At 46.4% G+C, this 238,640-nt stretch overlaps 2 protein-coding genes and 1 long non-coding RNA gene across 5 annotated transcripts; 2 read left to right on the top strand and 1 right to left on the bottom strand.

Annotated features, from left to right (window-relative positions):
• Window positions 1–320: 320 nt before the first annotated feature.
• On the top strand, window positions 321–37,268 carry TIMM50 (translocase of inner mitochondrial membrane 50). 2 transcript variants are annotated; one of them, XM_081200524.1, is made up of 11 exons: window positions 321–598; window positions 3,536–3,680; window positions 6,575–6,606; window positions 20,747–20,768; window positions 26,541–26,599; window positions 28,855–28,974; window positions 29,336–29,440; window positions 31,636–31,734; window positions 33,779–33,935; window positions 35,101–35,207; window positions 36,671–37,268. In XM_081200524.1, exons 1-11 carry the CDS (start codon window positions 332–334, stop codon window positions 36,770–36,772), a joined length of 1,215 nt encoding a protein of 404 aa, XP_081056650.1. In that variant the 5' UTR covers window positions 321–331; the 3' UTR covers window positions 36,773–37,268. The 2 variants fall into 2 exon arrangements, with proteins under 2 accessions (XP_081056650.1, XP_081056649.1); XM_081200523.1 differs by having other exon boundaries at window positions 321–607.
• A 20,797-nt stretch (window positions 37,269–58,065) lies between these two features.
• On the top strand, window positions 58,066–234,664 carry DLL3 (delta like canonical Notch ligand 3). Of its 2 annotated transcripts, XM_081200418.1 has the most exons (9): window positions 58,066–58,322; window positions 68,114–68,359; window positions 78,970–79,027; window positions 89,559–89,816; window positions 96,438–96,799; window positions 121,337–121,553; window positions 163,795–164,446; window positions 213,671–213,785; window positions 232,311–234,664. In XM_081200418.1, exons 1-9 carry the CDS (start codon window positions 58,269–58,271, stop codon window positions 232,314–232,316), a joined length of 1,968 nt encoding a protein of 655 aa, XP_081056544.1. In that variant the 5' UTR covers window positions 58,066–58,268; the 3' UTR covers window positions 232,317–234,664. The 2 variants fall into 2 exon arrangements, with proteins under 2 accessions (XP_081056544.1, XP_081056543.1); XM_081200417.1 differs by lacking the exons at window positions 58,066–58,322; window positions 68,114–68,359 and adding an exon at window positions 78,234–78,294.
• Window positions 220,836–229,390, bottom strand: LOC308590642. Its single transcript, XR_014009832.1, has 2 exons — window positions 225,487–229,390; window positions 220,836–225,364 (listed from the first exon to the last, which is right to left on the bottom strand). It is a non-coding gene; the product is annotated as an uncharacterized lncRNA (long non-coding RNA).
• Window positions 234,665–238,640: the final 3,976 nt, after the last annotated feature.

Genomic DNA, 238,640 nt, shown 5'->3' with positions numbered 1-238,640 from the left:
CTCCGCCTCCTAACCAATAAGAAGGTGCTCTGATATTCGCCCCGCCCAGTTTCCCCCTCCCATTGGGCAATGCGGCACGCTGTCCGCTCGGAGTTCCCGCCCTGGAGAGAATTAAAACCCCGGCAATTTAGTGGGACGCCTGATTGGCCGAGAGCCGACGGGTGGGCTGGAAACGTCAGCTGATTGGCCAAGGCAGAAACGTAATACCCGCCGCTTCTGGCCTTTCTCACCCCTCTGATTGGCTGCAGCGCTCCCTAGGCCTTAACTCCCATTCCTTCAGCCTGATTGGCCGAGCCCGGCGCATGCGCCGCCCAGTGCAGCGCGAGGCAAGATGGCGGCGGTCGTGGCGGCGGCGGCGGCCGCTCGCGCCTTGTCGGCGGCGGCTCTGGCGGGCGGGCGGCGGGCGCTGCTGCAGGAGGGCGGCGGCTCTGGCGCCTCAGGCGGGCGGAGCTGCCGGCGGTGGAAGCGGCGAGGCGCCTGGGCGGTGCCCGGAAGAGCGCTGAGCGCGGGGGTCCCTCCTCAGGCGCCCCCTCAGGCGGTGGGGGTGGGGCTGACGGAGGCCGTCCTGAGGGACGCGGTCAAGCAGCGGCAGCAGCAGGTGAGGCCGGTGGGCGGGGCGAGGAGGGTCCCCGGATGAGGGGGGCTCGTGACGTCGGCTGCTCCCGCCCCCCCCGGGAGACCCTGGGGGAGAGCAGCCTGCTGCTTCCTCATTATCATAATCATTGTTATCCTTGTTATTAATTAAATTTATATACCGCCCTATCATCATCACTTTTAATTCGTATATTGCCGTTTAGTCGTGTCCGCCTCTTCGTGACCCCCTGGACCAGAGCACGCCAGGCACTCCTGTCTTCCACTGCCTCCCACAGTTTGGTCAAACTCAGGCTGGTCGCTTCGAGAACACTGTCCCACCATCTCGTCCCCTTTTTTTGGATTACGGACAATTTTTTTGGGAGGCCCCATTGGTGAAAGCACACCTTGGGTTACAACCTGTTTTGGTTTACAAACAGACCTCCGGAACGGATTATGGTTGTAAACCAAGGTACCACTGTAATAGAACCATATATATTATTAATAATTTATTACTTAAACCCAGTGCTTTTTTCTGGGGGGACACAGGGGGATGCATGTTGTTGTTGTTGTTTAGTTGTTTAGTCGTGTCCGACTCTTCGTGACCCCCTGGACCAGAGCACGCCAGGCCCTCCTGTCTTCCACTGCCTCCCGCAGTTTGCTCAAACTCATGCTGGTAGCTTCAAGAGCACTGTCCCACTATCTCGTCCTCCTTCGTCCCCTTCTCCTTGTGCCCTCCATCTTTCCCAACATCAGGGTCTTTTCCAGGGAGTCTTCTCTTCTCCTCAGGTGGCCAAAGTCTTGGAGCCTCAGCTTCAGGATCTGTCCTTCCAGTGAGCACTCAGGGCTGATTTCCTTCAGAATGGAGAGGTTGGATCTTCTTGCAGTCCATGGGACTCTCAAGAGTCTCCTCCAGCACCAGAATTCAAAAGCATCCATTCTTCGGCCATCAGCCTTCTTGATGGTCCAGCTCTCACTTCCATACATCACTACTGGGAAAACCAAAGCTTTTACTATAAGGACCTTTGTTGGCAAGGTGATGTCTCTGCTTTTTAAGATGCTGTCTAGGTTTGCCATCGCTTTTCTCCCAAGGAGCAGGCATCTCTTAATTTTGTGACTGCTGTCACCATCTGCAGTGATCACGGAGCCCAAGAAAGTAAAATCTTTCACTGCCTCCATTTCTTCCCCTTCTATTTGCCAGGAGGTGATGGGACCAGTGGCCATGATCTTCGTTTTTTTGATGTTGAGCTTCAGACCATATTTTGCACTCTCCTCTTTCATCCTCATTAATACCGTCTTTCTATCTTGCAATGCCCAAGGCGGTTTACAAGCTGAAGAAACAGCAAGGAATGTACACTTTGTAACAAGCCAATGCCTAAATGTGATAATAAAACTTAACTTTAAAATAAGCAGCCGAACGTCAAAGTAACATTCAACCATCATTAGAATAGTATAAGGTAAAGTAAACGTAAAAGTATCCCTGACCGTTAGGTCCAGTCGTGACCGACTCTGGGGTTGCGCCGCTCATCTCGCTTTACTGGCCGAGGGAGCCGGCGTACAGCTTCCGGGTCATGTGGCCAGCATGACTAAGCCGCTTCTGGCGAACCAGAGCAGCGCACGGAAACACTGTTTACCTTCCCGCCGGAGCGGTACCTATTTATCTACTTGCACTTTGAGGTGCTTTCAAACTGCTTGGTGGGCAGGACCACGGACCGAGCAACAGGAGCTCACCCCATCACGGGGATTCGAACTGCCGACCTTCTGATCGGCAAGTCCTAGGCTCTGTGGTTTAACCCACAGCGCCACCCGCGTCCCTTTTTAGAATAGTATAGAATAATATTAAATATCAGCATATGGAAATTAATGTGATAATAAAACATAACTTTAAAATAAGCAGCCAAACGTCAAATAAAGTAATGTCCAACCATCATGAGAATAGTATAGAATAATACTAAATCTCAGCATATGAAAATGAAACAGAAACCCACCCTTAACAATTGCAATAAATAATTTCTAAACTACAGAGTGGAGGGTGGGGCAAGGCAGGTGGAAGAAGGCCTTGCCTGACGAAGTCTCTCCCCTCATAGTCCACAGGTCTCAGGGTGTTTCACAAGATAAAATCACAATACAAAAACATGAAATGTACAATCAACATAAAAACGAAAACAACCCAGTAACCACCTCCCAACACATTTTAAAAGGGCATCCATTGGATGTTAATCAGCCCAAAGGCCTGGTTCTCCTGACTGGGAAATGCCGGGCTCTGACCCTGAGGCCTTCTTAGACCGAGCACACCCCTAGTCTTCCCCTCCCCTACATCCTGTTATTATTTGTTAAATTTGCATGCCTCCCTTCATTAGTATGACAAGAGAGTCCTGTAAAGCACCTTAAGGCTGACAGGTTTGTATATGGAATGAGGTTTCAGGGACCAGAGTTCATTTTGACAGCAGGGTAGATGTTCTGAGACTCAGTTGTGTTTGCTGTAACAGATTTTAACATGGCAATCCTGTGGAATTTTTCAGTAATGGTAATTGTGACCTGTCATCTCATTAATGAAATCTTAGTTGACTTAATGGGTTTTAGCTGATTCATCTTTCTTTGGATAAGCAATGATTCTGAAGGGCAGAAGCATTCTTCTTAAATCAGAAGTGGGGAACCTTTTTCAGCTAGAGGAGCAAATTTGCTTCTGGGGACCACGTTCAAGTGGTGGGCGGGAACAGATGCAGAAGTGGTAGAGAAAGGGATCTGACATTTACCTTTGTACGTAGGCTGCTTCAGATATGCAAACCTCAGAGGGTTCTACAGACACGTGTTCACCTCACCATCCAGACAATCAAGAAACATTATCGAAGTTTGTTAAATTATATACATTTATACCCTGGCCTTGGCTACTTAAACAGGAAAAAGAGGTTCCTGCAGTTTTGGGAAGCCATTCATTTCCATATGTGTTTGTTTCTCTCCCTAGTCAGCAGAAGGTGAAGATGGAAAAAGTTCTGATGAGCAGCAAGAGAAGAAGCAGAAGGAAAATACTGCCTATGCAAAGAAGATGGTCCTCAGGATAGCAGGGCTTATGGGAGCTGGCAGTGGCGTAGCAATTATTTACATCTTTGGTGAGTTTGCGTTCATCCACTGAAAGGAATGGTTGTGCTTTATGGCAGTGTTTCCCAACCACTGTTCCGCGGCACACTAGTGTGCCGTGAGATGTTGCCTGGTGTGCCGCGAGATGTTGCCTGGAGGGAGGCGGGCGAGTCGGGCGGCGAGAGGCGGGGCGGCGGCGGCGAGGAGAGGCCGCCCAGCGCGGGGCTCTCGCCGTCTGCCTGCCTGGCTGCCTGCGAGCTCGGCGGGCAGCGCCTCCGTCCGCAGCGCCCGCCTCACGGCTCTCATTCCCTGCCCCTGCCAAAGCTCACCCAGCCAAGCCGCGCTCTCCTTCCTGCCTCGCTTTGCTGCCTCCTCCCCCCCCACCCCCAAAGCTTGGAGGTTCCCCGGCAAGGGGGAGGGGGGAAAATTGAAACTTACACTTTCGTGCGTCCCTCCCGGCGTGACGCTGCACGCTGACGTCACGGGGCTGTAATGGTGGTGTGCCTCGAGATTTTTTTCATCAAACAGGTGTGCCTTTGCCCAAAAAAGGTTGGGAAACACTGCTTTATGGTATACTCTAGAAATTTTTTTAAAAATACAATCTATGACCTTTTAAATGTGCTTGCTTATATAAATGAATATATGTTACATATATATAAAAATAAATATATGTTGCGTTGAGACTGCATCCCCAGTCCCATTATCAGTACTGGTTTTTTTTGGGGGGGGGGGTTCCACCTCTTACTCACTTTGACAGGTGTCTTCCAGCTGATTTGAATTGTGGAAATTCCTGGTTCATGTTTCTGCTCTTTCAGTGATGCAGCCTGGGTTGGAGGTTCTGTGGATTTCAAGTTGGGGGGTTGTATAGCCTTGCCAGGAGAGCATTGCTCTCTGCTGCAAAGAGCTTGTGGCCTGGCTGTGTCTTCCCTGCCTGCATAAGTGGCTGGTTGTCTGGTCATGAAGACTTCTTACTGGGAGGGTTTGCTGACAAAATACAGTTTATAATTTCTGCTGCAAATGCCCCAAATTTGATTCTAATTACTGTTGGAAGATTCAGCAGTAATTCCATGCCTCCAAGGGTGGGGTGGGGGCAGATTTAACAGTCAAAAAGCCTGTGCTGGTCAATGCAATACAGTGGTACCTCGGGTTACATACGCTTCAGGTTACATATGCTTCAGGTTACAGACTCCGCTAACCCAGAAATAGAACTTTGCTTCAGGATGAGAACAGAAATCGTGCTCCGGCGGCAGCAGGAGGCCCCATTAGCTAAAGTGGTGCTTCAGGTTAAGAACAGTTTCAGGTTAAGAACGGACCTCCGGAACGAAGTAAGTACTTAACCCGAGGTACCACTGTACATGCAGGTCCCACTATCTGAAAATATCAGCACATAAATAATTACCATATTTTTTGCTCTATAAGACTCACATTTTCCCTCCTAAAAAGTAAGGGGAAATGTGTGTGCGTCTTATGGAACGAATGCAGGCTGCACAGCTATCCCAGAAGCCAGAACAGCAAGAGGGATCACTGCTTTCTTGTTTTCCTCCTCCAAAACTAGGCATGTCTTATGGTCTGGTGCGTCTTATAGAGCGAAAAATACAGTGCACACAAACCTTGCTATACACTCTGCAGATTCATTGGGGGGGGGGGCTGAAGCTAGGACTGAGAGCAGCAACACCACCTCCTCCAGCACCTACTTCACTGACAAGATCCATTTACTCAGCCCCAGCAGCAGTGATTGCCCTCTTCTGGCTGGTTCTCTGCAGGCTAGGCTCCAACATGTTCTCTCAGGCGCTTTCCACTCAGGGGCAGCGGCAGTGACAGCTCAGGGCTCAGAGGTGGCTTCTCTCTCAGCCTTGACCACGTCCCTGGCACCAGAGGAGGGAAGAGCAGGAGGAGGAAGGCAGCAGCACCAGAGAAGGAGGCTCTGCCATGTTGTTCAGGGAGGGGATCCTGTCAGTGTAGATACATGGTAGGAAAATGCCAGGCTATCAGGAACACACTGGGATTTTCCCTATAGAAAACAACAGAAATGGTTGGCTCCTTATATCCCCACTTGCCTAACAATTTCTGAGAAAGGCTTAACGTTCTTAAAACAGGCCCGGCGTGGATATAGTTTGACATGTAATTGGAGTAATTGTGATAGTCTCTTGTTTATCTTGGGTTGATCTCTAATACAGTGGTGCCTCGCAAGACGATATTAATTCGTTCCGCGAGTTTTTTCATCTAGCGAATTTTTCGTCTTGCGAAGCACGGTGTCGGAAAAGTTTTGGAAAAGCTTCAAAAATCACCAAAAAACTCAAAAAAGGCTACCACACCGCGTTCTATGAGTTGCTCCTCGAAGTCAAGTCGCAACTGTATTAACGGTGTTAAGAAAAAGGAAACAAACTTGCAAGACGTTTTCGTCTTGCGAAGCAAGCCCATAGGGAAATTCGTCTTGCGAAGCAGCTCAAAAACCGCAAAACCCTTTCCTCTAGCGAGTTTTTCGTCTTGCGAGGCATTCGTCTTGCGGGGCACCACTGTAGTGTCAGTAACAGAGGAGCTCCAGCTGCTGTAAGCAAATCAATATTTCTTGCAGAAAGCATGGGGCCCCTTATTGGATCACAATTGACATAAGAGTTCGGTAACAGTAGAGAATTCCCCACGGAATCACTCTGAAACTTCCTGAAATATGATCTGTGTTTTCAGATGGCTATCTCTCTCCTCTGACTGGTAAATGAAGGACCTTATTCCTCTCTTCTTCTGCTTGCCAGTAAGGTTACAATATTTTTAAAAAGTAAAATCACCTGTTCTTTTTAGACTGAAATATCAAACACCCTCTTATTCTTACTGAATTGGTATTATATTTACTTCTTGGACATTGTAACACACCATTCTGTGAAATAATGCAAAGTGACCTGTTTTTCTTGTTTTGTTTTTTTGGTGGCAGGTAGCAATTCAGTGGATGAGCATGGTGTCAAGGTAAGCTGTTTCTTTCCTGAGTCTTTGACTTGTTAGGTGTCTGCCGCTAGGGGTCACTGTGTGCTTGAAATTTGCTGTGCAGGTGACTGCTGAATTCTATACAGTCATACCTCATGTTACGGATGCTTCAGGTTACGTATTTTCGGGTTGCAGACAGCGGGAAACCCAGAAGTACCGGAACGGATTACTTCCAGGTTTCGCCACATACGCAGAAGCGCTAAATCGCTCTTTGCACATGCACAGAAGTGCCGGTGCCTGGGCAGACGCGGCACTTCAGGATGCGAACATTGCGAGTTGCGGACGTGCCTCCATCACGGATTACGTCCGCAACCCAAGGTTCCACTGTATCAATCTTGTAACAGAGTGAAGGTTAAACTTGGCAACCGTTAAACTTATTGCCTGCAAAGAACTGAACTTATTACCTGAGTAAATAAGCAAGCTATAGAATATTGGAGGCCAGCAGCATGATTCTGGTTGCCCCTCGTGTAGAAGATGGGAGTAGTTTATGTGCAGTTTTCATGAGTGGTGGCAGTAAAGTGCGCTGCCATTTCTATAGCATTTCTCAGCATCCAAAGGATTTACTGGTTGTCACGGTCTTTGAGATCTGTGGATCAAGGGTGGTTAATAATAATAATAATAATAATAGAAGATTAGGCTGAGAGTTGCTTTTCCAATGCCATGCATTTCGTGCCTATATCCAGCTTTATTTATTTACGTTTATGGCTCACCCTTTTTATGAGGCAATTAAAAAAAAAGAGAATCCAAAGAATTGTAGAGCTGGAAGGGACCACGTTGTCAAAAGAAACAGCTAAAGGTAGTTTTAAAACTGTACTGAAAAGCAACTACAGTGGTACCTCAGGTTACATACGCTTCAGGTTACAGACTCCGCTAACCCAGAAATAGTGCTTCAGGTTAAGAACTTTGCTTCGGGAAGAGAACAGAAATCGTGCCCCAGTGGCGCGGCGGCAGCGGGAGGCCCCATTAGCTAAAGTGGTGCTTCAGGTTAAGAACAGCTTCAGGTTAAGAACAGACCTCTGGAATGAATTAAGTACTTAACCAGAGGTACCACTGTAAATACAAGTTTTAAAAGCAATACAGAATGAGTGTCCAAGGCAGAAACCTTTTAATCCATCCAGAAAAGCTTGCCCAAATATACACGTCTTTCTTTGTTTCCGGAAGCGTTTTAACCATTGTAGCGTGCTGTGAAATGGCAAGACCTCTCCAGGCTACAAATCAACAACTGGAGGCGCCAGGGTCAAATCTGGACCCCTCAGGTGGGGCAGGTGGCCCTCATAGTTTTCAGCTGAGAAATCAAGTGAGAGGTATAGAGCAAGACATGGACTCGCAGCCCTTAAGGGCATCCTGGAAGGCCTTCCGCCTCGTTCTCGCCAGCTCCTTATGGCTCTCCAGTAAACTCATTGCTGACAAGAGGGGCGCAGCCTGGAACACGTAACTCTTCAGACGTAACACATAACACTGCTTGGGGGGCAGGTCTGCCGGGAAGTGATGTATTTAATTTTAAATATTTACAGCATTTATATACTGCGCATTCCCAGGATGGTTTACTATACAAAGTACAACAAGCATGATTCTAAAACAGAGTAAAACCAGAAGCAGAGTAAATCAAGGTTCAAAACTTGCAGTGGAATAGCAACCGTATTGTTGTTGTTGTTGGGTCATTTAGTCGTGTCCGCCTCTTTGTGACCCCCTGGACCGAGGACGCCAGGTCCTCCTGTCTTCCACTGCCTCCCGCAGTTGGGTCAAACTCATGCTGGTAGCTTCGAGAACATTGTCCCACCATCTCGTCCTCTGTCTTCCCCTTCTCCTTGTGCCCTCCATCTTTCCCAACATCAGGGTCTTTTCCAGGGAGTCTTCTCTTCTGCTGAGGTGGCCAAAGTCTTGGAGCCCCAGCTTCAGGATCTGTCCTTCCAGTGAGCACTCAGGGCTGATTTCCTTCAGAATGGATAAAATACCTTAAAAGCACACACACACGAACTCAAGCTTGAAAAGCCTGGGGAAATGAGGCCGCAGCCTAGATGGAGAGGTCATTCCATCGCTTCTGTGGCGTTTGCTGGAATAGCCAGATCTCTAGTAGTCACCCACTAAACCTCATTTGATGAAGGCACCCAAACAAAACCCTCAGAAGATATTAAGGTAGTTATATATATGGAAGGAGGCAATCCAGGAAGTAACCCAGCCCCAAGATGATTAGAGTTTTAAAGGCTAATACCACTAGCATGAGGGACACGGGTGGCACTGTGGGTTAAACCACGGAGCTTAGGACTTGCCGATCAGAAGGTCGGCGGTTCGAGTCCTCGTGACGGGGTGAGCTCCCGTTGCTCGGGGCCTGCTCCTGCCCACCTAGCAGTTCGAAAGCACGTCAAAGTGCAAGTAGATAAATAGGTACCGCTCCGACGGGAAGGTAAACGGCGTTTCCGTGCGCTGCTCTGGTTTCATCAGAAGCGGCTTAGTCATGCTGGCCACATGACCTGGAAGCTGTACGCCGGCTCCCTCGGCCAATAAAGCGAGATGAGCGCTGCATCACGACTGGACCTAATGGTCAGGGGACCCTTTACCTTTACTTTTTACCGCTAGCATAATGAAAAGGGTCATAGCTTAAAGTTAGAACACATTCCTTGAATGCAGACGATTCCAGGTTCGATCACCAGGTAGGGCTGGGAAAGATCCCCCCACCTGCTCCCAGTCCGTGTAGATAATACCGCACTGCTGATCTGTCTCATTATTAGGCAACTTCCTATGTTGGACTGGGCCTGGAAATGGATTGGAAGCCAAGGTAGATGGTAAAGAACTGGACTGGATGGGATTTGATCATATCATATCAACCAGCTCCACTTACCAATCCTGTTGCTCTACTCTTGACCAGTTGAGGTTTCTAGACTGCTTTCAGAGGTGATCCAACAGATATAATGCATTTCATTAATCCAAAGGGTTGCAGGGGGTTGATAAAAGACTTTCCCAAGCCTCCAAGACCACTTCAGTTTCTGGCACCAGTGCTTCTCCACTCCCAGTTACTTCTCTCTCCTTCCTGGTATTGTCACCTGCCCCCTGCAACATACCTTTCCCGCCACTCACTCTGAAATGTCTCTTGCCACTCCAGGCTCTCTCACTTGGGCCAGCTCTGATCCTGAACAAACGATATGAGCAAACCAGGCAAGCCTAACTTTGAGCAAAGCGAACATATGTTTCTTCATTAAGCACAGGATATAAGCTAGCCTGAGCCAAGTCCCCACCTTTCCCAAGTCCCTTTTATGCCACCAAAAAAAGACGTGGGTGGTGGTTTCCTGTTCCACTGTGACTCAGCCCTGAGACCAGCAAGAGGCTGTGGGGAGAAGTCTGAGGCCAGGTTCCCATAAATGTTTTGTGGTCCTTATTGTAGCAGGCACATGTTGCCATGGATGTGTGAATGGGCCTTGCTGGTGGGAGTTTGTGCTACCTGTTGTCCTGGGAGCTTGAGCTGGGTAGCTCTGCATATTCAACTGTGGCTTTTACTGGCTCCCTTTGCTCCCTAACGCATCCCTTTGGAAACGATTGCCTTGATTGGGCTAATTGATGAAAAACTTCCTGCTACAGCCCATTTGTGGGTTTATTACAGGTCTCCTCTGAGATTTCGCTGCTGGTGAGAGGAGCGGGAACGTAGGCAAAACACTTCTTTCCTGGTCTGCTTCCTTCATCTCTTGTAGGAGTCTGGATGGGAAAGTCTTAGTGTATAAAGTTCACTGCAATTTTCTGTATACTTCTGGGTTTAATTGCTTGTTATTGAAATAACACAGTGTTGGTGTACACCTGGAGCAAAGCAAGGTTATTGCACAACAGCTATACCTGCTTCAGATGGTGGTTAAGGGTTACAGCATTATCTGTCTGAAGGACCCCGTTCCATGGGCCTCTTTTTTTGTAGCCCCCACCCCTTTAACATGACCGGCCAGTAAGTGCGTTCTTTTGGCAAGTGCAATTAATTTGGGTACCTTGAGTTCAAATGTGTTTGTGGAGGATACAGCTTTTTAACTGTTCATTCTTACATAAGTTTGCTCAGAATGGAGCTTACTCCTATGTAAGTGGGCAGGGCTTTTTGAATTAATGTATTACAAAGGTTGGAAGTTAGGTTAGATTTTGTTGGGGTTTTTAAATCAAAACTTCTTAATTATTGGTGCTTTGTAAAAATTGTGATTCACCCTCCATAGCTTTTCATGTGGGGCGGGGGGGGGGGGAGATATCTCCGCTTTCTATACCAGTACCTTTCTGTAACCATTTCAAGGAGGCTGATTAGGGCTGTCTACTCTCTTTTGATATGCAGCACAAGCCTTGAGTGCTCTTGAGGGAAGGAGGTGTGAAGTGCTAGTGGCCTTGCATGTCACATACCCAAATTAACTGTTTTGAACTGTGGGTAAGACTTCCTTATTGCCTTTCTATAACTGGGCAGCTTTTGATGTTCAAGACAAAGCTGTCACTTCTCACTGTGCTGTAAACTGCAGCTAAATTGTCTTGGGGAAGTGGCCTGCAATATTCCTTTGCAAAGAGTTGTCCCAGGTGAATGGCCCTTCTTCCTTCCCTTCCCTTCCCTCCACCTACCTCCTTCAGTTGGTGCTAACACGCTCCTTTCATGCTTCCACAAATTCCTTCTCACCTTTGCAGGCAGCAGGTCGGCTTATTGCTGGCGCATGCCAGCTTACTGCTTTTGATCATTTGTGCTAACAAGGTCCTTCCGGGCACAATTGCCCTCTTTTGCAGAGGTGCGTGTCATAAGTGTGTGTGCTGGGGTGGGGGGAGTCTCAGAATGCAAGGCTCTTTTGCCTATGCCTTGTCTCTTCCCTTTCTAAGTGAAGGAAAGGAGTTGCTGCATTTGCCTCTATGATACGATAATCTTTATTGTCATTGTCTCATACAGAACAACGAAATTGAAAACCTACATAAAACATTCAAAACCCAACAAGCCTGCTATCCCAGCTATCCCAACCAGATTAGCCCCCTAAAAGCTCTGATACCCCATTTTTAAATACAATATACTCCCATAGAGACTACCTTACACTGCATTTAAAACCAAAATCGCATTTGGATAGAAACTGTTCCTCAGGCGGCTAGTCCTAGTCTTTATAACCCTGCACCTTCTTCCAGAAGGCAGAAGCTGAAAGAGATCATTTCTTGATGTTTGATGTTGTCAGAGGACTTGATCATTACTTTCAAAAGGGATGGTGGGCGATGGCTGCTGGAGTAGAATAAGCTGGAAATGTGCACATCTGTAAGTTTATAGCAAAATATATCCCCTTTATAGGAATGTCCGCGGGGAGCATGGCATCTGTCAAGCTGATACAAGGGGTGCAGAGTTGAGGGTTTTCACAGCTGAAATTTCCGTGGAGATATTGGGGAATTGCCGTGCTTTGAAGTGGTTGTGCGCCTGCCTTTCTCAAAGGTATTTGTGTCTTTTCCCTTACCTGCTGTTCTTGAGCCATAATAAAACCCCTTTGGTTTTGTTAATAGCCCTTTTTAGGCTGCCTGTCGCATTCATGTGAATGGCCGCAATGAGGCCGCCTGTGCTGGAGCAAATGTGTCTTCTCCAAAGGCCTTGGCACACTTCACAGCTTCCTGCAAGTCGCATGGCATCACCTGGGTGCAAGAGGGTCTTCAGGGGGACCTGATTTGTCTGGACATCTTTGCCTAAGTGGCTGTAAAATGGGGCTGGCCTTTGATCTGCCTCTCTTTCCCACACTGTTCCTTTTCCTCCTTCTCTGGGAAGTGTGGATTTGCAGAAGGCAGTTTCTTGATTTTTTTTGTTTTGTTTTTTAATCACAAATTTCCTTTGTCACTCTTCAAGCCTTCATGTGCGCAGCATTGATCTTCCAGCTTCTGGTTTTAAACAAAATGCAAAACTAGGTTCATTCTGGTGAGTTCCAGAAATATTTCAACACGGATATCTTGAAAAAAGGCTTATGGATTCACATGAACCTTGGAAGGTGGGAAGCTTTGTGACAGCAGAGAAAAGAGGGAGCTAGAAGAGAGCACATTTTAGGTCCAGCAAGGAAGAAGATGGAGAGAAATTGAAAGCAGCTTCCTCTAATGTCTTATCACCAAGATGCACAATTGGAAAAAATTTAGAACCTGGTCAACCCATATATTTGTGCATACTGGAATTGCACATCTGACAGTTTGCTTGTTTGTTTGTTTTAATTTTTGCACATGTCTTAGGGCTAGAAGAACTTCTTAGCTCTTGGCAGCTTAAAAGTTGGAGACTTGCACCGAGGGGCTTGGATTAGTTTGTTCACAGTGTTTTGAGCTACTTGGTCCTAACGGCTCCTAAACATTTTGGAGCTGATGTTTAAGAAGTTAACATCTTCTCCAAGGATGTCTTATGAACATCAGGTAGAAAAGAGGCCCTTTTTGTTAACCACACGTGTAGGTGTCCTGGTGTGTATTTGACCCTGGTGTCTGTGGTGTGTGTTTTTCCAGATCTAACCCTCAAGGTGGCACTGTTGAACTTTGAAACTGAACTGGTTTTGAGATTCCTGTGGAAAGTGTTTGGTTGTAGAAACATCCACAGAGAGCTGAAATTCTGATTCACTTAATTGCTGAGACTGGTTAACCCAGGGAACAAAACACCGATCCGAATGCTTTTTGCTAGCTGATGCACCCCAGTCTGTGTAATGCAGGTATCCCATCTGCTGCTTCTCTGGGTCAATTTGGATGGCTGCAGTGGGATAGTATCCTGCACTCTCTCTCTTGTTCTTCTTTGCTTATCTGGCCTCCTGTATACAGTACTCACAGAGGCAGTTTTTACATTCTGTCTTAGTTTTCTTTTGAAGGAACCTGGAACCCATGTCCTGCGAAGTAGATTCAGAAGACTAGGGGAACATCAGTCTAAATGACTAGCACTAAACAACTTGAGCATCACTCTTTAACATATAATAATCTGTTAGGTCAGTGCTTTTCAAACTGTGTTCTCCCAACATTCTGCAGGTTTCTCAGAAGCAAATGGGGATCCTCAATGTAGTGTAGTGTGTGAGCTTATTTTCAAGGCAGCTTGTCTGCCCCCTGCACATTATCTCTTGCAGTGAGCAGGCGCTCGGGGAGAGATGTTATAGGAAAACGGCCTTCCCACAACTTGGTGCCCTCCAGTTGCTTTTGATGACAACTCCCGTCAGCCCCAGAGAGCACTGGGAGTTGTAGTCCAAAACATCAGAGGGGCACTGGGTTGGGGGAGGACATTCTAGATGGTTTCCTTGTGGGGTTTACTCACAATTCATGCAGGGGAACATTGCAGCCAGAAGCCCCGGCCAGTCCTCTGTTTTTGCACCCTAGAACATTTGCCAGAATATTCTGCGAAGCACAGGTGTTCCACAGCAGGCGTGTCAGGGTGCATGTGCTCTCTGAAAGTGCAGGGGTTTGAAGTGCATTGAATTCGACAGACTTTGGTGAATCCCTCAGCCTTTATGATCCCTCGAGTCTTCTTGGATTGAAACCAGTATAGAGATCTATCCTCTAAAACAGTGTTTCCCAACCTTTTTTGGGCAAAGGCACACTTGTTTCATGAAAAAAATCTCGAGGCACACCACCATTACAGCCCCGTGACGTCAGCGCGCAGCGTCACGCCGGGAGGGACATGAATTGCTAGCAAATTACATAATCACCTCCTTGAGGGCTGGCTCATCTTCTCCGAAGGCAGAACCCCATTAATTAACAGCACAGACTCACACCATAGCCAAGACGAGGGGGGGAAACCTCAGTCATGCACAGTCATGCACATGTGGGGGCTAAATGAGGACGAAGACCGGGCAGAGAGCAGGGTTCAAATCACCCCACCTGGCCAGGACAATCCCTGGGTGCTCCCTTGGGCCACTTGCCTGACCCACCTCGCAGGGCTGTTGTTGCGAGGATAACACGGGGAGAACCACGCGCGCCCCCGGGAGCTCCTTGGAGGAGAAAGCGGGCGATGAATGCAATGCACGAAATATATGAGAGGCGACCAGGTTTTGCAGGTGAGGGGCCCCCGCCAGCCTCCGCTTCCAACACCCGGCGCAACGACGCCGAAGTTTCCCCCCGGGCTCGGCTCGGGGAGCAGCGCTGCTCCCCCCCGGCTCCCCTTCGCCCTCCCGGCGCTCTCTGCCGCCCACTGGGGACCCCCCTCACCTGCCAAGTCCGGAGCGCCGGTGGAAGTTGCATGCATGCATGCAGGGCGCCACGTTGCCATTGCATTGCACTGCACTCCATGCAACGCCTGCACGCATGCATTGCCTTGCACGCCCGCCAAGGGGTCTCCCCGCGGTCCGATGCGTCCCCTCCGGCGCGGATGCAGCATTGCAAAAATAAAACCCCCCCGACGCAGCCCTACCTGGGGGGGCAGCCTCCGCCTCCGCCGCTCCGCCTCCGCGGGGATCCCCGGGCTCCATCCTGCCGCCCGATCTCCGCGGGGGCGCAGGCAGGCTGCGCGGGGTCTGCGCGGAAGAGCCCCTGCCCGCCCGGCCGCCGCCGCTGCGCTCATTCCATGGCCGGGAGAAGAGCGCTTCAAACAAAACACCCGGCCCGCCAGGCCACGCTGGGAAATGTAGTTCGCGCACCCCGTGCGGGCGCGGAGCCCAAGGGCGAGGGGACTACGGATCCCGGCAGCCCCCGCGCCAGGGACGGAGGGGGAGAGGCCGGGTGCAGGGATGGAGGGACGGGTGGGCGAGCGAGTGAGTGAGTGGCAGCCGCCAAGCCTTGGCCGAGAGCCAGGAAGGGCCTCCCCGGAGGAGGAGGAGGAGGGAGGCGCAGAGCGGGAGGGAGGGAGGGAACCCCAGGGGTCATCTAGTGACGGCGCCCCAATCGAAAATTTGACTTTAAAAAAAAATATCTTTCGAATTTTTTAATTTTTCCCGCGGCACACCAGGCAACATCTCGCGGCACACTAGTGTGCCGCGGAACAGTGGTTGGGAAACACTGCTCTAAAACCCAGCCAGACAATCTTGCCCCTGGGGATGCCATCTGAATTGGGGAGCTGCTTGACTTGGGCCAGCAAGTGCCAGGATGCTCTTCAGTATTTACATGCCCAGTTGGGCTGACTTGGTAGCAATGGTGGCATTTGGTTAAGTACAAGAAAGATGGGGCTTGGAGGGCTTCTGACAGCTGCCAGTTCTCTGCTTGCGCCCAGTTGTCAGCTCCAGTTTCCTGCCCTGCCAAGCCAATGTTCCACTGCCCTGTACAAAAGGGAGTTGGGAGATTAGACACTGGATTAGTCTTGCTGTGCCTTAAAGTCCTTCGCCTTGCCATTTCCCAGTTATTTTACATAATCCCAAACACCGGAGGAAAGGCAAAACAAAGTGATTCATCAACTGTGTGTGTGTTCAGTGACTGACAGAATTAGTTTCACCCAAGAGCGCTTACTGGTACCTTTCTCTGGACCTGATTCCGCCTCTGCTCTGACAGCCCTGGTATAGTTCCTTTGCAACGTGTCCACAAGGCCAAGAGCCGCCGTGACGTTGTCCAGAGCAGGTCAGTGCCGAAGACTTTGTGGGATTGTTTCAAGTCCCTTGTTTGACTAGAGGAATGGATCATTGTTTTCGTAGCGGGGTCTTGCCCATTTCAGGTCAGCAGCTGCCGGGCTCCTGCGCCTGTGTCTGCGAACAATGAAATCTTGCTTGCAGCCATTCTGTTGTGGCTTTCAAGGACTCTGCAGCACTCAAAACAGCTGGTGCGTCGCTATAGAGCCTTTCAAACTGGGCTGGGCTTTTCCAGTGAGTCGTCTTTGCCCTGTGCATCAATGAAAATATCTGTTACAAGTGTACAGTAAAAAAGATTCAAAATTTGCAGGGCCTTAATTTCAACCAGCACAGAACTTTGGCAACCTGGAAAGCAAAGTCCTTCAGGCAGACAAATCCATGCATGCAAAGCTTTGACCCATTTAAGAAGACAGTCTCACTTGATTCCCCCCCCCCTTCCCCCGCCGCTCTGAAGACTTACATCCTGTTCAGAATTTGGATGTTTGCAGATAACAGTGCTCATCATGCTAGAGTACAGAAGTACAGAGTACTTCTTCCTAAGTTCAGATTAATAGTGAAAATAAAGCAATGATGTACCGTAGTTTTGGCATAAATGCAGAGGGGAAATCCCAAGGCCCAGAACCAGAGAGCTACTTCAGAGGCACACAGGAGTTGAGCAGACGTGATAGGAGATAAATATAACATGTATAACAGCAGACACACACACAGGTGTCCCCCAGGTGTACCACAAACTGTTTCACAGGCTGTGCCCGTGTGATGGTCGTGGGGCTGCTAAAAATACCCTTAGGCATGTAGAACTGGTTGCATTTCTTTGGATCTAAATCTGATGTTTGCAAGTCTGAATGGCTCCTTTCCAAAGAGGAAGGGGTCTTGTTTTCTACGGAGAAGTTAGAGGCACTGTGAGAAAGAAGAGATGGAGAGAATCGTATCCTAGCAATGCCTTCAACAGTAACAAAGGTTCAAAATATGGATATGTGTTGCTTAAAGACATACCCACTCCCTGCTCCCTTATTCTTGCAGCAAGAGGGCATGAAGGAATAAGTCAGCCCATAGAACTTCTTGAGGGCAGAGGCTTTCTCAGTTGTGGGTGCCTCCCCACCGTCCGTCAGACACCTGGAAGGGAGCCGGGCAGTGCAAAAGCAGTTTTCGAGACTCGTGTTGAATCAGGATTACTAAAACAACTCCCTGCTATAGTTACCCTTTGAAAAACCTGTTGGCACTGTGAGCTTGAGAACTGTGATTGAAATGGGGGCTCGGGGACTCTATAGTATCTGAACCTGGGGCACATGAGGGTCAGGGCGATTAGGGCAGTGTTTATGGAAACATGCTGTGTGGAGGTTGCTGAAGCTTCTTCGCTGATTGCGCAGCGCAGCTCTGTCCCTTGATGCAGCCCTGCAGCTTCAAGGTGTGAGAGCCATTTGGCTGCAGCCCCAAAGCTCAAGTTACTTTGTCAAGCACAAAATGGAATAACCCCCCAGCTCAAAAGTGGTAGCTGACTCCTAAAAGCAGAGGTGTCAGGTGTTGGGGATATGTTCCCCCAGTCATGACTGGTTGTGGTTAATGCAAAGAAGCACTCTGGACATGCTCATTGTTGCTTTCGACATGGTAAGTGTAGTCTCTTGGCAGTGGGCTGAACTCTCACTAATAGTTATACTGTAGATGTGTTCTCGCAGCTACCAGCATGAATTTGACTAAACTTGCAGGAGGCAGTGGAAGACAGGAGTGCCTGGCGTGCTCTGGTCCAGGGGGTCACGAAGAGTCGGACACGACTAAACGACTAAACAACAATGATGCCTTTGTTTTGCTGGGGTGTCTGTCACTGGTGGACTCTCTCAGGATGTGCCAAACCTGGACAAAGGACGATTTGTGGTAACCTGGAGGAAGAAAAATGGGTCAGCGCAGTTTCCTTTCCCCTACAGCATTTAGCGCATCATTTTGCGTCACAGCTGGGCAAAATTGCCATTTATTTATTTCTTGCATTTATCTCCTAACCTCCTCAATTAATCCCCATATCAACCCGGTGAGGCAGGATAGGTTGAGAGGGAGTGACTGACTCCAGGGCCACCCCGAGAACTTCATGGCTGAGTGGGGGGGGGGATTTGAACCCTGGTCTCCCTGGTCCTAGAACAACCTTCTAACCACTGCATGTGGCCTTAAATCTGCAGTGTGGCAACTATCCTGTTACTTGAGATCACCAAAGACTCACCAATTGCTGCCTGAGAAGAGTTAAGGGATATTTCTAATGGTGATAGCAAGTACGAAGAGGAAAGAGATTGATCGAGGAGAATCTGATTTGTTTCTGTACCTTTCACACTAATTTCATTTGATGCCATTGGCCCCATTGAGATTCCATTGGGAAGAGGCATATAAATTGAGAGGCTTTTAACACCCTGCCTTTACACACTAGCTCAGGGAAGCTCACACCATTGATCGAAACAATTTGTAAGAGCTTTATACAACAGAAGAAGGACATAATCCTGTTTGATGGATAGCTGACTTCCAGAGCCGCTTGCTCAATGCACCTCCAGAATCTGTGACAAAACCTCTCCATTGCTTCAAAATCCTGCTTCTTGCCTTCCTAGGGCAGCCTTCACCAACTCTGGTGCCCTTTGGATTACAGCTTGCATCAGCACCAGGATGCAAGTCCAGACAGCTGGCAGACGCAAGGATGGCAACGGCTGCCCTAGGGCATCTTTGCATAGGTGCAGCAATGACAACTCCTGAACCCACGTCGTGGCTTCCACCAGTTCTGCAGAGCAAACACAGCCCCCCCCCCCAAGCCATGTCAATTCCTCTTGTTGCACCAAAGCGTTGTCTTGCTAAGCTTCCTCCGTGTCTGGGTCTCTACCGTATCCTGCCCGCCCTTTTTAAAAATAGGTCCCTGCTCCTGGAAGGGTGCTGTGGGTTATGGGAAATAAATACACCCCCGCCACACACACACAAACCAACAATGACCCACGTTTTCTGTGTGTGCCACTCTTCCTTCCTGTTGCCCATTTTGACCCTGCCTGTTTTCCACTGACCCGTCTGCATTGGAGGAACAGCCAGCACGAAACCACTGTCCGCAGCTGCCACATCCCCGAGGTAGTTGCTGCTCTGTAAACATTGAAGGAAGGAAGGAAGGAAGCAAGTCATGCCGCTGCTATGCAGCCTCGTTCCAAGAGCATTTTCACTGGGGAGATTTGGCTGGCTTGTTGGAGACACCTGAGCAATGTATGCATCCATTCTGCTACGGAGCTCTAGCGCATGGGTAGGAAACTAAGGCCCAGGGGCCGTATCCGGCCCAATAGCCTTCTCAATCCAGCCCGTGGACAGTCCAGGGATCAGTGTGTTTTTACATGAGTACAGTGTGCCCTTTTATTTAAAATGCATCTCTGGGTTATTTGTGGGGCATAGGAATTCGTTCTTTCGTGTGCCCTACAAAAAAATATAGTCCGGCCTCCCACAAGGTTTGAGGGACAGTGGACTGCTGAAAGAGTTTGCTGACCCCTGCTCTAGCGTGTAAGAATTGCCTCCCCAGATCAAGCTAACAGTGGGGAGGCAGCAAGGCAGGTGGGCTTTCCGAATGTCCAGCCTGGGCTGTCTTCACCCTTGAAGATTATCTTGATCTCTCATGGCTCATTGACCCTCATAGCTCTGTGGTGAGATAGAAGCCTTTCTCACTGCAATACCTCAAGGACCACCTCTCTCCATACGAACCTACCCAGACCCTGCAATCATCATTTGAGGCCCTTCTTCATGTGCCCCCTCCACGAGGGGTCCAGAAGGTGGCAACACTGGAATGGGCCTTTCCTGTGGTGGCTCCCCACTTGTGGAATGCTTTCCCCAGGGAGGCTTGCCGTGGGCCTTCATTACATACATTTAGCACCAGGTGAATCGTTCCTCTTCTCCTAGGCTTTTGGCCTTTTAAACGGAGGCGGGGCGGTAATGGTTTTCTTTTTAATGTTATTTAATATTTAATTCTTATTGTGCTATGTATTTTTGTAGTTTTATACTGTAAACCATCCTGTGATCCTCAGATGAAGGGTGTATATAAATTAAATGACTAAAACGAATGAAGACCAAGCAAGCCTATAAAGATGCATTTCCCATTTCAAGGTTTTCTGGTGCCCATCAAAGGTAAAAGGCAGCTGCCTGTTCCCAGGTGGGAATTTGGATCCTCCTGGTCCAGAACCTTGAATTGGTTGGGCTTCTCTGCCCAATTTTCTTTTATTGCTGATAAAATAGGAATACCAGGGCTTCTTGCTTCATAGGGCTGAACAAGCTGAAATTAGTAAAACACTTGCATGAAAATCCTTCAGCTTTGCTTGCTTTCAGGATAGGTATGTTGCTGTGGTTTTTTAAATTGCATTTTAAGGCTGATGTGTTTGCCTCCCCGGGCTCCTTTTGCGGGGGAAGAACAGAATATAAATGTAATAAGTAAACAATAGATGAAGCCCGAAAACTGTAAAGTGGTGTGGGTACAGCTGCTGGGGAGGTTTTAAGACATAAAAGGCAAAATAGTAACACTAGCTGAGCCTTACTTACGCTGCTTCGTCAGAATAAATGAACTGCGAAATAGGCGCACTCACAGGCTGTTTCCCCTCTGCTCTTGCCTTGTGACTTGAAACATGCTGTGGAGTCAAAAGAATTATACTACCTTCTCTTTCTCTTTGCAGATCCCCGATGAGTTTGATAACGGTGAGTAGGCAGACCATCCTTCCTGCTTTTCAAAAGTCGCCTTGATATGTTGGAGTCACAGCCAGCTAGGCAGAGGAGAGCCCTTGTTGGGAGCACTGGAAGACTTGAGAAAGAGATGTTGTTCTAGGGCCTTTCAGCACCTCGGAATACCTTAGCCGGCGCTTGGGCTTTTTATGTTTTAAGAATCCCGTGCTTTCATCCCTACAAATATGCCAATTCCCACCTCAGATCTTGCAGTACAGATGCCGTTTTGTTGCAGGCGTGTGAACGTTCTCCACGTTTCAGTTGAATTATCTCCTGAAGTTTTTGTAATGGCTAATCAGTCAAAGTGGAACTGGAGCAGCTGAAAAGCCATAAGATTCATGCTTACCTGACGACTAGTCCTTGTGGTACTTTCTCAGCACACGGATGAGCCCTCGCCGTTTGTGTGGACCAGATTTGAGGGCATTTGAGAGCGAAACAGGTGCTCTGGTGGCTTCTAAGGCCTGCTAGGCAGCTTTCCGAGTGCTCGTAGAAGAGAGCTTTATGCATGCTCTGGATGGAAAGTTGGAGAGTGTGATGACTAGCAGAAGTGTCATTGAGTGCAGCCTTCCAGGCACTTTTGTTTTCTTTCTTCCAAATTTTTTTATTCATTTTATAACACAACTAAACAACACAAACAGAAAAACATACAATACAAACAGTTTCTTGTCTTATCCTTATTTTTTCTAAACATTGTTAGGTGAGCTTCCCCAAGTCCCCCCATGTGATTTTCATTTTACCTCATCTTTAGCAGTTTACACATATCGTAATTTTAACCAATTTTTATCACACTTACTTTTACCATAAGAATCTTCACGTTTTATCCCTTACAAACAATACTATTCTAAAATACACCATCTTCTACTTCTAACCCTACAGCCTATATCCACTTCCAAAGCTATTCTAAGATTTAAATATTAGCATATTTTTTTCAAATATTCTTTAAACTTCTTTCAGTCTTCTTCCACCGCCTCTTCTCTCTGGTCACAGAGTCTCCCAGTCAGTTCGGCAAGTTCCATATAGTCCGTCGTCTTCATCTGCAGACCTCCAGGCACTTTGAACTCCCCTTAGCCCTACCTAGCAAGGTCCGTGTTTGGGGCATGATGGGAACTGTAGTCCCAACAACATCTCCAGAGTACCAAGTTGGAGAAGTCTGAAGTATCCTGTGTTGCAGCCTGACCTTAAAGCTGCACAGAACAAAGGTCAAAAACACTAGAATGGCGGAAAGGGCCACCGTTCTTAGTTCTCAATGGTTTTACATTAAAGCTGTTGTTTGACCCAGGTGCAATTTGGGACATGATAGCATTTTGTACCTTGTGTGCATCCATAGATTTTCCCTGCTCAGGCACCTTCTTCGCAGCTCAAGGCACATCTGATAAAAGCCTGAGCCTGTCTTCAGAGTCTTAAATTTGTGCTGCCAGCTAGCCAAGCACCTTCCGACACTTCAGTATTTCAGCAGCTGAGAAGTCTGGTGGGCAGGCTGGGGGGAGAGATGCAATGCCCCAGAAGTTAAGCTATAAATATGTTAAGTCCTTGATGTGTTAAACCGGAGAGTAAGGGAACAGCAACAGGCGTGACCTGCTCACCCACCCACCTCTTTACAGGGGGAAAGAAATTAAAACCCCACGTAACACTTCCAGGAATAACCAGAATTGCTTTACATTTCTAATTGGACGGGTGAAAGGTTTGGGGAGGAGGCTTTTTTCTGCGGCTGCCTTGAGAGCAGATGTACTGGTGCATAAACAGCACGCCTGCCCCTTGTCAAGAACAGAAGGTCAGGCGGAACTTGTGCCGGGGGGGGGGAGTTCACAATGCTTCTGCTGCGCCCCACAGACATCCCCACCCCAGTGCCCGTTCTTGGGGGCTGCTGGAGGCAAAGAGCAGTCACTGAGGTTACGATGCGAATGAATGGAGAGGCGGGGAGCCTTTGGGGCAGGGGAGAGGGGGGTGGGAGGGTGTGTGTGCCTGTCCCCGGGGGCAAGGCAAAGCCATAGGCATTCCAGATGTCCTCTTTAGCTATTCCGCTTTTGAAGAGAGAGGGGCAGGTGGAGAGGCAGATTTCAAGACAGAATCCTGTGGGGAGCGAGAGCTTTGGGTCAGACTCTGAAGCAGCTTCCTCCAACCTGGTGCCCATCAGGTGTTTCAAACTCCCATCCCTCTCAGCCAGAATGACCGGCGGCCCAGAGCGACGACGGGGGTTGTCGTCACAAATACCTGGAGAGAATCGGGTTTGCAGAGGCCTCTCCTTTTCCGTACCTTTGCAGAGCTGTCAACTTTTACCTTTTTTAAAGGGAAATTCCTTTATTCCGAATAGGATTCCTCTCGAGAAAAGGGAAAAGTTGACAGCTGTGCCATTGGCGTGTCTTGGTTGCCGGAGATTTTGCTTTGCAGCTGCCAGTTTGACGGGGACAACACCCTGTGTGAGCCTCTGGCCCCCGGGGGCCCCCAGGCGTGATTCTCTCCTCGGAGTGCTTAGCTTTGGGTGTCTCCAACGGTCCCGCTCCGCGGAGCAACCATCGTCTTCCCAGCATCCCCTCCCTGGTGCATCGTCAACAGCTTTTGCCCCTTGCCAAAAAAATGCACACTTTTGAGCTTGGTTTAGTGAAGACACTGTTGGGCTATTTCTAGCTCCCTTGTCCTGAAATACTTGCACATGAGCAGGGCCATTTATTTATTAATTTATTTAATAGGCTTTCCTAGTCCAGGAGTTTCAAAAGCGAACGGAGGCTCTTGGGGGGGGGGGGGAGTCTGTACAATAGGAGGCCAGATGGAACTTAGCGCAGGGCTTTCAGAAAGCAGATTGCCCAGTTAGGAGAACTTTCCCGATAAAATATGTAGGAAGCCAGTAGGGAGGGGAGGGTGTTGTGGGTTTTTTTTTTGCCTGGGATAGGAAGCTTCTTTCACCAGCTCCTTTCAGCCGGCCTGGCATATGCTCCCAGCAGATTAAAAGGCATTCTCCAGTCGTGGCCCCATTGTGGCCCACAATAGATTTATTATTTCTCTTCCCCACTCCCACCCCCTCCTCACCCCGTTTACACTTCCCACCACTTTCCCTGCCATCCAGATTTTCAGCTAACTCCCCAACCTCATCCACCCATTGACAGAAAGTTGTACAGGTTCCTGTTGGCACGTTTTGTGTAAGCTGCTCTGTCCCGGTCCTTGCGCTGGGAGCACCGAAATTGCTCTCTGCAACCCTCCTTCGCTCTCCTTGTGTCTTATTTAACTGTCAGCTTACTTCACCCTAAGGAATCTTTAAAAGCTTAGCTTTTAAAATAGTTCACCATTTGTTGGGAGGTGTCTAACACAGTCTTCCCCAAACTTGGGTGTTTTGTTTGTTTGTTTTGGTGTTTTTTTTACTACAGTTCCCATCATCCCTAGCTAGCAAGACCAGTGATCAGGGATGATGGGAATCGTAGTCCAAAAAAGGAGTTGAAGACACCCAAGTTTGGGAAACGCTGTGCTAGTATTTTACAACAAAGAATGGAAACAGCAGCCAGTAAAATGGGCAGGTGAAGTCAAGAGCCCAGGTTCAATAAACAGCAGCAGAAGCAGCGCAAGAAGCAAAGCCAAACAAGGACGTTTGGGGGAAATGTGTCTTCGGCTTCCTTTGAAAAGACAGCAGGGAGGAGCTGGATCTTAGAGAAATTTAAGACTGCCATAGCGAAAGCCCTGCTCCTTCTAGAGTAGGGCTGGGGAGCCCTTAGCTCACCAGGTGTTGCCGAACTACAACTCCCATCAGCCCCGTCAAACATGACCAGTTGCCAGGGATGATGGGAGTTGTAGTTCAGCGGCATCCCGAGGGCCAAAGGTATAGTTTTTAATGTTTGATGTTTTAATTTGTTGGAAACCACCCAGAGTGGCTGGGGCAACCCAGTCAGATGAGCAGTATATACTACTACTACTACTACTTCTTCTTCTTCTTCTTCTTCTTCTTCTTCTTCTTCTTCTTCTTCTAATATTTTATTTCCGACATCTGTTGTTGGGGCCAATGTACATCATATGGAAGCCAAAGCAAAGCCTCTTCAGAAGCTCCCAAGTGCAGGTGGATGAGTGGGAGGAGAGCATTCCTTGAGGCAGAGAAATCCAGTCTACTAGATAATTTAATATATGGTGCAAAATGATCTAAATCATGCTGCCCACCCCATGTTATCTAGCCTGTTTACATATACAGAGCTGGAAGACTGATCCTGTCCTTTGTTGCAGCAAACCAGATATCAAAAGCTTTAGGGCAGGTAACAGTTTATGTAAATAGATACCAATTATTTGAGCTTTGTTCTTGACCAGCGAATGCCTGCCAGAATTTTTAAGCTGGTTTCTAGAAAACAAAACGAACGGCCTTAATTTTTTTATAGCGTAACGTCGTAGGTCGCTAGAAATGTGCAGACACTGAAGCAAGTGTTTGAAGCAGGGTGGCTGTCCAGGCAGCTTCCAAACAAAAGTGGCTGCTTGCTTTGAAATCAGTCGACAACATAGACTGTAAATTATTGTGGCCGGTTGCATCTTTCTGTGGTGCACGGAGCCTCCTCAAGTAAAGCCTTGTTTCTTCTCACAGGCTCTGTTGACCGAGAGAAGAGATTGATTTAAAAGTCGGAACAGGTTCTGGTTCATCCAAGTTGGATGAGCATTAATACCGGTTTAACTTCGTTCCTTCCTGCTGCAGCCAACTGTCTAAAAATGAGGCGTTTCAGTCTGGCGGTGGCCGGCGGCAGCCTCTCAGCCAAATTCCACCATATAAGCCCCCAGCAGACACCTGAATCCCTTTGGCCTGTGTGTTGGTGCAGCCAGTCATCCTCCCCAGCTGCTCAGCTTGAATTATCATGACAATGGCTCCCAAATTACGCCCCATTCAATGCGCCTGCCTTTGATTGATTAACTTACAGTTTCTGTTTGAATAACCCTGGCGCTAAGATGCTGAAGCTGTAATCTCAGAGGGATAGTTAACAGCGCTGGTGTGGGACTGTGGTCTCGGCTCACACGCTCTTTCTTCTTCAGCCTGACCTCTGCTTAAGTGAGCTGGTAATTGAGGAATCCATTAGTATTCTTTTGGAAGGACTGCAGGACTCCGCATATGTTCAAACTGCATCAGATGGCTTGGGGGGGACGGGACTGGGGGGTGTTACAGAACAGGGAGCCCCGGCTAAGCTGCCAGCCGCAGAGCCCTGCTTGGTTAATACCCATTCACAGATAGATTTAACTTTTGGCAGCCTTACGCTTATTAGCTGCTGCTGCTGCAGCAACAGAATCATAGAATTGCAGACTTGGACAGGACCCAAAGTGTCATCTAGCTCAGTCCCCCTGCAAAGGCAGGAATCGCAGCTAAATATTACCTCTCTTGGTTCTGGGAACACTTTTCAGTCCAGGAGGGAGTTTTTTCTTCCCAGTGATAAATGAATCAACAAGCCAGGTTGAACATAAACTGGCTTGAAACAGATATTACTGGAAAACTTATCCAGCCCCCAAAGATTCCCCAGGAAGTGTCGTTCTTGATTTCTGAGGGAGCTGAGACTGTTTTGCTAGGTCCCCCTAGATTCTCTGCATGAAGCCTTGACAGTTAAAGCAGAAAGGCACATCTGTGTGCGTAAAGTCTACCAGCGCAGAGACACGCACCGTCCCTCCTTGACGGAAAATCCCCTCCATGTATTTGGAGGGAAGAAATGAAGTTCAGACACATGCAGAGCATAAACTCAGGTGCCTTGACGTTCCTGCAAGGTGTTTCCCATGGTTGACCCTGTTCTCTGAATTGGCTTTCAGATCCCGTAGTGATCCAGCAGCTCCGAAGATCATACAAATACTTTAAAGATTACAGGCAGGTGAGTGAGCCTTCTGTGGTCCTTTTTCAGAATCTGTTCCTGAGTCTCCCCAAATGTAAAAATTGGCTTCCCCTAAGTGTCACCAGGAGTTGTATCCTAACTGGGTTTTAAAAAAGGTAAGTTGCTGTGCAGGCACTTCTGTGTCCCACGAGTTCAGGCCCTCGGATCTTTTAAGTTTAAAGCAAGTTCCTGGTTGTGGAGAAACACAAGGAGACCTTAACACTCCTTTGCCAGTATTAAGTGCCGTGACCAGAAGAAAAGCTGGTTTTCTTTTCTCCCGTCGAAACACCTGTTTGCAAATGGGTGCTGCTACTCTGAATTCTACGCAGAAGTTTTGTTGATTTCAGCCCAGGGGCACCCAGAGCCTTTGTGCGCGTGTGCCAGTGGCGCTGAACGCTTTCTTCTGCCGATTTTATGCTCTGCATTTAAGCCAATGTCATGGCTTATTATGGGTTTGTATGTTGAAAACAGTTGTTGCTTTTACACACACACACACAAAACACACACACACAGCTCAGAACTTATAAGTGACATTTGAAAATGGACTCCGGGCATCTTGCTGATGAGCTAGTTTTATTTAAGCCAAGTTTTACACACAGGAATGCAGGAATCGCAGCTAAAGAACCCCTGACAGATGTCCTTCCAGCCTCTGCTTAAAAAACAGAGCCCGGGTTCCAGTAGAGTGTGTTCCACTGTCAAACAGCTCTTCCCTACAGAAAGTTCTTTCTGATGTTCAGTTGGAGAATCTCCTTTCTTGTGATTTGAATCCATTGGCTCCGTTTCTGCCCTCTTGAGCAGCAAACTCCCCCCCCCAAAAAAACAAGCTTTCCCTTCAGATATCTGAAGATGACTGTCATATCACCTCTCAGTCTTCTCTTCCCAAACGACCCTTGTGAGATTGAAGTGTGTGCAGGTGGATGGACTGGTTAAAAAAAAGGAAGCAAACCACCACTTTAAATGGTTTTTGTTTTGTTTTGTTAGTTGTATGTGTTGGTGTTTTGTAGTGTTTTTTGTACTGTATTGTATTGTTGCATGTTCTTTTTTGTTTGTTTGTTTGTTTGTTTGTAGTGTTGTGTTTAATTTGTTGGAAAATTAATAAATATTGTTTTTAAAAAACAAAACAAAAACAAACAAACCACTAGTCACCAAGCCTGACGGGCCTTGAGTTTTTTGTGACAGTATCTGTATGGCTTCTGCTCCTGGGTTATTGCTTTGCTATCAGCACCTCTGTGCACTGAGAATCCCATCTGCCGCCAGGGTGATAAAATCGCTGGCCTGAACTCTGCCATTGCCAGCGTGCAAGCTGCTTTGAGCCCAACAGCTTTGCTTTGCTTGGGCGCTCATGGTCCTTTTAAGGACCATCGCCAGGCACAGCTGGGGGAGGGAGGGGGGAGTCCGCTCTACAAAGACTTTATCCTTGTAAAAGCTGCAAGAACGCACCTTGGCTTTTCGGTCTGTCTGGATACTGTGAAGACTGGCTTTAAAACAAATTGCAAAGTTTGAAGGTCTTTCCAAAGAAAAGAAAAACTTGCACTGTGTACTCTTGTGTTGTGTTTCTCCGCTTAATTGAAAGAAGTAATAAAATGTACAGATCAGAACAACTGTTTGGACATAATTGAAGCAGTCTGGATCCGATCCGATCCGATCCTCAGTATGCGGCTCCAGAACAGCGGCTGCTGCTGTTGCTGTTGTTGCTGCTGCTGCTGCTGTTAATTATTTCCTTCCTTTTTACCAGACCAGAACTGAAGGTGTCATCAGATAATGAAAGATTATCTGTGCCCCTATGTCAGGGGTCCTCAAACTTTTTCAGCAGGGGGCCACTCCACTGTCCCTCAGACCTTGTGGGGGGGCCGGACTACAGTTTGGGGGGGGGAATGAAAGAGGGACAGTGAGTGGTGCGCAAAAGAGCTCCGGAGAGGGGCTGGCACCAACAGAGCCCAGCCCCCTTCCTCCTCTAGGCAGGGCAGGGAGAAGCCAGGAGGAGGGAGGGTGGTAAGAGCCGCCGCAGTGTGAGGGAGAGGGAAAGAACGTGTACTGGACGTGTTCCTGGACTGTCCGCGGGCCAGATTTAGAAGTCACTTGGGCCTGATCCAGCCCTTGGGCCTTAGTTTGCCTACCCATGCCCTATGTGGACAGAGACAGCCTAACTTCTGTCTCTTACGCTGTGGTAACCTCTAAGTTGGATGCCCCAAAGGAAGGGTCTGTCCTCCACTCTTTTAACTGCTGCTGCTGCTCTTTGTTTGTGTCTCTTGCAGATGATCATAGAACCAACCAGTCCTAAGCTGCTCCCAGACCCCCTGAAGGAGCCCTATTACCAGCCCCCTTACACTCTAGTCATCGAACTCACAGATGTTCTCCTTCATCCGGAATGGTCGGTGCGTATCCGTCCTGGGGCAGCATTTAGGGAGGTGGAGCAAACATACTCGTTTCCCCCCACCCCACCTGAGTACTACTTGGTCAGATTAAGTGATATGGTAGTCTATCCCTTGACGGACAGCACAGAGGACTGTTGCCTGCACTCCTGTTTGCAGTGCCGTAGCTGGGATATGCAGTAAGAGCTGCCTTAGTATTTGGGGACGGGTCATGGACTTTTCCTGGTCTCCTGCCAGCGTTGATCTGTGCTGGTTGGCAAGTGCTCTTTCTGTGCAGCTGGTTCTGTATCTTTCTCCCAGGGCTCTACTTTCTCGCCTCTTGTACCCCAACCGCCCTGATGCTGTTCTCCCCCCCCTCCCTCAGTTAGTGACCGGCTGGCGCTTCAAGAAGAGGCCAGGCATTGACAACCTGTTCCAGCAGTTGGCACCTCTCTTTGAAATCGTCATCTTCACCTCTGAAACAGGCATGGTGAGTGCTCTGCCCCCTGCCAGGCATGGCTTGGCTTCCTTAGTCCTGGAGCTAGAGCAAGGCGGAGTCAGCTTCTGACCCTGGGACCCTGATCCCAGGATCCAAAGATGGCTCTGCTTAGGCGGAAATACAGGTGTGCACCACTTTCCTCCTCCAGCGGCGTATTCCCACACAAACCCTCTCTCCTCCGCTTGCGTGTGTGTTTTTGTGTGTGTTCAGGGTGTGTTAAGGAGGGCTGCAGGGATGCTTCTTTACCTGCAGCCACTCAGGGCAGGCTGGACAGCGGGAGAGCCTTGAAGGGGGTCATAAGAATGAAGGACTTAAAAGGGTTGTGGGAATGTAAGAGCCCAGAGAAAGCAGATCAAGGCTGGAGCCCACACACTAACACACACACACACCCCAAATACTTACACATGCCTACAGGACCGCCTCTCCTGGTATGTCCCACGGAGGACCTTACGGTCTTCAAACAAAAACATCTTGGAGGTCCCGGGCCACAGGGAGGTTAGGCTGGCCTCAACTAGGGCCAGGGCCTTTTCAGCCGTGGCCCCGATCTGGTGGAACGCTCTGTCACAAGAGACTAGGGCCCTGCGGGACTTGACATCCTTCCGCAGGGCCTGCAAGACAGAGCTGTTCCACTAGGCCTTTGGCCAAGGCACAGCCTGACCCCCTCCTTTGGCAATCTTTACAGAACTCTAGCTCAATGGTTGCCATCAATGTGATTCTGAACTGATTTTAGAATGAATTGATTTTAGAATGATGTATTATTTTATTGTTGTTAGCCGCTCTGAGCCCGGCTTTGGCTGGGGAGGGCGGGATATAAATAACATTTTATTATTTTTTTTATTATTTTTATTATTAATATTATAAATCATGCAATTCGAGCACACCTGCCATGTTTTGCTTTTGTTGGATGTGGGGAAAGGACATGAAAGCTCCACCCTAGACTGTTACCCATCTTATCTCAGGAACCATAAACACTAGGAGTTTGCCGTTTCATTAAAAAACAAAGAAACACTGGGCTTCTTGACATCCTGAATTCTGTGCCAGGTGCCACATCCCACATCTGCGTGGTGCAAGGGCTGGCAGGGGTCCACAGTTGGGGTTGGGGTCCCCAAAGCCTTGCAGCGGACTCAGGAATTTGTGCCGTGTAGGAGAGGGCCGGCCTGCCTGCCTGTCTGCCCAGCACCTCCTGGGTCAGCCTCCTCCCTTCCCCTTCTCCTTTCTCACGCTTGAGTGGCGGGAGGGGAGTCCCACAGGGGAGCGTGCCGCTGCTCATTTGAATATGTATGGGTCCAGCCTGACGGCCATTCAGCCCATTGAATCCAGGCTATTACTGTGCTAATTGAGTGGGCCTGTCCTTGTGGGGAGAGAACAACAGCGCGGCCAGGAGACTTGTGGGCAGAAGACAAGGGAGCAGCCTGGCTTGTTTGCTCTTAGCACAGGGGATTCTGTTAAACCCAGGTCTAAAGCGCTATCTGCGCTCAGAGCTGTGGCTCCAGTGACAACGTGCGTTAATCTGCGATGCTTCACAGTTTAACAACCACTTAATGACCCCTTCCTAAGAGAGCAGACGCATTAAAGAGGGTGTTTTGTGGTAGCTGGGCCACGTTTATGGAAAGCCTAGCCTGAGCGTATTTGGGAAGTGGTGCAGGCTTGTCCAGTTTTGGACCGGATGTCAGCATCTGTCTGTCTCAATGGGAGAGTGTGCCTTTTGGCATGAAGTCAGACTCGCGGAAGGTTACAGCGCCTGCTGCAGCTGTGGAGACCGATCCGGGAGAGACCTGTTTTGTTGCAGCTGGAGCAGATGAATTTTAAGCGACAGCCCTGGCCTATGAGGAGCCACAGCAAAGTCCGTTAGTGGCAGAGTGCCCCACAGCTGGCCAAGACCTGAGGCACAGGTTGGCACAGTATCCCTCGGGGGGGGGGGGTGAGGCTTGTTCCTTTTGCTGGTGACAGCAAGAATAGACAGGCCAGACCCTCGAGGCACATTCTTTATCACTGTGTGTGCAATCAAGCTGTGTGTTTATTCGGGAAATAAATGTGCCAGTATGGCCTCCTGAACCAGTATAGGAAGCAGCTGAATGGCACGATGCAGAAAGCACCTTCCCTCGCTCTTCCCACTGTTACAAAGACAGAGCCTGGAAATGTTTGGGGCATGTGAGGTGATTCCGCTTTACCCTTCTCCATTCCAGACCGCTTTCCCCCTCATCGACAGCGTGGACCCTCACGGGTTCATCTCCTACCGGCTTTTCCGCGATGCCACGCGCTACATGGATGGGCACCACGTGAAGGTATTTGCAGCCAGGCTGGGGTGCAGCCATGGGGGGTGGGGGGAGATGCCCAGCGGTGTTTGTGGCCTTGTGTGTTCATGCGCACGTTTATCTCTGGGTGGAGACATCTGGATGGCAGCAGGTTGTGCTTGTCATCCCTCTGGGGGAAAGTTACGTCTTTCACAACCAGGATTTTGCTTTTTCTTCCTCTCCTCCACCTGGGAAGACTCAGCCAGATGGGCGGGGTATAATAAATTATTATTGTTGTTGTTGCTGCTGTTATACTTCTGGGAGGGTTTGCTCTATAGCAAACATCGATGAGAGCACCCGCTTCAATTCCCAGACTGGATCCCCGGTGCCTCCGTTGAGAGCTATGGCCAGTTTGGGGTGAGGGTGGGCTTGGCGCTTGACGCAGAGCCCCACAGAGGAGAGCACCTGTGGGATTTCTTTGCCCTTTTACCAGTTGCCTGCCGAGTTCAGGCTGAGCATTTTGATCTTGGCCTCCTCCGGTATTGCCTTAAAACCACCGAGAACGGGCGTTCTGAAATCTTGACTCTTCACACTGCCCCAGGGTTAAGTTCCAGAGGGGCTGAATGTGAGTGAAAATCCACAGGAATGCACTGCAAGGGATTGAGACCTTTCGAACGTCCCGACGCTCCCAGTGGGCTCTGGCAAAGGGGCGCTGGTCCTCCCTGTCGGCATCTCCTTGCAAAGCGATGTTATGCAGCAGCAACCCGGGCCTCCCTTGCAGCCACAGCTGTGTTTCGAACCCGTGGCCCCTCTACCCAGCCTAGGCGAGCGCAAGGCTGGAGCAGCAGGTGTCCTCCTCGTGTTCCGCAATGCGAGTTCCCCTGTGTCTGTGCTCCACAATAGAGTGCGGAGGGCTTTGCGTCGCCACTGCAAGCCAGCCTGCCTTCTGTCTGTCCTCCTCCCTCCTTCCCTCCCTCCACCTCCCATCTGCTGCCCCAGAGCCTGTGGGGTGTCTCTTTCACTCCATGGCATGTGCGCTCCTGATTGTTGTGGATTCTCTTTTCTTTCTATTTTCCTAAGTGAAAGCGGGGCAGGGGTGGGGGGAGGAGGAGGGGGGAGGCAGGCAGGCAGAGGAAGGGGGCAAGTTCTCCCCCCCCCCCACCTGCTGTGAGGAGGGGTTCTGATGTTCCTCAGAAATGGTAAAACTGCAGAAGGCTTGTACTGTAGCTGCAGCGTTGAAGGCAGGGAAAGAGGAAAGACCGATTCTAACGAGGGAGCCTTTGATATAGCGGGAACGCCCATGTGAGTGAGGCGGGGGGGGGGAGTACTTAATGGGACGGTCGAAAGAGGAATGGTTTTCAATCTTTCAAAGAAAATAGTTTTGCATTTCAAGGGAGGTTCAAATCAGTTTCTCCCCGCCTCGCCCCTGAAGTTCCTTATTTGGAAGCAGAGTCACAGCAATCATAAGGTTATTGTGACACAAGGCGGTTTCTGTGCCTGTATCGCAGAAATGGATACCTGGATTAAGATTACGTATTAAATTCAAAATGCCAAGGAAAAAACAGGGTTCTGAGGCGGCAGGGAAGAGAGCCAGTGTGGTGTAGTGGTTAAGAGCAGTAGTCTCGTAATCTGGGGAACCGGGTTTGAGTCTCCGCTCCTCCACACGCAGCTGCTGGGTGACCTTGGGCCAGTCATACTTCTTTGAAGTCTCTCAGCCCCACTCACCTCACAGAGTGTTTGTTGTGGGGGAGGAAGGGAAAGGAGAATGTTAGCCGCTTTGAGACTCCTTAAAGGGAGTGAAAGGCGGGATATCAAATCCAAACTCCTCAAACTCCTCCTCATCTCCACCAGGAAATTCAAAGGCCGTGATTAGATCTCAAGACACGGTTTCCATTTCAAGCTCTCTTGAACCTCTCGGGGCCTTTGACCCATTTCTCTTCTTGTCAAGTAGGCTAGGACAATTGCCCCTTGGAAAGTTTCTGCGTCTCTTGCCGTGTGCAGGCCCGTCCTAAAACGCCTGTTGAGTTTTTGGGGGGAAGCCAGCCTTGTCTGCTGGTGACCCCTCCAGCCTGCCTCTGTGTCTTCCTCTCGCCAGGATATTTCCTGCCTGAACCGAGATCCCTCGAAAGTGGTGGTGGTGGACTGCAAGAAGGAGGCATTCCGCCTGCAGCCCTTCAACGGCATGGCTCTGAAGAAGTGGGACGGGAATTCGGACGACCGGACACTCTTTGACCTTGCCGCCTTCCTGAAGAGTAAGGAGACATTCGCCCAAAATAGAACCATGGAATTATGGGGTTGTAGAGTCCATCTAGCCCAACCCCCTGCAATGCCGGAATCTCGGCTGAAGCATCCATGATAGATGGCCGTCTATCTAACCTCTGCTTAGAAACCTCCAAGGAAGGAGAGGCCACAACCTCCTGGGGGAGACGGTTCCACCGTCAAACAGCTCTTGCTGCCGGAAAGTTTTTCCTGAAGTTTAGTTGGAAACTCCTTTCTTGTAATTGACTCCATTGGTTTGAGTCCTGCTCTTCAGAGCAGAAAACAAGCTTGTTCTCTCTTGCACGTGAGCTATCTAGTCCAGCCTTTTTCAACCTTGGGTTCCCAGATGTCGTTGGACTACAGCTCCCATCATCCATAGCCAGCTGGGGCAGCAGTCAGGAATGTTGGGAGGGGTTTTCCAGCAACACCTGGGAACCCAAGGTTGAGAAAAGCTGGGCTATAGGTCGTGGAGCGACCCCAAAGCATTTGTAGGATCCTCATCCCTGTCCAAGGGTATTCAGTGAGTGCCTGTTCCACATATCCATGGCAGTGTCAGGCTGCAGAACTTCAAGGCCAGACAATCTCCTGTTTCGAAACGCAGCAGATTTCTGACTCCCACCGCTGCAGAGAGGAGTTACATGGCGTGTAGGCACAGCTGGGTGGAATACAGGGAACCCAGGAGGAGACCCATCTTCTGCCTTCTTCATTGCCAAGACTAGGGCTGGGGAAAAGCTCCCTGCCTGAATCCCTGGAGCAGGGGTCAGCAAACTTTTTCAGCAGGGGGCCGGTCCACTGTCCCTCAGACCTTGTGGGGGGGCAGACTATATTGGGGGGGGGAATGAAGGAATTCCTATGCTCCACAAATAACCCAGAGATGCATTTTAAATAAAAGGGCACATTCTACTCATGTAAAAAGACACTGATTCCTGGACCGTCCACGGGCCGGATTCAGAAGGCAATTGGGCCAGATCCGGGCCCCGGGACTTAGTTTGCCTGCCCATGCCCTGGAGAGAGTAAACAGTCCTGAGCTAGATGGAGCAATGGTCTGACTCAGAGACATAAGGAAGCTGCCCTCCACTGTGTCACTAATACATGAAATGGGTACATGATCCAGGCTGATTCTCCTTTAATGCTTGTTGCCTCCTTCTTGCCTGGCAGCCATTGCCTTGAGTGGCGTAGAAGACGTCCGGACCGTGCTGGAAAACTACTCCTTGGAAGAGGATCCACTGGAGGCATTCAAGCGCCGGCAGTCACAGCTGGAACAGGTGAGGAGGAGTGCAGAGTCCGGGCTGGGGGCTTTGTCCTTGGGTGGGGGAGGCTGCTACTGCTTTGGTGAAGCCCTTAAACATGGTCAGGGTGCTGGGGTTGCAGGGTCACCATCCCAGTCGCTTCGTTGGGAAATCCTGGTTTCCCTGCTAATAAAGTATAAATATTTTAGCTTACTTAGAATATTCTAAGCTCACTATCATCTCGTATGGTGAGGCCAGCCCAGTGGGCAAAAATGCTGCTAGAGAAAGGCCCACACTCAATACAGATCTTAGGCCACGTTTGACTTTTGCAGATAGTGGGGTCCAGGAAGATTTTTTTGCGTTTCACCACCATGTCTTGTAGCCTTATTGGAGTTCACTGATTGGGTCTGCTTTGCTCCGGGACAGGAGGAAGGAAGTCAAAATGACACCGAGTTGGTTCAAAGAAAGAGTTTATTCTGCTCTCCGGATAGCAGAAGGCACTTGCATGATTAGTCCCCAGCAAGTCCAAAGAAATGACAGGTTTCATGCAGTTTGTATATCCTCCAGGCACCCTCTCACTCCTCCCCTAGGAGCCCCACCACGTCGGCGTACGTACACAGGTTGACATCACATATGTTCCTGCTCTGGTACTCTCAACCATAAAAGGATATTCCTTCCTGTACTTCTGACCATAAAAGGATATTCCTGTTCCTACTCCTGTCTTGGAGCAAGAGGTCACTACTTCCGAGAACATGCTCTGGCGTTAGTCCCAGACTTGGGTCTCTGCGTCATTTGTGGCCAGGACATAAGATATGTCTGTGTCTGTTCTACTGGTAAAGTCAAGGCCAGTCTTGCCGTCAAACTGATAAGGTAGAGAGCTGTGTTCTTGTTTTGCATTTGCTCAACGGCTAAAGTTTATGCATTTTAGCTAAGGAGAAATGGGGATTTTGGTGCAGTTTAAAAACTGCCTGCACAGTCAGTTTTGGGGTTTGGGAAACCCATTCCTTCAGTCTTGGTTGGTTCTCCTTTTTCTCAGGGGAAGGCAAGTGCCTCAGCGGATCTGCAGAATGCCTTCTCCACGCATTGGCCTAGTTCAATCTCACATTAAACCACAGTTTAAAGCAGACCATGGTTTACTGTGACTTGAGCAGCATGCTGGTGCATGCAGCAAAAAAAATGCAGCTCTTCCCCTCCACTGCTGTGCTCCTGCAAAAAAAACAAGCACCTGAGTCTGCCCTGCCACGCCGTTCGGTCCTGGGCTTGCGGTTTGTTTTTCTCCAAACCCACCCTGGGCAAGCAACCAAGGTTTGCTGATCATCTGCACAAAGGCAGTTTAAAAACAAGTCTCTGGCAGGTGAGCCAGGCTGCTGAGTTACTCTGCTAGCCTCCTTGACACGTCCACATGTACGGGAATGGGATCGGCAGGGCCTGGGGTGGCAGCCTTCCTGGATTCCTTGGTGGTGACCAGGCTCCCCTTTGTGTCGCCTGTCCTTTTGCAGGAAGAGCAGCAACGCCTCTCTGACCTCTCCCAGCACAAGAAGCAGCAGCTCTTCCTGGGCTCCCTGGCAAGCCGGCTGTGGCCTCGCTCCAAGCAGCAGTGACGCCGGCGCCTTCGAGGGACAGCCACGCTGCCCGCAGAAACGGACTCCTTGGCCGCTCTGGAGGCGACAGCCACACCTGAGGGTGCGGCGCAGACTTTGCCCCCCAAAGCCAGGGGCTGCAAGAGCTGGCACCCTCCGTCTCATCCTTCCCTTAATTTCCAGCAGCAATATCCCCACCAAGGCCTGGACCGCTGTGCGCATGGACTGGGATCTCTCTTTTTCCAGGGGAGGAACTCTTCTGGAGCAGCAGGATTTGTGGTGGCCTGTTGAGCAGCCTCTCCTGTGCGCAGCCAAGGGAGTGAGCCTCGCCGTCCCAGCCAGGAAAGGGGGGAGGATGGGGGGCGCGCGCAGTGTTCTCCTAGATCGCCTCCGGACCGGTCTCTCGCATCCTGCTATCATGTTCCCTTCAGGCTCCAGGCCCTGCTGCTACTCTTCTGGGGCAAACAGAAACGAATGTTGGGTGTACTCTGAAATAAATGGCCATCTTTCTAGCGAAGGCGCTGTCAGGCCCTGTTTCCCAGCCAGAATGTGTGAATGCATGCACTCGAGTCTTCATCCTCTCGTTTAGATGGAAACCTGCTTCCTAAGAGACAGCCTCTTTTCCCAGCGCGACTTCCCTGGCCCCACCTTCTCCCCACCTTGACATCTCAGTGCAGGAAAGTCAGCTCCAGTCTTCGTCCGGAGTCCAGGTCCGGATGTAAACAGGAAAGGGAGCCAGCTGGGGATATGCTGGGCTAGAGTGGGGTGGGGTGGAGTGCGGAGGGCTGTGACTTGTGGTTTCCCACCACCCCCTTCCCTGTAAATGTCAGTGAAAACCCTCTGGGGCAGGGATTTCTACTGGTGCTCGGGACTGTCCCTCTCAGCCCAAATATATAATACGCGATTTGCTGTGCAAGTAACGGGTTGTTGGACAGCTAAGCATCTTAGGAACACCAGCTTCAGTTGACCAAGTTGCCAGACTCAGGAGAAAAAGCTGGGCAATAGGAGTCGGGTGGGAAATTGATGTGTTGGAAGTGGAGAGGAATTTGTAGATTGGGGTGGGTGGGTGTGGACTCTCTCTGTAGCTGAGGAACGTGGCCAAAAGCAGCTTTGCGCAGAGCAGACACCCAGGTAGCAAGAGAGCAAAACTCTGCCTCCTTCCTGCGCAAGCGCAACACTTGCGCAAAGATGTGCCGCAGCGGCTCTGGGTTGCTGCAGCGGGGGCAGGTGCGATACCGGCAAGTGTGAGTCCCTAGTTCCAGCTTCTCTGACTGTGAACTGGCCAGAACGGCTGCCAAGTGCCGTGTGAGCAAATCAGTTTCAAGTCAAAGCACAGAACATGCCTCCGACGCCCAGCATCTGCGCCCAGCTCACCTGGCACAGAGCGAGGCCTGGTCCCTCTGGGATTAACAGCAGTCCTGGTGAGTCCCTGGCACCAATTCCCTTCCTGGTCTTTTTTTCCAGGGCAGCTGAAAATGCTGTGTGTGTGTGTGTGTGTGTGTGTGTTTTTCCGCCTTCCTTACCTTATTCTTCTTAGAAAGAATGTGGGGGGGGGGCGGGGGCGGGGAAAGACACTTCCTGGCAGGAACTGAATCCAGATCTTTCCCACACTCTCCCCCCCCTTTCTCCTCTCCTTCCCCCAAAGAAAATCCCTTTCCAGGCTGTCTAAGGTGGGGAACATGAGAGGAATAAACAGCTGGAGGTGGGGGGGGAGAGGCACAGAAGTGTTTAGAACATAAACAGGACGTGACTCTGGAAGGAGGTCCTGGCTGATTTTTAAATGCAAGGTTACTTTGCACTGATATCCCCCCCCCCCCTTGCAGCCAAAGAGCAGGAAGGAGAGGGGGTGGCTTCTCTGTGCGCCGTGTGTGTTGGGGGCGGAGTAATTTTAGACTTGGACGCAGGTCTGCCATGCGCAGGTTTGTCTGTTTTTCAAAAGCATACAATGCCAAATTGAAAAAAACAAACCACTGGAAGGTCAGAAATTAACCTAAGCAGGCACATCCAGCTGCACCCGAAAGAGGACTCATCCTGCCCTACCAAAATGAAAGATGGAAGGCCAATTAAGAGCCAAATCCCTTGGGAAAGAGGAGTGCCTTTGCCTGAGGACTATAGTTAGGCAATGGTGGTGCCAGGCAAGGTTTCCCAGGGAGAACATTGCCACGGTTGGGGAGCCACCACTGAAAAGGCTCTTTCTCTCTGGACTTCTTCCTGCATCCTGCATTGGCTGTTAGCGCTTTGGGTAGCATAAATAGTGTGGCATTCGTTGTATGGATCAGTTCTAAGCTAAGCAGCTGACCCCATCGTCGTCATCACCATCATGTGATGGGAGAGTTCTGTTTATTATCTATATATTCCATTTATATCCCAAGGAAAAGGTGGAATATATCTAATGGTTATCAGTAAGATAACAAGGGAAATAAGGTTTGTTGATGGCCACACAGTCCACGCTTTCTTGACTGCCTTAACTCAAGGTGTAGCATAGGCAGTTCTCTTCCCATTTTATCCACACAACAGTCCTGTGAGGTAGGTTCAGGCTCAAGGACTCTGGCTGGCACAAGGTCACCCAGGGAGCATGACTCAGCAGGGATTTGAACCCTGGTCTCTCCTGGGTTTTATTCTGGCACACTAACCACTACACCAGAGGGACACAGAGACTAGGACTTGCCGATCAGAAGGTCAGCAGTTCGAATCCCCACGACGGGGTGAGCTCCCATTGCTCGGTCCCTGCTCCTGCCAACCTAGCAGTTCAAAAGCACGTCAACGTGCAAGTAGATAAATAGGTACCACTCTGGCGGGAAGGTAAACGGCGTTTCCATGCACTGCTCTGGTTCGCCAGAAGTGGCTTAGTCATGCTGGCCACATGACCCAGAAGCTGTATGCCGGCTCCCTCGGCCAGTAAAGCGAGATGAGCGCTGCAACCCCAGAGTCATCCGCAACTGGACCTAACGGTCAGGGGTCCCTTTACCTTTAACCACTACACCATGCTGAGGGTTGAGGCCCAGAGCTGGTTCTGCTGAGGGTGGCTTGGCTAAGGCAGCACAGCTGCTGTGTTAAAAACTATGGACAATCCAGCCTTCAACACACATTACAGCTGTTCTGCACAGCAGTCTGCTGGGGCTGATAGTCCAAAACAGCTGGAAGACCCCAGAAAGGCTGCATTAAGTGACCCCTAAAAGCTGCAGGTTGCTGAGCTGACGTTTTTGCACCTAATTCAAACCTCACGCTCTGCCTCCAAGTTTGGGAGGCATGACGCTGCTAATCTGGGATGCAATTGTCCTTTATTTCCCCCCTCTCTCTCTCTCTCACACACACACACACAAGGTTGCAGTTCGACTTGCAGGGCCTGCGTCCTTCCCCACCACCACCTCCGATAAATAAATAAATCCCAGTGTTGCCAAGGTCTTGTCTCATTGCTTCCTGTTTGGCGTGTATAATGAATCCGTTTCCTGCACCTTTTGACATTACCTCACCCCCGGGCTGCTGTTCTGCATCCCGCTCCCCCCCCCCCCAGCCTCCCATTGCTCACCCAGGCTGGTTCAGTAGAACAGAAGCTGCAAGAGAGATGATTCAGCGTGTGGTTGAAGAAAACCTGGAGGGTAATATAATAATAATGTAGGGCTCTGATCATCTCATATCTCTGCTGCTTTTGAGAGTCATTTCTAATAGTTCCTTTAAATCTTCCTGTGGTTCTCCTTCTTTCACTGCCTCAGGGGTTATTTCCACAAGGGAAGCGAAGCCTTTCCTAGCACGTTCCTGCTCTTTGAAAGTGACCGTTATGCGTTCTTTGTTCTGCTGCATCGAAGCCTGTGGCAAATCAGCAAGAAAGAAAACCCCAGCTCAAGTTGCTTTTTTGAGTCTTGAGTAATAATAATAATAATTTATTATTTATACCCCGCCCATCTGGCTGGGTTTCCCCAGCCACTCTGGGCAGCTTCCAACAAAGCACTAAATAACCTATTAAACATTAAAAGCTTCCCTAAACAGGGCTGCCTTCAGATGTCTTCTAAAAGTCAGGTAGTTATATATTTCCTTGACATCTGGTGGGAGGGCGTTCCACAGGGTGGGAGCCACTACCAAGAAGGCCCTCTGCCTGGTTCCCTGTAACTTGGTTTCTCACAGCGAGGGAACCGCCAGAAGGACCTCAGTGTCCGGGCAGAACGATGGAGGTGGAGACGCTCCTTCAGATATACTGGGCTGAGGCCGTTTAGGGCTTTAAAGGTCAGCACCAACACTTTGAATTGTGCTCGGAAACGTCCTGGGAGCCAATGCAGATCTCTCGGGACCGGTGTTATATGGTCTCAGCAGCCGCTCCCAGTCGCCAGTCTAGCTGCCGCATTCTGGATTAGTTGCGGTTTCCGGGTCACCTTCAAAGGTAGCCCCACGTAGAGCGCATGGCAGTAGTCCAAGCGGGAGATAACCAGAGCATGCACCACTCTGGCGAGACAGTCTGTGGGCAGGGAGGGTCTCATCCTGCGTACCAGATGGAGCTGGTAAACAGCTGCCCTGGACACAGAATGGACCTGTGCCTCCATGGACAGCTGTGAGTCCAAAATGACTCCCAGGCTGTGCCCCTGGTCCTTCAGGGGCACAGTTACCCCATTCAAGACAAGGGAGTCCTCCACACCTGCCCACCCTCTGTCCCCCAAAACAGTACTTCTGTCTTGTCAGGATTCAACCTCAATCTGTTAGCCGCCATCCATCCTCCAACCGCCTCCAGACACTCACACAGGACCTTCACCGCCTTCACTGGTAATCTGGCTGTGCAATTTGCTGCTGAAAGGTTGCATGTTTTGGAAACGAGCGCTGAGAGATTCCTCAATGCTGACTTGTGTGGGAAGACCTCAGTCTGTCCATAGCTCAGTGCTTTGCCTGCAGAGTGTTCCCCGCCCTGACGGTGACCTTCCCAGTTAAAAAAGGACCTTGAAAGGACATAAGAAGAGGCTGCTGGATCCGGCCAATTGCCCATCTAATTCAGCGTGCTGTTCGCACAGCGGCCAGCCTTTGGGAAACCTGCAAACGGGACCCACGTAGAAGAGCTTGCTTGTCCCATGGCTTCCAGCAACTGGTATTCATAAGCATTTCTGCCTCCAACCACAGACAAGAGTATCAGCCCTGGGGCTTGTAGCCATCAATAGCCTTGCACCCAAACTTCTCCCATGCTCTCTTAAAGCTGCCCTGGTTGGTGGCCTCCTGTGGCAGGGAGTTCCAAAGTTCATGAACTTGGATCTGTGCGCTGCTCTTCTCTGGCAAACTGCTCAAAGCAGCTCACAACCACAAAAGACGTTTCCACTATATCTTTCGCTAAGAAATACAAGACATTGAAATACCGTGGTCATATAAAATGATAGGCTTTTGTGTCAACTAATATGCAATAAAATTAAATAGTCCACTCACAAGTAAATCCTTAACAGTGAAAGAACAGTAGTATAATCCTGGAAGTGGCAAAGATCTCCAAACCTAAATGTCGACCTCAGCAATAGCCCCTAATCAACACTCCTACCAGGCACACGAAGAGCAATGAATTTCAGAGTTTCCTGGGAATAGTGATTGACTGACAAACCATTCTGAGAACTGCAGCTGTGTGAGGCTCAGGACCGCAATACCTCAAAGGCTGCCTCTTCCCATATGAACCTACCCGGACCCTCAGATCATCTTTTGAGGCCCTCCTCAGAGGTCCGGAGGGTGGCAACACGAGAACGGGGCCTTCTCTGCAGTGGCTCCCCGTCTGTGGAATGCTCTCTCCAGGGGAGTTTGCCTGGCACCTTCACTAAACATCTTTAGGCGCCAGGAAAATACAGTGGTGCCTCGCAAGATGAAAATAATTCGTTCCACGAGTCTTTTCGTCTTGCGATGTTTTTCGTCTTGCGAAGCACGGTCCGTCGCAACTGCGCCTCTTCAAGCGGATTTAAGGAAAAAGCGCAAGACGTTTTCGTCTTGCGAAGCAAGCCCATAGGGAAATTGGTCTAGCGAAGCAACGCAAAAACGGAAAACCCTTTCGTCTAGCGAGTTTTTCGTCTTGCGAGGCATTCGTCTTGCGGGGCACCACTGTACATTCCTCTTCAACTAGGCCTTTGCCTGACCTGACATCCTATACGCTTTTTAAAATGCTGGATCTTTTCGGGGAGGGGGGGGTCTGGTTTTTGTTTTGCTTTTATGTCAGTGATTTTTAATGTGAAGCGCCCTGAAACCTTCAGGTATAGGGTGGTATAGTAAGTAAGTAAGTAAGGTAAATGATAGGGGATCTCCTACTCATTCTCAGAACTCTACAAATTACAGCTCTCAGGATTCTTTGGGGGGAAGCCATGACTGTTCCAATGACTGGTATGATACTAATTTAAATGTATAGTGCACATGGATCCTTCGTTGAGCCTTCATTCCAATTTGTTGGCAGGGTGTTTATCGTTTTCCCCATTAATCATTGTTTCATCCCAAGCTTCTTGGTGTGTATCCCTGTCACTTTCCTAGCTGCAAAAAGTCTTGCCTTTTCTTTTCAGTGGATTTGTTGCACTAGAACAACAGAACCCTTTGTTGTTGTTTAGTCATTTAGTCTTCATGACCCCCTGGACCAGAGCACGCCAGGCACTCCTGTCTTCCACTGCCTCCCGCAGTTTGGTCAGACCCATGTTGGTAGCTTCGAGAACATTGTCCACCCATCTCATCCTCCGTCGTCCCCTTCTCCTTGGGCCCTCCATCTTTCCCAGCATCAGGGTCTTTTCCAGGGAGTCTTCTCTTCTCCTGAGGTGGTCAAAGTCTTGGAGCCTCAGCTTCAGGATCTGTCCTTCCAGTGAGCACTCAGGGCTGACTTCCTTCAGAATGGAGAGGTTTGATCTTCTTGCAGTCCATGGGACTCTCAAGAGTCTCCTCCAGCACCAGAATTCAAAAGCATCCATTCTTCAGCGATCAGCCTTCTTGATGGTCCAGCTCTCACTTCCATACATCACTACTGGGAAAACCAGAGCTTTAACTATACGGACCTTTGTCGGCAAGGTGATGTCTCTGCTTTTTAAGAACCCTTTGATCCCCTTTAATTGTGCAAGCCTGCATTTCTGGCATGTGCTTGATTCCTGAGAAACAGTGATACTACTCTGAAGGCACCCTGGACCCCCAACAGCAGCGAAGACTAGGGGGCGATATCCATTTCAGCTATAACATTCAGGGAGGAGACCTGAACTCTATGGGAATCGCTTTTTCATTTGTGCAGAATGCGTACTTTTTCTTTTCTTTTTTCTTTCCTAATGTATCCCACTCACCGTCTCCCCTCCATCAAAAAAAAAAAAAAAAAAAAAAGGAAAATCCCGGCCCAAGTTGCTGGCAGCAGACAGGTTGGAGACACAGCCCCCTGTGCCACTTCCTTCCATTCATGTTTACAGCAAGGCTCTGTGCTTGTTTGGCCTCCCACGCCCTGGATGCAAGCTTGCTGCCTCATATACGAATTTAAAAGTCTTTGCGTGCACCAGGGGCGCTTCCACGCAGCAGATCATTGTGGCCTCAGCAAGGTTTTTGCAGCATCGACATGGTGTCATTCCCTGTCCCCCAGTATTTGTCGCCTGAGGCATCCACTGCTTTGCCTGAGAGGAAGGCTGGCTGTGCGGGCATCAAAACAGACAGAAGTACTGTTTTGGGGGGACAGGAGGCGGGCGGGTATGGGGGACTCCCTGGTCCTGAATGGGGTAACTGTCCCCCTGAAGGACCAGGTGCGCAGCCTTTGGACTCACAGCTGTCCATGGAGGCGCAGGTCAATTCTGTGTCCAGGGCAGCTGTTTATCAGCTCCATCTGGTATGCAGGATGAGACCTTCCCTGCCCTCGGACTGTCTTACCAGAGTGGTGCACGCTCTGGTTATCTCCCACTTGGACTACTGCCATGCGCTCTACGTGGGGCTACTTTTGAAGGTGACCCAGAAACTACAACTAATCCAGAATGCGGCAGCTAGACTGGTGACTGGGAGCGGCCACCAAGACCACATAACACTGATCCTGAAAGACCTACATTGGCTCCCAGTACGTTTCCGAGCACAATTCAAAGTGTTGGTGCTGACCTTTAAAGCCCTAAACGGCCTCAAAGGCCCAGTAGACCTGAAGGAGCGTCTCCACCCCCATTGTTCTGCCCGGACACTGAGGTCCAGCTCTGAGGGCCTTCTGGCGGTTCCCTACCTGTGAGAAGCCAAGTTACAGGGAACCAGACAGAGGGTCTTCTCGGTGGTGGCGCCCGCCCTGTGGAACGCCCTCCCAGCAGATGTCAAAGGGAAAAATAACTACCAGACCTTTAGAAGACATATGAAGGCAGCCCTGTTTAGGGAAGCTTTTAATGCTTAATAGGTTATTGTATTTTAGTGTTTTGTTGGAAGCTGCCCAGAGTGGCTGGGGAAACCCAGCCAGATGGGCAGGGTATAAATAATAAATTATGATGATGATGATGATGATGATGATGATGATGATGATTACTCAAGACTCAAAAAAGCAACTTGAGCTGGGGTTTTCTTTCTTGCTGATTTGCCACAGGCTTCGATGCAGCAGCACAAAGAACGCATAACGGTCACTTTCAAAGAGCAGGAACGTGCTAGGAAAGGCTTCGCTTCCCTTGTGGAAATAACTCCCGAGGCAGTGAAAGGAGAACCACAGGAAGATTTAAAGGAACTATTAGAAATGACTATCAAAAGCAGCAGAGATATGAGATGATCAAAGCCCCCCTGAAAACGAAGCATGGGAAGCCCCAACAAAAAAACTATAATTCGGCAGAATATTTGGATTATTTGATATCTATATGTATAATTTGGAATATATAATGTGATTGGATTGGATTGTTAAAATGGAAAACTTATTAAAAATGAATTATTATTATTTTTAAAAGGAAAAGCTTCTCTGCCATGGCAGCGGAGGTGTCTTCGCAAAAGACTTTGTGCCTTGTTCTTAATTTTAAGGAGGAGGAGGAGGAGGAGGAGGAGGAGGAGGAGGAGGAGGAGGAGGAGGAGGAGGAAGAAGAAGAAGAAGAGGACCCCACCTGGAAACCACAACACTCCCTGGCCACCAGAGTCCCTTCTTTCAAAAGCTATGCAGGCTGAGAAAGGTCTTCTGCACATGCTCAGATGCTGCGTGCCCACCCCCTTGAATGTTTTCACAGTTGTGTCTCTCTTCTCCGCACCTCCTTTGTGCCTGCTATTTACAGGGAAAACACCAGCGGGGGGGAAAGGAGGGCTGTAAATTATTGGGGAACACCCAGTGCTGACAGCAGGATTGTTATTTTTCTCCAAAAAGTTGGTGCTACAAAAATAAATCAACTCTGCCGCCGTGCTATCAGAGTATACTTCTCTAGCCTGGGGGAGAAAGAGGGGGGGTGTCTCCAGAAAAATGCTGGCAAGCCCCAATTTTGTTCATAAACTAAAATCCCACCCTTATTTTCCCAGGCATCAATTACAGAGCGAGTAAATCGCACACAAGAACGTAGGAACATACGAAACTGCTTTTATACCAAGTCAGAACATTGGTGCATCTGGTTCAGTATCACCTGCACAGACTGGCAGCTGCTCTCCAGGATTTCAGACCGGAGTCTCCCCCAGTCCCGCCAGGAGATGAAGTTTGGGAAAGCGTTGAAGCTAGGGAACCGTTCGAAGGATCAAGAGAGAAGTAGAAAGAGAATGTTATGAAAATGGTCTATCGTTGGAATCTTACGCCCACCAAACTGGCAAAAATGTATAGGACAAGTAGTAAAACTTGTTGGAAATGTAAGGAAAAGGATGGCAATTTTTATCATATGTGGTGGTCATGTAACAAAATAAAAGAATTTTGGGAATCGATCTATAACGAGTTAAAAAAGACGTTTAAATACACTTTTCCAAAAAAGCCAGAAGAATTTCTGCTAGGTTTGGTGAGGGAAGATATTAAGAAGTCAGATCAAAGATTATATCTGTATGCAACAACAGCAGCCAGAGTTTTGATAGCCCAGAAGTGGAAGTTACAGGAGATTCCGACTGTAAAGGAATGGCAGATAAAGTTGGTTGAATACGCTGAAATGGCAAAATTGACACACAGAATTCGCAATCAGGAGGAGACGAAGTACCAAAAAGAATGGAGTAAATTTATGGTATATATAAGTGAGAACTGTAGAAATATGAAAACGTTGGCAGGATTGAATTAAATCTTATGTCACGGTGTAATGTTTAATCAATGAAACTGTGAATTATAGATGGGAATAAGAAAACTTGCGGAAGGGAAGGACGGAAGTCAACAGCTCTATGGAGCATAAAATGGGATATATGTAATAAGATGTGATGTCTTTGTTGGTTGGTGGTGATGGTGGTGGTGGTGTTCTTAAATTTTAGTAAAAATCATTTATAAAAGAAAAAAAGAAAAAAAGAGAGAAGTAGAAAGAGCTGGCTACCTGAAAAGGTCGTAGCTCCTTAGACAAACCTGCCCAGCTAACAAGATCCATGGGTGAGTCCTTTCTCTCAGTCCCATCAACATCAGAGACGAGAGGAAAAACCTTTTCTGTGGCTGCTCCCAGATTGTGGGATTGCTGTTTGGGCAAACTGCAATTAATTGCTGGTTCCAAATGTATTTTAATTATTGCCTTTATCAACTTTGCTTTTTATTACTTTGTGTTTTATAATGGGGTTTTTTAAATGTTGTAAGCCACTGTGAATACCAGCTTGGGAGAAAGGCAGAATATAAATGCTACTACTGACACGGGTGGTGCTGTGGCCTAAACCACTGAGCCACTTGGGCTTGCCAGTCGGAAGGTCGGTGGTTCGAATCCCTGCAACGGGGTGAGCTCCCGTTGCTCAGTCCCTGCTCCTGCCCACCTAGCACGTCAAAGTGCAAGTAGATAAATAGGTACCACTCTGGCGGGAAGGTAAACAGCGTTTCTGTGCGCTGCTCTGGTTCGCCAGAAGCGGCTTAGTCATGCTGGCCACATGACCCAGAAAAACTGTCTGCGGACAAACATCGGCTCCCTTGGCCTGTAAAGCAAGATGAGCGCTGCAACCCCAGAGTCGTCTGCCGCTGGACTTAATGGTCAGGGGTCCTTTACCTTTACTTTTTTTACTGCTAATAATAATTATTTTATTTATTTTGTACAATGTATATACCGCTTGATTGTTGTTGTTTTTTAAAAAAAACAACCTCAACACAGTTAACAGAAAGGATTAAACAATAGAATTGTCAGTAAGAAAAATACAGCAATAATTAAAAACTTTCAAAAAGTTAAAAGTGCTTTAAAACTCGTGCCAGCTTTCTACATATCTGGGTAGGCCGATCTGAACAAAAATGTTTTTCGCAGGTGCCGTAAAGAATACAGTGAAGGTGCCGGCCTGGTGTCACTAGGCAAGGAGTTCCAAAGTGTAGGCGCAGCTAAAAGGTTGATTTATTACAAATGCAGGGCAGGTCTTAAGTGGCTCCGGTTGCCAGTTCTGCAGATCGAAGCGACTGAGTGGGCATCTATGGCCAGATCGGGGCAGTAATCTTCAAAGCAGGTTTCCCCAACCTGCAGCCCTCCAGAGGTTTTGGCATGCCTGTGGGTCTCGCCCTCATCAGAACCGTACAGCTGTGCTGGGTGGGGATGACAGGAGTTGTCATCCTAAATATCTGAAGGGCGCCAAGTTGACAAAGGCGCCTTTCAACCAACCTGGCAGAGACTGTGTTATGTACTGAGTTGAATAGGATCCAGAATGCAGCAGTCTGATTGGTCCTAGAACATTAGGATCCAGAATGCAGCAGTCTGATTGGTCCTAGAACAATAGGATCCAGAATGCAGCAGTCTGATTGGTCCTAGAACAATAGAATCCAGAATGCAGCAGTCTGATTGGTCCACAGGAGCCACCCAATCCAGCTCCAGGTGGAAGGGAATCTGCAACCTGACTGGCCTACAGGTGAATCCCAGAATTAGCCAATCACGGGGGGCCCATTGTGTTAATAATGTATATAAAGCAGACCTTCTGGGGGAACTCCTGTTCCTCCTCACCACTATGAGCTGAATAGAGAGCATGAAATCCACTCTCGACTCCGAGTCTATTTCAGACTGAGTTCAAGGTCTCCTGCTGCCTCACCAGGCACCACTGCGAAAGGGGTCTTCTCAATTGCTGTGTGGCTGGGAGGTCCCTTTGCAACGATGCCTGCTTAAGATATTAACGCTGTAACGGCTGCCGGCCATTAATTTGCCAGAGCTGCTCCCTGGCATCAGTTTGGGGGATTCTCTTAAAAATTACAGCTTTCTCTTCCCCTCCCCACTCAACCCCCCCCCAATAACCTCCCTTTCAGGAATTAATTACCCCTCTTTTGCCTTGGCAGTGGCTGTGCCAATATTTTGACATCCCCGGACTGTTCTTAATGCAGCAATGATGTTTGTTTACAGCTCAGCCCGGCAAAGGAAGCGAGACGATGCCTTTTTTTTTAATGGGTCAGTTGAAAGGAGTTTTGGCTGCCGTCCCAAGAAGCCTGCCCTTTTCTTTATTGATAGGAGGGAGAAAATGTGGCTTAGGGTATACTGTACATGTGCTCTTTGGGTACACCCATCCATCTGAAAAGCCTTGATGGACCAGACTTGATGCCCATCCTAGTTCAGAGGCGAGGAGGGCCCCTAGCCAGTTGTACGGTCGCCCAGGGTCATGGTGGGTCAAAGACCCATCACTGTTTCTGCCTCCAACATCCAAGGGCCAGTCTATCAGCATGAAAGGGGAGCTTTTTAGCCACTAAGAGGACGTCTTCTCGTCCTTTGGAGCCAGACAGAGTGAAAGAGGTGAGGGTCGGCTCCTTGGTTTACTCTGGAGAAGGCATAATAATAATAATAATAATAATAATAATAATAATAATAATAATAATAATTTTATTATTTATACCCCACCCATCTGGCTGGGCTTCCCCACCCACTCTGGGCAGCGTCCAACACAATATTAAAATACAGTAATGCCTCAAATATTAAAAGCTTCCCTAAACAGGGCTGCCTTCAGATGTCGTCTAAAAGTCTGGTAGTTGTTGTTCTCTTTGACATCTGGTGGGAGGGCGTTCCACAGGGCAGGCGCCACCACCGAGAAGGGCCTCTGTCTGGTTTCCTGTAACTTGGCTTCTTGCAGTGAGGGAACTGCCAGAAGGCCCTTGGAGCTGGACCTCAGTGTCCGGGCCGAATGACGGGGGTGGAGAAGCTCCTTCAGGTATACTGGACCGAGGTCTGCCTGAAACCCTGGGAAGCCGCTGCCTGCCAGTGCTGACAACACTGAGCTCAATGGACCAATGGTCTGACATGGTATAAGACAGCTTTCTTATGATCCTAACCCGTAGCTCTCCATAAGTCAATGGGTTCCAACTCCCATCATTGCTGATTATTGACTGTGCTGGCTGGGGCTGATGGGAGCTTCTGAATATAGGAACTCCAGAAATTCGACTGGCTCCTTTGGTAATGAGTTGCAATTCAGCTGGAAAGAGAAGTTGCTGAATTGCAACTCATTACCAAACTTAAAACCATGGAGAGACCTGGTCTGAACAAAGACATTGGATTCTTATCTCATTATACATGACTAAGCCATTTTTTACCTTCTCACCCCTTGCCTTTTCCTGTAAGACCTATTGCAGTCGTTAAGAGTCGTCAACAGGCTCATCTCAGCTATCTGCCAATCTCCCATTCCCACCACCCTTCTGAGTAATACCCCTCCCCACCTTCTCAATATATAGAAGGATCTGGCAACTTCTGTTTCAGTGTATCTGAAGAAGTGTGCATGCACACGAAAGCTCATACCAAGAACTAACTTAGTTGGTCTTTAAGGTGCTACTGGAAGGAATTTTTTATTTTGACTATGGCAGACCAACACGGCTACCTATCTGTAACTGGTAGAACAGATCCTGAAGCTGAGGCTCCAAGACTTTGGCCACCTCATGAGAAGAGAAGACTCCCTGGAAAAGACCCTGATGTTGGGAAAGATGGAGGGCCCAAGGAGAAGGGGGCGACAGAGGACGAGATGGTGGGACAGTGTTCTCGAAGCTACCAGCATGAGTTTGACCAAACTGTGGGAGGCAGTGGAAGACAGGAGTGCCTGGCGTGCTCTGGTCCAGGGGGTCACGAAGAGGCGGACACGACTAAACAACAAGATATAGATAGACAGAATTCTATCAATGCTATTTTTTAAAATGTGCACTGCCTCTGAACGTGCAATCATCATTTAGCTGCCATTGGTTTCATAGCTGTCTAAAGTAGTTCTCTTCAGCATATCTGACGGCAGTGTGCTGCGTTGAGAATTTTATTCTCTCTGACCTGTTTAATTGTGCAGCTCTAAGATTTTAGTGCCACACTCTGATCTAAAGCGCTTTAATGCCCCTCCCAACTTTTTTCCTTCTTACCAAAACATCTCCCAAACTCTTTAGCCTTTTTATATAGGGAAAATTGTTGCTGGTCTTATTCTTTGATTGTTACGGCCATCCCTTTTTATCCATTTTAGTATCCCTGGTGCAGCTTTATTCTACTGAGCGCCTTACGCCGGAAAGTCTCAAAATGACCTCCTCTTGCAGAGCTAGATAAGATGACAGGAAGGATTCGAAACCTGCGGGACCAGAGATTCACAGAAGATTGGGACAAATATACGAATTATTTGAAGAGCAGTTGTAATCAACCAATTACCCTAGTAGGACTACAAGAAGTTTTGTAAGGAGGAATATATGAAATATTGCAAAGAAGATAAAGATGAAAGCTATTAATTATGAAACTTAAATGTAATAGTGAAAGTAAGAAATGTAAACTAAGTGGAAAAGAGAGGAAATTTTCAGATGTGATTGACGGAAGTCTAAAAAAACTGTATAAGGTATAAAAGTATGTTTCACAATTGTTGAAAATGATATGTTACAAAAACAAATATATATATAAAAAAACCAAAAACCAAAATGACATACTCTTTGGGCATTTTGTTTTATTGTGTAGATATTTGAGGATGGCTATTGTGTCACCTCTCAGTGTTCTCTTCTCCAGCTAAACATACCCAACCCCTCAACCATTTGTCAATTTTACCTCTCCTGGATCCTGAGTTGGCTTTTACTCAACTTGGGAAATGTTCTTCTGTTTGTCCCTGTGTCAGTAGAACATTTCCCAAGTTGAGTAAAAGCAAACTCATCACCCCGGTATGGCTCCCCTTTATCACATACACAGCCCAACAGGACAGTGACAATAATCCACCAACAGCATACAAATCAATATGGCTAACCTGATCCAAAACACCCACCCACCTCACCCACACACAAAAACAAAGATCACCACAGCCAATCACAAGCAAACAATCACACCCTAGGCCAACCCCAACCTCTCTCACCACCAAAGGAACACAAGTGAACAGCACAAGCAACGCTGACACCAAACTCTACATACATTAAACATAATAGAAACACCGCCACCCGACCCCACCCCTATCCATCCTCCCTCTCTCCACCCCCCTCTCTTTTTTCTTCTTTCTTTTCTTCTCCCCCTAATGCCTCAACAAATGAAACGGATTTGTAAAAATGTTACATTAAAAAAAAACAACCAGGCACTACACTTCTGTAAAACAAGAAAATCCTGAATAAAATATATATTTAAAAAAAAAAACAAAAAAAAATTGGGAAATGTTCTGAGATGCTCTTCTTGGCAATGTGCGAAAGGGGATTGTCCTTTTCATTAGTCTGGCCAGGGCTGACCACCCCCCTTCCTCTCCTCACCATGTGTCGAGGTGCGAAAGAGTGTGCCTCCTATTCAGCTGTGTGTTGCCCACCCCCAGGGAGAAGGGGCTGCAGTTTCACACCCTGGCGGCACATGGCAGGAATCTGGGCCACCCCCCTACCGTCCTATCACCTTCTCCATTGTTTCGACACCTTGGGCTGGCAAATGCCTTGGGGGCGGAGTGGGGAGAAAGTGTGTCCCTGGGAAAGGCATTAAGGCCTTGCTGGGGGGGGGGGCGGGCCGCAGCAAGGAATCTCTGACCTTTGAAGAATTGGTCAGTTGTCCTCTTGGACTAGTCATCCAAATTCCAGGCTGCTTTTTTTGTGGGACAGGGAGGGAGATCTCTGAGCTTTTGCCTGCAAGGGCAAAACTTGCCTGTTCAGCATAATTGAAATCTGTTTAGGTTGAATAATAATAATAATAATTTATTATTTATACCCCGCCCATCTGGCTGAGTTTCCCCAGCCACTCTGGGCGGCTTCCAACAAAATGCTAAAATACAATAACCTATTAAACATTAAAAGCTTCCCTAAACAAAGCTGCCTTCAGATTTTTCTCTTTGACATCTGGAGGGAGGGCGTTCCACAGGGCGGGTGCCACTACTGAGAAGGCCCTCTGCCTGGTTCCCTGTAACTTGGCTTCTCGCAGTGAGGGAACCGCCAGAAGGCCCTCGGAGCTGGACCTCAGTGTCCGGGCAGAACGATGGAGGTGGAGACACTCCTTCAGGTCTACTGGGCAGAGGCAGTTTAGGGCTTTCAAGGTCAGCACCAACACTTTGAATTGTGCTCGGAAACGTACTGGGAACCAATGTAAGACTTTCAAGACCGGTGTTATATGGTCTCGGTAGCCACTCCCAGCCACCAGTCTAGCTGCCGCATTCTGGATTAGTTGTAGTTTCCGGGTCACCTTCAAAGGTAGCCCCACGTAGAGCGCATTGCAGTAGTCCAAGCAGGAGATAACCAGAGCATGCACCACTCTGGCGAGACAGTCTGCGGGCAGGGAGGGTCTCATCCTGTGTACCAGATGGAGCTGGTAGACAGCTGCCCTGGACACAGAATGGACCTGCGCCTCCATGGACAGCTGAGAGTCCAAAGGCTGCACACCTGGTCCTTCAGGGGCACAGTTGTCCCATTCAGGACCCGGGAATCCTCCACACCCGCAAATAATGATGGCTCTAGTCCTTATGATTGTGGGAAATGGGGTTCCAGCTATGTCAACAGTGCTCAAGGCTTGATTTGCAACTTAATTTTAGGAAGTGGGGAGATTTGAAATGGCCCCCAGTCAATGGAAGAGTGCAGAGCCATCTGGAAGAGTCTCCATCTCCATCTGCGTCATTCTAGAGGGGACGTTCCAAGCATTGTTACCAACAGTTGAACAGAAGCAAAGGTTGGCATTCTTCCAGTTGAGTGAACATGGAGATCATCTTAGGTACTGGGGCGCATGTTTGACTGAGCATTTCCCCCCCTCCCATGCTTCAGTCCATGGACGCAACAGCTGGCATCTTCTGGACTGAACCTGTCCAGGGGTCACAGCTGAGGTACAGACATCTCTCTCTCCCCACCTTCAAATAATAAAGTAATCAACAGTTTGCCAAAGCACTCGCAGGTCAGCAGCCGAAGCTGGGGGCATCTGGGAGGGCCTGGGCAAAAAATGGAGGTGAGGGAGTGGAAGAAAAGGTGAACACAGAACCAGACTCTGTGGAAAGCAAACAGAAGTGATGTGTGGGGTTTTTAACCAGGGTTTCAAGTTGTGTCGTGTTAAAACACTTGTTACACATTCAGTGAACTGGTTGCCATTGTAGGATGGGGAATTTAGGAAGTGTAAGCTTTGGGGTCCCACAGACTCCTCAGTCACTCAGATTTCTACACAGATCAAAACCTATGTGCCTGAACACCACGGGATGTTGAAAATCAGAGAAAGGGAGGACAAATTATTATGCTAAATACACAGGCCTCTAAATGCTGATAAAGGATCCCTGTCTTGTATCTTCTGATCTTGATGTGTGTGTGTGTTCTTTTAATAAGAAGCAGCAGCTTATGTTACTGTTTAAGTTTTCAAACAGTTAAAAATATTGTGCCAACTTTGGATCTCCTGTGTTAATGGAGCTCCCTGAAAACTGCCCTCCAACTGGATCCCATAGAAATGATATTAATCCATCTATCTATCTATCTATCTATCTATCTATCTATCTATCTATCATCTATCTATCTATCATCTATCTATCTATCTATCTATCATCTATATCTATCTATCTATCTTATCTATCTATCACCTATCATCTACCTATTAATTTGTTGATTTTCCACAACAAGTTATGCAAAAAACCTAAAACAAATGTAATATTCCCTACACCCTCCTTTGTCCTTGCGTGTCCAGCAATCTTGCCTGATTTGATACAAGTGCAGATCTCATTAGGGACGCGGGTGGTGCTGTGGTCTAAACCACTGAGCCTCGGAAGGTCGGCGGTTCGAATCCCCGCAACGGGGTGAGCTCCCGTTGCTCAGTCCCTGCTCCTGCCCACCTAGCAGTTTGAAAGCACCAAAAAGTGCAAGTAGATAAATAGGTACTGCTCCGGTGGGAAGGTAAACAGCGTTTCTGTGCACGGCTCTGGTTTCGCCAGAAGCGGCTTAGTCCTGCTGGCCACATGACCCGGAAAAAACTGTCTGTGGACAAACGCTGGCTCCCTCAGCCAGTAAAGCGAGATGAGTGTTGCAACCCCAGAGTCGTTTGCAACTGGACTTAACTGTCAGGGGTCCTTTACCTTTTGTCTGAATATAATTGTCCATGAGGTGTTACCAGTGGATCCCTTAAACGTTAGCTGTTCAGATATGCTGAATAAAGTAACATCATCATCATCAGGGCAGGGCGAGGTTAAGACCTTTAGAGTCCCTAAGCACTGAAAATAATATGGTGCTTAAGTCTGCCTACTGGGCAATCCATCACACCCTGTGTTGCTATTTTTTGCTTTTAGACGTTTCGAGAATTTTTCAACTAGTGTTGTTTGCTATAATTTTCGGAGCCATCAATCCAGAGTCAAACAGGAAACCTCCAATAACGCTGTCTGGTGCTTAGGTTATATGCCAGCACTCCCCCCACCCCTGGGGAGTTTTAAATATGATAATTCCTTCCAGTAGCACCTTAAAGACCAACTAAGTTAGTTCTTGGTATGAGCTTTCGTGTGCATGCACACTTCTTCAGATACACTGTGTGTATCTGAAGAAGTGTGCATGCACACGAAAGCTCATACCAAGAACTAACTTAGTTGGTCTTTAAGGTGCTACTGGAAGGAATTTTTTTATTTTGACTATGGCAGACCAACACGGCTACCTATCTACTACTTTAAATATGATGTTAGTTTTCTTGCACATGATGAGGATGAGCTGGAGCGCTTGATGGGATTAAGAAACGTGGGCAGAAAAACTGTATTTATTTGGAAGCAAATCCAGTTGGTTATCAATGAGACCCGCTAGCACGCTGGGGATGGCAGGCCGCAGAGTCCGAGGACTTGGAAGGACAGCGCTGGCTCCAGAGACTTTTAAGGGGGCAGGTGCTACGATTAGCATACAGCTGGAGCAATCCTGCTGTTCTCAGAATGCCCCTCTCCCCAGAACCTTTCAAACTGAATAAAAACCACTGCTGTACGGTTCCAGCCACAGAGAGAGAGATGGGGGAGATTTTGTAAAATAAAACTTGAGAGAAACAGAGCCGGAAGCTCTTGTGGAGAACGGACAACTTGATTATCTGCTCCTTTCAAACTGTTAAAGAGAACCCAGCCCTCTAGGTTCTTTGCCTCGAACAGATGCCTAGAGCAGTGTTTCCCAACCTTTTTTGGGCAAAGGCACACTTGTTTGATGAAAAAAATCTCGAGGCACACCACCATTACAGCCCCGTGACGTCAGCGCGCAGCGTCACGCCGGGAGGGACGCACGAAAGTGTAAGTTTCAATTTTTTTCCCTCCCCCTTGCCGGGGAACCTCCAAGCTTTGGGGTGGGGGGGGAGGAGGCAGCAAAGCGAGGCAGGAAGGAGAGCGCGGCTTGGCTGGGTGAGCTTTGGCAGGGGCAGGGAATGAGAGCCACGAGGCGGGCGCTGCGGACGGAGGCGCTGCCCGCCAAGCTCGCAGGCAGCCAGGCAGGCAGACGGCGAGAGCCCCGCGCTGGGTGGCCTCTCCTCGCTGCCGCCGCCCCGCCTCTCGCCGCCCGACTCGCCCACCTCCCTCCAGGCAACATCTCGCGGCACACTAGTGTGCCGCGGAACAGTGGTTGGGAAACACTGGCCTAGAGGGCAGAAATTCAACGGGTGCAGTTTTGCTTTCCCTGGTGCTGCAGCTCCATCTGAGGAAAGCTGCTTTTTCAGGGGGCTTCCTGCTATTGTTGTTGTTTAGTCGTTTAGTCATGTCCGACTCTTCGTGACCCCCTGGACCAGAGCACGCCAGGCATTCCTGTCTTCCACTGCCTCCCGCAGTTTGGTCAAACTCATGTTGGTAGCTTCCAACTGTCCCACCATCTCGTCCTCTGTCGTCCCCTTCTCCTTGTGCCCTCCATCTTTCCCAGGATCAGGGTCTTTTCCAGGGAGTCTTCTCTTCTCATGAGGTGGCCAAAGTCTTGGAGCCTCAGCTTCAGGATCTGTCCTTCCAGGGAGCACTCAGGGCTGGACTTCCTTCAGAATGGAGAGGTTGGATCTTCTTGCAGTCCATGGGACTCTCAAGAGTCTCCTCCAGCACCAGAATTCAGAAGCATCCATTCTTTGGCGATCAGCCTTCTTTATGGTCCAGCTCTCGCTTCCATACATCACTACTGGGAAAACCATAGCTGTAACTATATGGACCGTCCTGCTATTACAGGTGTATATATCCTCTCAAGGCAACTGCTGTTGCCATTCTGTTGAAGCTGAGCTGGTTGGGGTCTGGTCAGACTCCCTGGGGACCATACATACCCCACTTTGCGGGTGCAAATAAATGCAATGAGAAAATGCAAATAAAAGAGAGCAACACAGCTGCCTGGGTCAAGGAGCAGCTGTGGGGGGAAGAGCAAAGTGGGCAGGAATCTGCCCTTTGACCTTGGGCTGGTTAATACGAGTCTCAGCCTAAGTCACCTCACAGGGTTGTTGGGAGGATAAAATGGGTGCTGCTGCCTCTGAATTCCTTGGAAGAAAAGTGGGAATAGAAACAAAAACCTTCCCGTTTAAGTTCACCGAAATGTTTCGTGCAGCCTAGGATAAGACCAGAATGTTATTTGGGTGTTATTTTGCACGTGCTCCCGAAACACCAGCTCCTGGGTCAAGGTGCCGTATTTCATTATATATCTTTGTGACGCTGCTGTATGTTGAGAGAACTGAGAAAGAAAGAAGGAAAAAGCAAGCCTTTCTCTGCTCCAACCAGCCACTCTCCACCTCGACTTTTCCAAGGGGACCCAGGCGTCCTGCCCGCTTCCTCTCGGCGTTCCCTCTAACCCAGCAGCTAGCAGGTCTCATTGTGCCAAGAAGAAAAGAGAAGACGTCGGGGGGGAGTCTTTCGCGGTTGGGGTTGGGGGGAGGGAGCGGTTTGGAAAGTTTTTGCTTCTCCGAGGGGCGGGGCCTCTGGCTGCCGGAGGCGGGGCCAAGGCCCGCCCTGCCTATAAGAAGTTCGGAGGGGCCCCTTTACGCTTCCATTCATAAGCTGCGCGCGTGCCTTCCTGCTCCTGTTTGATCTCCAGCCTGTTCCCCAGCGCGGCACCTGCGGCTCCGTCTGCGCTCCCCGCCGCTTTGGCTTCACTTCTCCCCTTTTGCTGCTGCTCTGGGACGGCGCTCGCCGGGGACTTGGCTCTCTGCAGAGTCTCAGGAGCTCGCCTTCCTCCTCTCCTTGGAGTCCCGGCTACATGGCTCTCCGCCTCCTCTTCTCCGGCTTCCTGGCGCTGCTGTGCGCCCCGCGGGTGAGTGCGCACCGATCGGATTCTCGCGCGTAAAGAGAGCGCGCAGCCGAACCCGCTGGCAAAACGCGCCGTTTCCTACGCGCGAGGAGGGGTGTAGGAGTTAAAGGTGCCTTCGCCTCCCGCTCCCGATGCCCGTTTACGGCGATTTTAGGTTAATCCGTGGAGGACCAGGTGGTTTGCTGCGAATAAAGTAGCCCTTGCGCTCGTGTGTGTACAGACACTTGGGTATCGATCTGCCCAAGCTTTGCTGTTGAGTAGGAGACAGACAGGAGTGTCAACTTGGCCCCGCGGCCGTGGGTGCCGTGCGGCGTGCATGGCCTGGCACCGAAATTTGTGGGTGCCCCGGGCCCCTTAATAGAATTTTGCGGGTGCCCGGGGACCCAGGGAGTTGGTACCCATGGAAAGAGACTGGTCCGTTTGCGTGCGCTCTGGGGAAGAAGGCTGCGTTTGGCACCCCAGCCTTCAGGTTGCAAACCCCGAGGTCTCAGGCAAGGTGTTCGTAGTAAAAGGAAGGACGTGTCAGATGTCGGGTTTTTCAAGTTTCTAGTCCACATTACAGTGTATAGGCGGGAAATGTGTGCAGCCTTTTGGATCTCTAGATAGGACTTGCCTAAACAAGTGCTACCATGAAACTTTGGATCCTTATAATAGCTACTTGTTATTAATTGCATATTCTGCCTTTCTTCCAAGGACCTAAATGTAGTATATATGGCTCCCCCCATTTTATCCTTTCAGCAACTGAGGTAGGTTAGGTTGATGGAGCAAGCTCATGTGGTGAGGGTCATGGCTGAGTGGCCCAATCCTCATCCAACACTCTTAATTTAAGCAACTGTGGTTGTTACTAAATCCTTCGGAAATAGAGCAGAACAGAAGGAAGTTGTTTGTTTGTTTGTTTTTAAAGGAATCTGGTCCTGGGTTGGTAAAGCAAAAGCAACTTGCGTGGAGCACATCTGCTGTTGTCTTCAGAAGTTTTTTGTGCTGCGTTTAAGACAAAATGTGATTTTTAATTAGGCTGCTTCCAGACAAGGGCTTCATACTGTAAATGGGTTGTTGCCGTATCGCAAGTGGGTTGTTTGCAACAGGTTTTTTGAAAAAGAAGCGCTCAGATTTCAATCCAGATTGAATGAAGAGGTGGGGTGCAGGCTGGTGTTTTATTGATGTACGTACAGTATATGCATTTATCGCTTCCCCCTCACTGTGCAATTCCAGAGGCAGCTCAGTACACCAACTTTGGGCACACTTTCGGAAAACGCTGTTTGCACGAGTGATGATAATGGATGTCTGGTGAGACTAAGATTCTGATGCAGCAATTGCACAGAGATTAAAAGGGCAAAATCTGGAAATGTCTTCTGTTAGGAAATTTAGGGAATTGTCTGTGCACAGCCCCTTCACCAAAACTGGGATTTGAATTGGAGTGGATGACGGTGTTCTAAAAAGAGACGTTTTGGGGTTGAAGTTGGCTTAGATTTGGTTGCTGTGTGTGTGTGTCAGTGGTAAAGAGAAGAGCAGTTAAATGAATCAGGATCTTTCTTGAATCAAAGCACCGTTTTGTCTTTGTTCCCCATGAAAACTTGTTGCTGAATCCTTTGTGAACTGGGTTTTTGTCTTCTGAACTTTTGCCTTTTCAAACCTCCATCCACCATAGCCAAAAGTTAGGGATGATGGGAGTTCAGCAACAGCCACCACTGTGCTAGACTTAAAAAAAATCTCTAGCTCAGCAATCTGTTTGGGCAGATGAGCGCATGGATGTTCGCTCTTGTGTGCTGTTGGCATGAAATATTGAGGAGGAGTGATAAGCCCCTCGCCTTGGCTACTCCCCTTCTCTGACCTGGCAACGAGGCCCCCGCCTGGTTGCAGAAGGCATTGACCTGAAGGACAGGAATAAAAGAGCAGATGTTTTCTTCCACCTAATGATTGCAACTTTCAGTGTCTGGGTTAGGGGTGTGTGTGTGCGAGAGAGAGAGAGAAAGATCTGCACATGGAAGTATTAATTTAGTAGTAGATTTCTCGCAGCATTTGTGGCTGTTTGTGGGCGTCCCCAGAAGTCCTCTCTGCCCCATAGCATGGACCTCTGTTTGGGATCCACAGATCTGGTTGGCTACTGCAAGAACAAGATACTGGATTAGACGGGCCCTTGGCCTGATCCAACAGGTCTCTTCTTAGGCTTGTTATATAGACATCAGTGCAGTCATGGAATCAGAGTTGGAAGGGACCCCCGAGGGTCATCTAGTCCAACCCCCTGCAATGCTGGAATCTCAGCTAAAGCATCCATGACAGACGGCCATCCAACCTCTGCTTCAAAACCTCCAGGGTAGGAGAGTGTGCCACCTCCCTTGTTTTTACAGTGGTACCTCAGGTTACATACGCTTCAGGTTACAGACTCCGCTAACCCAGAAATAGTGCTTCAGGTTAAGAACTTTGCTTCAGGATGAGAACAGAAATCAGGCTCTGGCGGCGTGGTGGCAGCAGGAGGCCCCTTTAGCTAAAGTGGTGCTTCAGGTTAAGAACAGTTTCAGGTTAAGTACGGACCTCCGGAACGAATTAAATACTTAACCTGAGTTACCACTGTACACTTAAATCTTACACTCTTCCTACCCACCCTGACCTGTGCTCTTTCTTGCCAGGCCATTTGCATTTTAATCTTGCATCGCAATTCCTCCCGTCTCCGCTGGACCAGCGTGTAAGCACAGTGGTCTTCTTTTTTGACACACACACACACACACACACACACGCACACCCTTCTTTACTGTCTCCTTCGTGCGCTTGGTTCTTGCCATGATAAATTAGTCTTTCGGGTGTTTTGGAACTGTGTGTCGTCGTCCCCCACCCCACCCCATCTTTATTACTCCAAAGTTGACCCTTGGTGTTGAAACCTTTTTTGTGGCAGTGTTTTGGATCACGGTTGTTAAATGTAGTTTCAGCCTTTCTGATTCAGGACTTCAAATTGTGCTTTTATATCAAATTTCCTTTTCTACGTATACTGTAATGTTTTACTGTTGCTAAGGCCATTGGCTAATGCAAATGAAGTTTATTTATCTTCTTGGTGTTGAAAAAGCAGACTCTGGATGCTAGTGTGGTTAGAGTGTCAGACTCGGGCCAGAGACCCAGGTTCAAATCTCCACCCATCCATGCAGCTGACTGGGTGGCCTTGGAGCAGTCGCTCTCTCTCAGCACAACCTACTTCTCAGGGCTGTTGTGGGGATTAAATGGAGAGAGTGAGAACAGTGTGTGCCACCTCAAACTCCTTGAAGGAACGGTCATAGAATCATACAGTTGTAGATTTGGAAGTGACCCCAAGGGTCATCAAGTCCAACCCTCTGGAATTCAGGAACGAAGGAGAGATCTAAAATGTACCGTAATAAATAATAAACGACGGCTGCAATAAAGTTTAGGCTTAGGCTGCATTCCTTCTCATAAACCCTTCCAGGAAAGCACGTACAGTGGTACCTCGGGTTAAGAACTTAATTCATTCCGGAGGTCCGTTCTTAACCTGAAACTGTTCTTAACCTGAAGCACCACTTTAGCTAATGGGGCCTCCCGCTGCCGCCGCTGCGCAATTTCTGTTCTCATCCTGAAGCAAAGTTCTTAACCCGAGGTACTATTTCTGGGTTAGCTGAGTCTGTAACCTGAAGCGTCTGTAACCTGAGGTACCACTGTATAGGCTCAGGTTATTAGCTAGTATTTTTCACCTTCTTCAATACTGGGGTGTCTTTATAATAAATATAAAGAAATAAACTTTTATTCGTATCCCACCCTCCCCGGCCAAGACCGGGCTCAGAGCTGCTAACATCATAAAAACAACACAATGTGCATAAAAACAGACATCAATGAATTAAAATGCGTCTTAAAATTAATTCAGACAAGTTAAAATCTAGACAGGTGGCAATCATCAGGTTGGAACTGAGAGTGGTTAATACTTGCCAGGACCAACTGTTTCCACTGAGCATACAAGGACCTGTGAGTGGGTTGGGGGGTCTCTTTCAGGCTTGTTTTATGCAAAGGGAAGTAAGTCAAACTGCGCCCTGCCCAAAGGCCAGGCGGAACAGCTCCGTCTTGCAGGCCCTGCGGAAAGATGTCAAATCCCACAGGGCCCTGGTCTCTTGTGGGAGGAGAGCGTTCCACCAGGCCGGGGCCACGGCCAAAAAGGCCCTGGCTCTAGTCGAGGCCAGTCTAATTTCCACCAGGTCAGGGCTGCTTCAGGGATGGGTGAGCTACCTGGCCATGGATTCAGTGAGGAGAAGCAGGAGGGCAGCAAATTTGTTTCATGTGGCTGTTTGCAAAAGTGTGAGGGTTTCCTCACAAAAGTGGAATGGAGTACTACGTCTATAAAGTCTTTACAGTTCCTCCAGGAAGCTAGTCTCCTTCCCTCCTGCCGCCAACACACACAAATATATCTGCCTCCAGACTCGGGAAAGTAGGGTGGAATTTGTGTGAAATGTTCTGTGTGTATATGAGAGAGAGAGATACACAAAAGAAATGTCTAAGCAGAGATCAATGGAAGGCCAAGAACTGCTTTTTCAAGGATGGAAATTAATGTAGATTGTAATTTAGATTCTGTTGTCAGTGCAGTGGATGCTCAGGTTGCGAACGTGATCTGTGTGGGATGCACGTTCACAACCTGCAGTGTTCGCAACCGGCAGCTGTGTGTCTGCGCATGCGCGGGTTGCAATTTGGTGCTTCTGCGCGTGCGCGATTTAGCGCATGCGCAACTGCCAAAACCTGGAATTAACCCGTTCCGGTACTTCCAGGGTTTGGCAGTCCATAACCTGAGAAAACGCAACCTGAAGCGTCTGTAACCCGAGGTATGACTGTATATGGTTTGCTATTGTTGTAAAAGGAGGTGGGGCATAAAGAAAGAGACTGGGGAGAGCGACTGCAGTGTCCTGCTCTAGATGGGGGTGTCTGGGACAGAGACATGGCTTTCTCTGCAAAAAGAGCTCAGAGGAAGAAAGAGCCCTTGGCATGGTCAGATGATGTTGATGGGGTGGGGAACATGATGCAAGTTTCTGGGCAACATGTTCCCCACAGATGTTCACTGTGAGTTGGTCACTGTGAGAACAGGATGCCAGAACCCTGCAGTCAGAAGCAGCGCATGGGTGGGAAAACGACAAAATTTTGCCCTAAAAGCTCAACAGCTAAATAAATTATTATTTATACCCCCGCCCATCTGGCTGGGTTTCCCCACTCTGGGTGGCTTCCAACAGAATATTAAAATACAAAACCTATTAAACATCAAAAGCTTCCCTGAACAGGGCTGCATTCAGATGTCTTCTAAAAGTCTGGTAGTTGTTTGTCTCTTTGACATCTGGTGGGAGGGCGTTCCACAGCGCGGGCGCCACCACTGAGAAGGCCCTCTGCCTGGTTCCCTGTAACTTGGCTTCTTGGAGGGAGGGAAGGGCCAGAAGGCCCTCAGTGCTGGACCTCAGTGTCCGCGCAGAACGATGGGGGTGGAGATGCTCCTTCAGATATACTGGACCGAGGCCATTTAGGGCTTTAAAGGTCAGCACCAATATTTTGAATTGTGCTCAGAAACGTTCTGGGAGCCAGTGTAGGTCTTTCAGGACTGGTGTTATGTGGTCTTGGCAGCTGCTCCCAGTCCCCAGTCTAGCATTCTGGATTAGTTGTAGTTTCCGGGTCACCTTCAAAGGTAGCCCCACATAGAGCGCATTGCAGTAGTCCAAGCGGGAGATAACCAGAGCATGCACCACTCTGGCCAGACAGTCCGTGGGCAGGGAGGGTCTCATCCTGCGTACCAGATGGTGGTGGCGGACAGCTGCCCTGGACACAGCATGGACCTGCGCCTCCATGGACAGCTGTGAGTCCAAAATGACTCCCAGGCTGCGCACCTGGTCCTTCAGGGGCACAGTTGCCCCATTCAGGATCACACACCAGCCCACCCCCTGTCCCCCAAGAACAGTACTTCTGTCTTGTCAGGATTCAACCTCAATCTGTTAGCTGCCATCCATCCTCCAACCTCCTCCAGACACTCACACAAATATGGCAACCCTACTCTACAACAGTTTGTAGAAATCAGTGGGCGATGGTTAATTTTTTGACAGCATGGAGATGAACACTTTCACCTGGTAAATGTTGCCATATCCAGCTATAGTTCCTGGCGCAAGAGCTCAGAGCCATCTTAAGCATATCCGGCGGCGTGGTGCAAATATCTCTCCGGTGTCCCCCTCCCCCCATTTCCCTGAGATGTCAACCTTTTTAAGGGGGGGGGGGACTTCGGCCTGGCTCCTTTACGTCAGGTGGTCTGATGTGCGCTTGGCACTGCACAGTAAGTAAGAGGTGCCCAAATCGCAGCCCAGATGGCCTCCCGCGAAGCCTCCCTCTAAGCGCTCAGTGCCCCTTGCCTGCCCCCATCCAGGGAAGTCTGTGCTACAGGAGGGCCAGCAAGCAGATAAGATAGTTTGCCTCGCTCAGTCGGGATAGCACAGGGCACTTTCCTGCTCCGCTCGCAGACTCTGCAGGGAGGCGCACAGGCAGCGACATGGCCAGAGAGGGCATCTCGCGCCCACCCCCGATCGCACCCGTCAGGCACCCAGGCAGCCATGGGGAGGGCACATGAAGGGGCTTTCCTGAGCCGGACGCAGTGCACTCCTATGTGTGGCTGAAAGGAGGGGAGTGGGCTGCCCCAGAGCTGCCTTGGACACTCAGCCTATGGCACCCTCCAAAATCCGGTGCCCTGGCACCCTGCGCCACTAACGTCTATGAGTAAGACGCCCCTGCTAGAGCTTCTGAAAAGGTTGGCAGCCATAAGTACAGTGGTACCTCGGGTTACAGACGCTTCAGGTTACATACGACTCCGCTAACCCAGAAATAGTACCTCGGGTTAAGAACTTTGCTTCAGGATGAGAACAGAAATTGTGTGGCGGCAGCAGGAGGCCTCATTAGCTAAAGTGGTGCTTCAGGTTAAGAACAGTTTCAGGTTAAGAACGGACCTCCAGAACGAATTAAGTTCTTAGAATCCTAGAATCCTAGAGTTGGAAGAGACCACAAGGGCCATCGAGTCCCACCCCCTGCCAAGCAGGAAACACCACCAGAGCACTCCTGACATATGGTTGTCAAGCCTCTGCTTAAAGACCTCCAAAGTAGGAGACTCCACCACACTCCTTGGCAGCAAATTCCACTGTCGAACAGCTCTTACTGTCAGGAAGTTCTTCCTAATGTTTAGGTGGAATCTTCTTTGAGGTTGGCAAGCTGAGTGTTGCCCACGTACTGCTGAGCTAGGTTCAAGGTTCTTAAACAATTTAGGTCAAGGGTACCTCAGGGATTACCTATCCCTTACATCCCAGCTCAGATCACTGAGATCAGCTGCAGGCAATGTTCGAAATTAGCCAGACGCTAGGCGCATTTTGCACCCGGCTTTGGACCACTTGCGACCAAGTGAAGATTCCTGGGCGTCAGGATGGTGCCTGACGTCTCCAGCATCTGGGGATCACTGGATTTGGACTGTTTTCACACACTGATACCCCACCCTATCATATTCTGTCAGTTCTATTTTATCTGCACAATCAGAAATGAATTTCTGGAACCAAATTGCGTTTTCGGGGCAGCCTGACCAGGAAGAGTCACCGTTAAGAAAAAGAAGTTGGAATAATAGGGCAATATATATGTGGACTATCCCTGGACCAAGTAACTAATAATAATAATAATAATAATAATAATAATAATAATAATAATAATAATAATTTATTATTTATACCCCGCCCATCTGGCTGGGCTTCCCCAGCCACTCTGGACGGCTTCCAAAAGAATATTAAAATACTATAATACATCAAACATTAAAAGCTTCCCGAAAGAGGGCTGCCTTCAGATGTCTTCTAAAAGTCTGGTAGTTGTTGTTCTCTTTGACATCTGGTGGGAGGGAGTTCCACAGGGCAGGTGCCACCACCGAGAAGGCCCTCTGCCTGGTTCCCTGTAACTTGGCTTCTCGCAGTGAGGAAACTGCCAGAAGGCCCTCGGTGCTGGACCTCAGTGTCCGGGTAGAACGATGGAGGTAGAGACGCTCCTTCAGGTATACTTCTTTCAGTTCTCAAAGCTCTTAACCTAGCTCAAGCTTGCCATCTGAACCTGCCAGATGTGTAACTGAGAATCCATCACAGTCAGTCCATCATTTGAAAAGACTTTAGAGCCGTCCGGCCCCCAAGACTTACCTAGCTTATATATCCGAGTTTCTAACACCGGCTTCAGGTACATTGTTGGTCATTTCCCAAGTTGGTGAGGCTCATTTGACCATGAGAAGCCAAGCCTTTTGTGTCATTGGCCCAGCCCTGTGGAATACTCTGCCAATAGTATGGAATAACTGTACCAACTTTTCTTTTCCACCAAGCCTATGAAGCCAGTTAAGAATTCATCTTTCCATAATCCTTAATTGATGTCTGTATTCAACCTTTGTATGGTTTTATATTTCTATCGCTGCAAACCACTTTGAGATACACCATATTTTTCCGTGCATAAGACGAGGTTTTTTATTTATTTAAAAATGATGTTACAAATTGGGGCTCATCTTATACACAGGTAGTGCGGGAGGGGGCGATTGGTTTCAGCTGCGAGCAGGAGATTCTCAGCGTCACAAGGGTGGGCGATTGGTGGCTGTCGCAAGGGCTGTTTGTGATGGGCTGCCGCTGCGGCAATTGGGCAGTTTTTTGGCGGCTGCCAGCATTGAACGGGCAGACGATTGGTGGCTTCGGCGACACTCGCCTTTGTCAGTGTTTGCACGCTGGGTGACCGATTTTCGGCAGTCTCCCCCAAAAAGCTTAACCCTTGGCAGTCTCCCCCTATTTTATTAATTTTGAGTCCCCCAAAATAGGGGGTGTCTTATACACGGGGTGTGTGTGTGTGTTACACACAGAAAAATATGGTTACATATCTATATCTATTTGACATAAAGGTAAAGGACCTCTGACCATTAGGTCCAGTCGTGACCGACTCTGGGGTTGCGGCACTCATCTCGCTTTACTGGCCGAGGGAGCCGGCGTACAGCTTCCGGGTCATGTGGCCAGCAGGACTAAGCCACTTCTGGTGAACCAGAGCAGCGCACGGAAACGCCGTTTACCTTCCCGCCGGAGCGGTACCTATTTATCTACTTGCACTTTGATGTGCTTTCAAACTGCTAGGTTGGCAGGAGCAGGGACAGAGCAATGGGAGCTCACCCCGTCGCGGGGATTTGAACCGCAGACCTTCTGATCGACAAGCCCAAGAGGCTCTGTGGTTTACACCAGAGCGCCACCCGCGTCCCTTATTTATGACATAGTGGTATACAAATATTGGTATCAATAAACGAATAGTTCAGTGGCAGAGCATTTGCTGTGCACGATTCAGGAAATCCTAGATTTAATTCCTAGCGGCATTTCCAGGAAGTGCTGTGAAAAGACCCCTACCAGAAATCTTGGAGAGGCACTGTACAGGGTTATAAAGACTAGGACTAGCCACCTGAGAAACAGTTTTTACCCAAATGCAATTCTGGTTTTAAACGCAGTGTAAGGAGTCTCTATAGGAGTATATTGTATTTTAAAATGGAGTTTCAGAGTTTTTAGGGGTTTTTGAATGTCTGATGTAGATTTTTCAATTTCATTGTTGTGTATGGCACAATGACAATAAAGACGTCGTATTGTATCGTATCACCAGTCAGTGCAGAAAATGCTAATCTGGATGGACCCGATGGTCTGATTCGGTATCAGACAGATAGCTTCCTGTGTTCCTGTAATAGCTCAGAGGGAGGGGGCTGCAAGGACTCTCCTGTGTTAACTGGTTTTCCCCCACCCTCTCTTTATCGCTCACAGGCTGAGCTGGCCGGCGTCTTCGAACTTCAAGTCCACTCCTTCACCACCACCAGCCTGCGGAGCTTCTGCCACGGCGGCCAGCCCTGCCGCCTCTTCTTCCGCGTCTGCCTGAAGCACGCCCAAGCCGTGGTTTCTCCGGAGCCCCCCTGCACCTTTGGGGCAGCCTTGAGCGACATTGTCCCTGCTGACCGCAACGCCGTGGCCACCAGCGGGCCCATCCGGGTCCCTTTCCACTTCAAGTGGCCGGTGAGCTCCTTTCCCCCAGGCCTCAGATGTGCATGTTCTGAGCCTCTCGGTTTCAAACTCAGGACAGGAAGCCGTGCTCTGCACCCCTTTCTCCCACGGGGTCCTGATGAATTTGCTACCTGTGTCCCATATAGTTGGCGTTTTCTGTCTGGCACATGCCTTGTTTCTGTACTTTAGTGTGCAGCGAGAAGGTATGGGGAAAGATGTGTTGAGGCGTGTGTGGGGCTAGGATATCTGTTGGGTGCAGAACCTCAGTTAAGTATTTTTATTGATTTACTTGAATGTGTGGGAATGTTCAGGGTTGGCAGAGAGGATATATTGTTTATTAATATCCTTCCTAACTTGCTCTAGAAAGTTCCTTTACTTAGCAGAGTTTACATTCCCCTTTTTACATGCACAGCGGGTAGCTGTTTGCAGGCTCGTGTGAGCCTCTCACTATTATACAGTTCGGTCTGTTTCAGATTGAATTGTACGTTCCTGGTAAGTTCCCTTGAATCCTTAAAAGAATAAAGACACCACAATCTTATTCAAAGTCCAGGGCAGTCTTTAGCATATGAGCCACCCAGATCCACCCAGCACCCCCCCCCCCCGTCCAGAGACGAAACAAGTCCATGGCTCCACAAGTGACGCCGACTGCCGGTTATTTCTCTCGCAGGCTCCTTCTATAGTTGCAGCCTCAGGCTGGAGTGTGGCTTTTGGATGGAGTCTGGCACGCTTCCCTGCGCCACTCTGGACTCCCGTGGGCAGCTCACCGTCAGCTTCGTGTAGCAGAGTCTTCGCAGCGGTAGAAAACTGTTGCAATGTGTGTGTAATAAATCAGACTGCACGCAGGCTTGTTGCTTATCTCCAACAGTCTTTAATCGTGTAGAAAAACATCTTAAATCATCTTAAATCAGCCAGGCGAAAGAGCGCACATCTTTCGCCTCTCGGTCCAAAACGAAAGAGGAAAACATACAGAGAAACCACTCCCGTATGTGAACATAACCACGCCTCAGAATGTGAGACGTCACTCAGAACTGTTTAACCCTGTAAGTTCTGATTCTCTTCACACCCCCTCTCGTCTCGCATCCTGAGGGAAACTGTGAACATACATGGAGGCTTCTTCGCCTCGCCTTCGCCTCCCCAACCCACCACCAGAGCCGCTTGCTGCAGGAAGTTTCCAAGGTTTTAATTAATTTGCAGCAATTGAAGTGCGGTTAAGAGAGGAGGCGCGGAACAGTGGCGCAGCTCCCCACCCCCACCCCAAAAAAATCTCCATACAAAAACAGGCGTGGGGGTTGCCTTCTCTTGTTCCCAAATTTCTTTTCTTAGCGGGTTGGAAACGGTTTGCCGGATGATTTTTCTTTTGAACCCCCAAACTTGAGCAGAAAAGCGGAGAGTGCCACCGATGTCTTTGGTAAATGAGCGCACAGAGTCGAAAGTCCTTTAGCGAAACAGTAGGTATACATTTTGGTAATACCTAGGTACATATGCATTATGTTTTTCTAGCTTGATCAAAATTATTTATTATTTCATAACAGGTAGATAGTTAAGAGCTTAGGTGGCTTCGGCTGCGGGCGCCTGGCACCCCCCAGTATTTGGAGCCTGGGTGCCCCACACCTGTGGGTAAAAAGAGCCCTGTCAAAGTCAATAAAAGAAGTTTACTTACATCAGTTCACAGTTGGATCCCTGAAGGCAGACTTAGTTACCAATACAGTCGTACCTCCAGTTGAACGTGCTTTGGGTTGAGCACGTTCGTGTTGAGCTCCACGGCAACCTGGAAGTAACGGAGCGCGTAACTTCCGGGTTTCGCCGCTCGCGTATGCGCAGACACTCAAAATGACGTCACGTGGAATTTGCTGCCAAGGAGTGTGGTGGAGTCTCCTACTTTGGAGGTCTTTAAGCAGAGGCTTGACAACCATATGTCAGGAGTGCTCTGATGGTGTTTCCTGCTTGGCAGGGGGTTGGACTCGATGGCCCTGGTGGTCTCTTCCAACTCTAGGATTCTATTCTATGATTCTACGTGCATGCGTGGAAGCGGCAAAACGCAAGAAGATCCAACCTCTCCATTCTGAAGGAAATCAGCCCTGAGGGCTCCCTGGAAGGACAGATCCTGAAGCTGAGGCTCTAAGACTTTGGCCACCTCCTGAGAAGAGAAGACTCCCTGGGAAAGACCCTGATGTTGGGAAAGATGGAGGGCACAAGGAGAAGGAGACGACAGATGAAGAGATGGTGGGACAGTGTTCTCGAAGCTGCCAGCATGAGTTTGACCAAATTGCGGGAGGCAGTGGAAGACGGGAGGGCCTGGTCTGCTCTGGTCCAGGGGGTCACAAAGAGGCGGACACGACTAAATGACTAAACAACAACAAATATATAGGGTGCCTACATTCTGCATGTGCAAATGGCTTTAGATACCTATTAGGTCCATGGGACAGTGTTCTCAAAGATACCACCATGAGTTTGACCAAACTGCGGGAGGAGGGCCTGGCATGCTCTGGTCCAGGGGGTCACGAAGAGGCGGACACCACTAAACGCCTAAACAACAACAAAACCAAAAGAGTACCTTTTCTAGGATGCCACCTGTTGCAATAATGTGTTCACATTATCAAAAGACAAGTAAATACTACTTCTTTTTTTCCTTTTTGGCAGTATCGTTTATCCACGTGCAACAAATTTGACCAGGACTTCTTTAAAGAAGTGATACCCTGTTAAGACTGCCGGCCCTGCCATTAGGCAGGATGAGGCAAGTGCCTCAGACAGTTGATTTTGAGTGTCATGACAGCCAACTGTTAAGTTAATATTATTATTATCATCATATATTATTTTAATGCCAGGGAAGAGGGGAAGCAGTTATGAGATTTTCTGCTTCAGGTGCTAAAATAAATTAGTCAGCTTTTGGGTATTAGGTACCTTGACTTGGAGCAGAGCCAGGGGGTGGGGGGTGGCATTTGCTGCTCTGCCTCCCTCAATATTATTATTATTATTATTATTATTATTATTATTATTATTATTATTATTACCACCACTACTACCGTATTTTTCCATGTATAAGACACCTCCTATTTTGGGGGAGTCAAAATTAAGAAAATACACTATCTGTGTGTAAGACAACCCCTTATTTTAAACTTCAAAAATTTAGGAAAAAATATAGTCTTATACGCGGAAAAATACAGTTCTTCTTCTTTTTCTTCTTATTTTGCGTGTGTGCAGCCCAGCTTAATAAGAATTTATTTGCTGTTTTTCCTCACTTGGTTAAGGGAAAACAGACCACACAATACACGATTTTAATAGTTGAGTGTAACCCTAAAGGTGTTTCCCCACCAACTTGTTCCCTCACAGTTCTTCTTCTGAGGAGAAAACGAGAGAAATTTTCTTTTTTTCTTTTACAATTTTGGTCTATGTGGTGTTGGGAAGGCAGCCATTTATATTTATTTTTGGATTTGAGTATGTTCTCCTGAATCGAATTGTCGTGTTTTTTATTAAGTGTAAGACGCACTCTGGGAGTTTGAATGAAGGCTGTTGTAGAGAAAAACAACAACAGGAGACCGAGGAGAAATTGTGAGGGAAATAATGGACTGAGGTGGGGACAGTCTAGTCGGCATCTGGAGCAAACAGAGGACTACTTAGTTGCCCATAAACACCACATCCAGCTTTTTATTTTTATTTTAATGTGTGTATCAGCCCCATAAAAACTCTGACTCCATTTTAGCCGGTAGACGGAAAACTGCCCACCAGCTTTTAGGCCGCCATGTTCACCCCGAGGCCTTTCTCTCTCTCTTTTTTATAATATCTTTTATTAATTTTAACATATAAATTATAAAATGTACCACAAAACTTATCACTTATACAATCTTTTTGGACTTCCACCAGCTCCTCTGATGATCCACCGTTTTCACCACTTCTTATGCATTTCTTAACTTTATATTGCCTTTTCATCTCTTGACAAATCATCCTCCATTTTTGCAATACTTCTAATAATACTCCTCACAAAACTTCTTGCAACCCTACAAACGCCATCTGTTCTTCACAATTACTTTTCAAATAGTCCGTAAATTTACTCCAGTCTTCCGTGAATTTCTGGTCCCGCCGGTTTCGAATCCTTCCTGTTAGTTTATCTAGTTCTGCATAGCCCATTAACTTCATCCTCCATTCTTCAATCGTCGGCAATTCTTCTTGCTTCCATTTTTGGGCCGGTAATATTCTTGCTGCTGTTACTGCATATAAAAAGAGCTTACATTCCTTTCCATTTATATCACTCCCCACAATGCCCAGTAGAAATGCTTCTGGTTTCTTTATAAATGTATATTTCAACATTTTTTTCAACTCATTATATATCATCTCCCAGAAGCATTTCACCTTTTTACATTCCCACCACATGTGATTAAATGTTCCCTCTTTTTCTTTACATTTCCAACATTTATTACTAACTTTCTACATTTTCGGAGGCCTTTCTCTTGGGGCAAGGCCAGATTGACACACGACTCTCCTTCCTTCCTTCCTTCCTTCCTTCCTTCCTTCCTTCCTTCCTTCCTTCCTTCCTTCCTTTCTTTCTCTCTCCCACAAATCCTTTATTATTTTATTCACATAATATACCCTCTTTACAACAAACAACTCCAAAATAAACAGACAGCTCCAAAAATGAAATCATATGTAACAAAACCATAAGTCTCATGTTTTCATTTACACTGATCTCCTCTCCGATACCTTTACTTGATATTTCTTGCTGTTTATAGAATCTTTATGAAAATTTAAATCTCTTAAATCCTATGCCAATCTTTAACAATTAATCCCTTCACCTCCCTCTTCCACAGCCTAGTACTTCCCTCCAGCCGTGTGGGATCTCCTTTACCTACTATTATTTTTGTTATTGTTGCGTTATCCACTTTATTTGTTATTTCAACCTCAATATATTATTATCGTATCCTTGCACCTTTTAAACTTTTCCATATTAATTTTTAATCTCCAGCACCGACTTTTCATGTATTCCTTAACGCATTCTCACTCTTTATTAATTTTTTGATTAGAGTAGCCTCTAATTGATGCTGTTAATTTTGCCATCTCCGTGAATTCAAGAAATTTGGTTCTCCATTCTAATAATTCTGGTAATTTATCAGTTTTCCATTTTTTTGCCACTACGATTCTGGCTGCCACGGTTGCGTAAAGGAATATATTCCTTTTATCCTTAGGGATACTAAACCCAGCAAAAATGCTTCTGTTTTTTTAAAGATCGAACTCCTAAATACAGGTGAAACTTGAAAAATTAGAATATCGTGGGAAAGTTCCTTGAGTTCTGTAATCCAACTTGAAAGGCGAAACTAATATATGAGATAGACTCATGACATGCAAAGCAAGATATGTCAAGCCTTGATTTGTTATCATTGCGGTGATCATGGCATACAACTGATGAAAAGCCCCAATTAATCTCAGAAAATTAGAATATTCAAGGAAATCATCAAAACAAGGATTGCAAATCGAGCAAGTTTGGACCTCTGAGAAGTAGAAGCACATCTCGCTTTGCATGTCATGAGTTGATCTCATATATTAGTTTCACCCTTGAAGTTGAATGACTGAAATGAATGAACTTTCCCACGATACTCTGATTTTTCGAGTTTATCTTTTTAAACTCTTCATGTATCATAATCCAGAATGGTTTCACCACTTTGCGCACCCCCACGACTTTCCTTTCTGTCCCCCCCCCCCAGCATTTTTCCTGACGTATAAAAATGGTTTCCCTGCATTCCCCAGCTTGTGAGAACGGACCTTGCGTGCGCAAGTCCTAGTCTTAACCGTAGCTGAAAAAGTACCAAGGTGGATGCGAAATGGCTGCTCGCCGGCAGTTCCCTCACACCCGATTGTGGGCGTTTACTAAGCCCGAGGCGGCCATTTATGAACATGACAGTCTCACCTCCCGTAACAGTACTTTTGAAGTAAAACTAAATTTAAAACTCTCTTTAAAAAAAATTATTGATTTTCCACATCTATTTATTTATTTATTTATTTATTCTAAAATTTTTATTGATTTTCCAAAAAAAAATTCAAACAAATAAACATAGATCTCAGCCGTTTTTAAACCAATCCTAATAACATTGTTAACTGACTACCTCGTATCCCCCTAGTTGAATTTCAGAGTATGTCATTTTAACAGTTTTCCAAAACCAATTTTCTTGTCAGATTAACTTGTTCACCTAACATCTTTCTTTCTTTCAATTTTGGCATTAAACATATTAACTCCTAAAATTACGTATTTAAATCCTAAGCCCATCTAACATTTGCAAGCTTTTCCAATTAAATTAACTTAACATATTTAACTAAATAGTCTTTAAATTTCCTCCATTCCTCCTGGTACACCTCTTCCTTCTGGTCGCGGACTCTTCCAGTCAGGTTGGCTAGCTCCAAAAACTCCATCATCTTCATCTGCCATGATTTTCCACATTTATAACAGATATAACATATAACACACACAAAAGAAAACACGTTACAATACTAAAAAAAGAAACAATAATATAAACACTTATTACTTCTAAAACCCAATTTAACTTTCCTTGTCAACTGACTGAATTTCATTCTATCACCTTGTAACAGTTCTCCAAAACCGTCTTTCTAATAAAATTAACTCCTTCAATTTACTACCTTCTTCTCTTTTCTTAATAATCTAAATCCACAGTGGCGTAGCGTGGGGGGTGCAGGGGCGGCCAGCCGCACCGGGCGCAACATCTGGGGGTTAGGGTTAGGGTTAGGGGGCGCAAATCCACGGGTTAGGGGGCACAAATTACTTGTCTTGCCCCGGGTGCTGACAACCCACGCTACGCCACTGTAAATCCATAATGCTTTACAATTCATTCTTATTCTAATCCTAAGCCTATTTGATACTTTCAAGTGTCTTCTAATTATGTTCTGTTACAATATTTGGCTAAATAATCTTTGAAGTTCTTCCAGTCTTCTTGATAATTCTCTTCTTTCTGGTCGCGGATTCTTCCGATCAGCTCCAAAAAGTCCAACATCTTCATCTGCCATTGGTATTTCTTGAGATTTCCAGTTTTTAGCTAGCAGCACTCTTGCCGCTGGCGTGGCATACAAAAACATCTTTTGGGGGCTAAAGTCAAAACTAAAATACAGTGGTGCCCCGCAAGACGAATGCCTCGCAAGACGGAAAACTCGCTAGACGAAAGAGTTTTCCGTTTTGGAGGTGCTTCGCAAGACGAATTTCCTATGGGCTTGCTTCGCAAGACGAAAATGTATTGCAAGTTCCTGCTGGTTTTTTTTTCCTTCCCCCCCTTTTTCTAAGCCACTAAGCTGCTTATCAGCTGATCCGATCAGCAGATAAGCCACTAAAAGCCGCTAATAGCGCTAATCCGCTAATCCATCAATGGGCTTGCTTCGCAAGACGAAAAAACCGCTAGACGAAGAGAATCACAGAACGGATTCTTTTCGTCTTGCGAGGCACCACTGTACAGCATCTGCTAATTTTTTGGGCACATGTGTCACCTGGTCTGCTTCTACCGACCAGAAGGGAAGAGTTATGTGAACAGGAATTGTTGCGGAGGAAAATGGCCGAGTCCCAGCGCCACCCACTCAAAATGGCGGCACTCTTGCCTTTCCAGAACTTGAGATTATTATTATTTTTCTAATTGGAGCCTTGCGTAAAATCGAATGAAATGCATTTAACCACAAGGAGGACAGTAGCACAAGGGGCTATTGTTTTGGCATTTTTGTGAAAGAATCACCAGCCTTGTTGAACACAACCTCAACTGCTGGCCCATTTGAAAATAACCAAGACTCAAAGTTGTTGTTAGTTACCTGCCCTTTGCCCTAAGGTTCCAGGGTGGGATGCAACATGAAAACATCATATTAAGAACACTTTAAAACACAATCACAAAAAGTAAGGTGGCAATTACTGTTATCCTTGAAGACTGAGGAAGAAGTTGAGGCCTCTCGTCGCACCATAATAATAATAATAATAATAATAATAATAATAATAATAATAATATATTTATACCCCGCCCATCTGGCTGGGTTTCCCCAGCCACTCTGGGTGGCTTCCAACAGAACACTAAAATACAATAACCTATTAAACATTAAAAGCTTCCCTAAACAGGGCTGCCTTCAGATGTCTTCTAAAAGTTTGGTAGTTGTTTTTCTCTTTGACATCTGGTGGGAGAGTGTTCCACAGGGCGGGTGCCACTACCAAGAAGGCCCTCTGCCTGGTTCCCTGTAACTTGGCTTCTTGCAGTGAGGGAACCGCCAGAAGGCCCTCGGACTTGGACCTCAGTGTCCGGGCAGAACGATGGGGGTGGAGACGCTCCTTCAGGTATACTGGGCCGAGGCCGTTTAGGGCTTTAAAGGTCAGCACCAACACTTTGAATTGTGCTCGGAAACGTACTGAGAGCCAATGTAGGTCTTTCAGGACTAGTGTTATGTGGTCTCGGCGGCCGATCCCAGTCCCCAGTCTAGCTGCCACATGCTGGATTAATTGCAGTTTCTGGGTCACCTTCAAAGGTAGCCCCACGTAGAGCGCATTGCAGTAGTCCAAGCGAGAGATAACCAGAGCATGCACCACTCTGGCGAGACAGTCTGTGGGCAGGGAGGGTCTCATCCTGCGTACCAGATGGAGCTGGTAAACAGCTGCCCTGGACACAGAATGGACCTGTGCCTCCATGAACAGCTGTGAGTCCAGAATGACTCCCAGGCTGCGCACCTGGTCCTTCAGGGGCACAGTTACCCCATTCAGGACCAGGGAGTCCTCCATACCCGCACGCCTGCTGTCTCCCAAAAACAGTACTTCTGTCTTGTCAGGATTCAACCTCAATCTGTTGGCCCACCATCCATCCTCCAACTGCCTTCAGACACTCACATAGGACCTTCACCTTCTGATTTAAAGGAGCTGTAGAGCTTGGTGTCTTCATATTGATGGACACCCAGCCCAAACCCCCTGATGATCTCTCCCAGCAGCTTCATATAGATATGAAAAAGCATGGGGGAGAGAGTGAAACCCTGAGGGACCCCACAAGTGAGGGGTCTGAACACTCAACGCCCAACACCACTTTCTGGACACGGCCCAGGAGGAAGGAGCAGAACCACTGTATAATAATGTGTGAGGGAGCTGCCAGCTGGTTGCCAGTCTACATCTCTGCCCCAACGTGGCCAACACATTTTAGTCACAGTAGGCCTTGTAATAATAATAATAATAATAATAATAATAATAATAATAATAATAATAATAATAATAATAATAATAATTTATTATTTATACCTCGCCCATCTGGCTGGGTTTCCCCAGCCACTCTGGACAGCTTTCAACAAAATATTAAAATACAGTACGTATCAGGCCCATTCTGGAAAGGCAAGAGTGCCGCCATTTTGGGGGCTGCTGGGATTCGGCCATTGTCCTCAGCAACCATTCCTGTTCACATAACTGTCCCCCTCTGGTTGGTAGAAGCCTCCACAAGTGACATATTTGCTAACAAAATATGCAGATAGCTTTTCTTCCTCCCCCTCTTCAATTTTACTTCAAAAGTAGTTTGTTGTGGGAGGCCAGGCTGCTGTTCAAACGTGGAGAAGGCGTATAACCCAGTCTCACAGTCAAAATAAATTAAAGCAATTCTTTAAAAAGATAGCTAAAAAGACTCTTCTTAAAAACCCCAAAACTCCCTTAAAAGAACAAGTCTTCAATAAAGTTATATGATCTAAGAAAGTCTTTAAAACAATCCTTTAAAAAGAATTTAAAAATTATAATGTAGCACCTTAGAGACCAACTGAGTATAATACAACTCTTTTGAAGACTTGATTCTTTTAAGGGAGTTTTTAGGTTTTTAAGAAGAGTCTTTTAAACTACCTTTTTAAAGAATTGTTTTAATTTATTTTGACTGTGGCAGACCCAATCTCACAGGTTTCATTAAAGTGGTTTGGACCCTGTTCAACAAATTGCAAAAAGGGAGCAGATTTTATGATGACTGATGGTTTGTGGATTTTTTTTGAGAGAGAAAGTGTGTTTGTGTGTTATTTTTATTTTTTTGAGTTTTATTTATTTAAGTTCTTATATTACATCGGTAAACATTATCATATTACACCACAAGGCTTATTATAATATAATTTTCAGCATGTATACCAAGTTTATATACAAGGTTTATATAGCTAAAGAAGAGAAACAAGGACAAAAAACTATTCCAAAATCATATATGTGCCAACACTTTGGACTTCCCGTTGTATATTCCTTTTTTACAAATGAATGTACTCTTATTATTGTATATTTCTTTACATTTTATCTAATACATTCCTATATCAGTATGTACCCTCGGTCTTATTTCTCAACTCGGTCTCTCGCCAACGTCAATCGAATGTGTGTGTGTGTGTGTTTTTAACGAATGTTTCAAAGGATTTTTCTTCTGTCGTGTGCTGCCACAAATGTGCTTACAGGTTTAAACGGTGGGATATAAATGTTTAAATTAAGGGAAATTGAGGTTCTCCCATGTTCTGTATGCTTGGGGGCTATTCTAAACTTGGGATTGTTGGTTTTTTTGCCAAATTAACTCCCTCATGAGTATTGAAAACTGGCAGCTTTTTACAGTAGAAAAACTTCTGCTGTATTTCCTCAAGTCTCTCACTTGTCTTTTCTCTTCTTCCTTCTCTCCCAGGGCACCTTTTCCCTCATTATTGAATCTTGGAGGGCAGAATCAGGTGAGCCATCGACAGGTAAGTTAAAAATAAATAATCAATCAATCTTTATTACAGTTCAGAGACCAAACAAATCATTACAAATCAATACACAATTCATACAGCCCTACCTCCAGGTTAAACAAGCATTTTGTTTAGAATATAGGGCTCATTGGTTCTTGCAACCACCGATAAAAACTTTGCCACTGCTAACGTTCTAGCGTTTGTCCGGTCTTCCAATAGGAACCTGACATAGTGAGCCTCTCAGTGGCGTAGCGTGGGGGGTGCAGGGGGGGCCGGCCGCACCGGGCGCAACATCTGGGGGTTAGGGGGTGCAAATCCACGGGTTAGGGGGCGCAAATCCACAGGTTAGGGGGCGCAAATTACTTGCCTTGCCCCGGGTGCTGACAACCCACGCTACGCCACTGGAGCCTCTGATTTTCCCGGGAAAGGTACCAGCAAGGGTAGTATCAGTTCAGCCCTGGCCTGCTCATATTTTGCACAATGCAACAAAATATGTTTTATGGAGTCTTGAGCACACAAGCAAAGTCTGTCCTGGTAGGGAACTCCTCTCAACCTGCCATCCAACACTGCAGAAGGAAAGACCTTTAGTCTGGCTTTGGTGAAAAGCCTTCGGTAGTTTGGTACTGTCAGGTTTTTAATGTAAGGTGTTAACTTAAAGACATGCCCATATTGTACTCCTACTGCCAGCGGACTACAGACTGCGTGTGATCGAGATCGCAAGTCACTGTGTGCATTATCCCATAATCTTTGCTTTAACATCTTTTGGGCGCCTTCATAACCCAGGTAATACAGTTGGGGGGGGTGTGTGACAGACCAATAGAGGTGGATTTTTTAGCCATCGCTTCTCAGCCTTTTGGCTAAGATCAAGTGTAAATAATAATAATAATAATAATAATAATAATAATAATAATAATAATAATTATTATTATTATTATTATTATTATTATTATTATTATTATTATTATTATTATATCCTGCCCTCCCCAGCCAAAGCCGGGCTCAGGGTGGCTAACAACAATAAAATAATACACCATTCTAAAATCGTTCTAAAAATCACCATTCATTATAAAATTAATTCTAATCAAATTGATGGCAACCATAAATAAATAAATATACAGTGAAAATATTCAAAGTGCTGCACATTCATGATAAGTCCAAACAACATTCCTGTAATGTAGGCCAATAGCACCCAAAGCAATAAGAGAACGATGAAACAATGACCAAAAAATACATTAAGGGGGCAGGAATAGGAAAGTTATCGTGTGAGAGATATAGAAAGCGCTACATTCCTTTTTTGTTTTCATTGAGTTTATTTACAACACATACACACACACACACACACTTGTCAAACTAAAGTGAAAATAATAGTACAGAATCAAAAGAAAAACAAACAACAAAACACACACAAAAAAATACAAATAAGACATGATAATGTACGAAAACTTATACAAAACAAATAATCAATAATATATATGTACCATAATAAAAAAAATTCCTTCCAGTAGTACATTAGAGACTAAGTTAGTTATTGGTATGAGCTTTCGTGTGCATGCACACTTCTTCAGATACCACTTCTTCAGATATTTCTTGCATGTACACGAAAGCTCATACCAATAACTACCGTATTTTTCGCTCTATAGGACGCACCGGACCACAGGACGCACCTAGTTTTTAGAGGGGGAAATCGAGGAAAAAATTATTATTCCCCCCCCCCAGCCCCAAAGAGCCACGGACAGGATGCGCGCTTCCTCTTTAGCCTTGCACAGCATCTTTAGCCTTGCACAACGGGATGGATCGCGCCCGCTGTCCACCGGGGCTGGACTAGATGACTCCTGGGGTTCCCCTCCAACCCCACAATTCTATGACCACGGAAGGTGTTGGGGTCTCCACCACTGGAGGCTTTTAAGCAGCGGTTGGGGGACCATCTGCCTGGCGTTCTTTAGCTGTGATTCCTACATTGTGAGGGGGCTGGGCTAGATGACCCTCGGGTGGCCCTCCCAACTCTATACAGTCCTACAATTCTGCGGCAGGAGATCCACAGCCACTTCACACAATGCCCACTCCCAATTTTCATCGGAGAGACATGTGGCTTCAGTGTCTAGGTAGGTACCCCCCTACCTGCCACTCTTCCCCCTACCCCACTTAAGCCGAGGGAATACCTGCCCAGAGAAGCTCCCAGGTGAGGCAAGGGTTAAGATCTACCTCTGGTAAATGGCTTTGTATCCCCCCTCTTTCCCTTTTCTCTTCCTCTTCTATGCTATTTCCTTCTTTTGTGTTTTGTTTAATCTGTTTTTATTGTATACCAAAATAAAAGTTGCAAAGTTTCCTTTTTTATAATATCCCCCCCTCCAAACTAAAACGTTAGATAAAAACACTGATCCAGAGGAAAATAAGGGGGTGGAGAAAGGACGAAGAAAGAAAAAGAGGTAGAGATAGAGAGATTTTTAAAAAGTTGGCTTCTTTAGCCTTGCACAGCCTCCCGCGGCTGGAGAGGCGCGCAAGGCTAAAGAGGATGGATCGCGCTCGCTGCCCTGGCTTCCTCTTTAGCCTTGCGCAGCCTCCCCCCGGCTGGAGAGGTTGTGCAAGGCTTTTCCCCAGGAGGGAGAAGGGACTAACTGGCCGCGTCAGTCCCTTCTCCCTCCTGGGGAAAAGCCCGCAAGAGCCGCTCGAAGCTTGTGTGTGGCTCTTGGGGGCTTTTCCTGCTTGCCTCCCCCCCTGCATTCGCTCCATAGGACTCACAGACTTTCCCCCTTAGTTTTTAAGACGGAAAAACTGCGTCCTATGGTGCGAAAAATACGGTAAGTTAGTTGGTCTCTAGGGTGCTACTAGAAGGAATTTTTTAATTTTGTTTCGACTACGGCAGACCAACACGGCTACCTACCTGTAACTTTTCTTCTAATTGACTTCCTTCATCCTCAACACGGTTTGTTGTTGGTTTTTTTTGGTAAACGGTCTCCTTTTTAGAATAATAATAATTTATTTATACCCCACCCATCTGGCTGGGTTTCCTCAGCCACTCTGGGCAGCTTCCAACAAAATACAGTGGTACTTCTGGATGTGAACGGGATCCATTCGGGAGCCCCGTTCGCATCCTGAAGCGAAGGCAACCAGCATCTGCGCAGGTCACGATTCGCCACTTCCGCACATGCGCGTGATGTCATTTTGAGCGTCTGTGCATGTGCGAGCGGTGAAATCCGGAAATAACGCATTCTGTTACTTCTGGGTCGCCACAGAGCGCAACCCGAAAACGCTCAACTTGAAGCATATTCAACCCGAGGTATGACTATTAAAATACAATAGACCGTCAAACATTAAAAGCTTCCGTAAACAGGACTACACTCCTCTTTTCTTTTCTTTTCTTTTCTTTTCTTTTCTTTTCTTTTCTTTCTTTTGCATATAATTTTATTGATTTTCAAATTCTAACAATTATATAGTACCATAATGTAACAACCATTATCCCTTTTGCCCTGCCGAGGATCCGACTTCCCTCCGTCCTTTTTCTGGTTTCCTTCTGTTACCTTTTATTTTGCACGTTTGTAACATCTCCATCCTATATTTATCTTAACTTGTCTCAACACTCTCTTTTATCTTAAATAGAATGTTACTGTAATTCTTCTCACAAAGTGAGCCTTATCTTAGAAAGGACTACATTCCTTACTCCTAATAAGTTTTGAGGTAAAACTGTTCCTTTAAAAATGTGTACCAGAAAGGCTTATGAATTATCCTTAAAATTTCATATGTATATATTTTCAAATGTTTGTGGGTTTTCGCTTTTGATTCATTCTGATGTCTGTCAAATATATTGTTAGCCATGCAGTTTTGTGCAGATGCAACCATTTTTTTGTGTGTGTGTGTGTATTGAATTGTAAAACTTCAGAGTTGGAAGAGGGACCCTCAAGGGTCATCTAGTCCAACCCCCGGCAAGGCAGGAATGGTAGCTAAGAAATCCCTGGCAGATGGCCATCTAACCTCTGCTTGGAAACCTCCAATGCAGGAAAGCCAACCACCTTCCAAGGGAATCCATTCCACCGTCAAATGGCTTTTATCGTCAGAAAGTTCTTCCTAGCATTTAGTCGGAATTTCCTTTCTTGTCATATGAATTCATTGGTTCGGGTCCTACCCTCCCCAGCCCAGCAGCAGAAAACAAGCTATAATAATAATAATAATAATAATAATAATAATAATAATAATAATAATAATAATAATAATAATTTTATTTATACCCCGCCCATCTGGCTGAGTTTCCCCAGCCACTCTGGGCGGCTCCCAATCAAGTGTTAAAAACAATACAGCATTAATTACCGTATTTTTCGCTCTATAACACGCACCCGACCATAACACGCACATAGTTTTTAGAGAAGGAAAATCCGTAGGCATGCCACCTGTAGGCATTCCCTCCATAACACGCACAGACATTTCCCCTTACTTTCTAGGTGGAAAAAAGTGAGTGTTATGGTGCAAAAAATACGGTATTAAAAACTTTCCTAAACAGGGCTGCCTTCAGATGTCTTTTAAAGAGAAGACAACTGCTTATTTCCTTCTTCCATGTGACAGCCCTTCGGATACAGTGGTACCTTGGTTCTCAAACCTAATCCGTTCCGGAAGTCCGTTCCTAAACCAAAGTGTTCCAAAACCAAGGTGCGCTTTCCCATAGGAAGTAATGCAAAACAGGTTAATCCGTTCCAGACTTTTAAAAACAACCCTTAAAACAGCAATTGAACATGAATTTTGCTATCTAACAAGACCATTGATCCCTAAAATGAAAGCAATAATCAATGTACTGTACTATAAAATAAATAAATCAGTATTTTAGATGATAAAAATTTAAATTATTATTATTTCTTACCTGCACTGATGATAGTCCTTGTTTGGAAGGGGGGGGGGGGGCTTTTATTCATTTCCACAGTCACACAATCAGTCAATCATTAGCTGAACTGGGTTCCACACAGTCACAAAAACAAATGAAGCGAAAAAGCCTCAAAACGCAAAACGCAAAACAAATAGCAAAAACAAAAGCACCAAATATAAGCTCCAAATATCACTTTAGAACACTGCAATTGGAAACGGAAGGCTTGAATTACAATTGGGAGGGGGCACAAATTAGAAGCGCAACAGGAAAGACAAGGGGACGCAAAACGGAGCACTTTCGTCTTCCGAAAAAATGTTTGGAAACCGGAACACTTACTTCCGGTTTTGCAGCGTTTGGGTTCCAAATTGTTCGTGAACTAAGCTGTTCAAAAACCGAGGTACCACTGTATTTAAAGATGTCAAATCACTTCTTAGTCTCTTTCCTTCCCTAATAATGTATGATGATGAAGAATATGAAATACAGATAGTGTAACACTGTTTTCTCCCCAGTATCCTCCTCCTGTTATAGGCAGGAGTGGAGGTGTTGAAGCTTTTTTTCTTTTATAAATGTTACTTTATGTTTAATTTTCTCATATATGTATTTTAACAAAAAAAACACCCCACCCCACAGTCTTTACATGATCGATCCATATTTTCTTCGACTTCCCTCCCCGCCCTTCTGTGTTTCCTTATTTTGTATCTTTTTACTACTGCAGAACCAATTTATATCTAATTAATAACTTCCCATTATATTCCCTTTTAATTATCTTTTACTGCCCGAGTTTATGTCAGTCCTGCTGAAAAAGAAGTGGTTTGCCTAAAGGTCTCACAGAGAGTTCATACAAAGATGAGAAATGAACCAGGCAGCTCCTAGTTAGCTGATCTATGGATGAAAAGCAGTATACATATTTATTAATAATAATCGGGGGAATGGAGAAGAAACATAGATGCTTGAAATGAGGCTTATTCCAAGCCTGAATTGTCTGAAAATAAGTTCTTCCTGAGGTGTAAAAAAAAAAAATGTAATTAAAAAGTGGGGTGCTGTAGGGAATTCTATTGCTACACCTTGTGGTAATAATAATAATAATTTTTATTTACGCCCTGCCCTCCCCAGCCATGGCCAAGCTCAGGGCTTCTAACAAGCAATAATAAAAACAAGTTGAATTAATACAACTTAAAAACAAGATTAAAATACAACATTAAAATATTGAAACATTAAAATATTACAATACAGCCTCATCACAGGAGGAGAAAGGAAAAAGGAAAAAGAAAGAGGGGGAGGGAATCGAATTGACTCCAAGCCAAAGGCCAGGTGGAACAACTCTGTCTTCCAGGCCCTGCGGAAAGAATCAGATCCTGCAGGGCCCTGGTCTCCTGAGACAGAGCGTTCCACCAGGTTGGGGCCATCACTGAGAAGGCCCTGGCTCTGGTTGAGGCTAATCTGACTTCCTTAGGGCCCGGGACCTCGAGGGTGTTGCTATTCATGGACCTTAAGGTCCTCCGTGGGGCATATCGGGAGAGGCGGTCCCATAGCTACGAGGGTCCTAGGCCATGAAGGGCTTTAAAGGTCAAAACCAGCACCTTGAACCTGATCCTGTACTCCACCGGGAGCCAGTGCAGCTGGTAAAGCACCGGATGAATGTGATCCCATGGCAGAGACCCCGTGAGGAGCCTCGCTGCAGCATTCTGCACCCGCTGGAGTTTCTGGGACAGCTTCAAGGGCAGCCCCATGTAGAGCGAATTACAGTAGTCAAGCCTGGAGGTGACCGTTGCATGGATCACTGTGGCCAGGTCGGGCCATGAATGAAACCCATGAGCCTGGAAAAAATCTCTAAAAGCCTAAAAATACTTCTCAGAGTGCCGTTAAATCCTTACATGACTATTTCATTCAAAATGAGAGCTCTTCAAAGACTGCACTTACATGTAAGGAACCAGGGGCCCCGGAAAATATTCTCACCTCCCCTCACTAACCAGGGCTCTGTATTCAGAGTTCAGGCAATCTCAAATACTGCACTTAAAATATTATGACCACAGTGTGATCTGTGGAAATGGGAACAAATTTGCATAATTTCATATTGTGTAATTCTGGTTTGGGCAGTCAAGGGGAGAGGCTCAGGAGCAGAACTGGAAATAAAAGCTGTTATGGACATCACAAAATACCCATTTGAAAGAAGAAACACTGACTGTGATCAACCCCTGCCCCCATAGACAGCGCCCCTTCACGAAACAAAATACAGACAAGAAGCAGGAAAACCCCTCCTAGCAAAAAACAATTTCTATCCTTAGCAAATAAAAAGTAGGAGCCTTAGTTGGAATTGTGGTGTCCAGAGGTACCACATGGGGGGTCCCAGATGTAGGATAGCTAATGCCCTACACACAGTGACGGTCAAACTTCTTTAGCTTCTGAAATCTTTGTAGGCATCAACAGTTTCAAACATACCCCACAAGTGATAGGAATTTACACACAAGGAAATGGTAGTTTCTTTGGAAGCTGGGTTCTGCACTCACATTTTGCATGTCTCCTTTGCTTCTGCACCATCCCAGAAAACTCATCAAGCCTGGAAGTAATGGTTGGCGCACACAGCTGTCCATCTTAATAATAGCATCCTTATTTTGCTAAAGGGGACGCGGGTGGCGCTGTGGGTTAAACCACTGAGCCTAGGACTTGCCGATCAGAAGGTCGGCGGTTCGAATCCCCGCAATGACGGGGTGAGCTCCCGTTGCTCGGTCCCTGCTCCTGCCAACCTAGCAGTTCGAAAGCACGTCAAAGTGCAAGTAGATAAATAGGTACCGCTCTGGCGGGAAGGTAAACGGCATTTCTGTGCGCTGCTCTGGTTCGCCAGAAGCGGCTTAATCCTGCTGGCCACATGACCCGGAAGCTGTACGCCGGCTCCCTTGGCCAATAAAGCGAGATGAGCACCGCAACCCCAGAGTCGGCCACGACTGGACCTAATGGTCAGGGGTCCCTTTACCTTTACTATTTTGCTAAGCTTTAGGAAGCAGGATAAGCCATGGTTTATGAAGTTCAAGATGTGTTTCTGGTCCTCAGGTGTGACCATTTGGATCATTGTAGAAAAACAGCAACAATCTACAATCAAAATGTTATTAAGAGAAAATGTTATTACTAGAAAAGCAATGAAAGGACACAGATAACAGCTAGTTTTGCGTAGCGGTTAGGGGGCACAAGATTGAGATATCTGCTCACCCATGACGCTTCCTTGGTGCCTTGCAGAATGCCATGGTGAGACTCCTTACGGGGTCCTTGCCGCAGGATCACATTCACCCGGTGCTATACCAGCTGCACTGGCTCCCGGTGGAGTACAGGATCAGGTTCAAGGTGCTGGTTTTAACCTTTAAAGCCCTATACGGCATAGGACCCTTGTACCTACGGGACCGCCTCTCCTGGTATGTCCCACGGAGGACCTTACGGTCTTCAAACAAAAACATCTTGGAGGTCCCGGGCCACAACAACAAAGGGGTCCTGGGCCACTAACAAAGAGGTTAGGCTGGCCTCAACCAGAGCCAGGGCTTTTTTGGCCATGGCCCCGATCTGGCGGAGCGCTCTGCCACAAGAGACCAGGGCCCTGTGGGACTTGACATCTTTCTGCAGGGCCTGCAAGACGGAGCTGTTCCACCAGGCCTTTGGCCAAGGCACAGTCTGACCCCTCTCCTTCTGTAATCCTCATAGAACTCTAGCCCAATGGTTGCCATTAATTTGATTCTGAATTGATTTTAGTATGTATTTTAATTAATTGACTGTTTGATTTTATGTACACTGTGCAATTTTACTTGTTGTTAGCCGCTCTGAGCCCGGTTTTGGCCGGGGAGGGCGGGATATAAATAAAATATTATTATTATTATTAGGCCAGTTACTGTCTCTCAGACTAACCTACCACAGGGTTCTTGTGAGGATAAAATAAGGAGCAGGAAAAACATGTACACAAACGTGGAGTAGTAGTAAAGAATCCCAAGGTTCTTTTATATTTATTGTGTGACGGCATTTGTAATGCTTCGTACAGTTCTGGTCATCTCAAAAAGGATATTATAGAATTGGAAAAGGTTCTGAAAAGGGCAACCAAAATGTTAAAGGGGATGGAGCAACTCCACTATGAGGAAATGCAACATTTGGAACTTTTTAGTTCAAAGGTGAGTAAGAGGTGTCCTTAAAAGGTAAAGGGACCCCTGACCATAAGGTCCAGTCGTGGCTGACTCTGGGGTTGCGGCGCTCATCTCGCTTTATTGGCCGAGGGAGCCGGCGTACAGCTTCCGGGTCATGTGGCCAGCATGACTAAGAGGCTTCTGGTGAACCAGAGCAGCGCACGGAAACGCCGTTTACCTTCCCACCACAGTGGTGCCTATTTATCTACTTGCACTTTGACATGCTTTTGAACGGCTAGGTTGGCAGGAGCAGGGACTGAGCAACAGGAGCTCACCCCGTTGTGGGGATTCGAACCGCCGACCTTCTGATCGGCAAGTCCTAGGCTCTGTGGTTTAACCAACAGCGCCACCCGTGTCCTTAAATAAGTTTATAAAACTCATGCGTGGCATGGGAAAAGTGAATAGAGAAAAGTGTTTCTCCCTCTCACAACACTAGAATTCAGGGGCATCCAATGAGGCTCAATATTAGATGATAAAGTATTTATTTACACAGTGCAGAGTTAAACTATGGAACAGGAGGCAGTGACGGCCACCTACTTGGGTGGCTTTAAAAAGAGGATTGGGCCGTTTCATGGAGGAGATGGCTGGCACGATGGCTGTACTCTGCCCGTACCTTTCCCCTCAAGTGCGCATGCGACCAGTACAGATGTGAAGTGTGCTCTCCTGACTAGCTTCTAGAGAAGTATCCAGTATGAATTTGCTCATTTTGATGTGCACAGAGCTTTTTCCAGCACATTTTCTTGAAGCCCCTTCCTTCCAAGAGCCTGTGATTCTTGGATTCAAAGGTTTGAACCTCACTTCTTGTTGGCTATTTGCAGTTTAGTAGCGCTGCAGAGAGCTTGCTGGGGAGACCATGCATAACAAGGAACTCAAAAAGAACTTTAACCAGGTTTTAATAACAAAACAAAAACTCCTTTTACACTAAAGATAACTGTTATGTACTGATGTTCTCACCCTGGGCCAGCAGGGGGATACTGTAGATAGTTATGCAAATGAAGGATCGAAAGTGACGTTCTGTGATTGGATAGTTTGTATGCAAATGAAGGATCGAAAAGTGACATTCTGTGATTGGATAGTTTTAGCAAGTTGCAACAGTTACAATTGTTCTGGAGCTCTATATAAGCTCTTCAGTTCTGTTCCAGCTTACAAATAAAGAGCTGCTTTGGAAGAATCGCTGTGTCATCTGATATGTTCGCCCACAACTTAACAATAACAACAACAAACCAGACCCAACCACCAACCCATCCCCCAGGGTGATGAGAGAGCGAGGTGCTGCTCCTTATATACTATGCCCAAATGCTGACACAGCTTAATTAACACAATTTAGCAGCACCTGCTATGTTTCACAGCTGTAAGACTGGGTCTCGTTATTTGCCCTGGCCCTTAAAGACATACACAACTTGTGAGACAATAAGGAACCTTCACATTTTACAGTGACCATTCAACACTTCTGGCTGGAGGTGCATCTCTTGCTGCCCACCATTCCTCCCATTGCTTGATGAGCCATCCATCTGCCAACTTCTTTTCTCCCTTTCTCCAGAGGATGCCCAGAGGTTGATCAGTCGCTTGGCTACACGCCGCCGCTTGGCTGTGGGTGAGGACTGGTCGCAAGATGTGCAGCTGGGAGACCAAAGTGAGCTGCGCTACTCCTACCACGTCACCTGCGATGAGCACTACTATGGGGAAAGCTGCTCGGACTACTGCCGGCCGCGGGACGATACCTTTGGGCACTACGCCTGCAATGAGCTGGGCAGCCGAATCTGCCTGGCAGGGTGGCGGGGCGAATACTGCTCTGAGCGTAAGTAACCTCTAAGGAGAGGAGGGTGTAGCAACCACAGCTTGTAGTAGTAGGGGGAAGGAGTAGAGTTGAGACGCTGGCATTTCACTGGCATGAATTTAACACGACTCCCGTTTAACATAAAACAATACAATCATAGAACTGTTGAGTTGGAAGGTACGCCAAGGGTCATCTAGTCCAACCCCCTGCAGTGTAGGAACCACAGCTGAAAAATCAATGCCAGGTGGCCAATACTAAATTCTCAATGCATCTATAGTAGGAGAGTATATGGTGTTTTCTAGTGACCTACATACAGATCCCTGTGGCAACAAAAGTCTGCAACCCTATGCAGGCATGGCCAAACGTGGCCTTCCAGCTGTTTTGGGACTACAACTCCCATCATCCCTAGCTAACAGGACCAGTGGTCAGAGATGATGGGAATTGTAGTCCCCAAAGAGCTGGAGGGCCACGTTTGGCCATGCCTGCATGGGGTGGCAGACTTTTGTTGTGGAATCTGTTCTGCTAAGAATTATTAGGAAAGGGGTTTAAAATAGCCAGTATCATAATAGCCTTTACATATTAGTAAAGGGTGGCTACATATGGAATAATGTGTGTCCATGTGGTTGCTCCCCTCTAGAGGATATTATTACTTTTATGAGGTATTTATTACCTGCACTTCACCCTATGGTTCCAGGGAGGATTACAACATTAAACCACATTAAAAACAATGAAAAAGAAATGAAGTAAGATTGGTCATGAAGTATATAATGTACCGTATTTTTCGCTCTATAAGACGCACCAGACCACAAGACGCACCTAGTTTTTGGAGGAGGAAAACAAGAAAAAAAATATTCTGAATCTCAGAAGCCAGAACAGCAAGAGGGATTGCTACAAAGCAAAAGCAGCGATCCCTCTTGCTGTTCTGGCTTCTGGGAGAGCTGCGCAGCCTGCATCCGCTCCATAAGACGCACACACATTTCCCCTTACTTTTTAGGAGGGGAAAAGTGAGTCTTATAGAGCAAAAAATACTTTACATACTGTAGAAACAGAAAAAGGGAGAAAAACAGAACAAGCGACTGGAACTTTTTTCCGTTGAGAAAAAGCTATATTGAGCTTTTATAGTTTAGAAGAGAGGTGACTAAGGGCATGTGATGGGCTTGTAAAATTATTTATGGTGCAGAGAAAGGAAGAGAGGTTTTCTTCCCTCTCCCATAACATTAGAGTTCAGAGTCTCTCCACTAATTTGGTTGGCAGTAAATCCCGGACAGACCAACTATTTATTCACACAATGGCGTTCTCTGCCAGAAGATTTGTGATGGTTCACTAGGGTAGATGGCTTTCATATTATAAGAAATACAGATAGGGTTGGGTTTATTCACGGCTATTTCCTGTGTTGGCTAAATGGAACTTCCAGGTATGGAGGCAGCGTACCCCAGAATGTCAGTTGATTTTGGTGGGGTAAAAGGTTGAAATACCGTATTTTTCGCTCTATAGGATGCACTTTTTCACCTCCAAAAATTAAGGGGAAATGTTTGTGCGTCCTATGGAGCGAATGCAGGCTCCTTGGCTTCAGTGCTCCCTCCGTGCTCCGGAGGCTTCGTGTTGCTTTCGCTGAAGCCTGGAGAGCGAGAGGGGTCAGTGCACACCGACCCCTCTCGCTCTCCAGGCTTCAGGGATAGCCGCCTGAAGCCTTCGGAGCGCAGCGCGAGTTCCCGCTGTGCTCTGGAGGCTTCGGGTTCCTTTTGCTGAAACCGGGAGAGCAAGACTCTCCTGGCTTCAGCAGAGAGGGAGAGCTGCGCAGCGCCCCTTCAGCCCAGCGGGAGGAGAAATGGAAGCGGCTCCGTTTTTCCTGCCGCTTTGCTGAAGGGGCGCTGAGCAGAGAGGGGGAGAATTTTTTCCCCTTGTTCTCCCCCTCTAAAACAAGGTGCGTCCTAGGGTCGGGTGTGTCCTATAGAGCGGAAAATACGGTATGTCACCTTCGTTCTCTCGTCATGGGTTTCCTAGAGATACTTTCCCAGCCACGGTTGGAAACAGGATGCTGGACTAAATGAGCTTTGCCAGCAAGGTAGTTCTTACATTCTTAATCATGGATCACTTTTCTTCCAAGTCAATCCATAGCGGTAGGAGTTTTTTTGGTGGTTTAACACCTCTGTATCAAACTTGCTGCCTTAACATATGGTAGCTATGGGATATATCCAGACAAGCTCTACTCAGAGTAGACCCATTAATTTTAGCAGACTTAAGTTAGTTTTGTCCATTGATTTTAATAGGTTTACTCTGGATGCAACCAGAGGTGTACCCGGGGTCCCTTGCACCTTGGCAGGGAGGTATTTTGGTGCCCTCCTCCCCAGAAAAAAATCACTTTACTGCAGTAGCCCCATGAAAAAATTACACATTTTATGTGACCTAAGTACTTGAAGTATTTGAAGTGAGGACGAAGCAAGGAGAAAGGGGGAAAAGATTTCACACGTCTTTGTGCTGTGGTGCAAGAGGACAGTAAGTTTCTCTCCCGCTTGATCTTGCCTTGACAGTGGTGGTGCAGTACCGCACACAAATACATCACACACACACACACACACACACACACACACACACACACACACACAGTTTCCAGCAGTCTTCCTTCATGCAAACTTGCCATTTCTCCTACTGCTCAGCTCCAAGCTCTTGTCTAAACTCATGGCCATGCACAGATAACTGGAGACAGATATCTGGGGTGATTTTTGCACACCCACCCACCCACCCACACACACACCAGGCCTGCACCCCTGGCAGGGGCTGGTTTTGCTAACCCCTAATGCCTCTGGATGCGGGTGGTCCTGTGGGTTAAACCACAGAGCCTAGGACTTGCCAATCAGAAGGTCGGCGGTTCGAATCCCTGTGACGGGGTGAGCTCCCGTTGCTCGGTCCCTGCTCCTGCCAACCTAGCAGTTCAAAAGCACATCAAAGTGCAAGTAGATAAATAGGTACCGCTCTGGCAGGAAGGTAAACGGCGTTTCCGTGCGCTTCTCTGGTTCGCCAGAAGTGGCTTAGTCATGCTGGCCACATGACCCGGAAAAACTGTCTGCAGACAAACACTGGCTCCCTCGACCAGTAAAGTGAGATGAGCGCCGCAACCCCAGGGGTCCCTTTACCTTTAACACCTCTGAATACAACCCATTATTTCTGTTAATCAAGAGTTTTCACCATAATTTCAGTGCTGAAACATTGACTCTGCACTGTTTGAAAGAGCTCCCTCCTTTTGTGTGTGTGTGTCCAGGGGGGCGGCGGGTTGTAACTGCCTTCTTAGTGTAATTCTCACTGTCATCAAATATACCTGGGTATACAGTGTTCAAAACACTGCAGAGCAATTGACCCCCTTAGCTATAGACTAGAGATGGGGAACCTATGACCATCTGTGAGTTTCTAGGTTACAATCCCATCAGCCCTGGCCACTGACCAGGCTGGCTGCTGGAGTCAGAAAACACCTGGAAGGCCACAGTTTCCTTATTTCCCCCATTGTTGAAAACAGTGGCGTTGAAGCAGGTAAGGGAGAAACGATTCTATGTGTATTTGCAGCCTTTTGAGAGTCTCCTATGTTGGGAATACTGCCAGGGAGATATAGTCCATCATGGCCCCAAGCCGGCTGCCGGACGTCCATCGATCTCCCGTAGACAGGCAGATCCAGCAGTTAGCGACACGAAGCCTCAGAAATAGATTGCCACATTTTAGGCTTGTGCACACTGTTTATCAGCAGAAAACACAGCCAGAAAAGCTGCACCGCAGAAGAGCATATCTACAGACTTTATTTAGCGTTGAACAGAACAAAGGAAAACATGACCGTTCTGAGTCAGCGTCTCTGACCGACTGCAAAAACGAAAGGAACAGCAAACACTTAAACATCCTGTGAACAGGACATGCGCAGACTCTGTGACTTACAAAGCCTGCTCCCTTTTAAGGTGGAACGGAAATATCCTAACACCCCACATCTATAGGAGAATTTAGATAGCTACCAGGCCTTGACAAATAGACCCTGACAACCAAAAGAAAAACATTGCTGGTGATGAAGGATAGATTGGGGTTTTAATGTCAATGCAGTTAGAAGGATCAAGGGATTGTAGGGAAGGACTAAGAGTTGTTAGTTTAGAGAAAATAATAGTAATTTTAAAGCAATTTTTCTAAAATAAAGGTTATAAACCATGGATTGAAGTGCCTAAAATATTTTTCTCACTCCCATTAATTGAAATGGATGGGCAGTCTGGTTAGGTTTAGTGCAAAATTTATTTTTAGAATTCACTCCCAGAAGCTGTGGTGGTGTGACCTCTCTTAGTGTGACCTAGCTTAGATAGTCTTAAGAAAGTTTGAGTAAACCCATCAAAGAGGAGAGGTCTTATAAACAGATATTGTCCAAGAAACGTAACTGAAACCAATATGTTAATCATTCTCTTGTGGTTGAGCTTTCAGAAACATTTGGCTGGCTGTTGCTTGAGGGAGATTGGTCTCTCTGACTTAGGCAATTGGGTTCCCAAACTGTCACACTATTAAAAATAAAAAAATTCCTTCCAGTAGCACCTTAAAGACCAACTAAGTTAGTTCTTGGTATGAGCTTTCGTGTGCATGCACACTTCTTCAGAAGTATCTGAAGAAGTGTGCATGCACACGAAAGCTCATACCAAGAACTAACTTAGTTGGTCTTTAAGGTGCTACTGGAAGGAATTTTTTTATTTTGACTATGGCAGACCAACACGGCTACCTATCTACTACTGTCACACTATTGAAAGCAAGGGATTTTCTTAAAATAGGCAAAACCACCGCTAGCAAGAGACACCCTTTCTTTCATGCCGTGAGGGAGAGAGAAGTCATTCCTTTTGACCAGGAAAACATTGTTGTGTGGCCAGGTCCCATACACTCCCAAGAAGTGGAATAAAGACACATGAAATAGCTTTTTAGGTTAATGGGCGAAAAAGGCCACAAGTTTATTGGTTACAGAATGTGAGTGGTATTGGCTTAAAGGTAAAGGTAAAGGGACCCCTGACCATTAGATCCAGTTGTGGCCGACTCTGGGGTTGCGGCGCTCATCTCGCTTTATTGGCCGAGGGAGCCGGCGTACAGCTTCTGGGACATGTGGCCGGCATGACAAAGCTGCTTCTGGCGAACCAGAGCAGCGCACGGAAACGCCGTTCACCTTCCCGCTGGAGCGGTACCTATTTATCTACTTCCACTTGGACGTGCTTTCGAACTGCTAGGTGGGCAGGAGCAGGGACCGAGCAACGGGAGCTCACCCCGTCGCAGGGATTCGAACCGCCGACCTTCTGATTGGCAAGTCCTAGGCTCTGTGGTTTAACCCACAGCGCTACCCGCGTCCCTTGGTATTGGCTTAGGCATTGGAAACCACACAACTATACCTGACTCCTGCCTGTCTGCAGGAGTCTTGGAAGGGTTAACCACCAGTAGGGGGAGCCCTGCTGATACACATCAACTAGGGACTCCCCCAGGGTCACCGCTAGGGGTCATGCCATGGCCCTAACCCCCCCAGTCTGGGGCTTCGGACAGAGACCATGCCCCCTGGATTCCTTTAACGGAATACCCTTGAATTAGGAGGGGTAGGTGATGGCCACTACCTCCCCTCACCTTCAACCTAAGAAAAACAGGGGCGAGTCCTTGGCCGCGGGCAGTTTCAATAGCCTGCACCACACCCCTGGACTGTCCCAATTGGACGGCTTAAGGATGACGTGGCCGAGGACTACCCAATGCTCCCAGACCACAATCTCTGGGATGATGCTTCTGGGAACGGGAAATGGCTCTCCCTCACCTGTGTGGAGTTGTGATACTTTCTGAAGAAGCTCAGATGCGCTACCCCTTTCACAGCAGAAAGTGTGGTCAAATGTGCTGCCTGTCTTTTCCTGAGGTTTCTGGGATCAGAGATGGTGACCCTGTGTTGATCATACAGATTTGTGAGTTATTTAGATGTTAAAAGGATTAGACTGGGGGGGGGGGAGAGACAAATTGTGCACGTGTGAACCCCTTCTAATCCTCAAAAGTTGAAGCAGGATAATGGGCAGAAAGGGCAAACTTTGCCTAGCTCCGCAGCGCTTGTCGGTTTTGCCCATCTCCATGGAAATGGCTGTGGGACTCGGGAATCCTTCCTTTTACAGTCCCTTAAATCACAACGGTTTAATTGCCTCACAAAGCTTCCCCTTGGAGCCTTGGCATATGGAGGGGCTGCTTAACTTCCCAAGGGGAAAAGGGGGGGGGAGAGGGACTGGATAATTAACCAGGGTCATGTGAACCACACATTCCCCATTCCTTTGTTATAGTGTGCCTTAGCTGGATGTGGTGGGGAGGCCAAGTTTTAAAAGTGGGTCGGGGGGGGACACACACGCTCCCCCCCTCTTTCCCCAGACACTCTGCTTTTGTTACTGAGGAACAATGGAGAGCAGCCAGAGATTAAAAGGGGGCGCGTGTTCCAAGCCAGCCATGCCCTGTCCTGTGGTGGCTCGCCTTTTGGGTGGCATGTGGGCCTTTTGTTTGGTGCAGCGGCAGGCGCCAGATGTTGGCGTGACGCGTGAAATCTATACAGCAACAGCACTGGCTCTCTTCCCCCCCTCTCTCCTCCTCCTCTCTCTGCTTCCCCTCCCTTCTTTTCTGTTTAACTCTTTTCAGCAATTTGTCTGCCCGGCTGCAGCAACAGCCACGGGTACTGCGAGAAACCTGGAGAGTGCAAGTGTCGTATTGGCTGGCAAGGGCACTTCTGCGACGAGTGCGTCCGCTACCCAGGCTGCCTCCATGGCACCTGCGTGCAGCCCTGGCAGTGCACCTGCCAAGAAGGTTGGGGCGGGCTGTTCTGCAACCAAGACCTCAACTACTGCACCAACCACCGCCCGTGCAAGAATGGCGCCACCTGCACCAACACAGGACCGGGGAGCTACACCTGCAGCTGCCGGGCTGGTTTTGCGGGGACGAAATGCGAGATCGAGACCAACGAATGCGACAGCAACCCTTGCAAGAATGGAGGCAGCTGCAATGTCAGTATAGCACCTTAACCCTCAAACTCCACCTTCCTTTCTCCTAAACCCATTCTCACAACTGCTGTAAGTTTGTACATTTTGCACATCCACCGCGTAACAGCAGATGCGTAGGTATCTCTCGTAAGATTACAGGTGCATCTGTTTGGATAATGTAATTTCTGTGTTCTGGGATGTTTCCAAATTCACATTTAGTAATCCTGGAAAGCAGCGATTGTGTTGGGCTACACTGAAGAGAGGTAATGTAGGTTACTAATAGGAAAAGTTATAGGAGCTCTGTGAGCAAGTTGAAGTCTTGCACCAACTATGAACTCACTTAGGGAAGCTGCTGTTTTCTCACTCTCTGCATATTAGACATGGCCTACCATACAAGGGGAAGCGGGTGGCGCTGTGGGTTAAACCACAGAGCCTAGGACTTGCCGATCAGAAGGTCGGTGGTTCAAATCCCCGCAACGGGGTGAGCTCCCATTGCTCAGCCCCTGTTCCTGCCAACCTCGCAGTTCGAAAGCACGTCAAAGTGCAAGTAGAAAAATAGGTACCGCTCCGGTGGGAAGGTAAACGGCGTTTCCATGCGCTGCTCTGGTTCACCAGAAGCGGCTCAGTCATGCTGGCCACATGACCCGGAAGCTGTACGCCGGCTCCCTCGGCCAATAAAGCGAGATGAGCACCGCAACCCCAGAGTCGTCTGCGACTGGACCTAATGGTCAGGGTTCCCTTTACCTTTACCTTTTACCATACAGTGGTGCCCCGCAAGACGAATGCCTCGCAAGACGAAAAACTCGCTAGACGAAAGGGTTTTGCGGTTTTTGAGCTGCTTCGCAAGACGAATTTCCCTATGGGCTTGCTTCACAAGACGAAAACGTCTTGCAAGTTTGATTCCTTTTTCTTAACACCGTTAATACAGTTGTGACTTGACTTCGAGGAGCAACTCATAGAACGCGGTGTGGTCGCCTTTTTTGAGGTTTTTGAAGACTTTGGTGATTTTTGAAGCTTTTCCAAAACTTTTCCGACACCGTGCTTCGCAAGACGAAAAATTCGCTAGACGAAAAAACTCGTGGAACGAATTAATTTCGTCTTGCGAGGCACCACTGTACAAGGAGGTTGTAAAGCACATTGAGACCATGTCTGATGTATTTTTATACACTGGAATTGTGGTTTAGAACTACTAGAAGCTACCATCAGGAAGGTGTGGCAGTCTCCATGGAAGTCCCAGGTTGTATGTTGTCACTGCCAAGTATAATGCTGAACCACGCTTAGGAACCAGATGCGAATTCTATCTCATATTACATGACAGACTTCCTTTGAGGGTTGGGGGAAGGCATTTCTGTACTAAAGTGTGTATCTGAGAAAACTCTGCTGGAGAAAGGTGTGCCCCTAATGGTTGCAGCAAAGCCCAGTGTTTCCCTTGGTTAGTGTGAATGGTACCCTGTGCTCAACTCAAATGCCAATTCAGTTGTGTAAAACCTGGCATACCCCTAAGACCACTTATGCATAGAATCATTGAATCTTAGAGTTGGAAGGGACCCAGGGGTCATCTAGTCCAACCCACTGCAGTGCTAGAATCTCAGCTAAAGCATCCATGACAGAAGGCCATCCAACCTCTGTTTAAAAACCTCCAAGGAAGGAGAGTCCACCACCTCTTGTGGGAATCTGTTCCACTGCTGAACAGCTCTTACTATCCGAAAGTTTTTTTTCGAATTTTTAGTCTGAATCTCCTTTCTTGCAGCCATGGCTTCAAGTCCTACCCTACAGAGCAGGAGAAAACAAGCATGCTCCCTCCTCCATGTGACAGCGCTTTAGATACTTGAAGTGGCTATCATATTTCCTCCCAGTCTCCTCTTTTCCAGGCTAAACCTCCCCAACTCCTTCAACTGTTCCTCATAAGGCTTGGTTTCCAGACCCTTGATCGTCTTTGTCGCCCTTCTCTGCACACATTCCAGCTTGTCAACATCCTTCTTAAACTGTGGTACTCAGAAATGGACATAGTACTCCAGGTGTGGTCTGACCAAGGCAGAATAGAGCGGTACTATTACTTCCCTTGATCGGGACGCTATACTCCTGTTGATGCAGCCTAGAATAACATTCTTGTTTTTTGCTGCTGCATCACACTGTTGTCTCCTCCTAAGCGTGTCGTCCACCAAGACCCCTAGATCCTTTCTACAAGTACTGCTAGTAAGACAGGTGTCCCCCATCTTATATTTGTGCATCTGGTTCTTCCTGCCTAAGTGCAGAATCTTACCTTTGTCCCTGTTGCAATCCCTTGTAGGAGCATGTCTGCACTGCGAAGGTAAATTTGTGTAACTGCCATGACTTCTCTACTCTGAACGTGGGGGGCTTGTAGCTAGGTAGAGGGCCTGTTCTTTTTCTCGTATATCTAATGGGAACAGTATTTGCAGATTCTGCTCAAGAATGTTATTCAGAAATGCCAGCTTTGTAAGAAGAGGGTGCTGTAGGGAAATCCTCAAGGATTAGTCATTTCGCAAATCAGAAGAGCCTTATCTTTGTTTGAAAACTTGCCTGTCAACTTCCGAGTTAGCACACACAGTGTGCACCTATGATGATGGTGGCGTGAAATGGTGACAGAGTGGATTAACGATGTGTACGCAGGTGGCACTGTGGGTTAAACCACAGAGCCTAGGACTTGCCGATCAGAAGGTCGGTGGTTCAAATCCCCGCAACGGGGTGAGCTCCCGTTGCTCAGTCCCTGCTCCTGCCAACCTCGCAGTTCGAAAGCACGTCAAAGTGCAAGTAGATAAATAGGTACCGCTCCAGCGGGAAGGTAAACGGTGTTTCCGTGCACTGCTCTGGTTCGCCAGAAGTGGCGTAGTCATGCTGGCCACATGACCCAGAAGCTGTACACCGGCTCCCTCGGCCAGTAAAGCGAGATGAGCGCCGCAACCCCAGAATCGGTCACGACTGGACCTAATGGTCAGGGGTCCCTTTACCTTTACCTTATACATACATACTAGAAGTCATAAGGGCAAACCCAGAGATGAATGACAACTTTCAGAGGTGAAATTCAGTAGCCCAAATGGGAGAGCGAATATGTTTTGTACAGACAGTCTGGCCGTAAGCCAGTCACCCCATGTAGCAGATTTGGAGCAACACTTTGGGAGATGAAGACAGGACATAAGTCACTAGGGGAGTTCTCCTTTCTAAGCTACGCTGAATTAAACTGAATAGAATTTGCACAGCAGGCAGCAAGTGGGGATCTGGACCCTGGCATGCTGGTTTCCAAGCCCTAACCCTCTAGGAATCCAGGGGGACAAACATTTATTCACTTGACATTGCCGTGCCTGACCAAGACACCCTTGCAATGAGTTCAGGCTTTAGCTAGCAAAGGTGCTCTTGCATTTAGAAGTGCCAATGACAGCTTTGTTTAGGAAACCAGGATTATGAAAAAGAAATGGTTTATGCTGCACTTAAATGAAACTGATCCAGCCCAAGATGGCTGAAAGGTGAGGTTTCTGGGGAGGAATGTGCCTCTATTTATTTTCTATTTTTCAGTGTGGGGAAAATGCGTCTATGTTAGGTTTCTTGTTGCTTGTTCTGTCTCTCCTGTGCTTTGATCCCTGCAGGTGGTCTTAAAAGAGTCTGCTTTATTTTATTGATATAGTACAATGCATGCGCATTGGTGTCCTGAGTGATGCAACTTGTGCTTTAAATCTTGATGGGGGGGGGGGGCAAGGGTAACACAAGAAGGCTGCATATACTCAGGCTTAATTTTTGTAGCAGATAAGAAGCAAATGGTTACACAGATGTTTTAAGGAGGTTTTTTAGGTAAAAGGGAATATTCAAAGTGGCTTGCTCAGTGGCACATGAACAAATGTGTGTCTGCTGCAGGATTTTAACACAAAGCCCACTGGGGGAGAATTTTCCACCCTTGCCAAATCAAACACCAGCTTCATAAATGGAACACAGTGGTACCTCGGGTTACATACGCTCCAGGCTACATATGCTTCAGGTTACAGACTCTGCTAACCCAGAAATAGTGCTTCAGGTTAAGAACTTTGCTTCAGGATGAGAACAGAAATCACGCGGCGGCAGCAGCAGGAGGCCCCATTAGCTAAAGTGGTGCTTCAGGTTAAGAACAGTTTCAGGTTAAGAACGGACCTCCGGAACGAATTAAGTACTTAACCCGAGGGACCACTGTATGTCTCAGGACTGCAGCAGGGGAGAAAATGAATCAATTCCACTTCCAAATGTGCTCTGATACTTTTCACTTAGCCCTATCCCCAAATAATGTAATTTCATTTTTTTTTAAAGGTGCACCTTTTCATGCAAAGATGCATTTAGCTTTGCACTGAAACTTTTTGCACCTCTTCCTTTTTCTTCCCACCTGTCATAATAGAAAAATATAAAGGGGTGGGATTGTCAAGGAAATTCTACATCACTTGCTAAAATTAGCATTTGTATCCTAAATGTGAGGGTTTGTCGTCATGTCATCCCCTCCCCCCTCCCCTGCAAACACACTTTCTCTTGTGGATAATGTTTGAAAATGGAAAATTTATACTCAATCCCATTTCTTTAACTCAGCAGTTTCCTAGCTTTTTCTGCCCTCAGGGAGCTCTTTTATGTTAAGTGCAAAACTGGGGAGATGGGGAACTTTCGTGGGCAGCACTCCATGTCCTTTTCCTATAAAGGACCCCATGTGCCTGATAATGCTTTAATCCGAACTACTTCTAGAGTAAAAAGTGTGTTTGAACGCTTAAGCACTTACAAATGTGTATCCTTGGATCACCAGAACATTTTGACATGTCCTACATCTTGATTCAGCCTTGAATTAGCCCTCAAAATTGTTTACTAGTCAGCCTTCCCACCTGATAGTTGCATGTTGTGTGTTATATTGCAATGATTTTTAAATGCATGAGCTGCAGCTATTCGTACTGTGAACATGTGTTTAGTGTTGATATCTTAGCAAAGGGTGCCACCTACTGGAAAATCTTGAACTTGAACTTCTGACATCAATGGTTCCAGTTACAGATAGGTAGCCGTGTTGGTCTGCCATAGTCAAAATAAAAAAATTCCTTCCAGTAGCACCTTAAAGACCAACTAAGTTAGTTCTAGGTATGAGCTTTCGTGTGCATGCACACTTCGTGTATCTGAAGAAGTGTGCATGCACACGAAAGCTCATACCTAGAACTAACTTAGTTGGTCTTTAAGGTGCTACTGGAAGGAATTTTTTTATTCTGACATCAAGTTTGTACAAACCTCTCCAAATAGTTCTGAGCAACTTTCACTGTTAACCTTTTTACAGATACAGTGGTACCTCTGGTTATATACGCTTCAGCTTACATACGCTTCAGGTTACAGACTCCGCTAACCCAGAAATAGTACCTTGGGTTAAGAACTTTGCTGCAGGATGAGAACAGAAATCGTGCTGCGGCGGCGCGGCGGCGGCAGGAGGCCCCATTAGCTAAAGTGGTGCTTCAGGTTAAGAACAGTTTCAGGTTAAGAACGGACCTCCGGAACGAATTAAGTACGTATCCCGAGGTACCACTGTATTTCCTTCAGGACAATCCATGGAGATGATGATGATGATGATGATTACCCATGTAACTCGTTCTCTGTGCCCAAGGGGCACCAAAGCAGACTGTGAATATGAACACAGTGGAGTCTGTTGCTCAAAACAAAAATAGCACACTTTAGAATATTTAGAACATTTAATATAGCTGAGTAATCCTCACCACCTTACCCTTGTAAGGTAGGGTGTAATTATTATCCCTATATTGTAACTGAGGCAGCTGAGGATGCAGAGGCAAGACCACCAAATGAGTTTGTAGCAGGGATGAGATTTGAATTAGGGTTGCTTTTATTTGTAGCTCGGTCCTTTAGCCACTTTGTTGTACCCAATCCACTGAGTACCTGCAAGTTTGTCAAAATGCCAGTGTCACTGCTAGTATCCCTGTCTGTTATTGACAGAAGAAGTGCAGCATGAAATAGGGAGAACATAAGAAACCGCAACTTCTAAAACTTTCTGCTTCTACACTGCTATTAGCGTTCCCAGAGCCCTGCTGTCTTCCTTTATATCTGGTCACTCAGGGGAAGGTGTTGGTAGTGGAAGGAGGGCAAAGAGAAGAAAATAAACCTTATTGCATTTTTCTAGGAGGGGTATATTCCAATGACAGAGTTTTCCTTTATTTTTTTTGGAATATGATACTATAACCCTAGGAGCTGGTTCACCTATATGAAGCCACCAGGACATGACTGAACCTGTAAATAGGTGCATGAATGAGGGGAAGCAACACCACTCTTCCCCAACACATCTCCTTAACAACCCCCCCCCTGCCCCCAAACACAAGAGTTCATTTGCAGCACTGGAGATTAGCTGAACAGAAAAGTGCCTGGTGAGACAAACTAAGGAGGTAAGCCATATTCTGGAAGGCTTAGCATCCCCATTAGCCTGTCACTTTTACTCCAAAAACCAGACACACATCAACCATACTTCTCACTTTTTAAATAGTGGGTTTAATTAATCCCTTTCAGGTGCACTGCTTTTAAATGGAGTCAGTTTCAACTTTTGTTGTTGTCGTTTAGTTGTGTCCGCCTCTTCGTGACCCCCTGGACCAGAGCACGCCAGGCACTCGTGTCTTGCACTGCCTCCCGCAGTTTGGTCAGACTCATGCTGGTGGCTTTGAGAACACTGTCCCACCATCTCGTCCTCCGTCGTCCCCTTCTCCTTGTGCCCTCCATCTTTCCCAACATCAGGGTCTTTTCCAGGGAGTCTTCTCTTCTCATGAGGCGGCCAAAGTCTTGGAGCCTCAGCTTCACAATCTGTCCTTCCAGTGAGCACTCAGGGCTGATTTCCTTCAGAATGGATATGTTTGATCTCCTTGCAGTCCATGGGACTCTCAAGAATCTCCTCCAGCACCAATTCAACTATTATATGCATATAATATACATATTCCTCCTCATGGAGTCTGGTCCCCTGTGTGACAAGCAGGGATACTTCTTCCTATACTACTGCAGAGTACGATCATCACACATGGAACAACTGCATGGCCATTTTGATATTGGCAGCATGAATGATAACAGAGAAAGGCTGCTTGAGCTGTCCTTGTATCACAGCCTCTGCATCACAAACACATTCTTCCCTACCAAGGCAAAACACTGACTCCTGGAAACATCCAAGGTCACGCCATTAGCACCAGCTCGACTTGCTTGTCACCAGGCAACTGGCACTAAACTCTGTTCCCGTCACATGGAACTACCACAGTGCTGACTGTGACGTGGATCACTCCCTGGTGGCAAGCAAGAGTCATCTCTAGCCAAAGAGAGCCCGTAGCACAAAGCAGAAAGCGCAGCCTCGAATTAACACTGCCAGAACAGTCATACCTGAACTTTGAACGCTTCTCTGATTCCGTCAGACAAGTCCCACTGAACTGCCTCAGGGATAACGTTGAACCACATCAAAGAGGCAACCAAGACACAGCTTTGTCCTCCTTTGGCAAAAGAGAGCAACAGATCCTCAATTGGTTTGAGGCTGGCATAAAAGGCATGGAGCCTGTTACCGCTGCCAAGCACAAGGTTCTTGTGAACTACAAGCGTGTACCCTGCAAAAAGACACTTGCTGCACCGAGAGAGGCAAGGAGTGATGCCCAGCAGATTGCCAGACAATGTGCCAAGGACTACTGGCTAAAGCTGCATCAGAGCATTCGACTCACTGCTGACACTGGCAGCACTTATAAAAGGTTGTTGTTTAGTCGTGTCCGCCTCTTCGTGACCCCCTGGACCAGAGCACGCCAGGCACTCCTGTCTTCCACTGCCTCCCGCAGTTTGGTCAAACTCCTGCTGGTAGCTTTGAGAACACTGTCCCACCATCTCATCCTCTGTCATCCCCTTCTCCTTGCGCCCTCCATCTTTCCCAACATCAGGGTCTTTTCCAGGGAGTCTTCTCTTCTCATGAGGTGGCCAAAGTCTTGGAGCCTCAGCTTCAGGATCTGTCCTTCCAGTGAGCACTCAGGGCTGATTCCCTTCAGAATGGAGAGGTTGGATCTTCTTGCAGTCCATGGGACTCTCAAGAGTCTCCTCCAGCACCAGAATTCAAAATAAAAGGTATGAAGCCACAAAGAAAGCCTTTTGACCAACTGTCAGGAAAACTGCACCACTGAAAAGCTTGTCGGGCGAGATCATCAAAGGCTGCCATATGCAGATGAAGTGATGGGCAGAGCACTATGAAGAACAGTAAAGGTAAAGGGACCCCTGACCATTAGGTCGAGTCATGGCCGACAATGGGGTTACTGCGCTCATCTCGCTTTACTGGCCGAGGGAGCCGGCGTACAGCTTCCAGGTCATGTGGCCAGCATGACTAAGCCGCTTCTGGCGAACCAGAGCAGCGCACGGAAACGCCGTTTACCTTCCCGCCGGAGCAGTACCTATTTATCTACTTGCACTGGAATGCTTTCGAATTGCTAGGCTGGCAGGAGCAGGGACCAAGCAACGGGAGCTCATCCCGTCGTGGGAATTCGAACCGCCAACCTTCTGATCGGCAAGCCCTAGGCTCTGTGGTTTAACCCACAGCGCCACCTGCGTCCTATGAAAAACAGTGCTCACAGATAAACATGGTCTCTGACACAGCAACTGACAGCATCCAGACTACCTGTCCTGCGGAAGCTGAATGTCCCTACCTTGACAAGCTGAAGGTCACCATCAACTCTCAGGCATGTGTTAAAACTCCAGGACAGGAGGGAATCCTAACAGAAATGCTTAAAGCCTGCTTCAGTTCCTCCCTCATGACATATCTCCACAGCTGCCTCTTGCAGTATTGAGATCAAGGATCAGTGCCACATGACATGTGCAACTCCAGCATGGTGACCCTCTACAAGAACAAAGGAAGGTGCCTGCCATGGCTGTAACTATTGTGGAATCTTCTTGCTCAGTACTGTGGGTTGCAGTCACTTGCTGACAGCGTCTACCTATCCTGAGTCACAGTGTGAGTTTGGAGCGCAGAGGTCCACAGACAACATAACTTTATTGTTGTTTCAGCTGCTGGAGAAATGCTGAGAGCAGAGACGCCCCTTGCATGTTGCCTTCATAGACCTGGTGAAGGCCTTGCCCACCTACCTAAGCTTCACAAGATGATTGTGTCGTTCTACGAGAACATGCATGGCACTATCCAGTATGATGGCTCATGTCAGGTGTGCGTGCAGGAGCCAGGCCCTGTGACCAATAGGACTCTTCAGGACTGGGGTCTTCCTAAGTTTGTTCTGAAGAGGCAAGGCACAGCCACACAGGTGAGGCCGCTTGGTAACTCACTGCACCTGGTGGCAAGAGCCGGGAAGGGATATAAGCTCAGCATTTCCCTTCGGCTCTTTGCCACAGCAACATGTTCCCTGCCTTGCTGCGTTTGACTCCTTGACTCCTTGCTTCTTGATGCTCGGACCTCTGACTTCGTGACTCCTTGCTTCTTGATCCTTGGACCTCTGACTTCGTGACTCCTTGCTTCTTGATCCTTGGACCTCTGACTTCGTGACTCCTTGCTTCTTGATCCTTGGACCTCTGACTTCGTGACTCCTTGCTTCTTGATCCTTGGACCTCTGACTTCATGACTCCTTCCTTCCTGATCCTCGGACCCTTGACTTCGTGACTCCTTGCTTCTCGACCCTCAGACCCCTGACTTCTGGACTCGCGTTCCTGCTCCCACCCCACCATCTTGCCCCCAGTCCCGACGTCCCCAGCCGGGATTTTGATCGTCCCTTAACCGGACTGTGACAGCAGAGGACCGGACCGCAGAGGCTGTTTTTTTGCTGCGGTTCTCTTTGACATATTCTTCTCCCTGGTGCTCTCGTATGCTTTCAGCTTAATGGAAGATGGTGTGTGCTTTCATTCAAGGAGCAACTGGGGTCTGTTCAACCTCGCACATTTCCGCACCAAGAGGAAAGTGTGACGGGTCCGAAATAATAAATTCAAGTGTGACGGGTCCATATCTAAGAGATTGTTTGCAGACAATGCAGCCTTGACAATGCACTCTGAGGAAACTCTACAGTGATGCATCAACCGTTTTGCCCAAACCTGCAGGTAGATCGGCCTTAACGTCAGCCCGATAAAGAACAACATCCTCAGTCAGCACTCCATGCATCAGCATTGGTGATCCCATGCTTAAGGTAGTTGATGATTTTTGTGTACCATAACCAGCAATCTTCCCATTGACACAGTGCTGGAAAAGTGTATTGGCAAGGAAGCTACGGCAATGGCTTGGCTATCCAAAGGGGTATGGGAGAATGCGATACTAACGTCCAGTACGAAGATGAAGGTCTACTAGGCTTGAGTGTTGAGCACACACTTTTATGAAAGTGAATCATGGGAAGAAGTGAAGCCTCGGTGTCTTCCACATGTGCTGTATCAGGAAGATGTTGAGCCTCATAGAGTCTCAAACAAAGATGTGCTCAAATTCCCAGCCTCTTCACACGCCTGTCTCAGCAATGTCTATGCTGCCTTGGTCCTATCCACAGAATGGAATATGGCAGGTTCCCAAAGAATGTGCTCTATAGGGAGTCAACTTCAGACACTGAGTGACAAAAATGTCTGCAGATGGCATATAAAGGCTGGCAACATCAACTCCGCTGTGTGAGAATCCCTTGCAGACAACCCCAGTGCCTGGAGGCAGACAGGTCATGTTTCCACAGCAGTGACCAGAGGAGGAATGACTGCTGGGAGGAGTGTAGAAAGAAGAAATGCCATGGTGCTTCTGCAACAGCACAACTGCACGCCTTCAACTGCCCCAGCTGCAACAAAACATGTCTCTTCTGTATTGGTCTCCACAACTGCAGCAGACGCTGTAACTCTCCAATGGTTTAACCTCCAAAGGTGCTTTCCTCCATTGTCTCCCGAAACAGACAGATATCAACAATAGGTGCCATATTGTGAAGGGCATAACCACACTCTTCCACACCAAGAAAGCAGTAACATTCAAAACAAAGAGCCAGGTGCCTTAATTTTAATCTTCACTGCATCTTAGAGTAGAAGAAGAAGAGTTTTGGATTTGATATCCCGCTTTATCACTACCCGAAGGAGTCTCAAAGCGGCTAACAATCTCCTTTCCCTTCCTCCCCCACAACAAACACTCTGTGAGGTGAGTGGGGCTGAGAGACTTCACAGAAGTGTGACTGGTCCAAGGTCACCCAGCAGCTGCAGGTGGAGGAGCGGAGATGCGAACCCGGTTCACCAGATTACAAGTAGTAATTACAAGAGTAGTAGTGCTTGAGTAAATTATTCCTGTTACTTGTGCCTACAGCAGCTAGAGGCTTTATATTCAGTTCATAAGTTTATTGTTCTAGCCAAAGACCATGACAAACTTGTGTTAAATGACAGTATTAGTAAAATAGTGCAGAGCATCCATCCATAATATAAAAATCGGCTTTGCCAAGTTCCAGAGCATTAAAACAGTTTCCCTTATGTTTCTGACAGCTCCAATTCTAATATTATTTTGCCTTTGTAAAATCCAGTTTGCTAACATCCATGATGTAAGAGAGAGAAGTTACCAGAGACACCAGCAAATTGAAATCCGTCTTGATTTAAGATTAACCACAACAGTTTATAGCGATTTTATCTAACTCCTTTTTCCTGATTTTTATTTTATATGCGTGTGTGTGTGCGTGCGCGCGCACACACACACAAAATTTCCCCCTGGGTGTACCTGCTTGCTTATGTGAACAAAGGTTTCAGAAAGCGATCTCTTGGATCTCTGTATAATAGATAATGAGTGATGCCTACCACCTGAGGTTGACCACAAACAAAATGTCTGTCTGTGTACGGGACCTTGCTGTAGTGGCCATCGAAAACTGCAGTGGCCAGTTCAATAAAAGCATTTTTAATTTTTTTAAAAAATATATATATTAAATTTGTATAGCACTCTATGATTCTATGCAAATTTTAGCCCTTTAATCTACATAAGTCCCCACTGTTCCATCTGTATATTATAAACATTTTTTCCTCATTTAACCATGCCTTTATGTGACGGGAGTGGGTGTCAAGACCAGCTCAGCAATTAAATCACACACAGTAAGTGATGCTAACTCTCTATTAGAAGAAACAAAGTCTGCTCCACATTGCCGAGCCTCATGAGCACAGCAACTCTGCCCTATGAGGCAGTTGTGGAGTTTAAAGGTCTCCACCTTCCCTCAACTGCCTAAGTCTCCTCCTGTCTTAGGTGCTTCCCATGCAGTCTGAGACGCTGCTGCCATGCCTGTTTTTGCTCCTCATATATCTCCTGGTTCTGGGAGACCAGGGCGGAGCGTAGCTTTTTGCAGCGCGCGGTGGGGTGGGAGAGAGACACCCTGGCTTCTTCACCAGCATGACTCATCTCTGCCTCTTGGCTTCTCTCCTCTTCTGCTTCTACTTCTGATTCTGGAATTCTGTCTGCCACAGACTCTTCCTGCTTGCTAAAACACCATTACCTCTTTGGCTTCTGACACCACCTTCTCCCAGGCTTCTCCCTCTGACCACAAATTGCTGTCTTGCCACCAATCTCTGGGCTCTGAGTCTCCATCCCTTGAGGGTTCTCCAACTGGTGCCTCCCACCATTCATCTGTGTACAGCCAGCCCATGATGTTATCCCATACATCAGGATCCTAAAAGGTTAGTTCAACACTGCCACTCTGGTTATAATTAGACAGGTATTTACAATGTAAACCTTGAAAGATACCATCAACGGTGCCTCCAAAAAATTCTACACATCACTTGGGAAGACAGGCGAACCAATACCAGTGTACTGGAAGAAGCAAAGATCTCCAGTGTTGAAGCAATGATTTTTCAACATCAACTTCGTTGGACTGGTCATGTTGTGCGGATGCCTGATGATTGTCTTCCAAAGCAACTACTCTATTCCGAACTTAAAAAGGGAAAGCGTAATGCTGGTGGTCAACAAAAGAGGTTCAAAGACTCTCAAGGCAAATCTTTAAAAATGTAGTATAAACACCAACAACTGGGAAACACTGGCCTGCGAGCGCTCCAGTTGGAGAACAGCCTTTACCAAAAGTGTCATGGGCTTTGAAGTCGCTCAAACTCAGGACGCAAGGGAGAAACGTGCTAAGAGGAAGGCACGCTTGGCAAATCCACACCGTGATCAACTCCTGCCCAGAAACCTATGTCCCTACTGTGGAAGGACATGTGGATCCAGAATTGGCCTCCACGGTCACTTGCAGACCGTGTTTATGGAAGACAATCTTACTCGGCTACCAGCGATCGCCAAAGAAGAAGAAGATAATGTAAGCCATTTCCTAAATCCAAGGAAGCACCTACAATGGCTTGAATTTCCGCTTGCAGTTCAGATTCTGTTTTCATGATTCTGCTGGGTTTCTTCACTGGCCAGCTATGAGTGACCACCTGTAGAACATATGGCGACCTCTTTCTTCTCCATGCACTATTTTTCCAGGTAGGCTTATTAATTCATTGTTCATTGCCTTTTCCTCTTGTCTGTGCGGTAGAGCAGGAAACCTGAAGCCTCCAGAGTTCCATTGCAAGATTGAGACTTGAACAAATTTGGGTAGGTGACAAACCAATATCCTTTCCTTGGAAGGTAGCAAGTGGGTTATCAGCATACTCCTCCACTATCAGTCGCCTTGGATCTGAAGGGGTTAAGTTGAGAATGGAAAACAACTCCATCTCTTGAGCACTTATATTGGTGTAAAAGCAGGTAAAAGCAAAGTTCCAATATTGTTCAAATATATAAAAGGATGTCACATAGAGGAGGGAGAAAGGTTGTTTTCTGCTGCTCCAGAGAAGCGGACACGGAGCAATGGATCCAAACTACAAGAAAGAAGATTCCACCTAAACATTAGGAAGAACTTCCTGACAGTAAGAGCTGTTCGACTGTGGAATTTGCTGCCAAGGAGTGTGGTGGAGTCTCCTACTTTGGAGGTCTTTAAGCAGAGGCTTGACAACCATATGTCAGGAGTGCTCTGATGGTGTTTCCTGCTTGGCAGGGGGTTGGACTCAATGGCCCTTGTGGTCTCTTCCAACTCTAGGATTCTATGATTCTATGATAGATGTCATTTAATTGTTTGGCTACTGAATCTGATAGAGCCTTAGTGAACTCAGACCTATCCTTCTCTTGATGTACCTTCAAGCCATCACTAACGTCAATTTCTTTGCAACCCTGCAGATAAGCCCTAGCAGAAATCAGAATTCCTGTGTCCAGTATACCAATTATGGCATTTAAGCCTGAAACATCCCTTTCCAATGTGTCAGTTCTGCTAAAGCTTCTCTCTGCTATTTATTTAGACAGGTGACATTGGTCGCATTCCCACAGTGAGGGAGTTTCAGCCTCTGTTCTGGCTGAGTCTATTGTGCCAAGATTGTTATTACACCTAGTTGAGATTTCATTATATGGAGGAAGCTGAGGTTGCCTGGGAGCATATATATTGGCTCCTAACAGGTTTCAGTCAATTGACCAGTTAGCTAAGCTCAGGGCCATCTTAAGCATATCGGGTGCCGTGGTTCCAAGATCCCTCCGGCGCCCCCCTTTCCCAGAGTTGTCAACCTTTCCCCAAGCCTCTGCGGGGATCGCTCTCCTCCCGCGGAGGCTTGGGAGGCAAGCTGCACGCCCGCCAGCCGTATGGTTGACGGGGCACAGCTGGCAGGGAAAGGGGAGGCCGCCTGCAAAGCCGCACAGCTCCCCAACTCACTGGGGCGCACCCTGATGCAACACGCCAGTATGCCCAATGGGGAAAGACAGCTCTGGCTAAGCTTTTATTAGAGGAACATGTAGGATAAGGCTTCTCTAACCCCATTACTTGCACACGCACCATGTAAGGCAGGGGTCAGCAACCTAAGGCCCATGGGCCGGAAGCAGCCCACGAGCCGCCCCCGAACTGAGTTGCCCGCTTGCGTGCTGCGCTAAACCCATGCAGCACGGCGCGGGGACTCGCTTCCGCAACACCAAAAATCGCACCTGCGCATGTGCAGATGCCCCAAAACACAGGCACGCGCATGACCCAGCTCACGGGGGGATCTCTGTGGGACCAATCTGGCCCAGGCATTGCTGACCCCTGATGTAAAGGACGAGGACTGTCCATGTAAGGCATATTTAGATGCTTTATATACAAACTTGCACTTGGTTTCTATCGTTGAACTCAGCCCAGCTGGTGCACAAGAGGAGAATCTGGAGGTAAAGCGAGGGAAAATAAAGCTGGGGGCTGAACTGGGAGAGATGACGAAGAAAAAGTCCAAGTGTTACATAAAAGGTAAGTCTGAAGGTGCTAAAGAAGTGTCACCAATTCCATGAGTAAAGCACAAGAATAGAAAATGGATATTCTACAGAGAAGAACAGATAACACAAGGATTGAAAGCAGCAGGATGAAGGGAAGACAGAATTCAAAGAGTACAAGAATATTAAAGACATAAAAGCAACTTTTTGGTAGTGCAAATAGGATAAAGAAGCTGATGTAGATAGAGATGGGGTGAAGAAAGGAAAGAGATGGTTGAAAGGACAGGTAGAATGAGCAAACCAGCCAGAAGAATAAAGACAAGAATGAGAAATAGGGCAGAGATCAGAGAGTCTAGATGAAAAATAACCATGATCAAAATAAGAGTGATGTCCACAGAGGAAGGGCTGGGGTTTAGATTGTGAAGATACAAGCAGCAAGGTTTAGCAATCTGAGGAGTTGAAGGTCAAGAGGAATTAAATATACCCTGCTTAAGCAACTGACTATGAGGACGGATAGGGACGCAGGTGGCACTGTGGGTTAAACCACAGAGCCTAGGACTTGCCAATCGGAAGGTCGGCGGTTCGAATCCCCGCAATGGGGTGAGCTCCTGTTGCTCGGTCCCTGCTCCTGCCCACCTAGCAGTTTGAAAGCACGCCAGTGCAAGTAGATAAATAGGTATAGTTCCAGTGGGAAGGTATATGGTGTTTCCGTGCGCTGCTGTGGTTCACCAGAAGCAGCTTAGTCATGCTGGGCACATGACCCGGAAGCTGTACGCCGGCTCCCTCGGCCAGTAAAGCGAGATGAGCGCTGCAACCCCAGAGTCATTTGCAACTGGACCTAATGGTCAGGGGTCCCTTCACCTTTATGAGGACGGATAAAAATATTGTCATTTGAAACATGCAGAGGACCATGAATGCAGAAGAGGAAACTGGAGACTTAGTTTTATCAGCTTCAAGAAAATGTTCTTACAGTCATGAAGGAATGGCAAAAGACAATTGATGACTGGATAAGCGCTGCTGAAACAGGTTTGGCTAAGTACTGCTGGAACAGGTTTTGAACACCACAAGCAGTAGAATAAGGTAAGAGGCAAAGACTGAAGGCATGTCCAGAATGACCCCAGTATAGGTAAGGCTTTTGGCAATGTCCCCTATGATAGTCTTGCAGAGAAGCTGGTGTAATGTGAGCTGGACAGCCCAAATGTGAGGTAACTGTTTGGTGGGTTTGTAGCTGGTTGACCGAACCTAAAGAGTGCTCACTCATGGTTCCTTGTCATGCTGGAAAAAAAGTGAAAAGTGGGTTGCTGTGTTATCTTCCAGGCCCGTTATTGTTCAATGTCTTTATAAATGACTTGGACAAAGGAATTGAGGGGATGCTCGTCAAATTTGCAGATGGCACCATACTGGGAAGGGTAACTAATGCAGCGGAAGACAGAATCAGGATTCAATATGACCTTAACAAATTGGAAAACTGGGTCCAGACTAACAAAATGAATTTCAAGAGGGACTAACGGAAGGTTATATAGCTAGGCAGGAAGACCCAGCTGCGCAAATATGGGAGACACCTGGCTTGCATGTGAAAAGGATCTAGGGCAGTGGTTCTCAACCCGTGGGTCCCCAGATGTTGGACTACAATTCCCATCATCCCTGAGCTCTGGCCTTGCTAGCTAGGGGTGATGGGAGTTGTAGTTCAACAACATCTGGGGACCCATAGGTTGAGAAAGGCTGATCTAGGGGTCTTAGCAGACCACAAGCTTAACATGAGTCAAGAGTGTGATGCAGCAGCAAAAAACGTGAATGCTATTCTAGGTTGCATCAACAGAAGTATAGTGTCCCAATCAAGGGAAGTAATAGTACTGCTCTATTCTGCCTTGGTCAGACCACACCTGGAGTACTGTGTCCAGTTCTGGGTGCCACAATTTAAGAAAGATATTGACAAGCTGGAACATGTGCAGAGAAGGGCGACAAAGACGATCAAGGGTCTGGAAGCCAGGCCTTATGAAGAAAGGTTGAGGGAGCTGGGCGTGTTTATCTTGGAAAAGAGGAGGCTGAGAGGAGATATGATAGCCATCTTCAAATATCTCAAGGGCTGTCACATGGAAGATGAAGCAAGCTTGTTTTCTCCTGCTCTGAAGGGTAGGACCTGAGCCAATGGCTTCAAGTTACAAGAAAGAAGATTCCGACTAAACGTCAGGAAGAACTTTCGGACAGTAAGAGCTGATGGACAATGGAATGGCCTCCTTCGGAAGGTGGTGGACTCTCTTTCCTTGAAGGTTTAAAAGCAGAGTTTGGGTGGTCACCTGTCATGGATGTTTTAGCTGTGATTCCTGCATTGCAGGGAACTGCACTAGATGACCATCGAACTCTACAGTTCTGATTCTGGAGGGAATGGGCATTTACCTAGAACTTCATCATTCAAGAAACAAACATAAGTATTAAGTGTGCATGTTACAATAGGGCCTGCTGCTCGCCTACCTTCTGTGAGACAGGAAATTTATGAACCTATGCATGTTTGCTTAGAAGAAAGTCCAACTAAATTCCATGAGACATGCCCCAATTAAGTACGAATATAATTACATTTGCATCCTTAAAACTTCCAAATTCAGTCGCTCTCTTCTGATTGTCCAGAGCACTTCATTTCCTGCCTCCCCCCCCCCGAAAACTTTTGGACCCGGGTGGCCTTGACCTCCTATCAATTATGTGGTTGGTTGCAATGACTGTAGACCCAAAGTGCTGAGTCTGGATGGTTGAATGTTTACTTTGCTTGTTTAATACCTTCATGGTTGTCTCCAATACTCAAAGGAACCATCTTAGTCTTCCCCAGAGAAGCATCTCTTGTCGCTGGCAGTATGTACCAGAAGGTGAAGATGCACCCAGTATTGCTGCATGTAGCCAATTCTACTTTTTAAAATCCAAAACTTTATTCCAGCAACCTGATGATCCTGTTCATGAAAGACTTACCTCACTCATATTAGGGCTAATAACTTTGCTTGTAACTTCAGTCCTTTTATATCCATGCTGAGCAATACATTTTGTTGACAGTAGACTACCTAGAGAAGAAGTCAGTTGTCCATGTTCCCTTCCCAGGTTGCCATTTAGTGGGGACAGATTTGCTGAAAGCATTGTCTGAGGGAGCAGTTGCACGAGCAAAGGAGGCTAGCTTCTCTTTCTGGTACTTTCAACTCCATTCCTATTGGCTTTCCAAAGACGACAGCTCAGGGAGACAAATGCAAAGATGAAATGGAACTGCATCGGTGAGAAATAGAGGCTCCCTCCTCTTTTCTCGGCCTCTTGCTGTCCACCCCTTATCCTCTTGAGCCTTTCCAGTAGCATGGAGGGAGAAAGGTGTAGCAAGTGAGAGATGTCAGGTTTGGCTCAAAAGCCTACCAGTTGTTGACTTTTAGGCTATGCATAATTAGTGTGGCGTATGTTTCAATATAATATTTAAAAAATGGATTGGAAGGTACTTTAACATGTGCTAGCGTCTCAGTGTTAGTAATGCAAGATTTTGGGATGATCTCTCTACTTACCACTCACCTAATTGTGTTTCTCCCATTTCATGCTTGTCTCCATGTGAACATGTGCTAATGTGTTACATTGAGTAGCACAATAGTTCAAAATACCACCTGATTTAAAATTCCATTTTGCAATGTAGCTCTCTGAGCAGAGAAGCTTCAACTTTCTCCATTTGTTCAGTCTCAGTACTGGTGAAAATAATTTTTCTTAGATAATAGACAGCAGGACAGTCAGGCTCTCTGGAGACCATTCTATCATTTTTGTTGTTGTTGTTTAGTCGTTTAGTCATTTCCGACTCTTCGTGACCCCCTGGACCAGAGCACACCAGGCACTCCTGTCTTCCACTGCCTCCCGCAGTTTGGTCAAACTCATGCTGGTAGCTTCGAGAACACTGTCCAACCATCTCGTCCTCTGTCATCCCCTTCTCCTTGTGCCCTCCATCTTTCCCAACATCAGGGTCTTTTCCAGGGAGTCTTCTCTTCTCATGAGGTGGCCAAAGTCTGGGAGCCTCAGCTTCAGGAGTCTTGGAGCCTCACCTTCCAGTGAGCACTCAGGGCTGATTTCCTTCAGAATGGAGAGGTTTGATCTTCTTGCAGTCCATGGGACTCTCAAGAGTCTCCTCCAGCACCAGAATTCAGAAGCATCAATTCTTCAGCAATCAGCCTTCTTTATGGTCCAGCTCTCACTTCCACACATCACTACTGGGAAAACCATAGCTTGAACTTTGTTGGCAAGGTGATGTTTAAAACAGGTCTCAAGGCCTTCCATGACCCCAGTTAATTTTATGGAAGCTGATTCTGTATTATCCTCATGGCTGTCTTGTAGCTCTGTTTGACACTCTTCCTGTGTTCACACACATTTTAAAGTGAAGATCTTCTAGACTGGAGTGGACTAGGGTGGTTACATGCAGTCAGAAACAGGTTATATTTATAATGCCTTTGGTTTGCACAGTGTGATGTGCCTTGAGATAATGGTATCCAAACTTACCCTTGGTGTGTTAAATACCAGTACTCTGCCTTTTAACGTGGTGGTAATCCAAGTACCCCTGGTCATGTGCGGAATGCTTCTTCCATTGCTGCTGAATATAATTCCAAGGAGCACCTTCCCCCAGCACATCAGGGAGTGGTGAGAGTGAGGAGGCTTTAGAGGTAGAGCAGTCATCTGAGAAGGTTAATGCCCCCTTTCTCAGAAATTAATAAATGGTTTTTACCTCCTCCCCCCGGAAGTAATTCCTTTTGAAAAAGTTAAGGAAACTATTGCCAGTCAGTGCTGATGCTTGTGTTTGGGGTTGCCTGTTGCCTTGGCCTAAGACAGGGCCCACAAGAGCAAACACAAATGGAAAAGACAATTGAAAAGGCTGAGAAGTCCAGCCCACCTCTCTCTAACTGTATGGAGTGCCAGTGGTGAGTATTCAGGGCTCTGTACCAGCTTAGAAGACTGCTCTTCTCCAGCACATGCTCATCTCTGAGCTGCCGAAAGGAATCAAACTGGTCCATGAGATGCAGAGCTGACCCCGAATCTCTCACTATCAATGCCCTTGTGCAGAGATGGTTTTCTAGGCTCTACTTTAGACTGACCCTTTTAAACTTAAGGGCTTTTTATGACATTTTAAAGAGGCCTGTCATTGGATGAGTGGCACTAGCAGTACCTCCCATCAGATGTCAAAGAGATAAATAATTACAGTGGTGCCCCGCAAGACGGAAAACTCGCTAGACAAAAGAGTTTTCCGTTTTGGAGGTGTTTCGCAAAACAAATTTCCTATGGGCTTGCTTCGCAAGACGACAACGTCTTGCAAGTTCCTGCTGGGGGTTTCCCCCCCTCCCTTTTTCTAAGCCGCTAAGCCGCTTATCAGCTGATCCGATCAGCAAATAAGCCGCTAAAAGCCGCTAATAGCGCTAATCCGCTAATCCGTCAATGGGCTTGCTTCGCAAGATGAAAAAACCGCTAGACGAAGAGAATCACAGAACGGATTCTTTTCATCTTGCGAGGCACCACTGTACCTGACATTCAGAAGACATCTGAAGGCAGCCCTGTTCAGGGAAGTTTTTAATATGTAACGCTGTACTGTTTTTAACACTGATTGGGAGCCGCCCAGAGTGGCTGGGGAAACTCAGCCAGATGGGCGGGGTATAAATAATAAATTATTATTATTATTATTATTATTATTATTATTATTATTATTATTACTACTACTACTACTACTACTACTATTACTATTACTATTGTAGTAGCACTGTGACTCAGTCTTGTGCCAATATGCCTGATGGTCACAATCTGTGCACCTAAGGCAGTGGTGGCGAACCTTTTAGAGACCAAGTGCCCAAACTGCAACCCCAAACCCACTTATTTATCGCAAAGTTCCAACACAGCAATTTAACCTGAATACTGAGAGGGATGCGGGTGGCGCTGTGGGTTAAACCGTCGGTAGTTCAAATCCCCATGACGGAGTGAGCTCCCGTTGCTCGGTCCCTGCTTCTGCCAAGCTAGCAGTTCGAAAGCACGTCAAAGTGCAAGTAGATAAATAGGTGCCACTCCGGCGGGAAGGTAAACGGCGTTTCCATGCGCTGCTCTGGTTCACCAGAAGCGGCTTAGTCATGCTGGCCACATGACCCGGAAAAACTGTCTGCGGACAAACGTCAGCTCCCTCGACCAATAAAGCGAGATGAGCGCCGCAACCCCAGAGTCGGTCACGACTGGACCTAATGGTCAGGGGTCCCTTTACCTTTACTGAGATTTTAGTTTAGAAAAAACAACTCATATATTAGCATCTTTTGTCGTAAAAGAAAAAAAGCGGCAACAGAGCTTTCAGTGATGCAAACAACTTTTTATTTAAAGGTAAAAGTTTGCATTAAGGATGATCCGAACAAAGGAAAGCAATCCCAAGTGCTTTCATTGACTTAAAATTATTTGGCAGAGAATTCCACGCTTTAACGATTCCCCACTTTTAAGCTCCAGCCCGAGCAAGCAAGCATTCTTGGCATGGCCCTCTGAGCGCGTGCAGAGCGGTGCCCTCCCATCACACTGCCATTTCCTGAAAGGGCCCAAGGGCTGTCCCAAATGCTAGCCCCGCTCTCTCGCCCAGCCCGGACCAGCCCTTATGTAGGTTGTGTGAAGCCTCAACCTCCCAGCAGGAGGAGGAGGAAGGCGGCTGCGCGGAACTCAGGGCAGCCCACCAATGTGGCAGCGTGCCTCTGAACTCGTGCAGAGCGGTACACCCTCCCCATCCACAGTGGAGACTCCCCAAGGGAAAACGCGCACCCTGGAGGTTGTGGCTCCATTTTGCACCCCTCGATGCCCCATCTTAGGTGCGTCTACTCGGACACAAGTCCCAGGATCCATGCCCAGCCTCTAAAAACAACATCACACCTGCATCACATATCCGAATGAGACCAATGCCTCACCCGGCCCTTCCCTTTGCCCCTCCCTGGCCACAAGGCTGCCTTCCTCAGTCTGGGCATCCCGTGCAGAGCCCTAAAGGCGCTGCAGCAAACGGGCCAGTTTGGGGATTTCGGCTCTTTACTGTCCTGCTTGTGCAGCATCCGAAACTGAGGGCCCGCCAAAATCATTGCCAGTGCTATTTCGCAATCCGCTTGCACAAAATACTAATTGCCACAATATGCTCCAGAAGCCTCCACGCAATTGGGTGCAATGAACTCAGGCCAAAGAATAGCTGAGACCCCCGTTTTGGAGAGAGTCGGCGCCCTGACGGACATCGCATCTCGCTCCTGCCGCGCAGTTTTCTATGCCGACCCGCTACGCACATGGTGCTCTGGCTGCCCAAGTTGAGCTGAGGACTCGACGCGCCACCTTCGCCTTCTGCCAGCTCTGTGCTGGGGCGACGGCGCGCGTGCCCACAGAGTGCCCCCTCTGGCAAGCATGCCATAGGTTCGCCACTACTCACCTAGGGTAACTTGCAATATGAGGTCAGATCTATAAACTGCTACAAATGAAGGTAACCTGTATTTGTTTAGGTCTAAAGACCTATGACCTTTAGGTTTTCTAAGCCAAGAGCATTCATCGTTAAGCCTTGCAAGAACTGAAATGCTTTGACCAAATCAAGTCTAACCAAAGCAAGGCTCCCCTGCAAGTAAAATGAAGTGAAAGATTAGCTATAAGTCCAAGATGTCTTTCATTCCTTCTATCCTTGAAAGTGCTTTAGCTGGGATAGGGCTAGCCAACATGGAGCTGTCCAGATATTGTTGTTGTTTAGTTGTTTAGTGGTGTCTGCCTCTTCGAGACCCCCTGGACCAGAGCACGCCAGGCACTCCTGTCTTCCACTGCCTCCCGCAGTTTGGTCAAACTCATGCTGGTAGCTTCGGGAACACTGTCCAGCCATCTCGTCCTCTGTCGTCCCCTTCTCCTTGTGCCCTCCATCTTTCCCAACATCAGGGCCTTTTCCAGGCAGTCTTCTCTTCTCATGAAGTGGCCAAAGTCTTGGAGCCTCAGCTTTCACGATCTGTCCTTCCAGTGAGCACTCAGGGCTGATTTCCTTCAGAATGGAGAGGTTTGATCTTCTTGCAGTCCATGGGACTCTCCAGAGTCTCCTCCAGCACCAGAATTCAAAAGCATCCATTCTTCGGCCTTCTTTATGGTCCAGCTCTCACTTCCATACATCACTACTGCTGTAGTCCAGATATTATGAGACTCCAACTCCCATCAGCTGCAGCCATCATGGCCAATGATCACGGACAGTGGCGTAGTGTGGGTTGCTGGTGCCTGGGGCGGGCAAGCCGCTGATGCCACTATAGCGCCCCCCCCACTGGAGCCAAGCGGGGCCATGCTGACATGGCCCTTGGCGGATAACCCCCCCCCACACACACACACCTGCAAAGAGGAGTGCTGGGCTGCACTGCACTGGGTTGCCCGTTGCCTGCCTCCCTCCCTCTCTCCGCTCCTGCTCACTGTGGGCCTTGGCTGCTCTGTTGCCTTCACCAGGGCGGGGATCCCTGTGGAAGCTGGCGCCTGTCGGGGGGACTCGTTGCCTTGCCCCCCATCTCCTATGCTACACCATTGATCAAGGATAGTGGGAACTGGGGGCCAACAACATCTGGAAGGCACCTCTGGGTTGGCAACCCTTGAACTGGAGCGTTTACAATATTAAGTACGCTTTTCAGGAACTGAACTGATGGGACCAAGTCAAAATAATGATCAGTTGGTTCTGCTTGGAGCTTAAATGTCAGAATGTGATCAAAATGTAAACCCTATTTAAAACACATGACAGGTATGTCTTTTGTATTGATTATATGTGAGATGAACAACTGCCGTGGATTAGGGGTCTGAACACAGTGAGACATGAGCCACTGGGACTATATCCTGTGCAAACTCCAATGAAGCACACACAATTTTTTTTAATTGTATTTTTATCCAATTTTTATCCAATTAGTACAGTGGTTCCTCGGTTTAAGAATAGTCCTGTTTAAGAATGATTCGGTTTACGAACTCCGCAAAACCAGAAGTAGTGTCCCGGTTTGAGAACTTTACCTCGGTCTAAGAACAGAATCTGAATGGTGGAAGGGCACCGGTGGTGGGAGGCCTCATTAGGGAAAGTGCGCCTTGGTTTAAGAACAGTTTCGGTTTAAGAACGGACTTCCAGAATGGATTAAGTTTGTAATCTGAGGTACCACTGTATTGTCTGTCTCCTGAAAACCTGAGTTGGGCCCTGTTCTCAGACTTATAAACTAAGAGACAAAAAACGCACAAGGAAAAGAGTCAAGAGGAAAGGTAACCATGAAGCAAGCATTTAAATCTAGCTGGGACTGGGTCAATCTCCTCTTTCTGATGGTCTTACACAGGAGACAACCTCAGTGGATTGTGCCTCAACCTCTTTCATCCTGGGCAAAAAGGCCTAATCACTCGGCTGTCTGTCCTTTTTTTTGCAGGACTTGGAGAATGACTACAAATGCACCTGCCCTCAAGGTTTCTACGGCAAGAACTGCGAAGTCAGTGCTATGACCTGCGCCGATGGGCCTTGTTTCAATGGCGGGACCTGTGTGGAGAAACGGATTGGCGGCTACACTTGCCACTGCCCAATGAATTACCACGGTTCCAACTGTGAGAAGAAGATAGACCGGTGCAGTAATAACCCGTGTTTGAACAGTAAGTGTTCCTTTCCTCTCCGCAGTGTTTCATTGCACTAATTAAAGGTAAAGGGTAAAGGGACCCCTGACCATTAGGTCCAGTTGTGACCGACTCTGGGGTTGCGGCGCTCATCTTGCTTTATTGGCCGAGGGAGCCGGCGTACAGCTTTCGGGTCATGTGGCCAGCAGGACTAAGCTGCTTCTGGCGAACCAGAGCAGCACACGGAAACACCGTTTACCTTCCCGCTGGAGCGGTACCTATTTATCTACTTGCACTTTGACGTGCTTTTGAACTGCTAGGTTGGCAGGAGCAGGGACTGAGCAACGGGAGCTCACCCCATCGCGGGGATTCGAACCGCCGACCTTCTAATCAGCAAGTCCTAGACTCTGTGGTTTAACCCACAGCGCCACCCACGTCCCTACACTAATAATGGCGATCCTAATTTGGATTTTGAGTATCACAAATGCAGTAGGGTGTTTTTTTAAGCATATACTTTTAAGAGTTGAACTGTAATCTTGCTGTGTCTTAAGCAAGGCTTCATTTATCTAGCACAGAAGACTACAGCAGTTGTAAGGTTTTAAAGAATGTCCAGAAGTCTAGGTTCCACAAAACCTTGCAGGGTGCCTTAGGAGGGACATGTAATGGTAAATCATTTTATATTTGGCTAGACATTTCCCATATCTGCATACTATTGTGTCAAAAGTGTCCATAGCTTTTTGGTACAGAAACCCTAGTGAAGTAGTTTGCAGTTAAGACAGTATTTGTCAATTTATTGTTAAAAGGCGAAAGGTTACAAAATGGCTCTTGGGATAAGCTTTTCAAGGCTATCCTGCTAGATTACCAAAATGTATGTTGAGGCTCCCTAAAGGTAAAGGTAAAGGTACCCCCTGACCATTAGGTCCAGTCGCGGACAACTCTGGGGTTGTGGCGCTCATCTCGCTCTATAGGCCGAGGGAGCCGGTGTTTGTCCGCAGACAGCTTCTGGATCATGTGGCCAGCATGACCTAAGTGGTGAACCAGAGCAGCACACGGAAACGCTGTTTACCTTCCCACCAGAGCGGTACCTATTTATCTACTTGCACTTTGACATGCTTTCAAACTGCTAGGTTGGCAGGAGCAGGGACAGAGCAATGGGAGCTCACCCCGCCACAGGAATTCGAACCACCGACCTTCTGATCGGCAAGCCCTAGGCTCTGTGGTTTAGACCACAGCGCCACCCGCATCCCTAGGCTCCCTAGGAAGGGTTAAAGTTTGCTTGCATTCTCCCTGCCAAATGCTGTTGGATGATGGCTCCAGTCAGCCCGGTCAATATGGCCAATGGTCAGGGCTGATGGGAGTTGTAGTCCAACTATGTCTGGCGTATACCACCTTGGCTACTATGCCTCTTGATCTCCTCCCCCCCAGTATATAAGCAGTGACGTTTTCCCCGGGGACAGAGTGAGCATGTGGCAGGGGACCCTAATGCACCCTGCTAGTTGTGCAGGGATCTCAGAGGCTTCCTTTCTTACCCAGAAACACAGACTTATTCCTGAACTCTGACAAAGGGAGGAGGGCAGAGTGTCAATGTTAATTAAAACTCCCATGCAAAGACAACAACAGAATATTCAGTTCTCACATGGTGAATTTCATTGGGAGGAAACTGACTTTGCTGATGTGTATAGTACTGCTTGCATAGCATCCCAAAAGACTGACTAGTGCGTGCTAGTAACATTCATACCACACATTGTGAATAATAATAATAATAATAATAATAATAATAATAATAATAATAATAATAATAATAATAATATAATATTTATACCTCGCCCATTTGGCTGGGTTTCCCCAGCCACTCTGGGTGGCTTCCAACAGAATATTAAAATACAATAACCTATTAAACATTAAAAGCTTCCCTAAACAGGGCTGCCTTCAGATGTCTTCTAAAAGTCTGGTAGTTGTTCTTCTCTTTGACATCTGGTGGGAGGGCGTTCCACAGGGCGGGCGCCGCCACCAAGAAGGCCCTCTGCAGCCTGGTTCCCTGCAACCTCACTTCTTGCAGGGAGGGAACCGCCAGAAGGCCCTCTGTGCTGGACCTCAGTGTCTGGGCAGAACGATGGGGGTGGAGACGCTCCTTCAGGTATACTGGGCCTTTGAGGCCGTTCAGGGCTTTCAAGGTCAGCAGCAACACTTTGAATTGTGCTTGGAAATGTACTGGGAGCCAGTGTAGGTCTTTCAAGACCGGTGTTATATGGTCTCGGCGGCATAACATCCATGACAGCAGTGAGTGTATTACAGGGACCAACCCAAGAATCTGAGTTGCCCCACCCAAATCTAGACTTGGAAGATTTATTCTGCAGCCAAGTGCCTTGGGGTTGGTTCTTAGAGCTGGGGCTTTGAGCAGAAAGCTGGAGCTGGAAGTCCAGTGAGCAGAAGATGCTGCTTGGTTGAATTCTCTATTGAAACTCTATATCAGGCCTTATACCAGGGGTCTTCAAACTAAGGGCTGCGGGCCAGATCCAGCCCACTAGGCTCAGAAATCTGGCCCGCGGACCCTGCCGCCCACTCAGTCAGTCCCTGTGAGCTGAGGTAAACGCAGCGAGCACAGCATTTCCTCGAAAAGAAGTCGCAGATGCCTTGCCACACAGGGGTGGGACTGGGTGGGCAGCAGCGCTTCTGCGGCTCCTCGAAGCTCCTGCAGCCATTCGGAAGCTGTGAACGCCTCACCGCTGGGGGGGGGAGGGGACTGACTGGGTGGGTGGCCTTGCTGGTGAACAGGCTTGGCGGGCACGGCCGCAGAAGGAGCTCCGCGGTGGTGGTGGCGGCGGACAGGCGGGCACACAGCAGTTGTTGTTGTTTAGTCGTTTAGTCGTGTCCGACTCTTTGTGACCCCCTGGACCAGAGCACGCCAGGCCCTCCTTTCTTCCACTGCCTCCCGCAGTTTGGTCAGACTCATGCTGGTAGCTTTGAGAACACTGTCCCACCATCTTGCCTTCTGTCGTCCCCTTCTCCTTGTGCCCTCCATCTTTCCCAACATCAGGGTCTTTTCCAGGGAGTCTTCTCTTCTCATGAGGTGGCCAAAGTCTTGGAGCCTCAGCTTCAGGATCTGTCCTTCCAGTGAGCACTCAGGGCTGATTTCCTTCAGTATGGAGAGGTTTGAGTGGTAGTGTCAACCTAGTTGGCGAAGTGTGTGCAGGATCGCTCGCCAGTCGCGTCCCTCCGGGCAGCTTTGCTCTCCCAATCGCCTCCTCTGTGGCATGCGCTCTTTGGCTCCCAATGCCCTTCGGGTCAGTGCAGGTCAGGGGCTGCGGTTGTCCCGAGAAAGTGGACAAAAGGAGGCTACTTTTGCAAGAGGCTGCAGTGAGTCGTGGGGATGGGCGACCCACGGGCAGGCTGCGCCGTGGGGATCGGGGGGGTAGGGAGATGTGGGCAGGCTGGCGCATGGGGATTTGGGGTTGGAGGACGGGCGTGCTAGCTGGGTGGTGCTGGATAGGGGTTAGGGAGACACGCAGCAAGTTGGATAGGATAGATAAAACATTATTCGCATTAGCCAATGGCCATAGCAACAGTAAAACATTACAGTATACGCAGAGAAGGGAATTTGATATAAGAGCACAATTTAAAGTCCTGAATCAGCCGTCAGTTAGTGGCCCTTATTCTGTTTGACCCTGCTATGAACCTAGCAACCTTTGCTGTTATCTGCTCATTGTGATCTGATAGAAGAAAGGAGATTGTGGCAGTGGCTGAGCGCCCTGGGATGGTTAGTACGAGTGGAGTGATGATCTCATTCCTCAGGTCTTCGTAGAGAGTGCAAGACAGGAGGACGTGTGCCGCTGTTTCGGTGCTACCGTCTCCACAGGGGCAAAGACGTTTCTCAGGCGGGATCTTTTGGAATCGACCCTCCAATACCGCAGATGGCAAAACATCCAGTCTTGCAAGTGTAAAAGCACATCTGTATTTTGGGATAATAAGTCTGTGCAGATACGGGGCCAGAGAATCAAAATGGGGAGATGGAAAAGAGCAGCAAGTTGGGTTGTGAGGTGGGGCTTAAGGAGACACGGGTGCAGGTTGGGTCATGGCGATCTGGGTTAGGGAAGCACATTCATAGGCTGGGTCGTGGGGAAGGGGGTTAGGGAGACGTGTATAGGCTGGGTTGTGGGGATGGGGGCATGGAAGGCCTGCATGTAGCCTGGGCCATGGGGGTGAGGGTGATCCATGTGTAGGCTGGGTTGTAGAGACGAGCATTAGCGATATTGACCATCTCTTTAGCCAAAAGCAGCCCCTTACTTCCCACTGAAATACTAGTAAGTTTATTAAAATTGTCCTTCATTTTAAATACTTATTGTTTTTCCTGCTTTTCGTGCACGACAAATAAATTACCGTGTTTGTCGCTCCATAAGACGCACCTAGTTTTTAGAGGAGGAAAACAAGGGAAAAAAAATATTCTGAACGAAACAGTGGATGTATGGTTTTTGTGGTTCATGCTGTGGCCACAGACATGTGATTTGACTGTGAGTTTGGGGTAGCCCAATGCAAAAATCCTGAGGATCCATGTGGAACCATTCTTTGTAACCACATTTTTGCCCCACAAAACAGCAGATATGTGGAGTTTTTGGTGCAGGCTTTAGCCATGGACATGCTATGTGATCTGGTGGTGAATTTGGGGTGCCCCAATGCAAAAATCCTGAGGATCCATGGGCTTTTACTTCCCCCCTCCCAGGCAGCCTTTTTTATTGCTAACGTCCCTTATCTCCCTACTGATCACTTGCCGATCAGCTGCTCAGCAGCTTCATTTCAACACCCCCTTCCCTCTTTCTAAAAAAAAAAAAAAAGGACAATCTGCTTTTCTCCCCTGGGCAATTCGGCTCCAGGGACCACGCATTCGCTCCATAAGACACACAGACATTTCCCCTTACTATTTAGGAAGAAAAAAGCGTGTCTTATGGAGTGAAAAATACGGTATGCGCAGTGTGCATAGGAATTCGTTCATATTTTTTTCAAACTATAGTCTGGCCCCGACAGTGTCTGAGTGTCTGAGGGTCAGTGAAATGGCCCCTTGTTTAAAAAGTTTGAGGACCCCTGCCCTTGATTGATGCAGAGGCATTTAAGCTTCCTTAGCTTAAATCACTGAATTACATCACCAAGAAAAACAAATAAATGTTCCAGTTTATTATCCATATATTTCCTCAACAAGCTACTAATTGACTACTATTATAAATAAACATATGGTCTATGGGCACAATCATAGAAGCCCGTGTGCCTTTTGCGCTATGGATCTGGCCTGACTTTAAAAGCCACAGAACATTTGTGAAATTAAGCCATTATGGTTCTCTGTGCAGTAAGAAATTGTGCAAATAAACCACAAACAACTTACTACTGTATTTGAAATATTTATGCTTAATTTTCCAGAAGTAAGTATAGGTAATTGGTGGATAGGTAAAAGAGGTAAAGGTAAAGAACCCCTGGGTGGTTAAGTCCAGTCAAAGGTGACTATGGGGTGCAGTCCTCATCTTGCTTTCAGGCCAAGGGAGCCGGTATTTGTCCGCAGACAACTTTCCGGGTCATGTGGCCAGCAGGACTAAACCGTTTCTGGCGCAACTGAACACCATGACGGAAATCAGTGCGCACGGAAATGCCCTTTACCTTCCCACTGCAGCGGTACCTATTTATCTACTTGCACTGGTGTGCTTTCGAACTTCTATGTTGGCAGGAGCTGGGGCAAAGCAATGGGAGCTCACCCCGACGCGGGGATTCGAACCGCCGACCTTCCGATCCACAAGCCCAAGAGGCTCAGTGGTTTAGACCACAGCACCACCCGCGTCCGTATTAGTGGATAGAAGAGCAGCATGGAAAGAATATGTCCAAACTGTTGCTTGGCAGTACCTATATATTCATAGTTTACAGAATATTGCTGACCTATTGATGATATTAATAATACTTGGCTGGGGGACCCTGTTCATTCGCAAAGAAAAGCAGGCCTTAACTGGGTGGTTGCATCCAGACTTCACAATGACTCAGTGTGGAAGAAATGAAGCTCGTCTTCCCCTTGCATGTGCCCCTCTTCTTCCCAAGGGTGGCCACAAAGACAGAGAACTTTCGCTTCTATTATTGATTAACTGCAGTTTGACATTATGTCCAAACCCTGAACTGTAATTAATTTTAATAAGCGTTTGTTGAAAGAAACCCGCTACATAAATCAGTTTGCAGTTGGCTTGTTCCAACAAAATTCCGGTTAAGATTAATGCACTTGTCAGAGAGTTGTAGATTTGGTTTTAAAGAGCCTACTATGAATTGCATTTGATTCTTTTCAATTTAGATTTCTTTCTTTAAAAGAACATATTTTTAAAAGCACACTTAATATGGTTTACTAATCAGGTGCAGGTTTTCTTAATCACAGATGTTTATCCACCCTTGCTCTGGACAGACAAGGCCTGGTAGTAGTAGTAGTAACAACAACAACAACAACAACAACAACAACAACAATTTATTTGTACCCCGCCCATGGTATAAGGCAGGGGTCCTCAAACGTTTTCAGCAGGGGGCCAGTCCACTGTCCCTCAGACCTTATGGGGGTCGGTCTATATTTTTTTTTGGGGGGGGGGGATGAACGAGGGACGATGAGCGGCGCATGAAAGGGCTCCGGAGAGGGGCTGCTTCAAATGGTGGCAAGTTGAGAGGGGCGCTCAGCCAACCGCTGCTCCTGTGTCTTGCGAGTGGCAGGGGCTGGCGGCGGGACGATGAGCTGTGCACCAAGCCCCCTTCCTCCTCTAGGCAGGGCGGGGAGAAGCCAAGAGGAGGGAGGGAGGGAGGAGGCTCCGCCGGCATGTGAGGAAGAGGGAAAGAACACGCACGCTAGCGATCCATGCAACGATTCTTGGACCATCGGCGGGCCAGGTTTACAAGGCAATTGGGCCTGATACGGCCGCGGTCCTTAGTTTGCTGACCCATGGAGTAGTAGATCATGGTGTTTGTCCTTCCAGCTTTGACTACAAGTCTCTTAGCTTGCATAAGGGCTTGCATAACCCACTTTTATTATGCATCTCTTCTTTTCCTTTGGTGATCACTTGTAGCCAAGTAAGATTGTCTTCCTAAACACGGTTTTAACAGTGAGCCCGTAAGTGACTGTGGAGGCCAGTTCTGGATCGACACGTCCTTCCACAGTGGGGACATTGGTTTCCAGGCGGGAGTTGATCACGGTGTGGATTTGCCAAGTGTGCCTTCCTCTTAGCACCGTTTATCCCTTGCGTCCTGAGTTCGAGCGTCTTCAAAGCCCAGGACACCTTTAGTAAAGGCTGTTCTCCAACTGGAGCGCTCGCAGGCCAGTGTTTCCCAGTTGTTGGTGTTTATACTACATTTTTAAGGATTTGGCTTGAGAGAGTCTTTGAACCTCTTTTGTTGACCACCAGCATTACGCTTTTCATTTTTAAGTTTGGAATAGAGTAGTTGCTTTGGAAGACGATCATCAGGCATCCGCACAACATGACCAGTCCAACGAAGTTCATGTTGAAGAATCATTGCTTCAACACTGGTGATCTTGCTTCTTCCAGTACACTGATATTAGTTCAGCAGCTATATGGATCTCTTAGCCCCCACATCACTGGGATATAATTTAAGAGTGCAGGAACATCAGCAGGTATCAAGGATATAATCAATACAATGTTAATACAAACAATAATTTCTGACCACAAAGGAAGCCCCACAGAAGCAGCACACATTATGAGCCTTCCAGCTCTCTGAGCTAGCCAATTCCTTCCTATGAAGGCACTGTGGACTCCAGTATACCTGAAACATCAGATCTTGTTGAATCAGTTTCAATTTTAAGAAACACTGCATGTAGCTGCTGAAGCAACTTTTAATTGATTAGGATGAAATAGAACACACAAACTCTCTAGTCCATTTATCTTTAAGATCCTGAACATTGTATTTACAACATTCCGATAAACAACTATTATGGGTTTAGTTTTCTGCAGAGATTATACCTCCCCTCCAGCAATATAAGAGATGCTTAGGCATCATAAATAGACATCAAAAGGTGCTGTAGTTGAAGATAGTGCTACTCAGTACTAGTGAGAAAGTGGAATCTAGCCTGCAAACTTGAAAATGGCAAAAAATACCCATCTGATCCTTTTAAGTGGTCTGACATTTAAATCCTGCTACCAGCCACTACTTCCACAAAAAGGACCGCTTCTACATTTCAAATCTGGATTACTCCATGGAGTTAATTAGCATGAGCTTGTGGAGCAAAGTGTAACTGATGAGACATTATATGCTATGCCTCCCTAGGCATTGTCATTGCAGGTGGCTATGGAGCCAGCATGCTGTATAGGTTAGAGCAGGCTTCCTCAACCTTGGCCCTCCAGGTGTTTTTGGCCTACAACTCCCATGATCCAAAGCTAGCAGGACCAGTGGTCAGGGATGATGGGAATTGTAGTCTCAAAACATCTGGAGGGCCAAGGTTGAGGAAGCCTGGGTTAGAGTGTTGGACCAGCATGGAAGGCATATTGAGAGTATATATATGGGTAACAACAGTGACCTTACTGTGGGTGTCTGCTGTAGACCTAGTCCAGGCCAGACTGAAGACTTGGATGATGCCTTCCTACAGCAGATTATGAATAGTTCAAAGAGAGAGATATAGTAGTCATGGGAGACTTCAACTTCCCCAATAACTGCTAGCATGAGTTTGTCCAAACTGCGGGAGGCAGTGGAAGACAGGAGGGTCTGGCATGTTCTGGTCCAGGGGGTCACGAAGGGTCAGACATGACTAAACGACTAAACAACAACTGGAATTCAAAATCTGCCAAGAATGTAAGATCCAACAAATTCCTACATTGCATTGCTGACAATTTCATTTCTCACAAGGTGGAAGAAGCCACAAGGGCATTGTCTATCAGGGACCAGGTCTTCACCAACAGGGAGGACTAATGGATGAAGCAGACATTAGGGCTGGGCGATATCTGGTTTTCAATACTATGATATATCACCAGGTAAACATCATGATATATTGATATATCACAATATCTGAAATAAGGGAGGAACTATGTAGAGGTGAACAGGATAATGCCCTGGCAACTGCTATTACTTAGGGGTCTAAAACAGCAGTCCCAGATTATTTCTATTCACTATGACTCATTGCCACACTTTGTATTTTCCTGAATACCACCATTTGGTAGTCAAGCCCCAAACCAAAAGTCCTATTTGGATGCATTTTGACTTGCCTGCTGATGAAACTGACTGTGTGGTGATTGCTGACATCATGATTTATCCATTTTAGACCCCTTCTTAGTAGAAGTTGCCAGGACATTAGCCTGTTCACCTCTTCTTAGTTGCTTCCTTATTTCAGACATTGTGGGTAGATTGCATTGTTTATATTGTGATGTATAACTGGGGATAACATTGCGATATTTAGCTGGGGATATATCACAATTTTGAAAACCAGATATTGCCTAGCCCTCACACACATCGTGATTCGTGATATATTGCCAACTCAAATATTATGAAACAGTTATCATGATATGAACTTCAAACTGGTTTTGGATGATATATCGATATATCGCCCAGCCCTAGCAGACATACTGGGAACTTTGGAAGGAAGTGAGTGTGTCCTACTGGTTTTCATGATACAGAGGCAAGGGAAACCTGAGTGTAGTAAGAATTGCACTCTGGACTTTAAGAAGGCTGATTTCAAAAAGCTTAAGGAACTACTGGATGAGGTCCCATGGTGAAAAATACTCAGAGAAGGGAGTCCAAGATGGATGGGACTTTCTTAAAGGTGAAATATACTGAAGGCACAAATGCAGACAATTCCAACAAGGAAGAAAAGTGGGAGGCATAAGGAGCTGGCAGGTGAGCTGAGATTTGAGAAGGGCATGTATAAGAAAAAGAAGAAAAGGGAAATCACAAAGGAGGAGTATACACAAGTAGCCAGCAGTTGCAAGGAGAAGGTTAGGTGAGCTAAAGCTCAGAATGAGCTGAGGCTTGCAAGGGAGGTTAAAAATAGCCTTGGCTATCTTCGAAGCAAGACATAGAACAAGCAAGCAGTATGTCCTCTGGGTGGAGAAGATGGAGAGAAGCTGTTGGGTGACAGAGAGAAGATGGAATGGCTGAACACCTACTTCGACTCCGTCTTTACCCAAAAGCAAAGCAGGGTCAACCTGCTAACAACAGAACAATCAATTCAATGAAGGAGCTGCAGCCCAAGATGGGAAAAGAGATGGTAAGGGAACACCAGGCTACTTTAAATGAATTCAGATCTCCAGTGCCTGATGAGCTGCACCCAAGGGTTCCAAAGGACCTTGCTGATGCAATCTCAGAGCCTTGGAGAACAGGTGAGGACCCTGCAGACTGGAGGGGGGCAAATGTTTTCCCCATCTTCAAACAGGAGGAAAAGGAAGTTCCAGGTAACTACCGACTGGTGACCTTGACATCGATACCAGGAAAGGTCCTAGAACAGATAATTAAATGGTAGGTCTCTGAGCACTTACAAAAGAAGAAGAAGAGTTTGGATTTGATATCCCGCCTTTCACTCCCTTTAAGGAGTCTCAAAGCGGCTAACATTCTCCTTTTCCTTCCTCCCCCACAACAAACACTCTGTGAGGTGAGTGAGGCTGAGAGACTTCAGAGAAGTGTGACTGGCCCAAGGTCACCCAGCAGCTGCATGCGGAGGAGCGGGGAAGCGAACCCGGTTCCCCAGATTACGAGACTATCACTCGTATGCTGTAATTGCTAAGACCCAGCATGGGTTTCTCAAAAACAAGTCATGCCAGAGGAATCTCTCTCTTTTTAATAGTGTTACAAGATCGGAGGATCAGGGAATTGATATGGGCCTAGCGTATCTTGATTTCAGTAAGGCTTTTTGACAAAGTCCCCCATGATAGTCTTGTAGAGAATCTGATAAAATGTGGGCTAGACAAGGTAACTGTTTTGGGCATCTGTACCTGGTTGTCTGACTGAACCCAAAGAGGGCTCACTAATGCTTCCTCAGAATCCTGGAAGAAAGTGACAATAGGGGCGCTACAGGGTTCTGTCTTGGGCCCATTGTTGTTCAACGTTTTTATAAACAACTTGGATGAAGGAATTGAGGGGATGCTCATCAAATTTGCAGATGATTCCCTACTGGGAGGGGTAGCTAATGCTTCAGAGGACAGAATCGGGATTCAAGTTGACCTTCACAGATTGGAAAATTGGGCCCAAACTAAAAAACTTAATTTCAGGAGGGACAAATGTCAGGTTCTGTACTTAGATGGGGAAAAGCAGCTGCACAAATGTAACAACTAGATTGCCAGCAGCACATGTGAAAAGGACCTGGCATCTTAGAACCTTAGACCACTGGCTTAGAACCTAAGTCAACAGTGCTGCGGTGCCAACTTGGGCTCCAGACTGTGGGTGCTCTACGCGTGTGTGCCCCATAAGGTAAAGGTAAAGGGACCCCTGACCATTAGGTCCAGTCGTGACCGACTCTGGGGTTGTGGCGCTCATCTCACTTTATTGGCCAAGGGAGCCGGCGTACAGCTTCCGGGTCATGTGGCCAGCATGACTGAGCCGCTTCTGGCGAACCAGAGCAGCGCACGGAGACGCCGTTTACCTTCCCGCTGGAGTGGTACCTATTTATCTACTTGCACTTTTGACGTGCTTTCGAACTGCTAGGTTGGCAGGAGCAGGGACCGAGCAACGGGAGCTCACCCCGTCGTGGGGATTCGAACCGCCGGCCTTCTGATCGGCAAGTCCTAGGCTCTGTGGTTTAACCCACAGTGCCACCTGTGTCCCATGTGTGTGCCCCATGCCATGATGTAATGCCATGCCATGCCATGATGTCACATCACTACGTCATGATGTTGCGACACAGGGCATGCATGCGCTCCAGCGGCAACTGGGCTGGGACTTGGGTCTCCACCACAGCACCTCTGTTGGGGCCTGCTGCAGCCGCGGATACACCCCAGAAGCACGTCTGCAGCAGCAGCAGCCCCCAACAGAGGTCCCGCAACAGCAACTGGGCCGGGGCCTGCGTGCTCCACCAGAGCGCCAGAGGAAAGGCTGCAGCTGGTGCAGTGTGCATCAGCGGAGTCAGAGGGGTTTTCAGCTCATGGTCAATGATCTCCCATGAGTCATTGACCTGCAATAGGTTGGTGAGCAGGCCAGTACACATGCTCCTGACATGCCTGTTTGCTAGCCAAAAGAGAGTTTGTTTCTTTTCCTTTTTGCCTGGTCTGCTTCCCAACTGATACTCTGAGCTCCAAGCACCCTTTGAAGTAGGCAGACAGTGGCAGGCCAGCAAATAATAATAATAATAATAATAATAATAATAATAATAATAATAATAATAATAAATTTATTATTTATACCCCGCCCATCTGGCTGAGTTTCCCCAGCCACTCTGGGTGGCTCCCAATCGAGTGTTATAAACAGTACAGCGTTACATATTAAAAACTTCCCTGAACAGGGCTGCCTTCAGATGTCTTCTGAATGTCAGGTAATTGTTTATCTCTTTGACATCTGATGGGAGGGCGTTCCACAGGGCGGGCGCCACCACCGAGAAGGCCCTCTGCCTGGTTCCCTGTAACTTGGCTTCTCGTAGGGAGGGAACCGCCAGAAGGCCCTTGGCGCTGGATCTCAGTTTCCGGGCTGAACGATGGGGGTGGAGACGCTCCTTCAGGTATACTGGACCGAGGCCGTTTAGGGCTTTAAAGGTCAGCACCAACACTTTGAATCGTGCTTGGAAACGTACTGGGAGCCAATGCAGATCTCTCAGAACCGGTGTTATGTGGTCCCGGCGGCCACTCCCAGTCACCAGTCTAGTTGCCGCATTCTGGATTATTTGCAGTTTCCGGGTCACCTTCAAAGGTAGCCCCACGTAGAGCGCGTTGCAGTAGTCCAAGCGGGAGATAACCAGAGCATGCACCACTCTGGCGAGACAGTTCGCGGGCAGGTAGGGTCTTAGCCTGCGTACCAGGTGGAGCTGGTAGACAGCTGCCCTGGACACCGAGTTAACCTGCGCCTCCATGGACAGCTGTGAGTCCAAAATGTCCAGGAGCTGCCAGGCTTGTAGCTGACCAGTGAGACAGGATGATCTCTCCCACCGACAGAGGCAGTCCATAGTACCCGTACCTTATGCCAATCAAGTTGAGCTCATAGCTCATGGCTGCTGCCTCACATGTTGTTTTTGCTGTGTTTGCAGCACCGAAGTGACCTCTCTGGGGCGTAAGCTTGTGTATATAGAGGTCTTTGGCTGTCCAAATGACAGAACCCCTCTCTTCAGCCTTGTTGTGGTCCAAAGGAAAGAAAGCAATGCATATGGCAACAGGTTAGCCTGCCAGCCAAAGCCATTTCCGGGGTGTGGCCGCTGTCGCATGATGACAGCTTCTTGAAGCCACAGACGAGAGCTGCATGCAGGGCGATGGGGAAACCAGTGGTGGACAAACTACCCAGAAGGATCACGAAATGTCCCCCACCAGAGATAATGCCTCTCCCCTAACACCCCATGCACCCCATAAATTGAACAACAACATATATATATATATATAGGTATATAGGTGTGTGTGTGTGTGTGTGTGTGTGTGTGTGTATGTATATATATATATATATATATATATATATATATATATATATATATATATATACACACCTACTGAGCGAAATTCTGGCATGTGGAATTTTTACTCAACAATATTTAGAATTATTTATGTATTAGGTTTGTATACCGCCCTTCATCCATAAATCTCAGGGCAGTTTACAGCATAAAAATACAATATGAACACACAAAACATAAAATACAGAATAAAAACGAGAACATAAACAAAACGAAACAATAACCCTCTCTCCCACAAACACATATTCTAAAGGGTATAGGATGTTAATCAGACAAAGGCCAGGATGAAGAGGAATGTTTTCACCTGCCGCCTAAAGGTGCACAATGAAGCATCCTATGCACAGTCAAGATTGTGCAATCCTTGCAGGTGTGGGGAGCCACAACCCACAATCTGCAATGCTCTACCCACTTATCTGGGGGTAAGCCTCATGGAGTTACTTATGAGCAGGCATGTAAAGGATTGAACTGCAAATGTACCTGTGCCTAACTGTGTAGTTTCATCTTCTTTTTAAAGGGAATGAAAGGTGGGAGTTGTGACCGCTCGTATGGAGAATGAGCAAATATTTCAATTGTTTCCCCTCTCTATCCACAGTTCATACCTACTTTCTGGCAAGCCCCAAAATAGGAATGCGAACCGTTTTTCTGCTGGTGGAAAGATCCCAACCTCCCCTGTGCTCTATGGGCCACTTTGACAGGTGGCAGTCATTATGATGTGTGATTGCAGCTTCAAAGGGGGTGAAAGTGAATGCCTTTGAAAGTGAGGTACTGTCAAATGAGCTCACCCTGCTTTGTCAGTTTGCAGGCATGGTTTGGATTCAAACCACTCTTGCAAATGGACTTTTCCACTCACCATTGATGGGGTTGAAAAAAAGTTAGCAATTATCATCAATGTTATTTGTGTCTTGGAAGAACACAGGCACTTGTCAGACCACCTTGTTTTTAAATGTCTTCATTATTTTACAAAATTAGACCCCTGCATACCTAATGAAACCACTGTCTTGTTTTGAGCAGCCCCATCTTGTGGAATTCAGCCACTTGAGTTTGCAATTAGAGGGAACCCATGGAACCTGCAACCATGTGTGTGTCCCTGTTAGGAAGCCTAAACTGGGATCAGCTTTATCTGCGAACAACAATCCTTCTGTTTTGTCTGATTAGGTTTCACTTTGCTAGTTTGCATGCAGTCTTTCAAGCACCTTGGTGAGATTTTCACTTTCATTTGTGTAATCTGATGGAAAGGTCGGAGAGCAGTGATGATCATAGAATCCTAGAGTTGGAAGAGACCACAAGGGCCATCGAGTCCAACCCCCTGCCAAGCAGGAAACACCATCAGAGCACTCCTGACATCTGGTTGTCAAGCCTCTGCTTAAAGACCTCCAAAGTAGGAGACTCCACCACACTCCTTGGCAGCAAATTCCACTGCCGAACAGCTCTTACTGTCAGGAAGTTCTTCCTAATGTTTAGGTGGAATCTTCTTTCTTGTAGTTTGGATCCATTGCTCCGTGTCCGCTTCTCTGGAGCAGCAGAAAACAACCTTTCTCCCTCCTCTAGGTGACATCCTTTGATATATTTGAACATGGCTATCATATCACCCCTTAACCTCCTCTTCTCCAGGCTAAACATGCCCAGCTCCCTTAGCCGTTCCTCATAAGGCATCGTTTCCAGGCCTTTGACCATTTTGGTTGCCCTCCTCTGGACACGTTCCAGTTTGTCAGTGTCCTTCTTGAACTGTGGTGCCCAGAACTGGACACAGTACTCCAGGTGAGGTCTGACCAGAGCAGAATACAATGGCACTATTACTTCCCTTGATCTAGATGCTATACTCCTATTGATGAGGCCCAGAATTGCATTGGCTTTTTTAGCTGCCACGTCACACTGTTGGCTCAGTGTACCAATGATGATGAACAGTGTACTGATGATGATGTCTTACTCTTCCTTAAAAGGCAAAGTACCCCTGACAGTTAAGTCCAGTCGCGAATGACTCTGGGGTTGCGGTGCTCATCTCGCTTTACTGGCCATGGGAGTCAGCGTTTGTATGCTGACAGTTTTTCCGGGTCATGTGGCCGGCATGACTAAGCTGCTTCTGGCGAAACCAGAGCAGCGCACAGAAACACCGTTTACGTTCCCGCCGGAGTGGTACCTATTTATCTACTTGCATGTTGACATCCTTTCGAACTGCTAGGTGGGCAGGAGCAGGGACCGAGCAACGGGAGATCACCTGGTCACGGGGATTTGAACCGCCGACCTTCCAGTCGGCAAGCCCTAGGCTCAGTGGTTTTGACTACAGCGCCGCCCACATCCCACTACTCTACATTAAAGGTAAGGGTACCCTGACCGTTAGGTCCGGTCGCGGATGACTCTACGGTTGCGCGCTCATCTCGCTTTACTGGCCATGGGAGCCGGCGTTTGTATGCAGACAGTTTTTCTGGGTCATGTGGCCGGCATGACTAAGCCGCTTCTGGCAAACCAGAGCAGAGCACAGAAACGCCGTTTACCTTCCCGCCGGAGCGGTACCTTTTTATCTACTTTGACGTGCTTTTGAACTGCTAGGTGGGCAGGAGCAGGGACCGAGCAACAGGAGCTCACCCCGTCACGAGGATTCGAACTGCCAACCTTCCAATCGGCAAGCCCTAGGCTCTGTGGTTCAGACCACAGCACCACCCATTTCTTCATTACAGCAGTATAATTACTTCCTAAGCCCTAGAAATGATTCAGCTTGAAACAGGAGGTCAGTTCAACACATCACATGCAATCAACATGAAAAGTACTTGACGTGGATCCTGTTTTTTCAGGCTCCAACAGTCTCTGCAGGAGGAGGAAGCCCAACTGCTTCAAGCAATTGGAGAGGGCTTGGGGGGGGGCAAAGAGGAGGCAGGCATCTCCTTGCAGCGGGAAACTCCTTTGCTGTCTTGTGCTATCCCACCCCCCCCCCCAAAAAAAATGCTACAGGCCTGCCAAGATGAGCTTCACTGCACTCACTCAGCCAGACCAGTTACCAAGTAAGCTGAAGTAACTGTGCCTGAAAGTGATACCGTATTTTTCGCTCCATAAGACACACTTTCCCCCTCCTAAAAAGTAAGGGGAAATGTGTGTGTGTCTTATGGAGCGAATGCAGGCTGCGCAGCTATTGCTGAAGCCAGAAGAGCAAGAGGGATCGGTGCGCAGTGATCTCTCTTGCTCTCCTGGCTTCAGGGATAGCCGTGCAAAGCCTCTTGAGCGTAGCGGGAACGCTCCTGCCTCTTCGCTCAAGAGGCTTTGCGTTGCTTTCTTGTTTCCCTCCTCTAAAAACTAGGTGCGTCTTATGGTCGGGTGCGTCTTATAGAGCGAGAAATACGGTAATTGCTGACTTCTCTATAGAAATGTTGTATTGCCAGTATCTGTATTCACAGAATAGAATCTTAGAGCTGGAAGGGGGTCCCCAAGGGTCATCCAGTCCGGCCCCCTGCACTGTAGGAATCTCAGCTAAAGCATTCAGGACAGATGGCTGGGAAAACCTCGAAGGAAGGAGAGTCCACAACCTCCCAAGGGAGACTGTTCTGCTGTCAAACAGCTCTTCCTGTCCAGATGAAGCCTATTTGGGGATTCTGGTAAAGAAGTGTGCAAGCATGGATGTTTGCTTTAGTGTTTCCAAAATGGCTGCTTCTTCATCTCGTGTTTTGCAGAGTAGGGCTTACCTCCACAAGTCACTGCCAAGTTCTCTCTTTCCCTCTTCCTGGATTTTAACCAACTCAAATCCTCTATTAGCTGTATTTGTTCAGAAAGCATTTTGTCTAGAGGCAAACTTTGTGTTCAGCCTTCTTATGAAAGGCTTTTCATCCTCAAGAAGAATGTGGTGCATGATGCAACAATCAAGATTTCAGAGTTCTTTGACAGAAGTAGGCCCTCATACAACCGCATTCTTCTTGAGGATGAAAAGGGTATCACACTCTGCCAGGAGAAGTTCATATTTTTGCTTGTGGTCCTCTTCAGCAAGGTAAAAGATCCACAAACTTCCCAAACTTCTTATAATAGACTTGCACCACTCCTTCCTCCTTGTGGAGTCTTGTGGCCTGGCAAAGGCAAGCAAATGTTTCTTTCCATGCAGGCCTTGCCACAGAATTATTAAAAGCTAAAAAGATTTCTAGATTAGGGAACTGTGTCATTTTGTTTTGTTAGGAATTTGTGGGTTTAAAACTTGACTTCTGACACTGTCAAAGAAGTCTTCGAGGACAAACCAGTCTGGAAGCTAACTTCCTGACAGTAAGAGCTGTTCGACAGTGGAATTTGCTGCCAAGGAGTGTGGTGGAGTCTCCTTCTTTGGAGGTCTTTAAGCAGAGGCTTGACAACCATATGTCAGGAGTGCTCTGATGGTGTTTCCTGCTTGGCAGGGGGTTGGACTCGATGGCCCTTGTGGTCTATTCCAACTCTATGATTCTATGATTCTAAGAACGTGTATGATTCTTATCATAAAGAGACAAACAACAGGAACTCCACTTTTTTTAGGCAGCATCAACAGAAGTAGAGTGTCCCGATCAAGGGAAGTAATAGTAAAGGTAAAGATACCCCTGACCATTAGGTCCAATTGTGGACGACTCTGGGGTTGCGGTGCTCATCTCGTTCTATAGGCTGAGGGAGCCGGTGTTTGTCCACGGACAGCTTCTAGGTCATGACTAAGCCGCTTCTGGCGAACCAGAGCAGCGCATGGAAACGCCGTTTACCTCCCCGCCGGAGCGGTACCTATTTATCTACTTGCACTTTGATGTGCTTTTGAACTGCTAGGTGGGCAGGAGCTGGTTCTGCCTTGGTCAGACCACACCTGGAGTACTCTATTCACTTCTGAGCACCACAGTTTAAGAAGGATGTTGACAAGCTGGAATGTGTGCCGAGAAGGGCGACAAAGACGATGAAGGGTCTGGAAACCAAGCCTTATGAAGAACAGTTGAAGGAGCTGAGTAGGTTTAGCCTGGAAAGATAATAGCCATCTTCAAGTATCTAAAGGGCTGTCACATGGAAGAGGGCACAAGCTCTGGAAGGTAGGACTTGAACCAATGACTTCAAGCTACAAGAAAGTAATAGTACTGCTCTATTCTGCCTTGGTCAGACCACACCTGGAGTACTGTGTCCAGTTCTGGGTGCCACAGTTTAAGAAAGATATTGACAAGCTGGAACGTGTGCAGAGAAGGGCGACAAAGACGATCAAGGGTCTGGAAGCCAGGCCTTATGAGGAAAGGTTGAGGGAGCTGGGCGTGTTTATCTTGGAAAAGAGGAGGCTGAGAGGAGATATGATAGCCATCTTCAAATATCTCAAGGGCTGTCACATGGAAGATGAAGCAAGCTTGTTTTCTCCTGCTCTGAAGGGTAGGACCTGAGCCAATGGCTTCAAGTTACAAGAAAGAAGATTCCGACTAAACGTCAGGAAGAACTTTCTGACAGTAAGAGCTGATGGACAATGGAATGGCCTCCTTCGGAAGGTGGTGGGCTCTCTTTCCTTGAAAATTTTTAAACAGAGTTTTCATAGTTACCTGTCATGGATGCTTTAGCTGTGATTCCAGGGGGTTGGACTAGATGACCCTTGAGGTCCCTTCCAACCCTGCAATTCCATGACTAGAGGTGCTTACCCAGCTGTCACTATCTTCCGATGGGATTCAATCACATGCCAGCAGATTAGGGTAGTGCAATTAAAGTGGATTCAATGCACTTTCACAGCAATCCCATCATCTTTCTCTCCCAAGTCAGACTATTTATTTTTAAATAGGAAAAGTGATATGATAATGCAATAGGAAGTGTGGGATAGCACTTAATGCAATGTCACCTACTCTCCCTGGCCCAAAAAATCTGGATGAATGCTCAATAGCCAGGTTGTGTGGCTGACCTAAGTACAATGCTACGTACTGACTGAACTATATGTCAGTTGCATCCACATAACATAAACACAAGCCAGTGACAAACCTTGGGATCTCAAATTTCAGCAGTGCCCTGTGCAGTGCAAAAAGGGGACGCGGGTGGCGCTGTGGGTTAAACCACAGAGCCTAGGACTTACCGATCAGAAGGTCGGCGGTTCGAATCCCCGTGACGGGGTGAGCTCCCGTTGCTCGGTCCCTGCTCCTGCCAACCTAGCAGTTCGAAAGCACGTCAAAGTGCAAGTAGATAAACAGATACCACTCCGGCGGGAAGGTAAACGGCGTTTCCGTGCGCTGCTCTGGTTCGCCAGAAGCGGCTTAGTCATGCTGGCCACATGACCCAGAAGCTGTACGCCGGCTCCCTCAGCCAGTAAAGTGAGATGAGCGCCGCAACCCCAGAGTCGGCCACGACTGGACCTAATGGTCAGGGGTCCCTTTACCTTTACCTCTTGCACTCCATTCTAAAACATAGTTGCAACATCACTTAAGCTTCATGGCCAATGCAACCAAACTGGCTGCGCTGCCTTAAATCCGCCTCTGCACAAGCCACTAGGGATCCCACAGAGGCAACAGCGGAGGAAGCCACTCGGGCGCCTGGGACAGCGTGCCCAGGGTCAGAGCGCATCGCGAAGCCCCCGGAGTCTGCCTGCCTCCTCTCACTCAGCTGCCCTACAGCTGGGGGGGGGGAGCAGCGGGTGGACCATTTGGCCAGCATGGAGCCTTGGCATTCCCAAACCACCACGTCTCTCCCAGGAGTGCTGCCCGGCATTTTGTCACACACACCCCAGTGGTGACACCCGGGGCAGTCTCACCTGCCACACCCCATTCCTGCGCCCCTGCACAGAGGCCTCACACAAGAAAGAGCTAATGAAAGAAGAAGAGGAGGAGTTTGGATTTGATATCCTGCCTTTCACTCCCTTTAAGGAGTCTCAAAGCGGCTAACATTCTCCTTTCCCTTCCTCCCCCACAACAAACACTCTGTGAGGTGAGTGGGGCTGAGAGACTTCAGAGAAGCGTGACTGGCCCAAGGTCACCCAGCAGCTGCAGGTGGAGGAGCGGGGAAGCGAACCCGGTTCACCAGATTACGAGTCTACCGCTCTTAACCACTACACCACACTGGAAGGCAAAGCACTGCAAATCTGTAGTCCTATACTGTATGAACACAGTAGGACTTACATCTGAGTAAAATTCATAGGACTGTTAGTAACCACAGCATGATTAATCAATACGTGATTAATCAGTGGAACGTGTGCACAGCGTGACAGGATGATCAAGGGTCTAGAAGCCAAACTTTATGATGAGGAATGGTTGAAGGAGCTGGGTATGCTTAGCCTGGAAAAGAGGAGACTGAGAGGAGATATGATGGCCATCTTCAAATATCCCAAGGGCTGTCACATGGAAGATGGAGCAAGCTTGTTTTCTCCTGCTCTGGAAGGTAGGACTTGAACCAATGGCTAAAAGTTACAAGAAAGGAGATTCTGACTAAACGTATGGAAAAACTTTGTGACAGTAATAGCTGTTCAACAGTGGAATAGATGAGGGTTTGGATTAGGTGACCTTTGGGGTCCATTCCAACTCTACAATTCTCTGATTCTGTGATTCTGCAGTGTGCCAGAGCAGTGTGGCCAAAATACCTTAGTAGTGCTTAAGAGGTGGCTAGAAAGTACTTTGTTGATCATGGATAACAAAGTGAATTGGAAAGCCTAATAAGAAGTTCCTTCATGGATCACTGCCTTGCCGTAGCGAAGGGGCTTGAATAACTCAGAGATGCTATGAGCTATGCCTTTCAGGGCCACCCAAGACGGACAGGTCATAGTGGAGAGTTTTGACTAAACATGATCCACCTGGAGCAGGAACCGGCAAGCCACTCCAGTATCCCTGCCAAGAAAACTCCATGGACAAAGACAACAGGCATATAAAAGTTATGACGCTGGAAGATGAGCCCCTCAGGTCAGAAGGCGTCCAACATGCTACTGGGGAAGAGCGGAGGACAAGTACAAGTAGATTCAGAGCTGATGAAGCGGCTGGGCCAAAGCCGAAAGGACGCTCAGTTGCGGATATGCCTAGAAGCGAAAGGAAAGTCCAATGCTGTAAAGAAAAATATTGCATAGGAACCTGGAATGTAAGAACCATGAACCTGGGTAAGCTGGATGTGATCAAAAATGAGATGACAAGAATAAATATTGACATCTTGGGCATCAGTGAACTAAAATGGAAGGGAATGGGCAAATTCAGTTCAGATGATCATCTAATCTACTACTCTGGGCAAGACTCCCATAGAAGAAATGGAGTGGCCCTCATAGTCAACAAAAGAATGGCAAAAGCTGTACTGGGATGCAATCTCAAAAATGATAGAATGATCTCGATACAAATCCAAGGCAGACCTTTTAACATCACAGTTATCCAAGTTTATGCACCAACTGAAGAAATTGAAATTGACCAATTCTATGAAGACTTGCAACATAAAAGGAACAACTGGCAAGTTTGGCCTTGGAGTTCAAAACGAAGCAGGGCAAAGGCTAATAGAATTCGGCCAAGAGAACAAGCTGGTCATCGCAAACACTCTTTTCCAACAACACAAGAGACGACTCTACACATGGACATCACCAGATGAGCAGCATCAAAATCAGATTGATTATATTCTCTGCAGCCAAAGATGGAGAAGCTCTATACAGTCAGCAAAAACAAGACCTAGAGCTGACTGTGGCTCAGATCATCAGCTTCTTATAGCAAAATTCAAGCTTAAACTGAAGAAAGTAGGAAAAACCACTGGGCCGGTAAGATACAATCTAAATCAAATCCCTTATGAATACACAGTGGAAGTGAGGAACAGGTTTAAGGATTTAGATTTGCTGGACAGAGCGCCTGAAGAACTATGGATGGAGGCTCGTAACATTATACAGGAGGCAGCAACTAAAACCATCCCAATGAAAAGGAAATGCAAGAAAGCAAAGTGGCTGTCCAACGAGGCCTTACAAATAGCGGGGGGGGGGGGAGACAAGGCAAGCAAAATGCGAGGGAGATAGTGAAAGATACAGGAAATTGAATGCAGATTTCCAAAAAATAGCAAGGAGAGACAAGAAGGCCTTCTTAAATGAGCAATGCAAAGAAATAGAGGAAAACAACAGAATGGGAAGAACCAGAGATCTGTTCAAGAAAATTGGAGATATGAAAGGAACATTTCGTTCAAAGATTACCATAATAAAGGACAAAAGTGGTAAGGACCTAACAGAAGCAGAAGACATCAAGAAGAGGTGGCAAGAATACACAGAGGAATTATACCAGAAAGATATGGATGTCTCGTACAGCCCAGGTAGTGTGGTTGCTGACCTTGAGCCAGACATCCTGGAGAGTGAAGTCAAATGGGCCTTAGAAAGCACTGCTAATAACAAGGCCAGTGGAAGTGATGATATTCCAGCTGAAGTATTTAAAGTTTTAAAAGATGATGCTGTTAAGGTGCTACACTCAATATGCCAGCAAGTTTGGAAAACTCAGCAGTGGCCAGAGGATTGGAGAAGATCAGTCTACATCCCAATCCCAAAGAAGGGCAGTGCCAAAGAATGCTCCAACTACCACACAATTGCACTCATTTCACACACTAGCAAGGTTATGCTTAAAATTCTACAAGGCAGGCTTAAGAAGTATATGGACTGAGAACTCCCAGAAGTGCAAGCTGGATTTCGAAGGGGCAGAGGAACCAGAGACCAAATTGCAAACATGCGCTGGATTATGGAGAAGGCTATTGGCCATGATGGCTGCAGCTGATGGGAGTTGGAGTCTCATAATATCTGGACTACAGCAGTAGTGATGTATGGAAGTGAGAGTTGGACCATAAAGGCGGCCAAAGAATTGATGCTTTTGAATTCTGGTGCTGGAGGAGACTCTGGAGAGTCCCATGGACTGCAAGAAGGTCAGACCGATCCATTCTGAAGGAAATCAGCCTTGAGTGCTCACTGGAAGGACAGATCCTGAAGCTGAGGCTCCAAGACTTTGGCCACCTCATGAGAAAAGAAGACTCCCTGGAAAAGACCCTGATGTTGGGAAAGATGGAGGGCACAAGGAGAAGGGGACGACAGAGGACGAGAGGGTGGGACAGTGTTCTGGAAGCTACAGGCATGAGTTTGACCAAACTGTGGGAGGCAGTGGAAGACAGGAGTGCCCGGCGTGCTCTGGTCCAGGGGGGCGAGAAGAGGCGGACACGACTAAACAACTAAATAACAACAAGTAGAAGAAGCAAGAACTATGTTGTACCACAGTCTGAGGAAAGAAATGCTAAATGTTATTCTCAAGGATATCAAGGTTTAACCAAATGCTGCAAGGGAGTCAAGCAGACAGTTCCAGTACCTGGTTGCTGGCATAAGGAACAGACTCTCACCCTGTGACTGCTGCAGAAGAAATAGATCAACAGAATGCAAGGAACATTTAAATTACCACACCTTTATCTGGTAGATCTTGGAAAACACTTGTTCCAGATGAACTCACTACTGAAAACATGACCCAAATTATGGCAGCAGGTCATTCAGGCAGCATAAAGCTTTAGCCATATTATCACTAGTTGTCAGTACCCTCAAGCAAACTGGGAGGCAGCGTGAGCAGTATAGGCAGCAAAGATCATTTACGTTACAGTCGTCTCCACTGACAGCAATTCTGCTGAACTATTATAGCTATGGATAGATAAATTTGACCACCCATTCCAACCCTAGAGAATTTCATTGCGTAGTGGCCTGACCTGCAAAAAAGTTGCTTGTTCAGACTATGAAGCTATAACTTCTGCATTTCATTGAGAGAACTGTTGCGTTTAGAGCCTTGAGAGAGTTTTGTCCTTGAGACTTTGAGATGGGTAAATGATTACCTGAACTACCAAATGTTGCACAAGTGCTGATTTATTTGTTTGTTCTTTACACAAAAGGCAGTACAGCAAATGTATGAATAGTGTCATTTTATAGTTAGTGCACTATGGGTTAAACCACAGAGCCTATGACTTGCCGATCAGAAGGTCGGCGGTTCGAATCCCCGCGATGGGGTGAGCTCCCGTTGTTCGGTCCCTGCTCCTGCCAACCTAGCAGTTCGAAAGCACGTCAAAGTGCAAGTAGATAAATACCTTCTCTGGCGGGAAGGTAAACGGCATTTCCGTGCGCTGCTCTGGTTCGCCAGAAGCGGCTCAGTCATGCTGGCCACATGACCCGGAAGCTGTACGCCGGCTCCCTCGGCCAATAAAGCGAGATGAGCGCCACAACCTCAGAGTCGGCCACAACTGGACCTAATGGTCAGGGGTCCCTTTACCTTTACCTTAGGTGGCACTGGACTTAGTTGTAAGAGTTGGGAGTTTCTTGTTGGAGATAGGCATATTTCCTAGCTTCCTGGCTGGTGTATCCTACAAGTCTTTCATGACTAGAGTTGCCATGTGCTCTCTTTTTTCAGGACATGCCTTCTTTTTCAGGAGTAATTTTTTTTCGTCCAGGTGGATTTTTTAAATTTGCCAAAATGTCTCTGGTTTTACTTTCTGGATGAGACATAGACATAACTGGTGGTTGAAGACTTGCTTTCCTCTTCTCTTCTCCTGCTCCCTTCAGCAATATATCACAGCTTCTGTAGCCTACATATAGTAGGGGTATTTAAAATGAGAGTCATCATAGTGTCCTTTTTTTGCTCCTCAAAATATGGCAACCTTATGAATGCCAGAGTTTGCTAATGTAGCATCTGCGGGTGTACAATCATGCACAGAGGCCTTCCTGTTAGTTTCTGCTTCTCACTGAGCAGCTGCTGGGAGTCACAGGACTCTGTTTACATTCCAGAGACCTTCAAGTCTCACAGGAAAGGAGACAGGATGTGACGTTAGTGTGGTTTCCTGTTTCCTTTGTTCCTTTGTTCAGTTGCTCTCTGCTCTCAGAGGGAGAGGATGTATATTTCTTTGCTCTCTGCTAGAAAATAAAGCATAGCAATGTAGCTCATACTATCTCATCCTTCCGCGTGCTGCTTTGATGCTCTGCTGGGACGACGTGCCTGAGGCCTTATCAAAGGATCAGGTCGTAAGTTAATCGTCGGGAGGCGATTCTCAAGATGAGCCTTATCAGCTCGGTCGAAGGGAGATTCCGACACTTCCTTGGCATCCACAGAGTTCCCTTTGCTGAAATTAGGCTTGGCCAATAGAATAGTTTGTAGTCTCTGCTTGGTTGCAGTGAGCCCAGGGTGCCCATAACTATCCGGTTTGGCAGAGTGCCTATGGGCCCCAAAAGTTGTTCACCCTTGATATGTGTGTTGGCCTATGCTGTAGAAACGTGCCTTTTTTGTTTTGTAAGTTCAGCCATGTATATAAAAAAATGGAAACCAAGTTGGGAAAACCACCAAGACCAAGAATGTATTATATTTTTCATTCTGTTATTTAAACTTTAAAGTTATTTAAAGTTGGGGCAGCTGACAATGGTAAGAACTGGGAGGGTGACAGCTATGGGTGGGTATGAAGGCAAAGAGGTGTGTGTGTGTGTGTGTGTGTGTGTGTGTGTGTGTGTGTGTGTGTTTGTGTGTGTGTGTAGGGATCAAGGCCATGGAGGGTTTTGAAGGATAAGGAGCTTCTGCTGGCTCCTAGAACTGATAAGAAGAAAATACAGGTATTTAAGGAGAGGTGTTCTATGGTCTGAGGAGTAAGAGACATGAACGATTTTGACAGAAAAATTCTAAGTAGTAGAGGAGTGATAGTTAAGGCTGGCATTTATGTAGTAATTTTGTGTCTGAAGCAGTTAACTTACATTATTTTAGTGAAGCTTACCTCTTTTTCTTTGGAGATCACTCGTTGCTGAGTAAGATTGTCTTCCATGCACACGGTCTTAATGGTGTGTCCGTAGGTGACTGTGGAGGCCAGTTCTGGATCCACACATCCTTCCACAGTGGGGACATAGATTTCCAGATGGGAGATGGTCATGATGAGGGTTTACCAAAAGTGCCTTCCTCTTAGCACATTTCTCCCTTGCGTCCTGAGTTCGAGTGTCTTCAAAGCCCAGGACACCTTTGGTAAAGGTTATTCTCCAACTGGAGCACTCGCAGACCAGTCTTTCCCAACTCTCTGTGTTTATACTACATTTTTTAGATTTGCCTTGAGAGAGTCTTTAAACCTCTTTTGTTGACTACCAGCACCACTCTTTTCCATTTTTAAGTTCAGAATAGAGTAGTTACAGTACTTTATAAGACGATAATCAGGCATCCAGACAACATGACCAGTCCAACAAAGTTGATGTTGAAGAATAATTGCTTCAACACTCATGAGCCTTGCTTCTTCCAGTTCGCCTGTCTTCCCAAGTGATATTTAAAAAATTTTGGAGACACCATTGATGGAATCTTTCAAGGAGTTGGAGATGGTGTTTTTAAGTGGCCCATGTTTCACAAGCATACAGTAAGGTTGGTGGTACAATAGCTTTGTAAACAAGCATTTTGGTTTCCCTGTGAATGTCCCGGTCCTCAAACACTCGCACTTCAATCGGGAGAAAGCCGCACTCGCAGAGCTCAGGCGATGCTGGATTTCAGCATCAGTGTTGGTCCTTGTGGAAAGGTAACGGCCCAGGTAGGAGAAGTGATCAACACCAACGTTACACCGCAGAGGGGTTGTTTTGTGTTTGTTGGTGCAGCACTTTGGTTTTTTTGGATGTTGAGTGATAGACCAAGCTTTCTGTAAGCTTCTGCGAAGATATTTAGGATGGAGTGGAGGGTGTCCTCTGAGAGTGCATACACCATGTTGTCAGCATACTGAAGCTCTATGACGGAAGTTATGGTAACCTTACTCTTTGCTTTCAGCCTACTCAGATTAAAGAGCATTCCATCTGTTCAATACATGATTTCTACTCCTCTGGGGAGTTAGACTGTTGGTTTTTGGCAAGTTTTATTCAAAGGCTTGAAAGCCGCTCATTAATGCCGGTAAGGACTTCTGACAAGAGCTTCACAAGATCATTTTTGATAGCAAAGCCTACTCCATGTATTTGTCCTTCTTGTTTAGGTAGACCTTTCCAGAAGAATGTGTAGCCTCCTTTTTCTTCCTTCAGTTGTCCCTCTCCTGCTCTTCGAGTTTCTTGAAGTGCTGTAATATCGATGTTAAAATGTCACAACTCTCTTGCAACGATGGCAGTCCTCCTTAGCTGTGTTATCCAACAAAGTCCGTATATTCCATGTTCCAAAGTTCAATTATATTTTACGACAGCTGGGTGGTGACCCCACTGGACGCGGTAATCCAAACAGGGGAAAAGGGAGACTATGTTTAGAGACACCTTTTCTAGTCTCACCCCCTTTTCGGGGTGAGCAGAGTAGATCCTAAATAGGACTGCTCAGTCATGGATACAGCTGCTGAGCTACTCAAGTTCCTCTTTCCTTGAGTCAGAATGACTGGATCTGTATCCACCGCCCATGTGCCGGTACATGACTAGGGGCTTCCAGATTTCATGGTCCTGCCCTCGTTACTAATTGCCAATCGCCATGGGACTTTTTTGGGTTTCGGATGGGTTTTTGAAAGATGCCTGTGCGTGAATTTGTTTTTTTTTGTGTAAAGATCAGCGCATGCTGACCAACATACAGTCTTCACAGTAAGGCTCTATTCCGATGGCATGAGTATCACGACGACCGGTAGATTCTTATCTGCTACAGCCTTCATCCACCTTCACAGCTGCTGTAACATACCGCTTGTTATCTTCCGCCTGTTCTGCCATTGAGGACTTCTAGGATCATTCTTTGTCTAGCTCCTCCCATTTGACCTTACCACATTGAGTGACCCTGCTGGGTGTACAAGACTTCTGACGGCTTCACTCATAAGGATCATAGGAACGTGTGAGGCCACTCTCCACGACAAGGTGATGATCCAAACCCTTTGAGAAAAACCAGTTTTGTTTCCCTGTTGCAGAATTGGGGATGAGAGTGAGGTCACTTAGTGAGTTGTTGTCTGCCTGTGATGAGAGCTAAATCAGAAATTGCCTATCTTCCTCTATGTTCTCGGAAGCATTGTTATTGCATGCTTAAATTAAGCCTCAATGGATTTTGAGGATGCTAGCTCTTCAAGCGAAAACATTTTCTGAAAGAAAGCTGCTCTTAAATGCATGCCTTCATCTCTATGAAGGAAACCACTCAGACTCTCTGTCTCCATTTTGCAGGATATGGATGAGAACTTCTATGTTTGGAGATAGTACGCCAACAAATATCAGTTTCTGTTGGCGAGGGCTCTTGCCTGCATATGCTCTGCTTGTGGACTTCTCAGGGGCAAGTGATTGCACTGGTCACCATAGAAAACAAAAATGCTGGAATACTGTAAATAGATCCTTAGCCTGATCCTGTAGGCCTGCTGCTACATTCTTCTGGTAATAGGCAAAGGAGGTGGCTGCGATAACTTTATGCATTCCTATTTCCTTGAGTTGTGAGAAGCCACAGAAGCTGGGACTCAAGGCAGCTCACAACATATTAAGAAATATACTTACTGAATACAGTGGATGCTCAGGTTGCGAACGTGATCCGTGCGGGAGGAACATTCGCAACCCGCAGCGCCGCGTCTCCGCACGCGTGAGTCGTGATTCGCCACTTCTGCGCATGTTACGTCGAAACCCGAGAGTAACCTTTTCCGGTACTTCCAGGTTCAGCGTGGTGGGCAACCGAAAAATGCGCAACCTGAAGCGTCTGTAACCCGAGGTATGACTGTACAAAGTAATACAAACTAGGTAAACACAATACGTAGTTAAAATAAGATGAAATACATTTAAATCCAGCATTACAATAATGATTACCTTGATAGATGAGAGATACCCTGAAGGAAGGAGACTTTTGTGCTTTCTAAATATTTCTTTTATTAACACATCCAAAAACAGAGCAGCAGGTCCCAAGAAAACAATTCTGCAGCCTCCTTAAGTGGCACCCCCAGTTTTAGCTGACTTCAGTGTGAAACTCTCAACTTTCTCTTCTGAAACTACCCGATAGTGGCACACACCTGCCCTTTCCCTCAATTGAAAGGTCTCGCTTTCTATAAGCCTTCTTGGTACCTCATTCAATAACTTAGATGTTGACAAGATGTTGTTGTTGAGTCGTTTAGTCGTGTCCGCCTCTTCGTGACCCCCTGGACCAGAGCAGACCAGGCACTCCTGTCTTCCACTGCCTCCCACAGTTTGGTCAAACTCATGCTGGTAGCTTCGAGAACACTGTCCCACCATCTCGTCCTCTGTCGTCCCCTTCTCCTTGTGCCCTCCATCTTTCTCAGCATCAGGGTCTTTTCCAGGGAGTCTTCTCTTCTCAGGAGGTGGCCAAAGTCTTGGAGCCTCAGCTTCACGATCTGTCCTTCCAGTGAGCACTCAGGGCTGATTTCCTTCAGAATGGAGAGGTTTGATCTTCTTGCAGTCCACGGGACTCTCAAGAGTCTCCTCCAGCACCACAATTCAAAAGCATCAAGATAGGCTTGCCATATTTCAAAAAGTCCAATTCCTGACACCCCCAAAGTTGTTGAACTTTGTTGAGCTTTTTCTTTCTTTTTTTAACTTCAACTCCTTCCTTCCTTCCTTCCTTCCTTCCTTCCTTCCTTCCTTCCTTCCTTCCTTCCTTCCTTCCTTCCTTCCTTTCTCACCGCCCGGGGGAAGGGGGGAGTGGTGCAGCCTCCCTCCCCAAAATAAACAATAAAGCACAAAACAGCCCAATGTCTCCAAGAGCAGATTCGTCGTCTTCTTCTAGCAGGGAAAGAATCATAGAACCATAGAGTTGGAATAGACCACAAGGGCCATCGAGTCCAACCCCCTGCCAAGCAGGAAACACCATCAGAGCACTCCTGACATATGGTTGTCAAGCCTCTGCTTAAAGACCTCCAAAGTAGGAGACTCCACCACACTCCTTGGCAGCAAATTCCACTGTCAAACAGCTCTTACTGTCAGGAAGTTCTTCCTAATGTTTAGGTGGAAACTTCTTTCTTGTAGTTTGGATCCATTGCTCCGTGTCCGCTTCTCTGGAGCAGCAGAAAACAACCTTTCTCCCTCCTCTATGTGACATCCTTTTATATATTTGAACATGGCTATCATATCACCCTTAACCTCCTCTTCTCCAGGCTAAACATGCTCAGCTCCCTTAGCCGTTCCTCATAAGGCATCGTTTCCAGGCCTTTGACCATTTTGGTTGCCCTCCTCTGGACACGTTCCAGTTTGTCAGTGTCCTTCTTGAACTGTGGTGCCCAGAACTGGACACAGTACTCCAGGTGAGGTCTGACCAGAGCAGAATACAGTGGCACTATTACTTCCCTTGATCTAGGATCTAGGTTCCTTGTTGAGGTCCCCCTCGCCCCTGCTTTGGGAGGGTGGGACTGAGGAGGTAAGTTCCTTTGGATCTGCTCCCAAGCAAGTGGCCACAGGTGTCCTATTCCCTTTTAGCCGGGCTCCTCACCTCCTGCTCTGCGCCCTGGAAAGAGGAGCATTGTCTTCCCCGAGGCAGCAGCTTTGGCAAGGTAATACAGCGGCTGTCGAGGGGGGAGGAAGGCGGGGGCAGGATAACTGAGTCGTCTTTATTTTCCTCTCCAGATGGCTGGCAGACTCTCGCCCTCCTCCTTCTCAGCTGGGGCTGCTGCGCGTGGGGAGGCCGGGAGCATGAGCGTGCTTTGGGTCTCCCCCATGTAAGGGGGGGGGCACACACCTTCTGCAGCTCAGTGGGGGAGGGAACCGGGTTACCATACATACAGGAAATTCCGGACATCTCTTTGAAATTCAAAAATTCCCCCAGGACATCCAATTTCCTGGCACTTGCAGAATTTTCCAGACGTATGGCAAGCCTGTCACAAAACATCTCCTAACACATGGGTAGGCAAACTAAGGCCCGGGGGCCAGATCCGGCCCAATCACCTTCTCAATCCAGCCCACGGATGGTCCGGGAATCAGCGTGTTTATACATGAGTAGAATGTGTGCTTTTATTTAAAATGCATCTCTGGGTTATTTTGGGGCATAGGAATTCGTTCCTTTTTCCCCTTCAAAATATAGTCTGGCCCCCCACAAGGCCTGAGGGACAGTGGACCGGCTCCCTGCTGAAAAAGTTTGCTGACCCCTGTCCTAACAGATTCCACTGATGAAACGTCAAGTCAACCATTTCTGGACTGTTAATTTGTAATCTGTCTAATCTGTGAACCGCCCTGAGGCCCCCAGGTAAAGGGTAAATTCAATAAACAACCACCACCAAGGGATGTTCAGGCATCTGCCATAGCAATCTGAACGTCGGTTTTATTGGTCCTTCTGTTTCTGGGTTCTTGAGACGGCGCTTTGGCTTCTTACTGCAGAGCAAGGGGGAGAGTCAATCTTCCCATCTCATGGTTCCCTGCATCTCCCCTACCCATTTCCAATGAATGCTATGTGAGAGGAGAATGGCTAAGAGTGCAGGGATTGGGGAGATGGCTTGAGAGGCGAAACACAGCTCCAAGCCTCTTTTTGGAGCAAAATTAATTATGTCAACTGGCAGAGGGCCCAGGGTAAAGAATACCTGTGCTCCAGCAGGTGAATGAGGTACTAATGAGAGTTTTGAGTTTTGCTATTGTTCTTGACAGATTAGCATAGAACTTGGTTTCCCAGACTGTGGTCCATGAGTTTCATTCGGTGGCCCAAGGCATGTCTGTGAACTTCTAATTGAAGATATATTAGTCAATACAGTGGTACCCCTTGTTTGCATACGGGATCCGTTCTGGAGCCCTGTTTTCAACCTGAGAGGAACGCAACCCGTGTCTGTGCATCACCACTTTTGCGTATGCGCGTGACATCATTTTGAGCGTCTGCACGAGTGACGAAACCCGGAAGTAACCCATTCTGTTACTTCCGGGTCGCAACCTGAAAAGATTTAACCCAAAGCATCTTTAACCCGAGGTATGACTGAATAGTACAGTGGTACCTCGGGTTAAGAACTTAATTCGTTCTGGAGGTCCGTTCTTAACCTGAAAGTGTTCTTAACCTGAAGCACCACTTTAGCTAAAGGGGCCTCCTGCTGCCACCGCACCACCACCGCACGATTTCTGTTCTCATTCTGAAGCAAAGTTCTTAACCCGAGGTACTATTTCTGGGTTAGCGGAGTCTGTAACCTGAAGCGTCTGTAACCCGAGGTACCACTGTATGTGGTGTTGTGGGATGGGTGGGGGCCACGTTGTGCTCCTTCTGGGATAGTTTGTCCACCTTTGGTCCCCCACCCTGAACTCATCTCTCACTTGTGGCTCCTAGAAGCTGTCAGCGTACGACAGCGGCCACATCCCAGAAACACAGGGGTGTCGTGTGTGTTGCCGGCACCTGGGGCAGGGCAGGTGTTGCTCCCCCTGGTGGACTGAACAGCAGTTAGTCCCTTCACCGGCCAGTGTCTAATCAAGAGGGTCTCCCCTTGCAAACTAGCTCCATCTTGAGAGCAGAGATAAGGCAGAGAAGTGAGAAGCTAGGAGGACCTCCGTGTTGCCTCACCCTCCTGTCCTTGCAGCAAGGCAAACTGGGCAACACACATGGCTCTGGCAGTGCTTTCCTAACTCCCTTTTCTTCCCTCCCTCCTTGGTGGGCAGTGACAACAGCAATGGCTCCCTCCCTCTCCCTCCCTCCGTCTTGGCCAGCCCAGGGAAGGCACAGGTGTGTCTTTTCAGTGATGGCTTTGACCTGGTGGAATGCTCTGTCCCATGAGACTAGGGCCCTGCAGGATTTAACCTCCTTCCGTCGGGCCTGTAAGACAGAGCTCTTCCGCCTAGCCTTTAATTTGAATTCAGCCTGATCTTTTATTTCCCTTCTCTTCCCTCCCTCTCCCCTTTTATGAAGATCACCTGCTCTGAGACCCCACAGCTCATTCTCCCCTGGTCTCCTCGCTGGCCCAAGTAGGACCAATTTAGCCAGTTAGCCCTGGGGATTATCTAATAGATTTTTGAATTTTATTGTTATTCATGTTTTTATACTGAATTTTATGCTGCTTTTATAATTAAGTGTTTTAAATTTGTTGTTAGCCACCCTGAGCCCAGTTTTTGAACAGGGGAGGGCGGGGTATAAATAGAAGTTTATTTTATTATTATTATTATTATTCACTGGTCATGAGGAGAAGGAGGCCTGGGTGCAACTTGCCTCCCTGCAGCTCTGGCCTCGATGAGGGAGCCTGTTGTGGGGGTGCCCAGGACTATGGCTCCCCCCCCCATGCTATGCCACTGTGGGAATGGCTTCAACTGGCAGCTAAACCAGGTGAGGGTGGCTGTTGGCACCTTGTACTCCTCCTTCCAGCAACTCCTGCAGCCAAGCTGGTGCAAAACATATTGCTCTGCTTGTTAGAATTCCTGCTCCATGATTGCAGTCATGGGATTGTTGTCTTTCACATGACGGTGTATGTTTTGACTCCACAGAGTGGGAAGTGACGGAGACAGGATGTTTGTGTTCCTGTGTTCCATGAAGTGGGACTATTGTCCTTTGTTTTTTCCTCTTTGCTGTCTGATGCTAGAGAGAGAGAGGGAGCCATGTTGCAGTGCTCCGTGTGTGTTTATATGTAAATGAAGTAGATTAGCCAAAATGCTGAGTTGCTGAGGCCTGTCATGCAAACTCTGTGGATCCCTAAGTGTGCCAATGTCTGGTGGCATCGGTCACTGTGATGTTCAGGATGAAGAAAGCTTTTGAAGCTCCTGGACGATTGACCAGGAGGGAGAGAACATGCCAGTCCGTCATGTGTCTCTGCCAGGGTCCTACTTGAGTGTAGACTGAACTCCTGACACTGCTTTCCTTTGGACCACATCAACGAGACCGAGGGGGGGGGTCTTGTCATCTGGGCAGTCCATGACCTCCATGCACGCTGCCCAGGCTTGCGCTCCAGAGAGGTCACTTTGGTGCTTTTAACACAGCAGTATGACTTCACCTCTGGAGGCGCACTCCATTGTCTCTCAAGACAGACGGATGACAATGACAATAATATAATAAAAGAAACAATTAAATGCAATTAAAAATCATAAAGTATCTACATGGTGCATTGCAGCTGCTATAGCAGCCATAAAAGCCATTAAGCGTTCTGCCAAGACCAGCAATTTCCAAGTGGTCCAGGCAGGGGGTGGAGGTAGGAACCACATACACAAGAGAAACTGGAGAATGGGGGAAATAAATAGAAGTTGGATACTTCTTCACTTTTCTTTGAACGGGGTTCCTCCTTCATGCTAGCACTTTCAATGATAACATTTAATTCAATTGCATTTCTTTTTAAAAGCTGAAGGTTTCATTTCAGTTGACTAAAGATCCTTTGATTAAAGCTTAATGTGGTTTACAGACAGGAACTATGTGATTAGCACTGCTATGTACGATGGTGCTTACTCCTAGAAAGCTGCAAAAGATTGCAGTCATGCTAATCATGGAATTTGCTGCCTGGGAGTGTGGTGGAGTCTCCTTCTTTGGAGGTCTTTAAGCAGAGGCTTGACAACCATATGTCAGGAGTGCTCTGATGGTGTTTCCTGCTTGGCAGGGGGTTGGACTCAATGGCCCTTGTGGTCTATTCCAACTCTATGATTCTATGATTCTATAATCCCAAAAAACTGGACATTGTGCCAAGTACTGCTGCTCTGTTTGCATGTTCTGTTGGATCAACACAGCTGCCTGCAATTTTTGATTCTCCCTGGAGGCATGGCTTGTTAGACTATTCCGTTCCACCTTAAGTACAGGCATGACTCTTGTGCGTCACATGCCTGTTTACACTCCAGCACAGTTTGCTGGGAACTTCCGTTTGTGTATAGCTTTTGCTTATGCTGCTTGCTTGGACACAAAAAGGAGAAGATATGTTTTTTCCCTTGTCCTGATGTACGCTGAATAAACTGCCTGTAAATATGCTTTACACAGCCTCTCCCTGTCACTTCTGTTGTGCATTACCGTATTTTTCGCTCTATAAGATGCACCAGACCACAAGACGCACCTAGTTTTTGGAGGAGGAAAACAAGAAAAAATATATTCTGAATCTCAGAAGCCAGAACAGCAAGAGGGATCACTGCGCAGTGAAAGCAGCAATCCCTCTTGCTGTTCTGGCTTCTGGGATAGCTGCGCAGCCTGCATTCACTCCATAAGACGCACACACATTTCCCCTTACTTTTTAGGAGGGGAAAAGTGAGTTATAGAGCAAAAAATACGGTAATTACTCTGCTAATTAGAGCGTGCTCCAGCTTCTGAAGGCTTCTGAAGCTGTGGGTCACTGTTTCATGCTAAGCCAAGGACCGGAGATCGCCTGGCTACCGGACGGTGGGCTTGAGCCAGCTGTGGGCTTGCCAATTGCCCCCGTTTGCTTGCAAGCATCCCAACATGGCTATGGGGGCTCACAAGATGAGTTCCTGCACTTCCACATTTATATCACTGCTTTGCAGTATCCATGGGATCATAGAATCTTGGAGTTGGGTCATCCAGTCCAACCCCCTGCAATGCTGGAATCTCAGCTAAAGCATCCCTGGCAGATGGCCAGCCAACCTCTCTTTAAAACCCTCCAGGAAAGGAGAGTCCACCACCTCTTGTGGAAGTCTCTTCCACTGCCGAACAGCTCTTACTGTCAGAAGGTTTTTCTGAATGCTTAAGTGGAATCTCCTTTCTTGAAACTTGAAGCCATTGGTTCGAGTTCAGAGCAGGAGAAAACAAGCACACTGCCTCCTCCACGTGACAGCCCTCAATATATTTGAAGGAGGCATGGCAAGAGAAATTGATGGATTGTGCAGAATTGGCGAAATTGACATACAAACTGCGAGACAAGGACAACTGTGACTTTAAAATAAAATAAAAATTCCTTCCTTCCTGTAGCACCTTAAAGACCAACTAAGTTAGTTCTTGGTATGAGCTTTCGATGGGAGCTATCTGCCAATCTCCCATTCCCACCACCCTTCTGAGTAATACCCCTCCCCACCTTCTCACTATATAGAAGGATCTGGCAACTTCTGTTTCAGTGTATCTGAAGAAGTGTGCATGCACACGAAAGCTCATACCAAGAACTAACTTAGTTGGTCTTTAAGGTGCTACAGGAAGGAAGGAATTTTTTTTTTTATTTTGACTATGGCAGACCAACACGGCTACCTATCTGTAACTGTGACTTTAAAGAATGGGAACTCTTTACAAACTACTTAAAAAAATGAATTGGCAGGTTTTGAATAAACATACACAAATTTATTGATTGTCAACATAATAGACAGGTAATTTTGTTACGATATGGATGCAATGCAGCTGCAAACTGCTAGCTTGAAAACATCACATAGAATCCTAGAGTTGGAAGAGACCACAAGGGCCATCGAGTCCAACCCCCTGCCAAGCAGGAAACACCATCAGAGCACTCCTGACATATGGCTGTCAAGCCTCTGCTTAACAACATGATGGGAATGTTGGGACTGTCTGTGGGAAACAGTGGGACAGTCAGTTCACAGGGCAATGCACCGGAATTTGCTCAGAGTGTAATTTGAGAACTTCCTCTTGTGTATGTACAGGAAGTACAGGAAGTCTTTGTCACTTGATTGCTGGAGTTTGAAGAGTACAGACACGTTTTCTGTAATGCTGCAAAGACAGAAATAAAAGCATGTAAATACGTTTCTGTCTATCTCATTTTCCCTGCCGGGGGAGCAGGAAAGAGTGGGTGTGCTCTTCCCACGCTGGGGAGGGTCGCCTATCAAGATCAGCCTGGACTGCTGGGACGTGGGCAGCCAAAGTAGATCATTGGAACTCAAGCCGGAGGCCTGGGAGAGTTGCCAGCTTCTCCCGAAAGAGGCTTGAATTCCAACAAATTTAAGGATCTTTACAATTTTATAATATGCAGAGAATAACACGTGCTGAAAAATCAGAGAGAGGAACTGAGGGAAGTTTTTTGGGGGAGGGTTTTTCTTAGGGAGGGGAGAGGGGGGAAGTTGGGGGGGATGAAGATGATATGCTTTGATACTTTGTTATGTTGAAATTCTTAATGAAAAATATTTTAAAAAAGAAAAAGATATTTGAAGGTGGCTATCATATCTCCACCCGGTCTCCTATTTTCCAGGCTAATCATACCCATCTCCGTCAAGGGCTCCTCATAAGGCTTGGCTTCTAGACCCTTGATCATCTTGGTTGCCCTCCTCTGTGAACGTTCATTTTGTTCCTCTCCCCATAATTTGATCACTATTTCTCATCCTTACGGAGGGCTTGGTGCCTGATGTTGCCTATGAGAATTAGAGGTTTCAGAACCCTCAAACTAGGAAGAATACGAAAGTATACCCTATTGAGAATTCCCCAATTCCCTTTGCTTCCCTATATGCATCCTGTTGAGAAGACAGATGGTGCATACCAGGGTACAAGGCTGCAAGCTAGGCCTCTGCTCCATTAAATTTCTGATAGCTCATGACTAAGAGGTCATGAACGACGTGGCCCAGGGAGAGAGGAAAAAATAGTGGAAGTGAACAGCTGGCTTCGCAAATGGTGTAAACAGGAACGATTTGGATTCTTAGATCACGGACTGCAGTTTCTTGGAGATGGACTTCTGGCAAGCGATGGGCTGCACCTCACAACGGTTGGGAGGAATGTTTTTGCCAAAAATCTCAGAAACCTCATCAGGAGGGCTTTAAACTGACTAATGTGGGGGAGGGAGACAGTGCTCCTGAAGGTAGGAGTCTATCAATTGATGAAGATGATCATCCAAATGTCATAGACCAAATAGAGCAAACAGCACGCAGACCTAGTGGTGGGAGGAAAAAATCCTTAAATAAGAGACACGGGGGAATGATTAATGGACTTCAATGTCTGTACACTAATGCGCAAAGCATGGGAAATAAACAAGATGAGCTTGAGCTCTTGGTACAGCAAACTAAATATGACATAATAGGCATCACTGAAACCTGGTGGGATAAGTCCCACGATTGGAATGTAATAATGGGGGGATACAATCTATTTCAGAGAAACAGACCAGACAAGAAAGGAGGAGGAGTGGCGTTATATGTCAGGGATGTGTATACCTGTGAAGAGACCCAAGATTTAGAACCTCAAAGCCAAAGTGAGAGCATTTGGGTCAAAATTAAGGGAGAGAAGAATAACAGAGACCTCATTGTGGGAGCTTACTATAGATCCCCAAGCCAAACGGAGGACATAGATGATGCCTTCCTGGAACAGATGGCCAAGCATGCAAAAGGAAGGGAGATAGTAGTAATGGGGGACTTCAATTACCCGGATATTTGTTGGATGTCAAACTCAGCCAAGAGCATAAGGTCAAACAGATTCCTCACTGGCCTTGCAGACAACTTCATTGTCCAGAAAGTGGGAGAAGCAACAAGAGGAACAGCCATTTTAGATCTGGTCCTAACCAATGTTGATGACCTGGTTAGTGGGGTAGAAGTGGAAGGATCATTAGGCGCGAGTGATCATGCTCTTCTGAAGTTTACTATACAGCGGAAAGGAGCAGCCAAGCATACTAGGACTCAATTTATTGACTTTAAGAAAGCCGACTTCATAAAACTTAGGGAAGTGCTGGGTGAGATCCCATGGACAGTAATACTAACAGGAAAGGGAGTTCATGATGGCTGGGAGTTTGTTAAGAGGGAGATAGTAAAAGCACAACGTCAGGCAATACCAATGAGACGGAAACATGGAAGGGGCCTAAAGAAGCCAGGGTGGCTATCTAAAGAACTTTTAACTGAGTTAAGATTAAAAAAGGATGTGTACAAAAAATGGAAAAGGGGGGAAACCACCAAAGAGGAATTCAAACAAATAGCCAGCACGTGTAGACACAAAGTCAGAAAAGCTAAAGCACAGAATGAACTCAGGCTTGCTAGAGAGGTTAAAAGCAACAAAAAAGGCTTTTATGGGTATGTTCGTAGCAAAAGGAAGAACAAAGAAACAGTGGGGTCACTCAGAGGAGAAGATGGTGAAATGCAAACAGGGGACACAGAAAGGGCTGAACTCCTCAATGCCTTCTTTGCCTCAGTCTTCTCCAATAAAGAAAACAATGCCCGACCTGAAGAATTTGGAGCAAATGATTCAGCAGAGGAAACACAGCCCAGAATAACTAAGGAGATAGTACAAGAATACTTGGCTAGTTTAGATGTATTCAAGTCTCCAGGGCCAGATGAACTGCATCCAAGAGTATTAAAAGAACTGGCAGATGTGATCTCAGAACCACTGGCAGTCATCTTTGAGAATTCCTGGAGAACAGGCGAAGTCCCGGCAGACTGGAGGAGGGCAAATGTTGTCCCTATTTTCAAAAAGGGGGAAAGAGAGGACCCAAATAATTACCGCCCAGTCAGTCTGACATCAATACCAGGGAAGATTCTGGAGCAGATCATTAAGCAAACAGTCTGTGAGCACCTAGAAAGGAATGCTGTGATCACCAATAGTCAGCATGGATTTCTGAAAAATAAGTCATGTCAGACTAACCTGATCTCGTTTTTTGACAGAATTACAAGCCTGGTAGATGAAGGGAACGCAGTGGATGTAGCCTACCTTGATTTCAGCAAGGCATTTGACAAGGTGCCCCATGATATTCTTGTAAAGAAGCTGGTAAAATGTGGTCTTGACTATGCTACCACTCAGTGGATTTGTAACTGGCTGACTGACCGAACCCAAAGGGTGCTCATCAACGGTTCCTCTTCATCCTGGAGAAGAGTGACTAGTGGGGTGCCACAGGGTTCTGTCTTGGGCCCGGTCTTATTCAACATCTTTATCAACGACTTGGATGATGGACTCAAGGGCATCCTGATCAAATTTGCAGATGACACCAAACTGGGAGGGGTGGCTAACACCCCAGAGGACAGGATCACACTTCAAAACGACCTTGACAGATTAGAGAACTGGGCCAAAACAAACAAGATGAATTTGAACAGGGAGAAATGTAAAGTATTGCACTTGGGCAAAAAAAATGAGAGGCACAAATACAAGATGGGGGACACCTGGCTTGAGAGCAGTACATGTGAAAAGGATCTAGGAGTCTTGGTTGACCACAAACTTGACATGAGCCAACAGTGTGATGCGGCAGCTAAAAAAGCCAATGGAATTCTGGGCTGCATTAATAGGAGTATAGCATCTAGATCAAGGCAAGTAATAGTGCCACTGTATTCTGCTCTGGTCAGACCTCACCTGGAGTACTGTGTCCAGTTCTGGGCACCACAATTCAAGAAGGACACTGATAAACTGGAACGTGTCCAGAGGAGGGCAACCAAAATGGTCAAAGGCCTGGAAATGATGCCTTATGAAGAACAGCTAAGGGAGCTGGGCATGTTTAGCCTGGAGAAGAGGTTGTTAAGGGGTGATATGATAGCCATGTTCAAATATATAAAAGGATGTCACATAGAGGAGGGAGAAAGGTTGTTTTCTGCTGCTCCAGAGAAGCGGACACGGAGCAATGGATCCAAACTACAAGAAAGAAGATTCCACCTAAACATTAGGAAGAACTTCCTGACAGTAAGAGCTGTTTGACAGTGGGATTTGCTGCCAAGGAGTGTGGTGGAGTCTCCTACTTTGGAGGTCTTTAAGCAGAGGCTTGACAACCATATGTCAGGAGTGCTCTGATGGTGTTTCCTGCTTGGCAGGGGGTTGGACTCGATGGCCCTTGTGGTCTCTTCCAACTCTGATTCTATGATTCTAAGAGGTGGTGCTTGTGTACTCCTTATGGGCTCCTTACTGGGTCCTTGCCACGGGATAACATTCATCCAGTGCTTTACCAGCTGCACTGGCTCCCGGTGGAGTACAGGGTCAGGTTTAAATGCTGGTTTTGACCTATAAAGCTCTATGTGGCCTAGGACCCTCATTCCTATGGGACCGCCTCTCCTGGTATGCCCCGCGGAAGACCTTAAGGTCCACAAATAACAACACTTTGGAGGTCTCAGGTCACAAGGTGGTTAGGTTGGTCTCAAGTACTGGCCTTTTCAGTACTGGCTCCGACATGGTGGAACGCTCTGTCACAAGAGACTAGGGCTCTGCGAGACTTGACAACTTTCCGCAGGGCCTGCAAGACGGAGCTGTTCTGTCTGGCATTTGGTTTGGACTCAGTCTGACCCTTATGTTTCCCTCCCCTTATGGTTTTGACTTTTAAAATGAGGCTGCATTTTAAAATTGCAATTTAACCTGTATTTTAAATTGTGTTTTTTTTTGTTATGTTTTTGCTGAAATTTTATTGGTGTTAGCCGCCCTGAGCCCGACTCTGGCTGGGGAGGGCAGGGTATAAATGCAATTTATTATTATTATTATTATTATTATTATTATTATTATTATTATTATTACTCAACAGGCCTGTCTGGGTATCGAGGTGCTGGGCTTGGTTCGGCTACCTCCTTGTTACCTGGACTGGAACCTGATTATTTTTTTCCCTGCTCTAACTATCAAGACTTCCTAGAAATTGAAATTTCATTTTTCATTTGATCCCTGGCCATTACCTCACAGCACAGTTCCCACAATTGCCTGGGAAGAGGGAATGTCCTTTTAAAGCTATGTAAATATATTCTCTGGTTTGTGGGTGGGTTTATTGCTTTGCTTGATGTATCGTGCTTTAAGAGTGACTTGCTCTAAACATTTGCCTTGAGGTAGAAACAATGGCTTGGTTGCCACAGGTGCCCAGGACTGAATAAACTACTGTATTTTTTGCTCTATAAGACTCACTTTTTCCCTTCTAAAAAGTAAGGGGAAATGTGTGTGTGTCTTACGGAGTGAATGCAGGCTGCGCAGCTATCACAGAAGCCAGAACAGCAAGAGGGATTGCTGCTTTCACTGCGGAGTGATCTCTCTGGCTTCTGAGATTCAGAATATTTTTTTTCTTGTTTTCCTCCTCCAAAAACTAGGTGCGTCTTGTGGTTCGGTGCGTCTTATAGAGTGAAAAATACGGTAATTATTTGGCTGGTTTTCAGCCATTACCCTGCTTGCATGTCTCTGTAATTTCCTCTCCTTTCCTTTCCAGGTGGCCACTGTCTGGATCTGGGCCGCAGTGTGATCTGCAAATGCCGTCAGGGTTTTGCTGGCCCTCACTGCGAATTGAACATAGATGATTGCGCAGGAAACCCCTGTGCTAACGGAGGCACGTGCATCGATGGCCCCAACAGCTACACCTGCTCCTGCACCCTGGGCTATGGCGGAAAGGACTGTGGTACCCGCATGGACGCTTGTGGCTCCAACCCTTGCCTGAATAGTGGCACCTGCTACACCCACTTCTCGGGCCACGTCTGTGAGTGTTTGTCCGGCTACATGGGCTCCAGTTGTGAGTTCAAAGTTCAGGTTCCCACCCCTGTGAGCAGCCAGCGGGTGGCTGAAGGCCCTTTCCCCGTTGCCCTGGCCGTTTCCTTTGCTCTGGGGCTCATGACGTTGGTGCTCGCGGCATGTGCCGCCGTGGCTGTGCTTCGGCACATGAGGCAGGGGCGCAAAGCTCTGAAAAGCAGTGTCCGCAATGACCTAGCGACCATCAACAACCTCAAGGAGAGAGATGGCTTCCTCATCTCCCCGGGGCGCTTTAAGGTCTCGAACAAAGACAGCCGATTCGGTGGGGACCAGTTCAACTGCAAGAGGAAGTTGCTGGATCAGAGCCGCGAGTCTGTCTGCAAGAAGAAGCTGGAAAAGTAAGTGGTACCCATCGGTCCCATTTGAGCTCCTTCTGTTTGCTTGTAACTTGAAGACTGGGGTGAAGTTCTGGGGAAGGGTGCATGGGCAAATATTAGCACAAGGTTATTAACGTATTTATGGGACCGCATCTCCTGGTCTGCCCCGCAGAGGACCTTAAGGTCCATGAATAATCATAGTTTAGAGGTCCCAGGCCCTAAGGTAGTTAGATTACCTCCACCAGGGACAGGGCCTTTTCAGTGATGGCTCCCACCTGGTGGAATGCTCTGTCCCATGAGACCAGGGCCCTGCAGAATTTAACTTACTTCCGCAGGGCCTGTAAGACAGAGCTATTCCACCTGGCTTTCAATTTGAACTTAGCCTGATCTTTTATTCCCCTTCCTTCCCTCCCCTTCTCTTTTATGAAGATTATCCGCTCTGGCATGCCACAGCTAATTCTCCCCTGGTCTCCTCGCTGGCCCAAGTAGGACTAATTTAGCCAGCTAGCCCTGGTGATCCTCTAATGTTTATTGGATGGATTTCCCCCCTAAATTGATTTTTTTTTATTGTTATTCACGTTTTATACCGTATTTTATGCTGTTTTTTTGTAGCATCAATTAAGTGTTTTAAATTTGTTGTTAGCCGCCCTGAGCCCTGTTTTCTGAATCGGGAAGGGTGGGGTATAAATAAAAATTTATTAGTATTATTATTATTTATTAATTGGGACTGGGCATTTCAGTCATGTTACACCAGCGATTTATCATCTACACCAGTTTATCATCTACACCTAGTCCATTTCTGGGTCCACTTTAAAGTGCTGGTTTAAAACCTTTAATAGCTTGGGACAAGGATATCTGAGGGACGCGGGTGGCGCTGTGGTCTAAACCACTGAGCCTCTTGGGCTTGCCGATCAGGAGGTCCGCGGTTCGAATCCCCGCGACGGGGTGAGCTCCCGTTGCTCGGTCCCTGCTCCTGCCAACCTAGCAGTTTGAAAGCACGCCAGTGCAAGTAGATGAATAGGTACCGCTCTGGCAGGAAGGTAAATGGCTTTCCATGCACTGCTCTGGTTTCGGTGTTCTGTTGCACCAGAAGCAGCTTCTGAAAGACTGCCTTCCCCTGTATATACCTTACAAAGCCTTAAGATCTCTTCAGAGACCATAATAATATAATAATAATTTATTATTTATACCCCGTCCATCTGGCTGGGCTTCCCCAGCCACTCTGGGTGGCTTCCAAAAGAATATTAAAATACTATAATACATCAAACATTAAAAGCTTCCCGAAACAGGGCTGCCTTCAGATGTCTTCTAAAAGCCTGGTAGTTGTTGTTCTCTTTGACATCTGGTGGGAGGGCGTTCCACAGGGAGGGCACCACTACCGAGAAGGCCCTCTGCCTGGTTCCCTGTAACTTGGCTTCTCGCAGTGAGGGAACCGCCAGAAGGCCCTCGGACTTGGACCTCAGTGTCCGGGCAGAACGATGGAGGTGAAGACGCTCCTTTGGGTATACTGGACCGAGGCCGTTTAGGGCTTTAAAGGTCAGCACCAACACTTTGAATTGTGCTCGGAAACGTACTGGGAGACCATTTTCCATGTACCCCGGTAAAGTGGATGGCTGCTGAGCGGAGGGTCTTCTCAGCTGTGGAATAGCCCCCTCAGGGAGCCCTGGCAGTGCCTTTATCTGGTGCCATTCACCCAAGTCTTTTAAAACACTTCCATTAAAAAAGCAATGATGTGGAAACTTGTACACTTTATTGAAGGCAGCCCTATTTAGGGAAATTTTTAATGTTTGATGTCTTATCGTGTTTTTAATATTCTGTTGGGAGCCGCCCAGAGTGGCTGGGGAATTATTATTATTGTTGTTTGTTTGTTTATTTATTATTCTGAACTGCTACTTTGGAGCTTTATTCTCATCTGATAGAATGAAAGATTTATATTTCATTTGATTGTTTATTGTGCTGCTTGTATTGCATTTTATTTCATGCTTCTGTGAGCTGTTTTCAGTAGTAGTGGAAGTAATTTAATTTAAAAGTCCATGTAGATTTGGCAGGTAAGTACAAGAAAACAACTCTGTCCAGGCCAGTGATGCTCATCAGGCTGAGACATTGAGTTTATGCTAACGTGTTGGCTTATTGCAGTACATCTAAGAATATGTATATGTAGAAATCCTCATTTGCTTGTGAGATGATCATGTGATTTCTTCAGGAAAAACCTATCTGAGCAGGATCCTAAAGGACTCAGAGCCTCATTCATGGGATTGTTCCAGGAAACTGCCATTTAGATCTACCTCTTCTCAGTGTTTGTGTGTACATTTGTGGGTAAACAGGAAGGAAGTCTGTTTTACAACGTTCATCTCAAATTAAAAGAAAGTGTTGCAGTATGTTGCTTCAGGATACAGCGGTACCTCTAGATACGAACGGGATCCGTTCTGGAGCCCGGTTCGCATCTAGAAGTAAACGTAACTAGTGATGGCATGTCTGCGCACGCGCGCGTCACTTTTCACTGCTTCTGCGCATGCGCGTGATGTCATTTTGAGCGTCTGCGCAAGCGGCGGAACCCGGAAGTAATGCGCTCCGTTACTTCTGGGTTGCCGAGGAGCGCAACTCGAACGGGCTCAACTCAAAGCGTATTTAACCCGAGGTATGACTGTACTGTGCAAGGGAAGAAACGCCTTTGCATTTTTTGTGCTTCTGGGGCAGGCTATATAAATTACACAAAGGAACAGCCCTGTAAGATGGACGACCATTCCATTATATAGGCAAATGCCATTAGCATCCATCTTCCTCAGCAAACAATGGAAGGCACCTTTGTGGGTGAAGTCAAACCATTGGAGGGTTACAGCGCCTGCTGTGGCTGTAGAGACCGATACAGGAGAGATATATTTTGTTGCATCTGGGGCAAATGAAGGCCTCTGGTTGTGTTGCTGCAGATCCTCCGGGGCATTTCTTCCCTCTGCGCTCCTCCCAGTGGTCATTCCTCCTGTGGTCACTGCTATGGATACACAACCTGACTGATTGTCTCCAGGCAATGTAGCTATGACTTAAGAGTATCAGAACTGCTTTGCCATACTGGATTTAGCAGTCATCTAGTCCAACGCACTGTCTCCGACAGACAGCCTGTTGATGCTGGAAACTTGTGTGTGTGAAAGCAACTGCCTTCCCTTCTTGTTTGTACCCCAGTATTCAGCACTACTCCTGCCAACCTAGCAGTTTGAAAGCATGTCAAAGTTCAAGTAGATAAATAGGTACCGCTCCGGCGGGAAGGTAAACGGCGTTTCCGTGCGCTGCTCTGGTTCGCCAGAAGTGGCTTAGTCCTGCTGGCCACATGACCCGGAAGCTGTACGCCGGCTCCCTCGGCCAATGAAGTGAGATGCGCGCCGCAACCCTAGAGTCGGCCACGACTGGACCTAATGGTCAGGGGTCCCTTTACCTTTTATTCAGCACTACCTCTGAACACTAAAGTTCCCTTTTTATCCCTCATGATTAATAGCAATCTATAAACTCCATGGTAAACAAATTCGGATCACTCTACTGGTCAACACCAAGTTTTGTAGCAATTAATTCTGTAAGCTTATTTCTGCATAGTGAGAAGAAATATTTTATTTTGCTTTGTTCTGGATCAATTGCAAATCAATTAAATTAGATGGCCCAGATCCCAGAGTCTTCATTTTCTCTTTCTCAGCAAGTGTTTTCTACCAGTAAAGATACAGTCACTGTGAAGATTTAGTTTTCCATGAATGTTTTATTGAAACCTTTCATCACACAATAAAAAGCCAAAGTAATCTAAATAAGAAAAACAAGGAAAGGGGGGGGGGAGGAAAGAAAAGGGAAAAAGAAGGGAGGAGACACAAAGTCCTCTCTCAAAGGTAGATCTTAACCCTTGGCTCACACAGAAGGGTTGGACCTTCCCAGCTCTCACCAGGCAAGTTTCCTTTCTTCTCCCAGCCTAGAAGTTCTTCCCTTCCCCACTTCTCACACTGTCTTTCACCAGCCAACCATCGCCTTCATGTGCATACCCTCATTAACCAAGAGTTGTTGTTGTTGTTGTTTAGTCGTTTAGTTGTGTCCGCCTCTCCGTGACCCCATGAACCAGAGCTTGCCAGGCACTCCTGTCTTCATCATCATTTTCATCATTTTTTAATTTGTATACTGTCTTTCTATCTTACAATATTCAAGGCGGTTTACAAGCTGAAGAAACAAAAAATGTACATCTTATAACAATCTAATGCAGTACAGAAATGTGATAATAAAACTTTCAAATAGGCAACCTACATCAAAAAAAGTAACATTCAACAATCATTAGAATAGTATTAAATAATAACATATAAAAGTTAAACAGATATCCACTCAACAGTTACAATAAATAATTTCTAAACTATAATCAATAAAACAATGGCAAGCCACAGTACATAAAACAATACAATACAAATTGAGAAGCAGAGACTAGAGGGTGGGGCAAGGCAGGTAGAAAGAGGCCTTGCCTGATGGAGTCTCTCCCTTCACAGTTCTTCCTCCAGGACCAGCTTCCATTGCCTCCTGCAGTTTGGTCAAACTCATGTTGATTTCTTCGAGAACACTGTCCCACCATCTCATCCTCTGTCGTCCCCTTCTCCTTGTGCCCTCCACCTTTCCCAACATCAGGGTCTTTTCCAGGGAGTCTTCTCTTCTCAGGAGGTGGCCAAAGTCTTGGAGCCTCAGCTTCTGGATCTGTCCTTCCAGTGAGCACTCAGGGCTGATTTCCTTCAGAATGGAGAGGTTGGATCTTCTTGCAGTCCATGGGACTCTCAAGAGTCTCCTCCAGCACCAGAATTCAAAAGCATCCATTCTTCGGCAATCAGCCTTCTTTATGGTCCAGCTCTCAACCCTGAGTAGAGTACATTAAAGAACAAAACAAAGCATAAACAAAAGCAAAGTAGATAAAAGAAGAAAAGGAAGATATAAAGATAATAAAAAAGGAAATTAAAAAAGAGAAAAATAAATAAATAAAGAGGACTTCCGATTCTCTGTCCTATCTCAAAAGTAATTTTAAAAAGGGAGGTTTAGCCGACCTAGTGCTCTGAGTACTAACTTATTATGTGGTGTTTGGGAACACTGGAGATCCTCACTCCATTTTTATTTTTTTTTAAAGAGATCCTCACTCCAAGTCACTCACTCATTGCATCTGAAAATTTCCCAGTCTCTGGTGTGAAGAGTAGTTTTCTTCAGAGCATTCGAGGTTAATCTCTGATCTTCCTGTTTTCAAAGGGAGATTTTGATAACCAAGATTTACATCTTGATCATCATTAATCACCTCATAATTATCTCTGTCGATGGAGTGTTGGCAGTAGACAGTTTGCCACCTTCCTCCCAGAAGTTCAGTCTCCACAATAACTGTGAAGATGATAGCATTACTTCCATTTCTTCCAGTCATCATTCATAGGACATGCTTTGGTCTTTTCAGCATGTTTTTTATTTAAGATAACTGCATGCCACCTTTTTACCTATAAAATCCTTTGAAATGACTCAGAAAAAACATTGTGAAAAACCTTTTCTCGACAATTCTTAGTCAAATCCACCACGAAGGTAAATTAAACCAACACTATAAAATAGGCCAGTTATCAAATGCCCAGGAACATAAATCAGTTTTAAGTTATCATCTGTAAGACAATAAAGTCACGCTAATAAAGATCTTGGCTGAGGAAAGTGGTGCCAGCACAGAAAAGTCTCTGTGCCCAGTTAACCACAGAAGGTTTCAGGACATTTGTGCTAGAAGATGACCTCAGAGAATGGGGCAGTGTCAGGATCCTGGAGGCTAGGGACCCTATGGAGAACCTTGCTACAACCGAAGAGCTGGAAAAGCCCACAGTAGTCCATACACAGACTCAAGAACCACATCTCAAAGGTGATTTGCCTGCCTCCCAATTACCCTTTCAGTCACCATGCCAAGCCCTGCCTTGATCTGAATTCTAATTAGGAGGAAGAAGCTATTCAGGTTTTGAATTCTGGTGCTGGAGGAGACTCTGGAGAGTCCCATGGGCTGCAAGAAGATCAAACCTCTCCATTCTGAAGGAAATCAGCCCTGAGTGCTCACTGGAAGGACAGATCCTGAAGCTGAGACTCCAAGACTTTGGCCACCTCAGGAGAAGAGAAGACTCCCTGGAAAAGACCCTGATGTTGGGGAAGATGGAGGGCACAAGGAGAAGGGGACGACAGAGGACGAGATGGTGGGACAGTGTTCTCGAAGCTACCAGCATGAGTCTGACCAAACTGCGGGAGGCAGTGGAAGACAGGAGTGCCTGGCGTGCTCTGGTCCAGGGGGTCACGAAGAGGCGGACATGACTAAACAACTAGACAACAACAACAACAACAACAACAACAAAAGCTATTCAGGAGGAAGAATACCCAGCTGCAGGCAAAGACCAGAAGAGAACCAGATAGAGGAGGAGCTGGCAGTGACTATATAGATGTGTCTTCTCTTGATCTTTTCTGGTTTAACAGTTCACTTCTGAGATAATGAATTTTCTTTTTATTTGCTTCAGCTCCAGATTTTAGTGGCTCAGTCCTGTTCCAGCTCTGACTCTGGCTGCAGCTTCTACACCAGGTCTTAGTCATGGACAGGCAGGTGGTCTTCTAGATATCATAGTCCCAGTTGTCCATATGATATTGGACTCCTAATTCCCGTCATCCCGAGCCAGCATGACTAGTGGTCAGGGATATTGGGAGTTGTGGCTCTTCAGACTCCTGGTTCATTATCCCTAGTTTAGAGCTTTATAGGTCAAAACCAGCCATTTGAATTGCACACAGAAAAAAGAAAGCAAATGAAGGGGTTTTTTTAATAGAGTGCTGATTAAATGTTTTCCTTTCAACAAGTCGTGCTTAACAACCTGGCTTCCATATTCTAACAACAGGAGATCCAGAGGATCTGTACCCGAAAACTGGAAAAGCAAATATATTTGGGGCTGTTACCCAGTTTAAAGAAGTCTTTGTTTATTAACCTACTGGTATAACTTTTACAGGACAAAACAGCAGTTCTGAAGCAAGAAACAGACATGTTTTTCTTAATATTGTACATTAAAATGTTGTACATCGCAGCCATCCTCTTAGGCAAGGCATTCCCTTCTGTGTGAGAAAGGAGACCTTCTTAGCTGATTTATTCTTTTAAAGAATAAGAGTAATATATTTAAAACATTGTTGCCCAAATATATTGCATAGTCTTGAGTACGTCTGTTTAACCAGAGCCCAAGAATGAGGCAACTGAATACCCTTTGCCTCCGCAAAAAGCCAAACATACCATAGGGTGTAGCCAAGGGTTTTTTTCTTGACATACTGCTCAGAATTCGTTTGGGGGGGGGGAACACTAGCCCAAGTTCACATGCATATACTTGTTTATAAATTTTATCAAAGCTTTTTCAGCATCGAATGATAGAATAAGAAGGTCATCTTTATTTTTATTTAAATTTATTAGATCAACCACTAAACTGCTATTGTCTGTAGCTTGCCTAGTTTTAATGAATCCTGCCTGGTCACTCCTTTTTTTAAAAAAACACACATTTTTAATGGTTTTTTCCACAAATACAATAGCCATCAAAAACTTATCCAGCGGTACAGCTAATGAGACAGTTCATCCATTGTCTCTAGACATAGACTTACAGATTTAACGTTCAAACATATTACTTAACGTAACCTCTCCACTGAGAATATTGAGCGGTTTGGTATAAGATCTTGATTTTGGTCATTAACATAGTTAAAGACAGGGGCCCACATTTATTGGAAGGTGTCTCTATTCTTTATGCCTTTAATTGCCCCCCTGTATCTGGTGAGACGCTCACACATTGCTGTATCCCAGTGGAATTTGCTGCCAAGGAGTGTGGTGGAGTCTCCTTCTTTGGAGGTCTTTAAGCAGAGGCTTGACAACCATATGTCAGGAGTGCTCTGATGGTGTTTCCTGCTTGGCAGGGGGTTGGACTCGATGGCCCTTGGGGTCTCTTCCAACTCTAGGATTCTATGATTCTATGATTCTATATTATTTTCCCTTATGTTCAGGGGTATTTTAGTCTGGTTCTTCCATTCCTGAGCTATCTCTAATCGTGCTGTGGTCAGTAAGAAGCCTACTAGTTCACTGTGGCACAGGGGAGAGCTTACGTCTAGGTCCAAAGATAGTAGGGCTAAGGCAGGATTTGGAGAAAGGGTTCGGCCTGTAATTGTAGATATAATGGAGAATACTCTATCCCAAAAGTTTTTTACGTAAGGGCATTCCCACCAAACATGAATAAATGAACCAAGTTTTCCACAGCCCTTCCAGCTTAAAAGGTTGTTGTTGTTTAGTGGTGTCCGCCTCTTCGTGACCCCCTGGACCAGAGCACGCCAGGCCCTCCTGTCTTCCACTGCCTCCCGCAGTTTGGTCAACTCATGCTGGTAGCTTCGAGAACACTGTCTAACCATCTCGTCCTCTGTCATCCCCTTCTCCTTGCGCCCTCCATCTTTCCCAGCATCAGGGTAGTCACTCTTTATTATTGGCGATATCACTTGTTGCATTCTATTTGCCAAAATTGTTGTTAAAATCTTTATATCTATAGTAATTAGTAATATTGGACAATAAATGCATAGAGTATGGATCTTTGTCTGGTTTTGATATAATTGTGATATATGCGTAACATTAAAAAAAAAGGGGTATTAATATCACTTGGAGAGCTGTATAATTCACCGGCTACTCCTCTAATACTGGGAATCAATGCCCCGTCTTTCTTTTGTTTTAAACAATTGGCAAGGTCTTGTCTGCTTTTTCACCGTTTCCCCAATATGTCTGCAATCATGAATTTTGTCTGTTGAGGTAGGATATTATTTAATTCATACTTCTGTTTTGTATTTCTTTATATAAACGAATAGGTGGATTTCTAACAATTTGTGCCCAAGATTTTTTTCAGCTACCGAACTTTTCCATGTATAAGACTATGTTTTATTATGGAATAATCATGTTCAAAATTAGGGGTCGTCTTATACATGGTAGTGCATTGTGGGGCCGCGGGTTGGAGATTGTTATTGGTGGCTGCTGCAAGGGCTGCTGTTGATTGGCTGTCGCTTTGGCAATTGGTGATGGGATAGAGGATAGGTTGTTTTGTCTACATGCGCAAGAGGCATTGGCAATCCTCCCCCCCAAAAAGCTCAAGAACTTCAGGGAATTCCCCCCCCCCCAATTTTCTTAATTTTGAGTCCTCCCCAAATAGGGAGTGTGTTATACATGGGGGCGTGTTATACACGGAAAAGTACGGTACTTTAACATTCTCAGATGTTAAACCACATGTTTATGCCATGTTTTGAAAAGAAGGATTTCATGCACAGGATAATACGTTGTGCAGTCAGATTTTCTAACATAGTTAATATAAGATCGTGAGAATAATTCTCTAAGACCAATGGACACACGGCCACCCTACAAATGATATGAAATAATCATGCCATTGCAAGTAGGTACTACTTTGCTGTAATGGGTAGTGAGAGAATCCATAATTTTGCCAGGTTATAAAACTTATATAAATGGATAGTCAGCAAGAGGGAAAAAAGAAATATGCTGCATCATCTCTGTAACAGCTGTCTTCAAATATTTGAAGAACTACTCTATATCCACTTGAGTGTTTTTTCTCTAGGCTCACCATGTTTTAGCATGTGGTCTACCATAAATCCTAAATCATATTGTGAAGAGGAAAAAACCCTCTCTTCCCTTTTTGAAATCCTGCAGTTTTAAAAATATGTTTTTATTAAAGATTTATTTATTAAAGATTTTCCTAAATTACAAAACTACAGATCAGTTATATTCAATGTGAGACACTAATGTTATAGACAGTATATGGTTGGGGAAGAAGGAAGGTCAGGGGGAGGGGGGGTAGTAAACTACTAAAATAGTTCTTTTACATAGTGTATGTGGAAAGCTGTTGTCTTTGTCCATGGAGTTTTCTTGGCAAGGATACTGGAGTGACTTGCCGGTTCTGGCTCCAGGTGGATCACGTTTCGTCAAAACTCTCCATTAGGACCTGTCCATCTTGGGTGGCCCTGCATGGCATAGCTCATAGCTTCTCTGAGTAATTCAAGCCCCTTCGCCACGGCAAGGCAGACCCTGATGTTGGGAAAGATGGAGGGCACAAGGAGAAGGGGACGACAGAGGACGAGATGGTGGGACAGTGTTCTCAAAGCGACCAGCATGAGTTTGACCAAACTGCGGGAGGCAGTGGAAGACAGGAGGGCCTGGCGTGCTCTGGTCCATGGGGTCATGAAAAGGCGGACACGACTAAACAACAATGTGGAAAGCTTTTGTGTCAGCGTCACGTGGGTAGGTTCTTTGTATTCATTTAATAGTTTTCATTGGAGGTAAGAGTTTGACCAAACTGCGGGAGGCAGTTACAGATAGGTAGCCGTGTTGGTCTGCCATAGTCAAAATAAAAAATTCCTTCCAGTAGCACCTTAAAGACCAACTAAGTTAGTTCTTGGTATGAGCTTTTGTGTGCATGCACACTTCTTCAGATACACTGAAACAGAAGTTGCCAGACCCTTCTATATAGTGAGAAGGTGGGGAGGGGTATTACTCAGAAGGGTGGTGGGAATGGGAGATTGGCAGATAGCTGAGATGAGCCTGTTGACGACTCTTAACAACTGTAATAGGTCTTACAGGAAAAGGCAAGGGGTGAGAAGGTGAGAAATGGCTTAGTCATGTATAATGAGATAAGAATCCAATGTCTCTGTTCAGACCAGGTCTCTCCATGGTTTTAAGTTTGGTAATGAGTTGCAATTCAGCGGCTTCTCTTTCCAGTCTATTTCTGAAGTTCCTTTGTAGTAAAACAGCTACTTTGAGATCTTGTATAGAATGTCCTGGGAGACTGAAATGTTCTCCTACTGGTTTCTCTGTTTTGTGATTCTTGCGGGAGGCAGTGGAAGACAGGAGTGCCTGGCATGCTATGGTCCATGAGGTCACAAAGAGTCGGACACGACTAAACGACAACGACAAGAGAGGTTGGTGAGCCCAGGGCATGGTTGCTTGACTTCAGTTGACAGCAGTGACTTTTGTTTGTGGGGGCGGGGGGAGTGTTGTTAGGTCAAGTCAGCCATATTGATTTGTATGCAGTCGGTGGGTTCTTGTTGTTGGGCTGTGTATGTAATGAAGGGGAGCCACACCGGGGTGAAATCGTCGTCTTTTGTTTGTTGTCATGCTAGTTTCAATTTGTTGGTTAGCTTTTCTAGTAGGGCTGTTTCCCATACAGTTTGGTACCAGTGGTCCATGTTCACTTCTGACAGGTCCCTCCAGTGTCTAATTATGATGCTCCTGGCTCCTGAGAGTAGGTGGCTTATTTATAGTTCTTTATAGTGTAAGTGAGCATTATTATCTTGAAAAATATTCAATAGAGCCAGTTCTGGTGTTGCTTCTGATACTTGTTCAGTACAGTAGGACTGATGTCCAAAAGGGGTTTTTTTTAATGATATTTATTAAGGTTTCAAAGAAAAGAATTACATGAATTAAAAAGAAAAAGAAAGACAAAAGAAAAAATAAAAGAAAAAATACAAAATACAAAAAAGATAAAAAACACTTTAAAAAATACATCAGTCTTTCCATACCTTACATTCATTTCCTTGTTTCCCTGACCTCCTCACACCTCCCTTTTTTGTATTCCAATTCAGTTAGTTAATTCAGCAATTTCTTTCCCTCTTTGTTTTTATCTTAGTCCTTTAACATAATAATAACTTTGGATTCTCACCTGTTAACAATCCATTTTTACATACACCTTTATAACATTGCTGCTTAAACCACTTAACTTCATTCTGACATCATTCTAACATTCATTAATTTTGCAATATTTCTGTAAATAGTCTTTAAATTTCTTCCAATCTTCTTCCACCGACTCTTCTCCCTGGTCTCGGATTCTGCCACTCATTTCCGCCAAGTCCATGTAGTCCATCACCTTCATCTGCCATTCTTCCAGAATGGGTAGATCTTGTGTCTTCCAATACTTTGCAATAAGTATTCTTGCTGCTGTTGTGGCATACATAAAAAAAGTTCTGTCCTTCTTCGGCACCATTTGGCCGACCATGCCCAGGAGAAAGGCCTCTGGTTTCTTCAGAAAGGTATATTTAAATACCCTTTTCATTTCATTATAAATCATCTCCCAGAAAGCCTTAATCCTTGGGCACGTCCACCAAAGGTGAAAGAATGTACCTTCAGTTTCTTTACATTTCCAACATTTATTATCGGGCAAATGATAGATTTTTGCAAGCTTGACTGGTGTCATGTACCACCTGTATATCATTTTCATAATATTCTCTCTTAAGGCATTACATGCCGTGAATTTCATACCTGTGGTCCATAACTGTTCCCAGTCAGCCATCATTATGTTATGTCCAACATCTTGTGCCCATTTAATCATAGCAGATTTCACCGTTTCATCCTGTGTATTCTATTTCAACAGCAAGTTATACATCTTTGACAAAATCTTAGTTTTGGGTTCTAGCAGTTCTGTTTCTAATTTTGATTTTTCCACCTGCAAGCCAATTTTCTTCTCCAAATTGTATGCCTCCATTATCTGATAATAATGAAGCCAGTCTCGCACTTTGTTTTTTAATTTCTCAAAACTCTGCAATTTCAGTCTATCTCCCTCTTGTTCCAAAATTTCCCAATATTTCGGCCATTTGACCTCCATATTGAGCTTTTTCTGAGCTTTTGCTTCCATCGGTGACAGCCACCTTGGGGTTTTGTTTTCCAGTAGGTCCTTATATCTTATCCAAACATTAAACAATGCTTTCCTGACAATATGGTTTTTAAATGCTTTATGTGCTTTGACCTTATCATACCACAAGTATGCATGCCATCCAAATACATTATTAAAACCCTCTAAATCCAAAATGTCTGTGTTTTCAAGAAGCAGCCATTCTTTCAACCAGCAAAAAGCTGCTGATTCATAATAAAGTTTAAGGTCTGGCAGGGCAAATCCACCTCTTTCCTTTGCATCTGTTAGTATTTTAAATTTTATTCTAGGCTTCTTGCCCTGCCAGACAAATCTAGAGATATCTCTCTGCCACTTCTTGAAGCAATCCATTTTGTCCAAAATTTGCAATGTTTGAAACAGAAACAACATTCTAGGCAATACAAAGGTTGTACTAACCATTCTTTAAGGATCTGTAATATTTAGAGGTCAGTCCATCCAGTCCTGGAGATTTGCCTAGTTGCATATTCTGAATGGCACCTTCTATCTCCTGTTCAGTTATTTTATAGTTCAGCATTAATTTATTTTCCTGAGAGGTTTTTTTGTAATCCATTTGTTTTCAAAAATCAATCTAAATCAATTTCTTTCTGTGATGTCCAAAAGGGTTGGATTTTGGGACAATCCCACTACATGTTGAGGTATATGCCTGAAGAGGTGCAATGCCTGCAGCATTTTTGTGAGGTTCCTGGATGTCTCAGTGGCAACTTTCATGGTGTTAGATACTATCTAGAGATAAATTTCACGGTGAGTTCCCTTCTTTTGGCTGAGATGGATCTAAATGATGGTTTTGACCACAGTCTCTTTAAGCCCCTTTAAAAAACTGCAGGGTTTTATCTTTGTAATGTTGGAATTTACCAACATCTCAAAGATAAAACCCTGCAGTTATTTAAGGGGCTTAAAGAGGCTCCGTAGTTAGGGAGTTGGATGGTTGCGAAGGTTTCAGAGGCATTAAGAGAGCCTTTGGTTTGAGGTACCGCATTTTTCGCTCTGTAAGACGCACCCGACCATAAGACGCGCCTAGTTTTAGAGGAAGAGAACAAGAATAAAAATATTCTCTCCTTCTCTGCACAGCGCCTCTCCAGCAAAGCGGGAGGAGATATGGAAGGGGCTCCGTTTTCCTGCCACTTCGCTGAAGGGGCGCTGCGCAGAGAGGGGAAGCTGTGCAGCGCGCCTCTGCAGCGAAGTGAAGCCAGGAGAGCAAGAGGGATTGATCCCTCTTGATCTCCTGGCTTCAGCGAAAGCAACACAAAGCCTCCGGAGCACAGCGAGAGTGCTCCCGCTGCACTCAGGAACTCAGGAAGCTTTGGGCGGCTATCCCTGAGAACCTCCAAGGAAGGAGAGCCCACCACCTTCTGAGGGAATCCATTCCACTGTTGAGTAGCTGTTACCATCAGAAAGTTTTTTGCTGATGTTGCAGAATCTCCTGTCTTGTAACTACCTTCCGTAGCAGGAGAAAACAAACTTGCTCCATCTTCCATCTGACAGCCCTTCAAGTGTTTGAAGATGGCTATCGTATCTCCTCTCAGTCTCCTCTTTCGCAGGCTAAAGATACCCAACTCCCTCAATTGCTCCTCATAAGGCTTGGTTTCCAGGCTTTTGATCATCTTGGTCACCATCGTCTGTACACATTCCAGCTTGTCAATAACCTTCTTAATTTGTGGCATCCATAACTGGACACAGTACTCTAGGTGTGTTCTGACCAAGGCATAATAGAGTGGTGCTGACTTCCCTTGATCGGCACACTAACCTTCAGTTGATACAACTAAAATAGTACAGTGGTACCTCGGGTTACAAACGCTCCAGGTTGCAAACTCCGCTAACCCAGAAGTAGTCATCTCGGGTTGTGAACTTAGCCTAGCCCCAGGATAAGAACGGAAATCGTGCACTGGCGGCAGCGGGAGGCCCCATTAGTGAAAGCGCGTCTCAGATTAAGAACCGTTTCGGCTTAAGAACAGACCCCCGGAACGAATTAAGTTTGTAAACCGAGGTACCACTGTATTCACCTTTTTTTGCTGCTGCATCACAGTGTGGACTCATGTTAAGCTTGTGGTCTACGAAGACCCCTAGATCCTTTTCAAATGTAGTACAGGCCAGCAAGGTGTCCCCCATTTTATATTTGTGCACCAGGTTCTTCCTGTCTAAGTGTAGAACCTTGCATTTCTCTCTGTTGAAATTCATTTTGTTAGTTTGGGCCCGGCTTTCCAACCTTAGGATGAGTTAGGGGTAGCAGTGAGGTAGCCAGATTTGTTGCAGAAAAAATTATTCAAGGAAGAAGAAAAATCAAAATTGTTTGTTTTCATAAGCTAGAATTCAGATGCAGTTTCTCCAAGCCTAGTTACAGAAACTCTATGTCAGGCATTCCCAACATCAGCCCTCCAGCTGTTGTTGGACTACAACTCCCATCATCCCTAGCCAACAGGACCAGTGGTCAGGGATGATGGGAATTGCAGTCCCCAAACAGCTGGAGGGCCAAGTTTGGGGATGCCTGCTCTATGTCCTGCGGATTTAAAAAGCTGCACTGGGCTTATTTTTAATTGGCATTCATAGAATCATAGAATCATAGAGTTGGAAGAGACCACAAGGGCCATTGAGTCCAACCCCCTGCCAAGCAGGAAACACCATCAGAGCACTCCTGACATATGGTTGTCAAGCCTCTGCTTAAAGACCTCCAAAGTAGGAGACTCCACCACACTCCTTGGCAGCAAATTCCACTGTCAAACAGCTCTTACTGTCAGGAAGTTCTTCCTAATGTTAAGGTGGAATCTTCTTTCTTGTAGTTTGGATCCATTGCTCCGTGTCCGCTTCTCTGGAGCAGCAGAAAACAACCTTTCTCCCTCCTCTATGTGACATCCTTTTATATATTTGAACATGGCTATCATATCACCCCTTAACCTCCTCTTATCCAGGCTAATCATGCCCAGCTCCCTTAGCCGTTCCTCATAAGGCATCGTTTCCAGGCCTTGGACCATTTTGGTTGCCCTCCTCTGGACACGTTCCAGTTTGTCAGTGTCCTTCTTGAACTGTGGTGCCCAGAACTGGACACAGTACTCCAACTGAGGTCTGACCAGAGCAGAATACACTTCATAATGAAGTGTTTTGAATTCTGGTGCTGGAGGAGGCTCTTGAGAGTCCCATGGACTGCAAGAAGAACAAACCTCTCCATTCTGAAGGAAATCAGCCCTGAGTGCCCACTGGAAGGACAGATCCTAAAGCTGAGGCTCCAAGACTTTGGCCACCTCATGAGAAGAGAAGACTCCCTGGAAAAGACCCTGATGTTGGGAAAGATGGAGGGCACAAGGAGAAGGGGACAATGGAGGACGAGATGGTTGGACAGCGTTCTCGAAGCTACCAGCATGAGTTTGACCAAACTGTGGGAGGCAGTGGAAGACAGAAGTGCCTGGCGTGCTCTGGTCCAGGGGGTCACGAAGAGGCAGACACGACTAAACGACTAAACAACTACAAATGAAGTGAGATTTGGCATGCAAACTCATTCATTTGGCACCTTTAGAATGGTGATCTATTTCATCCAACTGTCTGTATGACAAGTGATCAAGGTGGCCACTTACACATTGCCAAAAATGCAGAAATGCATCACCGAAAAGGAGGATAAGAGAACACAAACTTATTTTTAAAAATCAGATGATACTTTAAATGGATAGAATGCTTACCTTAATTTAAAAGAGAAAAACAGTGTGTCTCGTTGTACTGGAGATGACTGTTACCAGGTGTTCTGTGTGCCTGCTTAGCCTTCTGCCCAGATATTAACTGTTTAAGGAGAACTTCAACAGCCCTCCTGTTCTCCCTTCTTAAGGTTCTTTATCTTGAAACTTGACTTAGGGCTTATCCACACTTCCACTGCTCCCTCCCTCCACTCCTGGAGAAACAGCTCTTTAGTGCTCAATTGGAACAAACAGCAATTTGAGTTTTCTTTGGATTGAGATTTACTCTGATTTATTACTAAATAGCTAGTTTTCCCTGGGAAAGGAGCAGGGCAAGGGAGAAACTGGTCAGACCTGTGCCCTGGACTTGTGTAGGGCGAGTCCTTAAACTAGACAGCCCTTCAGAGGACTGGCACTGTCCTTTGTAAAGTAGGACACATGGCCACACTACAAATGATATGAATATTATCGTGCCATTGCAATAGCAGTTAGAGAATCCATAATTGTTGTAATGGGAAGTTAGAGAATACATAATTTTGCAAGGTTAGAAAACTGATATAAAGGGATAGTTAGTTTAACACTATTTCAGGGTTTTTAATACCCTGCACTTCCTCCAGGGCACAAGGTAGCTTACAACACAACATAAACTGTAATATACAGTATAAAATGAAACAACAATGAAAACAGCAACATTAAGGCCCAACACCGGGTTCCAAAAGCCTGGAGAAATCCACATAACTGTGTAAAAATGCATAACTTAGCTAGTAAAGCTCACTGAGCTTTAGTTTAAAAAAGCATCTTCTTCAGCCAGCAGAAATGCAAACCAGCTTTTAAGTTGAAAATTCCAACAACCTTACGAAGAAATTTTATCAATTCAAGTGCTCCTCTTAAATAAGACTCCCATCAAATAAAAAGAAGTCTCCAACCACTGCTTGATTCTTTTCCTTCCTCTCTTTTATTAATGATTCTCAGTGTGTTTTCTTTAAAATGATAAAGGTACAGTGTTGCCCCGCAAGACGAATGCCTCGCAAGACGAGAACCCGCTAGACGAAAGGGTTTTCCATTTTTGCGTTGCTTCGCTAGACAAATTTCCCTATGGGCTTGCTTCGCAAGACGAAAACGTCTTGCGCTTTTTTTAAAAGCCGCTTGAAGAGGCGCAGTTGCGACGGACCGTGCTTCGCAAGACGAAAAACATCGCAAGACGAAAAGAATCGCGGAACGAATTATTTTCGTCTTGCGAGGCACCACTGTAAAGGTAAAGGGAACCCTGACCATTAGGTCCAGTCGTGACCAACTCTGGGGTTGCATGCTCATCTCGCTTTATTGGCCGAGGGAGCCGGCATACAGCTTCCGGGTCATGTGGCCAGCATAACTAAGCCGCTTCTGGCGAACCAAAGCAGCACATAGAAACGCCGCTTACCTTCTCGCCGGAGTGGTGCCTATTTATCTACTTGCACATTACGTGCTTTCGAACTGCTAGGTTGACAGGAGCAGGGACCGAGCAACGGGAGCTCACCCCATCGCAGGGATTCGAACCGCAGACCTTCTGATCGGCAAGCCCTAGGCTCTGTGGTTTAACCCACAGCGCCACCCACGTCGCCCTTTAAAATGATACTTTACAGTAAAATAAATTCATTCCCTTCTTACATTTTCCATTGTTATTGTAGCAACTGCAGTAAGCAAATTTTAACTTTGGAAAACCTTACTTTCTGTGAATCAGATCAATTTATCCATTTCAGCAGTCTCTAAACACTTAACAGGTGCTTGTGGATTTCCCCAGTTACGATCCCATATACTTAATGCTGCTTTAGGCAGCAGTGATGTGGTAGCACTGGGGAAGTATTGCAGAACTACTAAATAAAACAGAATAAAACTACCACTAATGCACTATTGTTGTGCCAAAAACAGGTTGTAGATTACAGCTTGAAGGGGTGCACAAAATCAGGCTCAATTCCTGTTGTTTTAGATCTAGAACATGGGTAGGCAAACTAAGGCCCAGGGTCCGGATCCGGCCCCATCGCCTTCTCAATCCGGCCCACAGACCGTCCAGGAATCAGCATGGTTTTACATGAATAGAATGTGTCCTTTTATTTAAAATACATCCCCGAGTTATTTGTGGGGCATAGGAATTTGTTCATATTTTTTTTCAAAATATAGTCCAGCCCCCCACAGGGTCTGAGGGACAGTGGACTGGCCCCTGCTGAAAAAGTTTGCTGACCCCTGCTCTAGAATCTTTGCATCCTCTGCATAGTACAGTGGTACCTCGGGATGCGAACGGGATCCGTTCCGTTCGCATAGAGCTTTCAGGGTCAAAGCCAGCACCTTAAACCTGACCCTGTACTCCACTGGGAGCCAGTGCAGTTGGTAAAGCACTGGATGAACGTGGTCCCGTGGCAAGGACCCATTAAGGAACCATGCTGCTGCATTCTGCACCCGCTGGAGTTTCTGGGTCAGCTTCAAGGGCAGCCCCGCGTAGAGCGAGTTACAGTAGTCAAGCCTGGAGGTGACCGTCGCATGAATCACTGTGGCCAGATCCGGGCGAGAAAGGGAAGGGACCAACTGATTAATACGGCAGAGATGGAAAAATGCCACCTTTGCTGTGGCTCCATGGAAAGGGAGGCATCGAAGGTTACACCCAAGCTCTTGACAGAAGGTGCTGGCACTAATTGAGCCCCCACAAGAGATGGGAGTTGGCCCCCCCTACCCCATGTCATCCCGACCCAGCCAGAGGACCTCTATCTTTGAAGGATTTAACTTTAACTGGCTCCCACGCAGCCATCCAACCACAGCTTCCAAGCATCTGGTCAGTGTGTCCAGGGTCGAGTCAGGGTGGCCGTCCATCAACAGATAAAGCTGGGTGTCATCAGCATATTGATGACAACCCAGCCCAAAACTCCAGACAGTCTGGGCAAGGGGGCGCATAAAGATATTGAAAAGCATCAGGGAAAGGATTGTGCCCTGCGGGACTCCACACACCAAGGAGTGCCACGGCGACAACTCCTTCCCTAGCGCTTTCATCAGCATATTGAAGCTCTATGACAAAGGTTATGGTAACCTTACTCTTTGCTTTCAGCCTATTCAAGTTAAAGAGCTTTCCATATGTTTGATACATGATTTCTACCCCGGTAGGGAGTTTCCCTTCAACAATGTGTAGGATCCTGGCAATGAAAATAATAACTAGAGTTGGGGCGATAACACATCCCTGTTTAACACCTGATCCCACTGTGAATGGTTCACTTTGAGATCCATTGTTATCTGAGATGGTTGATGTCATCTTATTGTGGAGGAGCAGAAGGATGTTCACAAATTTATCTGGGCAGCCAATTTTCAGAACGACATTCCACAGGCATTACGATTTACAGTCTTGAAGGCCTTAGACAGGTCAATAAACAGCATATACAGCAGTTGGTTTTGCTCTCTGCATTTTTCTTGAAGCTGTTGAGCGGTGAAAATACTGTCCACTGTCCCCGTAGAAGGTAGACTACCATTTTGGGATTCAGAAGGGGTAGCCTTGGATATAGTTAGGAGAAGGTTTGCTAAGATCCTTGCAAGAATTTTGCTGGCCGCAGCTAATAAAGAGATGCCTTGATAGTTTCCGCAATCCATTCTATCACCTTTCTTAAAGAGATTGATAATTTTGGCATCCCTAAAGTCTGCTGGGATCTCTTCTCTCTCCCAGATTTTTACGGTGAGCTTGTGAAGTTGTTGTGTTAGTTCAATTCCGCCCACTTTGAACACTTTGGCAGTTCTGCTGGCTTTGTTTTTCATTTGGTTAATAGCTGTACACAACTCCCCGAAATTTGGAGAAACTCCAAGCTCATCTCTAATTTGTTTTTTGCGGAATTTGTGAGAGGACCTCAGCAGATTCAGAGGAGTTGCAGTTAAGGAGATGCTGGTCATTTTCTTTCCAGCACAATGCAATAGCTTCTTTATCTTTTTGAAGTGTGGTACTGTACCCTTCATGGATCATTGCCTTGCCGTGGCGAAGGGGCTTGAATAACAGAGAAGCTATGAACTATGCTGTGCAGGGCCACCCAAGATAGACAGGTCATAGTGGAGAGTTTTGACCAAACGTGATCCACCTGGAGCAGGAACCGGCAAGCCACTCCAGTATCCCTGCCAAGAAAACTCCATGGACAAAGACAACAGGCATATAAAAGTTATGACGCTGGAAGATGAGCCCCTCAGGTCGGAAGGCATCCAACATGCTACTGAGGGAGAGTGGAGGACAAGTACAAGTAGATTCAGAGCTGATGAAGCGGCTGGGCCAAAGCCGAAAGCACGCTCAGTTGCGGATATGCCTAGAAGCGAAAGGAAAATATTGTACAAGGAGAAGGGGATGACAGAGGACGAGATGGTTGGACAGCGTTCTCGAAGCTACCAGCATGAGTCTGACCAAACTGCAGGAGGCAGTGGAAGAAAGGAGTGCCTGGCGTGCTCTGGTCCATGGGGTCACGAAGAGTCGGATACCACTAAACAACTAAACAACAACAACAACTGTCCGTTGAGCGTAGGGTGAATAAAGCACGATTTATTGTCCCATAGATGGTCTTTGTGGCTTTAAAGAAACTCTGTGCATCATGAGTGTCAGCTAAGTGCTGGATCTTTTGAGCTTTTTAAAAAATCATTAGTTCTCTTTAGGGACTTCTGACAAGAGCTTCACAATATCTTAAATGGATTTTAACATCCATGCCAACATGACCTCACAAGGGGCCACTCGGGGACTTCGTGGAAAGCATGGCCTCCATGGGGCTGTCCCTGAATAAGTTTGGCCCAACTCATAGCTGCGGACATGCCTTAGACCTGGTGTTCTCCTCCATGGACATGGGTGATCTGACACTAAGTAAAAGTGAAACAAAAGAAGTGCCATGGTCAGATCACTTCCTGGCGCAACTGGACTTCTCTGCGACCCTTCCCCTCCACAGGGAGATGGGACCAATTTGGATGGTCCGCCCCACCACTTAATGGATCCAAATGGTTTCCAGAGAGTGGTAGGGAACATATTATCCCATGTTGATGGCCTCTCAGCTGACTCCCTTGTGGCCCACTGGAACGTGGAGTTAACCACACTATCCACTTGTCTGGCTCCGAAGCGCCCTCTCCGATTGCATGGAGCCTGGACAGTCCCATGGTTTTCCCCAAAGCTGAGAGCGATGAAACAACTGCTGAGACAGCTGGAGCGCTGGTAGTGGAAAAATCATTCTGAATTGGACTGAACATGGGTTTGAGCTCAACGTCAAGCCTACCAAGTGGTGATAGCAACAGAAAAAAGGACCTTCTTCACTGCTTCTATTGCATCTGCAGAAAATAGCAGCAGGAGACTCAGGTGGTTCATAATCTAACTGAACCACCGTCACCACTGGGACCTGGAAAGGACACCAAGATCTCCTGCAATGATTTTGTAGTTTTTTGCAGATAAAGTCGCTCAGATTCAGAAAGAGGTAGACTCCACCATGGTAGCAGAGCTGGCGTAGGAGAGTGCTAGAGTTCTGTCTACTCAAGTTGTATGGGATCAATTTCAATCTGTTACCTCCAAGGATGTGAATAGGCTGTTTGGACGAGTGAAGCCTACCACCTGTCTCCTTGATCCTTGCCCATCCTGGTTCATAAAACGAGTCAGCCAGGGCTGGACGATGGGCTCCGTGATGTGGTGAACACTTACCTCTGTGAGGGAGTCTTCCCAGACCCACTTAAAGAAGCGGTTATTAAACTGCTTCTTAAAAAAACATATTTGGATCCAGCCCCAATGGCCAACTATCACCCAGTCTCAAATCAGTGTGCAGATGATGTAAAGCTCTACCTACCCAAAGTGGTGTTGGGGGATGAGTGTTCAGACCCCTGGGCTCTCACTTGTGGGGTGCCTCAGGGTTCCGTCCTCTCCCCCATGGTTTTTAACATATACATGAAGCCACTGGGAGAGATCATCAGGGGGTTTGGGCTGGGTGTTCATCACTATGCGGATGATACCCAGCTCTACCTCTCTTTTAAATCGGAACCAGTGAAGGCGGTGAAGGTCCTGTGTGAGTGCCTGGAGGTGGTTGGAGAATGGATGGTGTCTAACGGATTGAGGTTGAATCCCAACAAGACTGAAACACTGTTATTGGGGGACAGGGGGCCGGCAGGTGTGGCAAACTCCCAGGTTCTGAATAGGGTAACTGTGCCCTTGAAGGACCAAGTGTACAGCCTGGGAGTCATTTTGGACTCTCAGGGGTGGAATGGTTATTCCGAAGTTTCTCAAAGGTCTCTGCATCAGTCCATCCCATAATACAATGTTTCCAAACAAACAACAGCCTGCAACAGTCCTCTCTCCCCCACTGGTTGAGCTATGTCTCAAATCTTTGCCATTTCCTCCTCACCCTGGGAAGAGTGGGCTATTTCAATGTTGCTGCAAATAATTTTGCACTCCCTTTCAACACATAAAACCCCAGTGTCACCTTTATTCACAGCCCACAGTTTCCTTTCATCTTTACAGCTAAGATTTATGGCAAATTATCCCTCAGCTTAGGTTACATTTCAAATCCTCTCAGTCTCTTCCCTCCCCCTTTTGTTTTTTGTTTGTAAAAACAGGAGGGTGGGGGATTGACTCTACATTTCCAGCATAGTCCGTTCAGACACAGATCTTTTCCCCGCCCTCCTTCACTTTAAGACACATGCAGTCTCTTGTTATTTTTTAATCTTAATGTTACTCCGTTTTCAATCCTCACTTGTGTATCTTTTTTTTTTTAAACTTGCATTCCGGACACAGTTGCCAAATCAGAAATGTAGAGAAAAACTTAGAATAAACAATAGTTGTAGGCTTCCTTCTCCCCAACTTGTCTCTCACAAAGAATGAAATCTTATCTCAGTTCAAAGCTTAAATCCATGCAGCTGAATGCCCCACAGCTTGGATTCACATCTCCTCTGGTACGCAGTGAAGTGCTTCTGCACCAGGCACTTTTGCCTGCTCTTGCGTTCCATGGGAAAGCGAATGCCAGACCACAAGACAATTGCAGTTGAAAGCTCATTATCCCCTTGCCCTGAGAGGAATTCAGAGAATGGTATAACCCCTGCCATTCTCCTTATTTTCGTCTGCATGTCCCTACGATGTCGAGGAAGCATCCAATCTAGGAGCAGACCAGAAACGGAAGCCGAGCTGCTATGCTCATTAGGCCTGACACTCAGCCAAGTCTGTGAAGATTGTGTTTTTGATAATAAAGAGTCAACTCCAATTTTGAACGGTATCATTTACCATTCACTAACTCTGTGACACAGAACAAGGGATTATTCAAATGAATGGAATGTTGGAAGATTCAGGACAGGCAGAAGAAAGTATGTCATATAGCACATAGTTAAGCTACCACCAACTTTGTTGTTGTTTAGTCGTTTAGTCGTGTCTGCCTCTTCGTGACCCCCTGGACCAGAGCACGCCAGGAACTCCTGTCTTCCACTGCCTCCCGCAGTTTGGTCAAACTCATGCTAGTAGTTTCGAGAACACTATCCAACCATCTCGTCCTCTGTCGTCCCTTTCTCCTTGTGCCCTCCATCTTTCCCAACATCAGGGTCTTTTCCAGGGAGTCTTCTCTTCTCCTGAGGTGGCCAAAGTCTTGGAGCCTCAGCTTCAGGATCTGTCCTTCCAGTGAGCACTCAGGGCTGATTTCCTTCAGAATGGAGAGGTTTGATCTTCTTGCAGTCCAGGGGACTCTCAAGAGCCTCCTCCACCAACTTAGATGGCTTTAAAAGGGGGTTAGACGGATTCATGGAGGATAAGGCTATTAATGGCTACTAGCAATGATGGCTTTGTACTGTTGGAGGTAGCATACCTCTGAATTGCAGTTGCTGGGAGACACAAATGGGGAAAGTGCTGTTAAGCTTAAGTCCTGCTTGCAGCTTCCCAGAGGCATTAGAGAACTGAATGCTGGACTAGATGGACCTTTGATCTGACCCAGAAAGACTGCTCTTATGTTTGTACCTTTATATAGCAGCAAGGAACACATTCTTGTAACCTTTGGAGTTGGTGTAGTTAACCACCTAGGACCTTCTCACACTATGATTATATTATTGTAAAACTGGGGTCTGGAAAAGGCAGCGACTGCTAAAACAATCAGTTGGCTAGATCTAGTATGATATATTCCTCTTTTTGGCGAATTAAGTTGATGTGGGAACTTAATTTTCCTAAATGAGCAGGAAGCAGCCAGAACTTGTTCTGGAAAATGACTTAGTTTTCCACCTGCTTTAGCTGGGGATAATGTTATGAAGCTGAATGTGTGAGGAGATAAGACAGGACTTCAGTTTGAGACAGACTGAGAACCATAGAAGCATCTGAGGGTGTGAGATCTAATGTGGAAGCAGTGGCCTTTGGGCATCTGATGGTGTGTTTAAGCTGTATCTCCACCTAAGCTCAAACTGTATTTTTATAAATAAGCACAAGTATTACAAAATGGCTGCAAACTTCCAGAAACCAAACTTGGCTGAGCACTGCATACCTCGAACATCTCACTATTTCTTCATTGCAGGGGGTTGGACTGGATGATCCTTAGGGTCCCTTTCAACTCTACAATTCTGTGATTCTATTCTAAGCTGAATAAGCATAGCAATATTGCTATATTGGGAACAACCTTTTTCATTCCAGTTTTCATTAGTATGGTTGGAAGCAGGACATCCAAGTCAATTTGGTAGTGTGCATGTGTGCGAAGCATGTGGCAGTTATCTGTATGCTGAATGCCAACTACTATGAAGATACTAAGAGTTGTAATATCCCTCTGAATTTCTCCACCCTTCCCTCATAAATTTGATTCTAAAATTACTGAAAGAGTAGCAGAGTTATCAGAATTTTCTTATATCATTCAGAACCAGTCCTGTGTTGTTCAAATGTTGGACTAGCCATAGTTGAAGGCGTATGATGAAGAAGAGGATGTAGAAGAGAAGAGAGATGTTTCACTCTGGCCTTAGTGGGGTTGGGGGGTTGTTGTTTTATTGTGTCCGCCTCTTCATGACCCCCTGGACCAGAGCACGCCAGGCCCTCCTGTCTTCCACTGCCTCCCGCAGTTGGGTCAAACTCATGTTTGTAGCTTCGAGAACACTGTCCCACCATCTCGTCCTCTGTCGTCCCCTTCTCCATGTGCCCTCCATCTTTCCCAACATCAGGGTCTTTCCCAGGGAGTCTTCTCTTCTCATGAGGTGGCCAGAGTACTGGAGCCTCAGCTTCAGGATCTGTCCTTCCAGGGAGCACTCAGGGCTGATTTCCTTCAGAATGGAGAGGTTTGATCTTCTGGCAGTCCATGGGACTCTCAAGAGTCTCCTCCAGCACCAGAATTCAAAAGCATCAATTCTTCGGCGATCAGCCTTCTTGATGGTCCAGCTCTCACTTCCATACATCACTACTGGGAAAACCATAGCTTGAACTATACAGACCTTTGTTGGCAAGGTGATGTCTCTGCATTTTAAGATGCTGTCAAGGTTTGTCATCGCTTTCTCCCAAGAAGCAGGCGTCTTTTAATTTCGTGGCTGCTGTCACCATCTGCAGTGATCATGGAGCCCAAGAAAGTCAAATCTCTCACTGCCTCCATTTCTTCCCCTTCTATTTGCCAGGAGGTGATGGGACCAGTGGCCATGATCTTCGTTTTTTTGATGTTGAGCTTCAGACCATATTTTGCACTCTCCTCTTTCACCCTCAATAAAAGGTTCTTTAATTCCTCCTCACTTTCTGCCAAGTTATTATTATTAATAATTAAATTTATATACTGCCCTACACCTGCAGGTCTCCGGGTGGTTCACAGGATAAAACCAGAATATAAAACCACAAAGTACATAATCAAAATAAAAACAACCCAATAAGCCCCCCCCCCATTTTAAAAGGACATAGGATGTGAATCGAATCAACCAAAGGCTTAGTTAAAGAGGATTTTTTTCCCCTAGTGCCTAAAGGTTTATAATGAAGGCACCTCTGTTCCAGAATCTTATTTGATTGACATGGTCTGAGCTGAAGAACACATTGAATAGTAGTAAGTAACAGCTCTAACCATGGGCAGTGTGTCTTTCTGGTAGCAGATAATGTTTACCCGCCACTGTATCTCTCTTGTACTTGGGTGATTTATTTATTAATATTTATTAATTTAATAATATTTATATTAATATTTATTTTTTAATTTTTATTAATATTTTTTGCCAGAGGGGCAGCTTCCCAGTGAGCCCTGATACCTCTTGTTTTGTCAACTAAGCAACATGGGTGTAGTAGTGTAGTAGTGGAGGTGCCATTTGTTAAAGTTGTTTCTGGCCACGTTTAGATTTCTCAAATTCTTTTGCTTTCTGACTTGATTGGAGGTTATGTGTTGGAACTGGAATTAATGGGGGGGCAGTTTTATGCTGCAAAGTATGACCCTGTAGACACGCCCATCTTTCCTTCACAACTCATTCCTCATCAACTAATTAACAGGAGCATGTCCCCACCCAACAGCTTCATGTAGATGTTAAACAACTTGGGGGATAGAATTCAGTCCTGCCGAACCCCACTTTGACGGGTCAGGGGGGGCTGAAAAGCACTCCCCAAGCAACGCCCTCTGGGAAAGTCCAACCAAGTTGGACTGGAACCTCTGCAAAGCAGGGCCACCCACGCCTAATCCAGAAGTATACCATGGTCAATGGTATTGAAAGCCACTGAGAGATCGAGAATTAACAGGGACACATTTCCCTTGTTACACTCTCGGTGGAAGTCATCAAACAGGGCGACCAAAGCAGTTTCTGTGCCAAAACCGGGTCTAAACCCCAATTGAAATGGATCCAGAAAATCAGTTTCTTCCAAAAGTGCCTGGATCTGGTCTGGGTGGGGCACAAATAATAATTCTGTTGTTGTTTTAAGAAACTCTGGATTCAAATTGTCACCTGCCCCCCCCCCCAAAAAAAACATCAACGTAAACCCCAACTTCAGGAACTCTCACATCAAGTTTGGTGATGATATTTGAAGAGGCAGCCAAACCTATGTAAAAAATGGGCTAAGTCACACCGAAGTCATATTTTGGACCACCACCTTGATTCAAAATGGCAGCTGTCAACTTCCGGACTCCTCGTGCCAGGTTTGGCAACAATATTTTGAGAGGTGGCCAGATTTACAGAGAACAAACAGACAGACAATTCTTCAAAAAATCTAGTCGATATCTTCATTTGCCAGATAGCGAGGGGTGGGATTTTAGGGGACAGGTAGTCTAGGACCTCCAGGTAGCATTTTCAGAACTTTGCTGACCTTCAATGGTCAGGTGGCATTGCGGCCTGGCCATGGGCCTCATCAGCGTTCCGGCAGCTGGCTGGGGAAGACTGCAGAGTGGCCTGGGTTCGGGGATTCCCCGGGGGGCAGGTCCAACCAGCCAATGGGCCTTGTTTGGGTCTGCCCCCCGGGGAACAAATTGAGGCAATCACAACACTCCTCCTCAGTTTTTCTGTGGTGGTTAGGCATCCCCAAACTCAGTCCTCCAGATGTTTTGGGACTACAATTCCCATCATCCCTGACCCTGACCCTGAGTTGTAGTCCCAAAACATCTGGAGGGCTGAGTTTGGGGGTGCCTGGTCTTAGTCTTGGCTAGAGGGGGGGTTGTAGCCTCCACCTGCTCCTCCCTTGTTCTCAGTCTGACAGTTTCCTATTGTGAATGTAACCAGACATGTTCCCTCAAATTACTCTTGATATAAAGCAGCATTAAAATAATCTAGACTAGTATCAGTGTATAATATGTAGGGTTTCCTACTATCAGAAAAGTTGCAAGTGTTAGGAATTTGATAGTCTTATCCATTCACATAAATTTTCCAGTAGTTCTGATATTTTATATCTCCCATCAGCGGACCGGACACATCCTCTTTCCACAAGACAGACTCCTTTCATCAGATCTGTCAGAGGACAAACAACAGAGGGCTAGTTTCACACAAATCTCTGGGAGCCAAATCCTTCAAATGGTCTCAAGGATTTCAAGTCAGTTATCTGCAGTTTTAATTTTAGCTCGATACAGTGGTACCTTGGTTCTCAAACTTAATCTGTTCTGCAAGTCCGTTCCAAAACCAAAGCGTTCCAAAACCAAGGCACGCTTTCCCAGAGAAAGTAATTCAAAATGGATTAATCCGTTCCAGACTTTTAAAAACAACCCCTAAAACAGCAATTTAACATGAATTTTACTATCTAATGAGCCCATTGATCCATAAAATGAAAGCAATAAACAATCAATAAGTAGCTGAACTGGGTTCCATACAGTTACAAAAACAAACAAAAAAGAACCACAAAAACAAAACGCAAAATAAATAGCAAAAACAGACAGACCTCAGCATAACACTTAAATCAGAAGCGTAACGCTCAAAATGGAGCACGTTCCGCTTCCAAAAAAAGTTCGCAAACTGGAACAACTACTTCCGGGTTTGCAGTGTTTGGGTTCCAAGTTGTTTGAGTACCAAGGCGTTTGAGAACCAAGGCACCACTGCATGTGGAAATCCTTCTTCAGACTTATGCATGGTATTCAAGTAAATATTACTCAAAGTAGACCCATTAAAATTAATCAATCATGGTCATATAATTCAATGTGCCTACTCTGAGTAGAATCAACTTGCATAATACTATGTCATTTAAGACTGATAAGATTGACATTTTATTTAAGAAGAGCTTCAAGCTATGAGCTTCTAGTTGATCTAGAACTTTCATTAGTCAGGTCTCATTCTCAAATACGGTTAAATCGTCAAATATTCCAAGGAGATTAATCTCCCTTATGACTTTCTCCATCAACCATTTAAATGTAGCTGGAGTCTCAGTCGCTCCTGGATGCATCCTTCAAACAGATAGAAGCCCAGAGGGCAAATGAAAGCGCTTTTCTTTGTTTGCCTCTGCCATAGTAATTTTATAATAGCCACTCCTGAGTTCCAGCACTTTAAAACACTTAGTACTTCCAGTCAAACTGTTCAATGCACCATCTATCCAAGGTGTATTTATCAGGAATGGTCTGTCAGTTTAATCAGTGCCTACCTGTATGGCACTAGTCTTTTTGCACACAATTACAATGAGTGGTGCAAATGGACTCCTGGATGATCCCTGCAAGAAGTAGTTATTAGAATCATAGAATTGAAGGGACCCAAGGGTCATCTAGTCCAACCCCCTGCAATGCCGGAATCTCAACTAGATCATACAAGACAGATGGCCAACCAACCTCTAAAAACCTCCAAGGAAGGGGAGTCTGTACCACTGTCGAACAACTCTTACTGTCAGAAAGTTATTTAGTCAGAAACTCCTTTCTTGAAACTTGAATCCATTGGTTCGGTTCCTACTCTCTGGAGCAAGAAAAAACAGTTTATTTAGATGTATCCTACTTTTCTTTCTTGTTGGAATTGTCTGCATTTCGGCCCTTCATTATTTCACCTTTAAGAAACTTCCATCCATCTTCGACTCCTTTTGCTTTGAGTATTTCTGACCATGGGACCTCACCCAGTACTTCCTTTCTTTTTGAAATCCGCCTTCTTAAAGTCTAGAGTGCATCTCCAACTACACTCAGCTGTCCCCTGGTCTCTGTATCACGAAACCCAAGAGGACATGATCACTTCCTCCCAAGGTTCCCTGTGCTTTCACTTCGTTGACCAGGTCCTCCCTGCTGATGAGGACTATGTCTAAGACAGATGACAACCTTGTTGCTTCTTCTACTTTCTGGGAAATGAAATTGTCAGTGAGGCAATGGAGGAATTTGTTTGATCTTACATTCTTGGCAGAGTTTGATTTCCAGTAGATATCAGGGTAGTTGAAGTCTCCTATGACGATTATGCCTGTTGTCTTTGTCCATGGAGTTTTCTTGGCAGGGATACTGGAATGGCTTGCCGGTTCCTGCTCCAGGTGGATCACATTTGGTCAAAACTCTCCACTATGACCTGTCCATCTTGGGTGGCCCTGCACGGCATAGCTCATAGCTTCTTTGAGTTATTCAAGACCCTTTGCCACGGCAAGGCAGTGATCCATGAAGGAGATGGTTGGATAGTGTTCTTGAAGCTACCAGCATGAGTTTGACCAAACTGCGGGAGGCAGTGAAAGACAGGAGTGCCTGGCATGCTTTGGTCCATGGGGTCACGAAGAGTCGGACACGACTAATCTGCTGGAGGAAGGCATCACCACCCAAGTCTGGCTTGACAATCCATAGCAGACACCCACAGTAAGGACATTGTTGTTTCCCTGCTACAGTTTTCACCCATATACTCTCCATCTGCCCTCCATGCTCTAAGTCATAGATCTCTTCACAAGTGTACAATCCTTTACATATAACGCTAGTCCTCCTCCCTTCCTGATCGATTTCTTTTGAGAAGGATTAACATCTCAGTTTCTACATTCTGAGGGACGCGGGTGGTGCTGTGGGTTAAACCACTGAACCTCTTGGGCTTGCCGATCAGAAGGTCGGCAGTTTGAATCCCCGCGACGGGGTGAGTTCCTGTTGCTCGGTCCCAGCTCCTGCCAACATAGCAGTTAGAAAGAACGTCAAAGTGCAAGTAGATAAATAGGTACCACTCCGGCGGGAAGGTAAACAGCGTTTTCGTGCGCAGCTCTGGTTTGATAGAAGCTGTCTGTGGAATCTGACCCAGAAGCTGTCTGTGGACAAACGCCGGCTCCCTCAGCCTATAGGGCGAGCTGAGCGTGCAACACCAGAGTCATCCGTGACTGGACCTAACATTCAGGGGTACCTTTACTTTACCTTTGAAATCCCAGTATTATCTGGGAAAATCCAGACGTGTGGCAGCCCTAGTCTCATCCCACCAGATAATAATGCTTTTTAGGTCATATTTGCCATTCTGTATTAACAGCTTTCATGTAGAGACAACTGAAACCATGACTCATTCTACTGCACACTGCTGCCTGTTCCCTACCATAGGAAGTCACCTGCCACCACCACATTTCATTTTCATTCATTCAGCTTATTAGTTGCTTGACTCTCAAAGGTCTCCCAGTGACTTACAGCAACAACACACACACACATACCATAGAGGGGGAAATTAGAGAGAATCATAATACATTAATATTTCATATATTGTAACATCCATTAAAAAACATACTCAAATTATAAAGCAATACTCAGACCCACTAATTAACAATAAATAAATAAAATCTCAACCTCCCTCTAGTCCAAAAATCGTTCACATCAAACCAATAATTTCCCCCCTTTAGCCTCCCTACTCTGTCTAGAAGTCTGATGCCAAGACCAGCTGTTAGAATCCGTGGTGGGTAGGCCCAATGTCCTCCAGGAATAATCCGGCAACCCTCCTCTTCCTTCAAGGGGAGCAGTAGCAAAGAAAACCAGGAAGATGGTAACAAAAGTTTTGCCTGCTTTGCAGTTGACCTGGCTATTGATCCTCTCCTGTTGCTCCTGGCAGTCCTCCTTTGTTGTGTCATGTTCCTCCAGGGGTTCATCTGAAGCACTGGGCAATCTTGTAGATGTTCTATCAACACCCTTAGGCCACCTGAACATCTCTATGGAAAGTCATGGGTCATGCAGACGGATAGGTATCCTACCACTTTAGCAAAACCACGTCCTATTCATTTGATGAGTAACCTTTGTGTTTAGATGCCAGCTGTAATTTCAAACACTCTTTCCACTCCACTGGTTCAAGAGAGTCCTTAAGGTTAAACTTCTCTGCATCAATGCAAAGGGTTGCCTCACTGTGGTCTTGCCTGTCACCAATTATAGCAGCCTCATAGATGTGAACTCAGTGCTATCCCTGTAGATGCCGTGATTTCCCCCCTAGATTCATTCCTCAGAAGGATCTATAGTTCCCTTTTCTTCAGTGGAGATGTAGGCAAGACTACATCTAAAAGTGCTCCTGGCAACTCATTGTTTGGTGGGATTTATACTAAAATCATCTGATTTGGGGGGATCAGAAGGGTATTAACTCTGCAAGCGACAAATGTCTTCCCTCCAGCAGGAAGCGTTGTGAAACTTGTTTGACTGAGACCAACAAACTCTCTGAAATCTCTTCTTGAGGCTTGAGCATACTGGGGTCCTACCAAATCTTCATGTCTTTGGTACAAGCAGCCAAAATACTGGCATTAATTCCTATAATTACAGAAAGGTCATTGTACCTTTTGGGTGCTGAGCACACAAATGCCATTATGCCAATCTTATTAATTCCAGTAACATCTTCAGGACACTACGTTCTACAGTGGCATAGCCTGTATGGTGTTGCTTAGGCCTATATGGCAAGTCCTTCTATGGACTGGAGAGAGGGGTGTCATAAATGCTGTTCATGAAAATTATGGTAACTTGTGATCATCTATCCAGTAAGGCTTGGCAAGTCCAATACCCAAGTTTAACTGTGATCATTGGAGTTGGCCCAATCAATCCTTGGGAAGTATTTCGTGCTGAGGACGATATGCTGAAAGTGGAACTGTTTCTCGTTGGGGAGCTGAGTCACTCCAGAACTGCGCCCCCCAATGTTTTAACCCTTTACTAGCCTCCTTATTAGCCTCTGGGGTTTTTTGGAGACAATAATTATAATAACATCTTCTCCACATCAATAACAGGAAGAGCCAGCTGACTCACGACACAGTGCGGGAGCAAAAAATGTGCGTCTTTTGGTCTCGCGCTCTGGTGTGGCCACAGCACAGGAGCCAAAACAGGACATCTGGGATTGGGATGAGAAGTTGGAGCAGCTTCTGTAAATCCGGGATGTGCTGCTTAAAACAGGACAGTTGCAGTTGCAGTTAAAATGGGACGGTTGGAGCCCCGTTTGCATCCTGAAGTGAACGCAACCCGCGTCCACAGGTCGTGATTCATAGCTTCAGCGCATGCATGTGACGTCATTTTGAGCACCTGCCCATGCGCGAGTGGCGAAACCCAGAAATAACGCACTCCGTTACTTCCGGGTTGCCGCAGAGCACAACCCGAAAATACCGGTACTCATCCCGAAAGCTACTTCAACCCAAGGTATGACTGTAGTGCATCATATGGCCTTCATTTACACAGTGGTACCTTGGTTTACTAACTTAATCCATTCCGGAAGTCTGTTCTTAAACCAAAGCATTCTTAAACCAAGGCATGCTTTCCCATAGCAGCGGGGGACTCAATTTACAAATGGAACACACTCAACAGGAAGTGGAACAAACCAAAACACCTACTTCCGGGTTTGCCGCGTTCTTAATCCAAGTTGTTCATAAACTAAGCTGTTCTTAAACCACGGTACCACTGTAGCTGCATGCACTGTTGGGCATAAATTTATATTACTTTGTGTAACTTAAGAGGCTGGGAAGTCATGCCTGGCAGTAGAGAGGGCACTGCCTCCTCTTAAACTAGGGTGACGGGATTTATCCTAGTTTGTTTCCAGACCCACTCTAGAAGGCTGGTTTTGACCTTTAAAGCCTCTTGTAACTTAGGACCAGCCGGGGTCCTTGAATGACTGCCTGTCTCTATATGTACCTACCTAAACATGAAGATCCTCAACTGCCATCCGAGGTGAGGGGCTCCAGGGAAGACCTTAGTAGTGGCACCTCAGTTGTGGGATGTTCTCTCCACAGGGTCACATTTTTATCTTTTTGGCACCAGGAAAAGACCTTACTTTCCCAAGTTCTTTCCCCCATAAATCCTGCTGATTATGTTATGTTGGTTTTATGAAATTTTTTTCTTTATATACATTTTAATTGTTTTATAAACCACTCTGAAAATATGATTTGGAAATAGTCACATATATATAAATATTCAGTGTCAGGGCTGAGTCTTGGAACACTGTCAGGAGCCAACATCAAGAGTAGGTCAGCAAGAAAGAACCCGGTGTCATTGAATTCTTTATTCAAAAAAACCAAAACAGGGCAGAACAGTTGTTGATCCCAACAACTCTTGCAACTCTTATCAGTAGGTATCACCCCAATGAGGAAGTTGCTAGGACTAAAGGCCCCTGCCTTCCCACCACTCCCCACGCAATCTCAGGCTCCTTGGTCTACTATCACCTTATTGCTGAACCCTCTTCATTCCTGTATGTGTCACTAGAATACTTTTGAAATTCACTGGCTAACTAAGGTTAGTTTCTTAGGGGGGGGGGGACCTAAACAAGAAAAAGTGTCACCACTTTTTATTAGGACCAACTGAATCTCACAAAATAATGAGCAAGTAAGTGCTTAAGTTTCATATAACTCCTCAGACAAAATGTTAAAAGAGGAAGAATATGATGTACTGGTAGCAGACATGACAAACTCTGATTGGCAGAGGGAAATTCAGAATGCTGTTGGCAGATTGCTTAGATTGGCTTACATACTGTCCATGAAGTGCTTTGACTGCCCAGGGAATGTTCTCAGTAAGTTGCTAGTACTAAAACCTTTCCCCTCCTTAATTTATCAGTGTTTAGTTAGGCAAGAATCTGATATCCGAAGTGTCCTTCTGTTAGAAATGTCCTGGTTGTATGAGCAGTCTGGAGAATGACAGCTTTTGAGAATGTATTTAACAGGAATAACAGTACATGTATGATTTCTAAAATGTGCTTTTGGTATTTAGAATAGAGCCGAACTACAAATTTCCTTTCCGCATATACTGTATTAAACTTAGGGACTGGTTGGGCTATTTTTCCATTCTCATTTTTGTCATCATGGTCCATCTAGGTCACAGTAGTTCTCAAATCTACCTGGAGATGGCAGGGCTTATACCTGGAGCTTTCCTCATGCAAAGCAGATGTTTTGCCACTGAGCTATAGTCCTTTGTTGTTTAGTCGTTTAGTCATGTCCAGCTCTTCGTGACCCCCTGGACCAGAGCACGCCAGGCACTCCTGTCTTCCACTGCCTCCCGCAGTTTGGTCAAACTCATCTTGGTAGCTTTGAGAACACGGTCCCGCCATCTCGTCCTCCTTCGTCCCCTTCTCCTTGTGCCCTCCATCTTTCCCAACATCAGGGTCTTTTCCAGGGAGTCTTCTCTTCTCAGGAGGTGGCCAAAGTCTTGGAGCCTCAGCTTCAGGATCTGTCCTTCCAGTGAGCACTCAGGGCTGATTTCCTTCAGAATGGAGAGGTTGGATCTTCTTGCAGTCCATGGGACTCTCAAGAGTCTCCTCCAGCACCAGAATTTAAAAGCATCCATTCTTCGGCAATCAGCCTTCTTTATGGTCCAGCTCTCACGTCCAGACATCACTACTGGGAAAACCAGAGCGATATTCCTTATCTCATCTTAAATCCAGGTGAGAACTGCGAACAGAGCCCAGCCACCCTAGTCTTAAGGATTGAGTTGGCTGGTATTGGCAGAAGCTTTCCTGTACATATTATGGTACCAAGCTGTATAGGGCTTTGTCAACCATTGCTAAGATCTTGAATTGATATTAATAGCATGCGGGCAGCCAGTACATGACCCACTAGTTAATTACCTGGCAGCCACATTCTGCACTAGCTGCAGCTTCCAGACTGTTTTCAATGGCAGTCCCACATAGAGTGCATTGCAGTAATTCAAAGTGCATGGGTTACTAATGGCAGGCCATACTGATCCAGGAATGGCTTTGGCCAATGAAGCAACTGTCATGGGTGCTTCTTACCACTGTCTGGTTCTCAGCTAGGCCTCCAGTGACAGAATACTCCCAAGCTTGAGGGGTCTGCTCCAGCAGGTAAGTGCTCCCCCATCCAAAACAGGCTGTCTTCCTAATTTCCAAACCGAATAAATGCCTTTTTCAGAATATTGGCCCTTATCCAGTCTGTCATCATTTCCAAGCATTGGTCCACCATATCGACCACCTCACCAAATTCAGATGGAATTGAGAGCATAGTGGTGATACTTTGCTCCAAATTCTCAGATGATTCCTCCCAGCAGTTTCGTAAGATACTCTATCTTTCGTAAGATACCCTATCTCTCTCTCAATAACACATCAGTGCAGTTTCTATGCTGTAACTGGGGTAGAAACTGGATTGAAATGGATCCATATATTCTGCTTCATCTAGCTGCCCAGCCACCAGCTTTTTATACTCCTTATCCACGAAAAGGGCTATTCGCAACAGGGTGATACTGTAGTTATCTAATACCTGTGGTCCAGAGTGGGGGTTTTTTCAGGGGGGGCTGCACTGTTGCTCCATTCTAAATGGCCAGCACCATTCCATCTTGCAACAAAGCAATCTTGCACCCAGTTGATCCCTCTTGGCCACATAACACAAGTCAAGATGGGTACGGGTTGAGAGGACATGCAGTCAGCCAAAATTATGCAGGTTTCTTGTCCTGTCCTGTCCATATCCAAAATAACTCAAACTAATCCCACAAGGTGTAACTAGGCAGCGTTCTTGAGATCTCACCAGGATTTGCAATAACTGCAACGTCAAGTTCAGAGTGAATGCAAGTAATTTTGCCACCATAGGGATAAGCACATTTGACAGAACAGGCCTCTGAATGGTGAGACGTTCCCATTGCCAGATTAGACCTAACCAACCAGTTTACCATTCAAAAGAGCTCTGCTGGATGATTCACTGAGGATACAGTAGTGGCAGAGAAGTGTGCTTTCTTTGCTGCTGCTGTCACGTGTTACGCAGTTATACATTTCAACCTGTGTTACTACAGGACTTTCACCATCTGCACTCCAACTCTTTGGCTTGTTTCCTAGTTCTGATCTCCTCTGAGTGCTCAGGATCACTGCAAGCTCCACCAGATCAGAGAGCGCACTTAGGAGTGATCACATCAATAGTCCTTCTCATATTGCCATTCCATAGCAAGACTAAGGCATCAACAGGCTGATATGATTGGCATCCCCATCGAAGCCTTGGCTGACCTCTGAAACACCCAAATGGCTTGGGTTATTGACACGATCACCCCTGAGCGCCCTCTCCCACTTCGTGGAGCCCATTTGGGCCCCTGGTATACTCCAGACCTTAGGGCAAGGAAACAAGCTGGGAGATGGCTTGAACGCAAGTGGAGGAAAGGTCCAAACGAATGCAACTGAACAATGGTAAGGGCTCATTATCGAGCCTACCTAGCAATGACAAACCTAGACAGCATCTTAAAAAGCAGAGACATTACCTTGCCAACAAAGGTCCGTATAGTTAAAGCTATGGTTTTCCCAGTAGTGATGTATGGAAGTGAGAGCTGGACCATAAAGAAGGCTGATCGCCGAAGAATGGATGCTTTTGAATTCTGGTGCTGGAGGAGACTCTTGAGAGTCCCATGGACTGCAAGAAGATCCAACCTCTCCATTCTGAAGGAAATCAGCCCTGAGTGCTCACTGGAAGGACAGATCCTGAAGCTGAGGCTCCAATACTTTAGCCACCTCATGAGAAGAGAAGACTCCCTGGAAAAGACCCTGATGTTGGGAGAGATGGAGGGCACAAAGAGAAGGGGATGACAGAGGACGAGATGGTGGGACAGTGTTCTCGAAGCGACCAGCATGAGTTTGACCAAACTGCGGGAGGCAGTGGAAGACAGGAGTGCCTGGCCTGCTCTGGTCCAGGGGGTCCTTAAGAATGGATAGACCTTTACTCTGCTGTTATAGCAGATGAATCTCCTGGGGTGCCCAGAGCACAAACTAGTCCTGTTGTGTTGGATGAGTTTCAGCTGGTAGGGCTCAAGGACGTGGACAATGTGCTCGGATTGGTCAGGGCGACCACTTGCCCCTCTTGGCTGATAAAAACCAGCAGGGAGGAAACAGCTGGCTGGACCAGGGAGGTGATCAATGCCTCTTTGCAAGAGGAGGTGGTCCCTGCCTATTGGAAGAAGGCCGTGGTAAAACCACTCCTTAAGAAACCTTCCCTGCATTTGGAAAACCAAATGAACTACCAGCCAGTTGCTAATGTCCCTTTTTTGAGCAAGGTTCTGGAGCTAGCAGTCACAGACCAGATCCAGGCACTTTTGGAAGAAACTTATTTTTTGGATCCATTTCAATCGGGGTTTAGGCCCGGTTTTGGCACAGAAACTGCTTTGGTCGCCCTGTATGTTGACTTCCGTCGAGAGAGTAACAAGGGAAACGTGTCCCTGTTAATTCTCCTCAATCTCTCAGCAGCTTTCAATACCATTGGCCATGGTATACTTCTGGAGCAGCTGTCCGAATTAGGGGTGGTTAGCACTGCTTTGCGGTGGTTATGGTCCTACTTGGATGGTTGTTCCCAGAGGGTTCTGCAGGGCTCAATCCTACCCCCTATGTTGTTTAACATCTACATGAAACTGCTGGGTGGGGTTGTCCAAAGACTTGGAGTACGCTGTCAGCAGTTTGCTGATGACACTCAGCTCTATTTCTCCTTGACATCTGCAGGTGAGGCAGTGGAAGTGCTAGACTAGTGTCTTGACTTAGTGATGGACTGGATGAGAGCCAACAAACTGAAGCTCAATCTGGATAAAATTGAGGCACTGTTAGTGGGTGGTTCCCTAGACCAGACGGGTGGGAGGTCACCTGTTCTTGATGGGGTTACTCTTCCTCTGAAGGAGCAGGTTCATAGCTTCGGGGTCCTCCTGGATCTTTTGCTGTCACTTGAGGCTCAGGTCGCCTCAGTGGCCCAGAGTGCCTTCCATCAGCTTCGGCTGGTGGCCCCAATCTGGACAGGGATAACTTAACTACTGTTGTCTATGCTCTGGTAACCTCAGTGTTAGATTACTGCAATGTGTTATACGTAGGGCTGCCTCTGAAGACGGTTCAGAAACTTCAGCTGGTGTTCAGAGGCTAGGTTGCTCACCGGAGCAAGATGGTTTGAGCATATTGCACCGATCCTGGTCTGACCGCACTGGCTACCGGTTAGTTTCCGGGCCCAATGCAAAGCACTGGTTTTTACCTATAAGCCTGAAACAGCTCAGGACCACAATACCTCAAGGACCGCCTCTTTCCATAAAACCTACCTGGACCCTGAGATCATCTTCGGAGGCCCTCCTTCGTGTGCCTCCTCCTCAGAGGTCCGGAGGGCGGCAACACAAGAACAGGGCCTTCTCTGCAGTGGCTCCCCAGGGAAGTTTGCCTGGCGCCTTTATTATACACCTTTAGGCGCCAGGCAAAAACATTCCTTTTTAACCAGGCCTTTGGTTGATTTTATTGATATCCTATGCCCTTTTAAAATGTTGGGATTTTTTATTTTTTTTGAGGGGGTGGGGTATTGGGTTGTTTTTATTTTATGTATTTTGCGGTTTTATATTTTGATTTTATTCTGTTAACTGCCATGAGACTAGCAGGTATAGGGCGGTATACAAATTCAATAAATAAAAATTCATTACACACCTTTAGGTGCCAGGCAGAAACATTCCTTTTTAACCAGGCCTTTGGTTAATCCAACACCCTTTAAAAATGTGACTGGGGGGCGGGGAGTTATTGGGTTATTGCTTTTGGTTTGATTTTAGATGTTATGGTCTTGTTGGGAACCTATACCTTTGGGTATAGGGGGGTGTATAAGTTAAATGACTGACTGAATAATAAATAACTGGCACACCATCCATGTCTGCTGAAAATTGCCCAAGAGCCAGCAAGAATCCCCCAGATCCTATAAACCGTCTAAGGCAGACCATCATAATTAGCAGTTCCCACTGCTGCTGGGCGGATCTGTCACAGCCAATCCAAATCTGACAAAGGAATTATTCATCCATGATGATGGGGAAACAAATACTTCCCCAACTATTGGTTCACTCCCACCCTGATTTACTGCAAAGGTGACATCAAGAGTATGACCTGAACAATGCCCTGAATCAGTGATGTACTGAGACAGCCTATGGTTGTCATGGTAAGCAACCCAGTCCCAAGCCTGGCCAGACAAGACAGGCTTAGGATGGAGAATCCTAGAACTGTAGTGTTGGAAATTGACGCTGAGGGTCATCTAGTCCAACCCCGTCATGAAGGGATCTCAGCTCAAGCATCCCTGACAGATGGCCACCCAACCTCAGCTTAAGAACCTCCAAGGAAGGAGAGTCTGCCACATTATCATCATCATCATCATCATCATCATCATCATCATCATCATCATCATTTGGGATGCCCATCAAATTTGCAGGTACACTGGTGCCTCGCAAGACGAAAAGAAACCCGTTCTGTGATTCTCTTCGTCTAGCGGTTTCTTCGTCTTGTGAAGCAAGCCCATTGACGGATTAGCGGATTAGCGCTATTAGCGCTATTAGCGGCTTTTAGCGGCTTATCGGATCAGCTGATAAGCGGCTTAGCGGCTTAGAAAAAGGGGGGGAGGAAAAAAACCAGCAGGAACTCGCAAGACATTGTCGTCTTGCGAAGCAAGCCCATAGGAGATTCGTTTTGCGAAGCACCTCCAAAACGGAAAACTCTTTCGTCTAGCGAGTTTTCCGTCTTGCGAGGCATTCGTCTTGCGGGGCACCACTGTAACACTAAACTCAGAAGGGTAGTTAATTTGGCAGAATTAGGATTCAAAATGACCTTAACAGATTGGTGAACTGGGCTCAAACTAACAAAATTAGTTACAGTAGGGACAAATGTAAGGTTCTACATTTAGGCAAGAAGAACCAGATGCGCAAATATAAGATGGGGGATACCTGGATTACTAGTAGTACATGTGAAAAGGATCTAGAGGTTTTAGTGGCCCACAAGCTTAACATGAGTCAACAGTGTGATGCAGCAGCAACTAAAAGCTGACGCTATTCTAGGATTCATCAACAGAAATCTAGTGTCCAGATCAAGGGAAGTAATAGTACCACTCTATTCTGCCTTGGTCAGGCCACACCTGGAATACTGTGTCCAGCAGGATAGTGCAGAGAATGGCTCAAATGGGAACTCAGTGCGCAGAGCCTATATTTCGTACAGGGTCATGGATTTACACCCTGCCTGCACACCCTACCTGGACAAACTTGTCTTAGCAGACAACAACACATTGGATTTGATGAGGACCTACATGTAAAGTCCAGTGTTTATAGGCATGAATAACCTGTTTGTGTCCTAGAGTCTTTTCTTCTTTGTTTTTTAGGTTAGGCTTTTTTCCTCATTCCAAACCTGTCCCCTGCCCCAATTCATAATTGGGGGCAGGCAGGCTGGAGACAGACTTTTTTATTTGTTTACATCTATTCTATCTTTCCACTTAGGGTGGCATTCATTGGTCTCCTTTTCCCTGTGTTATCCTCAGAGCATCCCTGTGACCTAGTATTAGAATTATTACAATTATAATTTATTTTTTATTTTTTTGAATTTGCATTTTATTTATTTGTTAACACTCTTATATTACATCAGTAAACATTGTCATATTACATTACAGCACTTGTTGTTGTTTAGTCGTTTAGTCGTGTCCGCCTCTTCGTGACCCCCTGGACCAGAGCACGCCAGGCACTCCTGTCTTCCACTGCCTCCCACAGTTTGGTCAGACTCATGCTGGTAGCTTCGAGAACACTGTCCCACCATCTCGTCCTCTGTCGTCCCCTTCTCCTTGTGCCCTCCATCTTTCCCAATATCAGGGTCTTTTCCAGGGAGTCTTCTCTTCTCAGGAGGTGGCCAAAGTCTTGGAGCCTCAGCTTCAGGATCTGTCCTTCCAGGGAGCACTCAGGGCTGATTTCCTTCAGAATGGAGAGGTTTGATCTTCTTGCAGTCCATGGGACTCTCCAGAGTCTCCTCCAGCACCATAATTGAAAAGCATCCATTCTTCGGTGATCAGCCTTCTTTATGGTCCAGCTCTCACTTCCATACATCACTACTGGGGAAACCATAGCTTGAACTATACAGACCTTTGTTGGCAAGATTACAGCACTTACTATAATATAATTTCCAATATGTATACAAAAATTATATATAAAGTTTATATACCTAGAAAGAAAATGAAATAAAAAAGAAACAAAGAGAAAAAACAAAAACAATTTCCCCCAAAAATATCATATACATAACAACACACTAGACTTCCTGTCTTTCCCGTTGTATATTCCTTTTTTACAAATGAATGTACTCTTACTATTGTATATTTCTTTACATTTTATCTGATACATTCCTATATCAATATGTGCTCTTAGTCTTATTTCTCGACTCATTCTCACTCCAACGTCAATCAAATGCTAGCATAGATAGTGAACCTTTACTGTATTTTTGAACATATGTTTTATATCTATCCCACTTTTCCATAAGTTTTTGTTTTGAATTGCCTCTCAGGGTATTTGTTAACTGCGCCACTTCAGCACATTCTTGTAGCTTGTCCATTATTGTCGGGGCTTCTTGTTCCTTCAACAATTATTATTACAATTATAATTTAAATTTGTATACTTCCCTATACCCAGGGATCTCAGGGCAGTTCACAACTTAAAATTACAATATAAAAATCACAAAACACATCGTAAAAATAAGAACAAAAACAAACTAATAGTCCACCCTTCCACAATGCATTAAACAGGCCATTGGATTTCGATCAGCCAAAGGCCTGGTTAAAGACGAGCATCTTTGCCTGATGCGTAAGGGTGTATAATCGAAGGAATGGGTTTCCCAAACCCAAAACTGACTATGCAGGCAGTTTTAAACTGCACCAAAATCCCTGTTTTTCCTTAGCTAAAATGCATAAACTTGAGCCATTGAGCAAATGCATAACAAGAACACAGCTCTCTCCTTTATCAGTTTGTGACGTCAAGGATGACCCTGACTGTACCAGTAGAACAGAGAAAACACGTCTGTGCCTTATCTTATGTTCTGACCAAAAAGACGCACAGACCCAAGTCTGGGAACAACGCCAGAGTGTGTTCTCGGAAATCATAGAATCATAGAATCATAGAAAACAACCTTTCTCCCTCCTCTATGTGACATCCTTTTATATATTTGAACATGGTGACCTCTGGCTCCAAGATAAGAGTAGGAACAGGAATATCCTTTTATGGTCAGGAGTGCGGGAAGGAAATCCCTTTTATGGTTAAGAGTGCCAGAGCAGGAACATCTGTGATGTCAACCTGCGTGGATAGGCTGACGTGGCTGGATTCCTGGGGAAGGAGGGAGAGGGTGTCTGGAGGATATATATATATACTGCATGGAATTTCTCATTTCTTTGGACTTGCTGTGGACACACCACGCAGGTGCCTTTCTGCTGTTCCGGAGAGCAGAAATAAAGAACTCTTTCTCTGAACCAATCCTCGGTGTTATTTGACTTCCTTCCACCTGTCTGGGAGCAACGCAGACCCAATTGGTGAACTCCAATGAGGCTACATTTCTTGGTGCATTGGCCGGGATACATAATGAAGGCGCTAGTGGAACCTCTGTGGTGACAGAACAAGCAGGGAGCCATTGCAGAAAATGCCCATTCTCACGTTGCCACCCTCCAGCCTTCTCAGGGTCTGAGTGGGTTCATATAAAGAGAGGCGGTCTTTGAGGTACGGCAGTCCTGAGCCATTTAAGGCTTTATAGGTCAAAACCAGCACTTTGAATTGGGCCCGGAAACTAACTGGTAGAAATTGTGACAGCAGGGATCCCTTCTGAACCAAAGTAAGACACCTATTTTCTAAGCATTAAGAAACTGCAGTGTTGACAGCAGGGACCCCTTTTGAACCATTTCAGTTACTTAAGGGCTAACCAATTGCAAAATTGGAACGCTGAAGCGTCCACAACAGTCGTGCAAGGAAGGAGGATAAATAAAATGAAAACTGAAAATTTGGGAAAAGGAACAGGGATATCCCAAGGGGCGGAGGCTCCTACAGGTTGCCTTTCTCCCTTCTTCCGTTGCAGTCCTGTTTCTGAAAATCACATATCCATGTTGCTATCTTGGAATAGCAAATGTATGTGGTATTCCCTCACCCTCCTTCCCAGTAGAAATGATCCATGAGTCCTCAGATACTTCCTATATCCTTTTCCTCCACAGTGCTTCCTTCCTAAATCCATTTGGATTCAAATGCAGAATGTTCTATGTGTATATTCCTCCCATTCTTCATATATATATCACTTAATCTGCATTTCTTAATTTCTCTATTACTTTTAATTATCCTTAACTGATATTCTCTTCATAATCTTCCTTGCAATATTTCGCATAATCCTCCTTACAAAACTTCTTGCAGTCCTACTAGCGTAATCTGTTTATTACAATTGCTTTTCAGATAGTTCAAATATTTACTCCAGTCCTCTAAGAATCTCTGGTCCCGCAGGTTTCGAATCCTTCTTGCCAATTTGTCTAATTCTGCATAGTCCATTAATTTCATTTGCCACTCTTCTTTCGCCGGTAATTCTTCTTGTTTCCTCCTCCCATTCTTCTTAAATCAGTTGTGCCTTTTGCAGTAATGTAACCCAATCTGGCAGCAATAGCATTTTCGAGTCATCCGTTTCATAAACAAGCTCTGGAGAGATTTCTCTACAAGTGGAGCAAACGTGGCTGATCATGTTGAGAAAAGGTGTCTTAATTGCTACTAATCATGACAGCTCAATGAAGCACTCATGCCCAGAGGCAGCTTATGTCTAAGCACCAGATACTGAGGACAAAGATGTGCTTTATTTGGGAGTTCCCTGGAGGTATCTGCCTGGTCCCTTCTGGAAACAGAAGGATGGGCTAGAATATAGAATAGAATCATAGAATCATAGAGTTGGAAGAGACCACAAGGGCCATCGAGTCCAACCCCCTGCCAAGCAGGAAACATGAACCCATCTTGATGTGACCCTGCGAGACAGTTCATAATTCTTTACTTTCCTGATGCAGGAGCGCATATGGAATGAGCTGCGCAGCTCTTTGCATGTTGTCCAGTATGGCCAAGTGAGCTTCCACTCTGGTGTTATTACTAGATTTAGCCCTGGAAATGTTCCTAGCCCAGGAAAGCACCATATTTTTCGCTCCATAAGACACATTTTTCCCTCTTAAAATCTAAGGGGAAATGTCTGTAATGTCTGTGTGTCTTATGGAGTGAATGTGTGGTCCCTGGGGCTGATGGGGGGGGGAGCCGGGCTTCCCGCACCACCAGCCCCACAAGCTCGGGGAGCAGCAGGAAGGCTACACGCAGCCTTTCCGCTGCTCCCCGACCTGCCTGCTCGGCTTTCCCCCACCGCCAGCCCCAAGGAGCAGGTCGGGGAGCAGCGGAAAGGCTGCCCCAGAAGCCAGCGCTCCCTCTAGCTGTTTTAGCTTCTGCCTTAGCGGCGCAAAGCCTCTGCAGGACAGTGGGGAGCTTTCATCCCGCTACCCTGGGCAGGCTTCACGCGGCTCTTGGGGGCTTTTGCAGGAGGTGGGGGAAGGGACAGAGCGAGGCTCTCTCACTTCCCCCACCTCCCGCAAAAGCCCCCAAGAGCTGCATATTTTTTTTCTTGAATTCCCCCCCCCCCCCAAAGTAGGTGCGCCTTTTGGTCAGGTGCGCCTTATGGAGCGAAAAATACGGTAATGTGTGTTGAATTCCAATTTTATTTTGTGGTATGTATTGTGAAACATATTTAGGGGAAATATTTTTGCAAAGAAGAGGCTAAACTGGTCCTTGCTGTTTCATTCTAAAATGTGAGTGTGAAGCTGACATCATCTAGAACGGACAATTGCATTGTCTTCAGTTTTCTCTCCCCCATTAACAGCAGTCACAAGAGACCCAAAATTGACAAGAAGCTCAGAGGTGCTTTTAAGTGTCTCATGTGTCAATTGCATATCATCTTGTAGACTAACCAGCAAGGGAACAAAACATTCAACATTAGCAGCAGAGCAGAAAGCTTTCTAGGGCAGTACAAGATGTTTTGGCAACCGTCACATGATCTAACACAGGAGTGGGAGACCTTTGGGCTTCCAGATGTTTCTGAACTGCAGCTCCCATCCTCACTGGCCATGTTTGCAGGAGCTGTTGAAAGTTGTAGTTCAGCAACCTTTTAACTGTTGCTATTATCTCCCTTTCCCTGTTTCTCGACACTCTACAGGAGTAGTCAAATATCAGGATGATAAATTGGGTGTTTAAATATATTAAAATTTGAATTTTAAAGAAAAGTTAGGGGTTTCGGCTGCCATTTTCTCTTTAAAAAGAACCTGGTTTGAAACGAAATCTGAATTTAATGCAGACATCTATCAACTGAATTTATGACGCTCTAAGTAACTTATAAAAGACTATATAATTGGGCAGCTTTTTCTCATAAAGAAAGAACTGTAAAAAAAACCACACATTTTAGTCTTGTCATTTTATACAAACCTGTAGTTTATATAACTACTTGATACTGGAGGCCAGAGTGGCAAATTACCACAGCCATCATCCAGTATTCCATCTACACGACCTTATTTATGCTTAGGGACGGCAGGTTCTCTGCAATTAGAGTCGGTAGTATAATTATGAATGAATATGGTTATAGCTACTAAATATAATACACTCTGGTAACTCAAATAATAGATGAAACAATTAAAAGTGAGGCCAATAATTCAAAATAGTTTTTTCCCCTTGATGATTTAAATCAGCCAAAATTGCCAGATATTGTATTCTCAGTGGCTGCTCTGTTCCCCATCATGTATTTGATGGTAGAAATTATGGGTTGTCTCCAACTAAGTTCTCCGAGTATACCCACTGAAATTAGCAGATCTTCAAATATCTTAAGGGCTGCCACATGGTGGAGGATGGGATTTTCTTTGTTTTTGGAGCCAGTGTATAGAACGCCATTCTCAGTGTGACAAAGCTATTATTGTCACTCAAAAGAAACAGGACCATTTCTGCTGTGGTGTACCTATTTGCTTTTGTGAACAAAGGTTTCAGAAAGCAATCTCTTGAGTCTCTATATAACGGGCAGGCTAACAGATAATAAGTGATGTACTCCACCTGAGGTTGACCACAAATACAAAGTGTGTCTGTGTACAGGACCTTCTTGTGGAAGCCATCCAAGACCACAATGGGCACCACATGTAAATGCAACACAATAAAAGCATTTATTAAGGAAGCTGGGGAGCGTTTGGTCAGATAACTAGCTCCAAAATGCTCTGTTCTCAAAAGTAGATACCAAGGGGTAAATTTTGTGTTTCTAATTAGTCATGGCAATGCTATTTTTCTAGAAAAAATAGACTGCCTCTCCTGGTATGCACCGTGGAGGACCTTAAGGTCCACAAATGACATTTTGGAGGTCCCGAGCCTCAAGGAGGTTAGATTGGTTTCAAGTAAGGCCAGGGCCTTTTCAGCCCTGGCCCCGACTTGGTGGAACACTTTGTCACAAGAGACCAGGGCCCTGTGGGACTTGACGTCTTTCCGCAGGTCCTGCAAGACAGAGCTGCTCCACCTGGCCTTTGGTTTGGACTCAGTCTGACCCTTCTGTTTCCCTCCCCTTGTGGTTTTGATCTATGGGCTACTTTTAAAATGAGGCTGCATTTTAAATTGCATTTTGACCTGTATTTTAAATTGTTTTTTCTTTCTTTTCCTATTATGTTTTTACTGTAATTTTACTGGTGTTAGCTGCCCTGAGCCCGGCTCTGACTGGGGAGGGCGGGGTATAAATAAAATTTATTCTTATTCTTATTCTTGTTATGAAAAAGTGGTGCCGGAACTCACCATGAATGCCTCCCTTGTTCTCTTATAACGGCACCATCCCTGAGAGGTGCAGGAATTGAGTTCTGGCTGGAAAAAGCCCTGGTTACAGGAGACCCATGAATGCAAAGTGCATGGTGTTTGTTTTTTGAAGTGTAGGGGTTATCCTACACTGTACTGGAGGTCTTGCCACAAAGAGGAACAATTTGTGTTCACTGTGTATGTAAAATGAGGTCACCCCTCTCTTCAGTCGTGGAGTAGCTGATAGAATGGGACTTTTGAAAAAAGTAGGACTATCAGAAGGAGTGTTTTGGGGTCTACTGAAAGGTAACAGAACTTCTGGCAACAGAACAACCTCCCCTGCTGATCTTAGCTCACAGATCATGCCAGCAGGTGATCCAGTCACACGACCTCAGGTTTTGGACAGGTGGTTGTGGTTTAGGGAAAAACCACAGGCCACATGCAAGCCGAATTGGGCCTGGAGGCCAGAGGAGCTTCACTGCTGCCATAAGAATGTCATGTGTTGCTGCTGGCAGTGTTGAACCAAGCTATGGAATGGAGATGGTGGAGCCACATGGTCCTTAACCTCAGGCAGCAAGATGCCTTGAGCTACCTCTACCCAAAGCCTCACAGGGCTCCAGAAGGAGGAGAAATAAAGCGGTATGTCATCTGCATATTGAGGATGACACACTCCAAATACCACCCTTCAAGGGGCACTGTCCCCTAGTGGTTTCACAAAGAGGATGAGAGTGAATATGGAACCCTGCAGAACACTGAAGGGAAGATGTAGTGGGGCTGAACAGAAATTCCCCAGCGCCTCCATATGGAAACAGCTGGCTAGGTAAGAGAAGAACCACTGCAATACATCCTGTTCACACCCAACTCTGGCAGCCTCTTCAGAAGGACACCCTGGTTGATAGTGTTGAAAGCTTCGCAACTTGTTTTGATGCACACTGGACCACTCTCGGCTTTTGAGCTGCAAATTTAAGCAACTGGGAGATCTGACTTGGTAAAAGATATGCTTTTTATTTATTTATGATTTTATCATATTGAAGAGTTTAAAATGTTCATAAATATTAATAAATCTGTCTGATGACCATGATGAATGTGCCCTCTCAAACCAACTGAGTATGTAAACACTCCCCTTTTTTGTATTATTTTCTATTCATTGCTCATTCTCACCTCACCCTTGCTTTCCAGAGTAGCAACAAGAGAACAGTTCCCTTGCCATGAGCTGATAACAGACTTTAAACATGAGGAGCAAAGATAAAGCCAAGGCCTGTATGTTCGTTCAGTGGGTAAAGAGAGCCTGCTAGGTGTATGTTATGAAGGTGGTTAAGCAGGCAAGAGTGATCAAAGGTGCCATAAAGTCCTGATGAGAACTGAGTTTTTTTAATTTCTGGATTGAAAATTGCCACCATAATCAAGGCTTACTAGGAGGCAGAGTCCTCTGCCACTTAGCACTGTGACTTGTATACCTTGCCAGTTGAGTATGCTGTACATAATGTCTTCTTTTTCACTTGCTGATGAATGGCCCTAGCCATCCCGCTCCCACATATTTTGGGAGGGAACAAAGCTCCCCCCTCCAGTTTTTAACACCCCCCTTGCTTCTTTTTCCCTTTACTGCAGTAAAAAAACTGAGCCCAGCCGGTCCATTGCTCCTGCTGGATACCCCAAAGAAGGCAGCTACCACCCCATCTATATCATCCCAGACCAGATGGAGCAGTGCATTTATGCAACCGAGGTAATGAATATATGCTCACTCCTCCAACCTGCCCACTCTGTTACCCTGGAACTAGCTCAGGGTCAGAGATGACAGTCACTGCCATACGGGTCAAATGGTCATGTCGGGTTCACAGCTGATGGTATAACTATACACAATCCAATAGCAGAATCAGAAAATGTGCCAGTTCTGTTGTGCCCCAGGGCTCATGGTGTCAACTTATTAAATACAAGCAGGGCCCCACAACAAAATGTTGGCCGTTCCTGGGGGAAGCAGCCTTCGAAGCTCTGTCTGCTCAGGCAGGATATTACTCAGAGCAAGTGTTGGCTGACAGAAGATTGAGTGAATGGGTGCATACCTTTACAGTCGTACCTTGGATCCCGTACGCCTTGCAAGTCAAACGTTTTGGCTCTTGAATGCCGCAAACCCAGAAGTGAGTGTTGGTTTGCAAACGTTTTTTGGAACCTGAACGTCCGATGCGGCTTCCGGTTGGCTATAGGAACTTCTTGCAGCCAATCGGAAGCCGTGCCTTGGTTTCCGAACATTTTGGAAGTTGAACGGATTTCTGGAACGGATTTTGTTTGACTTCCAAGGTACCACTGTATATCTTGGCTTCCTTTTCTCCATCCACCTTTTCAAGACAAATAATTTCACTCTTCCCATCTTTCATTTTCTGCCTCCTTATTTTTAACGACACTCACACCTCTTAGCCAGAGTTGCAGGTTAAAAAACAACAGGAATACTTGCTGAAGCAAGGTCATTTGGCTGTATCCAGCTGCCTCTGTGCAGTCTTCCAATGAATGCAGCCACAGTCTTCTAAGACTTTAAAAATCTGCCTGAGTTAGCTGAAGCTGCTGAATGATATCTGAGCAGTTTCTTACTATGCTTTAGGAATAAATTATAAATTGCTAGAGAATAATCTTTTCCCTTGAAAAATATTACATCATGAAATACACTGGAAATCAAGAACCATTTATTGTGTTTTGTTTACTAGCTTAAAAGCCCTGAAGGGGCTCAGCAGAACTTCTTTACACTAAATCACATCTCAAGGGGCAACTTCCTTTTCAAGGAAAACACTTTTAAGGTAGAATTTTATGAAAATCTTAATGTCACACTAATCCACACAGATATTTTTTTCTAATTCCCATCTTGCACTTCAATCTCGTTGAAAAGCAAGTTGTTTTTTTACTGGTTCTGCTAAAAGCATGAAACAGTCTCACATATTCATATTATAATATGCATATACATTCCAGGTTTCCTAAAGTAACCACCACATATTTATTGTATGTAGATGTTTGTGTAAAAATATATCATACATACATTTTGCATATAGTTTTGTGTATAATTAACAGCAACAAAACAATGCATGAATGGATCTGACATAAGCACTCAATGCAAAGGCGCTCCAACGCAGGAACTGCCAAATTTCATGTATAAATCCTCTTGCATCTCTGACCACTTTCTGTTAGCCCCAAATTGCTCAGAGCAATGCCATTTCAGTTTTCTGCCAGAATAATAATAATAATAATAATAATAATAATAATAATAATAATAATAATTTATTTACACCCCGCCCATCTGGCTGGGTTTCCCCAGCCACTCTGGACGGCTTCCAACAAAACACTAAAATACAATAACCTATTAAACATTAAAAGCTTCCCTAAGCAGGGCTGCCTTCAGATGTCTTCTAAAAGTCTGGTAGTTATTTTTCTCTTTGACATCTGGCGGGAGGGCGTTCCACAGGGCGGGCGCCACCACCGAGAAGGCCCTCTGCCTGGTTCCCTGTAGCTTTGCTTCTTGCAATGAGGGAACCACCAGAAGGCCCTCGGATCTGGACCTCAGTGTCCGGGCAGAATGATGGATAGCACACATCTCCCTGAAGCTGTAATTCACTGCTCCATAAGCTTCTTGCTACTTGCTTCCTGGCCTTTGCTCTCTATCCAACCTGCATGCTCTGTCCTTAGTCCTGACACCTGACAAGCTCATCGTCCCTGATTCTTGCTTGCTTCTGATTGCTACCTGCCAAGCTACCTGCTCGACTGATGCAGTGAACTCTTGAGATATAGCGAGGGATTATCCAAGTTTCAACAGTGTGAGAATTAAAACTAATGGAAACAAAATCACACTTTCCAATACACTAAATATTGTGCAAACCAAATACAACTATGCCACTGACATATTTTAAAAAATATACAACCATGTCGTGTTTCTTTATTCAAGCCCTGCAGAAAACAACATACGTAAGGTATTCAGTCTTGCTACGGTAACTGATCTCTGAAAATACTTTTAGGGTCGAGGCCAAAGTGTCTATGAAAATGGAAATGTTTAGGCAACAAGTTCTGAGTTTCCAGTTTAAAAGTTTGGCTACCCTTCAGCTGCAGTCCTTGTTTTGGTCGTTCAGTGTAAAATTCTCAAAGGCATTTCTGAGAGCTGGTGGTATAAACATCATTGGAGATGTGTATCTGACTGAGCTAGTCTCATGTGGTTGCTGCTGTGAGGTCCACCCTGTCACTCCCCAATCTCTGCTCCAAAGCTTTCCCCCTCCCTTACAAAAATAGCCAAGGAGTTCACCCTGTTGGAAGCCACAGATTGCAATAACAAATTTAATCCTTCCTCCAAGGAGTTGAAATGGATTAGTTTATCCCTGGCTTCCTCAGGCTCGGCCCTCCAGATGTTTTTTGGCCTACAACTCCCATGATCCCTAGCTAGCAGGACCAGTGGTCAGGGATGATGGGAACTGCAGTCTCAAAACACCTGGAGGGCCGAAGTTGAGGAAGCCTGGTTTCGCCACACAAGGACCTTGTAGAAAAGAGGAGTGGGCAAGAGTGTTACTCGTCTGAAGCCCCTCCAGTAGGTTTTTAGACTGAATGGTTTTTTTCATGCATTCAAGCCCAATTAATCTCAGCGAGCCCATTTGATAAGCATTTCAGGCAAGGCTATTATATTATAACTAGTAGACTTGATTGGTACTACTGTGCTTTGGCTGATTAACATTCTATGTCCCTTTAAATGTCTTTGTGGGAGGGAGGTTATTGGTTTTCCCTTGTTCTTGTTTTCATTGTGTGTTTTGGGCTCTCATTTTGTACGTTTATGTGAACGGCCCTGTGCTCTTTGGATCAAGGGAGGTATATAAATTTTAATGATAATGATAAACCTCTAACAGTTGATGGCTAGCAATAATAATGTATTTCATGATTAGTCTATGGGCCAAAAGGAATGATCAATATCATTTTGAAGGATTAAACAAAGTAGCTTCCCCCCATGCCTATGACCCTAATAAAATTATTAGTCATAGTGACCTTCAGTAATGAGTAGCTGCTACCATAACACCTAGTGTTTTTAAAAAGAAAACATGTAATATTCAGTTTGGGGCTATACATTGTACATTGCCCAAAAGGGGTTCAAATTGACCAGAAAAAAATCTATAACATAATGAGAAAATTGAGGCAGGGTATCGCTGAAAAGATGCTAAACAAACCCCAAAGCTGTAACTCTTGCTTTTTAGATTTTACTTATGGGCCCAATCATTCACAGAGGTTGAGTTTTGCTCTACATCAGCATGTGCCCTATTAAGTATTAAAGGCAAGTGCTTTATAGCCTTAGAGAGATGTGCACCGAGTTTTTGCCAAGGGATCATTACATGCAGGAACAAACAAATCAATGGACACACTCAGCGTAGGGTGATGCAGGATGGATTTCCGTTTTGTTCAGGAAAGTTAGGGAAGGCATGGAAGCTGCTGAAGTAAAACTAGCAGAAAGGTATAATGTGCAACACCACATCAAAATGTGTGATCAGTTTCAGCATATGTGAGAAAGCAGAGGTAACATGTCTTTATGGGGGGGTATCTATATATTATGGGACGCGGGTGGCGCTGTGGGTTAAACCACAGAGCCTAGGACTTGCCGATCAGAAGGTCGGCGGTTCGAATCCCCGCGACGGGGTGAGTTCCCGTTGCTCGGTCCCTGCTCCTGCCAGCCTAGCAGTTCGAAAGCACGTCAAAGTGCAAGTAGATAAATAGGTACCGCTCCGGCGGGGAGGTAAACGGCGTTTCCGTGCGCTGCTCTGGTTCACCAGAAGTGCCTTAGTCTGTACGCCAGCTCCCTCGGCCAGTAAAGCGAGATGAGCGCCGCAACCCCAGAGTCGGTCACGACTGGACCTAATGGTCAGGGGTCCCTTTACCTTTTATCTGTAGATTGACTTGGTAACCCTTCTGTAAAAAATTAATCGGTGTGTCAAGGGAGGGGAACTGAAAACACCATTTTGAAGCCATAGAAACTATAATTCCCTGGTGTTTTGTGTATGATGTGACCAACTACTCTCATTACCTTCCACGGTACAGTCATCTCTCAACTTACACAGGGGTTATGTTCCAGGGCTGGTACTTAAAGCCAAACTTGCACATAGTCAAAACACACTCCCTGCACCTCTGAACACTCTCCCAAGACCACATGCACTCTCCCAAGGCTGCTGTATACTCTCCCTGCACCTCTAAATGCTCTCACAAGGCGAGTGCAATGGTGGGGGGGATTGCCAACAGTTCCCCCCCCCCCGGATGCCCACCCTGCTATTTATTATTTTCAGCCAAACACATAGTGCTGAATTCACACAAGTTAAATGTAAGTTGCAAGTTGACTGTACTTGAAAGATAGGTTGAACTTATCAGGTCACACACACACACACACACACACACCCCAAGTGGTGGATGCTCTGAACAGATTGGACAACGTAATTATCTTTGGAAGGATACCAATGGACCGAGCCTTTGAAGACACAGTTAAAAGGATGATTTGCCAGGTGGGACTAAAGGATTCAGTTCTCGTAAAGAAGCAGCTATCAGGTATCGCACTCCTGTGGATTACGGAAGTCCGTGCATTTGTTAACTATGAAACATGACAGGTGTTACAAACAATTGGTTTATCTAAGCCAAACATGACGAAGTGGGCGTGAGGTGCATGGCAGACATGTTTCAAAACACATGAGTAAAATCTGTTCAGTTCTGTGACTAGAACTGGTGAGGCAAGCTGGATAGGGATTTTTTAAAGGCACAATAATTTGGGTAAGAACATTACTACACGTTTTAGGCAGAGAGACCCAAACATAAATGAAGTAATAGGATTCTCAAATTGCAACTGAAATGATCTTCTACCCTTAACAGAATGGCACAAGTCATAGCTAAAGGAAGAACCATATGCTGAATGATGACAAAGCTCTGTTTGGATAGATGATTTTGACTGCATAGGGCCATCATTTGTCATTTAGAGATATTCTGGACCATTTGGCCCACTCAGACCATTTCCTTTGTCATTAGCGATGTGCTGTTTATTTATCTTTTTGCACAATTCAGGCTGCATTCTTATACACACCTACCTGGAGACAAGCCCTATTGAACTCAGTGGGATTTAAGTTTTGAGTAGGATTGCAGTGGTGTTTTGTTTTGCAGAGTATAAATAATCAAATCAAATTGTTAACAGCCATGATGTTAATAATTTTACTAGGGTTGTAGCTTTGTTTGTTTTTTTTAAGCTACTATGTTTAATCATTCTAATTGGTAATGTTTTAATGGCCAGCGGCTACAAGCAAGGCAAACCTGACTGACTGCTACCAGCCACGCCACTTTTAGATCTGTGACCAAATCGGCTGTGTTTCCTGAGATTGTTCTCTTGTACCGAAAAAAGTAAAAAAGTGGCTCTCAATATTATCTGAATATACAAGCCCCCTCCTTGATGTTAACTTCTAATTTGGACATCAATGTGGATTGTGAGAACTGTGAACAGGTATTGACCAACGGCCAAGACCCAGAACAGGCTGTAGCTCACACAACTGGGATCGCACTCTTGTGTGGTGCAGCCAGTTCTGGGTATGTTCAAAACTCGCTATTGGTGAGTTTCACAATTTAACATTATGGGGCAGGAAACATACAGGGGCCAAAAGTGGCAATCTGGCTTTCCACTATAGCAGCAGAAAGAGGTTTATTATCAAAGTTAAATGTGCATGGCTCCTTTTACACTGATGCGATAGATGAGTTCTACAGGAAGTCTCGACGGTCGAGCTCTTGTAGAAATAATGTGGGTAAGCTGAAATAATTATTTATTTTCCTTGATGCATGCCTCGAATGGATAAAACAATTTACCCATCCATAGTCATACTTTTGCTGAGATTGAACCTTACAACACTGGTTTCAAAGTGATGGAATTCTCTTGTAGAAATATGTGTAAGTAGCAGTGTAATACAGGAGTCTAATTGTCACAGACAAGGATGGTACAAAAGCTTCTGTTTTTTAAAAAAAATGCAAGCCTTAACATTTCAGGATCAAGAATCTCAACATGAAATTCTCCGTCCGTGAATAGAGTGTATACTGGATCAGGTTATATCTCCCACTTGCTCCTGGCAGAACAATGTGAATCAGCAAACTTTATCCCTTGTGGTAAGAGGGAAACCCATGCCCTGCCGTTCTGGTCCTGCCTGTTCCACGGGGGGCAGGACATGCGCAAAGCTCCCCCCATCACCCTGCGTTCGTTTTTTTAGTACAATGCCTCAGAATTTTTGTTTTCATTTGACCCATATTATCCCTGACATGGAGAAAAAAATACCTGCCAGGCCTCACTAGGGCTGGGAGAACTGGGAAAGGCATTCACAGCCAAGACATCAAGGAGAGCCCAATGGAAGGCTCAGGTGAGTTGACGGAGGCAACAGCCCATGCCCATTCTAGAAGATGTAGATGTCAGGAAATCTTGCCTCAATCAGGAGAAACTGGCCACTCTCCAGGCACCCGGCTTGATCTCCTGTTGACCTCCCTGTCTGCATTCCCGAGCAGGATCCAGGCTAGGTCACGATCGGCGATCCTCCTCAAACGTGAGAATTCTTCTTCCCTGATCAGAGGGTGGCACCTCCAGTCACTCATTGCCCACTGACACCAAACCCATCTGGAGCATGGCAGTCATTCCTTTCTCAGTGTCGTCTTTGGTTTTAGGGAGTTCTAGTTTTCTATGTTGTTCGTATTTTTGTGTGCAATGCATTTTGTGGGTTTGATTTGATGTATAGTAGTTGTAGCTTGCTTTTAGTTTCTTCCCCCCCCCAAAAAATAAGATGCATAATTTTAAAATAAGTAGAGTGCAGCTCCCCAGGAGTAGCAGAAAGGCTGCTATGCAGCATGAATTGTGGTCTTTCTCCATCCAGGGATTGTATAACCACTCATGTATCAATGGCCAAGCAGTCTGACAGCTCTGCACATGGAGACCCTCAGTGGTGGGGATGACCCTGGCATATCTCTCCTACTGGACAGAGAAGAACACCCAGGGATGAAAGTCCTGCTCCCCTTTTTCAGACAGATGACCCCCCTTTTTTGGCGTCTTCTGATCAAAGTGGTGTCTGGTTCTGGAGCAAGTGGTAGAGCCTGCAGCCCAGAAATTCCCCATCCCCTGTCTTGGCCATATAATTCCTCTCCCCAATGCCTTCAGTTAAGTGTATAAACAGGGTCTGGTGCTCACCCCTCATTTATAAGGAGATGTCAAACATATGGAAGCACTCCCTCCTCAGCAATGGAGGATGCACTCTTGGGCACTATTCTTCCCAAGGATGGGAGACAACCAAGTTCATGTAGGCTTTTGCTATCTCTAATTTTCCTGGGGAACATCTGTCCTCGTGGCCAATGATTTCCTTCAGGAGAACAAATGTTGCAGACAAGCTTGCTGAAGCTTTCTGAGCCTTTATGGTTCCAAGGTCAACCTTATTCTGTCATTTGGAGAGCAAGCTCTGGGGGAAGTGTTGGTAGAAACCAAGATAAAAAGAAACCTTGCCTTCTGTCCAAGGAGGGTAAAATTGCATGACCCGTGAGGTGTCCTATGGCTTCCTTCACCCCTTGTACCCAATTCTGATGCAAGGAAACCAGAGCTTCCAAAATAGAACCTAGACCACTACTGCTAAGCACCATTCTCCCAAGCAAGCATAGAACAGGTAGAAGACCTCAGCAGTCATAAGATCAAAAGGAGAAATCAACTTAGGAACTGACACATTCTCCAAGGGATAGGTTTCTTCTCTCAAAAGGATTCATCAATTGAGTTAAGGTGGTGTGGTTAATGTAAGATATTATGTTAACATTCATGTTGTGTTTGATTTCATGTTGTGTTTGTTGAGAGGTGTCATGTTATAAATTTAGTTTTCTTAATGATGTTGCTGGAGAAACAGGATTCAGTTTCAATACCGTTGTGTACTCAAAGCACCTCTTGCCTCTCACTCTCTGTATCAGCATGATGCCACCAAGGTGTAGCCATTACCTGCCCCTTCTGGGGCACAGCTCATTCCACAAGGGGGTGGGTGGTTGCTTTGACAGCAATGAACCTTCAAACTTCATTGGAAGAAGGATGTAACAAAGACATCCGAGATTCATCTTCAGCTTTTTGGGAGGTAGCTACTCCAACAAGTTATTTCTCCTTAAGCCTGGAAGACAAGATTGCCCTTCCACAGAGTTATGTTTGAATTAGAAGGATGACTTTTGAGAACATCTCTGCCAGAGGTACCTGCTTTATGCCTAGAACGTCCTGAAGATGTTGAATCATCAACTGATGAGAAAACACCTTCACAGTAGTCCCAATGCTTCTTCCCCTATCAGCGGAAGAGGATATCCTGGAACGGGGTGTTCGGATGTGAGTCCAGGAGAATAGAGTGTCAATGTATACACAGGGCAATAGCCTGTACATGTACGTCATCAGCAAGCAACAAAGTGAGCAGTTTTACCTCAAGATTTTTAACGAAAGGAGCAGAAAGAGCAACTAGCCTACTATATCCACAATTCTACTGCCTATGCTTTCTCTAGCCCAGCTGCTTTGAAAAATCAAAAAAGGCAAAAGCCATCGTGATCATCCTCTTGTTGGCCAAGGCGTCTGGGTTTTGGACCTGATGAGGGTATGCTAAGCTCACCTGTGTGACAATTGGGGGAGGGGGCTTTGGGCCACAGAGCTTTTAGTGCAGTGCTGCTTGAGGGGTTGAGACTCTTCCTGGCCCTCTTTTTCTCTGTTAGGGCTTCAGGGAGTTTTATTGTTTTGAATATTATTTCCAGCTGTAGAGTGAGAGTTACACCAGCTTCATTATATCCCCAAATGGGGGAGGGCACCTCTCATCAGAAGGAATAAAGTTTGCTGATTTACATGGTCCCCCCCCCCTACATGAGAGCAAGGGGCAGGAGTAACTCGTCCAGGATACCCTCCATTCACCAAGGAACCCCCACGGTAAGTCCAAGGTTTCTTTCTCCAGCTTGGCTCAGGTGTCCCTCCAAACGATGTGCTAAAATCCCTCTTGGGGCTGTAGGAGGCAGGCTGTGTCAGGGAAATTGGTTGGAGACTGCCTCTAGGAACCCTGCACAGCCTCAGCTGAAGAGGGCAGAGTGTTCAAACAGGCAGGTGAGCCAAGGAGCACTGTGGGAAGGTGAGCCCTTCTTCCTCCTAAGTCATTGTTTACCTAACCACACTCTGACCACATCAGCTCTCTTTTCTTTCTCACATCTTGCACATGGCCAAGCAATACCATACCACCTCCGGCCAGATCCCAGAGAACCAACACAGTGCAGTGGGACTGTGGTAGACCCCATGAGTAGGTTGTATAGAAACCCACCTCTCCCTCTCTCTCTCTTTCTCTCTCTCCTGTTTTGTTTTCTTCCCCTCTTTTCCTAGGGTTGAAGCCTTAAACTTTGCAGGCTTGGGGTGGACACCAGCACCATTATCTTTCATTTCTGGGCATTTTTAAACTATGGCATCTTCAGAAGAGACTCTTCTTCTTTTTTTAACATATATAGCTTTTTTATTTTGTGTAAGCTAAGAGGAAATTTATACACTGAAATTTCATAAAGACCTCAGGCATGCACATAAACCTTGTTAGGGGTTGTTCTACATAGCATTCTCTTTTTTCCATAGGAATTTCCCCAAACATTTACAACCCATAGTTTTACTGTACATACAGCCTGAACCATAGCAATCTATGATCATGTCAAATTTACACTGTGCAAAATCAAAATATAGGGATAGTGGTACAACAACAAAAAATGTAACAGGTATATTTCCGTGTAAGACGTTTAGACAGTTTTGGTCCTTCCATCCCAAGCCAAATTGATTAACACATAGATCTCGAGAATCAAGTGCTTAGGCAGTGATCACTTAACTAAAGACTCTTTTTGTGAGCCGCTCATAGCCCGGGCAGAAAAACAAAAACCTCTGTCTCCAATAGCCTCATTTTCCTCCCTACCAGAAACCATTGGAAAGGAAGATTTCACAGGCTCTGTTCACAGCCAAATCAACATTTTATCAGTCAGGCTACTTGATATTAGTCTAAATGGGGTAAAGTGGTCCAGAGATGATCCCAGCAGCACCGGTGTCCCTAGAATCATGGCAACTGCTCTGGGGGGTCTCCTCAGGGCAAAGTAGGAGGGAGGTGGTCTTGGTTCCCTGAAATATGGAGAACGCTCAGTTACACTCGCTGTTGCCAGTTAGACCTTTTGGACTACAGGTCCCATAAGCACTGGGAATTGTCATCTAAAATATCTGGAGGACACCAAGTTGGCAAAGGCCAGCTCGCATGAAAGAATTTGTAAGTTCACCAATGAAATGTGTGTGATATCCCTTAGCACAAAGTACTTGCTCCCCACCCCGCCAAAAGAAGACTTGCTATTGGAGGGTACCACTCAGAAGAGGCAAGCCCACAAGACCAGAGAGGGAAGAGGGTGGGACTGTTCTATAATTGTCTTAGTTCCAAGAATGAGAAGGAAGACGAATGTATTGTGAACTAAAAAAAAAAAACCACACAAAAAGCAGGCAACTTGCAAAACCCAGATCTTCTGAATGGGGGTTAAAATGGAACTGGATGATTTCATGAGATCAAGAGCTGTAAAGGACTTTGTGCCAGTAAGGATAAGGCTGTCATACAAGAGAGAACATCAGTTTTATTCCATTGAGAGGTGTTCTCAATATCTGATCTTGCCCGATGTTCAGAAGCATGTTGAGAATAGTGATCACTCTACCATGGGAGCACTAAATACATCATTCTGCATCTCTCAACTATCTGCTGCTCCCTGCCCAGTTGCAAGAGAAAGTCAGACATAAACATATCTTTTAACAGCAATAGGCATGTACAACATCTCCAAGTTTGGCTCTAAAGTGAGCAGGATTTTGCGTGCATTTCCTTCAAGTGAGACTCTCAAAAGATCAAGCACTTTGGTAAGTGAATTTAAAAAAACTGGAAAAGTTCTTATATGCCTATTGGAATCAGCAGGACCCTGGCTTCCACATAACCCTAAACTATGGCTTAGTGCACAAACCTGTCCCAGAAGCTTAACTACGGCTTGCTTACTGCCAAGAGACCATGAGATAAAGCCATGGTTTGTTGTTGACTTATGAATTTTGGTTCCCTTAGTTATGACTTGGCAAGCCTTCCTTTAACCACAGCTTGCTTGCCCACCAGACCAGGCTACAAAGGCACAAGGTAAGAGCAGAAGGAACCATAGTTTCTTTGATCACCTGTAAGACAACTCATATTTAACTTGTAGTTTGTTAAGCAAGCCATGGCTTAACGTTATGTGTAAACCCGGCCGTGATGTCCAAAGCCAGACTAAAACCTGCTGCATTCCCTAAAAGGGGTGATGAGTGTCTTCAGGAGTGGGTCTGTCTTTGCCCCACATCAGTCTTGGGCTGGGAGCAGGCAGCATGCTTAACTTTCTCTACCGAAATCAGTGGAAACCTCCATGTTTCACTGATTTCAATTGAGACATGCTGCAAAACAGCTGCTGGGAGAAAAAGCAAACCCACTGCTGCTGTAGCTTGCTTTTTGTCCCTCGCTAAACTTTTCGTGACTTCAGGGTCTTTAACTCCATCTGTTCAAGTTAATAGTGATTTCAATACTGAGAACTAAACATGTTTGGAGTCTACACACATCTGGAACAGAAGAAAACTCAGCCCATCCACCACTGAAGCTATTTCTGCTCCACCTGGTGTTGAGATCATGAGCTCTGGCAGTAGCCAATGTTGTTGTTTAGTCGTGTCCAACACTTCGTGACCCCCTGGACCAGAGCACACCAGGCCCTCCTGTCTTCCACTGCCTCCCGCAGTTTGGTCAAACTCATGCTGGTTGCTTCGAGAACACTGTCCCACCATCTCATCCTCTGTCATCCCCTTCTCCTTGGGCCCTCCATCTTTCCCAACATCAGGGTCTTTTCCAGGGAGTCTTCTCTTCTCATGAGGTGGCCAAAGTCTTGGAGCCTCAGCTTCAGGATCTGTCCTTCCAGTGAGCACTCAGGGCTGATTTCCTTCAGAATGGAGAGGTTTGATCTTCTTGCAGTCCATGGGACTCTCAAGAGTCTCCTCCAGCACCAGAATTCAAAGCATCCATTCTTCGGTGATCAGCCTTCTTTATGGTCCAGCTCTCACTTCCATACATCACTACTGGGAAGACAACGGGCAGTAGCCAATATCTGATTGCAAAAGTAGCCTGCCCTGCTACGCAGCTTCACCTTGATACCTGTGACCTAATGAGAGGAGAACACCAATGACAGCAGCAAACGGAATGGTGCTGAGCAAGAACCACCTCAGGAAGAAGGATCCAAGCAAGTTCCCACTCAGCGGTAGCAAAACTGGAGGCAAATGTTGGCAAGGCATTGCTTTTCTCTAATCACTACATAAATACGAGGTAGTCACAGGGAGTAGCAGTAATTTGCTTATCTCAAGTGTCTAAAGTGGACTCCTTTGCACTATTCTTCCATTGGGAATCTTTGTAGCATCTTATTGGCCTGGACAATGCTCTAACAATGCAATGGTAGTCTTAACACCAAAGTAGTCTTAACTCCCACGACCTTATGATGCAACGTGGAAGATGTAAAGATAGTGCAAGGACTATGAGCTACACCCAACCAAAGTGAAGATCTGTGATGTTCTGGTGTTCTTGGAAGGTGGCCTCCAGAAGAGTCTAAATCAAACACCAAGTGATGGGGGACAGTTCTGTGGCGGCTTATGGCGTGAAGGCTGCCATAAACAGATTTGCCCTGCACGCTTCCCACCACGTGTCAGCAGAGTTGAAACACAGTCAGCAGCAAAGCGTGAGGAAATGGCCCGGAGTCTTTAATGAGCAACACATGATTGTTCTAGGCAGCTTTATTGCCTGTTATGAAGTTTAACAGTTGCTATATACAGAGACTGCTTGCATCCTCTCAGCAGACCAAAACTGAAACTCTCACAGTCACTCAAATAATGTGCATGCCCACAATTTCACTGCCATCTTTGCACCTTTGTAAACAATCCTGCTACATGGCCAGAGCTTCGTGTTACATACGGAAACTCTCAGACATTTTTCTGAAAACGTATGACCAATATCCCCAACACCCCCTCTCAGTCTTTTCAGAACAACTGTTTACAGAGCATAAACAGAGTGCTTACTTAGTATGGTTTTCCACATCTAAGCATTCAACCATCATTTTACATTTCAGGAATGTCAAAGGTTTCGTCATTGCATCAGCAACATTCTGGTTCCTTTCACAGTACACTGGCATAATTACATTCTGTGTCACTTTACTGTACATTTTACATACTGATATTTAATTTTGACACGTTTTGATCTTCCTTTAAAATGATCAGATTTAGCAAGAGATACGGTATACATGACGGATTATCAATAGAGACCTTTACTGGAGATTCACCTTTCATTCCCATGTCAATCAGTAACTGTTTAAAATAGACCAGTTCACTGCACAACTCACTCAGAGAACAGTACTTGGCTTCAGTGGAGGATACACTTGCAAGACCCTGTTTTTGTGATTTCCATCCTATCGGGGAACCTCCAAACTGTATTACTAGTCCAGTTACAGTTGTTACAGTCCAGTTACAGGACGCGGGTGGTGCTGTGGATTAAACCACTGAGCCCAGGGCTTGCCGATCAGAGGTTTGGCGGTTCGAATACCTGCGACGGGGTGAGCTCCCGTTGCTCGGTCCCTGCTCCTGCCAACCTAGCAGTTTGAAAGCACGTCAAAGTGCAAGAAGATAAATAGGTACCACTCCGGCGGGAAGGTAAACGGCATTTCCCTGCACTGCTCTGGTTTCACCAGAAGCGGCTTAGTCATGCTGGCCGCATGACCCGGAAACTGTACACTGGCTCCCTCGGCCAATGAAGCAAGATGAGTGCTGCAACCCCAGAGTTGTTCGGGACTGGACTTAACTGTCAGGGGTCCTTTACCTTTACCTTTTACTTTATAGTCGTACCTTGGTTTCTGAACAGCTTAGTTCTTGAACGTTTTGGCTCCTGAATGCCGCAAACCCAGAAATGACTGTTTCAGTTTGTGAACTATTTTTTGAAGCCGAATGCCTTCCATGGCTTCCGATTGGCTGCAGGAGCTTCCTGCAGCCAATCTGAAGCCGTGTTTTGGTTTCTGAATATTTTGAAGTCGAACGGACTTCCAGAACAGATTCCGTTTGACTTCCAAATTACAACTTTATTGACTTTCTATCAGGCAAATTAGCCCAGTCACTGTAAAACATTTCAGCATTTCATCACTTGAGGAATATACCTAAGAACGCGCTTAACAGCTTGCCTTCCCATTTTGGTTGGGTTAGCTTTATCCTACTGAAGACACCTACTGCATAGCAGATGTCAGGTCTGCTCCACTGAGATAGATATAACAAACTACCTATTGCTGAACGATAGAGAGCTGGTTGCTCAAACTCTGAGTTCTCCTCAGATTATAACCCTCTGAGGAAACCAGCCTCCGCTGGAGTCCTTGCTCCTTTGCAGTTCTTCATATTAAATCTCTCCCGTAACTGAACAATTTCACCCTTTTGGCTGAGAAGAAAACTTTTGTCATTGGTTCTGTGCGCTTATACCCCAAGATAGGTTTGCACACTTCATAGATCTTTCACTTTGAATTTCAGAGCGAGCTGAGTGGCAAAGCTTTAGAACGACACATAACATATCGTCCACAAGTGATAAACAACATTCATGTTTGTCTCCTGACCCTTTGATATACATGCAATTGTCTGCCACACTTCTGTTGAACCCAAGAGATTGCAAAGTACTATCCAGGCATTCATTCCAGTTTCTAGCTGACTGGCGCAGACTATAAAGGGTGCTGTGTAATTTGTACAACTCCCTTGGATTTCCAGTCTCAAATCCTGGTGCTTGATCCATGTAGATCAACTCCCCCTTTGTCTGACTGCAATTGTACCACCTTGTGGGAAAACATGTCAAGCATGGCATGGGGACGCTCCAGACAACCCCTGTGTACACTGACTCTTAAAGTCTCCTTCCCCTGGCTCACAGGTTGTTGTTGTTTAGTCATTTAGTCGTGTCCGCCTCTTCGTGACCCCCTGGACCAGAGCACGCCAGGCACTCCTGTCTTCCACTGCCTCCCGCAGTTTGGTCAAACTCATGCTGGTAGCTTCGAGAACACTGTCCCACCATCTCGTCCTCTGTCGTCCCCTTCTCCTTGTGCCCTCCATCTTTCCCAACATCAGGGTCTTTTCCAGGGAGTCTTCTCTTCTCAGGAGGTGGCCAAAGTCTTGGAGCCTCAGCTTCAGGATCTGTCCTTCCAGTGAGCACTCAGGGCTGGTTTCCTTCAGAATGGAGAGGTTTGATCTTCTTGCAGTCCGTGGGACTCTCAAGAGTCTCCTCCAGCCCCAGAATTCAAAAGCATCCATTCTTTGGGAACCAGCCTTTTTTATGGTCCAGCTCTCACTTCCATACATCACTACTGGGAAAACCAGAGCTTTTACCATACGGACCTTTGTTGGCAAGGTGATGTCTCTGGTGTTTTGTTTTTTTTTTGTTTTTTTATAAGATATTTATTAAAGTTTCAAAAATAAAAAGATGTCTCTGCTTTTTAAGATGCTGTCTAGGTTTGTCATTGCTTTCCTCCCAAGAAGCAGGCGTCTTTTAATTTCGTGGCTGCTGTCACCATCTGCAGTGATCATGGAGCTCAAGAAAGTAAAATCTCTCACTGCCTCCATTTCTTCCCCTTCTGTTTGCCAGGAGGTGATGGGACCAGTGGCCATGATCTCCGTTTTTTTGATGTTGAGCTTCAGATCATATTTTGCCCTCTCCTCTTTCACCTTCATTAAAAGGTTCTTTAATTCCTCCTCACCTTCTGCCATCAAGGTTGTGTCATCTGCATATCTGAGGTTGGTTACCTGCTGAAATCAACCCTTTCACAAGCAAATCCATTACCATCCATCAATTTAAGCCACTTTGCTCAGTGACACTCTGTTGGCTGTGTATGAAGGTACACCTTTCAAAAGTTAGAAGATTCTGACAGTTGGGTTTCTTTCTGTCCAATCCAAAATTTGTGGCACAATTCCTAAGGAGAAGATGTCCTCAAGCCCACAGCGAATTCCCCTTTTCACCATTCTCAAGATCCAGTCTTGCCACCATTCTCTTCAGACTCAATATCCACAGGGGAAAGTGTAGAACACGCTGCATTAAGATTCCTTGTAGAAGAGATCCTGCATTATTGGTCATTTGCAAGGTATGTACATGTGGAAAGGCTTCAACAGCATCCGTATCAAGGCAGATAAAGCCATGCATTCTAGAAGTCCACAAGGCACTCCGGGGAGGCAGCTTTTGGGGCTTTGCAATCCTGGATTTTTGCCCGAGACAGATGCTGAACATCTAAACCGCCATCATTTCTTGGTGTGGTATCGCAGAATACCTTTGCCTCAGTAGAGGCGGCATTTGGGTGTGTGGTACTATCAGCTAAGGTAAAGGTAAAGGGATCCCTGACCATTAGGTCTAGTTGTGTCTGACTCTGGGGTTGCAGCGCTCATCTCGCTTTACTGGCCGAGGGAGCCGGTGTACAGCTTCCGGGTCATGTGGCCAGCATGACTAAGCCGCTTCTGGTGAACCAGAGCAGCGCACGGAAACGCCGTTTACCTTCCCGCCAGAGCGATACCTATTTATCTGCTTGCACTTTGACGTGCTTTCGAACTGCTATGTGGACAAGATCAGGGACCGAGCAACGGGAGCTCGCCCAGTCGCGGGGATTCGAACCGCCGACCTTCTGATCGGCAAGTACTGGTCTCAGTGGTTTAACCCACAGCGCCACCCACGTCCCTTGGTACTACTCTACATTAAATTTATTTGCTCAGTTTGGGAAAGCTGAATGGGAAAACTTAATTGACTGAACTCTTTTTTTAAATGCAAACTGTCACCTCTTCTTGGGTGGAGGTGACTTGCTTTGGTATGGTCCACCTCTTGGAGCAGCACCTGAGACCATCTGGAGAACAGCCAGCTGTGCGCTACCCTCAGCTGTGATTTGTCCTTCTCCGGTTCTCTCAAGTGCTACTCCATCCCTCCTATAGGAAGCTGCCTTATACCGTCAGATCATTGGTAGCTGCACCACAGCACTGTGTCTTTGGGGCAAAAAAACCCCTGTTAAGAGTGGTTATTCCTCAGACTGGCTCCTTCTCATTCAGGACAGAGAAAGGAGGAACCTTAAGGAGGGAGGAGAGCCCATCTTCAAGTTCTGCTGTCTTCTTCTCAATGTCTGTCTTCATTTTTAAAATTTAGGCTTATTCAGGAACTAATGGTTAACAAACTAGGGTTGGGAGGATGCAGAAAGGGGCAATATAGTGTTCCTAGAGGCAATCTCCAAACAATTTCTGTTAGAGATATCAACTGTACTCCTGGCCTCAGAGGCGTTTAACCTCATCTTTTGGCGCGACACCTGAGGATGTGAGGACGTCAACTCACAGGTGAGTACACACAGTTGGCCACCCCGACATTTACTGCTGGGCTGGGGAGTTCTACATATATAGAGAGAGAGAGAGAGCGCATTACAAAGAGACTCCCTTTCCCTGTTTACACCTTGAGCCGAACTATTTGCTCATATGAAACTACAGCACCAGCTTTGAGCTGAAGAGAGAACTGAGAATACTTTAAATATATCTATTATACTTTGTAAGATGATGGTTAAACACCTCTCCGCTCCCATATTCCTGCCCCAGTGGGTTTTATTTCAGTCATCCTGGATAGGTTGTACATGGAAAAAAACGATGCAAGAATCACAATATTCATTATCTGCCCAAAATTAAGACAAGCCAAAAATTTCACAGAGATCCAGGTTTTAGAATGACTGCTGGTGGTACCCGGAATCTGGACCCCCTTCCCGTGCCTGCAAGCCCCCTCCTTATCTTGGGCTGATTTGCCGGTTTAGTGGTGACGCACCTCTTGCTCCTTGCAAAGTTTTCCTTCCTTCAGGGAGCTGGGAATGTGAGCAGCCGCCGCTGTGCATTACCTTCTCGGTGTCCTGAATGGAAAAGGCATTTTGTGCTGGGCTGGGCAAAGGACCAGGAGGCTTCTCAGTGGCTTCTCCAGGAAACTCTTGGGTGAGGAACACGCCAGGCACAGAAGCAGTCTATTTGGGGATCCTATCTGGCATGATGAGTAATCCAGACTTGGCAGAGATAATTCCTTCCTTGGAAACATGCTTAGTTTTGGGGAGGGGGGAGGGCAAAAAGGCAATACTTGGTCATTGTGTTCCGTTCTAACCCTCCCTCCTCTTCTCCCTCCTTTTTCATATTCATTTCTAGGTCTGAAGAAAACCCTTCTCCCAAGCCTTGGACTCCACCGCCTGAATTTTATTTTAATTCCCCTCCAAATTCTCAGCTAAAGGAATGTTTACAGAGCAGACTGAACGGACTCCCGGAGCAGCCAATGTCTTACCATTATTAATTTTTGATCTATATAGTATTATTATAAAAAAGACTCCTTTTTTAAAGGAAAATATTTAATATTTATTCTTGCTGCTATATTTTTTTTATTTTTGCATCGAGAGCAACAGACTGACTCAGAATCTTAGGAAGCGATCGCTGGATTGGAAAGTCTTTGAAAGTCAGAGCGGGGTTTTGGAGAGGTTTGTCTGGGTTTTCTCTTGAAAGGGGGGAAAAGAAGGACGGAGGCTGATTGGGGGGGGGGGAGGCTGCCCTAGGATTGTCTAATCTGGAGAAAAGGCAGGTCCTTTTCCCACACAAGTGCCAGGAAGGAAGCGATTATTTTTTTCATGTTCCTATTTTTTTATATGTTTTTAAACTGTTGCCCTTTTTAAACTGGTTTCCCTTTCCGTTTTGTGGGCTCTTTGCCTCAGCCCACGGTGACTCTCCTCTCAGTCTGAAGGAGGAAAACTGCCCTTTCATTCAACCACCGGAGAGGTGCAGGAAAAAAAACGACCCCCCCAAACAGGAAGCTATGATTGATTGGATTTGAGTGATGCCTCACCTTTCAACTACAAAAGAATCCACAAGGCACCTTTCACTGAAAAAGGAAAAAGGAAATAAAAATTAAGAAAGCACAATGTGCACCTGTTGGCTTGATGTGGCTGTAAAAAAAACCAAGGAGGAGAGGATATGCTAAGGGGGACTCAGGTGAGATACTCACCTGTAAAAGAACCTGGCAGGACAGGTTCCAGGTGTCCCTCTTATTTTGCCAGTTGTAGTTCCTGAAGAAGCATTTTTCACCTGGAGGAAATGCTATGGTCTTGCCACTCTTATCACCATATAGGGACAGAGCATTTATACAAGGCAAGTAGCATGTGGGAGACTAACAGATTTCTCCCTTTGTAGTGGAAGTTCCCTGGTTGGTTGGTTTTAATCAGAGACTGGGAACCTCCAGTCCCCAGGCTGGGTGTGGCCCCTGGAGGCTTCCCAGGGCCACTCTTACCTGGCCCCACCCTCTCTCCCTCCTGTTCCATGGTGGCCGTAGGAGGGAGGGGGGAAGCAGCAAACAGCAGGTCCCAGGGGCCTGATCTGGATCAGGACCCAGGTGCAAGGGGGCCGTTTAACCCTTCAGTGTGGTCCTGAGCTGAATTGTGGCTGCCGTGCTGCCCATCCATAGACCCTCAAAAGCTCACTTAGGTCTCTAGCCCCACCTACTGCTGGAATATGGCCTGCAAAGATTCCCTGTCACTCTTCTGAATGATTCGGGAGGAAAACTCAACCAGACTCATAGGGGACACCGTTGTCCTTCATTGCGAAGCAGTACAGCAAGAGGAGACTCTGTTTAAGAGGACTTTTGTCCTTGGGGTGCGTTGCTTTAGAAGGCTCCTCCCCACCACCACCACCACTCCCCCCACAAGAACAAGCCCCCTCGGCCACCACAGAGGCCTCCTGGTCATGGAGACAGGCCTGGACCAAAAGCAACGTGGAATATAAAAGCGCACTCTGGCAAGAGATAAGTCATCATTTTTGGCTATCAAGTCAAAACGGAATCCATTGTGCTTTACGTGACCAATTGGATGAACGTCGCGATTGCTTATTTTGCTTTTTGAAATTTTTTTTAACACATTTTGAGAGATGAACTTCTTGTTCTGTTACCCCACAAATGGCAATTTGAAGCTTCGTTATAAAGAAAAGTCGACATTTCCCCTCCAATAATGGTGAGTATTTTTTTTTATACAAAAAGGATGAAGTGAGTGGAATCATGCTTTGGTAGCAACTTGGTCAGTTTACTACAGCTGCAGCAACCTTGTCATTCCATTAAAAAAAAAGATTAAGACTGCAATCCTAGACTTGCTTACCTGGGAGTAAAACCCATTGAAATCAATGGCTTTTACTTCTGAGTAGTCGTGTAGGATTGCAGTTACATTTTCAGCCTCTGATCCTAATGTCACAGATTTTAACAGAAATATTTTGGGATGCTTAGCAGTTCTTGTTCCTTTTTAAACTGTTCCCCCCCGCCCCATGTTTTCTTTTTTAATTTAAAAACACAATAAATACTGTGTACAAAAAAAGTCTGCTGGAGATGCTTTATAAACATATTTAAGTTGTATATACTGTATATTTATAAGTGCCATGTTTATATATCCTTCCCCACCCTCTGTGACTTTTCTTATGTATGGTCCTTTCTCTCAAAAGAAAGTTATATAAAATATCTATTTTGCTCAGTGAAACCGAATCTGCCTGAAGCTGTTTTCTTCCACTGTTTTGCTTCATTTCTACACCACACTTCTACACAACCACCACGTCCAGGTGGAACTTTTAGGGTGGCTGTGATGGGGACAAGCAGCCGAGCCTGTGCCCAATGGCGTCCCAATTTATTGAACTGGGCAGTGGACTAGCTCAAGAAATTTTGCCGCCCAAAGCACGACGGCAATCTGAGAGGTGCAACCCAGGCTCCTCACATCATCACCACAGAGTTTGTGGTCTTGGCATTCATTGATATTGCCAAGGATTCCAGATGTGGCCTCCCAGTTTGCATAAGGCTGTTTAAGGGACCTCTCTAAAAATGCTGCCACCCCAAGTGGCTGAATACATTGTTTGAGTTAGGCCTGCCCTCAAGGGATACTTCCGTGTCCAGTCAGGTCCCACCACACTGAAAAAGAAGCCACAGGTGGAAAGCCACCAAGGTGGTTGGACTTCCATGACTGCCACCATCCCAAGCCTGGGGCCATGATGGGTGGGCTTGATAGGAGTTGGAGTCCAGTAATATCTGGATCTGAGGCTCCAAGACTTTGGCCACCTCATAAGAGAAGAGAAGACTCCCTGGAAAAGAGCCTGATGTTGGGAAAGATGGAGGGCACAAGGAGAAGGGGACGACAGAGGACGAGATAGTGGGACAGTGTTCTGGAAGCGACCAGCAAACTGCGGGAGGCAGTGGAAGACAGGAGGGCCTGGCGTGCTCTGGTCCAGGGGGTCACGAAGAGGCAGACACAACTAAACAACAACAATATCTGGAGGGCCACAGGTTCCCCACCCCCTAATGTAGGGGGAGTCCTTGTGAGTAGCAGGAGAAGCAGAGGTCCCACACTCAAAGAAACCAAGCACAATATTTGTGGGAGACAGGCAGTGGCATCATCAAACAGGAATCCCTTTCCCTGAACCAGCCCACCCAAAGTTGCACAGTTTAACAAAGCTAATAAAGCAGCCCTGTTTAGGGAAGCTTTTAATGTTTAATAGGTTATTGTATTTTAGTGTTTTGTTGGAAGCCGCCCAGAGTGGCTGGGGAAACCCAGCCAGATGGGCAGGTATAATTATTATTATTATTATTATTATTATTATTATTATTATTATTATTATTATTATTATTCAGCCCCCAACTATTTGCAAAACCTTGCACAATGTTTCGCGCAGAAGGGACATTCCAAGGGACCCAGTTCCTGACACCACCTGGGAGTCAAAGGATCTGGAAGACGTTCCTAACTTCCATCGACTTCCTGACACTTGATAACCACACATGGCTTTTCGTTCTTCGGTGGAAAGGGCAAATAATTTTTCTTCCTGCTGACACTCAGTTTGTCCACTATTGTAGTAAGGGGGGGGGGCTCTTCACAGTAGGGATGGGAGAACATTTGACTGTACACAGCCAGGTATCCCTGAATAGAGGAGGCCCCTTGGAGATGAATTGGCCCCCTGCTTTGCCAAAGCTTTGTCCCCCTATGCCCGCCCCCAGGAGCAGAGCTCCCTGAACTAACAGAGGAAAGTGTTAATGGGGAAACCATAAGGCAGGCAAGTGAGAAAGGCGCTGACCTACCAGCCCTGGGGCAGCTGTTTACAAGCAGCTGTCAACACATGGCTGAGAAATGAGTATGTCCACTCAGGGTGTGGGTCATGGCTGTCAAGGCTTTGAGATGGGCATGCTGGGGAGTCAGGAAGCGGCCGCTCCTATGAAAGGAATGTTTTTAAAAAATAAAATATATAGTCGCTGGTTTAGTAAAAGCTTTTCTCCCCCAGTGATTGGGTTTAAATATAGCATCACATGCTGGTAAAAAAGGGGGGGCAGTCACCACCCTCTCTCCATCAGATAGAATTAGAGCAATCAAAAATGACACCTGGTTGCGTTCCATTTAGCATCAAGGAAGGACACATCTAACCTGCAAAAACCACGCCTAGATAGAGCCAAAGATCCAAATACAGTGGTACGTCAGGTTACAGACGCTTCAGGTTACAGACACTTCAGAAATAGTACCTCGGGTTAAGAACTTTGCTTCAGGATGAGAACAGAAATCGTGCGGCGGCGGCAGCAGCAGCAGCAGGAGGCCCCATTAGCTAAAGTGGTGCTTCACGTTAAGAACAGTTTCAGCCTAAGAACGGACCTCCGGAACGAATTAAGTACTTAACCCGAGGTACCATTGTACCAGGAAGCAAGCCGGAGTCTGGCCTGCCAGCCCTCTGAACCCAGGCTCCTGTACAAATTGGATGTGCCACTAGGCCACTGTGAGGCCTTGGGCATTTAGCCACATCTGCCTAACAAGGAATGTTGCACTGCAAATGTGCTAAGGGCACTACAAATAACGAAGATTGCAAATAATAATAAATAAATAAATAAATAAATAAATAAATAAATAAATAAATAAATAGTTTTTTAAAAATTGTATCTTGCCTTTCTTCCATCATGGAAACTGAAACAGAGTCCATGTGGTTCTCAGGCAGTTTCCACTCCTGGCACTGCCCAGACCCAGGGCTGCTTAGCTTCAAAGTGACTTTAGCCTCAGTTGACTTCAGATCATGCTCAATGGTGCACGCTAAGTGCCTAGCATTTCAAAACAATGTTTTGTGTAAATGAAGAGGAGCAGACTGAACAGCTTCAGTTAGCAACACTCATTACTGGGCATGAACTCTTCTTCTGCAATCCCTCATAGCCAAGTAACATTGACTTCCATAAACACGGTTTTAAAAGTGAGTCCGTAGGTGACTGTGGAGGCTAATTGTGGATCCACACGTCCTTCCACAGTGGGGACGTTGGTTCCCGGGTGGGAGTTGATCCTGGTGTGGATTTGCCAAGCATGCCTTCCTCTCAGCACGTCTCTCCCTTGCGTCCTGAGTTCGAATGTCTTCAAAGCCCAGGACACCTTTGTTCAAGGCTGTTCTCCAACTGGAGCGCTCGCAGGCCAGTGTTTCCCCATTCTTGGTGTTTACACTACATTTTTAAAATTTGCCTTGAGACATTCTTTAAACCTCTTTTGTTGACCACCAGCATTACGCCTTCCATTTTTAAGTTCGGAATAGAGTAGTTGCTTTGGAAGACGATCATCAGGCATCCGCACAACATGACCAGTCCAACGAAGCTGGTGTTGAAGAATCATTGCTTCAACATTGCTTCATCCATCTAACACAACAGCTGTTGCTTCCTCAAACACAAAGCGTCTTACACGCACACACCTTTGAAGATGGCATAAACAGAACTGCATTGTTCAAAAATTTAAAGGGAAATATATACTAAAACATATATACTATATATATACATATATATATATATAGTATAAAATATATACTAAAACATTTAAAGGGAAATATATACTCCCAGTACGTTTCCGAGCACGATTCAAAGTGTTGGTGCTGACCTTTAAAGCCCTAAATGGCCTCGGTCCAGTATAGCTGAAGGAGCGTCTCCACCCCCATCGTTCAGGCCGGACACTGAGGTCCAGCTCCGAGGGCCTTCTGGCGGTTCCCTTGCTGTGAGAAGCCAAGTTACAGGGAACCAGACAGAGGGCCTTCTCGGTAGTGGCGCCCGCCCTGTGGAACGCCCTCCCACCAGATGGCAAAGAGATAAATAATTACCTGACATTCTGAAGGCAGCCCTGTTCAGGGAAGTTTTTAATATGTAACGCTGTACTGTTTATAACACTTGATTGGGAGCCGCCCAGAGTGGCTAGGGAAACTCAGCCAGATGGGCGGGGTATAAATAATAAATTATTATTATTATTATTATTATTATTATTATTATTATTATTATTATTAAAACATACCATTGGTCCAGCTATTCTGTAAGAACCTAAGAACAGCTGCTGGATGAAGCCAATGGCCTGTCTAGTTCAGCTTCTTGTTCTCAGTGGCCAACCCAAAAAGGGGCATCTCTTCACCCTACATGCAGGTTGTGGGGCTCAAACCCGGGGCCTTTTGCACGCAAAGGAGGTGCTCTCTATCAGT

Source organism: Podarcis bocagei (genome assembly GCF_964188305.1).
Source record: "Podarcis bocagei genome assembly, chromosome: 7".
NCBI lineage: Eukaryota > Metazoa > Chordata > Lepidosauria > Squamata > Lacertidae > Podarcis > Podarcis bocagei.
The sequence above is the reverse complement of the archived record's forward strand: the minus strand, read 5'-3'. Positions and strand labels throughout refer to the sequence as shown.

What these genes read in the sequence shown, in the direction of transcription:
- TIMM50 (XM_081200523.1), top strand. Translation starts at nt 332, where the DNA reads ATGGCGGCGGTCGTGGCGGCGGCGGCGGCCGCTCGCGCCTTGTCGGCG. An exon ending in TCCTTCATCCGGAATGGTCG is followed by an intron (nt 28,975 to 29,335) that starts GTGCGTATCCGT and finishes CCCCTCCCTCAG; the next exon opens with TTAGTGACCGGCTGGCGCTT. An exon ending in TCACCTCTGAAACAGGCATG is followed by an intron (nt 29,441 to 31,635) that starts GTGAGTGCTCTG and finishes TCTCCATTCCAG; the next exon opens with ACCGCTTTCCCCCTCATCGA.
- DLL3 (XM_081200418.1), top strand. Translation starts at nt 58,269, where the DNA reads ATGGCTCTCCGCCTCCTCTTCTCCGGCTTCCTGGCGCTGCTGTGCGCC. An exon ending in CTTTCCACTTCAAGTGGCCG is followed by an intron (nt 68,360 to 78,969) that starts GTGAGCTCCTTT and finishes CTTCTCTCCCAG; the next exon opens with GGCACCTTTTCCCTCATTAT. An exon ending in GGGCGAATACTGCTCTGAGC is followed by an intron (nt 89,817 to 96,437) that starts GTAAGTAACCTC and finishes AACTCTTTTCAG; the next exon opens with CAATTTGTCTGCCCGGCTGC.